This window comes from Xyrauchen texanus, chromosome 31 (assembly GCF_025860055.1).
Source record: "Xyrauchen texanus isolate HMW12.3.18 chromosome 31, RBS_HiC_50CHRs, whole genome shotgun sequence".
In the NCBI taxonomy this organism is placed as follows: Eukaryota; Metazoa; Chordata; class Actinopteri; order Cypriniformes; family Catostomidae; genus Xyrauchen; species Xyrauchen texanus.
In genome coordinates, this window is record NC_068306.1 from 14637057 (window position 1) to 14925414 (window position 288358).

General features: G+C 39.6%; 4 protein-coding genes and 1 long non-coding RNA gene across 12 annotated transcripts in view; 3 read left to right on the forward strand and 2 right to left on the reverse strand.

The window, feature by feature from the left end:
• Positions 1–34502: 34502 nt before the first annotated feature.
• On the forward strand, positions 34503–196529 carry LOC127625501 (retinoic acid receptor RXR-alpha-A-like). Of its 3 annotated transcripts, none has more exons than XM_052100827.1 (11): positions 34503–34702; positions 83344–83454; positions 139131–139366; positions 164795–164945; positions 165994–166173; positions 169267–169451; positions 179953–180082; positions 181090–181222; positions 183509–183600; positions 188397–188502; positions 196136–196529. In XM_052100827.1, the coding sequence occupies exons 1-11, from the start codon at positions 34675–34677 to the stop codon at positions 196281–196283; spliced, it is 1500 nt and encodes a 499-aa protein (XP_051956787.1). In that variant the 5' UTR covers positions 34503–34674; the 3' UTR covers positions 196284–196529. The 3 variants fall into 3 exon arrangements, with proteins under 3 accessions (XP_051956787.1, XP_051956785.1, XP_051956786.1); XM_052100825.1 differs by lacking the exon at positions 34503–34702 and adding an exon at positions 36615–36713; XM_052100826.1 differs by lacking the exon at positions 34503–34702 and adding an exon at positions 36615–36713 and having other exon boundaries at positions 169282–169451.
• A 5645-nt stretch (positions 196530–202174) lies between these two features.
• On the reverse strand, positions 202175–218666 carry wdr5 (WD repeat domain 5). The gene is made up of 14 exons (XM_052100828.1): positions 218503–218666; positions 217524–217700; positions 217260–217368; positions 217106–217179; positions 216929–217018; positions 214757–214846; positions 214345–214428; positions 214148–214203; positions 214002–214048; positions 213743–213818; positions 213582–213615; positions 213399–213473; positions 206663–206750; positions 202175–202331 (listed from the first exon to the last, which is right to left on the reverse strand). The coding sequence occupies exons 2-14, from the start codon at positions 217602–217604 to the stop codon at positions 202231–202233; spliced, it is 1005 nt and encodes a 334-aa protein (XP_051956788.1). The 5' UTR covers positions 217605–217700; positions 218503–218666; the 3' UTR covers positions 202175–202230.
• Positions 218667–236364: 17698 nt separating this feature from the next.
• Positions 236365–248316, forward strand: brd3a (bromodomain containing 3a). 5 transcript variants are annotated; one of them, XM_052100819.1, is made up of 12 exons: positions 236365–236472; positions 237619–237971; positions 238155–238292; positions 240769–240904; positions 241216–241403; positions 241519–241890; positions 242010–242138; positions 242612–242818; positions 243306–243374; positions 245211–245425; positions 246160–246440; positions 247060–248316. In XM_052100819.1, the coding sequence occupies exons 2-12, from the start codon at positions 237771–237773 to the stop codon at positions 247164–247166; spliced, it is 2043 nt and encodes a 680-aa protein (XP_051956779.1). In that variant the 5' UTR covers positions 236365–236472; positions 237619–237770; the 3' UTR covers positions 247167–248316. The 5 variants fall into 5 exon arrangements, with proteins under 5 accessions (XP_051956779.1, XP_051956781.1, XP_051956780.1 ...); XM_052100821.1 differs by having other exon boundaries at positions 242612–242803; XM_052100820.1 differs by having other exon boundaries at positions 241522–241890.
• A 1912-nt stretch (positions 248317–250228) lies between these two features.
• The window catches only part of vav2 (vav 2 guanine nucleotide exchange factor), a 278862-nt gene continuing 240732 nt past the window's right edge, over positions 250229–288358 (forward strand). For both annotated transcript variants that reach the window (XM_052100817.1, XM_052100818.1), the window contains exon 1: positions 250229–251383. In XM_052100817.1, coding sequence (XP_051956777.1) covers positions 251180–251383 — 204 coding nt within the window. In that variant the 5' untranslated portion in view covers positions 250229–251179. The remainder of the gene's footprint in view (positions 251384–288358) is intronic.
• LOC127625503 (uncharacterized) lies at positions 263399–264908 on the reverse strand. The gene is made up of 6 exons (XR_007968294.1): positions 264849–264908; positions 264592–264682; positions 264252–264367; positions 264045–264120; positions 263718–263969; positions 263399–263441 (listed from the first exon to the last, which is right to left on the reverse strand). It is a non-coding gene; the product is annotated as an uncharacterized LOC127625503 (long non-coding RNA).

Here is a 288358-nt window from a genome sequence, read left to right on the forward strand (position 1 = left end):
CGTAGACCTCCCTCTTGCAAATAACTCATATTTGGAATTAAATTTCGTGATTATGGCCGGTGCTGTCATTTTGATTTTGAATTTGGCGGGGATTAGGCATGTACGCTAGCTGTGGTGTAATGACGTTAGCTACGCAAATGTCCAGGAATATCTCGATTTTAATTGGTCCATGTCTGATATGTAACGGAGATGATTACGGGCATAACATATTTACGTCAAAAGGCACAGCAGATTTGTGCTTTTTGCCGTACATGTTAAAGAATACAGGATCGAGCGCGCATGCTAACATGGGGTTTCCGCTTGTCGCCTGCAATGAATGGACCGTAAAAGCACTGCTTATTCTACCATTTGTTTTTAGTTAATTATGCGTAACTGCTACATTTGTCATCATAACGTCTAAACAATTGGAATAACACACATATTGCATATATAAATTACAAGAATAAAAAAATACAAATACAAGTTTATTATTTAATAAACATTTTATTTTTGAATTTTGGCAGGGTAGGCAGTGCCTAGTTTGCCTACCCAGACCGCACGTCAGTGTATGTAATGATTTTGCACTATTATAGGTCACTAATCGAATAAGCTAATTTGTGACATAGAATATGGTTACTCCTTTGGACAAAAGGCCAGATTTCCTTTCTTCCATTGACACGTACAAGATGCTCTTTGGAACATTCTATAATCATGCTGGATAACATGGATCATCAGGTTTTGCACTAACTTAAGGAGCCAACATGCCAACTCGAGAGATTGCTTTCAAAGCAAAAGGGGCGACAGACCAAATAACAATAATTGTTAATACCACAATTCAGCTTTCACTGCATTTATGCTGTTTTAAACTGCATTAAATTAAAAAAAAAAACATTTTTACAATGGACTCCACTCTATATGAATAAACAAGTGATTGAGATTGCAGGATATAAGCCTTACGTAAGCCCACCTCCCAACACAATACAATATGCCAGCGCAGCTCTTTTCTCAATTTTAGAGCATTGAAAGGGCATGTAACAGGAACGTATAGAAGCACACACATATATACAATCTCACCCATACACATATAATATGCATTTGCCAGCTCTTCACATACTGCATACCTCCGGTTAAGCAGGGATGATGGGGGGTGGGGATTGGTGTGTGTGGGAGAGCGAGGCTTCCTCCCAGAGCCTGTAGCTGAGAAAGAAGAGGAGCGTTACGCTTGCTTTCATTGCCAAGGGCTCAACAAGGTTGTATCTCAGTCCTGTGGGACTGCGCTAGGGTGATTTTTTATAAAGTGAATCACAGTGAGATTGGAGGGAATAAAGTAGGGGGAGAGAAGGAATGGGGCATTTGAGAGGGGGAGATTTCTCTTCCTTTGGATCTACGAAACATTCAAAGGAGCATGGTAACGACAGGATAGTGCAATAACAACTACTTTACAACAGTAACACATCCCTTCCCCTGCCTATGGCTCCTGACCCTGTTCTCATGTTGTCATCACAGCCATGTCAGGATACAAACCAAAAGAAAGAGAAATAGAGAGATTGAGCAAGAGGGGGTCTTTGGCAAGTCGTATGTGTAAAGCTTACGGGTGACGAGTGATCCTGGAAAAAAAATTTACCTGTAGGAAAATAGAAATGGCAACGGTTATCCATTGGAATGAAGGAAGTTCTCTGTTCTCTCCGGTTCTACTGATGGAAGTGCAAAATTACATACAGTATGTTCAAAATTGACTAGTTGACAGGGCCATAACCAGCAAAGACATTTAGAGGGACATACATCTAGGCAATCTAATAATACAGTGCAACAGTCGGGTTCTGGAGGTAAAAATCCCATTTACTTTTTACAAAGGTGAATTGATCTTTAACGTTCATATAGTATAACCCTTTAAATACTGACCTACCGTGAGCTCCGAGGTTGTTTATCAATGTTGTTTGCATTGGTTGTTATTTCATTGCCTTATTTCATTGCCTTGGAATTATTTCAGCTTCATTGATTGATCTTCCTACACCCTCAAACTACTTGTGTACAGTAGTGGTGTTAACCACCATGCAAACTACGCAATTGCATGGGCCCCGGACATCAGGAGGCCCCATCGGAAAGCTGAGCAAAATGCTTCAGGGATAACAGGTCACGCTTTATTCTGTGTTCACGCACAGATGCACTGTTTTCAGCAGTCTTTGAGCGGTTCACGTGCATTAAAAAGGTAAAGCGCTGCTGGTGCACCGATTCAACACAGTATCGCAGAATTGTAGGATGTGACAGCATTTTACCAGATTTGCAACAGTCAAATAGAGTTTGACACTGCAGTGCACTATCATTGTTCTGTCAAACCAAAAGCTCCAAGTGAAGGTGATGTAAATATGGCAAAAAATATATTACTATCACTTTAATATATTATGTGAACATGACAACAATTTTGCAATTTAACACGTTTGGATGCAGTTTTCCAGTGAAATGCTCAGCTTGGGGTGCCAAAAGCAAGTAAAATGGTGTCATATTCAGTCGAGGTTTTAAGGTGAATTTTAGATGGATGTTTTTAAAACATACCTCCCTATCTTAAAACCTTTGCCTGAACATAACCAATAGTGCTTTACAATATAAATGAGACATTTAAAAAAGTCATCCTTACTTAATCAACATCTTAACTACCCATTAGTGTTTTCAAATATAAGTGAGACGTTAAAAAATACATCCTTACCAAAACAACGATTAAAACTTAAACATAAGCCTTGCAGAACCAAAGAAACTAAATGAAAAAGGACGGTTTCTGAAGCAACCACATCTTTTCATGCTGCTTCTATGACTCTGTCGTGTTACATTTCAGCTTGAGTTCATGGCTGGAATTGAATTGAAGTCCTCCGATTCTAAGTCCAACTCCATATCACATGAGCTACCATGCAAGTTATTCATGATGGAATAAGTGTGTATATATTTATATATATATATATATATATATATATATATATATATATATATATATATATATTAGGGCTGTCAATCGATTAATTTTAATCAAATTTTAATCGAATTCATTACATGGTGTCCCGATTAATTAATCGCGCTTAATCGCATCTACAAATATTTGCTGAGAAAGCCCCTCATATAACAATAATTCAATATATAATGATGAAATAGTTATACATAGTTATCTTTAAATATTTAACAATTATATATATATATAAAATAAAAAATATTCAGATAATTAAAACGCATTACATTCTTGTGGCAGAAGAGTTAATCATTGATAAGACAATACAAAATTGGCTTTAGAATACAATGTATTGTTTACTACCATATTACTGAACATAAGTTAATCATTTGCACACAGTTCACAGCAATCCATTTCACAAGTGAATTTGTCAATCAGCTGGAGATTTATTACGAGGGCTTGTTTAAGGACCCATCAATGTACACCTGCGTCAGACAGATGCTTGTGTAGCGTCTTGGTTGCGTCGCATCATAAACATAAAATGTTTAGGTCACTGTGTCAAGTTAAATATAGTTTAGTACTTAGAAAACATCTTGAGATCCCTTAGTTCAAATTTGCGCTCCATCAAGTGTTTTGAACGCAAGAAATTAATGCATGTTTGTGTTGTTCTGCTGCTGAAGTTTGTTTTCTTCACTGTATAAATAAACATTTCCACATAGCTGAAGTTTCACTTACTGCCCTCTGGAGTAAACAGTTGGTACTACAAGCTTGCATTTCTCAGGAATCTTCCTTATACGGGGGCATTACGATTAATTGCGTACATTTTTTATAAAATTAATGGCACTGAATTAACGCGTTAAATCGACAGCCCTAATATATATATATATATATATATGTATAGGTGGGTCAGTAATACAGTAATAAAATATATTGTTTTTTAAAAGATGTGTTTGATTGTGTCGATATCATAAAATAGCAGGGTCTGAGTAACAGAGAGAAACATAAGTATTTATAAAGTAATTATCAGCCATTAAAGTCATGATTTGAGTGAAGGTGAATACAGCACAGTTGTTGTAGTGCCTTGTGGCAGGGCGGAGGGCGGGGCCTGGTCGTGATCCTACACAATCGGTTCCTTATCAGGCTAATTAAGCCTCCGAGAGGGATAAAGGCCGATGACAGACGGTGGTGCGACGAGAGAGAGATAGTTTACGGACATGTCCATCATGTGTGTGTTTTGTCTGTTTAAGTTTTATATTAAAAATATTATTTATATTATCAAGCCGGTTCTCGCCTCCTCCTTTCCATTGACTCCTACACTGGTGCCTAAATCCAGGAAGGAGGAGGGATGCGCCGTAGTAGAGTTCTCTCCACTACCGTCCACCCCAAAGGAGCAGCCGCGGCCATCTGCCGGGGGATGAGGAGCCCAGCCGCCTGGAAGGGGACGATGGCCGCCGACCGCAAGGGGAGAAGGGGCTCCTAACCGACCGCCTGGAGTGGTCAGGGCCGCTGAAAGGGATGGAGGAGTCACCTACCAGCCGCTGAAATGCGGCGGGGTCTGAAACTGCCAACCGCGAGCGGGGAGGGGCTCGCTGCCGACCGCCTGGAGCGGGAGAACCACTGCCAGGGGCAGGGGAGACCCCTTCTGTTCCCCAAGAGGTCTGCCTCCGATCCGCCTAGAGAGGCGCGGCTGTCGTCTGTTGGAGTGTGGAGGAGTGGCCGAGGATGAATCTATGGCGTATCGGAGAACCGGCGAGCAGGTTTTTTTTCATCTCTCTCTCCTCTCACTCTCTCACTGCCGCTACACTGTTACAGGATATACCCCCCCCCCCATTTTAATTATTTCTGTTTCCCTCCCCTTGTCCCCTCCCTCGTCCAGGTAGATGGGGATGACCTGCCGGCAGACTAGGCTTAAAGCACGCCATTCCCCAGGTAAAGGGGGGTGTACGTCAGTCCGGGGGCTCCCCAGCCTTAGAGAACGAGGGAGGAATGTGGCAGGGCCGAGGGCGGGGCCTGGTCGTGATCATACACACCCGGTCCCTTATCAGGCTAATTAAGCATCCAAGAGGGATAAAGGCCGATGACAGACGGTGGTGCGACGAGAGACAGATAGTTTACGGACATGTCCGCCATGTGTGTGTTTTTTCTGTTTAAGTTTTATATAAAAAATATTATTTATATTATCAAGCCGGTTCTCGCCTCCTCCTTTCCATTGACTCCTTACATGCCTCTATTGTCCATTTAACCTGGAAACTGCTGGGAATTGTATCTGGAGACATGTATAACAAGTTTTGCAAAAATGTTATAGAGTCACGTTTTCTACTGAATGGTAGAAATAATTAAAAGATTATGAATAAAAAGCACTTTTATTTAATTTCCCCAAATTGTATGCCGAAAGGGGCCCCCACCCCTGCTTTGCAAATACCTGAATATTTAGCAATAAAATTTAAATATATTGTTTATATACTTTATACTTTAAATCATTGGTTTATATTTTTGTATAGTTTTTAATTCAATTATGTCATGCACAACACTTCATGGGATTGTAGTTCATGCCCTCATGTTAAGTATACAGTCTTGTACCTTTGACTTTTTGTCAGATTATTAAATACTTTTTTGTTTAAAATAAAAGTTTATATTGTTATGATTCACTGTGGAGCTAGTTGGAATGGAACAGAGTGCAGGGGTTTCGAGACTCATTATTAAAAATGTTACTATTTCCAGCTTGAGCATCGCTTGTGCAAGAGGTGTCACAATGCAGCAGAATGCCTAAAGTCATCTGTCTGAATGACTTTGATGAACTTATTGACCTGACTAATCAACTGGTTGTTGGACCATTGTAACCCATCCCTAGTTGTTCAGTAAAGAGAAGCATTAAAGGAAGGGAAGGATATGTGGACAGCTGTCTCCCATGTTGTGCTTTTAATCATATTTGACAAGCTCTCCAATTTGCAGTTGTCTTTAATCCTTCAGTGATAAAGGAAATAGGTTTTCCCAAATTGCAGGTCCTCTTTGGACTGGCAGATGTGCCCTGGGTGCATTCGGGGAGTGCCAGGACTGCTCTGCTAGGCTTGTATGAAGCATCAGCCCCACAATTTCTGAAATCGGAGGGTGACTTTGAGCGAGAGATTTACAACCCCTATCCTTAGGCACACCGGTGATGACAGGGTGCCATCGCAAACCATCGTTCATCACAGATAAAAATTGATGTGGGCATTACAGCGTAGACAGAGAGTAAACCATTAATCTTGGCGGTAATTATGTACAGCACCACTGACAAACCCAGTGGCTGTCACTCTGCCTGCTGAGCAAGGTTGGAGGGGCCTGAGTCTGGTGAATTATGGCTGCCCAACACCTCCTCTTCCACAACAAGTTGTGCTTGTGTAATTCACAGTGGAGGATGGTAAATGGACATGGCCATTAAGGAGCACTCTGCAGTACTAAAACTGATGACATTGACTCGTTCCCTTTCTCAGGCTGCGGCATGAATGGAAGAGGGAAACTGTGAATGATCTATTGAATCTAATATTGCCAGGACTGAATATAAACTGATGTAATTCAAAGCACACACTTAAATGCAAAGTTAGAAAATCAACAGAGCAACACTTACAGTAACTGGTTATAGCTCCACAAATGTTTTTTACTTAGTTCTTCCCTGTCACTGGCTGTGGAGATGTGATCTAATCCTTGACAGATTTCTATATTCAGAAACAGGCAGAAATAGGACATTCTACACATAAAGCTCGACAGCCGACAGCCCCAGAAATAATCTCAGTGAGTAAATGACAACAGAATTTTCATCATTGTGTGAACTATTCCTATAGCTGATGCCTACATAACATAATAAATAGACATATATATAACATTGAAAATGGCCATTATATCTTGGCCTGGATATGCTTTGCCACGCCTTATTTGTGTCTTTATAGTGTACATTTTCTCACACTTTAAGGAATAGTTTGACCAAAAATGAAAACTCTCTCTTCATTTGCTCATCCTCATGCCATCCCAGATGTTTATGACTTTCTTTCTTTTGCAGAACACAAATGAAGGCGTTTTCTCTGTAGGTCCCTCCAATGCAAGTGAATGGTGACCAAAACTTTGAAGCACATAAAGGTAGCATTAAAGTTATCTATAGGACCCCAGTGATTCTGAAGCGTTTCAATTGGTTTATGGTGAGAACAGACCAACAGACCAGTAAAAGAGTTATATTTTGGTCTGTTCTCACCCAAAGCTGATTAGATTGCTTCAGTAGACATGCATTAAACCACTGGAGTCATAATGATCCATTTATGTTATCCACGGATGTTGTCCTAAGCCTTTTTTATGAGTCTGGCAGATGCATTTCTCCTATAGAGATGAGCCCACTGTATATACAAAACTAATTTAAATGAACCAGACATTTTGTGGACTTTGTAACACTAGGATGTAATATTATTTGTGTATGCGTGATTTTGCACTGTGGCAACTCATCGCTATGGACATACTGTATAAATTACAACAACAACAAAAATTCTCCTCTTCTCCAAAAATCACATGGAATTATTTATCATCCATGCCTGATCATTTGTGCTGCATAAAACAGAGACAAAAACAATAGACTAGTGAAAATAAATAAATAAGTGACAGTGAGAATGTCTCTAAACGGAACAGCTCTATATAGGTTGCCCTTCAAAGAGCCCCTCATTCAATTGAGTCCTAAACAAAGCAGACATTGCATAGAAATTGTTCTGTTCTGCTTTCTGCCCAGCTGTGGTAAATGTGATTATTTTTGTTCTAAAAAAAAGCCCCATTTCATACATTATCATCCTTTGTTGGTTAAGCCTGTATGATGTTTCCATTCTGACCTATTTATTTACGTATTTGCTTCGAACAAAGACTCATGATACAAATAAAATGCTTTGATATAGACAACATTCTGTATTACACAAAAGAAGTGTTAGAAGTTTATTCTTTGTTCTCTTGATGACAATAGTTTAGAATGCCAAAGTTTAAACTGTGTTAATGATCGAGAGGATCTCAACAGATTGACAGAGGACCTGCAGATAAACTGTCATTTTTGCACTCCTGTGTGTGTGTGCGTGTGCGTGCGTTTGTTTGTTTGTTTGTTTTAGGCTAGAGTAATGCTGATTAAAGTAACATTTTTGGATTCCCATCACTTAGGAGTCTAATCATCATTTTAGGGAGCACATAATACTTTAACTCTTTGATTTTGATCATAATGTGTCCAGTCCCTATAATTACATCTCTGTACATTTGCTGCAATTCATATGATGAAAGGTGTGAAATATTTCTCTCTTTCTCTTTTTCTCACTCTCTCTTTCTCTATTGTAAATAAATGCCCATATCCACAGATCATCTGTTGCCTTTTTATTCTATATACATTTTCTTTGTATGAATGGAGAGCAGCCCTGCTGCCTCTTTGAGACACATAGTGTGAGAATTTCTTTGGTGTCAATGCTCAGTAGTTATTGAAATCCCTGTAAGCTTGTCTTAAAGATTAATTGAAGGGTAGATCGATCCTGATCATGGTGTCTTTGAGAGAACAAAATCCCCCTCAGAGAGGCCGCCGGTCTTGTTAATGTTTTAACAGGGGAGTTTTGCCCATTCACCATGTGTCTTTTTGTTCATACATCCACCAGATGAGTAATGGAAATCTCCAGTGGGCATGGAGGGGGCTGAGAGAGAGAGAGAGAGAGAGAGAGAGAGAGAGAGAGACCCACACTAACAGCCTTCCCCTTTTTCATTAGCAAGTTTTTATGTTAAAGGGATAGTTCACTGAAAAATTACGATTTTGTCATAATTTACCCACCCTTATGTTGTTTCAAACCCGCAGGTCTTTCTCTCTTCTGTCAGAAAACAAGAAGAAGATGGCTGGATTAATGGTAGCCTCAGGCACCATTTACTTTCATTACATTTTCCATACTGAGGCTTACATTCTGCCAAAACTCCTACTTTGTGTTCCATAGAAGGCCGAAAGTCATACTGGCTTGAAACAACATAAGGCAGAGTGCATGAGGACAGGATTTTAGTTTTTACATGAACTTCCCCATTCATGCCTGAGTGATTTTGAGTTACACAACAAAGGCAAGACTGATTGTATCACCTGCAGCCTTGACAGAGGAAGCTCACTCTTCCAAAATCACATTACAGAGTCGGAGAAGCAGCGCTGAGCGAGTCAGAGGTCTTATTAGATTGGCTGCCCTGCTCTGTGCAGTCCAGCCTGAGGGCCTCTCATCAGTTCTTGACAGTTAGGTCAGTCCTATTAGTCTTTAGGCACATGACAAGGCTCCTTGTAAAGGATAGCTGACCCCCTGCAGTGGGCAAAGTGTCTCCCCCAATAGAGGGATGACCCCAGAGTGCCGGGAGGGCAAAAAGAGCACAGTTTGGGGAATAGGGGGTGTACTGGGGTTTTGCTGCCCCCAGATGATGATCATGGGGGTTCTGTGGGCTGACCTGCCCCTGACCCACTTTGTAAAGAAGTTAGCCTGCCAATGACTCATCCACAGGTCTGATAAAGTGGCAGAACCCCAGAAAAACTGATACAGAGAGAGTGAAAAAAGCACAAGGGCCCCTTCAAAGGAAAATCAGATCAACAATTCACAATATGTTATGTAGAGAGGGGTTGAGGGTGCCGCAAAAGACAGACAATGATGAAGAAGAATCAATGGCAGCTTTTTGAAGTTTTTTGCCTTTTGAATTTCAGCTGTGTGCAGGGTTATGTAAAAGACATCCGCTGTCCGTGAGTGCAGGTATGTGCCGAAACCCAGGAAGGCTGATGGATGAGTTCTCTTTGAAGTTGTGTCTCTTCCTCTTTCTCAGGTGCTTAAGAGTCACACCATTTCAACCTTCTTTTAAAAAAAACTTGTTGGTTTTCCTATCACGTGTTATTTGTGCAGCCAAAATATTAACTCATCATGCAAATTTGGCAGCATTTTGGTATTTGTTAAACATTTAGGTGCAGATTCACAAATTTAATTGTGTCAGGTAAAAGCAAATTTTTTGCATGTGCTCTCTGCACTGGTTTAGCACCCAATTCACTAATGAAATTATGTAGATAAGGAAATGTTGCAAACACGCCCACAAAATCGCTGCTGAACGCAATTTGCACGTGCAGTTCTGATCTGAGCGCTTTATAGCGTAGGGTACTGCAGACCACCATATTTGACACACCCTGCTGGGACTGTAATATTGCTCTTCTCCATTATTTGATGAATATTTAATTAATTACTTCTGTCACTCACTCGACGTTGTGTCGATGAAGTGACACTAGGGGTCCCATATACGAAACGCCACAATGTCTAAAATATGTCAGATGCACTATGAGGTAATCCTGGGGGGGGTTACCAAATATGAGAGCAGGCCGTGAAAAAGGGTGTGTCGGACGATTCGGCCTGGTGTCGGCCGATTCCGCCAGGTGGCGGCGCTCAGCGGACACAGCGGACGTGATCACCATATCCACCTGGGGAATCATGGCATAACCCTCGGCCGCTCCACCTTCGAGGGTAGTGAGGGCGGATGAGCCAAAGAATAGAGTCCAGGCAGCAAAAGTTGCCTTCCATGACCACGTCATCCCAGAGATGGACGGAGGCCAGCTAGCGTGCTGCGGGTGGGCAGCCCATGTGGAATTACCCCACGGGATGGTACCCTGTGAAGCCCATAAAACATCTCCAGCGTCAGCCACATCGGCGCCATACCCGTAGGTAGGAGGGCCGGGAAGGGGGAAGGCTGAAGAGGCACTCCCTCGGAAGAAGGAGAGCCGCGCTCGTAAAGTGGCCATGGTCATGTTCTCGCAGTGCGAAGCGCCCAGGGGTGTAGTCTGCAGCAGAGTGCAGAGTGGAGAGAGAGACCGCTGGAAAGCGACGTAGATCCAACAGCAACACTCTGAGAGGGAAGGTGAACGAGTGAGCAGATGACTTCAGCTTGCTGTAGTGCGACCGTTCTGCTCTGAAGAAGAAATCTGAATGAACTTGTCTGCTGGCCTACCTTTTATGCCCATATGTCAGGGGGAGTGGCATGCAAATTCAACTCGCCAATTCTCATTGGCCTTTTCTCAAAGATCTGAAGGTGTTTCGGGCTCTCAAGATCGACCCCTAGTGTCAATTCATCGACACAACTTCGAGTGAGTGACAGAAGGGGAACTCATGTTTTAAATGTATTCTACATAAATAATATTATTTTAGAAATGTCTAACTGAAGTATTGTACTTAAAAGTAATACACTGAAATACATGTATTACTGTAACTATAATCTGATTACAAGAATTTTAAATGTAAAGTGTTGCATTACTTTTTTGGTAAAAAATTAGATTACATTAATTAATTTTGTGATCAGATTATACCCAACCCTAGATTAGAAATACATTTTTGTTTTACCTGGCAACTTGTGTTTTGTCTCTTGTTAAATATTTTGTGTTTTGCTGCATTTTTGCAGATTATTTGTTTTGTTGTCTGCTGAATATTGCTCTGACGGTGATATGTGTTTCGTCAAACATTTTGTGTATTGTCAATGATTTGTATTTTGCTGTTTGTTAAACAGTGTGTTTCAAAGCAATTTACATTATTGGCATTTGATAAACATTGTGTTTTGCCGGAAAAATTTGTGTTTTGCGGTCTGTTCAATGTTTCGTGTTTTGCCGTTACTTCATATTTTGTCATCTGTTAAACGTTTTCTGTTATGCCAGCTCTACCATTTTTTTTTTCTCTCTCTTCTTTGGTATAATCCAGAGAAAGAGTGGTTCTCAGATTTGTAGTTGCTTTCCTCTATGTTTTTGTTTATACGTATGCATGTTTCAACATTCTCACTTCTTGAGAAGATCCCCCAGTCTCCAGAAGGCAACTAGAGTCCAGTGAGATGCAAATGTTGAGCAGATGCAGCCCTGTATAGCGGCAGGTATAGTCTGCAGTAAGATTGTGTCACTTTTACCCTTCCCACTCATCCCTCTTTATCATCAAACCATCAGCCAAACTCTTGTTAAAAACCTGCTTTAACATGTATGTGACAGCCTGCATCTTTTGGCATGGCTCCTCTGATTAGCACTGACAATGAGGTAACATCCATGTTGGCAAGCGAAATATAAACAAACAGTAAGTCAACTCCTGTCTATGCAGAAATAAGAACACAATGTCGAACCACTCGCCTCAGTGCTCAAACACAATCTTGATCTTTTGGCTGTTTGAACAACAGCCAAACTGGTTTGAGATTAGCACGGAGGGAACTTAACACCACCTTTGCATTTTCAATCTTTTTTTTTTGTTTGCTGGTAAGCCAGAGCTGAATCACGTATCACAACAGAGAGAATCAGTCATAATAAGCCATATTGTTGTCAATCGCTTTAGAAGCTCAGCTCCTCTCAGTTAAGCAAGCGTGTTGGGACATAAGATCCATGTTAAATGTGATTTGAATGAGGAGCTTTATTTTGTCTTTCTCCTGCTTGTCATTTATTTTTTGGTGAGTTTGTTTATCTTTCTATTTTTCTGGGTCACAGTCCCACCAGGCTTGGACTGTGTAATTAAGCTGTATTTACAGGTGCTGCCACCAGTTCTGTTTTGATTTAAAGTCTGTTTGTGTGGCATAATGACCACAGGCACCGCTAAATGCAGTTTCTGGGTGAAAGAAACACTGGGTACCGTTAGGGGAAAGATGAAGTCAGGCCAGTTTCCTACCTTGCCTGCTGCAAATCTGGGAAGTAGTATGACATCATTGTTTTTTTATTTCGAGCAAAGCAAATTTGAAAGACAAGCTTCACAAGCCCTGCTGAATGTTACCTGATCAAATTCTCTGACAGAACGACAGCATAACTGCTGTCAAAAACGTAAATGTGTTTGCTCAAAAAATGTATATTTGAAGAGATTCAGACTTTATTTTCTTTGCTTGTTTTAAGATCCAAACCACTGGGTTAAAGAGCTAAAAAGCTGCTGTCAGGGTGTGCCTTGAGGGAGGATATTTTGTGAAGTTTAATTTATCATGTGTTTAAATGGTATGCATATTTAAGGTGATATACTTCTCTCACAATGAGCATTTTCAATTATGAGCCACATATTTTCTTTTCGATCTGATACTAATATCAAAGTGAGTCACAAATACCAATACCAACATCAGAACCTGGAATGAACAGTTGTGTGTGTGTGTGCGATGTCTGAGGATAAAATGTATAATTTTAACCATTTAAAGGGATAGTTCACCCCAAAAAATAAAACCCACCCTCATGTTTTTTCAAACTCTTTAGCTATTTTAATGTGAGGATCAGTTTTAAAAATACTGATTTTGTTTAAGTCGATCCACCCATTGCTAAATAATAATAAAATAATTTGTATTAACTTTGGATAAAACACTTGAAATGCGCCCGGTAAAATCGCGGGTTATATGCACGTGCTGTCTGTGCTGTTCAAGCACCCAATTCACTAAAGCAATTATGCAGATTAGGCAACAGTAAAAATCCACAAAATCACTGCTGAACGCAACTTGGATGTGTAAATCTTGTAGCCCGATTCTGAATGCTGCACTGTAGAACAGAGGATGTAGCAGACCTGAACAGCATTACTGTGATCCAAATACCCCAATCATCTCCTTAACATGCCAAAACATGACTACATCTTGCATCTGGACATATGCCAAGTTATAATGCTCTTCTCCATCATTTGATTATTATTTAATAAATAACAGCTGATTTAATTGATAGAAAATGCATTCAAACATCTATTTTAAATTAAATTAATTTTACCACTGTAGAGCGGAGGAGGGCGGGGCCGGGCTGGAACGACGCACTCCCGGTCCCAATCAGCCTTATGGGGCACATGAAGGATAAAGGCGGCCGGTGACAACAGTTAGAGAGAGAGAGAATTACAGGCCACTGCCCTGTATGTGTTTATGTTTGTGTGTTTTTGTTTAAGTTTATCATTAAACTTTATGTATATTGTCAAGCCGGTCTCCTCCTTGCCTCTTTACATTGGTGCTGAAACCCGGGAAGGAGGATTGATGCCCGTCGCAGAGTCCTCGACACTGCCGTCCATCCAGGGGAGCGCCGCTGCCATCTGCCGGGGGACGGAGTAGCCCGACCGCTGGGACGCGGGGAACGGTCGCAGTCTGAGTGGGGACTGGTCTCCCCGACTGCATGGCGCGATGGAGCCACTGCCAGGGGCGGAGGAGTGCCCTGCCATCCCCCAGAAATTTAGAGGGGTTGAGATAAGGCCGAAAGTGACTCCCCGATCGCCTGGAGTGGTAGGGCTGCTGCCAGGGGTGGAGGAGTGTCCCCACAGGTCGCCGGAAACTCGGAGGGGTGTTCTGTCTCCTGGGGGTCGGAGGTCTGACTCCGGTCCATCCTGGGAGGAGCGACTGCCGTCCACCTGAGAGGGTGGAGTAGTGATCGATGACCACGTGACGGCGCATTAGAGAACCGGTGAGTGAGTTTATTTTTCTCTCTCTCTCTCTCTCTGCTGGTTGTGCGGCTGCTTTTTATGCCGCTCTCCCCATGCTCACAAGAATTGAAACAGGTGTTAGGTATAATTTAGCTCAGGTATAAGCGCCCTTATTGCTTTCTTTCCGGATGGGCACTTAACCACGCCCCTGCTGCCACAACCACCTACTTTCATTTGGTGGTAATAGTGCTAAGTACTATTGTGCTATTGCTTTACCTAGATTGCGGGTGGTTAGTGAATAAGACTAAAATACCAATTGCAGAAGTCCTGAAACTGTTTAGTCTATTTGTCCCTTGGGATTTATAAATTTGTATGAGGTTCGATTCTCTCAAAACAACATCAGCATCGAATTATTGATATTTCTAGATCCATCATCCCTAATTTTCAATGTCATTTACCAAATGCTTTACCAACTTATGCAATGGTTATTTACTCCTTTTGCTTGGATCTGTTTCACATCTGGTCTCTTGGCACATTCATCACAGAGATGTTGAAATTACCTCTGAAAACCCACTCAGGCTGCATACATTCTTAAATGGCCCAAATGAGACCAGGAATTTCTTGGGAAAAAAGTATGTACTCTTAAAATGAGAGGTGGCAGGCTGGGTTTTCTGAAGAGCTGTGCTCAAATTCATGGCAGGACTTGGGTGTGATTGACAGGCCCCTTTTCATTTGATCTCAGATTTCACAGATGTATTCGGGCGTTTCAATGACAACACATCTTTATTCTGAGTCTAACAGGCAACCACCCCCCTTCCCATCTAAATATGCTCCTCAAGCGGCAAATTGGCATTCTGGGACAGTTATTTCTCTCAGCCAGAAGTCTTCTGTGCACGGAAAAGCCTTTGAAAACTTTTCCCTCTGCCATTGTAAAAAAGAGACGTTCGTTTCAGATGAAATGCTCGCTTTCAGGGCCAATGCCTTATGGAGTTACTGTATAAAGTCACCCGTTCTAATATGGCAAATAGAAATCTGCAGAGATGTTCTTTTAATAATATTGCAAAGAAATTCAAGACAGGTGTTTTGACGTCATTGCCTCCAATTATAATTTAGTCATTAATTTTGAAACGTATGAAAACAATTAAGAGTATTTAATTCTAGGCAGTTGTTATTTGTTACTTTGTTTAAAAAAAAAGTAATTTTTGCACCATTAACATCACAATCAGAATTGCTAAAATAATGACTGTTTCCATACAGGCTTCCCAAACTTGGCCCCTGACTTCCATTGGTTGGACAAGCATGTTGTCCCACCCCAAACTCACACTATTGGTTAAGCTACTGTTGCAACAGAGCCACAGCATTTACACTTTTTTGGTAAAGTCATAATTGTCTCAGCACATTAAGCTTGGATACAAGACAATTACATCACCTTTAAAAAGCAATCCCCTGCCGAAATAATGTGCTTAATATTGTGTCCTCTACATGTAGGTGCATGGATGTTCTGTCTGTTCCTACATTCGTAAAGACTACTGTCATTTGTGGTACTGAGGAAACAGAATATAGAAAATGATCTGCCGGCTTTCTGCAATTGGCAGAACATTTAGGAGGGGCTTTAAAAACTCTTCTCTTGATTTATCCTCTCATATATTCTGCATTAAGTTTTTCCAGTAGGGGAATTGGGATTGGCTTGCGGATAGAGAGGAAGAGGGTTAATGGTGCTTGCAACAGTTCAGGCTTCCCTTTGAAGTGGGGGACAGTGAAGGAAGTGTCCAGATTTATGGCTGCAAGCTTTGGCCATGGTAGCTGCTGGCGGTTGACCAGCAGAAGTAGATAGTGCGAGACTCAACAAGAGAGAACAGACAGTGAAGAGTTCTAAATCATAACAGGAAAGTGGCTTAAGACATACACACAGCCAGTCTCACACACTTACATCTAGCTATCTAAATTAAGACATACCATAGACACCTATTGTTTTTAAATAAAGCTAATTATAATTACTACAGACTAACCCTTCACTGGTTAGTCTGTAGGACTGTACTGTAACTGCACTGTAGATTTTACATTGCAAAAATAACCTTGCAAAAAAAGTTGTCAATAAAGTACTGTAAAATTGTTGTTAATTGCTGTAAAACAAATTAAAATGTAATACTGGAAAGCAATTTACAGCTAATTGTTGTATGTGAAATACAGCAGTTTTTTTTTTGTTGTTGTTGTTGTTGTTGTTTTTTGTTACAGTAACATTGAATTAAACTTGTAATCTACTTTACAGTAATGTTTTGTAATTATAATGAATTACAGTAGTTACCTGGCAATAAAATCCTGTAAATACCAAAAAGGCCAAGATGTTGCTGTAAAATAGTTTTACAGTAAAAATGCTGGAAAACATTATCTATCACAAAAGCAACTATAATATATTGGGGTTTTTTTTTTCTTTTCTTTTTGTAATTAACTTTTCTGAATAAACTGTAATTTCTTTACAAATCAATAAAACCAAAATCAAAGCTGCTGCAAGTAAAACAATTCTTAAAACTGACTGCATATTTGGTCATTAAGTCAAATGCAAGACACAGTGATATTGATTCAACTTAATACAACATCATATCCAAATCACATGGCTAGGTATAACAGGCTACATGTGGATGTGTCTCTTAATTTACTCATGTTGGAGTCAGAGATTTACTTATGTCTATCAAGGCAATAGTGTCTTTTGATAGAAGTGTCCTGGTTTAAACACATTTGAAACTACTGTACTTGCTTAAACATTCAGTCCATTAAACTTCTGAGCAGAGTACACACATGAGGGTTGACTGTGTTGTTCATCATCTCTGAGACCTTCTTAGTGCAAGTGGGTGCACAAAAATCAATCACAAAAACACAAGCAGAAGCTTTAGGATGCAGTGTGCAGAATTAAATGAAACTAGTTCAATAAAAAAATAACAGTAACACTTTATGATAAGTTTGCATTTGTTAATGCATTAGTTAACACAAAATATCAATAAACACCCCCTTTTACAATCTTGGTTAATGTTAATATACACTACTAACCAGGGGTTAAATTAGGATTTCGGAGGTAGGGGAACACTAAAATCAGGTTTGTTCTCAAGTCGCCTATGATATTTAGATCTGATGTCGCTTTGGAATTGATGGATTCCTGATTCAAAACCCTTTCAGGTATTCAACTTTTTAACAAAACTAAGCAAATCGCTACTGCATATAAGTAGATTTAAGAAAGGGGTGAGCAGTTGATTCCATATTACCCGATTTCTATGAATAAATGATCGGACCACGGCGCGGTACAGAAGCGTAACGCGCCTCTATGAGGGGGTGCGCGTTCTGGTGCCACTCTCGAATATGCTGCCTCTACCATTGTCCGCAACTGACTAGAGCGAGGCATAATGACGTGTCTTCTGAAGAAATCTTATCATTTTTGGGTGAGAAACAGACCAAAATGTAACTCCTTTTTACTTTATATCTTGACATCTGCGGTCTCAAATGCGCAATAATGATTTGAAGCTCGATTACACTTCTTCACACTTGACTCATGAGCAGAGCACTGTACGCACTTCAGAAGACATGGATTATACCACTAGAGTTGTATGGAGTTCCTTTATGTCATTTTTGTCCCCACTGACATGCATTATACAGATATATTCACATCATATCTCCATCAAAATTATTTAGTTTTCTGTAGAAGAAAGAAGGTCCAAAGAGTTTGAGATGACTTCAGTAAATAACAAGAGAACTATCATTTTTGAACAACTAATGTTTTAAGAATATTGTTTTTATTATAGGCCTTCGTATTAATGAACATTAACCAAGTAAAATAAACATTGTAAAGAGGCGTTGTTTTTAGTTCGTTTTAATATTTCATGTCCCTTTATTTAGCAAATAGTCTTGTAATAAAGTGCGATAACCTACTTGTATCTAAGTAATCTGATGTAAATAACTCATGTTCCTTTTGTGGGAACAATAGTGAAAGTCTTGATCATATGTTTTTCTTTTGTGATCTTGTATCTGCTATTTGGCATGATCTGAGTCTCCATTGTTTTTCCAAGTTAAAGTTCAAATATGATTTTTGTGTCAAAGGCATTATATTTTATTTTGAAAATTAAAACAGATCTCTGGAAAACACTGTCATTTTTTTTTATTCCGGTTGCACAATTGTATATACATATACTGAAATTTCTCAGTTCATCATGTTGCTATTAAGCTGTTATTGGGCAAGGGCACTTGTTTAGATGACTGGGTTTGTTTTGAATAATATGAGGCAATAGAAAGTCACTTGGTAAGCCTTGAGCAAGACCACAAGTGCTCTGTGTTTCCTGGTCTGGCCTTACACAAGAGTAATTACATACCCATCTTCAGTGTTGTATGTCAAGTTTATATCATTATAATCAGTAGCATCACTTTTTGATGGCTCTTTTAGAAATTGTAGCATCTCCTCAAACTTGCATTTGTACAATAAAAAGCTTTTAGAGACTCAGTCATTAAAATAAGGATCTGGGTACACAAATCAAGCAGCAAGTCAAGCATGCTGTAAACCAAGATTTATTTGCAATAAAGCACTTCTAGAAAATTTGGTAGGAATCCTTTAATCACATCATCACTCTCTGGCTCTGTCGCCCAGGGAAGCCCATTTATAGTTGAGCCCCATAGTGATTAAATGATGTGACCATTGTGTACTCAAGAGCGCTTCTCTCTGTGGTTTGTATTTATCCACCTGAAGTCCAGCAGAGCTGTGGTTTCCCCCAACAGAGACCAAAATAAATCATTCAGGCCAAACACATGAATTTCTTGCATCCCCTGTAAAGAGTCTTATAGAATCACAGTCTTAACAATTAAATGTAACCAAGAAACGCAGAATCTGTAAAAAAAATAAAAATAAAAAATAGATTTAAAAAGAAAATGGTGTAATCTTTGACTCACCTTTTTGTCATTTAAAAAATATATATATCATAAAAGATATTTTAAAGAATGCCGAGATGCCTAATTTCAATACAATGGCAGTTGATAGTACAGTTACTCAAGTAAAGTTAAAAAATGACCCAAAAGTATCTGAAAAGTAGTGAGACTCATGCATCACATTTCAAGTCCTTTGAAGACATTCAATAAGTTTTGGTGAGTAACATGCCGAAATGTAAATTATTTAACAATTAAACTCTTGACTTCCACTATAATTCTTCTTTCCGTGTGCATAAGTGCATGAGAGAATCTGGTTCTCAAAGCAAAATCCTCACATGCAAAATGCTCTTCTTTTCAAAGATTACCTCAATTTTACATAAATTGACACATGTTTTGCTTGCTAGTGTCTAAATTTCACACTTTTTGCAAACTAGTCTTGTTTGTCACATTCGAGTGTTTCCTTCTTTCTGAGTGAAAATTGCATCCATTCAGGTTGGTGAGTATCAGAGAATGAGGAGAAAATAATTCCCATTTCTTTGCCTTGGCAATCAACTGAGATGTCAGATATTTATCACGTTGCCAATTTGAATGTAGCCAATATCTGTGTAATGGGATTTAAAGCTTGATGTATGCCGGAGTTCTGGTGGATTCCTGCAGAGAAGCCCTCACTTATTCAAGCAGAACAATTGTGATGTAATGCCTCAAAATTGATAACTGCCCTAAGAGCAGTAGATTCAAATTGCCTATGAAAATATTGAGCTGTAGGGCCGTCATTCCATCTCGTCTCCTCTCAGTTTATCTGCTTTCCATCCTCCTGTCATCTCCGCAGCACGACTGCGAGGTAAATCCACCATCTCAAATGGATTCCGGTTTGAGTGAAAGCCTCTATTGGAGCGAAGCTCTCAAAAGCTGTCCTCACATTCAGTGGCATTAGAGCAATCTGGATATTTCGTCACGGCATTCATTCCTTCAGTATCCAAGTCCTTATGCAAAAGCTTCTCATCTGCTCTTTGATTCTCTGAAATGCATTTGAAGTTGCATGTTGATGTCAGTTATTTTGAGGTGCTTTAATTTGTGATCCACTGGGGTCAGACTTCAACAAAAACCTATGAAATGAACGATTATACAGTATGTTAGAGTGTGCCACACTTTTGTGACCCACTTTTGATTACTTTCTAATCAGTGATTGGCGAATGGAAATGCATTTAGACACACATCACACATCTTAAAAACAAATATCTGTAGTTTTTCTGCAGTACTATAGTATCAGCATTGCATTTTGTAGTAAAATCATAGTAACCACAAAATTAAACATGGTTACTATATAAACACCATGTTTCTGCATTACATGCATGGTGGCTCCATGATGGCCTCTGACAAAAAACGTGGTTACTTCAATATTACTATAGTAAAACCATGGTTAATTTTACATGGATCAATCCTTTCTCTCAACTCCCAGACCTTCACTGTGACTAAATAAATGGGAGGAAATCAACCTTTTTAATACTTTTTAATTTTATAGATAAGTAGCTTTAAAGAAATTATAAGAGTGGAGACAGGAAACAGTATGGGAAAAAAGTTAGTCAAAAGTCAGAATCGAACCCATGTCGTCCGCGTGAGAAAAGCACAGCCACACCAATGTTACACCCTAAGGCTCTCAGTGACACTGGTGGGACAGTTTGTATTCAGTTTCTATGTTTCCACCAGACTATTGGAGTGCAAATTGCCACGTTGTGTGTCAGGTGCTATTTACACCTAGTGCTAATGGTCTCTCCATTTTTCAGGTTTTAAATAATTTAACAATAGATGTTGTGTTCAAAATGAAATTCCAAAGTTTTTGCTCACTTTGTGTTTGTCAAACTTTTCGGACCATGTTCATCCTTCACCTGTGGTTACTTGTGTAAACTTGGGAATTTACTTCATACCTCCACAAAAAATCACCTTGAGTTTGTTTAAAGTCATTCCAAAAACTGCTCAAAATAGCTAATTCAGTTCTGAGAAAAGCTCTTGAGTCATTTGTAGATGCTACTTGGTTTGAATTTTGTCCTCTAAAACAATGACATTCATACATCTTTTAGTGTGACTAAAGTGTCCAAAAGTCTCCATATTATTTTTAGGGCCACTGTATGTTGAGTCCCTTGTTCCTTATGATCTGGCATCAGTAATTCTGAAGAGGAAGTCAACCTCTGACTTTACAGTGTCTTCAGAAAGCACCCTGACCCCTGTATGTGAGGAATTTGACCTATAGTGTTCTTCTGCTGACCACAGAACATCCCTCAGGCTTTCAATAAGAAGTCCAGTTATTCACCCTTTTCTTTTACAATTTTACCATCTAATTCATTGGGCCTCTAGGAACTTTTACCACATTAAATGGTTGTGGATTTGTTTCTCAGAAAACAACAGGCTCCACATAAGGTGTGTGTGTGTGTGTGAGCAACCTTGGATGGAAATTCTCAATATTCAGAATCCGTGGAAATCAATTTGGTTGCAGAAAGAATAGGGGTTAAGAAAAAGGATTCACCGTTGTAATCCAACATCTATGGGCCTAATCTGGTTCTCAATGCAGTTTGGGAAAGATTTATATTTCCTTATGAATCCCGTACTGTGAGTAATCAGGTCCCCATAGTAACGACAGAATGCCATCAGTACAAACAGCCATTATGGATGAGCTTGTTGTAAACGCTAAGGGCACAAAGGGGACCGAAAGGAGCATGTTCCATTTATCACCAGGTTTGAGACCTGAAAGAGAAACTGTCACTGTTACCTCGGCGGAGGTCGTCACGGTGATGTCCCCCCAAGGAGTGGACACATTATTCAAACATGAAGAATCCAATAGAGATGCCCCTCTATAAACACTTGCACATGAAGACAGTGAAAGAGAGAATTGATCTTGAAGTGAGAAGCCCTGAGAGACCGAAAACACCCTTGCGAGATTTATTTGTGTGGAGATCAGAGGTCAAGCAGCCATTAATCAAGGCCAAAGAAAGGGATTAAATAGCCAGGTCCTGCGGGCAGATGAGAGAGCGGCTGATTGAGGCGTTTAAAAGAGTGCGTTGTGTCTGTCTTGGATTACAGAGTGCGGGCCGCAGGCTAAACATCCATCTGAGCCACGGCAGAGTGTTTACACTCTATAATCAGAAGGCCAATGGACCTCTACAGTGGTCAGTCATACATCACAAATCCCTCATGTATCACACAGGGAAAGTCAGTGGAACTGCAGTTTAGGAAATCGTTTAAAAGTTTAACCCTCATGGGGGTGGACAGGGCAATTTGTTAATTGATGTAGTCTTGTACGTTCTGTATCAGCAAAATCTGCTCCACTTTGCTTTATTAAATTACAGTGACCCCCAAAAGAATGCAGACCCTTAAGCCACACTTAAAAATATTTTGAATTAGATGACAGAATATCAAACCACGTAGCATCTGCAAATAGAGAAATGGTAGACTTTTTCTTAGAAGTATTTAAAAAAAAAATGTGCAATCACTTTTATCAACTGGTCCTAATTTTATTGGCTGGATGACATCAGTTCTCCTCAAGTTCACTTGTGTGTCTTAACAGAGTAACCACAGGTGTAGTTCATCACATTAACTACAGTATGGACATGTAAAACTAGAAAGTGTCCAAATAATTTTTTTTCTTAATTTTGAACAGCATATCTGTTTTAAATGAATTAAAAACAAACTTGAAAAGTTTAGCTTGAAAAGTGTAGGAATACTTATGATCTTGCTTTAAAATAATTGCCTCTTAGTTCAATTATTTATTTTCAAATGCAACGACATTCATACATTTTTTAAGTGTGGCTTAAGTGTACAAAAACTGTCCGTGTCTTCACTTTAGCTGTGCAATGCAGAAAAGGTTTCAATTTGGTTTGGTTCAGATATGTGACCACACATAGGGTGTTCCAAAAAAATTGCTTGCTATGTTCTTACATATTTTTTTTTTTTTTTTTTTTTTGAGTATCATACCCCTATACACCAACCCCTGCTGGGCCTTCATAAGACACAGTACAACTGAAGAAGGGGGCAGTACTTCAGATAATAAACATAATTTAAGCTGATAGTTCTGCATGAGAATATCCTAAACATTCATATGTAGACCACATACACATGCACGTATACATTTGTATGTTTGTGCCATGCCTCATGGCTCATTTCATCACCCGACATCATTGATTTATGGGTTCAGCTGGTGCCCAGAAGCGGGCATGCCCCTGTGCCCTTCACTTACATCAACACGCACACTAACACAGACATGCATCATTTGAACTTAGAGTGACCATAACTATACACATTGCTCTTTCCTAATATAGATTGTCCCTGTGCTGTGCAACTCATAAACACTCAAGGGGGTTTTCACACTTGGTCAGTTCATGCGTTTTTATCAGTTCATGAAAAGAACAAGTGTAAAAGCCCTCCAAGATGCATTCCATATGGTTAATAATCCCATTATTCAAACCATCTCATGAGAACGTATACAAGATGCACCTCAGCCAAGTGTATGTGCATCTGATTGTTCATGCCACATACTTTACATTTCAGCATACAGTACAGAAATCTGTGAGAACAAAGATGGCAAAGAAAATGCAGCACATGATAGCCTTTCCTTTTTGCAAGTTTAGTCACATACTGATTTTTGTTTGTTTGTTTTTTATTCTCCCCAATTTGGAATGCCCAGTTCCCAATGCACTCTAAGTCCTCGTGGTGGCGTGGTGACTCACCACAATCCTGGTGACGGAGGACGAATCTCAGTTGCCTCAGCGTCTGAGACAGTCAATCTGTTTTTTTCACGTGGCTTGTTGCGCGTTACCACGGAGACATAGCACATGTGGAGGCTTCAAGCTATTCTCCACGGCATCCACGCACAACTCACCACTGGAATTACTCAGCACACCCTGGACTAGAACTCATGACTCCAGGGGTGGTAAAGTCACATACTGTTTTAAGTTTTCATGAGCCCCATCAAATGCAGCAAAATTTTGCTGTTCGGCATTAGAATCATCACATATTTGCGTATGTTGCAGGAATAGTAGATTTGATTTGTAACCATTGTTACGGAGATACATTTCTATCGGGAAGACACGCAGGCTTGAGTGAAGTTTGAGATGCCATTTATTTGATAGATGTAAAATGGGAGGTGATGTCTCTCTCTTTGGCGTAGGCCCCGTCCGGCAGTCCGAGGGAGTTGTACCCGGAACCGTCATGTCCTGCCGGAGATAGGAGGCAGGGGCGAGGAGCCTACCCAACCTGCGGGACAGGGCTCAACTGGTGGTGGTGGGGTGGTGGAGGTTGCAGTGTTAGCACACCGAAACAGCAATGTGATAGATTGTGAGCGGACTTATAAAGCAATGGCTTACATGCGATTGGCTAGGAATTACCCAGCTAATGATGTGATGATGTACACCTGCTGGTCTTCCCGCTAGAACTGCGCTCCGCTTCCATTTATGTGGCCAAGGCCAGAAGCATACTTTACACAAGTACAGTACCAGTATGCAGATAAGATCACTTGGCCAACGCAAGCGTCTCCATTCACATATTTACGCAGAGCATGTTTCTGCCTTGAAGGTATAGTTCACCTAAAAATTTTAATTATCTTATTATTTTCTCACCTTCATGCCATCACAGATATGTATGACTTTCTTTATTCGGCAAAACACAAATGAATATCTCAGCTCTGTAGGCCCACACTATGCAGGTGAATGGTGACCCAAAAATGTGAAGCTCCACAAAGCACATAATGGCAGCATAAAGGTAACCCATACATCTCCAGTGGTTTAATTTATGTCTTCTGAAGCAGTCTAACTGATTTTAGGTAAATCTTGGAGTCTCAAGACACTATCATGATTTTAATCTTGATTACACTTGTAATGCCAGATTACATGTGTTTGACAGAGCACTAGATGGTTCTAAGAGGTTTGATAAAGCTTGAAATCATGATTGCCAAGTAAACTGCTCATGTCAAGGTTTACAGTGAAAAAGAAGTTCTCTTAGTGGTTTTGGTCTGTTCTCATCCAAAACCAATTGGATTGTTTCAGAAGACATGGATTAAACCACTGAAGTCATATGGATTACCTTGATGCTGCCTTTATTTGTTTTTTGGAGCGTCAAAGTTTTGTTAACCATTCATGCATTGTATGGACCAACAGAGCTGAGATGTTCTCCTAAAAATCTTCGTTTGTGTTCTGCAGAAGAAAGAAAATCATCGACACCTGGAATGGCCTGAGGGTGAGTTAATGATGAGAGAATTTTCATTTTTGGGTGAACTATTCTGTTAAGTGTAAATAGGATTTGCAGACTCAATAGTATAGCAATCCAGTTGAGCAAGACACGTGAAGTGGCTAAAGTCAAAAGTAGTGAAATCTAAGGTGAAATTCCACAGCGAACGTGAAAGTGTTCTCTGAAGAAAACTGCAAATACTGGTTGGACTACCTGGTGATTAGGCTGTTAGTTTGCGTGACACCTGGAGGCAATCAGAAGTGTGTGATGGGAAAAAAATACCCTCCACCCCCTCCTCATCACAGTGTCCCTTACATCTACGCACACACACACATGTGCACCCCCATACACACTCACTGGAGCCCAGTCAGGCCTGCTTGAGGTTTATTGCATATCGTAGACAAACGGCTTTGATCTCTAATGCGCAGCGCGCTGCATTAATTATGAATCATTCCCCCAGTCGAACTGCAGTGAAACACCTTCAAACGCTCAATGAGCGATGCAGTGTTTTCATAGGCCCCGAGGATGGCTCCAGGACTGCATGTACATATACATTTATCTGCACGAACAGAATAAAAAAGTTTTGAAAGAAAAAAAAGAAAAGAAAAAACTTCTTCCTTTCCTCTGAAGTATTTTGTTTCTTGACTGCTGCCAACATTTACTCTTAGCCCATAGTTACTCACGCTGCTAGAATTCTGCTACACCTCACTTTAGCCTTTTCCATGTGAGCACTATTCACCACTTAGAGAACAGATCCCCAGCAAGCTAAGACAGCCATGTGAAGTTACAATAAAGCTGCACAATGGCATCCAATAGACCCGGGTGTAATGTTGGAGAAATGACCTAGTTCTCTCTGGGCTAATATGGATTCTGTAATGCTGCATGCTGCTGTAAAAAACTGGCTCCAAGGCCTGTTCCAAAGTAGCCAAGTGTAAGTCACTTTCTGGTGCTTGGCAGATATTGCATTGGATACTATAAATGGCAGATAATGGATCAAAATACAGTTAGGTTGTCTAAATGCATGGAAATAGAGTATTTGTAACAGCATTGTTTTATTATAGGTCCTACATTTTTTAACAAAAGCATTCCAACAATGCTTGTGATATCAACAACATACTTATGGGATCCATGACCTGTTTACATACAATCAGTTCCCTATCAAAAGCTACACTTTGATGCTGTGCTGATTTCAAATCAAATCAAATCAAATCAAATCACTTTATTGTCACACAACCATATACACCAATGCAACAGTAGGTGAAAGTCTTATGTGCAGTTCCGAGCAACATACAGTGAGCACATGACAGTGATGAGACATACCAATTTACAATAAACAACATATTTACACAACACAATTTACATATCAAATGTACACATAATTACACAACACAATAATAATATACAATGTACAGTAAACAATACACACAATATAGAATGCACATACAATAAAAATAAAAAATAAAAAGTATATATAAAAAAATGTATATATATATATGATGTAGTGGAGAATATAATTATGTCAGTCCATTGTGAGATAATAAGATTAATAAAGTGCAGTGCTGGTGTATATTGATCATGAGAGATCAAGTGTTCAAAAGTCTGATTGCTTGGGGGAAGAAGCTGTCAAGTAGTCGGCTGGTGTGTGTCCTGATGCTGCTATACCACCTGCCTGATGGTAGCAGTGAGAGCAGCCCATGACTAGGGTTGCTGGAGTCTCTGATGATCCTCCAAGCTTTTTTCACACACTGCCTGTTATATATGTCCTGGAGGGAGTGAAGCTTACCTCCGATGATGTTTCTGGGAGTTTGCACCACCCTTTGCCGGTCTTTGCGTTTGTGGGCGGTGCTATTGCCGTACCAGGCGGTGATACATGTGGTGTAGAACCGCATGAGGATGTGGTGGTTCATTCTAAACTTCCTCAGCCGTCTCAGGAAGAAGAGGAGCTGGTGAGCCTTCTTCACAACGGCCTCAGTGTGGATGGACCATGTGAGTTCCTCAGTGATGTGGACACGAGGAACTTGAAGCTGCTGACTCTCTCCACTGGTGCTCCATTAATGGTGATGGGGCTGTGTTCTCCGTCTTTCCTCCTGAAGTCCACTACATGCTCCTTGGTCTTACTGACATTCAATTTAGCACTTTGGGAATGTCTTTAGGAGTGACCAGCTGTGAATATGTGTGCAACACGTCAATGAAATTGACTAGAATTTATAGCCTCCGCTGTTGACATCATCAGGATGCACCGGTACAGGGGCTATATATAGATGCGCCACAGGTGCATCGTCAGGTCTTCTGTCTTCAGACCATTCTGTCTGTGTTGTGCTTCTCAACCCTCTCAAAAACATTCTAACTTTCCTCTGTTAGGAGTTAGAATTTGTTAGGCAGTGCGCTGAAACCTTTCTCTTTCAAAAATGAATAAATTACTGATAAACAAAGCGGTGTGTGTTCCCGTGTTTATGCTCTATGGCTGAAACAGACACACACCAGTTTTGTTTTGTGTGTTTGGAGGAAGCAGGCTGCTCTTGCATTGAGGCAGGGCGGGTGCGAGCATTGCGATCTGCTTTCAGTCAAAATACTTCGCACTCCTCTACCTCTGAGTGTTGGCAGTACGGTCGACGAAGAGGTATTTTCAGAGCTTTGTCGAGCCAAGGATCTGTCTCTCCGGGCGACCAAACAGACGGCTCACTCCATTGGCCGGTCTATGACTGCTTTGGTCAGCACAGAGAGGCACTTATGGCTGAACCTTTCGGGCATCAGAGACAAGACCAAAATCTTCCTTCTTGATGCCCCGATTTCACCTTCTGTCTTGTTCAGTGACTCTATGAACATGGTCATCACCAGGTTCCAGGAGCCAAAGAGCCCCGCCTTGGTCCTTCTAGAAGGGAGACTCAAAAACAGAGCATGGTGAATCGCGCTCCCCCTCGTAGAGACTGGGGACTGGCTCGTCACCCTCAGCAGCCCCCAAAGCAAGACCACAGGACCATTATCTCCAGGAAGACAAAGTCCTGATGGTCTTGCGCCCAGCCTTGTGGGGTAGCCCCCCTTGGGACCGGTCATGTGAGACATTCACCTGCACCTTCCTGATACCCCCACGAAACCTCTCCATTACTGACGCCTCTGCTGTTTTGGAAGTTAGCTGTTTCCAGCGAAATGTTGGGTATTCCGTTGCTTCCTGCCTTGTCCAGGACACGGAACACTCGACATCCCTCAACAGGAAGTGTCAAAATTGATACCCATCTCAGAAAACCTGACAGCGTGGTAGCTACTGCCAGGGGTTTCTATGTGGGTCCTGAGAACAGTAGAAAAAGGCAACAGAATTCAATTCGTTCACCGTCCTCTGCGTTTCAGCAGCGTGGTTCTCAATAACCTGAGAGCATGTCTATTGTGGAAAGAACTGCAAAATCTCTTGGTCAAAGGGGCCATAGAACATGTTCCCCTTCCAGAGAGAGAGTCAGGTTACTACAGCAGATACTTCCTGGTTCCCAAGAAGGATGGGGGGTTGCATCCAATTTTAGACCTTTGAGGCTTCAATCGCTCAGTCAAGGTGTTCAAGTTCAAGATGCTAACCGTCAAGATGGTCGTGTCTCAAATCCAACATCACGGTTGGTCATGATCGATCTCATGGATGCATACTTTCATATAGAAATTCTGCCACAACACAGGAAGGTCCTGAGGTTCGCTTTCGGGAGCTTTCCAATATCGGGTTCTTCCATTCGGCCTAGCCTTAACACCTTGCACATTCAAGAAGTGCATGGATGCAGCACTGGCTCTGCATTCTGAATTATATAGACAACTGGCTGATACTAGCACAGTCATAAGAACTGGCATTATAGCACAGGGAAATTGTCTTAGCTCATCTGTTTTCTCTGGGTTTGAGGCTCAACATCAAGAAAAGCGTCCTCTCTCCCACTCAGAAATCTGGGGAGCGTATGGAATTCGATCATGATGCGGGCACAGTGGTCTCCCGCTCGAATCGAGTCCATTCAGAACACCCTGAGAAGGGGTCTGTCTCAGACGCAGGGGACAATATTTCTTCCCCGGCCCGAGTTGTGGAACCTTCATGTTTGGCCCCTGAAGGGTACCAACTGAGGGACACTGGGCTTTCAGCTGAAGTTATCAAGACCATTCTAAGTGCTAGGTCTCCCTCTACTAGAAGAAGTTACGCCAATAAATGGGGTGTCTTTGAAAGATGGTGCAGTGCACATAATGCAGATCCAGTTAACTGCCAGATTACTTCAGTTCTGGACTTTCTGCAAGAAAGATTATCAGCAGGCACATGCCCCGCCACTCTCAGGGTTTATGTGGCCATTCTATCGGCTTGCCACACCTTGATTGACGGGATGCCATTGGGGAAACATCCTCTGCTCGCTCGCTTCGTTCGTGGAGCCATGCGATTAAAACCTCCTGCTAGGACCAGGATCCCTTATTGGGATTTAGCAATAGTTCTTGAGGGTCTGGTTGAGACCCCCTTTGAACCTCTAGAGTTAGCGTCTGATAAAGTTCTGTCAAGATGGTTTTTCTTATCACAATTAATTCTCTAAAAAGAATTGGGGATTTGCAGGTTCTGGCTGTCTTGCCATCCTGCTTAGATTTTGCCCCAGGAATGGCTAAAGCAATATTGCACCCTCATCCTGACTACCTGCCTAAGGTTCCTTTCTCGGCCGTACATCCGGTCACTCTTGAAGCCTTCTGTTCCTCGCCGTTTACAACGTCGGATCGGGAAAGACTTCATGGACTGCATCCAGTCCGTGCCCTTCAGGCTTACGTCCACCGCACTAGCCGGTGGCGTAAGTCAGGGAAACTATTCATTTGTCATGGGGCGGCCACCAAGCAGACATTTTTGCATTGGGTGAGGGATGCTATTGCCCTGGCCTACGAGGCACGCGGTCAAGCTTCGCCAGTTGGGATCAGGGCTCACTCTACCAGAGGGGTCGCCTCCTCTAAAGCCTTGGCTAGAGGTGTCCCTCTGCAGCATGTTTTTAATGCGGCAGGCTGGTCCTCTCCGCACACATTCATAAGATTTTATAGTTTGGATGTTCATGCCACTCTGGGCTCTTATGTCCTTGAGTCAACACCACAAGCTCATGTCTGAGACCTCTCGCGCTCTTGTGAGCACAACTACACAACCGTAAGGAGTCCAGACATCCACAGTATGGCAGAGTGGGTATTCTCGTTCCCAAAGCGCTAAATCAGCACAGCATCAAAGTGTAGCTTTTGATAGGGAATGTCTCGGGTTACTTAACTGTAACCTCTGTTCCCTGAAAAAGCAGAACGAGATGCTGCGCTTCATTGTCGCACTGAGGATGCCCCAGGACTGCTCTTCAGACAAAATACCTGAAGATGCACCTGTGGCGCATCTATTATTTGCCCCTGTACTGGCGCATCCTGGTGATGTCACCGGAGGAGGCTATAAATTCTAGTCAATTTCATTGACATGTTGCACACATATTCAAAGCTGGTTACTCCTAAAGACGTTCCCATAGCGCTAAATCAGCACAGCCTCTCGTTCCGCTTTTTCAGGGAACAGGGGTTACAGTTAAGTAACCAGAGATGTTTGCTTTAATTTGGCATACTGAACTTTTAATACATCTCCCAGTGTGGACAAACAGTGTAATAAGATAGTCCTAGATGACAGATTAAACAAGCAAGAATTATAAACTGACCACAGGAGCTGAAGAATTGTCACTTGCATTCCTGCAAAAAAATATATTGCAGCATTACTTTATATGAAGTGTATGGTGTGGAATAAAATAGCATCAATTAAAAATGCAGGATAATTGTCTAGGCCATGTCGCAGTGGGTGGTTTGTGTGTTCATCAGTGGTTGTGCTCACAGGGATGTGGGTTCAGTCCGTTCACATATGCCAAAAACCCAAACACACACACATTTTCCAGTCACTCCACACTTTCCTATTAAAAGGTAAAAAAAAAAAATCTATGAAGAAAAACAAAAAGTAGGGCTTGACAATGTGGTTATGAAATGTAGTTTTATGGTTTTAGGTGTTTCACAAACCTCATATACTGTATGAATTATCAAGTTTACAGTTCCAGCTTTACAAATCTTTATCAGGACACCCTGATGAAGGCCTGTTTGGGCAGATACACATTGGTGCTTTTTTTAGATGTAGCTCTTTTAATAATGGCTTTTAATATTAAAATTCCACATGAGTGCCAGAATTTGGATTCATGTTTTCATTATAGGGAAACAACCAATACTGTGTTTTGTGCGCAAAACAGAATATTTCCTTAAAAGCTGAAATTGTTCACGTTTTATTTTAAGTAACTGCACATATACAAAGGAATAAGAGACATCTAAAAAAATATATATATAATAAAAGAAAAAGAATAAATAAATAAAATGTTATATTTGTTTTTAACATTCAAAAGTCTTAAGTATTAATAAATCTTCAAAAGGCTTACTAATTTTGCAGATTTTCTCAAAATGTATTTTATACCTGTTCAAACTATTTTCATTCTCTCTAGCATGTAATATTACTTAAGATACACTTTAAATGCTGACAGATTTAAACCTTTGCAATAAATCGTTCTAAAGATATATACTTCCCCAGCCAAAATAATACTTTATATTAGGTGTCTTTAACTACGCCACTATGTACTCACATTTAAATACATACAATACAATGTATTTATTGTGTAACTACAAGTTGTTCTGCAAAATTCACACAAGATTTATATTTGCTGCAACTGAGGTTGAGTTATGAATATGTTTAGGAGCAGGGTTTAGAGTTAGGTACGGTTAATAAAATTGGTTGGTTTTAAAAGCCTTAACCAAAAGGGGATGGCAGTTGTAGTCTAGCTCACCAGAGATGTCCGATTAAAGACAAGAAGAATGTAGCGTAATGTTCTTTGACCCTTTTATTACCACCACCATCTTATCAACAGAATGTATCAATCAGAAATAAGGGCATATAATAATAATTATTGTGGCTCAGGTGGTAGAGCAGGTCGGCCACTAATCGCAGGGTTGGTGGTTCGATTCTCGTCCCACACAACTCCACATGCTGAAGTGTCTTTGGGCAAGACGCTGAACCCCAAGTTGCTCCCAATGGCAGGCTAGCACCTAGCATGGCAGCTCTGCTGTCATTGATGTGTGATTGTGTGTGTGAAGGGGTGAATGAGACACAGTGTAAAGCGTTTTGAACACCTCTAATACATACATACAGTATACAACATAGTGAGCAACAAATACCAATACCCAAACAATCAGCATGTGAATATAAACATGCATGATATGTATAAACTAGTTTTCCTTCTTTAAATGAATACAAACCCAAAACAACCCTAAGATAAACATAAAGTGTGTAAATTCCAGTTACTTGTTATATACTGTACGCACAACACCAAAGAGAGATGAAGGAACAACTAACAATAATCCGTTTGGATTTAACTGGCTCCACGCGGACACACTGCAGATGCTAATCAACACCACCTGCCGGAATTAGGCAGAGCTGAGTGTTTTTATGCAGTGGTGCAAATTAATGAATTATTGGCCTTTTTTATATTAACAATGTAACTACAGATATACTGTCATGATATGCAGATATTTTAAGTGTACTGTAAGTACAATTCAACAAAACACGTTCTGTACATAAGAAGTACATTGTATCAAATGCTTTAGTACATAGTAGTTAAAGACACCGTAATATATAGTGGGTCCAAGTTTTTGGTGTATGATCCCCCAAATTATTGTATATGATCAATTGTAGCCAGCCAGTTCATTATTTTGGACCAAAGGAAACAAAATAGGCAATAACTATATACATGTATAATATATTCATCCTCTTCTGCAGTAAAACTGCAGGAGGAATCTAATTCAATATTCCACTTACATAACATCCATTTTGTAGGTAATATTTCTTAAAGTAATTTAAGTTGGAAAGCCCACATTATCACACTTAAAGGGTTAGTTCACCCAAAAATGGAAATCCCCTGATGATTTACTTACCTTTAAGCCATCCCAGATGTGTATGACTTTCCTTCTTCAGCAGAACCAAAGTGAAGATTTTTATAAGCAGATTTCAGCTCAGTTTGTCCATACAACGCATGTAAATGGTTGCCATCAGTCTGCTGGCTGTTTGATTTATGCAGCATAAAATTAATCCACATGACTCTAGTAGATCATTTAATGTCTTCTGAAGCAAATCGTTAGGTTTGTTTAAAAAATAAATCAATAATTAAAACATTGCTTCTTGCCAGCAGCCGACGACGCATCAGTGGCGTAAGTGCAATTTTGTATACAACAGAGGAATTAACTTAATGTTCAAGAGAGTTAGTTAATTTCAAACATCAATACAGTGCTGGGAGGAAGCAACGACTTAAAGTTAAAAACGTCTTAATTTTTATTTTGTTTCTTACACCAACCTATTGGTTTGCTAAAGAAGACATTAATTGATCGACTGGAGTTGTGTGGATTACTTTTATGCTGACTAAATATGCCATTTGGACTGACTGACAAACAGCCAGCAGACTGATGGCACCAATTAATATGCACTTTATTGACAAACTGAGCTGATCTGATTATTAAAATCTTCACTTCAGTTCTGCTGAATCGTTTAAAGGTAAGTAAATCATGACAGAATTTTCATTTTTGGGTGAACTAACCCTGTAATGATCTTTCATATCGATGTTTAATTCCAAAATAATATTTAATCTATCTATCTATCTATCTATCTATCTATCTATCTATCTATCTATCTATCTATCTATCTATCTATCTATCTATCTATCTATCTATCTATCTATCTATCTATCTATCTATCTATCTATCTATCTAAAATGCCCCTTTTGATATATAGCATATTTTTGCAATTCCACTTCTAATTACTTTGTTACTTGAAATAACTAGTTGGTAATTAATTTGTGGCACCATGTACTCACTTTGAAGGCCCTTTGTTTTTATCACATGTGCATGCAATGCTCATTATTCAATGAAACTTCTCTTTCTCTTATCTCCTAGAGTGGTTGTTGTGGGCAGAGCAGCACAGGAGGGGTTAACCCCTCTTGCGTCGCTGCTGTATGTGCAAGTGTGCGCGTCAGTGGGAGTCCCCTTCACTGGGTCCCTTTGCAGCAGTGTGGACTGGATAGTTGTAGACCGAGCTGAGGAGACGCGTGAACAAACAGAAGTAGAGCCATAAAGTGTACACTTGACACTATCGCAAAGCTTTTCGAGACTTGTCACTTTTGCCACGTGGTTTCATCTTGTACTGCCATCAGAGAGAGACGCCGACAAATTATAACGCGCGCGTGTCTGCTGGCATGAGCTAACCTACCAGACATGGAAACCAAACCTTTCTTGTCATTGGGTAAGTTTACCTCACGACTGAAAGATGTTTATTGTGTGTGTGTGTGTGTGTGTGTGTGATTTTTTTTTATTTTTATACTGGAGTTTGTTAGGATGTAAACTAGTTAAATGATGATACCTTCTATTCCAGCATGAGTAAAAACATTTTTTTTTTTTATAAAAACTAAAGAAACATTAAAGCTGAGTTTATACCGCTCATCGCCGATTTTATGCAGACACTAGTCCAAGCTTTGCATGCAGGACTCCATTGTAGCGAATGGAAATGAATGCACGCATAATCAATAGTGTACAGTAGGCAAGTGCATGGTGTGGAATATGGCATTATTACTTAAAAAAAAAAAAATGTATTCGGACTCAAAGTAAACACAAAAGTTGGGCACTATAGTTAGTGTCGGTGCTGAAGCGCCCAGCAGTGACACGCGCGCAGAGAATGACATCTCATTCACTCTCGCGCCTGTTCTATAGCTGCTTTATCCCAACACACAATATCAAGATACAAATTGTCAGGACTGCTTTCATTGGGATGTTCCAGTGCCTTTGCATATTTGATCGAAGATGCGCGATCGCGTGGATCCATGCGCATCTGTCAACTGCATCACTTTAAAATACGCGCAGAGAGAGGGGAGTGTGGAGGATTTTTGTATTGTTGTTTGTAAACGCAAAGCAAACATCGCGCATCAGAGGACAGTTTAGCGAAGATACGCGACTGTTTCATTTCAAAGGCATCGGACGTCCGTAATCATATCATATCATAAAATAAAAAAAACGTCGAATACTTATTTTTTTTGCATCTAGCATATATATATATATATATATATATATATATATATATATATATATATATATATATATAGTTTATACCGCTCAAAAAAAAAAAAAAAAAAAATATATATATATATATATATATATATATATATATATATATATATATATATATATATATATTTTTTTTTTTTTTTTTTGTTACAAAACCCGAAATTGTTCCTTGCACCTTGGTCTCAAATAATGCCCCGTTTGGTAATGAGACAGCAGGATAGTTTTGTTGAACTTGGACAAACTTTAGCGTTTTCTGTGAAGAATGGAGTAGTTTACGTAGGAAAGCGACGAATTTATGTTTGTAGAGCACGTTGGTTTCATTTCCATGTTATTTTAGGTGATTATTTGTGAGAATGAATGTGAATAAATTTTTGTCCGAGGAACGAACGCTGTGGTGTTACAAAAATTGACATATATTAATGGACGGCTGAGACGAAATGTAGGTGTGGTTTCCATCTGATGTTGTTTTGTGTGACGCCCGAGAGTCAATCATTTTAATAAAACATATCTCTTTATAATTGATTAAAACAATATATGTCTACTGGGATCATTTTACAAAAATATGTATATATATATATATATATATATACATATTTTTGTAAAATGATCCCAGTAGACATAAGCCAGTGCCTGCCTCCTGAATTCCAACGGTTATCATCCAGTAATTATGGAATCATTGTGCAATTTGCTGCAGCAGAGATAATATGATATCAGTGTATGCCAAAAATAGACAAGACTTTTACACAACGTGATATATATCAACATAATTAACAACCTGGCTACAAAGATATTGAGTCTGTATATCTCCCATTCTTGCTTCACATTATTAGTTTGGTGAAGATACAGGCCTGCATTATCCAATAAATAATGCACAGTACTCTCTTATGCATATGTGCTTACTCGCCATGCATGGTTATAAGTTCACCAGTCACACATGGCTTAATTCACACTCACACGCAGAGAGGCGCCCATACTGTAAGTTAGGTTGACTAACCAGCATGCTCTGTGCTTTCACTGTGTAGCTGCAGGACTGCTTTTGTGTCTGCAGCTCTTTCATGCGGGAGTCGTGTTACACCTTGACATACATTATCACCCCACCGCTTCACTGAGATGAGAGACAGCAGAAATGTCAGGCTTCCCGAAACCCCCGATTAAATGTGAATATTCCCAGCACAGTACCAGAAAACCACAGACAGGTACGCCACAAGACTCTTTGTAAAGGTGTCTCTGTGCATTTGTGTGGGGAAATCCAGGCATAAATGATGGAATTGAATAATTAGGATGATGTTCTATAGGTGTATGTTTTGTTAGTAACGGAAATTGTTTTTTGTGTGTTTTTTTTAAGAATTGGTTCTTATTAGTGCTGTGCACGTTGCTTCATATAATCTGTGCATTTAGTTGAAATTTGAAGAAAAGTCTGTCATTGCAAGACAATGTCCCTAAAAAGCTTTGGTAATTTTGCTATTTAAGTTCACTTTTTGTTCATCATATACCTGTAAATATTTCATCACAACGTACATTTTTATGAAACAGTTTTATTATTCATATATTGAAAGCCAGTGCCATTATCATATATCTTTAATTAACTCACATAAAATAATTCAACAAATTGCAGAATTGTGGGCTTACTTCTTTATAGGAGTGTGTCGGCAATTTTTTGTGGAAAATCTATCTATCCATCCATCCATCCATCCAGCCATCCATCCATCCATCCATCCATCCATCCATCCAAGTGCAGTGTATATATGTATATATATAAACAGTAAACTAAATCAATATTTGATGTGACCTCCCTTTGCATTTAAAACAGCACTAATTGTCCTTGGTACACTTGTGCAGTTTTTAAAGGTTGTTGGCAGATAGGTTGTTCCAAGCATCATGTAATCCCAGACTAACTCTATAATGTTGAGATCCTGGCTCTGTGGGGGTCATGCATTATATTCGATTTGCCTAATTAATTTTTGGAAATCTAAAATTGATATTTCCTATCAACAAACTAAAGTTTGTTGTTTGAAACATTTAATATGCATAAGACTTTTGCACAGTACTTTATACAGTATTTTATTATTTCAAATTTTCTTGATTTTAATAAGGCACCTGAAAAGCTTATCATGGAAGTCATAAAAAAATCGTTAACTCAAGATTTCAAACACAAGACATGTGGCTGCTTGCAAGCCGAGTGCTCGAGTGCTATTTCCTGCTGTCAGCTGTATGTGTTGAAAGTTGTGCAGCTGTTACACTGAACATCAGCCTCCTGCCCCGGCCTGCTAAATTCAGACACATAATCATTTAAACAAGAATGATGACTTAGATTTACAAATGCCTTTGTGGAGGTAATTGAGAAGGGTTTCAAATTACAACACTTGATAGTTTTATGATGTTTTGGCTGTTTGCGTGGTGCGCTGATCAGGTTTGGTTTATGAACTTTTTTCCAGCCCCAGTCACAGGTGCTAAATACCTAATATTTGTCTTTTTTTGCCCACAAAGATTTAATGAACCCTTATAGGGAAATCACAAAGGGAAATGCTGGGGAATAAAAGCGTGTATCACATTATAAAAATAAAAGTATGGAAGTATACAATAAGCTGTGCTTTGAGAAATAGCTCCCTGTTTAGTTTTAGATCATTAAATGTGCACCCCCTGAGCTACAGATTCTTGGTAGTGTTTTATTTAAAGGAATAGTTCATCCAAATATACAAATTCTGTTTTGGAACACAAAAGGAGACATTTGGAATAATGTTGACAGTGCCGTGAATGGTGTTTCACGAATGAAGGAAAGTCATAAGGGTTTGTAAAAACATGACGGTGAGTAAATTATGACAGAATTTTCATTTTTGGGTGAACTATCCCTTTAAGCACAATTTGTTCTGTACAAGTAAGTTAAAATCAATGTTTTTGGGGCCAGAGGTCAGGAGAGGCGGGTGCTTTTGAGCGAAAGGAGGTGGGTTTTTCTTCCGCCCCCATCGGTGAAGTTCATGGTCTTTGATGAGAAAGTGACATTCATAGTTGTGGGGGTGGGGGGGGGGGGTGCATTCCTATGGTGGTCGTAATTCAGGAACAAAGGTGGTGGTTTAAAAGAGCTTGGATTGGGGGCTGGGTGGGCTGTTTACCTCTAAAAACCAATACAAGTTGTTTTTTTTGTTTTTTTGTTTTATGGCAGGGCAGTTTTAGGTTTCTCACCGGTTGCTTTTTGCCCCCTTTTGTGAGCAGGCTGCAGCTGTCATTTTTATGGGAGAAGCTTTATAGAGAAAGTTAATGGCTTAAAGGGATAGCGCTTCTGTTCTGTATCTTTTTCTTGCTCCCAAAATTCCAGTATATATATATTTGATTTTCCACCAAATCAAAGGCAATTAAATGACAAAACTTTCTTATGTTGGAACACAAAAGGAGATGTCAGGCAGAATATTAGCCTCAGTCACCATTCACTTTCATTGAATGAAAATAATATTTAAAAAAAAAACACACTTTTCAAAAAAATATAAATCCATGAGCCTTTAAAACGGTTTCATAGCTGAGCTCTATTGTCATGACACTCAAGATTTAATTTAGCATGATATTAAGTTTCACAACTGGGTGACTGCTTTGTGCAAAAATAGAGATGTACTAAAGATGTTTATGACAGCCATATGTCAAACTCTCATTAATGATTTGTGAGTTTTCAGCCCATGACAGTTGCAAGTGTTTTATCTATAAGGGGAGCTGTAAACTTTGAACCTCAGACCTTGACCTTTGCTCCCCATATGTTTTATCAGCTGGAGAATTTGCCTTGGATTTCTAGAATTGAGTTTTAACAATGTTACGACAGATGAGAATCTCTGAAAATTCGTTAGGCTCATACTGTGGACCATTATTTAGTCTCTTCCATTATCATTGTCTGATAGGATTGATGTTCTTTTTATGTGTGCTTCGTTAATTGATTATGTAAAGGTAACAAAGCTTTTTTTTTTTTTCTTCTTCTTTTTTGAATCAGCTCGGGGTAATAAAAGGTCAGTTAGCCTTCCCTATTGGTTATAAATTTAACGTATGTAAAGGAAAGTTCACCCAAAAAAAAAAAATCATAATTTAGGCTACTAAGCATCATGCCATTCCAAACCCATATGACTTTCCTTCTTCTGTGGAACGCTAGAGATATCTTGCATTCTGTTGGCGCTGCTTTTCTGTCAAGCTTCAAAATGGACAAAAAAGCACAATAACTGTATTATTAAAGCAGGCCATATTACTGGTTAGCTATAATCTAAGTCTTCTGAAGCCATACAATAGCTTTGTCTGAGGATAATAATGCTATTTAACACAATATTTATTGTTAATCTTCCCCTCTTCTGCAGCTTTCAAATTTCATTCTCATGTCATTCAAACATGTCGTATAAAGACGTGTCAATAAGGCTGAACATCATTGGTGTCATGTGACCAATCGTGATGCAGCAAGTTTGAATCATTCCCTTGTAAATGTTTGAATTTTTATTTGATTTATAAAACAGCTTTTTTCAGCAGTTAGTTGTTATTTCCTGGGGCTCTCTGATTCAAAATAATTAGCATGAAAACATGTCAACATGTTTCCCTGCAGAGTTAGAGTCAAGTCAGATCATATTGGGAAATCAATCATGTATAGGTTGTGTGGTGTATTTGATGCGGGGTGGTAGAAGAGCAGGTATGGCTACTACAGTAGCTGCGTGTCAACTGGATGACTTTTCTGTCAGACATCTGCTTTGGGCTAAATATCATGTTGTCTGGCACCTTACTAGGTGATAGTGGTATGCTGTACTTAATATGTGCTGTGGCTGTACAGACAATCTTTCTTATTTAATCATGGCAAACTCATGTGAGGTTTCACATACATACATCTAGTAAGGTTGTACAGGGATCAGCACAGGGGTCAATGTTGCTTGCAGTATCCCTGTTGTGTGGTGGAGTGAGTAAGAGAGAGACACAGTGGGTGTGGCATCAGGCCTCGGAGAGGCCTTTATTTAAAATAATAAACAACATAAAATATCCAAAAATAGCACATAAAGTGTCTATGGAGGAAAAGTGTCTAAAAGAAAGGAAGAATCTGGCATCCTCTCGGTGCAGCTGAGCTCTTTGTAAGTTGGGGGAGTGTCAGAAGGGGTTGGTCCTGGTTTTAGGGGTGGGGTCCGACAACGCACAAGCTCCCCTACAGGGTCTGGGGCATGAGGGACGGCGCTTGAGGGGAATGGCGACCTGGCTTCCTGGCCTGATGGTTGCAATGTGTGCTCTAGTCCCCTGTGTCGAATCTAATTCACGCCGGGGTTTGGGGTGCGGTTCCGGCGTCGCATCTTATTAGGCCGGAACCCTCCCGCTACATTTCTGGATGCCAGTATACATGCACATAGGGGAGGAGGATTTACTCAGATCAGGTGCGCCTCATCATTCGCTACCAAACGAGGTTTATTAAATTGCGCATCTCCTCTCTCCAGCCCACTCCCGTTGTGAGCCTGGCTGAAGGACGGCCCTCAGAAGAGGCGGGGCAACGAAAACATGAGTGAGGGATGGGTCGTTCTGCCACAGTTGTTATTCAGTACTTTACACCAGGTCCACACTAATCCGTTTTCATTTGAAAACTCATAGTTTAGGCTAATAGAGAGCATTTTTAAAAGTCTCTGTTTTAGTGATAGACAATGCCATTCTAGTGTGGCCGATAGGTGTAAACGTAGCAAAATTAATGCTTTTTCAAATGTAAATGGATATTATCAAGTGAAAATTAAATTTTATAGCTTATTGAAGTCATTTTTTATGTTTCTCTTTCTGAGGGCTGAGTTACACTTGGTTAGGGCTATTTTTAAGCACAGTAATGACTTTATAGCAGTGTCGGGCTGTGCATTAAAAGTCTAGGCCTTCAGTGTGATTCATGCCATTAAGAAAACACAGTTTTACAATGAATAAGACACCCTATGCGTTTGGACATCATACATTATGTCGCAGCTAACTAATAATACCAATTTAAATTTTAAAAACACATCCACGCATGAAAGCCAGAACTTGAAATGACACTTCATGCTCAAGCAAGCCTACAAGTTGTAATTCTGACTCAAAGATGCAACCATTGCACTTTTCCTAGCAGGCAGTTGTAAAATCTATCTTTCCGAGTTGAACGCAGCACTTCTTTTCAAAACTTGATGTTACACTGAATGCTCAAGCAGCGTAATTTACACTTAGAAAACTCCTGATGTTGTTATAACCATACAAAAAGCACTTACCAGTTTACTTGAAGTGAAAATCAGCCCTCCTTTCATGATTAATAAATTAAGCAATCACATGGTCATGCAGAACATCTCAGGTTTGAAAATCCATAAGGATATTTCTCAATGGTGATAGCGGCAGTAATGACAGTTGACATATCTTAAAGATCACACCCACCAAGAACAAATAAATCAATCAATCTGATTGGCTGATGAATCTGACAATCTGACTTTAGTTGCCCATTCATTTGCACTGTTGAGGGATTCTGTGGAAATGGGGGTGGAACTCAGACTCATGCGCTGCTTTGGGCATGTCATTTGTGAAACAGTTGTCATGCTTCGCTTGTAAGCATCAAGGAATAAATACTGACTGGATAAACTATTTGTTTTTCTCTATTTGTTTGTAGATTAAGTAAGAGTGGAAAGCTATTAAAAATACAAAGGCAAAAAGGTGAAGAATATTTATTTATTTGGCATTAATTCACCACTGTTTTATAGGTTTCCTTGTGTGAGCCGACTGTGTGTGTGTCGGATGTGCTAGACTGTGTGTGTGTCGGAGTGTGTGTGAGGGCTCTGTCCACTAATGCTGCAGCTTACACTAGAGGTCTTAAACCAACCCTGCAGATTTGGAACCATGATTGCAATTATGATAATCCATATCCGTTACAGCAACCAAAATACTATGACAGAGATAAGATGAACAGATTTGTGGGGAAGTAGATGGGGACTCTCGAAAAATGTTCCTTTTCACATTAGTTTATTTGCGTGACCATATAACTGACAAGGTGATTATCGTAAACGAAAATGAAAACTAAATGTAAAAAAATCTTTTCGTTAACTGAAATAAAAATAAACATAATTGTAAAAACTGAAAATACATTTAAATACATTTTCCGGCTCTGAAAAAACTCAAATAAAAGTTTAGTTTTCTTTTTTGTTGCGTCCCAGTGTCCCATCATTTCTCAATTTTTTTTTATAATGACCTGGTTTCAGCTGTAAGGCTCACTGATTTAAAAATAATATAAGAAATATCCTCAACGTCCTTCTTGGTATCGTGTCTGGTATTGATTGCTGGAAAGGGAATGATGATTTGATGATACTTTCATTCTAGTTTTGCAGCAATCCGCTCAGAATCTTTCTGGTTACCAAGACAACAACTCACGCCCTTGGCACTCTCTGCTGCTATCTGTCATCATCCAATGCAAATTAGAAATGCCCAAATGAAAATGCATATTCAACAAGCTGAAAGAATCTATTTCTATGCACAACACGTGAAACTGGAATTAGAATGTTTTGCAGTCACTGTAAATGTACACTTTCCCATGGCCACAATGTTAAATAAGAGATTGCAGGTAATATTCATACAGCTGTATATTTTTTTAAATAGTACAAGCACTTAAATGTGGAAATGTGGAATTGTATTTTAACTTTTAAGTTCTAATGTTGCAAATTTTGTGTAAAAATGTGTAGCTGGCAAGAAATTTCATATTTTTTACATTTCTGCATATACATGGTGAAATAATGTATTTTTCACACAGCCATGATACGACGCCCCTGGAGTAGATAGGTTCAAGGGCCTTGCTCAAGAGCCAACAGTGGTGTCTTGGTGGTGTTGGAGCTCGAACCCCTGACCTTCTGGTCAGTAACCCAGAGCCTTAACCGCTGAGCCACCAAAATTATCAGTTTCTCTACATGTATCGTGAACTTTCTAAATCTGGGCTTCAAATGTACTTCAAGACATATTGAAGATTTTACTCACCATCCCTGCTAGAGCTGAGTACAGTAACTGAGTAAAAAAAACAACAATAAACATTTATATGTAAGTTGGAGCAATTTTTTCACTTACAGTCAACATGGAACCAAAATGTACCTTTTTTACATAATACACAGTCTTGGTCTTATTGCGCGTGATTCATCAACGCACGCTATTCCAAAGACAAAAAATGCTTGTAATCTTTCATGAAAATGTAATAACCTCCTCCGACTCTGTCCGCCTAGGGTATGCTGGATATGGATAACATTAACCAATTGTAAAATAAATAACTAAAAACTAGAAATTAAGCATTGTTTTAGCAAAGTTGAATTCAGGTGTGATCAATTTTTACATTGATCTTTTCCATACAGTGGAGTATGTCTACACGTGATATGAGGTGGTGGTTGGAGGAGGGTAGTCCCATAACTGTTTACATAAATCATTTGTTTGCAAGGCATTAATAGAGAGAGTGTCTCTTTCATAGAACTGACCAGCGGCTCTCTGGTGAGAAAGGACACTTTCCTGCCATCTGACCCCCACCTCCCTCTCACTCTAGCAGCAGAAGAGCGTGCCTCCTATTACCCATTTGTTGCGAGCACTGCTGCTCTTTGTCAATTGGCTGTTGAGCTGAGACTCTCTCCAGCTGAGAGGCCTTTTAACCTTGGAGGTGTGCAAGCCAGTAACTTCCTATCACTTTAGAGAGTGTGTGTGTGTGTGTGTGTGTGCAATGTAGGACTTCTGTTTTCAACTGCAGTGATTCCCAACCATTTTTGATTTAACTGTTCCAGGGAATACCTCCAGGAATTTTTGCTTTGTTAAACAACTTCTTCTTTTTCTTTTTGAAAAACCAATATCCAATCAAATTTGAGTTAATCAACATATTTTTGTTTGGTGTTGATTAAGGGGTATTTGAGCCTTACTGATGGGGCTGTGGGGTACCAGAAACCAAAAAGATTTGGAAACACTGTTCAACTGGATAGGTAACCTAATTTAGCTCTCACTACATTGTGGGAGGTTATTGTGGTTTGGCAGTTGTCCCTATTAAGTTGTTTGCATTGAAAATGTATTCCAATTTCAGCTTCCACTCAGTGGCGTATATTTGGCAGCCCTCTGGGCCAAAATGGGCTGAGAAATGAGTTTACGGTGGTTTGAGAGCACCTCTGGCAAACTCTTCTATTGGGAGTAAGGCAATACAGTTTTCAGGCAGACAGGAAGACAGACGGATAGATAGGCAGACAGGCAGGCGCTGGCAGTTTCTTTCACGTCAATTTGTTGCATACCAGAAGGCTTACATTCTTGCGCCTGCAGAAACTGCATCCTGCAAGTTCAAGTGTCACATTTAGGTTTCTTTTGTTTCACACTGGAATGAGTAACATGAGACAGCTACAGATTATAAAAGCCAGATCAGAGCTGAAGTGCAGGCTGGAGGGTGTGTAACAGTTAGGTTTTGTAGGTGAGTGTGTATAAGAGTGAGTCTGTAACATTCTGGCAGAGTTTGAATGAGAGATTTTAAAGACCCCATGAAATTGCTTGACGAATGCAGTATTCTGTGCTGTATTTCGAGTGAAACAGAAAGTTTGGGTGGGACATATTGATGAGCTTGTTCCTTTTTTTAAAAACCCACATCACAGTGATGAATCAAGATTTGCTACTTCATAATCAGTTGCAGGTGGTAATGGGGGAGGGACATTCTTATTCTAGAGAGCTTTTGATTGGACAAAAATATGTGTAGGGTAAGATGAGTCATCAATATTTTGTTCTGTTTACCGTAAGAAAAAGACCAACAATATTAAATGTATATATCAATGTGGCAGGGCAGAGGGCGGGGCCGGGTCGTGATCCTACACACCCGGTCCTGTATTAGGCTAATTATGCCTCCGTGAGGGATAAAGGTCGACTGCAGGGGATCGTGCGGGAGAGAGAGATCATTTACGGACATGTCCGTCATGTGTGTGTGTTTGTGTCTTTTAAGTTTATCATTAAACTATTATTTATATTGAAAATCCGGTTCTCGCCTCCTCCTTTCCATTGATCCCTTTACAATAAACCTTTAGAAGTACACTAGCATAGATGACTGATAGAGATGGACAGAAAGCCAGAAATATCTAATTTTTATTTCATGTGGTCTTTAAGTGTTGCGACGTACACAGAAAAACTAGGCTCGGATCGCTGTTGCATGCTGTCTAGGAGACTTATAGTCAGGGATTATGCCCAGGTCGTAGCCTGTGGGGTGTTATCAGCGCTAGCACACAGAAGCGTCATGGGGAACTGCCAGATTATGAACAATCGCAAACATCTTACTGTTTATCTCTCTGAGGAAAGCAACAGCAGAGTTCACCAGAGAGAGGAACTTGTTTAGATTTGTGTCCCAAAACTTACAAAAGATTTTTTCACCCTCCTTTTCCCTTTTTTCTCTTCATTTGTGTAGCATATATGCACAAAAATTGGTCGTTTGAGCTTGAAGGTTTTTAGTTATCTGATCCTCTCATAAAAATGTATTTTTAGGTGGACTGAAGGTGGTGTTGGAATGGAGATTGTGTGTGTGGGGGGGGGGGGGGCACTTAAAGGTGGCACATCTGGAGTACTTTAGCAAATATTTTTCACAACATCTGGAGAAATTGCATGGAATTTATGGGTCCCCTCCTTTGATTTAGCTATTTTCCCCCTCTGCTCTTTTTTTCTGCCTCTTCAAAGTGCCAGGAACGTCTCTGGCACGCAAATTAGGGGGCTTCTATTACACTGCGGGCAGAGTCATTCCAGACTTTATTGTGGTCTAAATTGGGCTTCTGTGCCTGGTTTCCCTTTGTGCAGGTGGGCTAATTAAGTGACACAGAGGTGAGAGACGGCCAGTGAGCACCAGTGAAACTCAACACCTCATAAACATCCACTGAGACGGCCATCTGTAACAGTATCAACCACAACGACAGGCGTTGATCCTCTTTGGAACACAGCTTTTTGGCCTTTTTGCCATTTTTTGGGTGAAACTCACAAAACCTGTCAACATGATGTTTGCCTTATTTCACCTCCAGATCAAAGCAAAAACTAAGCTATTGTATTGTGCCTAATGAAAATGAAGCCTATTTTAGGAAATGTAAGATTTTGACATTTTCATGACAATTCAGCATATTTTCCTTCAAAATTGTCATTACTTTAGGTTTTAGTTTTTTTTTTTATTCGAATTGTTCTCAGTTATTATACTCAATAGATTTGAATTACTACAGTACAGTCATGTATTACTATTTTGATTTTTTAAATACTTTACGATTTTAAAAATAAATATTTTCCACATTACAGGATTTATTTATTAAATTTTTGGGGGTGAAGTGTGGCCCTGACATATTCCTAAAAGGTTTTGTGGGAGCAGTGCTGCAAGCTGGATGCAAACTTACATGGTCCACATGAGCACCACAGATCAATGTGTTGAGCACATACACTAACCACAAGGCCATGGCTCTGAAATCCCCCCAAAAAAGCACTTTTACTTCACAGAATTTGAAGATGTAAAAGCCTTGGAACAGTGATAACCTGTCCTTCAAGAGAGTTATGCCGTACGCTAATCACTGTCTCAAAGAAACATGTGGCATTACATTTAAATCCCGCAATTAGCAAAGTTTCTTTTGAAAGCCTAATGTAAACCTGAGAATAAATTAAATCCCAAACATAAACTCAGAGCCTTAATTGTCAGGTTTTTTTTCATGTTGAAAGCTGCTTTGATGTGTGATGTTAACCTTACCCGATTTGAAGCTCTCTTGGGTCAGAGAATTAAAATTCTGTTTTATGAGACTTCAGTGAATCAAGCTTGTGTTCAGCTTTTCATGAGGCAGCGAGTCTCGCTTTAGAATTTACGTTTCATCAGAGACTCCTGTCCCAGACTGACAGATGTCAGATTATTTCATCTTTTTAGACAGAGAAAGACAAGTACATGTCATTGTATTCCCTTGCGTGGTGCATGACTTTGCTACAACTAAGCTTTTTTACTTTCAGTCAAAAGTGGTTATTTATTAAAAAGGAATTCTAATTTGACTAACCATGCTCAAAGCAGGTTTAAAGTCCAGATAAATACACATTGTGTACTAATGCAAGCATTCTATATAATTTAATATTGTTACTATTGTTTAGCAAGTATATCCCTTAACCATGGTATAACTCTGTAGCACATGCCCTCTCGTGACATATCTTTATTTTATGGAATGGCATGTTTGATCACCATCTTAACAATAACTTGATATACTGTATGCTAGTGATGAAATATGGCTTATTAAAGATTATGATTTATAGTTCACCTTCTGTCACTCACTCGACATTGTGTCGAATGTAGTGACACAAGGGGTCTTTCTTGAGAGCCTTGCGTACCTCTGGATTTGAGAAAAGGCCAATGAGAAATTGGCAGACAGAATTAGCATGTTCCACCCACAGACATACGGGTATAAAGGGAAGCGAACGTGCATCTGTCAGTCAGATTTTTTCTTCGGAGCCGAGCGGTTGTGCAGCAGCAAGCTGAGTCTCACTACTGCTCCACTCACCTCTAACCAGAGCATTGCTGTTGGATCTACGGCATGTTTTCAGCAGCTTTCTCCCTCTCTGCATGCTGTGCAGTCCACGCCCCTGGGTGCTTCGACAGCATTTCTGTAAAAGAGTGTATACCCCTAAAAGAGAAGTATTTTCCTAAAAGAGTTTATTTTCACTCTCAAAAAGAGCAATATACAGCAGGCATTGAACGTCCTTTTCAGGACGCTTCTTTTTAAAGTTGCCCTTCCGCCTCTGTGTAGTTCCTGAATGCGGTCAATATCTCTCCAAATCTGACGGTCATAGACGCTGCCTTGTATGCCTAGGCAACGATCACACAGAGGCAGCGTTTATGGATGGTCCATGTAATCACTGCGAGAATATGACCATGGCAACGTTGTGGTCACGTCTTACATTTCTTAAAGTGAATGCCACTTCAGCCACCCCTGCGTTGCTCCTTCTTCCCACGGGACTGAGGACGACCTGGCTGGCGACGAAGGCGATTTGGGGATGGCAGTGGGCTCGGTTTCGCCGGGTACGTCCCCACGAACCACCCGCCCCCGGCATGCTTGTTTGCTTCCGTGCGGGCTCTGAGTTGGATGATGATGTCGCTGCTGCATCGGAGAGCATTCAGGTGTCTGACGCAGAAGACTCGACTGGGCTGCCACCTTCAGGTCAAAAAACCTGGTGGAGATGATCGACGTTGACAAAGTCCACTTCCTCAATGCCCCCGTCTCCCAGTTTGGTCTCTTCGGTGACACCGTTGACGACTTCGACCAGCAGTTTTTGGTGGTAAATAGGCAGATGGAGGCTATCTCTCACATCATGCTGTGACGCCGCCCCAGCGCAGCCCGCGCCCTGTCTGCCCGCCGACAACAGGCAGATCCACCTCAACCCAGGCCCAGGTCTCAGCCCCAGCGTCGAGCACCTCGCAGGCGGCGTACGCCCCCCATCTCTGCCCCCCAGGACCCGGAAGGCTCCTAAGTGCTCCTGAGATGGAAGACCCAGGCAGTCAGATGTTCGCTCCGGAGCTGGTACCAATACCACTTATCCTTATTTGCCTTATTTTTTTTGGCGCACCCCCTTCGGCGGCGGTACCCGCATTGTCAATAAAATAGCAATTTTCTCACTTCCTGGGTCATCTAAAAAAAAAAACACACAGTCCCGGTCCTCGGACACAAGTCAAGTCCATTTTATTTGTATAGCGCCTTTCACAACACACATCGTTTCAAAGCAGCTTTACAGAATATCAGCATTAACAGATGATAAGACTGTAATGTCTATAATTTTGGTGAATCATCATTGTGTAATTTAGATAAAATACGATTTTTAATAGTGTTTAAGAATAATTAAATGATAATTGTATTAATAACCCCAGTGAGCAAGCTGTAGGCGACTGTGGCAAGGAACACAAAACTCCATAAGATGTAGATTATGGAGAAAAATAACCTTGGGAGAAACCAGACTCACTGTGGGGGCCAGTTCCCCTCTCGCTAACATTATGAATGTAATGTAAATATTAATTATGTATATGTAAAATCATGGTTTAAAATTATTAAACTAAGTAAGGGTTAAGGGTCAGTGTTTAAACATCGATTGTGTTTGAAATGTAAGATTAATGACCACAGTCTTTGAAGTCCATCTTGATTAATTGCAGAAGTTCACATAGATGCAATTGTCCTTGTTAATTGGCTGATGAAGGCTTTTGTTGGCAATAGTTAGTCTATGCATTCCATTTCAAGATCGTAGTCCATCAATAGACCGAGGTGATGCAGGTGGAGCTGGCATCATTTCATCCTCTGAAGTCCATCACAATAGATTGAAGTGATGTTTGGCTGACACCGGCTGCATTTAGTCATCATCATTCTGCGACATGTAGCAGTGGAGTCCAACATGAAGCAGGAAGGGTGCTGGATCCAGCCGGTTCTGGTGACCTCAGGATAGGAGTCCCGAGGTTGAGACAGGGAAACAAATAAAAAGATGTAAGCATAGATGCCATTTAATTTATCGCAGAGTTAGCGATCATGATCAATGTTTCTGGTTCCGGCAGACCCAAATAAAGCAGCCTAATTGTGGGTTGGAGGATAAATTAGGTGTATGCCTGGCTAAATAGATGAGTCTTTAGTCTAGACTTAAACTGAGAGAGTGTGTCTGCATCTCGAACAGTGTTTGGGAGACTATTCCATAGTTTAGGTGCCAAATATGAAAAGGATCTTCCTCCTTTAGTGGACACAGATACTTCGCCTCCGGCAGATACGTCTTCACAGTACCTCCTCCTCAGTCTCTAACCCACCCCCTGCAGGGTGCGCGGAGCAAAGTGCTTTGAGACTTTTCTTAGCATCACAAGTCTCGGGATGCGCTTTTGCCTCCCGACGCATTATTATTACCTGCCATTTCCTCAGCCATTATGATTTTTCACTCTCACTTTTTTTAGTGCCTGCTTACGACAGAATTCTTATTTATAAAAGTTGATTTCAGTTTCAGCACTCTCTTGCACTGTCTGTCTCTCTCTCTACCTCTCTCTATCAGTCTCCTCTGTGAGAGAGAGAAAAAATGCAGGCTGTTGGTTAATCGTGTCCCCCTCTGTCTGTGCGCAGAGCTATTTTCTCTGTGTTGCTGTGCAGATGGCCTACATCTTTCTGCCTGACTGCATCAGGAACAGCAGGGAGAGTCTGATGCACATCATCATCATTTATGTGTGTGTGTGTGTGTGTGTTGCCTCTCTACATTATTTAATTCCCAGTCCTAGCTGCACACACCCCACCACGTCCCACAGCACAGCACAAATCAGGATTTTTCTATCATTGTTCTTAGAACACAACGGGCACGCCATGTGTCAACAAACGCTGCCCTGAGCTGAACCAAGCACACACTTCCATATCCGCAGAAGCAGTTTTGGCCCAAGTGGATTATTCTTGAAGTGTGGTTTCAGATTTATAGATTAAGAAGAGGGGGGATGGAAAACACAACTGAAGGTGTTATTTTCATAAATGTGTGCTTTGGATTTTTCTTTTAAATAAAATCTTGTGGCAGACTATTGGGACACCTTGTACCTCTAGAACCAAATAAAATTTGCTACTTTATTTCAGTCTTAATGCGCCTTTTCTTCCTAAGCCAAAATGACATACTGTCTCTTTTTTTAGTATCTGTTACAAGAGTTCTTCTGTTTTTGGTCTTCTTTAAGGCTATTTTTATTTATATAATTGGGATATTTAATTTTTATACAAAATTTACAATCATATTTAATCAAACTACACATTGATCACTCTAAGACTTTATAGATATTATAGTTTTTTGTTTAGTTTTTTTGGTTAATGCATGATTTCCTGTAAAGCTGCTTTGAAACGATGTATGTTGTAAAAAGTGCTATACAAATAAAAATGACTTGATTTGGCTCTCCATCCATGCATTAAGACTTACTGAGCTTTTCTAATCTGCTCGCACCAGACTAAAACTACAACCGTGTTGGTTTAAACAATGTCTTTAAAGGGGAGTCACAAGACACAATGACATAATGACATGTGGTTTAATGACATAAACCGGTGAGATTCAATACACTCTGTTTCATAACTGTTCTAGGAGGTCAAAGAATTTGAAATCCTTGGGCTCTGGAGACATTAAAATACAATTACGTGCTCAAGCTGACACCCCTCAGCAGAAGGCCACAAGCCCAGGAGTCGATTTGATCATAGAAATTAGGTAATTTCGGCGAGAAGTGTTGCTGATTTGGAAGATCTTGCTTTAATACATTGATCAATCACTGCCATGGAGGTGCAATTCACTGAGGTGGTTACAAGAGTGGGGGATGTCGAGAAATGGATTGATTATCTGGAGTCATCGGAGAGGGAATTATCTTCTAATCTTCTGGCGACGAAGGTGGATTTGGAGCATGTCTGGGAGAAGTTGGAAGGTATGGAAATCTGTAGCCGGCAGAATAATGTCTGTATTGTTGGAATCCCTGAGAGAGCAGAGGTCAAGATATGGTGAAATTCCTGGACAAGCTGTTTCCGAGTCTGCTCGACATAGCAGGCCATAAGCTGGAAATCGAGCGAGCTCATTGGGTTCTGGCTCAGCGATCCGCTGAGGGAGACGGGCCCCAATCAATTCTGGCCAAATTTCTGAGATCATCCGATAATTGGCTTGTGTTACGCGAGGAGTAAAGGAAGGCGTTCTTTGAAGAACCACAGCATTTTCTTGTTCCCATACTTCGCGAATTTGACAAGAGAGAAACGTGATTGATTCAAGGAATGCAAGAAACTCTTACATAAACAGAAGGTCGCTTTTGCATTGATGTTCCTGGCCAAATTGTGAATAGATGGCCGCAAAACATTTACATGTCCACAGCAAGCGATGTCCTTCATAAAGTCAATGGACTGAGTAAGTAATTTTGTGGTACTCACATTGCAGCCGAATGGACTGGACACTGTACATCCACTTGACTGTCCGAGAAAACTGAGCGCCTTTTTGTTTCTTTTTATGCTGGTTCTGCCTTAGTGGCTGGAGTTAGTTTTGCGAAGTAACACTCCTTCGGGACAGTTGTGTGAATGAATCTGCACGTTCTTTGTGCTTATGCCTCCTATTGGCTGGAGTTTGTTTTGTGGAGTATTTCTCACAAGTCATTGGAGTGATTAGGCCATTCGTAGCAGCCGAATAGGCCATCCAAGGAAAATTATTTTATTTTTTGTGCCGGTTCTCCCTAGCGGCTAGATTTTGTTTTGTGGAGGAACACACCTTTGCGACAGTTATGTGGATGAATCTACATGTTCTTTGTGTTTATTTCGACTATTGACTGGAGTTTGTTTTATACATTATCTTTTGTTGTGTAATTCTGTCTCACAAAAGTTGTATAGAGACACCGGACTTGAACAATCCGTTGGCTTGTTTGAGTTTAGGCAAGGCAAGGCAAGGCAAGTTTATTTACAGGTGAAACTCGAAAAATTAGAATATCGTGCAAAAGTTCATTAATTTCAGTAATTCAACTTAAAAGGTGAAACTAATATATTATATAGACTCATTACAAGCAAAGTAAGATATTTCAAGCCTTTATTTGATATAATTTTGATGATTATGGCTTACAGCTTATGAAAACCCCAAATTCAGAATCTCAGAAAATTAGAATATTGTGAAAAGGTTCAGTATTGTAGGCTCAAAGTGTCACACTCTAATCAGCTAAACACCTGCAAAGGGTTCCTGAGCCTTTAAATGGTCTCTCAGTCTGGTTCAGTTGAATTCACAATCATGGGGAAGACTGCTGACCTGACAGTTGTGCAGAAAACCATCATTGACACCCTCCACAAGGAGGGAAAGCCTCAAAAGGTAATTGCAAAAGAAGTTGGATGTTCTCAAAGTGCTGTATCAAAGCACATTAATAGAAAGTTAAGTGGAAAGGAAAAGTGTGGAAGAAAAAGGTGCACAAGCAGCAGGGATTACCGTAGCCTGGAGAGGATTGTCAGGAAAAGGCCATTCAAATGTGTGGGGGAGCTTCACAAGGAGTGGACTGAGGCTGGAGCTACTGCATCAAGAGCCACCACACACAGACGGGTCCTGGACATGGGCTTCAAATGTCAAACGTCTTACCTGGGCTAAAGAAAAAAAGAACTGGTCTGTTGCTCAGTGGGCCAAAGTCCTCTTTTCTGATGAGAGCAAATTTTGCATCTCATTTGGAAACCAAGGTCCCAGAGTCTGGAGGAAGAATGGAGAGGCACACAATCCAAGATGCTTGAAGTCCAGTGTGAAGTTTCCACAGTCTGTGTTGGTTTGGGGAGCCATGTCATCGGCTGGTGTTGGTCCACTGTGCTTTATTAAGTCCAGAGTCAACGCAGCCGTCTACCGGGACATTTTAGAGCACTTCATGCTTCCTTCAGCAGACAAGCTTTATGGAGATGCTGACTTCATTTTCCAGCAGGACTTGGCACCTGCCCACACTGCCAAAAGTACCAAAACCTGGTTAAATGACCATGGTATTACTGTGCTTGATTGGCCAGCAAACTCGCCTGACCTGAACCCCATAGAGAATCTATGGGGCATTGCCAAGAGAAAGATGAGAGGCATGAGACCAAACAATGCAGAAGAGCTGAAGGCCGCTATTGAAGCATCTTGGTCTTCCATAACACCTCAGCAGTGCCACATGCTGATAGCATCCATGCCACGCTGCATTGAGGCAGTAATTAATGCAAAAGGGGCCCAAACCAAGTACTGAGTACATATGCATGATTATACTTTTCAGAGGGCCGACATTTCTGTATTTAAAATCCTTTTTTTTTATTGATTTCATGTAATATTCTAATTTTCTGAGATTCTGAATTTGGGGTTTTCATAAGCTGTAAGTCATAATCATCAAAATTATATCAAATAAAGGCTTGAAATATCTTACTTTGCTTGTAATGAGTCTATATAATATATTAGTTTCACCTTTTAAGTTGAATTACTGAAATTAATGAACTTTTGCACGATATTCTAATTTTTCGAGTTTCACCTGTATATAGCACATTTCATACACAATGGTAATTCAAAGTGCTTTACATAGAAGAGATTAAATCCACTAGAGGGATGGACACCAGTTGGCGCTGTTGTGCGCAGGGTTAATGCACACCTTTTTATTTTTTCTGTTTGTTTTGTTCTGGGGGACGTTCGGGGTTTGATTGTTGCACTAATGTTGGAATGTGGTCTTTATAATTTAGTTTTTGACACACAATCTATTTTTTCTAATACTGTATGTCAAAATGTCAAATGTTAATATGAGTGGATTGTCTCTCGCCACGTGGAATGTGAATGGGTTGGGGCACCCCATAAAAAGAAGGAAGGTTATTTCTCTTCTTAAGCTTAAAAATATAATATAGTGTTTCTTCAAGAAATGCATCTTTCCCTGCAGGAAGCTGAAAAATTTGGGAAGATATGGGGTGGACATGTTTTCTTTAGTGCTGGCTCTAGTAAGAGCAGGGGAGTCATTACACTGATAAGTAAACATCTATAATTCAAATATATCAAACAGATTAAAGATAAATTAGGAAGAGTCATTATTCTTTTAGCAGAAATTCAGGGGCAAAGTCTTATTTTGACTATTACTTACGCACCTAATGTTGATGATCAGGGCTTTTTTATAGATCTTGAAGGGATGCTGCAAGCCGCTGGCACCCCTCATGGTATAATATTGGGAGGAGACTTTAATATTTATTACCAAAGCACGAAAACTTGTGGAGTTGGAAGGGAATATTAAAAGTGAAGAGGCAGATCTCAAGTGCCGAATGTTGTCTAATGGCCTCGAAGGTGGACACAACGTCTCATTCTCTCCATCAGGGAACAGAGGTTATGTCGAATGTAGTGACACAAGGGGTACCATTTAAAAACAATTGACACGATTGAAATTCAAATATAATACTATATTGTTGCAGAAGGTGGAGTTTTGGTCATACAGTCATACTTCGAGTCAGTGGACAAGGCAGGAAAACTTCTGGCTAGAAATATAAAGCAGAGAGTGTCTTTTTCTACCCTTAGTGAACTCTACTGGTGGTGAAATATTTACCTCAGCCATTGATTTTAATAATGCTTTTAAATAATTATATCTTGATCTCTATAGTTCCACATCTTTTTCTACTGATGAGGATATTAGAAATTGTGTGGAACCATTAGAACTTCCTAAACTGATGGCTGAGCTGAGCTGATATAACCTTGGAGCAGCTTGGCGAGGTAATCTGGGGCCAGATGGCTTTGCCGCTGAATTTTTTAGATCTTATGCTACAGAATTGGCTCCACTTTTGCTAGAAGTTTATATGGAATCAAAAAAGAATGGAAAGCTTCCACCAACCATGACACAAGCCCAAATCAGTTTGATTCTTAAAAAGGACAAATTTCCAAGCGAGTGCAAGAATTACCATCCCATTTCCGTGATCCAGCTAGACGTTAAAATATTGTAAAAAATTTGGGCTAACCCAAAGTTAAGTTATGTCATCTCTTTATATATATATATATATATATATATATATAGATCAGGTGGGGTTTATTTGGGGCTGTAGCTCTTCTGATAACATTAGTAGTAGTAACACTCTAACAGTGTAAGAAAAGTAAAAAAAATTGGCAAATATAACAACTTACTGAGATCAGCTGCAGAGGACACCGGCGATTCACTGTTTATCATGAGCGTTACTGGCTAATTCAATGCCCCAGTTTGTTAGCAGGCTGGTCGGTGTCCAAAACATTGTTGCGTCGTCCACTGTCGCTTTTGCTTATGTCCTTCTTATGGTCCCTGTACTCCCTTAAGTGTTTTTCAATTTGTTTATGATTTGGTCAATTGTCCGATTGAAGGTGGCATGCATCATTTCATGCTGTATCTTCATTCTCGTTGAGTATATTTTTCCTTTGTGATCTCTTTAGTTTATCTTGGATCTTCATAAATACCATATCGCAAGTAGAGCACTCGTTTCATCATGTTACCTTAGTGCTTTTGATGTCTGATAATTCTGTAGTGTTTTTATTGTTGTTATAGAGCAAAAAAGTACGGCTTGATGCAGATGATAGCTACTGTTGTTGTTTGGGAAATCTTTACCATGGTGATGAAACATTATCCCACCCTCCGTACCCTGACGTAAACGGTTCCTGTGTAGAGACCAGCAAGCTTTTGGGGCTGGTGCGGAACCAGGTTTTCAGCTCGGTTTTCAGCGGTGGACATGCACGGAACAGTTTGAGAATTCGCACCAGCCCAGGAACCCGCACCCGAACCATGTCGGTGGAAAAGGGCTATGAGAGTTCTGACAGCATGCTGTGCTTTAGCTGTTTCTCTGAAAAGTTGCCTATTTAAATTCATCCCCTTTAAAACACCTACTGTAATAAGTTATTACACTCATACATAATCACAGTGAAAGGAATGTCTTTAGTCATTGCATCACAGTTTTTTGAGCATCCCACCACATTTTTAATATGTCATGTCAAGTAAAATAGTACTTTTAAAAATACCTCTTGAGACTCCTGCATTGTTCCATTTATTTACGTTTCGTCTAGCTATTTTTAAACACAAAAACGTTCCTTATGTGAACGCTTAAAAACATACCTAGTTTAAGCAATTAAAACTTGTTGCATTTATGACATTAAAAGCACTTTCCCTATGGGATACATATGATTGACAGGACTGACAGAAAACATTAACCCAGTCTTACATTGGTCCACACCGTGAGCATTTGACAATTATTGGTGTTAAACTTCAGATGTTCACATTTGATATAGATCCATAAGTTTCTGGTTTGGTTTTCTGAATACATTACCAGCCACGTTTATAACTCTGATTGGATAATTTGGAGCTCTGTAGGCAGAGTTTCTTGGAACTAACCAAGCTTATGATTGGATGAATTAGTGATGTGCATTTGATTGGCAGTCTAACACATTTTGTTCTGCCGGTTGTCGGCTGAGACCTGTGAAATTTTCCTCTCGTAAGACGTCACCTCGCATTAACTACACTTCTTAGACACAGCTGCAGTGTTTTCTGATTGTCTAGAACACATTTAGTCACTTAGTTTACCTCTGCATGTTTTATGCTTAGAACGTCAATCGGTCACACTTAACATTAGTGCTTTTTATTGCAGTGTGGTTGCAAAATTATGTGGGTAGGGTAGTTGTCAAATTGACAAATAACATGGACATGATTTGTGTCAACAACAAGATTTTAGTTTACAATTTAGCCGGCTGAGCAGTCAACAAATTTTAATGACATTATTCAACTTAAATCAAATTAAACACACAAACACACACACAGCTGCCACGTGTATGTCTCTCTCTCTCTCTAACTGGCACCTTTGGCTCGTCTTTATCCCCCTCCCGGCTGATTAGAACCCCTCCCATCTCCTCGTCACACCATGTTTTCCGGCAAAGTCATGGTTAGTCTACCACTGTCATGGTTACTTCAATATTACGATGGTAAAAACAAGATTTCTGCCAAAAAGAAATATACAGTCTATAATATTACTATAGTAAAACCATGGTTTCCACCAAAAAAAAAAGGTTACTACAATCACGGTTACTATAGTATTACTGTAGTAAAACCATGGTTTTCGCCAAAGGAACATGGTTACTACATGGTTACTTGTTTAGTTTTCCCCTCTGAATACATTTAGCATGGTTTAACTATAGTAATATTGTACTTGTAGGCTGTAGTAACCAAAGTTTTTGGAGGAAATCATGAATTTAATACAGTATAATGCATCTTCTAACATACACCTTCTGGTGCTACTTGGACACGTCATCAGTGATGAACCCTGGGTCAAAAGGTGTTTCGGGTCTTTAATCAACAGACACCCTTGCCCGGGCGACCCAGCCGGGGGTGATCAGTCCCCGGCCTGTGTCCAAGTGGCGTGCTACTCCACGGTTCCCCCTCCTGATCCACAGCCATCGTGAGGCTTTTTCGGCAGCCTCTGAGATGTTCTTTATGGCTCGCCTGCACAGTTGTCCTTTAACTCCAAGGAGTTTGAGTGTTCGGGGTAACGACTGTCCTGCAAAGCCCCGGCAACCGACCTCCACTGGCTCATTGCGTGTTTTCCAGCCGCCGCTCCTGCACTCCTCCACCAGATCTGCATATTTGGCTCTCTTGCGCTCATTTGCCTCCTCCAATCTGTCTTCCCAGGGGACAGTAAGCTCCACTATGACCACCTGCCTGGTCGACTCCGATGTAATCACCACGTCTGGGCGGAGTGAAGTGGCCGTGATGTGATTCGGGAACTTGAGCTGCCTTCCAAGGTCCAATTGAAGGTGCCAGTCTCTTGCATTGGCAAGGAGCCCGCCTGGGGAGCGTGGCTGCTGATGTGCCTTCTCTCCAGCTCTGACAAAGGATTTGGTTTGCTTGGAGGGCTGCTGACTCTTACTGCTCTGAATTGCTGTGGTGATAATATCCGCAAGAGCCCTGAGGACCTGGTCGTGTCGCCAGCGATACCGCCCATCCCCCAAAGCCTTTGGACAGCAGCTGAGGATGTGCTCCAGTGTGCCACTCCTTTGGCACAGTTGGCATGTTGGTACGTCTACCAGGCCCCAGTGGTGTAGGTTGGATGGGCTAGGTAGAAGATCGTACACCGAACGGATCTGGAACTTGATGCGCTGTGGTTCAGAGCTCCACAGCTCTGCCCAGGTGATCTTCCGCTGTTCGGTGTTCTCCCACCTAGTCCAGGCGCCTTGCTGTTTCATACCGACCATCTTGGTCATGCGGTCCTCCTCCACCTCTGCCCGCACCTCGTCCAGCACCAACTGACGCTTCTCCCTCCCTCTTGATTTGTCATAGCGTGGCTTAGGGAAACTGCCCAGGCCTGCACGTCCCACTGCCACGTTGCCAACCAAGACACCATGCCTCAGCCGAGCCTCCGCTCTGTCCACCGCTTCCTGTGCCTTCCACTTCCTTCCTGTCTTAACACAGATTCCAGCTGAGGAGACTTTGGCATCGGAGGAATCTCGGTACATGATGACCTCCCGGGCACGTGTGACCTTGAATTCCTCGGACAAGCTGCTGATGGGAAGTTGCAACTTGGTGGAATGGCCATAGAGGGCGATGTTACTCAGGGACCGTGGGAGTCCTAACCACCTCCTGAGGAACTGACTGATGGTTCTCTCCAGTGCTTCTACCGTTGTCATGGGTACCTCGTATATGAGAAGGGGCCAGAGAAGCCTTGGTAGGATTCCGTGTTGGTACATCCAGGTTTTGTACTTTCCTGGAAGCCCCGACTTGTCGACTGCCGTGAGCCAGTTCGTCATGTCGCTTCTGGTTTGTTGGAGCGTGGTTGTGTCCTTCAGGGCGCTGTCAAAGATCTTCCCCAAGCTCTTGACTGGTCTTTCTGTTACTGAAGGAATTTGTGTCCCCTCCAAGTTAAAGCGGAACCTATCGGCCACTTTGCCTTTCTTTAAAACCAGGGACCTGACTTGGCTGGCTTAAAACTCATCCTTGCCCATAGGATGAGGTGTTGGAGCCCCTGAAGAAGCCATCTACACCTGGGAACTGAAGCTGCTGTCACAGTGAGGTCATCCATGAAGGCTCTTATGGGTGGCTGCCGAGTACCAGATCTAGACATGGGGCCTCTACATTCCACCTCTGCTGATTTGACGATCATGTTCATGGCTAGAGCGAAGAGTGGTACGGAGATTGTACAGCCGGTGATAATACCCTTCTCTAGCCGTTGCCAGGCAGATGTTACCGTTCCTGATGAAACTCTCAATCTGAAACTGTTGTAGTAGTCCAGAATAAGGTTGCGGATCGTCTCTGGCACATGATGTCTTGTCAGTGCTTCTTTGACCAGCTTGTGGGGAATAGACCCGTAGGCATTGGTAAGATCCAGCCAGAGTACGGCAAGGTCTCCTCTGTTCTCCTTTGCCTCCCGGATCAACTGGCTCACCACTCCTGTGTGCTCTAAGCATCCAGGTACTCCTGGGACTCCTCCCTTTTGCACTGAGGTGTCTATATACCCGTTCTTCAAGAGGAACTCCATTAGCCGTTGTGACACGATCTTGAAGAAGATTTTGCCTTCGACACAGAGCAGCGAGATTATGTGAAACTGCTCGATGGTACTTGCATTCTCTTCTTTGGGTATCCAGATCCCCTCTGCTGATCTCCATTGGGAAGCCACCTTCCCTCTCTGCCAGAACACCTTCAGAATTTTCCAGAGTCGTAAAAGGAGCCTTGGGCACTGTTTATAGACCTTATAAGGTATTCCGCTGGGACCAGGAGTGGAGTTTGATCTTGCTGCCATTACCGCATCCTTCACTTCTTTCAAGGTGGGCCCGGAGATGTTGAAATGGGCCGCTGGTTCTGGAGGTTCGATGAGCTTCTCGCAGGGGCCGAGGTCTTGCTCCCTAGCAGAGTCACTGAATGTGATACTGAGGTGGTGGTTCATTTCCTCTGCCGAGCACGTGAGGTTGCCGGTTTTCTTCTGTCCCAGGAGTCTCTTAGTGAAGCCAAAGGGATTTGAGATGAATGCCTTACGCTTGCAGGCTTGCTCCTTCCCCTTTTTTCTGTGTCACTCAGCCCGCCTGAGTGTGGTGAGCCTCTTCCTTACAATCTCTCTGAGCTCTGCCAGGGCCGTTTTCTCCTCCTCCTTTGCTGCCTTGTACTGACGTTTCAGGGATCGTAGATCTTGTCTGAGCTGGCTGATCTTTACCTCTCGCCAGTTTGGTTGTGATGGAGTAGATGTACCACACTTTTCTGTAACGCCAAACCGCTCTGCGCCTATACCCATTGTGAGGGTGCACATGGTACAGAGTTTCTGTTCAACATTCCCCTTGCATGTCGACTACAAGATCTTATCGAGGTCCTCATCGAACTGGTGCCACTCCTTCTTGTTAGCGGCAGGCCACTTCACCCAGCGCTGTTCTGGCTTTTTGCTTTGAGAATAGGCTAGTGCAGCTTGGAGGTTCCGGGCACTGTGGTGTGACTCCGGGCCTGGCTCCTCCTCCGTCTGACCAGGTTTTGCAACCGGTACGCCAGAAACTGAGGTACTGGCTACTGCCCCTGTGCGTTGCTGCATTCGTCCACCCTTAAGGCAGGCCATCTATATAGTAACCATTGTTTTACAACAGACTGACCATGGTTAATATTGTGGTTACTATGGTTTTACTACCAATACCAAATTTTTCCCATGGTATTTGTAGTAAATCCATAGTAACTTCAAAATTATGATATTTATTAACAATGTTTTCATTTTCCTTTATTATTACTATGGTTTCACTACGAATATCATGGTTAATATTTGGCTACTGAAGTAAAAGTTGGGTAAGTGGGGTGGGGGGGTGGGTGCAGGCTCAGAGTGTTGCAAGCCAGATTCAAACTTGTGTCGTCTGAATGAGCATCGTGGCTCAACATGTTAGAGCATGTGTGTACTAACCCATGCCTCCGGCCTTGCATTCTGTTTTTAATGTCCATTGATATATTCTCAACCAGGATCATTATACCTACCTATATTTACCTACCTGTATAGATAAAGCTTCTCCAAACTTCATATTATGCACATCTGGTGATTGAATTTGTACAGCCTTAAAAAATAAATAAAATCAAGCTACATTAAAAGACTGTTGCAAATGAAGCTGTATATATCTCTGCTTGCTCAGACAGCTCTCTTTCTCTTCAGTCTGAGAGGATGCCACTGTAAATGACCCTGTGTATTCAACTACTCCAATTTACTGTAAACACAACACACACATCATTGACTCTCTCACACCTCGCTGATCTGGACCCGTCCCCCTCCTTCAATCCCAGACTGATCTATTCACAAAACACAGATAAAGCTGCAGTGAACATTTGTTTTGTGAATGGCCACATGCTGTAGAAATGTAATCCTTCTCTCCCTATCTATTTTTTTACTCATTCCGTTCCTGTCTTTGCCTTTCATTCAGCCTCTGCAGAGATAGAAAGGTGTAGATATTTCCTAACTTCATATTATGTCAATCTGGTGGTTGTTTTTATCCTGGCCCAGGTTACACGGAGAGTCTTCTGAGAAAATGTATTTGCTGTCATTATCACATATGTTAAAACAGCATGTTCTCATTTGTTCTTTGCATGTTCAAATGCAATCACACACAGCTGCTGTAGTGCCAGCAACCTGCATAGTTTTGTAATCATGACCCTGTTTACATTGTCTGCTAATATTTGTGTTATTTGATGAATTGGAGATGGAAATCTAATAATAGAACTGCAGGCTTGCATCAGCTTTTTCACACAAACTCAGACATACTAACTATTAAATCACTAAACTAAACTTTTTTCCCTTTTTTTCAGCTTTGTTTCCTGCATTGTTGACATAAACTGTTTTGACCGTATTCACCATAAATGTGTTGACACTCAAGAATAGGGCTTGTATTCATGTTTGCCATGGATTTGTTCTCCCAGCAAGATTCATATGTAATAGCAGTTCATTTTACAGCCTGGAAAATTCATGGAAATTAATACAATCTTAAATGTAATCATATATGCATTTTCCAAGTTATAGTCTCTCAAAAATGTTTCATCTTCTAGATATTTCTTGTGTAAAGTTGCTTCAAAGCCAATGTAATGCATGATTTCTGAGCTAATCCTTCTTTTGAGTCTGTTCCTTTCACTAAAAAGGGTGAATTGCTTCAAACTTGGTTTGAATGATTCATTAGCAAATTGGTCTGAATATGAATTTAAAATCCAGTAATAACAAACGACTGAAAAAGTCATGGAAATTCCTTGAACAAAAAGTGTGAGAACCCTGTAATAATATGTTTATTTAATATATAATATGTAATAATATGTTCTTTTACATAGATACTCTTTGATATATGCTACTTTTATACTTTTTGAAAACCCTAGTTGATACCAAAACAAATTATATTGTATTTTACAGTCAGCATTTGTAAGGGAGATAGGCCTCCAGTTTACAAATCCTAATTAAATGTACACATATTGACTAACTCTCACTCACACACTCTGATTAGACATTCCAGGAAGTGATTCAGATTAACAGCATCAGTTATGAGCTCCATAGGGGGTCTTGCGTAATTCATCTGTCATTTCAAAGCACATGCTTGTGGGCTGGAGTGTATACTCAGCAAACTGTTTGCTTTGCTTCTTCTCTGAGTCATGATCTAGGCTCATGGTGCCCCATTTCACTTGCTGGATGAGTTTCACTCTCATTGTGAGAGCTAATACACAATTGACACAGTGCAAATGTTCTGATTTCTTTATGTTTGCATATGTGTGTGTGCCATGATATGGAGGATGTGGACACAGGTGCCAGTTGACATACAGAGATTTAAACATTGGATCCCTCTCATTTGGTTTCAGGTATTTTAGCTGCCTTTGACTAGTTTAGAATGGATATCTAGTCAGCCCAACAATATACCTTTCCTCATATCAAACTATTCATGTAATAGAAATGCTCTCTTACTAAAATGCATGGCATGCTGCCATTCCTGAAGAGTATATAGAAATCTTCATAGAAGATCAAGTGAAGGCATATTTAACGTTCCACGTATGGGCCAATTATCACTCTTATTCTTTTCATTGTTCATGAAAGGTAATATGCAAAAGACGTGTCCTCCATACAAATCTGAGTTTTATTATCCTAACCAGCTGTGATGTGACAAGCGAAAGAACTAGGTTGCAGCGGTATACCGGTTTCATGGTATACCACGGTTTGAAAATTGACGGTTATCATACCATGTACATTTGCTTATCTACGGTATTGAGAAAAAAATGCAACCGGACAAAGAATCTCACATGCGTGTGCGTGCGCATCTCCTTTCCTTCTCGACTGTCTGTCAGACTTGTCAACTTGCATCTCACACACACAAATATGCAGCCATGGTTCTCCCATTGAAGATATTTCGGCGGCCGCCCAAGTGATCGACTATTTAGGACTGCCGAGGCAGATTTAATGATAATCTCGCAAACAGCTAAAGACTTCTCATCTGCACTTTCGCGAGTGTAACGAGCTCGCGCTAATGATCTGCTCTTCTATTTGGTGCGCGCGTTCAACAACTGAGCTTCCCTCGTTATTGCGCAGCGCTGACATCAAAACTGATGTGACCAATTTCATTTCTAGCGAGACTTTTCTAGTTTAAAGTGTTACGGAGTTTGTCAATTCGAACCTCTCAACAGTAGCAGCCCTGACTGAGGAGGAAAAGAGCAACACTGTGCTATGCGCCAAAAAAAAAAAAAACTATATTACACACCATCACCTTTACAAATTTGTTTCAGGATTTTACATGAGTAAAAGTAACTGTTATATTTTGACAAAATGTTATAGTTTCATTTGAAATAATCTAAAGGTAGAATCTATTAGACCTCATTTTATATCAACAGTGGCAGCTGTAGTTAAAGTTTCAAGATGTGTTTCAGCTAATATTTATTTTTCATAAATACTGTAATTTATTATTATTACTATTATTTAAGACTAGCACACTGACCTAACCATGGTAATGAGGAGCCTTTCCTTCTGTGTAATATGTGTATAAATATGTAATATTAGGTAACAAATGGGATAATAATGGGCCCATATATGTAAATATGAAGATATAATTTCCTGTCAAAGCATCTGTTTACTTTTTTCTTTTCTTTTCTTTTTTTTAAACATGCAGAAAGCTGGCCTGCTGGGATCTAATAGATAGCAGTTTGGTTAATGTTCTGTCTAAAGCTGCAGCTTGCAGGCAAGCTAAGACCATTTAGACATGTAACAGGATGTACTTGTGGAGCACAGGTCATCTCCTAAAACCTTAGATCACTCCTTCTAGCTCCTTGAAGCACTCAATGTTTTTCATCATCCATTCCTTCCAAACATGTATCTAAATATCTCCAGTTGAAAAGTCTCAAGAGATAATACTTCTCTCATTCCTTGAGATCAGACTCTAATCATGTGTTAAGTAACAGTACAGATGTGAGTTTGGCTGCAGGATTTTAAATGCTTCCTTGTCTCATTTCTCATCAAAGAACCCTCTCTCTTCACTGAGTCCAATCACACAAATTTGATTATGCTGTTTGCCCAAGGAACCTTTTAAATGCTGGTCAGAGAGTGAGGCCATTGTTTCCCCCTTATGCCCTGCAGCAAGCCTGGCCTAACGTACATAAGCCATCTTTTAAAATGTTTCCCTTAACCTCGTTACCAATGCCTCCTCTTTACTTCCTGGCCCCTTCCTCTCTCATTCTGTCTCTACTTTTCACTTTCTCTCTGTCAATTACTTAAAAGTTAGGACATGTGTTAGATAGCAAAAAATGACGCATTCTACAATTTACCAACCACCAATTCAAGTAATATTTTGAGTTACATTCAAGATCAGCTCCATCCACATACGCATCTGTGCCATGTTTTGAATGTCCACAAAAAACAAAATATCTGACTCTTCAACCAGAAATGCATTACGCAGTTACAGTGGAAGTCTATGGGGCTACTACAATGGGACTTCCATTGTAACTGCATAATGCATTTATTCACTGGAAGTTAATTTCTGTACACATTATTTTTCTTTTTTGTTTCTTTTTACAAACTTAACTACTAGTCAAAATCTTTTTTATGTGGTGGACCTTAATCAGAGTAGTGCCATATTAGATTTCTGATGGGAATAAAAATGAGGCTGTGAGAATAGCAGTCTCTTCAATGGCTTTCATTGTATACAAATTCTAGTTCACAAGTAATTTTCAGAACTTGTGCTTTCTGGAGTTTTTTTGTCTCAGAATGTTTTTAAAGATGTTTCCGCTGAAAGATTAACACCAATTTAAGCAACTAAACCCATTAAACAGACTGTACTTCTACTGTATCCCTCACAGCATCATTTTCATTCCCTTCAAAAATGAAATATTGTACTACTCTGACAAAGGTCCATGCCACAGATGCTGTGGATAGAGATGAATTGTATTGAACCTGTAATATCCTTTAACACCCATCAGGTTCAGGTTTTAAATTGTCTCTCTATTGAATAGGCTACAGACCAAACAAACATATAATGGCTTTATTTCTGCTTCCCCTGTTTGAAACCTCATCTCAACAACATTCAGAATAACAGCATCAGGGCTTAAAGTATTTCCAGCTTGAGGGCAGGTCCGGCCTCCGGCACAGGCAAAATTTAGCCAAAATTTATCAGGCTGCAAATTACAGTCGGAGGCACTTTCGGCACGGACGCGCTTGGAAAAAACGAGCGCGTTGCTTCCATTATGAGCGCGCATACCGCGCGGCTACATTTGAAATAACGAACTTGAGCGCGCAAAAGACGCGATATGTGAACAGCCCTAATCTGACTTCAATAAAACACCGGTCCCCTTCAACCTACCACCTTGATTCAAGAGTCAGCACGCACAGCTGTCACAGCCAATGGGAGCATGATATTAGGTTGTCTTAGCCAATTGCTAGAGAGGAGGGCGGGTCTTGTGCAGGAATTGAACCAGTTCGCAGTTAGCTTGTACACACGCTATGGAGAATGGAGTTTATCAAACCAGGAGAAAATACATCTGCTTTGGAGAAGAAAGTAAAAAACAAGTGGCGCTGGGCATGGCTTGAAGAAAGAGGACAAAACGGGAAGGCTTTAGGCACTTGGTGCAGTAAACTTCCGGAGCCTGGAGCTTGTTTTTGCATAGTTTGCCACAAAAAGCTTCACTATGGCACTAGCGGTAAAAAAACACTTGTCCGTCATGATGGAGATAAGACGCACTGAGCTATCGAGCCTACAGCATACGACCATGTTACCTGGAGCAGAAACTATGGCAACTTAGAAGACTTCATTTATAGCCCAGAAACGCCAAAAAAAAAAACAGAAGAAAAATTAGATTTAGAATGATAAATAGCCTTTTGAGTTGCACTAAGATTGTAATACAGTACATTATTACGCTACAGTAGTTTTCTAACATCTATGCATTTATTGGTTTGATGCACTTTTGTGTTTTTTATGTTCTCTAACTAATACAAATGTCTATTTAAGTTGGCAAAGTTTTCTGTTTTGGTAAAAGCACCTAAGAATGTTTGCACATTTCAGAGTGAGCAATGTTGAGTGCACTTTATGCTGTTTGCACATTACAAAGAAACCAATGGTGAATGCACTTTATGTCATTAACATGTTTCAAAGCTAGCAATTCAATAAATATTGGCACAAACATTCATGTTATGTTATTTTCTTGAAACCGTAAGCCTAGTACTGCAAAAGTTTCAATTGTTTTGGCACAATAGTTGTTAATGCGTTGAAAAAATGACTGTGCTGTTGCTCATAGAATTGGTTAATAGAAAAAAACGGGCTTGGTAAAAGTCCTGGTTGAGCCACAGAAAGTTCAGGCTCAGGATTTTTTTTCACTTTAAGCCCTGCAGCATTCTTTTTTTTTATTTTTGTTTTATTTTATTTATTTATTTATTTATTATTACAGGGACAGTGCATATTTTAACAGATCCAGAATTTTAACAGATCGTTTGTAAAGTGACTGCAGAGGTTTCAGAGACGTAACACCAGCTTGTGACCAGATGGGTAAACAGTAAGTGATATGTGATAAGATCATAGAGTGCATGTACATTTTTGCTGCCTGTGTGGACATTTGATGGCGAATGTGTCTAAAATTCATGAGGTTAAATTTGATGCGATTACAGACCCTTTTTACATGCGATGTAAACGACAATTTTGAATCAATCAAAACCCCCAGATATTTGTATTCTGACACGATCTGCAGCCTTTCCCCAGAAACGAAAATATCTGGCTCAACATTAAAGTTTTTGTGGGACTTTGTGAAAAACATTGCTACTGATTTTGATGTATTCAGCTGCAGGCAGGATTGTTTCAACCAAGCTGTAATGTTGTCCATCGATTTAGTGAGCTTCTCAGCCACCTGAGAGATATTCTTACCATGAACATAGACTACAGTGTCATCAGCATACATCTGTATAGAGACATCATTACAGATGGACGGAAGGTCATTTATATAAAGTGAGAACAATAGAGGCCCTAAAATAGATCCTTGAGGAAGACCGGTGGACAGACTAAGAGCGGCTGATTTAAAAGACTGGACTCTAACATGTTGGAGACGGTCAGTGAGGTAAGATTCAATCCATTTAAGCACATCCGAGGAAAAGTTATAACTGCATAGTTTAGCCAGCAAAACTGAATAATTAACAGTGTCAAAAGCCTTGCGGAGATCCAGGAACACCGCACCAACAACCCCACCTCGGTCCAACAAAGCTCTGATGTTTTCAGTAAAGAAGCAAGTCGCAGTCTCTGTTGAATAATTGGCTCTGAATCCAAACTGCATAGGGTGGAGGGCAAAGGGTGTGGAATTTAGATGGTTAGTAATTTGTTTTGCTATTAGTTTCTCTGCAATCTTAGACACTGCAGGCATTATACTGATGGGTCTGTAGTTTGACATAGAATGAGGATCTCCACTTTTGAAAATTGGGGCAACAACAGCTGATTTCCACATGCTTGGGAAAATATTTTGTGAAATAGACATGTTGATTATTTTGGTGATGGGGGATATGATAGATAAACTTAGCACCTTGAGCATTACCGTATCCATATCAAAAATATCTTTACATTTTGATGGTCTAAGTGATTTAATGGTCTGTGATACCTCTGATTCTGTGGTCTGTGATACCTCTGATTCTGTGATGTTAATTAAACTAAAAACTGATTGATTTGTGTCTATTGACGGAGTGTATATGTTCTCAAGTTTAAAACAGTTTGCTATGTTAGCCACAGAATCCATGAAATAGTGATTAAATTCTTCTGCTATAACCGGAAGATTGTTTGTCAGTTTTTCATTTATTTGAATTTCTAGAGTGTTTTGTTCTTTGGGGCGATCACCCATCATTTTTCTTAGCTGATTCCATATTGTTTTAGTATTTCCATTGGATTTTTCAATTATAGTGAGAAAGAAATCTGCCTTTGCTTTTCTTAATGATCTTACAACTTTATTTCTCAACATAGCGAAACGTCCTCTATCATGACTTGATTTAGTTTTATTTGCTAGTTTTAGGGCTTGGTCACGTTCTTTCATGATTTTTATGATGTCTGGATTTATCCAGGGTACAGTGTTTTTGTGTTGTTTGTACTTGATTTTTTGTGAGAATTCTTTAATAGTTCTCTCAAGTGTTTTTAGGAATATTTGGCTGTCTTTTTCGCAATCAATTAAAGATAAAAGGTCATCCCATTGAATTTGGTTAGCTGCAGCTACAACGTTTTGATAATTATTTTTAGGAATTGTAATATTTTCTTTTTTTTTTTCTCTAGTGCAAGGGTGAAAACGTGTTTTGGCAAGCTTTCTTGTAACAAGAATTAGATTGTGGTCTGATAAACCTGTCAACATATTAAACGATTTTATAATTCTTTCAGGTCTATTGGTAAATATGAGATCGATTTTTGTCTTGGTAGAGTTAGTTATTCTTGTTGGCCCACGTACAATTTGTGTTAGATCATACCTATCAGTGATTTGTTTAAGCTTTTTTCTACAGGATTTGTCCTCCCAATTGATGTTAAAATCCCCCATAATGATAAGTTCTTTATCAAGGTTGCTTTCTTTTAGGAGCTGCTCAAAGTTTTCATAAAAACTGTTGTCTGCAGAGGGAGGCCTATACATTACCACAAGGACGAATGACATTTGTGGTGAAAGGGTGATATTGAGACCTAAACATTCTAATAAATTATTTGACCATTTGATTTTGTGACACTGTAATGTGCTTTTTATGAAAACCAGCACTTCTCCCCCTTTTGATCCCTCCCTATTTTTCCTGTAGATGCTATAACCAGGAATATTCAGAGCTGCCGACGGAGCATTTTGATTAAGCCAGGTTTCAGATAAGCATAAAAAGTCCAGGTTTGAATCCGATAAAAGATGCTGTATTTGCTCACTTTTAGACAGTAAGCTTCTAACGTTTAGATGTCCACCTAGAAGACCCTTTGGTTTAGTCCTAGGGTCCCACACTGTTCGCGAGTGATTGACAGTCTGAAACACCTTCCACTTCCTGTTCTTCGCAATCCCAGGATTTAGACGTTTCCTGTTTACATTCTGCGTTACTATAGGGATGCACAAAGCGCCCTTTTTTGAAGTGGTCGCAGAACTTTGGGGTCTAGACCGCCCAGCATGTACCTCAAGCCCTGAGGAAAAACAGGATCCACCCGATGTCCCCGCGAAGTCATCACTTTGCAGGCTCGACCTCCGTGATCCCCCGAGGACACGCCGAACTCCACCCACGCCGACACCGGCATGAGAAACCCGCTCGCGCCGATCCACTGTCTCCGTCTCAGCCCCAGCACGTCTCCCCAGCGTCCCAACACCAAGGGAAGACGACGGACACGGAAGGTTAGAATATACAGGATTACAATGTAGCGCACCATACAAAGGGCATACCTGTAAGACTGTAGTAGTGTGCTCCTCCAGTGCAACGCAGTGCGGTCCTGGGCATGGATGTATGTCTCCAGATAATATCAAACAGATTGAGATGATCAGTGCATTTGTCCATTGTAGGCGTGAAGTTGTCCTTATTTTTTTTCGGCTTTGTTTATAGAGATGAGTATAAATGAAAGTCATAGCCACAATGTATTTTCCATAACCAACACTTGGCTTGACGTTATTGTTTGTTTGTTTGTAAAGTAGATCCAAACTGCTGAAGAACCTTTTCCCATAGAGGATAAGTTGTTGCTTGTTATCAGCAAGTTTGTGTTCAACATTAGATGGTATGAGACCCACAATCAGAGTGTATAGCAGGAGAGCTATTACCACACCTATCCCACCAGCAGCCATCGGGCACAGCAATAGTTTTTATCGTTGTCCTGTGGTCTTGATGTTATCAATGCCACACTGAGGTCTCTGCTCAGTCCATGCCATGTTGAGAATGAACATTCAATGCGAGAGAGACATTGTAACGTGTGTGGTCAAAACAGTTAGTGGCACAACCCTTTCACACCTACACAGAACCACACACAAACAAATACTTTGTCATTTTGAGAGTAAGAAGGAAAACATATAATTTTACCCAACCAAAGATATCCGCCTATGTTAAAGGGATAGTTCTGTCATCATTTACTTACTCTCTTGTCTTTCCAACCATGTATGACTTTCAAATCTCATTCATACATGTCCATTCAGACATGGGGTGTTGTGTTTGTTGTGTTTGAAGGTATCATATTGCTTCAGAAGACTTGGAATTTAGCACACAAGTTGTATCAACTACTTTTATAGTGCTTTTATGATGCTTTTTTTGTTTGCTTGATAGCCCTTAGTCACTGTTTGCTTTAATTTTATGTAAAAGAGCAGCTCTGAGTGTCTTTTAAACATCACTGTTATTGTTTCACGAATGAAAGAAAGTAATGTAACCCTGGAATTACATTAGGATGAGTAATTGATAAATACATTTTCCATTTTGAGTCAACTGTATCTTAAATGCTTTTTTGAAGGTACCTGCCGTCATATTTGTAGTTACAGTATTTGGAGGACCGAAAGTTTGAAACAGTTGCTAACATAGTTCCTGGTGAAAACCACGGCTGTTTTTTTTTTGTTTTTTTGTACTATGCATAATGTGGGTTGGCTTTTGAAATGATATGCATTGGCAGCCTGAGTCAGTGAAGGCTGGCACAGGAAGCTATTTTGGTGGTTATGATTTGAGAGGTCGTTAGGGTGGCGCAGGTTGGATGTGGTATTTAGTTTTGAGAGGCAAGCATCTGATGAAATCAGCTTGGTGGGGTCTGAGATTGGCCTTTGACTTGACACATAAAACCACTGTGCTCAGCGTGGGGGCAACCAGGCAGTCCTGGTGTCAGTCCATGTGATCTGTTCCTTTTTTTGATTGGTCAGGCCAGAACACCTGTGGTCTCAGCAGTGGCCCTTGTTAAGGGTGGAATTTCAGAGCAAGGTAAAGTTACGGCCCCTGTGGTGAGATACACAGAGTGAAAAGGGCAGAATGCATTAAAACATTGCCTAAACTTTTCTGCTTTCAAGGAAGGGTGTGGGTTTTGGTCATTTTGTCTACTTGATTACTCAACAGATAAATCAACATATTGCTCAAGACTAGGGTAGACTGACATCTTTGGCCGTTTCATCGTGTCTCATTGTTTTCTTCAGCTTCCTCCGCCATAAGCTTCGTGTTTCAGAATAGTTCAAAATAGTTATTTTAAAAAGTGTCTCAACAGGCCTCTATCGTACTCCATCTAGCTGCTAGAAAGGATCCAAAACATATCCTGTGTGAACACCCCCAGTTTTGAGCATTGCCCTGGATGGAAAGTCAACATTTACTGACGTCCGATGAAATGTGCCATTGGACTGAAATTATGCAAAATATTAGCATTTTTAATTTTGTCATCATATAGCCAAAATTATGCCTTAACCAATCTCAAAATAACATGAAATTTGGTGTGAAATGTTTTGAAGTTTTATTTATTGAGCTTGTTTATGCGCAGTTTCAAGACAGTTATACTTAAAGGGATAGTTCACCCAAAAATGAAAATTCTCTCATCATTTATTCACCCTCATGTCATCCCAGATGTGTAGATTTTTGGAAGAATATCTCAGCTCTGTAGTTCCATACAATGCAAGTGGACGGTGATCAGACCATTGTAGCTCAAAAAAATCACATAAAGGAAACATTAAAGTAATTGAATCCAGTGGTTAAATACATATCTTCAGAAGCAATATAAGTGTGGGTGAGAAAAAGATAGAAATGATTTTTTTTACTCTAAATCTCCACTTAAACTTTCACTTTTCAATCTGAAAGTCACATGTGGTGCCTGTTTAGATTCACTTTCACATCTGAAAGTTAAAGTGGAGATTTAGAGTAAAAAACTACTTAAATATTGTTCTGTTTCTCACACACACCTATTATATAGCTTCTGAAGATATGATTTAAACTTCTTAGTGTCTTATAGTTTGCCTTTATGTTTCCTTTATGTGATTTTTGGAGCTACAAAGTTCTGATCACCATTCACTTGCATTGTATGGACAGAGCTGAGATATTTTTCTAAAAATCTTTGTTTGTGTTCTGCTTACGAAAGGAAGTCATACACATCTGGGATGGCATGAGGCTGAGTAAATGATCAGATAATTTACATTTTTTGGGTGAACTATAACAATGTGTAAGGTCATGTAAATCTTTTTCCTCTTTTGATGTCAAAAAGCAGAGAATATCCAGATAATTTTTTTTTCTTGTCAGATTTTTGAAATAAGCTGATTTTGATAGTTATAAACACATTGGTTTCCATGTAAATGCACTCAGTATGATGTTTTAATCATCTATTATTGCTGTTATTTCTGCGTAATTGTCCATTCCTTCTTTAAAGTTGACTTTGGTTTTATGTTCACTTTTATTTCGACCTCTGGACAGTGTCCTCCTTTCCAATCCTCTTGGAAAGCTCTGTTTCGCTGACAAAATGTGAAGTCAAAACACGTTACGCTCCGCAACGTTATATTGGCTATTTCCAAGGAGAGAGTGAGTCGTAGATGGAAAAGAACAAAGGGTTGATGGAAAGGTGCAGGGAGATAATTTCCTGTAGAAACAGACAGTTTGCTGATTGGGCACATACAGAACAGCAATAAAAGGTTTGACATTTCCTTCATGCTGATCGGCTTTAAGGAGATGGCTTCCTCAATGAAAGAGCAATTGTGCCTGTGCGTCATTGATTCGCAGAGACAGAAGACTGGGTAGCATAGGGGTTTAACCAGGAGACCCAACAAAGTCAGGCTGTCAGCCCTGATGGGCTTTGATTAAAGCGCAGTAGAGGTTGCATCCGTTTAATGTAGAATAACTGTCATTACCGTAATTGAATCTAATGAGAGGCTTCTCAGCCTGATTATTTCTGGAAGTGGAAAGCAAACATCTGAGGTTAGTTTCGGACACCACAGCTAAATATGCTCATTGGCAGTGAGAGACTTGGAGAACATACAGCCTATTTAATAAAAGCATGTTTGCCGCATGTATCAACAGCGAGAGTGCGTTTGAAAAGGTAATTGGTTCATCAGTTCAAAATTAGCTTAAAAATTCTAAGGACCATGTCCTTCGCTTTAGATTGAAAATACCCTCCTCCAAATATTTCCACATTCAGAGATGAGGCAATCTCCTCAACATCTCTAGCTGCTAATAAAGCAGACAAAAAGAAATAGGTTATTCAAGGCCGTATGGAATGCACTATGCCCATGCATCTCTGAGCACTGAAGGCTATGTCTTGGGCACAGGAAAAAGGATTCTGCAAAATGTATTTCACAAAAACAAAAGAGTGAATAATCTGATCGCCATGGACGTAGTGTTGCAGATACTCACAATAAATCTAAACCTATATTTAACTCAATTGATGAACAGTTTAAAGGAGCTCTGAACCACTGAAATTTGCTCAAATGTTTAAGTTGTCAACTGAAACCTAGTGTATGTGCTGTGAGGTAGTAGGAAGACTTAAATGGGCCAGTTTCTCATTCTCCTCCTTGAAGGTTCTTATGATACATGTAAACTTCCACTATCCTGATAAGATTAAAAAAACTGATTAAACCAGCCTAAGATGGTTTTATGGTTTTTGCTGGTCTCCCAGACTGCTCAGACAGGTCTGTTTGCTGGTTTTAGAGGGGTTTGGGGCATATTTCATCTGGTCGGCTAGGAAACCAGCTGGCCAATCAGCTAAACCAGTTGAGCACCAGCTTGTCCAGGCTGTTGGATGACAGAGGAAGATTCATTTATATTTATAAGGAAAGCACCACTTGGTTGGTAAGGAGTTAGGTTTAATGGTAGGGTTTGGGTTGGGTTATAGTTTTGTAGACCAATCAGGTGGCTCTTTCCTGCTCAATATTATTGATTCATCCAATCAGGGATGTCTTTCTTCAATATTAAAGTGACTCTTTCCCTTCATTCCGTAAATTCACAGCCAGGCTGGGACAACAGCTAGACCAGCAAAGCAGCTTAGGCTGGTTTAAGCTGTTTTTTATTTAGCAGGATATGCTATACTTTGATGCTGAACAGCATTTCCACAGTAACCAGATTGAAGCAGGTTCTAAGCAGAGCCATCTCAGTAATACCCCAATTGGAATTATAAAGTTTCAAGGAGAACAGCAGTTCCCATTTCATACAGGGGTCTGTGACCTTCTCTAGTCACTGTGGTCTAACCAAATGGGAATTTTCAAGCAGTACTTTAAAAAGCATTTTATGATATTTTATGATTTGGGCTTTTTTATGATGGGCTGTTTGGATTTATTTATCAGTAGAGACAGGATGGGAAATTATTTGGTATAAAAGGGGAGTGGTATTGGGAAATGATGCAGACCAGATTGAAACTAGCCTCTCCCTCATGAGCGCCATTGCTCAATCTGTTTTAAGAATTTGAGCTAGCAGTTAGTTCATAGTTTTGATACGCTAAATGCCTTTAATCTGGAATACTTTAAATTTTGTATATTTTGACATTCTTCAGGCAAAGATTTTTGTTGACATTAAACTGTATAATTGACCACTGTCCCAGAAAACCGATTTCTTACATGGCTGTGCAAGTTCTTTGAGCCTCTTATTACTCTGCGCACTCTTTCTTCTCACATAATAAAATTATTTAAACTCATCCTCTTCATATCAAGGTCTTTATCTCCCTGTCAAGGTTTTATTTTATTATAATGACCAGCTGTCTGTACATTACCCCTTACTCAAATAACATATTCATGAAATACAAGGACCATATTTACCGGCTCAGTATTCTATACGACTGTGCTCAGAATACGTAGCAATGTCGCAACTAGCCAGTCCATCGCATCGCATTTACTCTGCGCAGAATGTCAGGGAAGATAACTCTGATCGGTTGCTTATTCTGGACACGGAGACTTGTTCCCAAAAGCCTCATTGCAAAAGAGAGAATTAACTTGACTTGAATCAGGCGTTTGCTCCAAGCCAAGACATAAAGATGCAGTCCAGAGGAGCTGTTAAAGGACAGATTACTTAATCAGTGTATTCATCAAGCCTGTTTCAGTTACAATCAAACGCTCACACAGTATGTTGTTTAAACACAAATATCTGATTAACCTAATAAATGAAGGGTCTACTCACAGAATAGCTTGTCTGTCAGTGGCTTCTCTTTTAGAAATTAAACTGAGAGCCATAATATTGTGGGAAATATGAGTTTAATTGAATAGAATATGTGGCCAAATGGTGCATGGCTACTCTCTTAATTTCGCACACTGTATAAACATCTAATAACTTATGGATGCTTTGTCAGATTTAGTTAACTTCAGCTGAACATCAGTGTTTAGACTTGATACATTTGAATGTATATGGAAATATATATATTTTTATTTTGGGGGGAGGTTGTATTGATACACAGTTGAGAGAGAACAGTAAATCTTGGGGGGTGAGAGAGGGAAACCGGATTGGACTTAAACCTGGGTTTCCCACATTAGCACCACAGCTCATAGTCTGACAACCACAAGGCCACAGCTCCAACATATCTGGAACATTTTAAAGAGCATTTGTTTTCATTCTATTTGTTTTTTGGAAGTGTGGCTAAGAACTTCTTTTTTTCCTCTCCTTTTACTTTTTTGTGGTGGTCCTGTCTTTTCACATTACCCATGTTTTAGGAAAAAGCCGAGCTTGACATTAATTTTCAGTGACATTGCTCAGAGCAAGCGGGCATGTGTCATTGTCCGCCCTTCACTGGTTACACAATACAGAATCTGCTGTGCCGAGATGAAGGTGATTCAGACCGTCGGGTTTTAGGCAAGAGCTAATGGGCCAGGCTGGGGAGCGAGGGAAACACCACAGGGAAACTTGTCCCTAATTACCCCACAGAAATACCTTATAATGCATAATAAATTTGGTTTCACTTGCTTTAGTTGTCTGATGTTTTACACTCTGGATGAAATATATTCTATTGAAGTGGTGGTTCTAAATTGGTTGAACCAATATTCAAATGATAAGCCATGTTTGAAGTCGATGAATGATCGGCGAACGTTTGCCTGCAGAGTTTGCATGTCACCTTCTTGGGGTCATCCTTTACCCTCTTGAAATTATCCCACATTTTGGATTTCCTGTCTGACATAATTAATTACCACATGGACCAGCCGTGTAATCAATCATGTCTGTCCGTCACTGACTGCCACTTCCTTTGGTGTTTTTTCTTTCTGCGACCAACCGACCAATCAAAAATTGGTCGACCAAGACTCTTCTCATCGACTAAAGTTTGGTTGACTATTAGGGGGCAGCCCTGCAAAGAATATGCTAAATTATTCAAATGAAATAATTTGAATAAGAAAACTTACAACTAAAAAGCAGATGTGATTTGCCAACCTGGAACACATGGAGCAAACACTGAGCCATATGTTGTATTTTTATTGGTCAGTGATGGGGAAATTTGCAGCAAAATATAAAAAAATTGTATTGGATGCACCACCTTTGATGTCAACAACAAAATATATTGAGAGAGAGTTGTTTTCTTCTCTCTTTTAAAATCTGATAAGCTTATTTCTTTGCATTTAATTATTTGCATCTAGCATTGTTTTTTTGTTCCCACCAGATTAAAGCCACTCTACTTGAAAGCAGAAGTCTGAGACTCGTTTTTCATATCTTACCGTTTATTTCACTGCAGCTACTGTACCAGACCCCTGCATTAATGCATTAGCTTCCACTCTAATCTGTACAAATTCTCCCATAAGCAATGATTAATCACCTGATTTATAATCAGACTTATGCTCATACTTTTTAAACTTTTCCAATAATCTTGTGATTTTCACATGATGCTGATTGTTCATTGATGCATATTTCAGCTGTTCTGTTTTTGTTAAACCTGCTTATTGGTGGCATTCAGATGGAAGAGCTTTGAAGGAATAGTACACCAAAAATGTCACCATTCACTCACCCTCATGTTGTTCCAAACCTGTATGACATTTTTATTCTTGCTTGAAGCACAAAAGACGTAAGAATGCTAGCCTCGGTCACCATTCACTTTCATTGCATCATTTCTCTATACAATGAAAGTGAATAATGACTGAGAATAACATTTTGTCTAACATGAGGTTGTGGAAATGATGACAGAAATTACATTTATGGTTGAATTGTCCCTTCAATATGAATTAATTCTCACTATTTTAAACAAACAAAAAAGTTTGTTTATTCCTCAAACTTTTGTTTCATTTTTTTTTTTAAGACAAGCTCAAATCACCTGTCTGCCAAGGTCTCGTCTTAAAGGGCCTTCAACCATCTCTGACATTTTCAACGTTTCTATAATTTTAATCAAACTGCTGTCCGTTTCCTGTGCCCCTCTCCCCCCTCCATCCCCTAACTAACCCCTCCTCCTATTGACCAAAGCATCAGCATCCCAGCTGGCTTATCATGGGGAACTAATTCAATATCCCTGTGCCTGTTTTAAATGTCATTGGCTGAGCTCATCTGGAATGACATGTTTTTCATGGTGGAAGTAAAGGTGCTTTATTGAGCAGGGATCAGAGCGAGGGGATGCGACTGCCCTTCGCTCTTCATGTTGGCTCCGATCCGAAAGGTCTACAAGCTTTTTAAGATCATTCGGTGCACATTCCATGCAAGCTTGCTCATCCTATCCCTCATTGGATTTGAGTCATCATCACGCATCCTTAGCTGACTGGTAAAAGTAGACTACGGCAAAAGTTTGATCCTTAAATGTCAGTTTATGTGCTTGAGTAAAGAGTCTGCCTTGACCAGTTTTAATATTGTTCAACTTTATTACAAATATTATATTGTATTATCAAGACTTGTTTTGAATGATGATGTAATTGATTTAGTATGTCGAAATACTTTTTTTTTTATTCTTAAGGGATAGTTCAACCAGTTTCTTAAACAAGAGTCACATGTCTTAAATTTTGATTGACAGATAACCCCTCGTGTACGGCATTCTGTAATCTCTAGCCACATGGGTGATTGTATCACATAACCAATTGTGCCAAAGAAAAGGTCCCAGTGTATGTAATGACCCAAAACCCCTGAAATACACAGCATGGCGTCTTACCCCAACCCCTGCAGGCAAACCTGACTCATCCTCCTCCGATCTCACCCCTGCTCCTTTCTTAGCGCTCCCCGGGCGCTTTTACTCCCTTCCATCCCGGCTGGGCCGGCAGCCTCTGGCGTTGTGGGTCACATAACTGGGCAAAGCTGGAAATGTGAGGGGTCGGCCAGGGCTTACCATGGCAGAGAGAGTGGGGCAGCACACAAGGCAGGGCGGGTCAAAGGGCGTTGGTACTTTAAAAGATCAATTTTGAGTGTAAAGATCAACTAAGCATCTGCTTTGACAGGCCTGCCTACTCATTGCCTGTAGCCTGATATTGAAGTGAGTAATCAGCAGTAATTCTGTACAAGTGCATCTTTTACAGAACCCAAGATAATAATCAGCATCTATAGGGCAGTTTAGTGCTAACATGCTGATAATATTTGTGATTATATTACAATGATGTTGTATTAGATTTACTGGTATGAAAGTGGTTTATTAAAGGAAGTTTAGGTATGTGGTTTTATCAAAAATAATGAAGACGAGATGAAAATCTTTTTTAAAAGAAGAAAAATCTAGAAATAATATGGTTGATTTAGATAATCATATAATGTTGAGAATCACACTGCTTGGGTTTTACAAAGGTGAACTGCTTTGCTAGCAGGTTATTTAGTTCACTCAAACACATAATTAATACAATATTTACATCTTGAAACTTGTACGTGAACTTGAACTTGTAAATGATGTGCTTATCAGAATGTGTCATTCATTTTGGGTATATGCAGTTGTCATAACAATACACTTTATGTAATGGAATCTTATACAGTTTAAAGGGGGGTTCACGCTTCTGATTTTAATAAGTAACACTACACAAATAACCGTCTACTCCCTTTCCAGCAACAATACAATCACACAGCTGTTAAATATGTATCCTGTGAATTGAGCCAAGAGGTCAGTGTGTGACATTTCGATCTTCTGTTGGTCACTATTCCTCACATCATCCAGTTTCGCAGTTCAGAGTACGCCAAGCTTGAACTTCGCAGCGGTTTACAAAATTAATTCGCTTGATCTTGTGTTTCCAGTCTTCCACATTCCAATGGATTTGAAAGGATCGGGAAGTGTAGTGTGACTGACTCTTAAAAGAATAGTTCATCCAAAAATAAAACTTCTCTCATCATTTACTCACTCTCATGCCATTCTAGATGTGTATGACTTTCTTTCCTCTGCAGAACACAAATGAAGATTTTTAGAAAAATATTTCAGCACTGTAGGTCCATATAATGCAAGTTAATTGTGACCAGGCCTTTTCATGCTCTGAAGCGATCCAGTTGGTTTTGTTTAAGTACAGACCAAAATATAACTCTGTTTTCCCTTTACATCTTTCCAATGAAGTACGTCATTTCACAGGTGTTTCTCCATTCACCACTACTGCGTCTTTACTCTGATGTTCACAAATATGCCAACTGTAATGAAAGTGTGCCATTGTGCAAGAAACGTCATGACGCAATTACTGCGTCAGTACTGAAAAGGTTTACACCACCCCATACAGTCCAAATGAAATTTAAATCGGATGTGGCCAATTTTTCGGAATGAGCTTCAAGCCGGTCACAAATGGATTACCTGTGTCCATGTAACTATTGATTTAACCACTGGAGTTTGATGGATTATGTTTATGCTGACTTCATCTGCTTTTTTGGGGCTTCGAAGGCCTGCCACCATTTACTTGCATTGAATGGACCTACAGGGCTGAGACGTACTTCTAAAAATCTTCATTTGTGTTCTGCGGAAGAAAGTCTGAGACACATCTAAGATGGCATGAGGGTGATATAAAATGATAAAATAATTTTCATTTTTGGGTGAACAAACCCCTCAACCCTGTAAAGCCTGGCACATGAAAGAATTGTCTGAAAATTCTTTGTTTTCCATTAATCTGTTTTAGTACCACTTTTGCACACACACCAAGAAAAAAATCTAAAATTATGTATCATGTTTGAAACATTAGGCTTTAAAGGTCATTATCCTTCTGAGGCCCAGCAATTCATTTTCTGTTTAGGGCATTTGTTATTTCAGTTTTTCTTAGCCCATACATGCTACAGTGATAAATCTTGGGGTATTATCAGAAGACTTACTGGGCTTTTCAGACATACCGAATGTTTGAGATTTTGGCCTTCCTCTCCTTGGTCTATAAATATGGATTGAAATATATCACAGTTCAATTTAGCACATCAAATACAATATGAATTAAAAAAATTCAAGAAACAATTTTTATCATATGTATTCTATGCACCAAACACAATAGTGAAATTTACATTTACATTTATTCATTTGGCAGACGCTTTTATCCAAAGCGACATATTTAAGGAAATTGTAAATATTTTTTCACTGGGTCTCAGGAACTAATGGTAAGATGACATCATAATAGCTTGTAATATAAAATAATGAGATATTTATAATGACAGAGTAGGCTGCATATATGAAAATATGCAGAAATATTATTTCACACTTTAAATATATCTTATAAAAAGTATATGTCAGAATTTTCAAAGCTCTGTGATTTAAAAAATACATTTATACTGATCATGAATGGAATATAATGGAAATTGGGAGATATACCTTAAAAGCCTACTGTACCATATTTGATACATGTAAATTCAACATGCTTTTCCAATAAAATAATATGCAAAATTTTAACCAAGCATAACTTGCTTATAGTCAGCAAATACTCGTTTTAAAATATCAGTAACAATATAATCATTCCTTTACTTTATTAAAATTAGCTGTCATTTATCCCAACATAAGAGTAATGTTTGCGGAAGTCTGTCACCATATTAAATGGATCAATATTAACATTGAAACCACTTTTTTCACACATAACCTCTAGATGGTGCCAAAAATATGTGAAACTTACATTCCATTTGTTTTTTGGCTTTTCAGCTTATACAGAGAGTGAGACAGGATCTGTCAAATGTTGTGTATCATATTTGAAAGATATGGAATCATAGCATGAAAAACTCTAATCTGTTTTCGTTTGAAAACCCTGTTGTCAGTTTCCTAATGTCATGTAATAGAAAACACAGTTCTAGTGTAGATGAGAGGCATAAGCATAGAAAAATGTATGCTTTTTCAAACAAAAACCCATATTAAACCGGTTGTTAGTGACCACCGTGCACGAGTTACTGCCGTGCACTCTCTGGTGATGTCACGGTCCTGTCACCTTGTCTGAAAGGGTTTTTGTCTGACGAGGGCCGTGGCATCATCATTCTCCGTTTGTTTTGTTCCAAGTGTGTTGACGTTTTTCTTCTTCATGTGTTTCAGGTTCTGTTGGCACGTGTAATCAGCGTTTCCATGGAAACCCTGATTGATTCCTTGGGAACGTTGATCATGCCAACTTTCAACTGACGAGTGGCACCTGTTCCTTGTGTGTTCATTACTATTTTAATTCCCTCGTGTGTCATGTCCTTTGCTAGATTGTTAATTGTGGAATATTTTATGTTGCTCAGTGTTGACTGAGTGTTTGAGCATTGTTGTTTGATGTTGAGTACCAGCCTCACTCTCTCTGCCTAGTTGGTCCTGTCTCGTGTATCTTTTGGTTGCCCGCGTGTCGGGTGTGTGGCTGCCTCCCAGTTTTGCTGTGTGTCAGCTGGTCTTCCACGGAGGATACTTCATCTCTGCCCGCCGGTCAGGAGTAAGATTGCCCTACCCTGCCGAAGATTCCATGAATCTGAACGTATTATTTTGTCAATAAATCATTTCAACTGTTCCTCTGCCATTGGGTCTGTTTGTCTCGCTATCGCTCGTTACAGTTTTAAGACTAAAATGCAACGAAAGGGTTTTCAATGCGTAGTGTGGACGTTTGCACATTAACTCCAACAAAGATTTTTAATAGACTAAAATAAAATGTGAAGTAAAATGGACTACAAGTAATGAATATGACATGACAACATATGAAGTACATTTTTGATCGAGAGACAAAAACTATGACTAATTCAAAAAAACTGTGTAAAAATGGACACTGTTGATGTGTTCTTTTTGTAGGGTTCCTGAAGCCCCAGTGCTCGATACCGCCGCCCCCTCAGAGAGGACGAGCAGATGCGTGTACATGTTTCACCGGCATGTGCCCTCTCCATCAGCGCAGACTTTCTACAGGTAACACAAACACATGCACACCAACACCAGATGCATGAATCCATTCTCACAACTGCAGAATCGCTCATGTTCACCACACACAGTCCTTAAGCGTTCAACAATAACTCATCATGTGGCAGTTTTGTAAGCCAACCATAAAATAATTCTGTCTTTCTGTGTGTCGACTCTTCGCATGAAACTGCATGGCTCTTGCTTTGAAGAACACTCAAGTTACATCATAAATCAATACATTTAAAGGGATAGTACACCCAAAATTTTAAATTCTGTCATCATTTACTCACACTCATTTTGATCCAAACCTGTATTACTTTCTTTCCTTCATGGAAAATGAGATGTTTTGCAGAATGTTAGCTTCAGTCACAATTCACTTTCATTTAATCTATTTTACATTTCATTAAAATAAAAAATAAAAATTGGAACACAGATCTTTTGTTCCATGGAAAAGAAATTGTACAGGTTTAAATTAACATGAGGGCAAGTAAATAAATAATGACATAATTTACCTTTTTGGGTGAACTATTCTTTAAATCATATTTAGAACCCAGAATTCATCCTAAACAGATTTCCAACACACTTGCTCGTAAAACACCAAATACATTATGACTGGTCATGTATGTAAAGTGTGCAGGAAACAAGACACATCTTGCATCACATACACAAACCTCTAATCAGTATTTGTGTCTGTACCCCATCATATGTTACAGTGCTGTTGTGTATGATTTACAGTTTTGTTATGGAGGTTTAAGGGGCTGATGGACATGTTAGCACCGGCTACACAATAAGCTGGTCTTCCACTTTCATCACCTCTGAGTGATCCTCATGGGGCAGCACTGATGGTAGCAGAACTGCACATTCCAGGTGTGATCCTGTGGTATGTGGGGAATGGTTCACAACAGAGGCGGACTGGCCATTTCGGGGTGGGCCGGCCGTGAAACGGAGCGGCGATATGCTGAAGGGGGGTGTGAAACGGTGGCGCAGTATGGTGAAGGGGCCCCCGATATGCAGAAGGGGACAGCGAAACACACTGCCACAACACCGCTGGTCTTTACTGGTCTAGTGACCTGGTTAAACCAGCTAAGCACCAGGTTGACCAGGCTGGGAGACCAGCTAGACCACCTGAAGCCTTTGTTGATTTAAGCCATTTTCTCTTTTTTTTTTCAGCAAGCATGACATGTGTTCTAATATATTTTAGATGCGTGAAATCGAACATGCTCTCTCTTTGATTTTACTTTTAATGTGGGATTAATTTTGACGGAATCACATCTTGGACTGTTTATTTATTTTTACTAAAAACAACCATCAAGTTACAGTTTTATCCATCATTTCCCTGTTAAATTGATTGAATACATATTGTACTCACTTGGCTATTAAAGACAGACAGCACGTATTGCTTAAAACATAGGACTGCATTTATAGATTGTGCATAAAGTGATGTTTGACTTTGTTAGTTTAATTTATGCCATTCACACCCAGCTTGTTCTGAAATTTCTGTTTCTAAATGAAATAATATATATGTAAGTTTCTGTACTGGCTTCATTACTGGCTTAATGGTCTTGAAAAACTACACAAATGAGTTTGCCTATAAAAATGATTTCTGTCTACATATTGTCTTTTCCACAGCCCATAATAGAGCTTGTGGAGAAACACTGCATGGTGCTAAGCAGGCTGTTCTGGGTGAAATGGTTACTGTGGAAACCATGCGGTCTGGTGTGAGGTGGCATTGGATGCTAGCCTAACTGGAGTCGCTCATTTACAGAAGTAGCAATAACCGTGTTTCTAATTAGGGAACATGTTGCCGTAAATCTACTTGGCCATGTTCGAAACGAGAGGTTGTGTTCTCATCTGTACTTGTTGCTTGTACTGTGGTCGCCAAAATCACACATTAGAGTGAGGAAGCTCTTAAGTTCCTGTAGCTCAAATGGGAATGCATGATGCTAGAAATGGCAAGGTAATGGGTTTTGATTCTCATGGAATGAAACATATTGAGAAAATGTATACCTTTAATGCAATATATGGGGACGTTCACACCAGACTTTTTGTTCTGATCAAAACCAGCAGGACGAAATGCATCTGAATGGAATAGAATGTCTTGACATGCTTATAATGCTTATAAAAGTTCTGTTGGTGAACAGGGTGCTGCAAGCAAACATTACCCAGGGAGATCTGATTCCTTTAACGACACCACATTCACTGGTGTGGTAACACTTTGTATTCCAGTGGTTTTACATTGTTGTTTTTTTTTACAAAACCCAATGCTACTGGAATGAGACCATAAGAAACACAGCGTTGTTTTTCAGTTTCAAAGGCAATCCGTTTTTTATTAATATCATTTTTTAAGAAAGGCAAATAAAAAAGAACTTTTTTGGAGAGGCGGCAAAGGAAGTGTGCCAGAGGGAGCACTAAAAACGGCTGTACTGAGGCCTCACAATGCCGTCCTTGTGCTGTGATTTGGTCTCTCCTTGCTACAGCAAGCAGAGGAATGGAAAAGATTATCCACAGGAATGTCTGGGGTGCCCTCAAACCGAGCGGTCCATGTGACTGGCCAATGGGAGAGCTCAAACAAGTGGCGGGATAATTTTTTCCTGATGAACTCAACCGCCTGCTCCATAATAGAGTCTGATTGCCAGCACTGAACTCACATATGGTCCATGTTTGGAAAGACCCAATGACAGGACCAATTCAGTAGTAGAGGGAGAAACTATCGCTGGCTCTGCTTTTGCTTTTTTTATTAGTGTTGGGTAAGGACAAGTGTTTGAGAAATTAAGAGCTTTAGCAGTTAGGCATGGGTCATGATTGTTATCTAATCAACACTAGTCAGTAATGTAGTCGATTAGATTAGTCATTTAGTGAGCAAAAGTTGCTCACTGATTATTTCTTTCTATATGTACAGTAATTTCTCAGTAATTAGTCGACTAGTTGTTCAGGCAACCCAATGATTAGTCAATTTTACAAGTATGTCATTTTGCACTTCCCTAGTAAGGATTTGCAAATGTTAGTAGTGGCCACCGCAGTCAATAGTGTTGTCAAAAGTTCTGGTACTTTGGTACCAAGTCAGTACTAAAATAAAAAAGATGTAATGATACCAGTGTTTCTGCATTACGGTAGTACTGAGCACCAAATCTATCCGGTACGTCTCGCAGTATGACTGACACGTGACAGCTGTAATATGCTCATTTTGGGCACATGTTCTGTGACCTCTTTTACACTGAAATGGAAATTTAGCTCAATTAAATCGTGACATATCTTTGTGTTAAATGCCGCTAGAGGCTGCAATCTTAGTGCTGCATACTTTAAATGTACAAAGCCTGTAAAGTAAAATGTAATATTTTCACTTGTTAAAAGTTTTAATAATTAATTGATTAGACACCATTTTGATGATGAAATGATGATGATGTTCATTAGCACATTATCATATTAGCATATTTTTGCTGTGGTATCAAAATTGTTATCGAGTACCATAAAATTTGACTAGTATCAGTACCGACTACTGAAATGTTGGTACTGTGAAAACACTAGCAGTCAAACTGACTCATTCTCCACTTCCACACACTTTAGTCATCTCTGCAACCTTTACCCATCAGGTATGTGGTTTTTCTTTAATTAATTGTGTTTTATTGACATCACTTTGCTTAAACATGCTGCAGTTACGCCCAAAGCAAGGCTGCTGGCCGCACTTGATTATATTGCTTGGGTCGCCATTATCTCACAGCTTCATAAATTCTCCCAATTAATTTGGAAGATATTTATTGTGCCGAGTTCTTGGAAGAAACATTTGCGGCCCCATTACGGCAAGTGGTGGCAAAATTAACCCCATAAATTACAAGGGGGACATGGCCGACTCATTTTACTTGCGGTGGGTGTGTTTTATCTCTGGTGGAACCTCGCCATCAACCGACACCAAGAAAAAAATATGCCATGTGGTTGGGCTTCAGAGGCAGAAGTATGTTTGTAGACCTTGTGGTCAAATGGGAAAGGGAACTGGATCCTTGTGTCTCCCAGAGCGGGGTCTCAGAAAGGTGAAGGGGGTCAAGGAAAGGAGCTCATTAGCTTTGACATGTTCCACACTCCTTTTTTTTAATAGGCTCTGGTTGCCGTCCGCACACACCCTCGTCACTTCATGTTGGCTGTGCTGGCCAGAGGGGCCTGGAAAGTCTAACTTTTTGATTATAGAGTCAGGCCATCTACTCACTCTAAAATTCAACTCTACCCAGCGCACTGGCTATTTTAATACTCATATTTATTTAAACTGTGCTTCAAAGGTAACCCATTGGAAAAAATATAATTTCAGCTGCAATTTTTTATGTCTTTATGTCATACATACTCATGGTAGTTTATATTCCCACAGTAGGTTAAGGCCTGCAGTCTGTCATTATTTGGTTCATGGCTGCCAAAAAGGTCTGGGCTAATTGGATTTCGAAGTTCATTTTCATCAGCTATTTGATAAAGTCCTGGCAGTGATCCTAAAATCTCTAACCACCCCTCGGTTCCGCACCAATGAGCACATACCGAATGTCAGGACTGTAATAAGGAGAAATTGAAAAAAAGCACTGGGGCCATGGTCTAAACAGTGATCTCATAAGGGGGAAACTTTACTTAATTCCCTCAGTAGTCCCCATATAAACAGTGCAGGCAAAGTGGAAGAATTATGGCTGATTGTGATGGATTTTTCCTTGTGCCACCGTCAAGCACATATTGTGCAAATCTACCAGCTAATTGAAAGCAATTCACATTCATATCCTATGTGCAACAATGGCCCTGTCTCCTGAATTTCAAATGATAGACTCATATGTGAAATCAGCTTTTAAACATCATGCCACAATGTGCAAAGCTCTTGGATCAGAGATGTTTCACACTGTAATCTAGTAGCAGAGGGAGCAGTGTGTCTGTCAAAAGAAAATGTAAGACAGGCAGCTGAACAGGCATCTCAAGAGCTATTAGCATTGATCTGGCGTGGAGTGTTTTTAAATATTTCACTGCCCTCGGTTGAGTTAGAGAGATATGATCGCTGTGATCAGAGAGATCCAGTGGCCCCCAAAAGCAGTACTTGAGCCATACTTTATATGTATCTAAAAATGTAAATCTTCTATGTTAAAATGTTTTTTTCTATACCAGTTAATTGTACAGTTTAAGCACAAGATAACAATAAGTAAGTCAGTCATAGGTGATTTTTTTTGATAGACCAATGGAAGATAGGGAGTTTTTGGGAAATCTATTTGTAAACAGTAATTATATTCACCCCTTGCTATATTGAAAGCACTACAACTACACATTATATTAAGGTTTTGCTTGAGAATTGCATTGTTTTTTGAAAATATTGAGTAATTTCAAATCAGACGATTTCAACACGCTCCAAAACATTTGGAACAGTTGAGTGTTTACCACTGTGAAACATCACCAATTTTCTAATAACACTTATTAAGCATTTTGGCACTGAAGACACAAGTTTGTTAAGGTTAAAAAGTGGAATTTTCCTCAATCATCCATTATGCAGGTCTTCAGCTGCACAATTGTACGGGGTCTTCGTTGCTGTATTGTGTGCTTCATAATGCACCACACATGCTCAATTGGAGACAGGTCAGGACTGCAGGCAGGCTAGTCTAGCACCCTACTCTCTGCTCACACAGCCATGCACTTGAAATCCAGACAGTGGTTTGAAGTTATCCTGCTGGAAAATGCATGGATGTCCCTGGAAAAGACTGTGCTGGATGACTATATGTGGCAACATTTTTACATATCTGTCTGCTTTAATGGTGCCCTCACAGATGTGCAATTACTCATGTCATGAGCACTGACACGCCCCTGGCCCATAAAGACACTGGCTTTTGGACCTGATGCTAATAACAGCTTGGATGGCCCTTTTCCTCTTTGGCCCGGAGAACACGACGGCAGTGTTTTTCAAAAACTATTTAAATGTGGACTCATCTGACTAAAGAACACTGTTCTACTCTCCATCCAAGATGAGACCGAGCACAGAGAAGTAATCAGCGCTGTTGATGTAGGGCTTCTGCTTTGCATAATAAAGTCTTAACTTGCATCTGTCGATGCAGTGGCAAATGGTGTTGACTAACAGATGTTTACTAAAGTAATCCCCAGCCTATGTTCATGATATCCATTTCAGATGAATGATGTTTTTAAGACAGTGATATCTGAGGGATCAGAGATCTCTCGCATTCAGGAGTGGTTGCCTGTCTTGCCCTTTACGCACCAACATTTGACCATATTCTTTGGATCTTTTAAATATATTGTGCACTCTAGAGGGTGAAATGCCCAAAATCCTTCCAATCTGTCTTTGGGGAACATTGTTCTCAAAGTGCTGAATTATTTGCTGAAGCATCTGTTGGCAAATTGAAAAGTCTCGAATGATCCTTTCTCTTGAAGGACTAGGCTGTTTTTGGAGGCTCCTTATATACGATGACACGATGGCCTAACCTGGTTAGCATCTCCTGTTTAACATCTCCTATTTCAACTTGTCAAATTGTTATTAGTCTTAAATTGCCCCTGTCTCAACTTTTTTGGTGTGTGTTGCAATCATCTGATTTGAAATTACTGTACATTTTCAAAAAACAATGAAATTCTCAAGGAAAAAACATCATATAATGTGTAGTTGTAGTGCTTTCAATATAGCAAAGAGTGAATATAATTTACAAATCACTGCTTTTTGTTTTTATTAGCATTTTTATTCTGTCCCAACCTTTTTCAAATTGAGGTTGTATGTTTGCTGACCCAAATTACACTATTTATTATTATTAATATTATTCATCTTTAAGATTTGATACTTTTGAATATTAAGAATGTACAAGTTCAGTAAGTTAATATAATTTTAGTTTGTCAGAATTTGTATTGCAAATATGGGAGCATGTGTGTGTGTGTGTGTGTGTGTGTGTGTGTGTGTGTGTGTGTGTGTGTGTGTGTGTACTATATCTATGCGACACAGTGGTGTGCCAGCCAATTAAAGCCAGAGAAACAGACAGAGCTTGAGAGGAACAATAGTGACAAAAGAGACAGAGGAAAAAGTGCCAAAATTGAATGAGGAACTAAAAGAGACCAAGAAAAGAAGAATGGTGTGTGACAGAAAGAATGAGAAACAGAGGAAGTGAGACAGACACAGAGATGAGTAGAGCTCATGTTGGCACATTGTGACAGCAACTGCTCATTGCATCTGGATCAGGGAAAAATTCAGAGCGACTAAGCCTTTGATAAATCTTTGAGCTCTTAATCTCTCTGTGCCACCATCATAGTGAAATCCTATCTCATTGTCACAGCTGACCGAGGGGGGTTGCGAAAGTGGTGGGTGGGCATCATGTCTCACTCTACATACCATTGTCCTTTGGGAAACACAACTTTTCCCTGGCTCTTTAATTCGTCATTAATCATTTAAAATGATGTGTGTGATGTTTTTCTTGTTCAAATACACTCTCTTATTCCAGTTTAATTGTTGGTTGACGTCCTAAAGCGTGTAAACACGGTGGCTCTGTGGCGTTTTTAGGATGCTCTGTTTGTTTGAGCGGCCCAACATGTGAACTTCTGAGTTTGGCGTGGGACAACTTGTTTATCTGACCAATAACAAACAAGATATTATTTAGAAACCTGTTTGGAAAGGTTATTTCATTATGCAATTCTGTTTGATTCTACTAGCTCGCTTGACAAGCACAGCTTTTTTTCATGTATTGACGATCCCATAGTCTAATCCATCGGGAGCTGAGGCGACGTCTCGTTCAAAACGCTGGATTTAGAAGAACAGCGGAGAGCTGCGAGTTGGACGGCTCTGTGACGGATCACTGTAAGTGATCTATATACAGTATATACATATGGAAGGATTTTCAGGACTAGTTTCAAAACAAATTGCAAATTGAATTTACAGTTGCATTTTCTATTTGTGGACACATAAAATATGTGAAATAATCCAAATATAATTGCAAATTGCACATTACCATTTACATTTACATTTTCATTTACACAAAAGTGTGCCAAATTTCAGTTGGAAAAGCAAAGTCTATTTGCAATTGCATTTCCTATGTCTTACGAGTTATGACCCTGTCATACGTTAATTATCCCATTTGCTGTTTCACTTCCTCTGCGTCCTGTATGGAGCCTGCCAAAATTCAAATGGAATTACAATTTCCTTTGTGCTTGAATTTCTGATGCCTTACAGAGACTGTTAAATCAGTTTTGGGGTGGGAGTTCATTCTGTGGGGCATGTTTGTAATGGGAAATGACGTGAGTTACAATTGTCTGCATTTTAGAGCACCTGCCGCCTTGTTGTCGATGGCCAAGAAGGAGATGTTCCTCTAAGGACGGGAAATGAAGCTGCGTGGAGATTCTCTGAAAACAATAAACGCTAGTGATGTTATATAAGACAGTATGCAGTGCAATTTCCAATGAAGCCCAATATCGAAGCATCGATTGGATTAAATGATGAGCTGTTTCCTTACAAAAGTGGTATATTCAGCATCATTAAGCATCTTCTCCATATACATCTATTCAAAAAGAACATCCTTGTCTCTCCTCACCAGTGTACCACCCATAGAATGTCTATTGGACCGCTGTGTTATGCTGTTCTATGCTAACCTTGTAGACTCTCCTTTTAAAAGAGTTCTGACCTCACTTTTTGTACAGTCACAGGAGCACTTTAAATTTAAGTCTAATTGAAAATGGATTTCATATTGCATTATCATATATCCTGTCTTACAAATATAAAATGTATAAAAAACACAAAATAATTAGAACACACTATTTAATTGCCTCAAACAACTCTGTTAGTAGTATTTATGCATTCTTATACCATGGTCTGGGTGAATACTCGATTCTGATTGGCTGCAGGGTGTCCGTTAAAAAGTGATAGAGGACACCTAGTAAAGTAGTTCTGGTGAAACTGCCTGTTTACCATTCGAAATTAATAAATAAATGCGCTGCCTACAACAGCTGTGAGTAACCATAGCAACAGGCAGTCAAAGTATCCGTTAACAATTTGCTCTATCAAAACAAACATCTAACGTTAGTTAGATATTACAGAGCCTACTAATACAACAATGAGCGACTTCGTTATTTCTTTTAACATTTATGGAGAATATGACAACTTTGACGACTGGGATGCTGCTGAAGAAAGAAAAAATTTAAATAAAACGGAGAAACGACACAAAGAGATAACACAGGGAGAATTGAATCAAATAGAAGACGAAAAAGATGAGATCAACACGAAAAAAAATACGAAATCGGCAGTAAATACACTCAGAGACTTTATTGTTCAAAAAGAAATGGACTCCAGCTTTGAAAATTACACCGCTGCTGCTCTGAATGAGACCCTGCGGGAGTTTTACGCAGCTGTCCAGACAACCAAGGCAGGAGGAGAGTACAAATTTATAAATGGAAACGTTGAAATTAATTGTAAATAAAAAAGCTAGCATGTAGGCAAATGACCCTCTCTTTGATCTGATTAATTTATTGCCCTCTATAAGCGCAAATCGCTGGAGCGCAGAACTAATTGTTTTTTTTGTTTGATTGTTGTTTGATTAATTGTTTTATGTGTAATAAAAAAATAACTATGCCTACCTTTGTGTTTCATGAAAAAAAAAAATCATTTTTGAACCTGAAGGGTTCTACAAGCTGAGCGGATTATAAATATCTCCGGTTGCTAAATAAACCGTCAGGCAAGTTATTATTTGTAAAAACTAGATTTAGCCTAATTAAAATATAAACTAATGTTTTAAAAATGTTTTATTTGGCAAGTAACCATAGTATAAGCGGGTTAATGCCCTCCGAGGTGTCCATTGTCAGGTTTTAATGGCCTTCGGCGGAGGCAACCTCCGCTGCGCGTCGGCCGGTTCACACCTCGCCGTCGTCCATTAAAACCTGACAATGGACACCTCGTCGGGCATTAACCCTTACTTATTCTTATTATTAAATTGAATCATATTCACTCTTACTGAAATGTATTGGCACACTTTAATATGTGAATCATATTATCAGAAGTTTAAAATGAACCGAAAGGGAAAAGTGCAAAGGGAATTGCGATTCCATGAGAATTTTAGCAGGCTCCATACGGGACACGAGGATGTGAAATATCAAACGGGGTTATTAATATTGCTTTTTCAATATGACAGCATCATAACTCGTACGACACAAATATAGTACATTCTGAAACAGTATACATGGTTTGCGCATGTCTGCTAAAAGTTAATTTTGTCAACTCATAGGAGTACACTAGCATGTAGCTGAAATTAGAAGTCGACCGATGTTGGATTTTGCTGATACCAGTAACTAAGGTGTTGGAAGAAAGCTGATAACCAATTAATCAACCAATATTTTGAATATGTAAAACAAAATCTTAGTCTATTTAGGGGTCAAGCCCTGAAAGGACAAAGTTCCCTATTGTAATCTTTAGTGTTCTTCTTATTATTATTCTGCCATGGGAGTCTATGGCAGCCCATAGAACCGTTCGCAGGAAAGTTATGAAATAACAGCTAGAGGACAGTCTGAACTGATACCACAGATTTGGAGTCTGTAAATCAAACCATTTAGCACCACCAACAGGTCAAAGTTTCACTCATGTTTATGCTAATAACTTTTTAACTGTAAGTCCTAGAGACAACATTTTTCCCCCTGATTCCTGAGTCGAGTGCATACATTGTTTTCAATTTGTACCTGACTAGATTTTCCACCATTTTGAAATTTAAGGAAACAAATTTGTGCGCTTTGTCCGAATAGTTTTAAAGCAAATTAGTTTTAAAGTGATCGTGAGAACTTTTTTGTAGCTCTATCACTTTTTTTTATGTTTAAAAGTGTCCCTGAGAAATGGCTTCATGAAGTTGATGGCAAGCATGCCAAAATGGACTTCATGCTGTATCTCCGCAACACGGATTGTGACAAAACTTGGTGTGTGTCATCGCCATCATGCCTTGAGGCCACCTACAGCGTTTCTCCACACTGCCCCCTACTGGTCAGGAGATAGCAAAATGTTTTATTTTGTCTTTTAACTTTTGTTCCGAGTCAAACAATACCCAATTTCTCCATGTCGGCCATTTTCATTACAGAACTTTGTAAGTGTCATCAGGACCATGTCCTGAAGGTGCCTGAGAAGTTTGGTTCCGGCGCCACCTAGTGGTGGAATAATTTTTTTTTTTACTTTGTGAGCTTATAACTTTTAGTGGCGTTGGTCTATTTTCACGGGACTGGTCTTGTTAATTTCGGAAGGACTTGCTGAGCGCAAGGATACCATATTCGCTATGACAAATTTATGCCTGTTGCCACTTTGGAAATAGTTCAGAAACTACTTTAGTAAATTGCTTCAAAGCCGTTCATCTGAACGAAAATAAGAAGCGTCGTTTGTAAATTTCTTAAGATTGAAGAGAACATGGTAAAATTTTGCTCTTAAATGCCAAAAACAGGCAGATTAATTTTAAAAGTAGTCTCTGCTTTTACAAAAATGTATATATCTCTTAAGTTAAATGAGATATTTTCACCAAACTTGACACACTTATATAAGGGTTCAACCTGAGAACACACAGAAAAAGTTGTGGGGTTTGCCCATTTGTTGGCGCTATAACAGGAAAAAATATGAAAGTAGCTCTAAATATTGAAACATTGGTCTGATTAATTTCAAAATTAGCATGCAGTGACTTTGTCGGAGTTGCCATCATTGATCATGAGAACAGTTGCATATATTGAGAAACACAAATTTGACATTGTAAAAACTGACTTTTCCAAATTTTTCCCAAAAATCCTAAAAAGTGCTTGAGAATACACAAAACATTGTATAGTGTGCAATGTTGCACTTAACACCCTCAGCACAACCTTGAGTAAACACTCTTTGTCATTGTACTAATAGCCAAAAGAGTAAGCAATTTTGTTCTGCGGATGATAGAGATTTTAATGTTCAACTAGTAGCAAATAGATCAGTAGTGTATCTTGAGAAACATGGCCATAGATGTTTGTTTTTTTTCTTTAACTCCTACAGCAATCATCAGAATTCTAACTTTAAATGTGTCACGATGCTTCTTTCACTGCACATGCTGCCGATAATTGGCTTGACCCCAGTATTGCAGCTATATTCTTTCTTTGTTGCTGATTTTACAAAAGCCAATAGTTCCAAAATCAAACTATGACACTGTTTAATTTGTAAAACCGATAATAGACATGGATAAAAGCCAAAAAACTCCAAATTAGTCTGAATGGGGTACAATTCAAGCCTAAAAAATGGGATTGAGGCTTTAAGTCTAAGATTCTATTTAAATATAATTGAGCAAACTACAATGCTTAATCAGCACAGCTATTTCAAGTTTTCCCTTAATTGAAATGTGAGTCATTCAAAAACGTTTACACCTTTTTTTTCTTCTTTTTTTTTTGATAGATAGCATTCCCATCTGTTTTATTTCTTGTTCTCTGTTAGACTGAACAGAACTGGCTGAAATTGAAATAGTTGGATGACATTCTTTAAAAAATTACCATTTAAGTTATTTTTAAACCTTGTTTTCTTTCCCTCCAAGTTTAGATGTTTAAAGTGGTTAACTGCTGGACAAGGACCGAGATGACACAGTCTTTCCAACAAGAGTCAAATATTACAAACAAGCAGACTATACTGTTTGTTTATACCAAGCATTGTTTTAGGATCACACTTCGGGTGACATATAAAAATAATTGAGAAGTTGATATATTGCGATGTCAGGACCCTTTTTGTTGTGTTTTGCTTGCACTACAAGATGTGGAGAAGTTTCTGCTGTGGATTTGGAGACTAGCATTAGCGTAGGAAGACATTCAGTGGGGCCCTTTCAAAGGAATAGGCCAGTCTGAGTGATTTATTTACTGATTCTGGTTTTCTTCCAGGCAATTGCGTGCAGCTCTCTGTACACATAAATTACAGTAGTTATGCCCAGAGGTTCTCACTTCTCTGTGACTGAAAAACAGAGACTTTCAAAAAAGTGTGTGTGTGTGAGTGTGTGTGTGTGTGTGTGTGTGTGTGTGTGTGTGTGTGTGTGTGTGTGTGTGTGTGTGTGTGTGTGTGTGTGTGTGTGTGTGTGTGTGTGTGTGTGCGCGTGTTTTTGTGATTTACAAGGACAATTTTGTAAGTTACAAATTAGTAATTACAAGGGTATTATGCTATAAATGTGATTTATGAGGACATTTCTAGTGTCCCCATAATTCAAATCGCTTAAAAATCATACTAAACAATATTTTATTGAAAATGTAAAAATGCAGAAGGTTTTCTGTGAGGGTTAGGTTTAGGGGTTGTGTTAGGTTTAGAGGATAGAATCTATAGTTTGTACAGTATAAAAGTCATTATGTCTATGGAAAGTCCTCATAATGATAGGTAGACCAACATGTGTGTGTGTGTGTGTGTGTGTGTGTGTGTGTGTGTGTGTGTGTGTGTGTGTGTGTGTGTGTGTGTGTGTGTGTGTTTATCACTTTGTGGGGACCAAATGTCCCCATAAGGATAGTAAAACCCGAAATTTTTGACCTTGTGGGGACATTTTGTCGGTCCCCATGAGGAAAACAGCTTATAAATCATACTAAATTATGTTTTTTGAAAAGGTAAAAATGCAGAAAGATTTCTGTGAGGGTTATGTTTAGGGGATAGAATATAAAGTTTGTACAGTATAAAAACCATTATGTCTATGGAAAGTCCCCATAAAACATGGAAACCAAACATGTGTGTGTGTGTGTGTGTGTGTGTGTGTGTGTGTGTGTGTGTGTGTGTGTGTGTGTGTGTGTGTGTGTGTGTGTGTGTGAGTGTGTGTGTGTGAGCGTGTATTTATCACTTTGTGGGGACCAAATGTCCCCATAAGGATAGTAAAACCCGAAATATTTGACCTTGTGGGGACATTTTGTCGGTCCCCATGAGGAAAACAGCTTATAAATCATACTAAATTATGTTTTTGAAAATGTAAAAATGCAGAATGTTTTCTGTGAGGGTTAGGTTTAGGGGTAGGGTTAGGTTTAGGGGATAGAATATAAAGTTTGTACAGTATAAAAAACATTATGTCTATGGAAAGTCCCCATAAAACATGGAAACACAACGTGTGTGTGTGTGTGTGTGTGTGTGTGTGTGTGTGTGTGTGTGTGTGTGTGTGTGTGTGTGTGTGTGTGTGTGTGTGTGTGTGTGTGTGTGTGTGTGTGTGTGTGTTTGGAAGACGAGTTCCTAGTGTTGTTTGAATAGACGCCTGTTCTGAAGTCATCTGATTTCAATAAGCATGAAGCCCATACTAACAGGGACAAACATAAAGTACTGAGCTGAACTTCTTTAGCACTGATCTTTCATGCCTCTAGAGGAATGGGAGGAAATGTCAAAGGTCTTTGAGAAACATATGCAGAAATAGTTTGTATTGGGCAAATCGTAAAAAAATGTATGTGCATAATATGCAGATTACTGACAAAAGCACTTTTAGACTTCACAGTATTACTGTGGTCCCAAAAAGTATTTGGACAACTTTGGACACTGAAGTCAGACTTAAATATTTCTAAATGGGATTGCTTTAGACATCAAAATGTCAAACCAACTGGCAATCCTAGCTATTTTTGCAATTACTTTAAAGCAACTGGTGCTAATATACATACATTTTTAAGTGTTGCTTCAGTGTCCATATACTTTATTGGGGCCACACTATATGCAATCTCTTTTGCGAATATCGACCCAAACCTCTCATGGCATATGATGCATTCCTGCCACTCATCAACACAATATAGCGCACATATCATGTTTCACATATCAGACTCTTGTCTGAACATCTCGTCTGTTTGTTAACTGGACCATACCTGAGGCTTAGCAATTGTCGTAAAGCTCAGGTGTCCTTTGGAAAGATGGAGCGCATGGTCAGTTAGCTCCATCCATAACGCAGGGAATGTGAAGGGCAAAAGGAAGCCAGGTTCCCTTAGGGGAGCTGCTAAGAGCTTGGAAGGGCAGGGGGTTCATAAGGGAGGTTGAGGTCTGGGGGAGGTTGGATGCCGTGGGTGGGGTTCTGTCTGTATTTTGATGCTAAAATGATTAGACACACTTGACATTATAGCCCGTTCTACAGTGGAGGGGGCGGAGGCAGCTGGAGTGATTTGATAATTTCTGGTGGCATGCTGATCTATCTCGTGTAAGGGAAGGTCAGCATTAAAACACCTGCCACCCTGGCCGAAACGAACCAACTTAGGAGAACAGCAGTCCTGTTACAGATCTCGAAACAAGACTTGGTACTGATACAGATTTACCAACTTGATTCCGATATACAAGCCTCTGATTCATATGGGCATATTGCAGTTAAAATGTTCATTTGTTAAATATGTCCATATGTATGAATTCTATCTCAGCAAATGCTGTAATTAATTAGGTACGTTGTAAAAATATTTATGTTACGAATTTTGTTTTATCACTATTTCTTCATCATTTTGGTCACATTTGAGCTTTTTAAAAATTTACAAACCCATGTATTAGGCATATGATGCAATATATATACAGTGCTGCTTGAAAGTTTGTGAACCCTTTACAATTTTCTATATTTCTGCATAAATATGACCTAAAACAGTTTTTACACAAGTCCTAAAAGTAGATAAAGAAAACCCAATTAAACAAATGAGACAAAACTGTTATTCTTGATCATTTATTTATTGAATATTACATATCTATGAGTGGCAAAAGTATGTGAACCTCTAGACTTAGCAGTTAATTTGAAGGATATGTAGCGTTAGGTGTTTTCAAACAATGGGATGACAATTAGGTGTAAGTGGGCACCCTGTTTTATTTAAAGAACAGGAATCTCTCAAAGTCTGATCTTCACAACACATATTTGTGGAAGTGTATCATGGCAAGAACAAAGGATATTTCTGTGGACCTTAGAAAAAGAGTTGTTGGTGCTCATAAGGCTGGAAAATGTTACAAAACCATCACTAAAGAGTTTGGACTTCACCAATGCACAGTCAGACAGATTTTGTACAAATGGAGGAAATTCAAGACCACTGTTACACACCCCAGGAGTGGTCGACCAACAAAGATCACTCCAAGAGCAAGGTGCATAATAGTCATCGAGGTCACAGAGGAACCCAGGGTAACTTGTAAGCAACTAAAAGTCTCTCTCACATTGGCTAATTTTAATGTTTATGAGTCCACTATCAGGAAAACACTGCATTCCAGCGTTCCATTTGTGAAACGTGGTGGTAGTAGAATGGTTTGGGCCTGTTTTGCTTCACCTGGGCAAGGACAGTTTGTCATCATTGATGGAACATTGAATTCTGAATTATACCAGTGAATTCTAAAGGAAAATGTCAGGGCATCTGACCGTGAACTGAATCTCAAGAGAAAGTTGGTCATGCAGTAAGACAACGACCCTAAGCACACAAGTCTTTCCACCAATGAATGGTTAAAGAAGAATAAAGTTAACGTTTGGGAATGGCCAAGTCAAATAATCCAATTCATGCAATAGAAATGTTGTGAAAGTACCTGAAACAAGCAGTTCATGTGAAGAAACCCACCAACATCCCATAGTTGAAGCTGTTCTCTATTGGAGGAATGGGCTAAAATTCCTCCAAGCCGATGTGCAGGACTTGATCAACAGTTACAAAGAATGTTTAGTTGCAGTTATTGCTACACAAGGGGGTCTCAAAGTCAAGGTTCACAAACTTTTGCCACTCACAAATATGTAACATTGGATCATTTTTCTCAATAAATGACCAAGTATAACATTTGTGTCTCATTTGTTTAACTGGGTTCTCTTTATCTACTTTTAGGACTTGTGTGAAAATCTGATGATGTTTTAGGTCATATTTATGCAGAAATATAGAAAATTCTAAAGGGTTCACAAACTTTCAAGCTTACTGTGTGTATATACACACACACACACACACACATATACAGTATATCTATGTCTTTTTTCATTATATTTAATGTTACAGATGCTTTTCTAACACATTTGTATTTATATTTTTCCACATTGTTTTTTTAACACAGTATATCAAGTAAAAATTATTTTACTTTAAAAAAGGCATCTTCAGATCCCTACATTCTTTAAATCGATAAGTCGACTAGTCTTTCAATAAACCTATCAACTAGCCGATTATGAGAACATGTAGTTTTACATATCCATTGTAGGAAGGTCTCTGAAGTGGATTGAGTTTTTGTGCTGACCTTCCAATTTCACACATTCCTACAGTTTAGCAGCAGGGCCAGCCAAGTGTGCTAATTTGAAGAATGGCATGCTGGGATACTCTCGGACTGAGATGAAGGTGTTACTTGTTGCCTATGTGCCTCTCTAAAGTGAGTTTTCACTGGAAGTGAGGGATTGGTACTAATACAGCTAATGGAAATATCTTGTTTGGGTGTACCGCTGTGCAGGCAAACGCAGCTGTGCCCCGGGTACAAAAGATACTTTTTTGAAGGAAGACTGTATTAGATAAAGTTTTGTTTCTTTATTTGTTTGTTTCCCTGCCCACCACCATTTTCTTTAAAGCAATTAAAATAACGAAGTGGTAAAACATTTTTTTGATATAACTACCTTTCCATTTACCATCACGGAACTATCTGTCTATGACAACAGGTGGAAAATTACTAATATAAGTGAAGATATAAAAACAATTATAAATGTAAACATGATTATAATGATGATAATAATCACTGAAATATAAATTATGGTTTGAGGTGAACATGTCTTTGTATTATTTTATGATTTAATCACAGATGTATAGGCTATATATAAAGTGACCCTGCACAGTGAGAGCTGCACTCACAACAAACTGCTCTGTGGAAATAAAGTGAAATGAACTCAAAGCAACTCCTGAGCTGAGGTGGTCTGTGGTCATTTGCAGCATTTGCAAAAAAGTTTCAGAAGACTGAAACAAAGAAAAAGTGAGAGCCCTTTAAATACGCGCATTCCATGAGACTGCACGCCTCCGAACAAACAGCACTTCAGACATGTACACAGATGGCTTTTCTGTCATCTGTTCTTAAAAATATAATAAAGTGTGTTTCTTCAAGTGTGTGTCTGTGTGTCTAACAGCATTTCTTGTGTCATTCTGAATCTGAGAAGTCTTACAGTTACCATGCACCTTATATTCGCTACCTGCAATTAAACGTCTTCTGTCAGTGTGCGTACTTTGCTGCCTGTGTAAATTGATACATTGGTAAAGAACATCTGCGTTATTTAGGTTCATTTAGCATGGGTAGAAAAATCATTAGGCAAATATTCTTTATTTAAAGCTATTCTATTCATTAGGCTATTGTGATGATATTGGAAGTTCCATGAATAATGTTTCCCCATTTTACCCAGCATAAAATTTCACAACCCTAATATACATTTGTATATACTCACTGGTCAAAAGTTTTGAAACACTTGACCGAAATGTTTCTCATGATCTTAAAATCGTTTGATCTGAAGGCGTTTGCTTAAATGTTTGAAATTAGTTTTGTATGACAATTGTGCCATCATATTAATTTATTTCATTATAAAACTAAAGTTCAATTTAAAAAATAATGTTTTTGAAATTGATGACTTGAACCAAATAATAAAGAAAAGTAGCCAATAAGTGCCCAACATAGATGGGAACTCCTTCAATACTGTTTAGAAATAATCCCAGGGTGAAACTGCAAGAAGTTGGTTGAAAAAATGTCAAGAGTACATTTCTGCAAATTCTAGGCAAAGGGTGACTACTTGGAAGATGCTAAAATATAACATAGTTTTGATTTATTTTGGATTTTGTTTAGTCACAACATAATTCCCATAGTTTCATTTACGTTATTCCATAGTTTTGATGACTTTAGTATTATTCTAAAATGTGAAAAAAAAAAATTGTAATAAATAATGATTCAAAACTTTTGACCGGTAGTGTATGTCCAAATAATCTCTCTCTCTCTCTCTCTCTCTCTCTCTCTCTCTCTCTCACTATATATATACATATATATATATATATATATATATATATATATATATATAGGCTGCACCCGACCAAATATTTTTGTAGTCGACAAGTTGTCATTAGTTTAAGCCATTAGTCAGAAAATTACTGTCTGAAAATGTTGTTAATTTATAGAGCGAAATGCAAATTAGGGTTGATGATCTCGGGTATTGACGATGTGCTCTCCAATAGCTGATGCCTTTTCGATGTCAAGACGATATTTGGCTCGTTTTCCCGTGAATGTATTAAATGAGCTTTATTATTATTATTAGGCTATATCACATTAATATGACTAATAATTTGCCCGTAGACTCACAGACATGCACTTGAAGAAACACACTTTATTATATTTTTAAGAACAGATGCTTCTGATGCTGTAGCCCATCCACCTCAATGTTCAATATGTTGTATGTTCAGAAATGCTTTTCTGTTTAGAACCTTTGTAACGTGTTATTTGGTTTACTGTCACCTTCCTGTCAGCTTGGATCAGTCTGGCCATTCTCCTGTGGACTCTGTAATTAACAAACTGTTTTTGCCCACAAAATTGCAACTTGATGGATGTTTTTTGTTTATCGCACCATTCTCTTTTCACTCTATAGACTGTTTTGTGTGAAAATCCCAGGAGATCAGCAGTTACAGAAATACGCAAACCAGCCCGTCTGGCACTAACAATCATGCCACGGTCAAAATCACTGAGATCACATTTTTTCCCCATTCTGATGGTTGATGTGAAAATTAACTGAAGCTCCTGTCCCATATCTGCTTGATTTTGTACATTGCACTGCTGCCACATGATTGGCTGATTAAATCTGCCACTGCCGCCCAGGGCGGCATGTCTGCAATCAATTCAAACATTTTTGCTGGTAAGTGATGTATTCATATGGCCCAGATAGATTCATAGATTGCGTAAGTGTTACCCGTGTAATATAGTAGTTTATCCTCAAATCCGGCTTGCAAATTTATTTTCACTTTTTGCATTATTAAACAAAAGCCTATTATATTCCACAAGGCTTATTACACACCTAACAAAACTAGATTGCGCTTTCAGTTGACGGACGCTTTGTTTCTATTTTTCATGTGCTGTACAGTTACTCCAGTCACTTATTTTGCTCATCTAACAAGAATAAAATGATGAAGAACACCACCTGGCTAGTGACTCCCAGGTCATTTGAGTTTGAGACCCCTTGCATACAGTGCAAAACATTACTGATTTGGTTATCATTTTCAACCCATTTTATCTGATGCTTCCAACTATCAAAATTCATTCTTGCAATTTCAACAAAATCTCATCTAGGTTACCTAACCTTTAAATCAGCAGAATTCGCAACAACAATATTCAGTGCATCACAGAAAACCAAATAATGCATCAAAATACATGATCAACAAATGTAAGATTTATTGACAACACAGCACAAGCCTGATAACTGACTTCCGAACCCCCAGTTCATAAGGCAAATCTTATTGTTAAGCCCTTGTTTCATGTTTAAGTTACAGTTACTAGTAACGGCAGTCATATTTTTTCTAGAGATCCTTTAAATGTCATAAATGTTTTTCTTTTGGAAATTCTGCCCATTTCTATTCACGCCATCCATCCATTCTGTGGATTGGGCTGCACTCTGGGCTGTTCCAGAGGAATTCTTGCAGAAAGCTGACCTTTTACCACACGCAAACATACACACACACACACACACACACACACACACTGTTTAGTCCACACTGCTGTGTGTATGGGAGGGAGAGAGTGGAGCATGTGTGATAGAGTGAAACAAACGCCACAGGGGCATCATGTCCACAAGTCCATTACAGTCTGTGACATTGAGCTAACTGACTGATGTGGCCATGTAATAAAGACTACATAAAACTAAAAAGGAAATCTGGGGCCATCTGGGACAACAGATAGAGATTGTGCAGTGAAATCCAAAACTGGCACGAGGGGAAGGTTAAACTTACTCTAGATCATCAAAGACTTTTACAACATCATTTAAAACCTGTGTGTGTGTGTGTGTGTGTGTGTGTGTGTGTGTGTGTGTGTGTGTGTGTGTGTGTGTGTGTGTGTGTGTGTGTGTGTGTGTGTGTGTGTGTGTATGTGTGAGTGTGTATTTATCACTTTGTGGGTACCAAATGTACCCATAAGGATAGTAAAACCCGAAATTTTTGACCTTGTGGGGACATTTTGTCGGTCCCCATGAGAAAAACAGCTTATAAATCATACTAAATTATGTTTTTTGAAAAGGTAAAAATGCAGAATGTTTTCTGTGAGGGTTAGGTTTAGGGGTAGGGTTAGGTTTAGGGGATAGAATATAAAGTTTGTACAGTATAAAAACCATTACGTCTATGGAAAGTCCCCATAAAACATGGAAACACAACATGTGTGTGTGTGTGTGTGTGTGGTAGATTATTTAATTTAGTACATTGATCACACATTAATCTTAACAGATCACACTTAAATTTTTAGAACTATGTTGGTACTGTATGCTGGGTGAATTGGGGTAGTCTTGGACATTTTCTTTTCATTGTCATTTTGCATTTTCATTCTTTTCATTTAATTTAATTTAATTTTGGTGTTTACTGTGATTCTCACTCCTACACTTCAGACCAACAAATGAGACCTCAATCACGTGACAACCCACTTTAGCTATAATATGGTCATGTTAACATTCTGTAAACTTATTTGTTGATTACTTTACAGTATTGCAAGTTGATTAGATGTTACCAAGCGACTTAAATGAAACCTGTTATGAACATGTCTGGGTCATACTTTGCACCAAAACAAAAATAGAAATAAAAATAGGATTATGTGTAATGTGAAAAAAAAATCACATTCTTATTTATTTCTATAAGGTTAATAAAAAAAACTATTATAATTATAATAAAACATTTTATTGTAATAAAAAGGTATTTTATAGGGGTGAAATATATTTGTGTTAATTTTATATGTGTGTATATATATATATATATATATATATATATATATATATATATATATGTAATGATGAGGGAAGACAGACAAGAGTGCGGATCCAAACGCGGGCTTTATTGGGATAAAGGACAAAATAAACAAACACTAGAACAAAGCAAAGTCCACGATGGGAAAACAGGCAGGAGCGCGAGAACAGCAAGGGAACCTTGGACGGACAACAGGGTAACCATGAACGAGTAGACAGACTGACAGGGAACACGGACAGAGGGCGTTTAAGCAGACATCGGAACTGATACACGGAAACATTATACTAACATTAACGAACGACAACCACAGAACAAACAGACAGGGCTTAAATACACAGACAGAGAGCAAAGGAACCAATGAGAAAACAAAACCAATGACAGATTAACGAAGACAGGTGATAATAATGAACAGTGAGCGGGAAAGCCGACAGAGAGACAGCGGAGCTAAACAAGGGACAGAAGTGAACCTATGGAGTGCAGAAAGTGACAGAAGAGGAAAACAGAGAACACGGGGATCGTTACAATATATATATATATAAATTTGAACAAAAGTTTAACAAAGTTCTTTACCAAAAAAAAAACCAATGTTTGTAAGATGCATAAAATAATAATGATAATTATTTTATAATTTATTATGAAATATTTTAAATAAATTGTGACTATGTATGCATAACAGTATTATTTATTGTACTGGATTTAATTTATGCTGATTTACTAAAAAATAAATCATTGCACCCAGACAGAATGATTTCCATTACTTTACTACAGTAATGAGAGAAAAAAAATGCATCTACAGTATGTTATGAATATTTGGTGGGAAAATGTGTTTAATTGTCGTAAAAATAATGTCCACAATACCAAATGGTTTCAGCCAGGGTGGCAGGTGTTTTAATGCTGACATTCTCTTGCCAGCAGCCATTTCACCCTATAACTTAAGACTGGTTGCCTACTGAAGCTAATGCCGAGTTTACACTACACGATTTTAAGCCCAATTTTCATTCACCGACAGTTTTGTAGAGATCAACGACAAAACCCCGAAATCGTGTGCAAATTGGAGCTCGCTCCCGTGAGCGACACTCGCAATATATGAACTATCAAAGACGCGATTTGAGAGAATTTATGTCGGCGAGATATCTAGAATGTTAAATATCTGGACTTGTCTGCGTAATTTGGAGTCCAGGCAGAGTTGTGGGGGATTCGTCAATAGTGAAATGTCTTATAATATGTTCACCCCTGTCGCCGATTCCTCTTGTAATTTGAAAACGCTACGACTTCAGTGACAAGATAGACAGTTTTGTAATATGAACGGTACCATGATCCGACATCTTTGAAAGTCATGTAGTGTGTAGGAGCCATAAGCAGGGCTGAGCCTGGTCAGTACCTGGATGGGACCTGGGAAAACTAAGGTTGCTCCTGAAAGAGGTATTAGGGAGTCCAGTAGGGGGTGCTAACCCTGCAAACTGTGTAGGTCCTAATGCCCCAGTATAGTGATGGGGACACTATATACTGCAAAAGGCATTGTCCTTTGGATGAGATGTTAAACCGAGGTCCTGATTCTCTGTGGTCATTAAAAATGCCAGATTGCCCCATTGGCTCTTATCAATCATGGCTTCCTAATAATCCCCATCCATTAATTGGCTCTATCACTCCACTCTCTCTTTTCCACCAATAGCTGGTGAGTGTACTGGTGCAGTATGGCTGCTGTTGCATCATCCAGCTGGATGCTGCACACTGGTGGTGGTTGAGGAGAGTCCCCTGTTCATTGTGTTCATATTGTCAGAAAAGCGCTATAAACATGTAATGTTTGGGGTCATGGAAGCCTGCTTAATCATGAAGTTATCTTGCCTACAGGGTGTGTTTCTGGGTAACCGATGTGCATAACTCGTGCAAAGAGAGTGCTTTTCATGTGGGCAGATGGCTCTTCCAACTAAGCTAAACTGTAGATCTCTTATTCACTCCTTTAAGTTTCTTCATATATATAATCTTCAGGGAAAAGTGGGCAGTCCCTGGAATGGGTTTACCCTGTGTACGTGGCTGTTTTAATGGTTATAAATCTTGCCCGACTGTCTCAGAACATTGTGTCCCTATCTGCCAATACTTGTCAAGCCAAGATGTTCGAAAGTAGAGGAAACAATTGGAATTTTAAGCATAGATTAGCGCAAAGATATCTCTACAGTGCTCTCACTTTTTGTGGATTACTCTCTTTCAACAACATGTATATATTTGTATGTATACACATTTACTGTATGTGGCCAGCCTTGATTATCTCCACCTTTAATCTTCATCCAAGAGTGGACAACTGTCACTCCAGCTGTGCTGATGATATTTCTGCAATTGTACTGTGCATTCTGCTGAATCTGATTACAGAACAACCTTCTGGGATTACGTCTCTGCTGGATTTATTTTGTAATAACATTTAAATCAGCCTAAACATTTGGTGGTCTTAGCTGGTCTAAGTTGTTCTAGCTGGTCTCCCATCCTGGAGATATACGGTACACAATATATTGTAAAATGTGAAGTAGGGCTGGGCGATAAAACGATATCGATATATATCACAATAAAGAAAATTCACGATAAGCTTTTGAGGAATTTTCGATATTTACTGCGTGTCAGTAAAACACAAGCAGTTCGGCTTTCTCAGGCTGTGTTTCCACTGGGGCGGAAGAAATCCGCTCAAAGGCGCTCACAGCTAGGAGAGATCTTGCTCCGCACCGCTGCCAATCCTACTTAGGGTCAGACTGGATGAACTTGCTAATGCTAGCTGCCTTGCTAACAATTAGGTTACGTCGGACACCGGATGGATTCCATCCGCAACGCAAGACTTCATGACAACGGTTGCGCCCGCTCATCGTCTCTAGTGAAGAGCGCGACAGAACAACAGTGATGTGGACAACAGCTCTGATCTTTCTGCGCTGTAATCTTGAATATTGTTCTCTAGCACCAAACATGCATCATTTCTGCCCTGTCCCACTCCGCACGCATTGCCTCTTTTCCCTGCATGTGTGTAGACATGAAGTGCCGTATGAGTTAACGTTGTTTCAAAGCACCTTTTAGACCATAACGTTTTTCCCTTCTAAATGTATCTTTATTAATCAGCATGTTACAAGCCTTTAATAATAAACAAATCGATTTCTGTTCTAATTTTGTGAAAAGTAATTAGATTAGAATAAAAATTTTGACAAAATTACTAGTTGGTAGACTAGTTTCTCACTTTAATGAAAATACACAAATATTTTTTACATTTTTTTTAAAACGTATTCTAAATTTTCTCTCAGGACACCCCTGAACCCACATTCAGCATCATTCCACAGTCACAAGGGCTTCTATGCCCCATACTTGGGTATCTGAATCTAAAGAAATATAAAAGATATTTCATTTTAATGTAAAAATATTCCAACAAATACTGGACTGCTGTCACTATGCTTCTGAACAAACAGATGATCTTTTAACATTCATTTTCAATTGATAAACTGTAAAAGACGGTAAAATTGGTAAAAGATCCCGCAGACCCCACTGCTTTGGCCGTCTCTGGACCTAGAATTTATTTGTTCTTCTTTTCTTCTGTCAACTTTGAAATAAAAAAAGAAAGTGCAACGTGTAAATGTATATCGTGATAAATATCGATATCGAACAATATGAAAAAGATTTTGGCATATCGCCCAGCCCTAATGTGAAGCCTTCACAACTCTCATTAAACATGAATATGCCACTTGAAAAAAAAGCACAAATACAAATACATTTAAACTAACTATCATACAGGAAAAACTAATAAAAACCTAACTATATTCAGAGGACCAATTGGAGATACATAAGAAATTAAACTAAATGCAAAATTCCAAACTATAATAACCCTAATATGGGCCACTTCGACTTTTGTCCTCAACAGGGAGCAGAGCCGCTCTCGCTCATGTGTATTCAATCACAATTCTCCGCCAACGCAGATTATCCGTGTTCTGCCAGCTCCCTCTTTTCATGAATACTGTGATCTGAAATGGCAAATATGGCAGCTGTTTGTAACCCAAGCTGATAATGTGTGCACACCGCTGTTTATTGAACACCTCTCTAGCCATCTGGACTAATGTTCTGTGATTCACAGCGGAGATGTGTGTGGAAGATCAGTATGATAACACAATAGCAACGAGAAGCTCCTCTCTCTTTTATGAAGCTAATTCACCTGAGACTCTCGCTCAATCGCAGCTCAATTATTCAAAACCCAGGTGCTCATATGATACTGTAAGGGATGCCAACCATCCAGGCTGAGGACCTTTCCAATTCAGAGCATATCGAAAACAGACTCACTTCTGGATTTAGTCAAATCTGCTTGGAGACGCTTGGCTAGTGATCTGTCACTATAAAAAGCACAATTAGTGTGAGGTTCATGCTACAGGTAAATCTTGACCAATAATGTCAGGGCTGGTTTCGCCTATCAATTTAAAGCGGCAAATAACTGATTTATGGTGCATTTTTTGCAATTGTGAGAGTCAATAACACATTTGTTACCCGTATTTGTCCTTAAATCCTGTCAGTGTTGCTTATCTACTGCGGCCAGTTTTGAAACCTCAAAATTGGAATCATTTTTCATCTTAAAAAGGTGATAAAATGAAGCAGGATTCACAAAAGAATGACGACTGAGGACATACAGTACAGAGCGTCCTTTTGCTTGTTCTGCTTGCAATCAATCAACGTCTTCTTAGTTCCTTCTTTCATTGATTCAAATGAAGATTACGTCTCTAAAATTACAAACCATCTTTTCTCAGGTCTTCTTTTTTCCAGTCAAATCCTCTTTGTCTTTCACCTCAAATAAAAAGCTGTTTATACTTTTTGTGGAAAAAAAAAAACACAATCTAAAAATATATCCTTACAAGAGAGTTTTACGTGTTTTTTCTTGTTTTATGCTTAAACTGCACTACATTTATTTATATATAAAAATAAGAAAACAATTTACTAATGGGGTGTATTCAATGAAAGAAGTCTTCATATGTAATGCAATTTTGCTTCTCAAATAAATGCATTTTGCAGTTTTCCAATTTCTACGTCTGTCACGTCCCTGTGCATTAGAGCAAAATAAACCCAGTGTAAGCCGTGACTTATCACCAAATGAACAAGTAACCAGATTACATGCTTTCAGCTAATTGTGGGTCAGAGTTGCAAAAGACGTGTCACCTCTTGATTGAATTGATTGATAAGGCTAAACTCGTAAAATGATGGATTGGCAACATTCTTGCAGAACATAGCAGTTTTTCCACAATGAAGGTTTGTGGTGAAGGGAACTATCTTAAGATCGTTAGTAAAAGTTAACATGTAAGAGTCTCTGATTTTAGTATGGGGAGTTGCTAACACTTCAGGATTTCGAAGATTTCACTTCTCTGCTCTCTGTTCTATTTTTTAATTCAAACTAGCAATGCACACTTGCGCACTCAAAACAACAACAGTTGCAGTTTGCATCAGTTTGAAAACGATGTGGTGGCAAATGCGTTTCTCATCCTCCCCTCCGTTAGTAGCAGACAGAAGGGAATTTTGAGCACGTGCTCAGCCTCAGTGTGCCGGAACAGGTCTACACATTGCTAATTTGTGTTAGACCAGCTGCCATCTTTGAGCACAGTGGAACGCACAGTCATCTTTTCCATCGGCTTGCTCTGGACATTAAAAGTCTCTATTAAACTTCATGAGGCTTTACGAGATGAGAGTTTAGCTGCTTTCAAGATCTGTATATGAAAGAGTGTTGTCATAAAACCGTTAATTGTGTGTGTGTGTGTGTGTGTGTGTGTGTGTGTGTGTGTGTGTGTGTGTGTGTGTGTGTGTGTGTGTGTGTGTGTTCGTTCCTGTGACTTCACTTTGGAGTGTGTATCCCACTCCACTTCTCTGCAGGAAGAGAGCCTTGAGAATTCCTGTTTGTGCCAAGAGTGAAAGGAAGAGCCTGAGATGTTAAAGGAGACATAAACACATGCACAACTACATTATGCATGTCGATACACAAACACACTCAAACACGAGCAGATGTATAGTTTGTGTGCTCATGTGTGTAAACAATTGAATGGAAATGCTTTCAGTTTCCCAGATTATCATTTCAATCATGTGTCCTGTTTACAGTCAAACTCCTATAAATGCATATGAATACATACACTGATCAGCCACAACATACCACCTGCCTAATATAGCATATACTGAGATGCAGATGCTATTCTGAGATGCAGGTTTGCACTGTTTTGGTGGCACGAGGGGTCCTACACAATATTAGGTAGGTGGCTTTAATGTTGTGGCTGATGTTTCAAAATACATATGAATATAGAAAGCCATTAAACATATACTTTTCATTTTGTACCACAGCGGAGCTCTACAGACTGTTACTTATCAGGACTCTGTGCTCTTTGTTGTAATTGACATGTAGTCCATCAGGTTTTTTCTGCCGAACAGATGTCACAGTTGGGCTCTTGCTCACTGCCTGAGCTCATTGCTTGGAGGGAGAGATTAAAAGATCTTTAAATTCCCCAGTCGCAAGTAGAGGTTGGAAAAATTCTTATATCATGTTTATGGTTTATATCAATATAATATTAGGTTGTGTTTTATTTAATTATGTTATTTAATACATACATTATAATATTTTAATTAGAGGTAGATTAATTGGTGCCGATAGTTGCATTGTGGATTGTGATCTGCAAAACATCTTTGCCGATCAACGATCACATGGGAATTTGCTAACTCTTTCTAAATGTAAATCTTTCATCGTTCACAATATTCATCCATATTCATATACTTACTTTAATGCATATTTTGTCGTTTTAATTAGGTTATTAAGGGTTCTAAATTGAATCGAGGGCATGCAAATAAGAAAAATGCAACTAAATGGAAACGTGCCCCCGCAGCACATACATTGTGTCTTCGACTTCATATCTTGTAAATAATAATGAAACTTATTCCTCATTAAGGTGAAATATATATACTGTATATACAAAACTCATCATCTGGTGAATATATAGGCTATAGGCATTGTAACTGAGCCAAGTGTCTGTCATTTCAAAATAAGAGCCCTTTATTTACAGTCCCATATTTTGCACCAAATCTTCATTTTTGTCTGGTTATTATTGAGATTTTAAACAAATAACAGCAAGACTAAGAGCATTTTTTTAACATTCCATGAATTGATTTGAAAAACTTTTATCTGATTAATCTGTTATAAGCCTTTTCCACAACCTTAGTTATTGTTATCTGCATATCAGGCGACCTCTAATCAAATAATAATAAAACAAAAAAATGTATATCATATATGTTTATCATATAAAGGGTTTTCCTTTCTACAGTCAGACTCTGCAGTATACCCTCATAACTGCCTAGTTGTACACAATTGTGTCACAATGGAGAAAGAAGAAAGCCTCTCAATCCTCCTCACAGGCATACAGGAAAGACAGAAGCTTTATAAACCCACAGATAAGATGTCTGAGGGAAGGTTCTGTGAGTCGCTCTTGACCACTTAGTCAGTAGAGATGCTCCAGGCTTTTTGATCTCCTCCTTTTGTTGATAGAATGAGTGCATATAGGTTCGAAAGACATTAACCTTTGGCTCACGGGTAATTCCCATTTATCTTGCTTCATTGTGCAGCTGATTGGCTGAGCACACAGTTGTAATGGGAATGCATGAGAGCAGGCAGTGACTCACGGTCTCTAAGCAAGCGGAGAAACACCGGCTGATTCCTTCTGTTGTTGAGCTGTTTAATTTCATTGCCCTTAGCAGATGTGTTATTTATTAAAATGGGGGCAGTTGTGGGAGACAGAATCAGTGTTGTGTGGATGGTGATTGACGATTAGGACAGACATTTGTGAGGATTGTTCTGTAGTGTTCTTTTTTGTGTTGCTAGATGGTTGCGAAGTGGTTGCTAGGGTGTTCTGGGTGGTTGCGATGTTGTAGTTGGTTTGCTAGGCCCAAATCAAAGTGTAGGATATTTCACAAACGGTTACACGCTGAAGTTAAATACGTTAAGGGGTTGAGGGGTTGTTCAAATAAAATTCCAATACACCATCTTCCATTGTTAGAACAAACAGTTAGTCCCGCCCCATTGGTTAACATTGGTTAAGCCAGGAGTTGCTTTGAGCAGTGTCTCTGCTTATTAAGCTGCAATAGGAGAAAGTATTTCAACATTGGAAATATTATACACTTCATCTTTAAATACAGGTTTCCCAATCATTTTTTAATGCTTTTTCGTTTAGTGACAGGTAATTCAATTCTGCAAGGAGGCATTTCACTACAGTATGTAGATAGTAATACTATCAATTAAAAATGATTTGTGACGCACAAGTCGCCATGACAGGAAAGCACTGTGGATCAACAAATTATTTTCACTTAGACAAGTAGCCCTTCAAGTTATATAGGAGGCATTACTGATTTAACATTCTGCTTTTGATCCACAAATCCACACATTAGTGCACATGTATGTGGGTAAGAGCCTGTCTGTCAAACTTCTTTAATTTAATACTGCAAATCGATGTATATTGATGTTAATAAATACAAAGAAAAAAATCACCTTGGATATTATTCCTATATATATATATATATATATATATATATATATATATATATATATATATATAGATGCATAAATCATAAAAATATGCAAAAATATTTTGAGGGCATATATAACATTTTATATACATTTAAATTATTAATATTATATATTTATTAATATTTTCATTAATTCATTTAAGATACATTTTTATATCATTTTAATCATGTAGTATATATAACATTTTACTTAAACTCACTTCTAAAATATTTAATTGGCTTGATATTGCTCTTTGTGAATGTAACCATTAAAAAATATATATTTTTTTAAATCCTTATCCCATAATTTTTCTGCAACTAGATAAGTGGTAGAATAATAAGAATTATCTTGGTCAAAAGGTGTGGGAATCCTAGAGATCAGAATTTAGGGAACCCACCCTCTTTAAATACGCTGTTGCTAATGATGATGTTTCCCACTCTGAGGTCTCGCTGCTTGGATCTGTCAGGAACGGAGGTCTCACCTCACTAAATTACTCAACGTTTAGCCCCTTCAACCCTCCCGAGACACCAGATCAGGGTCACTAAGAGGACATAACCCTTAACCTCTGTCACTCTGTTAGCTCTTGACAGTGTGAAGCCATACACTCCTCTCTGATTGCGCCCTAATGAGAAACTACCCTTCTGACCAAACATCTTAAACCAGATTGTGCTAGTTTGCTGGTCTTAACTGGTCTCCTATCCTGGTCACGTTTGTCGGTTTGCTTATTTTAGAGGGGTTTTGGGCACATTTCAGCTAGGAGACTAGCTAGAACAACTGGGGGGGACCAGCTTAAGCCATCTTATTCAGTTTTTTTTTTCCTTTATGGCAGCAGGGTATGACCCTGATCTCTCAGATATTCTTTGTTCTTTCTTTTTCCTATATGAGGTGCAAGGAATGGGAAAAGAAGGTGGAAAAGAGGTGAAGGGGGGGGGTTTGTGAAGACTCTGATATTCAACAGAGGATTGTGGGAACTTACTGATAAAGGCTGGAGTTAATCCCTTGTAAAGCTGGAGTGTGTGAGAATGCAGCATACACTTGGACCTTTTGTGATCATTAGGAACGTGTTGTGTGTGAGTGTGTGTGTCTGAGAGGAAGACAGTCCCGTTTAATGCCTATTCCTTTAATTTGAGCTGTTTTTCCAAATAGTTTAACTGTTTAAATAAGTTAACTAAGTTTTTTCTTCTTACCCTTATAAATCATTGCCATTTAGTCAAATTTAGCATTCGTTTGCTTTTGAACTGTGTGTGGTCTGTGGTATCCCGAGCGTTGTTGTCAATAAACACACCCGATGAAGGCCTGCGTATGTGTGTGTTTTCTGCCGAGGCTTTACTGGAATTTGGAGCAGAAGCTGATCTTGTTTTGCTGCTTTATGAGTCTGAGTGGATGTCTGTAATTGAGGTTATGGGTGATTAAACTCATCATGCCCCACACAAACCTCTGGCCAGCCATCACTCAGTGTCAGCCACCATCCTCTGCGCTCACCCGCCACCCCCTCCTATATTTGAGGCTCCGCTGGACAGTCTGCAAAGTCAGAACGGTTTGAAATGGAAACTTTGTTTAGTGAGTAGATGACCTTATGGGTGTGTGTTTGTGTATATATTTGCCATTTGTGTGTGCGCTGGGAGGGAATGCCGCAATTGCCTTCTCTGTGCATTTGTATGTAGAGGTTTCTGTATTTTTAAGAATATCAAGCCTTTAATCATTGTGCGTTTACAAGTGTGCATGTTGTATATAGAAAGGTTGAACGTGTAAAGGTGTGTTCATGTATAAATATTTCAGCGACTTTTAGCACTTTGGATTTTTAGAAAGTAAAGTCTCAATACATTTTCACACATTTTCAAAAAAGGAGTCTTTATTTTTTTGGAAGTCATGAAAATTTCTGTATCATTTTCACTACATCTTAAATGATTTATTGTGTTTATTCTAATATAATTCCTTTGTGGAAATTACCATAATTTAAGTGACATTTTTAAAATCTTTGGATGGTAAAATTTTCCTTGCTAGTTTTAATGTGACCTTTAAAACAAAAAAGAAAACATTTTAAAATGTATTTGTTTTAATAAAGATCCTGTAATAAAACTCCTGGGACATAAAAGTTCCCAATGATGAAGAAACATTCATACTGTATGTGTGTGTGTGTGTATATGTATATATATATATATATATATATATATATATATATATATATATATATATATATATATATATATATATATTTATATAGTATATGTGTGTATGTAATGTGTGTGTGTGTGTGTGTGTGCATAAGTGAGCATGTAAGCATGTACAAGTGTGAGTGCACAAAATATGATCTGTCTGTTTGTGCATGCTCGCTTGTGTGAGAGCATTTGCATGTGCTTGCATGTGATTGTATTTTTGGTATTCTGATGGCCTGAGGCATGATGATGTTTGTTGGCCTAATTGGCATGTTACTGCAGATGCTGTGGCTAGGAAGAGAGACACTGGAAGCCTGTGTGCCCTATCACGACAGGCAGTGAGTGACTGCATGGGTAAAGCAGTCATCCTCTCTGTGGCCTGTCAGCCCTCACTGATCTCTGTGGACTCCAGAAACTCTCCAGGATCTGCAAGTCCTGGGATTTATACACATGTATATGCATGCATGTCTGTGGTGGAGGCGGGGGGTCCCTGTTTGCAGAAAAGAGTTTAATGACTGATGTGTTAGTTAGAGCGTAGCAGTCTTTATTAGCGTGGTGTGGGCGAGAGGGTTGAGTTCATTGAGTGCAGTAGCATGAATACAGTCACGTCAGGTCAGCTGTGCTATATAATCTGTGTCTATAGTGTTTGTATATGTTTGTGTGTGCGTGACTAAAATTCCTTTCACAAAGTAAACATTGAATCCTACGAATCAGTGACAACTAATCGGGCATGATGGTTCAAGTCGGAGTAGCTATCGTTATATAGTCGCACAGCCATCTGTTTTGATTCGTAGCCGGTGCTGTTAAGATGTTTAACCATGTGAGTACTTTAAGTGAAATATTTAACACAGCACCAGTGGATTTCCCATCTTTTCTTTTCATGGTATTTTTGGCTCTTGAATGTGGGAGTCAATGTTCTGCATTTCACATCACAGAAGCGTGTAATTTTCTATATTACAATGTCAAGTCCTTCACTTCAGTTACAAGAGACGGCATGTAATGCGGGGTTCATACTTTTATTCTGCTTCATTTGTCTGATTCTTTCTTTTAATCTGCTGTCTTACTGTATGTAAATCAAAGTGCTAAAAAGGTCTCACGACTTGTGGAAAAACCCAGGTGAAATCCCTATAATGTCCTTTTCAGCTTCATTTTGTTTTTGTTGGCTATTTGCCAGTGAAAATGGAGGGAAGAGGAACATAGTCAGCAGACCTTGTGTTTGCCATGTGCAGCTGATGGCCTGTAGGTTTGTTTTGCAGAGGTTGATGTGCTTGTTTAGCTTGGTGTTAAGGTGGTCTGGTGTTGGGAGTGTGAATGTGAATGTGAATGTGGGGCCGGGGCTGGGGCCTTAATCATTCTGTTTGTTTGTTTGTTTTCCAGTAAAAATATCGAAACATCCTTAAAACAAGACAGCTTTGTGTTGGAAGCAGAACTGTGTAAGACTTGTTTTCTGAAAATACATATTGAATTAAGTGGATTAAGAACCTTACTAAAATTGGTTAGATAAATTGGGGGGGGGGGGATCTGCATATGTTATAAAATAAAAATGACCTTAATTCAATATACTCTGAAGACATGAAAACATATTTTATTGGAAAATCAGACAAAAAAATACTAGATTAATAAACTTATTTTTTTGCCTTTTCAAAGGTGCCCAACACCCACAAATTCACCCATAATTGACGTTTCTCGTCCTTCTGTGGTTCAAAAGCCGACCGCAGCCAATTAAATCTCTGGATTTATGAGTATATTCCTACAAGCCAATGAAAAACACCTGCCTGTTCAAACGTCTCACCGGGTGCCAATAACAACACCTCATATGTTGGATTTACATGAGTTAGCCAGTGCTAACATTGTATGGTTGGGTACACAGTGGGCCCCAGAGGACGCATTAAATATGAATTCTATCATGAGGACGAGAACGTTTCAGAAAAGCCACCTCGTTTAACAGCAGCACGTTATATCATGAGACGCTAATGTTCCTGTTTGGAAAACAGCTGTCAATAACACTGAGAATTCATTGTTCTACAGAGAGAAATGAAAATGTGACTCATGAAATGTAAAAAATTTTACAGTCGAAAAAAAATTAAGGGAGTCTGGATTTACAACCTACGTGTGCTTGTTTGTGTGGATTTAATTAGCTATACTTCAGGGACAAATTTGTCCCCAGAAGTGAGCTAAATCTGACAAAACAATTTTGGTCTTATTTTCCAATAAAAGTATCTAAATGTCCTTAAAACAAGTTACATTTGTATGGAAAGCTGTTAAGATATTAAGATGACTTTTCATATTTTTCTCAACTTAATTTTGAGAAACTATACATTTATCAAATACAATTATATAAAAAAATATATATATATAATAAGTATATTTTTTTTTTTTATAAAACAAATTGTGTATATATTAAATGTATTTTTTATTAATAATATCTTAGGATATAAATATTAAGGATATCATATTGATCTTGTTTCAAGGATGTTTAAATATGGAAAATATAGATTCTGGAAAGCAAGACAAAATTTAGAAAATATTTGTTTTAGTATTTATTTATTTATTTATTTTGCTCTGAACTTCATGTTGGGGTTGTCCTCAAAAGTAAAACTTTACAAATAAAGTAAATCATTTGTATTTTTAATTCTAAAAATGCAAGCAGCTCTCATTAAGGTGTAGGTTTAGGGTTTGGGTTAGCCAGTAGCAAGTAGAAGTCTATGGTATGTCTTTATATCTTCATATAGATAGACAGATTACATATGTGTTGATGTGTGCGTGAGAGAACAAAGTGACAAAATGAAATCCCCCTTTAAAATAAAAAACTCTCTTTAGTCCTGTCATGGGCCGGTGAGACAGCCAAGAGTCATCTGAAATGGGCTTCTGTATGCATCTCTCTCTCTCTCTCTCTCTCTCTCTCTCTCTCATTTTGCCTCTCCTTTAGGAATAAGGAGGACATCTGATGTCCCTCTTGGGCAGATGACGAGTCTAATTCACTCAGACAAGTTGAGCTTTTAGGCACATGTAATTCTTTTGCCACGGTGTGGCCAGGCGATCCTCTTTCCTGCCTCCACTTGATCAAAAGTACATTCTCTTTCATACAGTCTATGTACCAAAAGCCTACGTTTATGGTCTCACGGTCTCGTCTGTGCACTCAAAGGCTTTTCTGACTTTTACAGAAGGGCTGGCTGAACTGACAGCGTTTTCTTTTAAAGTCGCTCTGAGTTTGATGATGCATAAGAGGGACGAATCATTTGAAGTGGTTTTATTCGGTCCGTCCATCTGGAGGTGTGATAACAGCGGTTTGTTTGCGTCAACAGCGGAGCTGTGATAGGTGTCAAGAGACAAAGATAATTGGACATGAAGCATTTTACAGTGAAAAACGCAAAGGAGCCAGAGTCACTATTCACCTCACATCGCTCGTAATAAAAGACTCTCGCTGAACCCAGTTTATCCCGGGCCCCTGGGGACTCTCTCTGATGAGAACGGGGAAGAGAAAGAGAGAGAGAATGTGGGATAGAGAAGTCAAAACTCTCAGTGTTTTATGATTCTTTTTCATTTTATTTCAAGGAGAAGAGATTCCAAACAGTTATGATGGTGCTAATTTTAGTGAGAAGTTACTTTGTAAAAATGTCATTCACAGATTAAAATATTTTCTAGATTTAAAAATAAATGAATAATTAGCCATTAATTGGCCAATTTGAGATTATCAGCATCGGTCAATTACTATGTCATCATTAAAGGGTTAGTTGACACAAAATGAAAATGTAACCTTCTGTCTGCTGTGGAACACAAAAGGAGAACTTATGAAGAATTTTTATGCTTCACTTTTTCCCATACAATTATAGTAAATATATCTGAAAGAGTCAGTCCTTCACATTCTACCTAACATCCCCTTACTGGAATACCACAGGATACCACAGACCACAGAAAGTCATACGCATAGAAGTGAATAAATGACAACAGAATTTTTATTTTGGGTGAACTGTCCCTTTAAATTGTATTATGTATTGCCATTAAATCTGCCATCTGTCTTGATATCATCATCAGGCATTGAAAAACCCATATCGGTTCACAGTTACTGAATTTTCTGTAGGAGGATCTTCCTTTCAGCAATTGTTTCAGGCATTTTTATGAGGTGGACTGAATTTGTTTGTGTGTTTGTTTGGCTTAGAGTAGATGTGTTTTTTGGGGGAATCTCATTATTCATAAAGCACACACTTCCCTCACTGATGTGGGTCATTTGTCTTGGAAGTGCAGCCCGCTGGGTTCCATGTTGTTGTTTGTTCTTTGTGAGCAGAAGGGAGGATGGTGGGAGAGGATCACAACCGTGCATTCCCCATGAGACATAAAGCAGCGCCTCCATGTACACACACAAACACACATGTTGCCTCCTCCGGTGCAGAGCACGCGTTCCCCTTGGCCTGCAAGGCCTCTTCCTGCAGCACGTAGACACACAGTTTCCCAGAGCAAGACCCCCCTCCCCGCACTTACCCCAGAGGTCCGCACAAATGTTCTGTACTTTTCTGCGGAGGAGGGGGGACGACTGGAGTAGCCGAATCCAAGTCCTCCGCAATTCTTTTTGCAGCTCGCCAAAAAACCAGATCACTCCCCATTTGTGTTTTATTAGTAGGACCCTGGGCCGAGCAGAAAAGAGGACAAAATAAAAATAATCATAAAATGGAGAGAGAGAAAGATTTGAAAGGCTTGTTATTTGGTCAAGAAATTCAGGCCTTTCCAGAAAGCTCTTGTATTTTTTCAAAGCTGAAATTTGAAACGGTCCATTTTGTCTTCCTCCAATGCAAAAACCAAAGAACGGATCTGGTGTACTAAATCACACATAAACATATATGGCTTTGTGTAAGAAAGAAATTGCACATTTTATTGAGCATGGTATTATCTTCCCAAAGCAGCCATATAAGGATATATGAGGAAGGACAGAGAAACATCTGCTTTGGGACATCGCCAAGGACATGCATACACAAACCCACCACTCACATGCTTTGTTCCAAAATCTAATAGCTGCATATGTAGGCAGCATTTTAATTCATCAAAGGTTCACAAAAAGATAGCCAACTTAATTATGCTGCCTCCTAAGACACCTTGTTTAGCCACACTCTAAGGCAGCATTAAATGCATTCTTTGTAGACATGACAATCCCAGAATCTATTGCGATAACAAAAGTGTGAGAAATGTTAAAAATAAATATAAATAGGCTTTAATTGAGTACTGAAATATATTGATAAAAAAGTTATAAAAACAGTATGCCTTCCCAATATTTGTGTCACACCCAGTCCAGAAAGGCGCCTTGTTTTGTGCCTTACAGGCTGCTTGTTAGCTTAGCAACATGCTAACGTCAAAAGTCTATTGGAATAGAGACTATTTAGCTGAGATGGGCCACTTCTATTTAAATGAATGGGAGAAATTGGGACACCCAACCAAGAGGCTCTAGCGCCCAACGGTCAACAGATTTAGAAAGGAAGTCTCGCCTTACAGAGTCAGTCACCTCTTAGATACAGACATTGCCTGTCAATCATCTCAAGAACGCGCATGTGCATTAGCTATATAAATATATATATTTTTTTTAGCATTATCTGAGGTAAAGAAGCACAATTTATGCAACCAATGTGCTCACATTTTACTGCTGATTTGAAATATGTTCTTTGATCGTGATCTTGACCAACGGCTTTTGAGATTTCTGTGTTCCCCCATTCAAGTAGGCAGGAGCTACACTGGCATGACTTCAAAAAGTCTCCCAGGAGCATTCCAAAGATGGCCGCCAGTGGACTGACTTGCTAGAAAGACTTTGATTGGAATCAATTGTGAGTCGAGTCTTCCATGCTGAGCACTATTTGAGTGCGGCACAGAGTTGCTATCTATGTAGAGCAGGGTTGCACTGTATACCAGTGCGTAGAATCGCGATACTAAAGCTTCAAAATACTGCCAGTGCCACCGTTTTTTTTAAATGCTTGTACCATTAATACAATAGTACTGTAAGTTATGTTGTATGCGCGGTAGTAAATATTATTTTCGCTAAAACCTTCATTTGAATCAGAACTAAAATGTGGTCTTTTCGAGTGGCATCCCTTTCAAGCAGTGCCCTTTATAATTTAAACTTACATGGTATTGTTTATTTTTCAATTAGTGTTTTTACCATGCTTCAAAAACACACGTCTGAATCCCAGCTTGTTAATTTGGCAGTCATGTCTCCTAAAGGATAATATGGATTTAAGTAAAACTTCAGAGAGTTTGAAGCTTTTTACACAACACAATTCACATTGCGAGATTTTGAACTATTTTGGGTTTTGGCTAATGAGACCGGGAAAACCCATATGCCGTGATTGTCTACAGAGATTTTAAATCAAAAAGGGAAATACCAGCAACCTTATTAATTACATTCGCACACTTCCCACTGCCTCTGCAAAATACACACGGGTTAGTGCCACTTAATTTAACCGTTTTTCAACCAATTTGGAATACCCAATTCCCACTACTTATTGGGTCCTCGTGGTGGCGCGGTTACTCAGGGGGCTTTCACACTTGGTTCGATTGCCTGTTCCGAACCCGAGTTTGATTGCTCCCCCCTCCCCCCTGCCCCCGATGGACTGTGTTCACATTATATATTTGTATCCGAACCGCGGTACGCTTGCGTCATCAAGCTGCAGCTGGTGCGTAATCGTGTTGCTTGATAACCGCGAAATGAAAAGGCGTCAAAATTCAATGAATAGACTTGCTCGGTTCACATTTGTTATTCTTTTTTTTAACCTTTGGTTTTGTTTTCAACATCAAGATACAGAAACACACTTGCGTCTGTCTGCCGCAAAAATACTGAAATCGTTCAAAAGACAGCGGGCTGTCCGCCGAAGACAATTTTTGCGAAGGCAAGCAGAAATCATCTCTCTGCTTGCAGTGCGTATGCGTCAATCCCGCTTTTCATCAAGGTAAGTGTATACACACACGCACGAAAGTAAACCCTTTCCGCTCATTTTGAAAGTGACGCGTGTGAGACTGACGACCACATTATACGTCATCAATAGTGGTTCACTTCCGCGGTTTGGTTCGATTGTGTTCATATCAGCAGCGAACTGTACTGGAGTTCACATGATCCGTACCCCAGACCACCTTTTTAAGCGGACTCGAGTACGGTTCGCGGGTGCGCACCCGAGTTCGGAAGACAGCGTTCACATCATCCAAACGAACCGAACTCTGACGTCATTCGAACCGGGGTGCGCACCAAAAGTGCTAGTGTGAAAGCCCCATCACTTCAATCCAAGTGGCAGAGGACAAGTCTCTGTTGTCTCCACCACACACAACTTACCATACACCCCATTGAGAGCGAGAACCACTAATCGTGACCATGAGAAGGTTACCCCATGTGACTGTACCCTCCCTAGCAACCAGGCCTATTTGGTTGCTTAGGAGACCTGGCTGGAGTCACTCAGCACACCCTGGATTCGAACTTGCGACTCCAGGGGTGGTAGTCAGCGTCAGTACTCGCTGAGCTACCCAGGCCCCCCTCTAAATGCTTTATCGTAACATTTACAGATGTACATTTTCTCTGAAAAATCAAACGTTGCACAATTTTTTCCAATTGATTTAGTTACATCCCTGAGGCGTGCGATCAAAGGCGTGTGTGTGTGTAATCTGCATTTGCGATGCTGTTTACCAGAAGAGAGGGGCTGAAGCGGTTTTAATAAAGAAACAGCTGCCCAAAACAGTCTATTCAACAATAAAATATATATTTTTTTATGTTACCAACATTAAAATAATCACAGAAATAATGAAATAAAATGTAAAAGCCATTGTCGTTTGAACGGACTGTTTTGCAGATAAGAATGTATTACTGTAGGTAACCAATTAGTCCATTTAAGCCTTCTCTAAGTGAATCCATCAGCTATTTTCACCACGCAACAAGTGGAATGGCTAGTTTCTAAGAACAACTATGACAAATGGTGTTAAGAATTAATACACTTTCGTGTGGTATTGATACTTTAGCTGGTATAGTATCGTAAGATATGTTTATGGTATCGTGACAACCCTAATGTAGATACGTTTAAACAATACGTTTTCATTTTTAAAATCCATTAATTTTCCTACTCCTGGCATTCACACTAGAGTGATGTGGAGTGTTTCAAAAACGCTCTCCATTACTTCATATATTGGAAAACAATAATGTTAGAAAACTGGAAAAAAAAATTTAAACAATAACAGGTTTAACAATATGTTTTGGTTTGAAAATTACGTTTTCATCTCTACTACACACTGGAGTGCCATTTTCCTCCACCGAAAACAGAGACAAATAAATTTGTTTAAGTTCGATGAATTTGTTTAAGTTACAGTATGTTTACTCTTCTCCTTCACACTAGAACCCTTTTTTGCTCCAACAAAGATGGAACATTTAAAAAATGCTCTCCATTACCGCATTCTGTGAAAAACTAACTGAAAACAGGGTTTTTAAAACAAAGAATTATTAGTGTGGATGTGTCTTCAGTCACTTAAGATGTTCAATATCTGTTAGAATGCTGCCTTAGGCCACGTCCACGCTAATTCATTTTCTGTTGGTAACCCATTGATTTTTGCTGCGTTTGCCCCTCTCATCCACTTTAGAGGATTGTTTTCCTCCAATAAAAATGATGACTTTTAAAACTTCCAAGATTTTTTCTTGTACTGCAAAATTTGGAAATCAATGATGTTAGGAAACCAAGCTTTCAACCGAAAATATAAAAGTAGAACACAGTAGACAGCGTGGCTGCTCTCTTGGTTTTGGAACAAACCATAACTCACACCCAAGTGTTTTTGCTCACACAATCATGCCACTCTGTCACCAAAATAGGCCTTGTTGCCAACTATAACACTCTTGCACCTCACTCCCACTGCGGGCGATACTCTAGAAGATTTACATGAATTAGCGAGACCCGTTCTCGATACACAGCAGAACAGAGAGTGAACACTATGCCTGTGTCTAGAAATAGCCTCTCGCCCACAGCCATACACACATACACACACCAGAGCACAGAGGAAGTGACAAATTCCACAGTGAACTGCCATCAGCGCAGTGGCCTCATGCATGTAACAGCCATTAAATTTAACCAAGGCCAACTGATTGGCCAAGACCCCCTCAAATCCAGACAGTTTTTAGAACCACTGAGTTACTACATATTACGCTTTATTGTTCCTTCCCCGTAGTCTGGTTTTGTTTCCCCTTTTTTAATTGCTGTGAGTTTATGTATGCGCGCTTGCACTCAAAGAAGCTGTTGTTGTTGCAATGAGGGCTTCTGGGATGTGTAAAATCCAAGCGCCAGACCACCAAACTCCTCTCAAACCCCATAAAGACGAACCCAATGCTCCCAGCTAAGGAAACGGTGGAAAACCAACCCTCCCGTCCCTGGCCGCAGGCCATCCCAGTTAGTTTTTATGGGCTTCTCATACTTTTAGTACAGTAGTATAGTTCTTTTGAAGACTAAAGAAGACAAACAAGAAGTGTGTAATGTAGGTGTTTACTGTGTTTAGAGTAGGGCTCGATTGACTACTTATTTTTATGACTAGTTGTCAAGTAAAGTAGTTGACTATTTGGCATGTCAATGTTTACTTTGCGTAAATGATGCGCTGTGCAGCATCACCAGTGTGACGGACAGCTGTAGAGTATGTCACAGATAATGCTCATGAGAAATGAAAACTTGCATTTCTTCAGATTCATGCTGCCTGTATTGTCATGAATGGAGTAAATTACCTCAAAATCTCTCGATTATTGTTTCTGTCTACCTCTGGATTTTACTTGTTTCAGGAGCTATAGCAAGAATTTTAGCATTTAACATGCGGCTCACATTTAATGTAATTTAAGACGCAAAGCACTCTAGTTTCACTTTCTAGTGTTTAGCTGTTACATGTTACAATGACAAAACCAAATAAACTAGTACATAGTTTGTGGACAAAATAATTTTAACTCCTGTTGTCACCATATTGAACAATGGTGCATATCGGCACTGGACCAAAGTATCATGTAGTGGTATAACCCATTGACTAGTCTGTGTGTGTGGTTTTGCCTGATAAAACTATCCTCTGCATGACTGCTTTGATTCAGTCTCCTCAATTTGCACAATCTAGTGACAAACCAGAGCAAGAGGAAGCGCTGCTTAAAACCTACACTTCCTGTTTGTCTGTGGAGAACAGACTGATCTAACCAAGAGAGTGGCAAAGCCAAAGCAGCATGGAACTCTAATACATTTCTAATGTATTCCTTTTTTAATAAAACCCACCCGTCACCTCAGTGCCCTGCTGGGGCAAAAGCTAATTTTTTCAAAAGCTTGTTTGCTGGTCTTTAAGCCTGCCCAAGCAGGTATTCATCTGATTCTGTGACTGACCAGCTTACAAATACCCCAAACCCTTCTAAACAAGCAAGCATGCCTACCTGACCATGCTGAGAGACCAGCTAAGACGAGTAAACCATCCTAGGTTAAAGAGTTTTAACATTAAAGGGATAGTTCACCCTAAAAAGAAAATTCATAATTTACTAAACTTCATGTTGTACTGAACCAGCATGGCTTTCTTGCCTCAGTCACCAATCACTTTCATTTAATCTTTTTCTATACAATGAGAGTGAATGGTGACTGAAGCTGATATTTGCGTAATATGTGTGTGTGTGTGTGTGTGTAAAAATGCATAAAGTTTTTTGTGAGGGTTAGATTTAGTGGTTATAGAATCTATAGATTGTATAGTATATAAATCATTATGTCTATGGAGAGTCCTCATAAGGATAGCCACACCATAAGGATAGTGTGTGTGTGTGTGTGTGTGTGTGTGTGTGTGTGTGTGTGTGTGTGTGTGTGTGTGTGTGTGTGTGTGTGTTGTGTGTGTGTGTGTGTGTTTTACAAAGAAGAAAAAAAATAAAAATGGGTTTGGAACAACATGAGATTGAGTAAATTATAACATGAATGTCATTTTTGAGTAAAATATCCCTTTAAAGGGTAGTTTACCCAGAAATGAATATTCTCTCATCATTTACTCGCCTTCATGACATCCCAGATGTGTATGACATTCTTTCTTCTGCAGAACACAAACAAAGATTTTTTGAAAAATACCTCTGTAGGTCCTCACAGTACAAGTGAATGGTTATCAGACCTTTGTAGCTCCATAAAAAACATAAAGGAAACATTAAAGTAATCTATATTTCCAGAAGTGATATAACAGGTGTAGGTGAGAAACAGAGCAATATTAAATACATTTTTTACTTTAAATCTCCACTGTAATTTTCACTTTCAGATGAAAAGTGAAACTAAAAAGGGAACACATGTGACTTTCTGGACAAGTGAAAGTGATAGTGGAGATTTAGAGTAAAAACAGACTAACAAATTGTTGTGTTTTGTTATTGATTCTGAAGATATGGATTTAACCACTGGAGTCTCATGGATCACGTCTATGTATCTTATATGTGATTTTTGGAGTTAAAAAGGTCTGATCATCATTCACTTGCATTGTATGGATCTACAGAGCTGAGATATTCTTCAAAGAATCTTTGTTCGTGTTCTGCCGAAGAACAAAAATCATACATATCTGAAATGGCATGAAGGTGAGTAAATGATGAGAGAATTAAAATTTTTGGGTGAGCTATCCCTTTAAATCTTGTTCTGCCATTATTACTAAATTGTTAAATTGAATCCAAGAAAAGTGCTAATCCCTATAGTTTTCTGTTGTCTCCATTGGCCTGCACTGTCGTTCCACACTGGGACCTGTGTTGCACTTTATTTTGTGCCACACGAGTGCTTGAGGTAGATTTCATCTATCCCGCTGCTGTCAGAGAACAGTGGGTTCGGAGAGACTCGCTCTGGCTCTCCGGGGAGGGATGCCACGGGCGGCAGCATGTAATTACCCTCCCTGTCATGTCCCGCTCCCCCTCTAATCATGTCCTCGAAAGTCAGAGAGCTCTCCGGAGGAGATTTCATCCTCGCTGCGCTGGCCACCACCACCTCATCTGATGTTAAATAAGCCAGAGCCCTCCTGCCAGACTCATTTGATTACTTTTGGCATTATGCAAAGATTTGAAATGTCGTAGCTGCGGCACAAAGGTACAAACGGAAGCAGATATTTGGGGGACAGCCGGAGTGTTAATGATGGAGCTTTTTTGAGAAAGACGTAGTCATATGTTGAGAAAGATCAGGGATCTGTTTGTGTGAACTTCGTTTTAAGTGGTGCTTACTAAGGCTAAGCATCACTGTTATTATTGCTCATACTTGGGGTTAGAGATTTGGATAAGCCCATAAGAAATAAAGGGATAGATCACCAATGATCCATTCCGAACCTGACTTTCTTTCTAATGCAGAACACAAAAGGGGATTTTTTTCAATGCATTAAAGTTTATAAAAAGACCCAAATGTATCACAAAATTAGTCTATTCGTAAATAATAAAAATAATACAAATATATATATATATATATATATTTACTACTATATTCAAAGGCTCAAAAAACACTATTTTAATAATTTATTTGAGAGGCAATTCTTGCCTAGCTTTAGGGAGTGAGATGTTATCTGTAACTTTTCAAGATTACATAAACAGTAACAAGTCATCCGGCGATAGAGTGTCTCTGAGTACATATTTTTTATACAACGTGGTCGCATTGTTTGCAAATGAGTTATTCTCTCATTTTCCACCCTCCCAAAATGATTACTTCTAAACAAAGCAACAACTGATCTACATCAAAGTTTTTTGGATGTTTTTGTTTTCGAACTCCCTTTTGCACAGTTGGCTTCTGCCCAAAATAGCTAATTAAATCAAACAAGATATACCAAAAAGTAAAAATAACATTGTTGAGAATTGAGCTTTGTGTTTGTAAAGGCGAGGCCATAAGCTACATGTTCAGTTGTTTAGACAAAGTGTGTGCGCAGGGGTTGCACGTTTGTGTGTGTGGGTGGGCTGGCTCAGAGGGAGGCTCGTATCACCTCGGAGTTAAAGAGAGCAATTAGGCCGTATCAGAGCAGCATGATGTTTGCATCGGGGCAAAAGGAGCGATAGCATCAGTAATCTCCACTTATCTACCCCCATACTCGGCCAACTGTGTCTTCTCTACTTTCTCTCCTGTCCTCTAGGTAAACCACATCTCTGGATGTACCGAACAGAGCGATTTAGCTAAAAAATCATGATTGTGTGCAGGGAGATAGAGCCTGACAGCAGAGTTGAGCTCTTAATGATGGCAGTTATGGAAGCAGATTTGCAAAAATAATATGTTAGATTCACAAACTTCACCCATCAAACAATGAGCTGCAATTTACCACCTATGTGGAGATCCTGGGTGGCCAATCTAGGCTTTTTCATGCAGTACAGTCATTTTCTTTTCTTTTTTCTTTCTTTTTTCTTTTTTCCACTGTTGTTGTGTTTATGCTAGTCGATTTGAGGCCCGATCAGGGCCCAGTAAGACTCCACATTTGGGCCAGAAACAGAGGAATTTATATTCAAACACTTGCGGGTACACTGTAGACTTGCATCTTGTTATATGATACCTGATGAAACAATTCCCTGTGAATTGCCTCTTCCTAATCCCATTTATACTTTTTTTAAATTAATCAATTCATTACTCAAATTCATAAGCGTCATCACTCAAAAATGTTCACTGCAGTGTTTACCTTGCATTTTACATGCTTTCAGAATGTTTTAGTCATACAGTTTTTTTATTAAAATGAAACCATTTTATTATAAATAATATTACAATTATTACATTATAAATACTATTAAAATAATTAAATAAATTATAAATAATGATTATAATATATTATAATTTGTTGCATTTTTTACATTTGCGCAAATTCAATATTTTTGTATTTATTTTTTTATTTTGCCTGATTATTGTTGCATACAAATACAAACTATAATGAAAAACTGTGGGGGAAAATTAATGATTATTTTGCATTAAACATGTTGAATCTCTTTAGCTATAATGGCTGTTTGGTGGAAACAATGTTATCTCTGATTTAAAAAGATCACCCTTTTGAACCATTTCATTTTAATACAAATATATATATATATATATATATATATATATATATATATATATATTAGCCTACCTCCAAAGTTGTGGCAAAATGGCTTAAGGTCAACAAAGTCAAGGGATTGGAGTGGCCATCACAAAGCCCTGACCTCAATCCAATAGAAGATTTGTGGGCAGAATGGAAAAAACTTGTGCAAGCAAGGAGGCCTACAAACCTGACTTAGTTACACCAGTTCTGTCAACTGGGCCACACTTCCAGCAACTTATTGTGAGAAGCTTGTGGAAGGCTACATAAAACATTTAACCCAAGTTAAACAATTTAAAGGCAATGCTACCAAATACTAACAACGTGTATTTAAACTTCTGACCCACTTGGAATGTGATGAAAGAAATAAAAGCTGAAATAAATCATTCTCTACAATTATTCTGAAATTTCACATTCTTAAAATAAAGTAGTGATCCTAACTGATCACTACGATTTCAGCATGCTGTGAATAAGGGCAGGGTGCGTACCAGCATGAAACCACCGAAATACTGCCTGTGGTCAGTACTATTATGATTAAGTGTCAGGATATATATATATATATATATATATATATATATATATATATATATATACAACAGCTAATTCTGAAATCTGATTGGACGAGAGACATTCCATCAGCACTCCAATGCTTCACTGTGTGTGTATCACTCTGCTTGTGTTCGTGCAATTCTAAACTAAAGTTTTATAGCAGTGCATATGTGTTAAGAGCTTCTGTTTGTCTTTTTTTTACTTTAGAGTTTGTTAGTTTTTTGGAGTGTAATATGAGCCAGTTAGGTGAACAGCTCTTCGTGATCGCTTGTATTTCTACTACTAAAGCTAAGAAATAGCTTTAAACAGCTTTAAATGAACAACTTCAGCATTACGGTCATCACAGCTGAGAGACACAATAGACTGATCAATTACACAATGGGTGCTGTTTAAAATAGCAGAGGACACCGCAGTTTCTATAGTGATTGACTGCTATATATAGTTAATCACTGCTGTGATTACCTACTGCACTCGGTCTGCGGCCTTGTGCCTGCGGCCGAATCACAGCAGTGCTGATGTAGAGCCATATCACACTCTTGCTCATGTGACATTGCTATATATATATATATTAGGTATGGATATGTAGCTATTTAACCTCCAGAGATCTGTTGTTTGAGTTTGTCTCCTCTTGGGTGGGCAGATATTTTAAAAGTGTAGCATCTGACTGTCCACAGTGCCCAACCCAGCATGCCTCTCTGTGGACCACAGGCAGGATTTCGGTGGTTTCATACTGGTACGCACCCTGTCCTTTCACAGCATGCTGACAGGTGAGTGTATCTCCAAGGTGGGGTGTGAAGGAGTGGTGGGCATGTGCTGGAATAGGGGCCTCCTTCACCAGGGCCACTTTGTGTTCTTCTTGGCTCGGCTCTGTGCCCTGGCCACCAGCACTCCCAGAGACAGAGTAAACACATCAGCCAACTCTATTTACATCCATTGCTTACACAGCCTGTTTATATAAACATACAGAAAAAAATGGCTGATTAATGCCTACACAAGCCTTGTCTCTTTGCCTTGCACACACACACAGAAAATTTCCACACACCAAACAATGTCTTTTCTGTAACCACAACAATAAACAACAGTTGCAGTTTAAGCACAAATGAGACAAGTAACACTAATGGTGACTGTCAAAGAGGCGTTATACAGTAAATATTCTGCTTGTTAGCTCGTGAATCCATTGGAGAGGCCAAGCCGAATGTTTGCTTGTCACTCCAGTGCTGTTTTTCACCAGCAAAGTCAAACTGTCCAGAATAGCATCTCTATTTTCTCAGGATGCCAGCTCTTATTTTTATTCCCCACATTAATTCAAGCGTCTGCTTGAAGGTTTTTCGGGAAGTTGCTCTGTTCCCCGCTCCTACATCCTTACCTACGAATAGACTTGAGCCATTTCAGAGAGATGCAAATGATTTGCGTTTCATCCTCCCATCAGAGCGCCCACAATCTGTGGGCTTCAAAAAACAAAAAATGCACAGCCACTACCAATCTTTATGAATAATATATTGTGCATCGCTTCCACACACACACAAAAAACAGCATTTATTCAAAGCAGCTAAAAAGTATTCAGTGTATTAGTAGCAAGTCTTTGCATGGGTATGACAAGAAGTGACAACTCTAGATAACTCTACTGATAGATCGATCAATCGTCTGCAGTATTCTCCTGCGAACCTTTCTGTCTTGTGAGCTCCGGACCTCAGTATTTTTTGTTAAAACATTAGCTAGGAGGCACCTGTGAAGATGTACAGAGCTGAAGTTTCTCTCTCATGATTCTTATCCTTCTCTCTAGCATCAGAGGATAAATTATATAGTTGAACAACTGTTGTAAGACTCTTAGCTCTTTGGCGCTTGGCTCCTGTTTTCCATTCATAATGCAGATGTTTCTGTTGTGGAGGCTTTCTGCTCCCTGGCAATTACAGGACATCTCATGACTAGTATCTGTACCTCTAGACCAGTGGTTCTCAACCTTTTTTGAACAAACGCCCCCCTGACCTCTTCATGATCCTCTTAACGCACCCCCCCCAACCCCCCCCAAAAAAAAAACAAAAAAAACAAAAAAAAATACTTCAGAAATACTATTACAGCCAAACAATTGCAACACTGATATCTGAAGCCTGTGTTTTTGGTAAAAAAAAAAACTGAAACAGAAGTTTCTTATTGTATTTAAACTACATGTAAAAGCCTCAAGTTGAGTAATATTGTGTTTGGAAAAAATGCAAAAACACATGGATTGTTTGAAAGGTATTGCAAATGTATTTAGAAATTCAAACAAATTCAGGCTCACACACAAATTTTTTAAGATGAACCAATCACGTGAACAATAACGTAACTAACCTAAATGGCCAATGAAAAAGCAGCGGTCGTTCGCGCACTCAATTAGGCAATATATACTAGGCTTCAAATTTGAATAGCCTACAAACGGTCATTTGATTTCAAATGACGAACAAAGACGACAACAGCTCAACTGAACTGAACCGAAGAAAAAACGACGTCAAAAACAGACACTTTTTTTTAATTAATTACAGTCATTAGTGTGAGCCCTGAGTACTAATTATGCGCCTAATTATGTATTCCGCGTTATGTACAGAAAAAGCCGGTGAAAGCACGCCTCTATTTTGCGCTGAAAATTCTCCGCCTCTTAAAAGCATGGGTAACTTAGGAAGCGGCTCTCCTGGCATATCCTCCTGGTGAAGTGGCAGCAGTAATCCGAGCAAGACGAAGACATAGGCTAAGGAGAAGAGCTGAAAAGTTTTTTGCGCAGGCCGCCTGTTGAGTACCTCTGAGTAACGACCCCTGCTGCCTCGTTCACACCGCCCCCCAACAATGTCCAAACGCCCCCTAGGGGGCGGTACCGCCCCTGTTGAGAAACGCTGCTCTAGACCTATAGAGTAAACACCATATTTAATTTGAAGTAATCAAAACTGAGGCTATAAGAGACAGTAAGTAAATACTGTGGGGGTGGAAGAAAAAATCCATTAAAAAAAATCTGAATCGATTCTAAGTTCAATTTAAAATGCGGCAGAGCAGTGGCACTTATGTACTTACCAGAGACAGAACGAGATGCTAGAAACAAATAGTCACACACTAAAGCCAAGGACACACTACAGAACTGATCTCAGACTGGATGTATCAACCAAACGACTATTCCCAACTGAAACTACAATCCCAAAATAGCATATAGCAATGGAAGAGTTTATACATGATAACGTGTCAACAAACAACGTGAAAAATGTGGGTGACGTTCTCTCCTCTTGCGCTCTCTATTTCTTTGGCTGCTGCCAATTTCCGGTCTCTCGTTCGTTGGAACAGTGCCACTATTTGTGTCACTTTACTATCACCTGTGGTGTGAAAAGGAGAAGCTGACAACTGCACTCTGACGGAAGTAAATATATCATGAAGCAATCCTAGACCAGCAACCGATAGTTGTGGTTATCGTGGTTAGTTCTAAATTAATCATTTAATGCCGAGTGTTTGTATTGATAAAACAAATTGGAAGACAAGATGCAATGTGGTGCATCCAGAATCGTTTTGTAATTGAATCGTTACCCTTTGAATCTTAATCAAATCGAGTCGTGAGGCCAGTGAAGATTCACACCTCTAGAAGTACAAGAGTTTAACAAACTTCCTGTGAACAAAAAAACTCTGGGTTGTATAATTTAGACATAGAATGACACATTGAATGCTAAACTTCTATCTGTCACAGCCTTGATTCCACTTATGTCAAATTCATAGTTTTCTTACCTGTGTAGACATATTTCTTTTAAAACAGGTTGGGGCAGCACATTATGAAGGACTCTGTCCATTTATTTATTTCAATAGCCAATTGGATTCTTCCAGTTCTTTTACAGCATATTCTCTTTGCACTATCTATTTTCAAAGGCTACAGTGTGTTGATCAAGGTGAGCTCTTCCTGTGAACAACAAGAACATAGTGTGGATATCTCCCACCCGTATAGACTTTTCCCACCTGTATGTTTTCCAGACAGATTACCATTAGTAGTAGAAATCATTTATAGACTCAATTTATCTTGCTCGCTGGCTCACAGGAATGCTTGCTGGCTTTGTTCTTCGGCAGTGATGTAACCAGCCCAGAGCTGGTTACTATGAATTGACACTTTGTTTAGGAACTGAAGTATGCAGTGACCAAAAATTGCACACTCACATATTTTTTAAGATCATCAGAAATATTTTTCCCCCATAGAATCAGATCAACAATCTTTGTTTCAGGTATGTCTCATAGCAACATCAACATGATAGCATCCTCTTCTCAATTTAGCTTACCTTAGCTTACCCAACATCCCCACACCCCCCTTGCGACTATCTTGCTCTCTCTCTCTGTCCTGTTTTCCACCAGCTGTGCCCCTCTCTGGGGTGGATTAAATAAGAGGCCCTTTTATCCTTCTGTAATCCTGATCTGGCAACTCTTGCATTGAAAGAGAGGAACACACCACTAACTGGCAGCACAGTATACCTAAAACTCACACACACACAAAGCTAAGCAATGTTCAACACTAAAACGGTATATTAAACATCAAATATTTTCTGATCGCTTGGCATAGCATTTCACTTTTTATCAGAAAAAGAAAATGTAGACTTGAAAGCAGGGTTCCCACTGTCATGGAAAAAAAAATCAGATTTCCAGTTCTGGGAAAGTCATGGAAATCTCTTAAGGTAATATTCATTGGTCAAAATCAGTGTTGGAAATTAACTTTTTCATTAAGTGCCAATATTTTCCCCCTGAATTTGATTTTCAGGGAAAATGTTTGCCTCTACAAGAGCATATTTGAATTTTTTTAATTGTCTCATCCTCTTTATGCGAAATACTTTCATTTAATTTATTCATCGATATTGGGCTAGGCGTTATATCGACGATATAAAATAGCAATCGATAGAGATTTTGCTATATTGTGTATATCGTGATATGTAAATAACAATGCGTCCAGAGTGGGCTTATCAATCAGTGGGCAGGGCTTTTAGTGGGCAGTAAATTTAAGAATATTTGACGGGTTTTTATGGCATTAAAACGTTTTCAAGCAAGTTCCCAAGCAAATTCAATGACTTTATCTCGTGTTTGGTGCTTCGTAGTAGGGATGTGTGAGACTAGTCAACTAAACGGTTCTCTGCTAGCCGACACTGGAATTACTAGTCCATTAATATTTCATCCCATTAAACTGATCATGATTTTTACACATTTGCGTTTGGCTTTATATTTGTACAGAGGTTGCACTTGAATTGCTGTCATATTAATGTTACATATTTTAAGTAGAATTAATATTACAAATATTATTTTAAAAAGAAGACCTATGGAGCGGATACAAAGTTTCATTTCACCTCAAGCTGTACGTGAAAGTATTTAATTCACTGACTTGATTATTTATAAATAGGCATTACATTATGTTTGTTTAATATATTCATCAATGTTTTTTTATTTTATATATTTCTTGGCCCCGAGATAAAGCCCTCATTAGACTGAATAATTATCGTTACACTTCCATGTGGTGGGAAATCGACTGTTCCTGTTTACATGACAATGACACTAATGAAATTATTAATCAGCAGTGTTTTCGGCAATCAGCGGGTGTGAATGTGTATATGTATGCGCCAACAGAAGTGGCCCTCCTTATTGCGGCTAATTTGAGAGTGTTTGTAGGAAGTGCTCTGGAGGAGGGCAGGATGTCAGGGAAGTGTTTGGTGTGGCGGATCTGGCAGGCGGCAACCGCTAGCATACCCCGCTGACAAGCACCCCACCCCCACCCCATTCTCTCGCACTTATACACTCCATACGCCCTTCTCGAGTGTCTTTTGGCTTGGAATCCATCACAAGAGTCTGTGAAGTGACATCAGGCAAGTGGAGACAGAAAGCTCCTGGAAAACACATACTGGACATGCTGTTTTTTTCTAAACTGTCATCTAATTGAGTAATACATCATGAGCAGCCCTCTTATGAAACAAATCTGTTGTAAGTTTTGGAGTCTTGGCAGTTGCGTTACAATATTAGATCATTAAATACATGAAACATTGAGTGATTGTGAGTTCCAAAATCTACCAACAGCCATGTTAATTACTAATAAACCATTTCAGTTTGTTTAAATAAATGTTGTGCATATATTGTGTATATAGTGTATATATATCTAACATTTAATTGTGTTGTGTTTATTAAATAGGCCACTTGCTCTCTAGATGCATGATCAATAGCATGAAAAAACATTGAAAATCATTGAAAAACTGGTACTTTCAGGTACCAATAAGAGTGTAGAACTCACCCTAAATTTGTGCAGGAAATACAAAAAAGTCAGCAGATTTCAGAACAGAACAAGGACTATGCAAATGATCTGTCCACATAGTGAAAGTGCCTTCAGGACATTTGGTATATGTCTTTTATATGCCGCCCTAGTCTCAATGAGAAATAAGATATATCGTATCCACATACAGGGAAGAATCACGAATAGAAAGCCTGAGGCTGGGGGAAGAGAGCGAAAGAGATTGGGGAGGAAGGGAAAAGAGGTATGTTCAAAAGTGTGAGCTAGATGAAATTGAGCCAAGTACAAGGAGAGAGAGGCAAGGTTAAAGAGAGGGAAAGTAAGCAGTCACGGACACTGGAAATACGGCCTTGTCACCCAGGCAAGACTGACAGATGTACCACCATCATCTCCTGATGACAGCTGACAACATGACAGACCGGTTCAAGGCGAATGAGAGCGGAGAATGGTGCGAGGGAGGAGGATGGAACGAACGAGAGTGGAAGCAGAAAATGAGCCTGCTGCCTAGTTAGAGGGTTTAGGGCCGTTGGCTTTGTATCTCTCGCAATCTCTCCTTCTCAGAGTCAGAGTAAGCAAGGCTTTATTGGCATGATTGTTAATGTTTACAATATTGCTAAAGCGTATGCAGTAAAAAATACTACAGAAAATAAATAAGACATTGTCAATAAAGAAATATAGGAAATGAAGGGGAAGTAAAAGAAAGCTGCAAAGTAAATATAAAATAAAATAATGCAATTTAGATTATAATAAAAATGAAGATAAAATAAAAATATATAAAAGAACATAATGTTGAGCTACCCACTATATCTACAACACAGAAATAAAATAAGGTGTAAGTAAATAAAGAAATATAGGAAATAAAGGGGAAAGTTAAAGGTATAATGTAAAAAAAAAAAAAAAAAAGGTTTTCCTTTCCCAGAATAATTTAGATTTGTATCTGTCAGTGTGGAACTGTATTCATCTCTGATGCTTTTATATTTTTATTTGCATTTTAGGAGAATATGCATTTATTTTTACCTCACCTGTTGTTCACAGAATCTTTAAGTCATAATTATCTGATCTTATCCTTTCAGTTTTCAATGAATTTGTTTATTTATTTTGTATTTTGTGTGTGTGTGTGTGTGTGTGTGTGTGTGTGTGTGTGTGTGCGTGTATTTATCACTTTGTGGGGACCAAATGTCCCCATAAGGATAGTAAAACCCGAAATTTTTGAGCTTGTGGGGACATTTTGTCGGTCCCCATGAGGAAAACAGCTTATAAATCATGTGTGTGTGTGTGTGTGTGTGTGTGTGTGTGTGTGTGTGTGTGTGTGTGTTTGTCCATTTCCATAGCTAGACTGTGGTCACCTTCTGCCTTTCTCTTTTTTAATACATTCCCAAAGCCCATAAAGATGCAAAACTGACAAAGAAGTGCAGCTTACCCACATGACTGTCTGTCTGTCTTTTCTATCTCAGAATAATGTTCAGGCAAGGTTCAGCTAGCTGGTGAAAAGGTCGCAACAGGACTCTCTCTCTCTCTCTCCGTTTCATATCATGGGTGTAATACTTGGATAAAGGAAATTGCTCTGACATTTGTTATCTATTTGGCTTGATCTGACAAATAGCTGCAAACTAAAATTACAATTCTCAAATATGTAGTGCCTGAGGAAGATCACAATTTACATTGTGTGTTTGTACAGTGTTAATTTCACATGCCTTGCAAAATCTCACCGATCTGCATTTCAGCGGTTGCTGTGAGACACACATTTTTCTGTGTAGACTTAAGCTCTGTTCCAAAACCAAAAGATCTGCCTTGCCACTGATGCTGTACATGCTGTACATTTGCAACTCAAAAAGAAAAACAAAACAAAAAACCTAGAAACTCAAAAATAAATATTACATTTACATTTAGCAGACGCTTTTATCCAAAGTGACTTACAGAGCCCTTATTACAGGGACAATCCCCCTGGAGCAACCTGGAGTTAAGTGCCTTGCTCAAGGACACAAGGGTTCAAACCAGTGTCCTTCTGATTACCAGATTACCAGTTATGTGCTTAGACCACTACACCACCACCACTCCACAAATATTACGTACAGGAGTTTTACATTAGCATATTGCTTAGCTAATAGATTAACATTTTTAAGCAATACTTTTCAGTATTTAATGAGAAATACTTTAGGTATATTTATTTGCATATCTCTCATCCATCTTGATGGCCATCTTAGAATACTTACCTTAGGATGCGGTATAATGTTGCCTATATACGTTTGCAACAGCTTTTATGCCCATGATGCTTTTTAATGTTCTCTATGTAGGCTTCTTTGATCCTTTGACTTACTCGCTTGTTACTGTTTCATGTAAGTTCTTACTAGAATGCACTTCTGTAACCACATTCTCTCTCTTTATCCCACAGATTCATGTGGACAGGTGACATCCTCACCCCTCAGCTCACCTACATCCCATCGGGGTATGCATCCATCCCTACTGAGCCCAACTTTAGGCCACTCGGGTTCTCTGCACTCCCCCATCAGCACTCTGAGCTCGCCCATGAATGGCCTGGGCTCACCCTTCTCCGTCATCAGCTCGCCCATGGGGCCACATTCCATGGCATCACCGGGGATGGGCTACGGCCCCAGTGTCAGCCCACAGGTAGGGCCACACTCTGACACCCTCATTTAATGGACAACGTTATTTAAAAATGTTCTTGCATTTCATTGATTCAAAAGTCTGCTCTGATCTGAACTCTTTCAGTTTAACTCATCCTCTCTCTCTTTCCAATACTCTCATTCAATCCATATCTTTTGTTCCATAATTAGCCTTCAACATTTCTTTGTAATAATAATAATAATAATAAAACATTTAAAAAAAACGGACTCACAATTAGGACTTCAAAGCTGGCCGTGTCCTAGTTTTCTTTGAAAGCAAGATCCAAAAGAGTAAAATGGTGGCCAAAAAATTCACAACTGTGTTGGTATGAAAGAAAAAAGATTGATATATAAAATATATTGATCACTGTACTGCGACTTTATGCAAGGCTTTTTTATTCCTTTCAATGTGTCCTTTCAAGCACTTTTTCTAAAGAACTGTATTGGTCCATTTGTTATTATTTGGTTTAATTTGAGGTTTTTTGTACCAATCTATGCCTCTACCTCTCCACTTATCTCTCCTTTCTCTGGGTGGTTGATGACAGCAGTCATGAGGTTGGAGGCCGGTCTGATGGAAGGTGATTTGAGTCAGACGGTATTTGTCGGTATTTGAGAGAATGTGTCCCAAGACAGGCGCTCGACCACGCCCTCACCTCCACAAATAGGTTTTTGTTTTGTCTGGTTTAGAGCATCTATGTTTAGTCTGGCTGTTTTTGTTGTGTACAGTTTCACATCATAACTGTATGCACCTCTTTAAAAGGCCACACATGGAGCTAAAAACCTTTACAGTGCACTTTTGTTTTTGATTGTAGATTTGGTGCATTGTTTAGTTAATTTTCAGTGTCTTCAGAAATTCTCTGATTGTCTTTGTTTGGGAAGGTTTATTCCAGAGTGAAATGTCCCACAGCAATGACTGCAGTGAGTGATGTTAGTGCGGATATCCTTATAATGACTGTCCATAGACATAATGATTTTTAACCCTTCCCCTAAACCTAACTCTCACAAAAAAAATCATTTTTACATTTTCAAAAAACGTAATATGTTTTTTAATACGATTTGAGTGATGGAGATGCTAGAAATGTCCTTATAAACCACATTTATAGCATAATACCCTTGTAATTACCAGTTTGTTACCTAAAAAAATGTCCTCGTAATCAACCGCACCCACACTCACGCACACACACACACAGGCACAACCACTGTCGCCCACATGTAGACCTCATTCCCACAAGCCCCATCGTATCACAGACCCTGCTGTCTCTCAGTAGCTTGGACACATTAGGCCCAATATGTGAACGTGGATCAGTTTACACTTCCAGCGACAATCACAGAGGAATTTTAAAAGAAAAGGCTGTGATTTGGCAGCAATTAACAGCTAAGCTTGCATGTTTTCCTTAGTTGGCATGAGGAAAACGGTGCATACATATCATTTAATTTATCATTTAATACAAGTAATTTCCAAACCTATTCCATTTCACTCCAGGGACTGGGTCTTAGTTAGAGTCCATTGTGTGGCTCTTAACGGTTAAAATATGCTCCATCATTTCCAAATGACAGAAGATTGATTCAAGTCAACTTAAGTATTTAATCAGCTGGCCCTACACACTCTGACACTAATGTTTAAACATATGCCACAGCTTGATTTGTGATGGCAATAGACACTCTTATTATAAAATAAGGGATGGTACCAATACGGTATCGGTATCGGCTCCGATACTGACGTTTTTAGACGAATCATGTATCGGTTTGACGAGCCCGATCCAAAGCCTATACTAGGTGTTAGTCATGTTCATTACTGTTAAGCTCCAAAAATTACATAAAAGAACCATAATAACACTATTAAAGTAATTCAAACGACACATGGATTTTATTCAAAGCCACTTGAAGACTTGCGATAGCTCAGTAAATCATAAAAGGCAGTGTTTAATGAGAAAATACACTGTATAAAATGCACACGCAGTGCCGGTGCTTAGTGAATGGCACTGCTCTGTTGATACACACACACATGGTTTCCAAAAAATAACTGTGAATGAAAAGTGAACTGATACAACAACTAAATTGAAAAAAAAATTGAACTGAATCTTTAAAATCCAGATACAATTTTTTTTTTAATTATATAATATACAGTACATCCACTGTATAAAATACAGTACAGCCACTCAATAAAGGAAGTATGCTGTGCAATATGGTACTTATGATGCACTTTAATGAGACTAGAATGAGGTTGCTGTGTAAACAGTCTTAAGGTTATTGATTGATACTGGTAATGGGGTAATTCTTGGAACGAAGAGGAGGATAGCAAGTTTGGCTGTACTTTTGTTTTAAGACAAAAAGTGCCAACAAGAGGAAAAAAAATACTTCTTTGAGAACTTTCAAAACATTGTACTTCAATGATCCATCATTTTGTGTTTTGTTTTGTTTTTTAAAAATATAACTCAACCAACAAGAAATGTTTTGGTGCAAAAAAATAAATAAATAATAATAATAATAATAATAATAAAAACAAAATGCTCACAAATATTTTATACTTTATAAAATACAAATATTTTATGTTTAGTTACATCAGGCTTGCAAACAGGTTTTGAAGATATAGTTCACCCAAATATTTACATTTTGTCATCATTCACAAAATTGTTTGTTGTTCCAAACCAGGGACTGACAGGCTCAGTCACCATTCACTTTCATTGTGAAAAAAGAACATTAATGGTGACTGAGACTAACATCTGGATGTGTGTTCCATGAAAGAAAAAGCCAAACAGCTTTGGAACAACATGAGAGTGAGTATACGATGACAGAATTTGTGGTTGATCTACCGCTTTTAGCATCCATCCATACAGTCTATAAATCTAAATGTGTTTTGGTGTGTAGATGCGGCCCTTGGGTTTTGATAGTCATCTAGTGAGGCAGACCTGTCACTCCACCTTAACGGTCTTTCTGTGATTCATTAAATTGCAGTGAGTACTTGATCCTGTGACCCCTGTGGTGTCTCCTGTGAATCTGTGCCGGGGGTCGTGACCCTGTGCCTCATCACTCAAAGTGAGCTGGACAGACATCTACTGACTTATTGAACATCTTTCGCCAGTATACTGTTTGTAACATTGTTACAAATAATAATTAAATTATAAGCAAAATATTATTATTTCAACCCCTACACTCCACATGCCTAATGGTCTAATAGAAGTATAATTCTTAAAGCCTGATTTGGGGAGATTGCCTTTTTGCGCATATTTATATAATATTGCACATAACTAATTTGCAAGCTGTATGCATGGTTGAGAAAAAGTCTGTGTTTAAGGCTTAAGGCTGAGACCAGCAAACCAGTTTAGGTTGCTTTAAGCTGGGGTTTTTTCCCTCTTCAGCACAGAGCCAACAACTTCAGGCAAGTATTTCAAAGGGGGCCTTGACAGAGATGCATTCAGAAGGTCTCTAATGAGAAAAATATGTCTTTTTTGTCAAACGTAAAAACGCGACTGATCACGTTTCAAGCCCATTTTATTCACCAGCACTTCCAGACGTTGATTCATAACCTTTTCACTTCCAGTGAGAAAATCTCAAAAACTTTCCTCACTGGTCAAGTAGAAAGAAGTCAATAAAACACAACTACATTTCTTAAATTCTTTGAAGACAATTTGAGTAGTACTTTTCCATACAAATGTTGCTGGCACAATATTGTGGGTGGTTACAGGGCATTGATCTACGATTGCTAAGATGTTCTGATTTTTGTTTTAGTATGTTGCTATGCAGTTTCTAAGGAGGTCCATGTAATTTCCAGGATATTACTATGTAGCTGCTAGCTTGTTTCTGATGCTTACTGGCCAGACTCAAAAGCCCACCCTTTAGCCTCTATTAAATAATGATTCTTAGAGAGATTCTTGATTCTCAGGTCCCTTTTTCCATACAAGTTTATGAGATTTATTTTGTCTGTTATCATTTCTCATGCTAAAATGACCTCTTCTCAACATTCCACACAATTTGTTGTATTAGTTATGCTTTATAGCACAGATTGTACACAAAATGTTTGATAGTTAGCTTAGATAGTTAGCTCCTATTAAAGAAATGTTTTCAGAAACTTAAGCAAAGTTTGAATTCAAAGATATATATTTATCCAATATGAAACACAAACATCACATTAGCAACAGAAACATTTTCTTGGCAACTGCCGTTAATATTCTTTGTGTGCCAAAGTGCACACTTGCTAAGAGAGACAAATGGAAAGTGTGAAAAGGCAGCTCCCTTGAAGATATCACCCAAACCTGAGAGCATGGTAACTTGTCCTTTATAATTTCCAGTAACCTATTCAGCAAAGCAGAACTGAACTGCTCTAAAGGGTAACACATTCCCTGCTTTCAAAGTCTCCGATTGGACAAGAGACCAATTTTAGTAACAGTTGTTTCAAATGTTCTCAAAGGGGTTCGGCTTGCCGGGGATTTTCTAAAGAGCCAGAAAAAGGGATTTTTATGTTGGTACACAAAAGAGATTTTTGCTGTGGAGAGATACACAGAGCACATTTACTTTTACTTTAACAAAGCTCTCTCTCTCTTAGTCTCACTCTCCTCTGATGCTGTTAGGAACCCATGTGATAGGAGCTGCAGATTTTGCCTGCAAATTGCTTCTTTGCAACTTTGATGCTTGTACACAATAGCCCTCGTGCACAAAGCTGATGATATATTTTTCAGCTTTCATGGTTTATTTATCAAGTAAAACCTTGAAATTAGCGAAAGCGTTGTCTGGCAAGCTCAAGGACAGTTCTCTTACGAGAGGTTCTCTTGTATTGCGTAAGCTAGCTTACGCTACGGGAAAGATTCATCTTTTCTGAGATATTGAAGCCAAAAAATTATCCTTAATTTTGTATCATTTGTCAACGCAGTGCAGCAACTGCAGACCTTGAGCGGGCTAGCTAGTGAGCTCATTGGTTGCTCTGCGGCAACTGCTGCAGCCTATAGACGAACTTGGGCGAACTCGCGTCCAATGAGAGGCGTCCGCGTGCTTACTGCATCAAAGCCTGCCAAAATGGGCGTGGCTAGAGTGCATATAAGCATAGTTCGTAGGCTGGAACCCTGATTTTCATCTCTTCAGCGAAGCTCTTCGCATCTCTGAACTGGAAGCCGCGTCGCCGTTCGAGGGGCATCTAGCAAGCTTGGACAGCTCGAAGAAGCCGACCGTCTCCGCCACCTTCAGCCATCCTGCGAGCTACGCCATCCGGCGACGTATCCTTTTTAGAGCAAGCTAGTTCTTAACGAACTTCACAAAAGAGTAACGAGCGTCTTTTTAAGATGCCTTGCACCACTTGCGCTTCATGCCGCGCCCCTCTCAGCGCCGGAGACCGCCACATCATCTGCGCTCTCTGCCTGGGACTGGGGCATGCAGAGCTCGCCCTCGCTGAAGGCGGATGCGACCTCTGCGAGGAGCTTCGATGTCGACCCTGCGGGCTCGACTCGAGCGCTCAGAACCGAAGCCGCCGCGCCGCCTTCCGTTCTGCCGCGCAGGAAAAAGCGCCGCTCCCAAAGGCTGCCAGAACTGGTGATAGAAGCGACTGCCTCGCCGGAGCCTCTCCCTCGAGCATCGCTCTCACCCTCCCGCCCCGGGACGCGCAGTTGCCGCCCAGCGGCCGCACTGCTGCCATCTCGGAGGACGAGGCGGAGGATAAGGGCTGTTCCATCATGGCTCGGACAGCGAGGAGTGGTCAGGCTCCCACGCCTCCTCCTCGGCCCAGGAATCCAGCAGGACCCGCGCTGGAGTCGAAGGGGAACTAACACGCCTCCTCACACAGGCCGTCGACCGCCTCGGGCTCGAGTGGTCACCGCCCCCTGAGCAGGCTCCCAACAGACTCGACGGCTGCTTTCTTCAGAGCCGTCGGCGCGCAACACCCGCGGCACGGGCCGCTCCCTTCCTGCCGGAACTCCACACTCAAGGGCTACTCCTCCATCCCCCCGGTCGAGGATTCGGTAGCAGCACACCTTTGCCCGCCCTCCACGAGATGGCGGTCTAAGCCAGTGCTCCCGTCTAAGGCCTGCAGAGCAGAGCATAGACTTCCGCCTATGTTGGCCGCACCTATTCCGCCGCCGGCCAAGCCGCATCTGCTCTGCACTCCATGGCCGTCTTACAGATCCTCCAATTGGACCTTCTTCGGGAGTGGGATGAGAAAGGCAGGCACCCAGAGGCTGTTACAGATCTAAGAAGCGCGACGGACCTCGCCCTTCACGCCACCAAAGCTGCAGCCCAAGCTCTAGGGAAGTGCATGGCCTCGCTGACTGTGACCGAGAGACATCTGTGGCTAACGCTAGCCGACATGGGAGAAGCAGAGCGCTCCACGTTCCTCAACGCACCGCTCTCTCCAACCGGTCTCTTCGGCTCCGCGGTGAGTGGCATTGTTGACCACTTTTCAGAAGTCCAGAAAGCCACCCAAGCCATGAACCTCTTCCTGCCGCGTCGCGCTAGCTCCTCTGCAGGCCGCCCACGTGACCAGCCTCCTGCACGAGCCTCTTCACAGCGCCCAGCTCAACAAAGTCAGACTTCTCAGCGTCGACAGGGCGGACGCCCTCGATCACGCTCAGACAGCCGCCGCAGACCGCCGCCCCCCGCGGGCCTCGGTCTAAGGTTGCGCTGAAACCTGAGCAACCGAAGTCCTCCTAGCCTTGTTGAAAAATGACGGCTCAGTCCCACCGCGGCCGGACCACCGTCAAAGCTTCGCCCCCTGTCAGTCCCCCTCTCTCAGGCTACTACAGTGGTGGATTCAGCAGCCAACAAGCCGGTGATACTGCCCGCTTGCCTGCACTCAAACGCCGTTTTCACGGCGACCCAAAGAAATCTTGTAAAGAGCAAACATGCCTTATGTGTAGAAAATGTGCCCACAATCCAGTGTTCACCCCTACACACAAGCATTACACTTCCCATGTTCCTATCAGAGCCCACTCACATAAAGCGGACACAGCCCGCTCGAGTGTTAGAGTCAATAAACGCGCCCACGAATCCGTGCGCGCGCCCCTTCTCTGGCCGCTCTGTCACATGACCAGCCTTATGTGTAGAAAATGTGCCCACAATCCAGTGTTCACCTCTACACACAAGCATTACACTTCCCGTGTCCCGATCAGAGCCCACTTACATAGAGCGGACACAACCCGCTCGAGCGTTAGAGTCAATAAACGCGCTCACGAATACGTGGCGCGCGCCCATTCTCTGCCCGCTCTGTCACACGGCCAGCAAACACTTCTCTGTATGTAAGTCCCGTGCCCGTGACTATGCTCGCGCATCACTTAACAGATGTGACTCTTTCCCCATTCACCTCAATCTGGAAGTCACTCACAGAACAGCCTGTCCCTGCTGTCTGCGAGCAGTCATGCATAAGCACAGTAAGCGCTCACACATTCTGTTCAGCGCGCTGTGTGCGTCAATCAGGGCGATTTGGCCATTCACCCTCTAGCGTTACGCTTCAAAGCGTGGGAAGCTATACCAGGGATATCCAAATGGGTGTTAAGCACAATAAAACAGGGCTGTTTGCTACAGTTCGATCGCCGCCCTCCCCGCTTCAGAGCGTGGCTCGAAAGTATTGTGAACACGGAAGCAGCCTGCATGCTTCGTTCAGAAATAGCAAACCTTCTGTGCAAAAGGGCCATAGGGAAAGTGCCGCCTTCGCTGAGCGAGTCGGGGTTTTACAGCCATTATTTTATTGTTCCCAAGAAAGACGGCGGCCTCAGACCAATATTAGATCTCAGGGGTTTGAACAAGGTGCTTGCAAAAAGACCGTTCAAAATGCTTACAATCAGGAAACTCCTCGCGCATACGCGCCAGGGGGACTGGCTTATCTCTCTTGATCTGAAAGATGCCTACTTTCAGATTCAGATAAATCCCTGTCACAGGCCATTCTTGAGATTCGCCTTCGACGGCCAGGTTTATCAATACACCGTCCTTCCGTTCGACCTGTCTTTAGCACCCCGTACTTTCACGAAGTGCATGGATGCGGCGCTCGCACCCCTGCGGAGTCAGGGCTTGCGAATTCTGAACTATTTGGACGACTGGCTGATTATGGCACAGTCACATACGGAGCTTCTGTCTCACAGAACAGTTCTCCTCAGCCATCTGAACAGTTTGGGTCTTGCAGTCAATTGGACCAAGAGCTCACTACAGCCCAGTCAGGCAATTTCCCTCCTTGGAATAGAACTAGACTCCGTGGCAATGACGGCTCGCTTATCTACACAGCACGCGCCGTGTTCAGCGACTAGCCGCGTCCTTTCAGATGAACAGCCTCATGCCTCTGAAAAAATTTCAGAGAGTGCTAGGTTACATGGCCTCAGCCACAGCAGTACTTCAGCTGGGTTTACTGTGCATGCGCCCGCTTCAGCATTGGCTAAACACCCGCGTGTCTCGCCGGGCTTGGGCCACAGGCCGCCAGCCGATCAAGGTGACTCAGACCTGTATTTCAGCTCTGCAGCCCTGGACAGTGGCTGAATGGTATCAGCGGGGAGTGACGATGGGAGCTGTATCTCACCGAAAAGTCATCTCGACAGACGCGTCCAACACGGGTTGGGGCGCAGTCTGCGAGGGCTCTCCGGTTTTTGGCCTATGGTCAGTTCAGGAAAAGCTCCTTCACATAAATTGTCTGGAAATGATAGCGGTCGAGTACGCGCTTGTGCGCTTTCTCCCAGTCATTCAGGGTCACCACGTCCTGGTCCGTTCGGACAACAGATCTGCGGTATCCTACCTAAACCGTCAGGGCGGTGTCAGATCCAGGAACCTCTTCCATCTGACGAAACGCATACTGAGTTGGTCCCAGTGCCACCTGCGCTCGCTGAGGGCGACGCACGTGCCAGGCCACCTGAACGACGGCCCAGACAGACTGTCCATCCTCCAGGGGAATGGTCCCTGCACGCTCGAACAGTCCAGAAGTTATGGCGCATATTCGGCAGAGCAGAGATAGACCTCTTGCGTCAGAAGAGAACTCTCACTGCCCAATATTTTTCTCGAAAAGCGAGGACGCGCTGGCCCAGGACTGGCCCAACCGCCCGCTTTACGCCTTCCCTCCCGTCTCGCTATTGCCACAGGTAATGCAGAGGATCAGGGAAACGCGTCACTCGGTGCTCCTCATAGCCCGCGTTGGGAGAATCAGACATGGTTCCCGAGCTTACGCAGCTGTCACTGACAGCGCCGTGGCCCATCCCAGTGTGAGCAGATCTCCTCTCTCAAGCTCGCGGCACGATCTGGCATCCCCACCCAGACGCTGGGCTGCACGCGTGGGTGATCAACGACTACTCGTCGCTCTGCCAGAAGGGGTAATAAACACCATCATACACGCTAGAGCCCCTTCCACGAGAAGACTCTATGCGTCAAAATGGTCTGTGTTTTCAAAATAGTGCACCGACAGAGACCTGGACCCACGGACATGTGGGGTGTCGTTGCTGCTCTTGTTTTTACAAGAGCTGCTGGATAAGGGCAGATCCCCATCCACGCTCAAAGTGTATGTGGCGGCCGTCGCGGCGTTCGCTGAACCCTGCACGGCCAGTCACTGGGAAAAACGAGCTGGTCATCCGCTTCCTCAAGGGAGCTAGAAGGATGAACCCCGCGCCCCCATCGGTTCCTATCTGGGATCTTTCTATAGTTCTCGAAACTATGAAAGCCCCCCCTTTCGAATCGCTTCAATCCGTGGATTTGAAATACCTTTCACTCAAAACCGTTTTTCTGACTGCCCTGTCATCAGTCAAACGTGTGGGAGACCTTCACGCTCTGTCTGTCAGCGCTGCGTGTCTTGAGTTTGGACCAAGTGACTCCAAGGTCATTTTAAAGCCTAGACACGGCTATGTTCCCAAGGTGATCGGTACTCGTTTCAGAGCACAGGTCATTTCCCTATCGGCGCTGCCAGCATCCGATAGCGAACGCGACGCCAATGTCCTTTGCCCAGTCAGAGCACTGAGATTGTATACTGCGCGCTCCGCCTCTTTCAGACGCTCTGAGCAGCTTTTCGTTTCGTTCGGAGGGCGCACCAAAGGTCTCGCCACCTCGAAACATACACTGTCTAGATGGATAGTGGACGCTATTGCTGCCGCATACGCGTCAAAAGACCTGCCATGCCCGTTGGGCATTAGGGCTCACTCCACTAGAGGCATGGCCTCATCGTGGGCATGGTCCAGCGGGATTTCCATTCACGACATATGTGTGGCAGCGGGCTGGGCTTCCCCCTCCACCTTTGTCAGATTTTACAATCTGGAAGTGCCCGCCCTGCAGGCAAAACTACTAGCGGTTTAATACGCTACAGCTCCCCTGGTGAGCTGCACTGATGGGACTCATTCCACACAGACCGGCACCGCCGCTCTGTCGTTCCCTTCCCACTATGTGCTTATGTATTACACACACACTGGCCCGCACTCTTGCCGGCCAAATATTATTTCCCACTCACAAGGGCTCCCCCGGGTCCCCCCACCCCCGGGGCTCATGCAGTGGATGCTTGGCACGCACGGCGTTGACAATGGGTTCCCGTAGTGTAAGCTAGCTTACGCAATATGAGAGAACCTCTCGTAAGAGAACGAATCGGTTACCTAATGTAACCTCGGTTCTCCCTAGATGAGGGAACGAGTATTGCGTAGCCGGCCGTGCTCGCGCCACGAGCGACTTTCGCTTCATTCAATGAAAACCAGGGTTCCAGCCTATGAACTACGCTTATATGCACTCTAGCCACGCCCATTTTGGCGGGCTTTGATGCAGTAGCGCTGGACGCCTCTCATTGGACGCGAGTTCGCTCAAGTTCGATCTATAGGCTGCAGCAGTTGCCGCAGAGCAACCAATGAGCTCGCTAGCTAGCCCGCTCAAGGTCTGCAGTTGCTGCACTGCGTTGACAAATGATACAAAATTAAGGATAATTTTTTGGCTTCAATATCTCAGAAAAGATGAATCTTTCCCGTAGCGTAAGCTAGTTTACGCAATACTCGTTCCCTCATCTAGAGAGAACCGAGGTTACGTTAGGTAACCGATTCGTTTGCCTCCGTTGTGTTCTTTTTGTTCTGAATGCAAAGTGTTAGTGGAGTGAAACTCTTTTTAAAATGCACACACTCTCAACTAAGGAAGTATCTCAATGTAACATCTTTTACAGATATTCAAGTTTTCGATAATGGTTTAACAATGCAAGCACATGGCAATTGTTGCAAACATAGCGCCCTAGTGATCTGAATAACCCCACTCTCGCAGAGATTAGTGAGAGCTGGATGCTGACAGCTGTTGCAGATCTAGGCAATTATCCTACCATACAACATTTCGTCTGAGGAAACAGCTCTACAGTTATAATCTGTCTTGGCCCAGTGCTGTCTACCAAAGCACAGACATCATGCACTGTTCAGCAGGATATAGGAGCCAGACAAAACCCAACAGCAGTTAAATTATCTGCCTTTCTTTCATTGGCTTGATCCAGGGCTGTATTGCAATGAGGTTGGAGGATGATGATTGGCTAGCCATCAGTGTCATCTTCATAGCTGAGGTGGGATTAGCAGAGACATGGCAATATAATTAAATCAATATCTGGGGTACGATACAATACTATTATGACTCTTTATGTTTAATTTATTGTATTCAAAACACTCGCACACACAAATGCACACAGATTGATGGATATGGTATGGAGATAAGATTGTGGATATAAGTAGCCATATCACCCTGGAGATTTTGCCTGGTTATCCATTGAAGCTAAGCAGGGTTGAGCCTGGTCAGTACCTGGATGGGAGACCTGTTGGGGAAAAGCTAAAGTTGCTGTTGGATGAAGTGTTAGTGAAGCCAGCAGGGGGTGCTTATCCTGCAGTCTGTGCAGGTTTGTTGTGTCAGGGACACTATACTGTAAGAATTATGATCTGTTAAACAGAAGTCCTTACTCTCTGTGATCATTTTAAAATCCCAGGACACTTCTCTTAAAGAGTAGGGGTGTAGCTCTTTGTGACCTAGCCAAATGCCACCCACTGGCCCTTATCAATAATGGCCTCCTAATAGGGCTGCACGATTTGGGGGAAATGTCATATTGTGATTATTGAGGCTAATATTGCGATATGCGATTGTCCGATATAATAAACAAATGGTATCATGAGTCAACTTGCTTGGTTATCAAGGAAAATTCACAAATAGATTACTGATAATGCTGAAATGTGTATTTCTCAACTCAAACATACAAACTAGCAACAACAACAACTAGAATTGCACAGTGTTTTCAAATTAAAACATTTAAAAAATATATATATAATATCTTTGTATTATGGCTAACTTGTTATTTTCGCAATATTACACCTAAATAAAATGGAACAATAAATAAGAACATACAAATTTTCATGAAAATAAGATTGTCCCAACAAACAGGGACATTTAAGCAGGATGAAACATGTACTTTTGATAAACTCTTTTGAAAAGGAAACTGGATATAAAAGTGTGGTTCACTCAAACCACTAAAACGGTTGTTATTGTTGTTGTTTTTTAAATGACCAACTGGTATTTCCAAATCCTCTTTCTACTTCTACAAGTTCTACTTATCGCTGGTACCTCTTGTCCAGTGTGTGGATCATTTTCTGAAATCTCACTTTTCTTCTTTTCTCTGTGCTGTTTCAGATGCTGATATACATTTTTCACGTGATGTAGCAACTTTAATTTTGCACAGTAACTCTCTCTGCTCAGTGTCTTAAAGCCAAAATATCGCCATATAACCAGTGATTTTCCTGGCTCAAAATGAGGCGTAGGAGGTACCATACTGATCAAAAAAGTGATGTTAAAAACACGTAAACGTTGGCTTTGCATTAATACATTCCTAATGACCTGGCAGCTGAATACTAGTGTTAATTTTATCAGCTGCTTTTTTTTATTTAATCTTAGTCTTAATCCTGTGTCAAATGTCCTTTTTAGTTTTAATCATACTAAGTCAACCTTATCCTATTTCTATTTATTGTTTTTAGTCATTTTGTTTGACATATCTGAGCATTTTTTATGTTGTTTTATTCACTGAACACTGTAAACATTTTAGCCATTAGAGTATTATTGATAACCATTTGTCAATCTTGTCTACTCAAAATTAATATATATATATATATATATATATATATATATATATATATATATATATATGTTATTGTAATTTTAGATCTCTCTAACCGGTCTCGACTCCCGCTCAGATTGTGTCTCTTCCGAGACTGGTTGAAGCAGCTATGACCGCACAGAGAATGACAGTTTTGGTGTTTGTGCTTATTTACATGTCATGCTCCATATTATTTGAAGCTTAATTAAGGATGAAATAAAGCTTTATCAGCCATGCTGTGATCTGTGTTTCTATCAGACACTCGAGCTGCAGCGCTCCTCCCGTCTCGCGTGTCATCATTATAGACTGTTCATCTTTTTATTAGCGGTGTAGAAAATGGGCAAACAGCTCTCAGAGAGAAAGGGCTGTCACGTCCACACATGCACTTATTTATTTAATAAAATTGCAGCATTTTGCCATCATATAATCGCACAGGCTGACATCGCAATTGTGATTGCGTTATGATTAATCGTGCAGCACTACCTCCTAATAATCCTTCTCCATGAATTGGCACCAATTGCTGATGTGTGGTGAGCATACTCACACTATGGCTGCCAATGCAACACCCAGGTGAATGCTGCTCACTGGTGGTGGTTGAGGAAACTCCCCTGTTCACTATGTAACGTGTATTGAGTGTAGAATCAGAGAAGCACTATAGAAGTGTAATATTCATTCATAGGTAGTTGGTATGGTTTGGTAGTGTGGTAGTTAGTTATTAGATTGATTGGTAGTTATTGAGTGGTGGTAAATTAGCTAGTTAGTTAGTTAGTGTGAAGAATTTAACTAAAGCATAGATTCCTGAGTTTTATGGGTTAAAACATTACAATACTTCAAAACTTTGATTTTCCCCTTAGGGTGTGTGGATCGTGATTAGGAGAAGATGATGTAGAATGTTTGCTTTGGACAGGAACAGCTTTCTTAAACAGATCTGTCATCCATCTTATCCACACCTGGTGTTAGGGACAGGTTTCTGGAGAATATGTGTATGCATTGTGCTTGTGTATGTGTATGTGTGTGTGTGTGTGTGTGTGTGTGTGTGTGTGTGTGTGTGTGTGTGTGTGTGTGTGTGTGTGTGTGTGTGTGTGTGTGTGGTTGTTTAAACGCAAACATAATCAATCCTTCAGGAAGCCTAGCTGTCAGAATTCCAAAAAGTTATTTAGGAGAGGTTGAGTAATGCAGGTTTGAGCATTGAATAGCTTCCTCTGTAGGAATGAGACCGACACTTGCCTTCTGGGCTGATAGAAAACAGGGTTAACTTACTGCCGCTGACAGCCGTGTCCACAGGGACTCTCCAAAAGTGTCTTCCACACCACTGCTGACAGCAACCTCCATGAGGTCACACTCAGGGTGAGTAATGGGTGTGAAAGATCGGAGGTTACATGTTGAGTGGGTTATCGGGCAGAGGGGGTCACCATCGTGCCCTGCAGTGGTTAGAGATAACGATAAGGTCATCATTATCAGCTGAGCTTTTTTCATGTACACACCCTGCCCAGTGTAGATGGGAGTTGGAGTTTGTTGTGATGATAGGATGACATGGCTACAGGGTGTGCAATTGATACAGCCTTGTGTCTTTCTTTTATACTGATTATTAGTACTATATTATAATTGCTATGATTATTATTATCAACACACTTATTGTAGGTATTTATTGAACATTACTGTGTTTTATGATAATATTGTTTCTGCCATTTTATAAAAGCAATAAGTGTGGCGAGGCTGCCGTAGGCAGGGATCAAATCCTGGTTTGTAGTACTCGAGCGTATGGTGTTTTACCACTGAGCTAACTCCCCTATTGTTGAATCCAAGAGCAGAACAGCAAAGAGTCTGGAAACTTGCATTTCTACCAAAAAATAAATTATCTTTTAATTGAAGAAAAAACAAAGTACAAATAAAACAGGAAAGCCGAGCTTCCATAAAACAGAGAAACAAAAAGCCGCAAAATCAAGGCCCCGCCCTCACTCTCGCTGAATCAATCGCAAGCACACACCCCTGCACTTTTGACGGTGTGAAATAATTAATTATAGAAATTTAGATATTAAATTTAAAGCTCCAATCTCCTCAGTCCTCCGGAGATCCCGAAAAAAAGTCAGTTGGTGCTTCAGTGACTACTTCGCTCAGAGAACCTGTCAATCATGATGTCACAGCACCGTTTTTATAGCATCAAATAACTAACTAAAAACAAACTTATTTTGAAAACAAACACTTGAAATTACATCAACGTGTTAGAAACTACAGTAAATGACAGAAACTATCTTTGGAAAAAAGATATGTGAAGTGTAATTTAATTGTTTAGTTGGTCTCACGTCCTGTTGAATAACATGGGGAGGCGGGGTTTATGACCTATACTAGGACCAGTCACTGGGGGGCGATCGAGACGTTTTGGCTTCACTTTTGAGGGCTTGTGCGGCACACTTGGGCAAAACACAGGTGAAGGGAATGAGGGTTGAAGCAGGTTAGCGGTGTTGGTGCCATCTGCAGGAATGGAGAGGAGCATTGCACGGGAGGACCAGGGCGAACGCCCTCTGCTGGTCTGGAGGAGAACAGCAACTCAAAGAGAAGATCCTTACAATAAGCCACTCGAGGTCCTGTGTAATAGTGATTTTACCATGGTAAAGAGGTTTTTGGCACTCTACTTTGCAGGTAATACCCCTTTCCTAGTAAAATCACTGTAATGCACAACCTTGAGTGGCTTATTGCTTCTATAAGACCATGTCTTTAATCAATATCTATTATTATACATTATCACACATTATTATTCTCCTGAGACCTGAGCGTCACTGCTATGTGCATTTTCATTTTCTTTTTTTTATTATTTGTAACTAATAGCACCTAATAAACAAGCTAAAAATAAAATAAAAATACAATAATTCTAGAGCAAGTAGTTTTCAAAAAAATATATATTTCCACATTAGTTGTAAAATGTTAAATAATACCAAACTATAGAAAGAGTTTTTGTCATCATCAATTTGTTTATTATTTTTCCAGGAGTGTTGGTTATTCGTGTTTTTGAGACTTTACAGACATTACAGCTGATTTTCTGTACAGTTAAAAACCGACCATGTTAAAACAAAATATATCTTTATATATTCTGAATCTATGTTCGGATTACCATTGTCCCATGTCTGCCAAACATGTCGAGTTGTCCAAAAATCATTTGCAGCCTGAAACTGAACTTTTGACTGGACGTTTTTGTGGTAAATGCACATTGCTGCAAATGAAAAGCTATAGGATGTCCCCTTGCTCCCTATTTATTGAATATTGGAATTACCTGTCTGCACTGCCTCTGAACAGTTTGAAATTAACCTTATTTTCATCCTAAAGCCTCTGTAAGCAAAATTTTTCAGCTTTTGGAAGAACCCATTGATTCTCAATATGAGTAAATATAGAAATGCATTTATGGGGCTTTTCCATTGCACGGTTAAACTCAACTCAACTCATCTCGACTTTTTGGGGGTTTTCCACTGTGGATAGTACCTGGAACTTTTTTTACTACCTCCTCGGTTGAGTTAAGCGCGCTGAGCCGATACTAAATGTGACGTCAAAATCCTGCAGATCACTGATTGGTCAGGGAGAATAGTCACTACCAGCGGCACTGGATTTCCGACACATGACATCAACCTGCTAATTTTAAAGTTAGCAACAGCGATAACAGTATAATTTGTTCATGCGACTTTGAAAAAAGAAATGGCTGTGCGCAAAACCACGCCATGGTCAATAATCAAGGTGCAGATGGTTCACTCATTAGTGATAAAAGAAACGAAAAAGTCTCTCTGGAAGTGTCTCAGCTGTTGGCCGCACACGGCTACCACCAGACCTACCAACAGTGTAGGGAAAAGTTAAAAAACATAGAAGTGACTACAGAACCATCAAGGAAAAGTGGAAGTGGTTCGACCAAATGGACGCTATCTAAACCGGCGAGTAATGGGAGGGAGAGTGCCCTGGACTCAGCCATGATGGGGGGGTGGTACATTTTGTTACGTTAACTCAATACTCTGCTTGAAAGCTTCACTTTATTTAGTTGACCAGCTACTGGAAGCTTGCTTCTAAAACAACCAGGCCAATTTAACTGTACCAGTTGTGTAAAATCACCACGCAACAACTGCTTTATGCAGCACAATGAGCTAGTAGCTAACAGCCAGCGGTTGTGTTATTGTTTTGGTCAGGTTGTCTCGTGTTTAAGATGATGTCACGGCAGTAGAGACGGCGCATCCATGACGATCAGCCTATAATCCCTCTCACGCTGATGAGGCAAGAAACTGCACTGGAAATGCAAGCTCAGAAAATTAAAGCGAGTAGAGTTGAGGCGAGTCAAACCGTAATGTGCAGTGGGAAAGTGCCATTACTAATGTTAATGTATAGAACTGTATTGTATAGTGATGACAAATAAACTTTAACTAAATGTATTTTAAAATGAAGCAAAATGACCCATAGATGTGTTAATGTTGAAAGTTAATCAGATTAACTCATGTCAACGTTTGAGGGAATAATGTCCCAAATCCACATATATGTACATCGTGTTTATCAGATCGTTGACGCACATAAAATGTCAAGCGATACTAGAGATGCCACTCTATACACCCAAACAGGTTTCAATTAAAAAACTTAGAGGTTTCTTACTAGAGGCACTTTTGTTGGCTCTGTGCCCATAGAAGCTTTTCACGGAAATCGATGCCATGCTGTTTAACCCTAAAATGCCTTTCTAGAGTGTTGTGAGCAGTATTCAGTCAGTTTAAATTCATTTCAATTATATACATTTACATTTATGCATTTGGCAGACGCTTTTATCCAAAGCGACTTGCAGTGCACACAACCTGGAGTTAAGTGCCTTGCTCAAGGACACAATGGTGGTGGCTGTGGGGTTCGAAGCAGCGACCTTCTAATTACCAGTTATGTGCTCTAGCCCACTACGCCACCACCACTCATGCACTGCGTATAGCAAAGCCAAAATACAACGTTCACACATGTGGACGTGGGCCACACAAGGTTAAATATGCATATAAATCAAACAAAGCTACTTGGGGGCAGCAAATGCTCAACATTTCTTTACATTTACCACTAGCCCACTCCAGATGAGTGTGTTCAAGTTCACCGCAGTGTGAAGTTGCTTTCTCTTGGTGAGAAGTGAACGTGTGTTAAAGGTTGGTTGTGCAGGATTTGGCTTACCCTTTGAAGTGTCCTTTTGAGGGAAGTCTTGGTAAGATCATCTTAGCTCCTCTATGGTTCCAGACTTATACTCTTAGGCTCTTTGTGTGTTTTTGTAGTTACTTGGAATTATGTGTAGGACTACGTTCTGTTAGGTATCTCACATCACATAAAATATATCCATTTTTGAGGAGCATATACTTCTCTTAGTGCTGCATTCAAAGTGTCAGAGGATAGCATACAGTATCGTCTGGATCTACTTGAACTGTGAGCACATTTTCAGCTCCTGACTGGACAGCGTATCATGTGCTTTTTCCAAGGCTAGGAGATTTACTTAGGTGGTTAGTATGGGCAAAACTTTCAGAGTTTTCTGAAATAAATGTTAGGACATGGAGTTAGAATTACACTGAAAGTACTCAGATCAGTTAATTATGCTGCTGTATTTTCCCCCCTTGAATTTTTCATTTGGATGATCTAACCTTCAAAAGAACTAGCTGATGTCAAAGATTGTAGAGGCTGACTAATCACAGGCCAGCTTTAAGTATTCAATCAACCCTAACCCTTGGCGCAAACTTGCTGCACATTCTCCATTGTTGCCAAAGGTTTGCCAGAGGTGCACCACTACCGGTGAATAGCTGCAAACTTCTGGCAAACAATTGTGGCGAATCACATGTGAAAATAACGAGCGGCAAATTTGCAGCAAGTTTACGGCTAGTTTCGAATCTGAATGTCCAATCCTAAAGCAGGTTCATAAAATCACCTCTTGATCCCTGCCAACAGTTATTTTGGCAGCATGCCTACAGAGTATGTATCTTGAATTTTGGGATAACCCCCACCCCCATCCCATAGAGCTTAAGTGTCACTGCATGGCTGGCTGAGCATGCCCTTTTTATGGGGCACACTTGTCTGACACCCTACCCCTCAAAGAGAGTGTTTGATCATGTATGGGTTGGATGATTATTCTATTTACAGAGTCCCTTTAATCCTTCTGTAACACAAACACCCCTACACACAAATACAGCATGGAGAGGGAATTTGGGCAGATTGAGTTGCATGTTGAAAATAGCTTTACTAAGATAGGGTCGTCTGATAGTGCAGCCTGAAAAAATCAAGAACTACAGAGTTCCAGTGAAAGAGCAAAACAGAAGGTATGAAATGGAGAGTTGTTTTAGTGTGTCTGATCAGCAAAACAGCTGCTTTTGTGTGTGAACTTAAACATTTATGTTTGCATATGTTGCATGAGAGAGAGACTGAGAGACTAGTTCACTAAACAGTTGTGTTATGTTTTTTTGCATGGTATTTCAGTGCAAAAACTTTGAATTTTTCACTAAGCACTTGCAATCTAGTTTAAACAGGCAATAAATGGGCTAGAGGTGCACCACTACCGGTGAAGAGTCATTGTCATTCTTCTCAGCACAAATACGCCTCCTTCCTATGTCAAAAAGGCCCTTTGTAGAATGCGCCATATTCACAGACATGAGTGTTATTTGCCTGACAAAATTAACATTGCAATAACGTGGAGTTCTGGGGTGTCATTTGCGTTAACCACTAAAATTGTAGCTGTGTTTACACCATTAACTGGTGTGCATATGTTTTTAGCAAATCAGATGCTAGAACAGCGTAGACAGCACATGCAAATAAGCGGCGCTATCAGCAGGTGCAATTCTTAGTGAATGAAGGTATGAAGATATCAGATGAGTATCAGATGTGTCATTTACTGTCGCCCCCTCCTCTTATTTTGCTCACTCACCATTAACACTTCTCCCCATTAGAGTTGGCCATGTCGTTTCAGCCCCTACAGCCTTGAATTCCTTCAGCGTTTTTCAAGGACGGTGACCATTTGTGACATCATAAATCAAACATAGTGGAAGTACAGGGGCTTTTGTCCACAGCTATAGCTTTTTGAAGGATCCAATTAATCATCATACTAAATTAAAGAAGAGCTGTTTTCAGAAGTGTTAATCATCTTCATGACAACATTAATATGCTTTGATGGAAACTGTGTTTGTTAGGTTTGCTGTATTTTGTGTATCAAGGCTTAGCAGTTCTTTAATAATATGTTGATCAGTATAATGACATGGGCTGTGTGTGTGTGTGTGTGTGTGTGTGTGTGTGTGTGTGTGTGTGTGTGTGTGTATGTGTGAGCGTGTATTTATCACTTTGTGGGTCCAAATGTCCCCATAAGGATAGTAAAACCTGAAATTTTTGACCTTGTGGGGACATTTTGTTGGTCCCCATGAGGAAAACAGCTTATAAATCATACTAAATTATGTTTTTTGAAAATGTAAAAATGCAGAAAGTTTTCTGTGAGGGTTAGGCAGCATTGTTTATCAGTTGGGTTGCTAGAAGACATCTCTGGTTACAGTCGAACACCTGCTTAGCTAACTGGTGTATTGCAGTTTTGTTTCATTACTCCTCATCTTCCGAGCAACTGGTTTTGGAGTGCCTTTATGGTCGAGTTCAATGGAACACAGCATTACAATAGAAGTTTATGGGTCAAGCTTGTACACTTGCATTTCGTTACACACACTTTTTTGTTTGTTTTTATATTTTTATTTTTGTTATCTGTATTTAACTTGGATTGTGAATTATTTTCAGTGGTATTAAGTTTTATTTAAAGAAGTAGTCCAAGTTCAATTCAACTCAAATTACCAAATTTGTAGCATAATGTTGATTACCATAAAATTACCTGGGTTACATTAATGCAATTTCAATGGAAATGAATGGGACTAAGCCATAAACGTTAAAATCCTTTTTGTTTCAAAAGTATAGCCACAAGACATAAACAATATGCCTTTTAACATGATTTAAGTGTGATAAAATCTTTTTTTTTTCAATTTATTTTCAATTGTACAGCTTTGTTGCCATGACGATGGTACACTGTTAACCCTAAAACCCCAAAACAGCCATAAAAAAATTATGATTCAAACAATTTTACAGCTCAAATAGTACACAAGTTTTAACAGAAGAATGAATGAAAGGGCTTTTCTAAAGTTATAAGCTGTACCTTTCTGCCTTTGAACACTCCAAAAATTGGCCCAATTCACATCCATTGTAAATGCCTCACTACAACATCGATTTTTGTTTCTTCTTTTTTTAAGAAAAGAAGGGACGAGTCAAAAAAAAAGAAAAATTCTTGTAATCAATTGCTGTCCATTTTGCTTAACTTGGAATGTTCCCATAATGTTCCAATAAGACAGGAAACATTACAACAACAGAAGACACAACAACTAAAATGAACACAACAAAATGTGATTAACAGAAATAAAACAAAAACAATAAAAAAATAAAGGACAATGAACAAGATTTAGAATCAGATGTATGAAGACCCTACACAGGATCGCACTAAATAATAGATACTTTGATATAGAGGAACAGAACACTTTAGTCTTTCAGTTTGTTTTTTTAAAGAACTTAAAATTAAAAAAATATATAATAATTAAAACAGGGACTACATTTTTCTATTTATATGTGTGAATATGATATTTATGCGACAAAAGTACTATGTGAACAAGGTCAGAAATTACAAGATTCAAATTGCTCATGATAAAATCGGAGGAACAAAATGGGATAAAAATAAATCAATGCACATCCACCAATAATTTATAAGAACAATCACATAAAAATCTAAATGGTTTTAGAAGTGATTCTAATAATAAAGGAAGAAAAGAAGCCTCAAGGATCCATTTCAAACTGAAGTCTTTTCTGCAAACAAATCACATACAGGAGGAATATGCCTTTAACTGTGTCTTGGTTTGGTGGGGTTGCAGTGGTCTGTCTGTTTCCTGTGTTCTCTTGCTACATGACTAGTCTAGCAAGTCTCCCAGTCTAACACACTAACTTCAACATATAGGCCTGGTGTGAAGTTAGAAGTGACGTACTCCTTTCAGTATAAATAAGGTCTTTATCAGGACCACCTGCCCCCAATCCCCAACCCCCTGCCCTGCTCTAGTTTGCCTGTCAGCTCTACAGCATGTGAACAAGGCTATGGTGGATCTCACTATGATGGCTCGTCTCACATGATTCTTTCTGGACTAAAGTTCTCTGAAATCTCATTATGTAAGATGGTTTAAATGGTGATCGATGGCTTTATCTGTAATAGTGGTATGACACCATATGAGCACCTTTTCGAAACAAGTCTTGCATAACATTTCTGCAGGCAATATCTGATGGTATTAAGTTCAACCCCATTGAAAAGACCAGCATATGTTTTGGACATTGGTGTGCTGGTGTCCCCACCAGGCTTCTTAACTAACTTTACCAGTAATGACTTCCTTGGTTAACCATCATCACCATACAGACCATGCTGATTGACCAGCATTATTTTATTTAGTTTTTGTTGGTGAAGAGCATAGCTATGCTGGTCCAGCATAAACAAGCCTGGACCTGCAAGGAAATTCATATGGAGTTGTGGCAGGGCGGAGGGCGGGGCCGGGTCGTGATCCTACACACCCGGTCCCGTATTAGGCTAATTAAGCCTCCGAGAGGGATACTGGTCGACTGCAGAGGATCGTGCGGGAGAGAGAGATAGTTTACGGACACGTCCGTCGTGTGTGTTTGTCCTTTGTTTAAGTTTTATATTAAACTATTATTTATATTGACAAGCCGGTTCTCGCCTCTCCCTTTCCATTGATCCCTTTACAGGAGTATAACCTCACATACTGTAAATCATATTAAGGGCTTCAGAGTAGTAATGTCCAGTTCGTGAACGAATCGTTCTTTTGAACCGGTTATTTTAGTGAACAAGTTGCACCAGTTCACCAAAATGAATTGAACCGTTTGAAACAGTTCAAGTCTCGTGTCAACACTGATCCACAAGTTACTCAATCTTAACCTGTCTGTTCCCGACACTCCGATTTGAAATGAGCTGATAACCAGAAGTAAAATTATCCTACAACTTGGGTTATCTTTTTTGCAATGAACCGCTCCAACTAGTTCACAAATCAGACTGAATGCTCCAGTCATAACAGTTCTCGAGCCAACAGTACACTGAACTGAGAATCGCCTCTTTTGGAGGTGTTCGGCATACTGAGAACCAATGAGCTGCGGACATTTAGCTTGCTTGTGATGTGATTTAGGGGAGAAATGTATGTTTCTGGTGTGTTTTTCTGAACAGCAGAAAGTATAACAAATAAAACATACTGGAAATGTTTATGACTTGATCGTATTATGTATTAAGATGATCCAGTCTACAGTTCTCGAGGCAACAGCACACTGATCCCAAGACAGCAGCTCTCGAGTCAACAGTACATTGATTCACTTGCAGCAGTTTTCGAGTCAACAGTACACTGATCCTTGGACAGCAGCTCTCAAGTCAACAGTTCATAGAGTCATTCACAGTGGTTTGCAGCAGTTTTCGAGGCAACGCACACTGATCCCAGGACAGCAGCTCTCGAGTCAACAGTTCATAGAGTCATTAACAGTGGTTTGCAGCAATTTTCGAGGCAACAACACACTGATCCCGGGACAGCAGCTCTCTAGTCAACAGTACATTGATCCGGTGACATGTGAAATGTACATTGAGTTGATCACAGCAGGTCGCAAGTCACGAGTACACTGAAGTAAGAACTGCCTTTTTCAGACATAATACTGAGTACTACTGATCAGTGAGCTGCTGATGAGCCTGCAGAAACCGAGGACTTGAATGAGGGGGCGAAACGTTTCAATCGAGAGATGTAAATTAATTTTACGGTCCCCCTTTATATTAAACGTCCTTAGCTGCTATGTACTTAAGCATGTGATAAAATGTACTTAATATGTATAAATGTGTTGTTTCATTGTAATTACATTTAAAGTACCCTCAATTAATTACATTTGTAATTACTTTGTTAACCTTTCCACTAACTCTAAGCCAACCCTTATCCTAAAACCTAACTCAAACCTCTAACCCTAAACTTTTTAACCTACCTGTACTTTAACATCAGTAGCAGCAGATGTGAATCTTGTGAGAATTACACAGTAAATACATAATATTGTATGTAATATTGTATCTGAAGTTGTTATGAGCGGGATCATGGTTTCTGTAAAAACCTGGGTTGATTAAGACAAGTTTAATCACTTTATTTGCTTTAGACAAGTTGAACATCCACGTTTGTATATTACTGTCAATATTGGGTGCTTTAGGTGGAAAACTTTTATGTAGGATGTATTGTAAGATCACTGAATGAAGCACAGACAATAAACATCCTTATTATTATAACTTAAATCAAATGTAATAATCAGCAACATGCGCTTATATATTGCTTTACTGAATGTGTTTGAGCTTGTATTCTATGACTCCAGGGTATTCGCATTATGTACAGTGACGTCATTACGCGATGATGTAAAAGTACTGGTGAATTGTTTTTTTGAACCGGTTCATTGAAATGAACAATCCGAAAGAACCGGTTTGGAAAGAACTTGGACTTCCCATCACTACTTCAGAGTTGTTGTATTAGAGTCATTGCATTATGCACATTGTTATAAACACATGATTGTGAGTTACAGACCAAAGCTGAAGGCCTTCTAATTAAAAACAATTTCTATCATTTCCATTCAATCATTAACAGTCCGTTTTTATTTTACTCTTCTCATTACCACCTAACCAAGCCTTATGCACAGTGTCTGTCCTTCTGTATCATTAATTACTCAAAACTCAAATGTGATAGATATAATTTAAGTATGTTATTAAATAGCAACGGTGTGTTTTTTGGCACAGAGTGAAATGTACAAGATTTGCCTACTATTGATTAATAAACACTTCTGATAGATCACTGTTCAACTCATTTAGCCATCATCTTCACAGGATTTCAAGTATATTGCTGTGGTTCTCGTTCAAAATATGCATGCACTTGGATAAGTTCCACCAGATAAATGTTTACTTGAGAGAGAGAGAGAAAGAAAGAAACAAAACCCTTTATTCCGCTACCCTGCTAAATGTTTTATATTCTGCCATCCCAGCATAGAACATTTGCACTGGTGGTGCTAGATATGAAGAAATGAGGCTGGGGACACATTCAGCATCCACTGCTTGTACTTACATTGAGAGAAAGGAGGAGAGGGCCCGTGAGAGAGTTGCATAGGGAGAGAATAAGACTTGTTGTAATCAAATCAAATAATATAACCTCATTCTCACATCACAAAATCAATGTAGGTTGAGCTTGGGTTTGTTCTGATGTAATGGACAGAAAAGTCAGGCCCATAGCTAGTCCCGCAGAGCTGATATGTGGACATGTGGACATGTATCTAAACAATGTGTGTTGTTTGTTTGTATATATTTTGCAGCTGAACTCGCCCATGAACTCTGTCAGTAGTTCAGAAGACATCAAGCCGCCACTGGGCATTAACGGTGTGATGAAGGTGCCAGCTCAGCCCTCATGCACCCCCCTCTCCCTTACCAAACACATCTGTGCCATCTGCGGTGACCGCTCCTCAGGTACCAGTACACTTTGATACACTATTCTGATAATATAGCTGGATCAACATTAAGCTTTTTTTTTTTCTTTAAGAACCAAAATCCATCTGAAAAACTGTTTTTCTTAGTGAAACTTATCCATCTATCCATGTTCAAAGAATGGGACCCTGGGCTTGTAACCAGAAGGTTGTAGGTTCAAACCCTGCAATGCAAGGGACAATCCAAGAACATGACCACCATCGTGTAGGTTTACTACTACAGTATTTTCCACATTTAAGTGCAACACCAAATTAATCGAAAGTATGTAATAAGGGGCCTGGGTAGCTCAGCGAGTAAAGACGCTGACAACCAGCCCTGGAGTTGCAAGTTCAAATCCAGGGTGTGCTGAGTGACTCCAGTCAGGTCTCCTATGCAACCAAATTGGCCCTGTTGCTTGGGAGGGTAGAGTCACATGGTGTAACCTCCTTGTTGTCACTATAATGTGGTTCTCGCTCTCGGTGGGGCACTTGGTGAGTTGTGCATGGATGCCGCGGAGAATAGCATGAAGCCTCCACACACGCTATGTCTCTGCGATAACGCGCTCAACAAGACACGTGATAAGATGCGTGGATTGATGGTCTCAGACGCTCAGACGCAAATGGCAGTTTTATAAATATATTCATGGGTAGAAACTATGTAACTAGAAAACGACCAAATTAATTTCAAGCATTCAAACATAAGTCTTTAGATCAAAAAGTTTTTTAGATCACGAAAAACATAATTCATTCAATTACTGTATGTCCTGTATTTTGAATGGTTGATTGACTGATGTTGATTACCACAATATTTTTGACTCATCCTTTCTGGCCATAGCAACAAAGTTTCAAAGTTTGATATAACTTTACACAGAAAAGTTTAGTTAGCAATTTTATCACACTAAAATCATGTTAACATGCATAGTGTTTAAATATAATGGCTTTACTATTGAAACAGTAAGTATTTTAACGTTTACGGAGTGGCCCAATTCAGTTCCATTGTAAATACATCCAGAATATTCCTTTATTTTTGTTTTTGCCCATACTCTCCCCAGGTAAACACTATGGTGTATACAGCTGTGAGGGATGCAAGGGTTTCTTTAAGAGGACTGTGCGTAAGGACCTGACCTACACCTGCCGAGACAACAAGGACTGTATTATAGACAAACGCCAGCGCAACCGCTGCCAGTACTGCCGCTATCAGAAGTGTTTGGCCATGGGCATGAAGAGAGAAGGTACAGCACATAAAGTTGAGGACAGTTTTCATTCTTCCTCTGAGACTGTTCGCCGCACTGTTCATCAACATATTATAGGCAATATGCATATAAATATTGTGAACTAGCTGTGTTAAAGGGATAGTTCACCCCAACATGAAAGTTCTGTCATCATTTACTCATGAAAGTAAATGGGTATGGAACAACATAATGGTTAGTAAAAAATGTTTTACAATTCAATACTCCGTACTAAAAGATAATACACTTGTTACATATGCTGTAGTTACAAGAGAAAGGGACATGTCTTAGTTGGATGAACGGATAGCTGTATTTACTTAATGACCTGGGTGAGATGCTTTCTGCACTCCATGTCCTCAGCATCTCACCTCTGTGTGACTCCCACAGAAACATTCATATTACTGCAGCCATTAGATAGTCAGAGACTGTGAGCCAGTTCTTAACTAGAGCTCGCATAGACATTCTGTCTGCTGATCAGCTCACAGTGAGACATCAGTCAACATGTTCAGTCTGTTCATGAATGATAGCTGTGCTCAAGATTCCAGGTAGTGTACGTGGAATTTATTGAGAGGCAAAAGAACAGGAAACTCATGGATGAACAGTATTATGTGGGTAGCTGACATTAAATAATTTTGGGAAGTTTACGGTATGACATGCTGTTCATTCTAACAAAAATAAATAGAGAGATAACAGAAGGAAAATTTTACTTTTATTCACCAAAGTGGCATTCAGCTGATCACAATGTATAGTCAGGACATTAATAGTCCAGATACTCAGGTGACATTTCACCCCACGATTCCTGTAGCACTTGCCACAAATGAGGCTGTCTTGTCGGGCACTTCTCACGCACCTTACTGTCTAGCTGATTCCACAAAAGCTCAATGGGGTTAAGATTCATAACACTCTTTTCCAATTATCTGTTGTCCAACAGTTTGCCAATTTCTTTGCCCATTCTAACCTTTTCTTTTTGTTTTTCTGTTTCAAAAGTGCCTTTTCCTTTGCAATTTTTCCCATAAGGCCTGCACCCCTGAGTCTCTTTACTGTTGTACATGAAACTGGTGTTGAGTGGGTAGAATTCAATGAAGCTGTCAGCTGAGGACATGTGAGGCATCTGTTTCTCAATCTAGAGATTATGATGACCTTATCCTCTTGTTTAGTTGTACATCTGGGCCTTCCTCATCTCTCTCTGTCCTGTTAGAGCCAGTTGTCCTTTGTCTTTGAAGACTGTAGTGTACACCTTTGTATGAAATCTTCAGTTTTTTGGCGGTTTCAAGCATTGTATAGCCTTCATTCCTCTAAACAATGATTGACTGATGAGTTTCTAGAGAAAGCTTTCTTTTTTTGACGTTTTTTTTTTACCTAATATTGACCTTAAGACATGCCAGTCTATTGCATACTGTGGCCTGTCTAGGTTGATCAAAAATGACCTATCAAATAGTGATGGTAATGATTTTTACATCAGTAATGTCCTGACTATACTTTGTGATCAGTTGAATGCCACTTTGGTGAATTAAAGTAACAATTTCCTTCTGAAACAGTAAAATCTGTACATTGTTCCAAACTTTTGGCTGCCAGTGTATATTTGCACATATTTTTGTTTTTATTGTCAGCAAAAAAATTATAAAATGCTGTTTGTGAGTGCAATGTCTGTAAAAAAAATTAATACTTATTAATTACTATTAATTACTTATCCAGTAATGATGAATGACTGATGGAGTGTGCACATCAGAATCTTAAACATTTCCATCAGTTTAAACATTTATAATTATGTTAAAAAAATGACAAAATTGAATTTGGTTCAGTAACTCTGCAAGTAATCCTGCAGTCAGACAAGCTGAGTCATATCAATTATACATTGTGGTTATAGATTGCAATGCAATCTCATTAGAGTCCCCATCTAACTGTGCAGATCTCTCTTCGTCCTATGACACAAGAGAGGGAAAAATACACTCCTAGCATACGGAGAGAACACTGCAATCCAAACGCACCAAACGTGACATCTTTTTGCTCTCTTTCTCATTGTCTATGACCTCAATGCGACCTTCCACCTTCCCTTATTTATATCATCACAGTCTGGATAGCTTCTCTCAAGGATATGATCATTACTTGCTTTTGCCTGCTTTGTATCCCATAAGCTCTCGCTGTTCCCCGAGGCATGGGAGAGTCAGGCCTCACTCGCCTAAAAAGAGCCAAGCGAATCTGCAGAAAAACAGGATTAAATGAATTTATGCTCCCCTCCTCTCCTGGGGAAATAAAGCTAACATGATTTCAGCCCCTCTCACCTCTCTCTGACTCCTGGAGAAGTATTTTACCCTTGGGCTGACCTCCAAACTCAGACAGCACTTTCCGTAAGACAGCATCCCACACCCTGTGTTTAAACCCCCCCACCAGCAACACAACCAGTGATTCACAGTTGAGGAAATAGCAGGGGTTTGAGGAAGATTGAAGTGTGGTTAATACTGCCTTGGCCACAGTCAGTCTACTCGACAATCTAACCATTTCCTGTTTCTCCGAGCCTATGAGATGTCTGATATGTTAAAGCCTGTTTGATAACCCCAGAGACAAGAAACTTTACAAAAAACACATTCTGTCATGCAACAAATTTGGAAATGCAATCAACTATGACATCTTAATTTAAAAAAGTTATTTGGCACAAGTTCAAATCAATTTAACCTATTTATTTCTTTATACACATTAGGCCTAATTCATGAAACATGAACAGAATTAATTTCTGTATATCAAACATAAACCACTTTTTGCATAATGTTTCACATCATTGCGCGTGATTCAGTGGTGTATGTCTTCTTGTTCTGCCTATGAAATGACTTTTACCAAGCCCTGTTATTTTTCAACTCATCCCATTTCAGAGGAATTCACAATGCATTACTTTTATTTGTTTTATTCGTTATACGTTAACCTTAGTGGTTTAAAAGCGGTTTGATATCCTTTATCATTTGGAAATCTGCCACATAATTATTATTGTTTCATGTTGATTATACGATTCAAGTTAAATAGTTCAGAAGAGGACCATTGCGATTTGAAAGTGTAAATATGCTGATCTCTTGGCTTGCTAACAGCTGTAGTGACCGTGACTAGTATTGTTACATACAGCCGTCCAGGAGGAGCGCCAGCGAGCTAAGGAACGCAATGAGAATGAGGTGGAATCGACCAGCAGTGCGAATGAGGACATGCCAGTGGAGAAGATCCTGGATGCAGAGCTCGCCGTGGAGCCCAAGACAGAGACGTACATCGAGACCAACCTGGCCATGCCCTCAAATTCAGTAAGTGACATCACTTCCTCTTTGTGCACTGGAAACTGTGGTCAGTAATTCAAATTCTGTTTCCACCACAAAACCTCTGTCCACTACAGTATGGATAAGAACATGCTTTTTGTGTTTAGACCCCATGAGATACATTTAAAAAGCAACTTAGTATGTTGGAGCCTTGGTGCAGCATTGGTTAGAACACATGCTCCATAAACATTGAGTCTTGGTGCTCATGCAGGAAATGTAGATTCAAATCCACCCTGCAGTGCATCCCAAACTGTTCCCCCTTCCTCTCCTCAAAACATTTTCTCCTCACTATATTACTGTCAATAATGAGTGGCATAAAGCCTTGCCAAATGTTTTTTGTAAGAATCACTTTGAACATTCAATATCAACCTCATCTTTAATACCTTTAGCCAATAGACCAATTGTGCCCTTTATGCTGCCTTGTTTTGGCTTTTTTCCATATATAAAGAATACAGATTTTAACAGTGTATGTCTCGCTTGTCAGACTCAGTGTTCTTAGATTACTTGTGTATGTAGCAGCGCTTGAAAAGGTTCATTATTGTTTACTTGACAGTTATTTTTCTTTTCTTGTCTTTGTTGTGAAGATATTCTTCACCTGTCTGCCCCCTCCAAATTACAGTTCAGTAAAATAGACATCTTGATTGTCACTATAGCTTTGTTTCTGTTTGACTTCTTTACCTTTTTATCTAACCTAACAGACGAAGCTCGCTTTTAAAGGAATATTCAGAGTTCAGTAGAGGTTAAGCTCAATTGACAGCATTTCTGCAAAAAGATCCATTTAAACAACTTAACAGCTCAAATAATACATGAGTTTTAAGAGAAAAATCTAAGTTCTTTTATAAAATTACAAGATTCACATTTTTGCCTTTAAATCCTGAAAATTTGCTACCATTCACTTTCATTTTGTGGTAATCAACATTATGCAACAAATGATTGAGCTTAACTTGTATTTAACCTGGAATAGTCCTTTAAGCAATGTATTCTGGCATCCTGCCACTTCTATTGAAGCTTAAGTAGAGAGAGGACAGAAAAAAGATGTGGAGAAGTGTAAGAGACAGGTTTAGGGAAAAGACGCAAACAAGACTCAAAGTTGCATTGCCCAGATACTGTAAGCACCATGGCTGCATGTGTCAGAGCTCATCCGGCAGCCGCTAGGCCACAGCTCCAACTTCTTAATTGTATTTTTAATGTGTTTTTTGTTTGTAATTCACTATGAAGAGCTTTACCTGTGTGCTTTGACTTTCCTCAAGTCACCATGACAAATCAGCACCACAAAAGTGATCATTTGCTTCACGTTCCAGAACTGTTTGAATAATGAAATACTCAGACATTCTTGGGAGCCTGCAGCTTGCCATCAGGCTTTGAGGAGAGTTTACACTCTCTCTCTCTCTCTCTCTCTCTCTCGCTCTCTCTAAAAAAAAAACATTTGTAGCAGTTGTAGTGAAGAAATGAAATTGGGGGAGACAGTGGATGTACGAGAAGAGTAGTAGAACAAGAGAAAGAGAGAGGGAGAGAGGCAGGACTGTTGAGTGCGTCTTTTGGGGTTTCTCTGTACTGAAGCAAAAATGTTCTGGAAGTGAAGGGAGCTGTTATGTGAGTAAATGGGGTTATTTCAGGAAGATGAAGATGTGTGGGAACAGATGAGCGACATTTGGGGAAAGGCAGTTAGATGAGGGAGAACATAAGGCTTGTCTTAAGGGAGTTGCTGTCAGGCCGTAAACTAGAAAGCACTCAGTCTCTGATACGCTATCTCTGTCGAGTTCATCGCACTATGTCTCCAGTAGGGTGCTTGTTTCATGTGACCCAGGTTGTACGCAGATTTGTTTGTCCTAAATCCTCAAATAAACCCTTGTTGAATATAAAATGCATACACTTTATGGCCAAAAGTATGTGGATACCCCCTAATGAATGTGTTTGGCTATTTCAGTGTAAAATCGATCATAGAGCCGTACAATCTTCTCTTTTGGTAAAGGGAGGTCCATAAGAAATGTTTTACAAAGTCTGTTGTGGAAGAATTTGACTGGCCTGCACAAAGTCCAGAACTGAACTCCATTGAACACATCTGGGATGAATTGGAATCGCAAATACAAGCCAGGACTCATCTCGCAACATTAGTGTCTGGCCTCACTGATGCTGGTGTGTCTTAATGGGACCAAATCCCCACAGCCATGTTCCAACATCAAGTGGAATAACTTCCCAGAAGAGTGGAAGCTGTTATTGCAGCAAAGGGAGGACTAACACCCTATTAAGGGAAATGTTCTGGGTTCGATACAAGTTAAGCTCAAACGATAGCATTTGTGGTCATAATGTTGATTTCCACAACAAAAACAAATTTGACTGGTCCCTCCTTTATATAAAAAAAGGAAAAATCATGGTAACAGTAAAGCAATTGCAATGGAAGTGAACGGGGTCAGTCCATAAAGGTTAAAATAAACAAGGGGCAAGCAGAAATAATTTTTTGTAGTAATAAACATTGTGCCACAAATGCTGTCAATTGTTCTTAACTTATATTGATCCAAAGTCTTTTTTAGCAAGTTCACTTGGCGGCCATTTTTGGAATGCTCCCAGGCAGCTATTTTTCTATGTTAACAATTGCAGATCCTGTCTACTTGAATATGGAAACACTGAAATCTCCAAAACAATTTGACAATATTACACATTTCAAATCAGCAGTAAAATCTGACTATCATAAACTGTGCTCATTTACCTCAGATTAAGCTAAAAAACAAGTTGTAGGCTAGAGAGAAAAGATGTGTTTTTAACTTAGATTTAAAAATATGTAGTGTTGTCGCAGTTCTGGTCGTTAAGGTGTTCCAAAGTTTAGATGCGGCTATGGCAAATGTTTGATCACCCCTAGATTTTAGCTTCGACTTAGGAACAGTTAATAAACTCTGGTTGGCTGATCTAAAGGCTCTTCCTGGACGGTGTTCACACAAAAGGTCAGTGAGATAGGTAGAGGCTCGGCCATTTAAGGATTGAAATACTAGCAAGAGCACTTTAAAATCAATTCGAGATCAGACAGGAAGCCAATGTAAAGACTCTATCACAAGAGTAATGTGCTCACATTTACAGACACCTGTTAAAAGACTCACTGCTGCATTTTGAACAATCTGTAATCTAGATATGGAAGAATAGTTTATTCCCAAATATAGGGAATTACAATAGTCCAGTCTAGATTTGATAAAACCTGTATCGCTGTTTCAAAGTGTTTGATTGACAGAAAGGACTTCACTTTAGCAAGTACTCTTACTTGGTAAATATCCTGTAAAAATGGAATGGAAACCACATTGAAATTACTAAAAATACCAATACAGTTTGAACACACAGCATGATCATAGGATGTTGGACTAATATTTTGTCTAATTGTCCTTATCTTATTAACAAATAATTGACAGAAGCTTTCACACATATCTGTTGACTCAGAAGGATAATTACAGTTAGGTGGATTAGCAGCAGCATTTATAGTGTTGAAAAGAGTTCTAGTTCTGTGACAATTTTGTAAGACCAGATAAGTACATAGACTTAGCCAATCTGACTGCTCTCTGATACTGAGATAGGGAGTCCTTTAGCATTTCATACGAGATCTGGAGCTTGTCTTTCTTCCATCTTCTTTCAGCCCTTCTACAAGCCTGTCTTAGTGCATGAGTTGTATAATTTAACCAAGGCATAGACTTAGATTTATGGAGTTTAGGCCTTTAGAAGCTGTAATCACCCAACTCAATGTCCAACACAGAGAAACCATGAGCCAACACGAGACCGAGTGTATGACTCTGTGTATGAATTGGGTCTTTCAACAGTTGGACTAAATCAAAGGAGTCAATAAGCCTAATGAAATCTTTCGCCAGAGTGTTGGATGGGCAACATACATGCACATTAAAATCCCCAAGAATTAAAAACCTATCAAACTTTGGCAAAATGCCACTTGGAAATTCAGTGGGAAGGTCTTTGTGAGGTTTGGGAGGTCAATATACCAGCGCAATCACAAAGGGATTGACAGAGCCCAGAACCAGGAGTTGTAACTCAAAACTGTTATACGCATCCGTGGTTAAAAGCCGACAAGAGAAGTTGTCTTTGAAAATAGAAGCCAGCCCTCCACCCCATTTCGCAGCTCATGGGGAATTATAAAATTTGCAATTAGCAGGTAGTAGTTCTGAAATAGGGCTCAAATCCCCAGTAGTAAGCCACGTTTCAGTGACAAATAGGAAGTCTAAGGCACATGAAGTGAAGAAGTCATTGAGAATAAAAGTTTTATTTACCATTGATCTCGCATTGATCAAAGTCATCCTTACCCGCACCGGGACATCAGTCGACTGTGAGGTCCGGCACAGTGGGTGGAGAAGGCACGCACACACACCGCCACGGCGGAGACGAGGCGAGCAGTGTTGGGGTCGCTGATCAAAGGTAGGCAGAACAATGGGTATATTCCAAGAGTGTGCAGGATCTGAGGAACACCAGGTGACGAAACGTTTATAATCCATATCACGAGTAGGAAAAACCAAACAAGGATGGACTTTGTCCATCCTTGCTCGTGGTGTTTGATAACACCAGGAGCTTAAGCTTACTGGCAGCACCTCCCCGTCTTCCCAGTCTTTTGCGGCGTCTTTTCCCAGGTAGAGAGCACGTAGGATGGCGCAGACATGCAGGTAGAGATGCCAGGAAGGGAGGAGGGGTGTACTGTTGGCCTCTCTGAACTTGTTTAGGCGTCTCATCTGCAAAAATCCGGAGATCCAACAATGTTTGACGGTCATATATTATAAGCGGCGAGACAACTTGGACTAAAAAGATCAAAAGACACATTAAAGTAGACAAACTAAGAGACACACCAGGGAGCAGACGGCAAGCCACACACACCGGCGCCATCTTTCACAAGTCCTGATTCATCAAGTAAGCCAAGTCAAATGAAATGCTCACCAAGCACATATGAATGTGCTGTTCAGATGTGAACAAATACTTTTTTGGTCATGTAGTGCAGAAATAGACAACACTTGTTCTTTGTTGTTGTAAATGTCACTGCGTTACTAAATGTAATTAGTTTTAACCTTTGCTGTATAGTTGACGATGACATCTTGTCTTCACATGCCAAAACTCTCAGTTTGTGCATTGATGGCTATTTGGATAGTCTTAACATTACAGTCTTAACTCATCCCACTGGCTGTGGATGACAATGGTGATGCAGTCTAGAGTTGGATGCACAGAGACACTTAAATGGAATGTGTTCCTCAATGGTGTTCCCATGGCCGGCTGTCAGAAGCGTCGACTCCCACCACCTACCCTTCATGTCTCCCTCCTCCTTTCCCTCCCACTGTCCCCGGAGCTCCCCTTCTCTTTTGGAAGCCACTGCTCTGTGCACTAATTAATCAGAGGACCTCGGCCCGGGAGTGCAGCTCATGAATGAGCTGCCACTGCTGCTTAATGGCTGGGGTTTGGCCAAGCTGAATAAAGTGTGTTTATCTCATGGTGACCTAGAACAGGAGTTAAACAGGCGTTAGTAACGTGCCTTTAAGGGTGGAGAACACAAATCGGTCATGTTTGCTAGTTTTTCATGTAATCCTCTTGGTTATCGTAATTTTTCTTTAGATTTCTGGCACTCTCCCACTTGATTTGTGTTTTTTCACTTTGTTGGCTTCTGCATATTTTTCATTATTTTTATATCAAGTCACTCTTATCATTCTCTCATTTGTGTAATCATTGAAGGCATTGGATAATGTAACGCACTTTATTCTGTGCTGCCTTATTGTTTCAAAACTGACTAGAGATGGGTCACAATGAGTGCATTATCATGCACAGTCTTACGCTAATGAGATTACAGATTATGCTTAAAAGCAACAACGTGTGTGGTCATGTAAACACCTTTAACAGGTTCCTTGATCAGGGTAAGGTCATAAATGGTTTTATGCTAAAAACTATTGGCACACATAGTTTTTTGCTCATTTCCCCAATTTCGTGTTGCACATTTATGCCATTCTTACCGGCTTATCCAATGTGCACATGTGTTGTTCGCATGGCTGTTTACATTTTGATGTAAAAACAGTGAATAATCAGATGATTTTAAATGTCATGTAAATACGACTTTGTTACGTAAAATTATTTTTTGAATAAGCTGATACTTGGAAGTTATCAGCATATTGGTGTACTTGTAAAGTTTAGATTTTTTTGTGTGGCATTGCTTTAATTAGTGTTTAATTAGCTTTAACTGTTATAGTTTGTATGGTAAAAGTGCATTTTTAAATTCATTGCCTTTAAAGCACTGGCGCTACAGCCAGACACATTCTGACAGACATCTTTGGTCCTTGCGCCATGTCTGGCTCTGTTTTTTGAGTGTCTTGCATCATGAACATTGCATTTTGTTCCATTATGTGCTCCAACCAGTTGTTTTTGAACACTAGAACACGTCCTGTGTGAACGCCCCCTAAGAAGCACATCTGATTGGGGTCAGGTGACCCAGAAATTAACAGCCTAATAATTCAGGGCTTCCTTAAGACCAAAAGGATGACTAGTCGTTTTGATAACCCACAGAACAGTTGATTTGAAAAGTATGTTGTTTTGTCCATGGCTGCCTCTGACCCACAGGACATGTTTGTAAACCAGGGATATTTCATGTAAGCCTGCAAACGTATCACCACTGCAGAATGCAGTCTGCTTTTTTCCCTCTGTTTGTCACGCAATGATAATAGAGTTTAAACAGACTATGAAAAATGTAAATGTCTCTCGTCTCTCCTCGCAGTGATAAAAAATTCATAGCGCAATATACAAGCGTGGCATTTCTGCGAGAGCCCAGAACCAGAAACTGATGTCCATAATGCAGACCGAATGCTTTCCATTCAGCAGGAACAAAAACAGATGTTGTTTTGTGATGGTCATGAAGAGAACATTATCAAAGCATCTCCTTGAATCTGAGGAAGCCGTCATCACTTTTTTTTTTGCCCAGGGTTAGTGCTCAAGCATGCTGCAAAATCTCACAAGCAAATCATATTGCTGCCTGTATTCTGCCTTCAGCACTCAAAAGAGGAGATAAATCCTACTTGTGCCAGCAAAAAAACACTATGTCCTCCATCAAGCACTATTTTTTTCCCTGCTTGTGCACATTTTATTCTAGATAGCAGAATTGATTAAATGATGTAGGTTTAGTTCGATAAATCTAGAGTGTGAAAAGGGCACGTCTGTATCTTTCTTTCTAATAATGAATCTTTTTTTTTTCATGTCAATGTGAACACTGCATGAAATAATTTTCTTAATGAGTAATTGATTAATTATTGCCTTGTTTTCCTGTAAAAACCTCTAAACATTCTTAAAACAAGATAAATGTACTTTAGAGGCTAAATTGTGTAATATAGTAAAAAATGTTTTTTTTTAAGCGAACAAACCTTATTATTTATTTTTTATTATTATTATATATTTTTTTACACCATTGGCAAGTAATTTTTTTTGCTTTTTTATTTATTAAATACATGCTTTAAAAAGAAAAAGAAAAAAGCTAACGGAGTAAGAAAAATAAGCTTAATTCAACATATATTCTCTAAAAAGAAAATGTTTTTTGCAGTAACGTCTTAGTATTTAGCTGTTGCAGCTGTCGTCCTTTTGGTCGTTTATTTCTCAATTTTCTGTTTTTTTAGTTGGTATTGGAGGAGAAACGAGGTCAGTGTAAGCACAGTTTAGATAGCTATGCATCATTCATGATTATTGCAGTGTTAAATGAGAACTCTGGGAGATGTATTCTTTTGAGGAGCATCAGTGGAGGTTCTCTTTGCCACATTGTTTTTATACTTTTTTTTGTTGCTTTGTGAATTAATTATCTGTTTGTTTATGTTTTTGTAAAGGAACATGGCAGAAACTGTTACACCAAGGAGGATCGTCTGTGTGTCCCCGATCAGACAAATAAATATTAATTAGCTGCGTCTTTTTTCTGCATATAAACAATTGTCAGCACAGATGACTTTTGCCTGGCTAACAGCTTGTTATCTCCAGAACACAGAGCACAAACAGCATATTAGGCAGATGGTCATAATGTTTTGGCTCATTTCGCAGCCGACCCACTGGCCTGCTCGGTTCTCCCGATGGCTTTCCGCCCCATGATCAGCCCCAAAGTGCATCGGCCCACCGGGAAAATGCCGGTATGCCAGATTGCCAGTCATGCCCTGGGCACTATCAAAACATTGCTTTGCTGGAGCATCCTGTCCAAACCAACACAACAACAATGCAACAACAATGCCAGCTCAACCAGTGGTGTCAGTTAGAGACATGGCTATCTGTTTGTCGACCAATCTCAGACACGGAAATGGGGCGGCTGTGGCTCAGGTGGTAGAGCGGGTTGTCCGTTAATCGCAGGGTTGGTGGTTCAATGCCCAGCCCACATGACTCCATATGCTGAACATGCATGACACTGAACCCAAAGTTTCTCCCTATGGAAGGCTAGCGCCTTTCATGGCAGCTCTGCCGCCATTGGTGTGTGAATGTGTGTGTGAATGGGTGAATGAGACGCAGTGTAAGGTTAAGATAAAAAGGTTAAAAAGGTGCTATATACTGTAAGTGCTGGCCATTCATGGAAGTGTTTAGGAAATCTGTTTGAAAATAATAATCATTTTTACAGTTCTTTTTGGTGGAGACAATGTTTTTCTAAGTTTCTGTTTCACAGTTTATAGAAGGTGGAGCTAACTCAGTGATTTTTTGTTTCATTGACTTTTAGCTCTGTGGCATCTACTGATTTATTGACCCTTTCAAAAGCTCTTGACTTATAATTGTGGTGTCATTGTTCAAGCCGATTAATACCCTCCCAATGCACCAAGTAAAGCCAACAAGCTGCCAAAAGGAAGCCAGGATTTTCTAGGAATGCACATCCCCCCAACAGATAATTTTGCTAAATACGAAAGTGATTTGTTCCTCTCTATTTGTCTTCTCAAGAAGCATTTGTCCTTTTGCTCACTACAGTGTCCTGTTGATGTTTTAGAATGCGTTACCATTTGAAGCCTCTTGACACATTGGTTGAAAAATGGCTCTCAATTTCTATTTGTTCTTGTCCTTTCAGAAAACTCTCTCCTGCTGTTTTCCACTCCTCTGCGCTCGTTCCCTGTCTCGCTCGCAGTCCATTGACTCACTCTTTCATCTTACGAAACAAAGCAGCGTTTCTATCCTTCCCTTGGCTTCATGCAACATAAGGCGAGAATCATCTAGGTCATTTTTCATGTCTCTCATTTGTTCTCCCTCTCTCTTTGATGGAGACAGCACGTTCTGCATAGAGACTTGCTAATAGACTCAAATCTGCAGGAGGTGTTAACGGAAATTTGATTTAGGCAAACTCCCCCGTGCACAGTCCACTGGCATCATGTATTGACAACAATGCCTGAATTTTAGTCATAACACTGGTGAGAGATTTTTGTAACGCAGTTTAAACTAATGTTTCCCAACCTTTTTTGTCTTATGTACCCTCACAACACCATCAGTGAGGGTAAAGCACCCCTTCATCAGCACCAGCAAATATATTTATGAACAAAATTCAGATGAGACATGTAGAAAAAGTATGTATGGCTCATGTGAGCAAGATTAAGGACTTATGTTATTGAGGAAACAAGTAAAGAAATTGATCTGGAGTCTAGAGTCTTAATATATGACTGTCGACGAGTTTCATTCTCACAAATGGATATTACATACACTGCTTTGTTTTTTTGTTTTGTTTAAGTTTGTTTCAGTTAAATTTTTTTTTTATTTATTTATTTATTTTTTTTAAAAGGGACAGACTACACTACCATGTATACACAATTAATTATAATATTCATATTATCATATCATATTTCCAAACGCATTCATTATTTGATTCTATTTACAGCACAAATTGTTTTATCTGAAGTAAGCTGAAGTACCCCTGGGGCACACATTCCCTTGTTTGGGAATCACTGCTTTATATCATTTTTTAGATGTTCAGCAGAATTCAGTGAATAAATTTTTTAAAATATCCCTGGAAATTGTTTTCCTGGGAGCTTCCTGCAGGAAACGCTTGCTTGGAGGGAGGCATTTTTAGCACCAGTTCTCTGCAGGTATTTCCTGCGCAGGCCAGGGCAAAAGCACTGTTTGTTTTGCCTTCCTGTTCACTCCTGCTCTGAACAGATTAGTCACCGGGCGTTGTGTGTGTGGGGCCGCTGCGATGTCAGGAGTTGAGAACAGTCTTTACTCCTTTAATAGAGTTACACTGTCAAAAACACTTTCATATGGACCCCCACTGTTAATCACTGTGAACTTTCACACACAAAGGAAAAACATTAAACAGACACGCAGTAAGAGACAAGAAGGAAGTGATATTGATGAGTTTATAAAGAGACCAAATATAATAGATGGTTTGAAGCTGTCAAAAATCTATTGATAACTTCTATTCATGGTAGCATGTTCAGTCAGCTTATTGAAATAACTGACTGTGTGAAAAAGATTTTTCAGTGATCGCTGTGACATTTGGATGGACTACTTGTCTGACACCATCTTGTGTTCTTGTTTCCTCCACCAGCCCAATGATCCAGTCACAAACATCTGTCAGGCTGCAGACAAACAGCTCTTCACTCTGGTGGAATGGGCCAAGAGGATCCCACATTTCTCAGAGCTGCCTCTGGATGACCAGGTCATTCTTCTTCGAGCAGGTAAGTTTGAGAGCACTGACGGACACACACACACACTTGAAATAGGCCCATACTTTGCTTATAACAGGCCTGGGTCATTTGTTTTACTTGCAAAGGCAAGCATCATTATTGCTCACATTGAAGGTTGGGATTGAACATACAATTAATCCTAAATATTTCATTGTGGCGTGCATCTTGTCCCACAATGTTTGTGCTGCAGAAATGAATGATACCTAAAATTATGTAGCTTGTTGAGGATAAGTGAGCTATTACTAATCTAAGTAATAAGACTTAGTGTTTTTCACCTGGCAGACAGTAAAACGGACCAAAAATCGTATAGACTAACATTAAAGAGGACCCCAATTTCATTGAGACTTGGGGATAGTTTGTTTTTAGGGTGGCCAGTAAGCAACTACCTAGCAACCACCTAGAACACCCTAGCAATTGCATAGTAATGCACTAAAAACACTTAGAACTCATTAGCAACTGCATAGCATCACCCTAGCAATCACTTTCTACATCTTAGAATAGTGGTAGCAAGTTTTACACAGCAATTTTGCTCAAAATTTCTGACTATGTAGGCCGTGAATTATGTTTTGAACCACAGTGAGTTTAGGGTCAGAAAAGTGAATAATTTTGTTCTCTAAAAGAAGTTGAAGGACGTTGATATGAGTGAGACACATAGATGTTCTGAAGACCATTTAACATTTCCCTTTTTACATCACTTTTAATTTATTTTATGACCTGTTGTATTAATGAGCATGCCGGTCTTCTGAGAACAAGCTGAAGAGCATGCAAGAGGGAATTCTCTTGATTTCTTTCTCAGAGCTCTCAGGTTTTCTATAAATAACCCGTTTAGTTCTGCTGTCTCACAGATGAAATCATCTCAGCCTTTCCCAAGCTCAACTCTGGGGAAATGGAGGGAGTTGCTAGGCAGACTATTTAAAGGAGCCCTGTCACTCAGGTCCTTGCTTAATGCACTCTCATTATGTATAATGTTTTATCATTATGTTATTTGTCTATCTCAGGGTGGAATGAGCTCCTCATTGCATCATTTTCACACCGTTCCATAGCAGTGAAGGATGGAATATTGTTGGCCACAGGATTACACGTGCACCGGAACAGCGCCCACAGTGCGGGAGTAGGAGCCATATTTGACAGGTTAGAATCATCCTTTATAGAGTTTAGTCAGGTCAGTTTTTTTAGACATACAGTATATTTAAAATTCTGTTGCCTAAATGTTCGACACCCAAATAGACAACAGTACATTGGAATTTATTTCTATACCTCACAGCCACATTTTTGTATGTCTCACACATTAAATTTGACATCTCCTCTGACAAAGGTCTATAACTTTAAATTTGTATTTAAAAAGAAATTCCCAAAATGCACACTTCTGCACTACTCAAGGCCATTTTGTAGTGTAAGTAGTGCGAGTAGTATGTTAACAGCAAAAAGAATGTACTTTAATACCCAGATGATGCACTTTTCATCTTTCAAAACGGAGTGGTTAATGTTGGACACTTCATGCACTCAGCGCACGTGACTTGCCGTACATAGCAAAAGTGGAGGAGTTACCTGGCTGCGCTGCTGGTCTGACAAAACAGTTGTAAATAATGAAGAATGTAGCAGCTAGCAAAACTTCAGTAGATGCAGCACTTTACAAATGTGAGTTGAATGCTTTACCATCACCCCAAGCTGTGTACGTTGTTTAAGATACAACTGTTGAACTGAGGTTGGCTAAAGCGCTAAAGCTAGCGGCAACACATCATGTGCTCTTGAAACGTCACTTCCGCCAGCTGTTAAACTCTGAACGCTTCACTGCAGTAAAAAATTATTTTACTCGGAAAAGAGTGCATAATATGTTTTGTAAGTGCATATTGTACAGCTATAATACTGCCATGGTTAATGTCCAAAAAAACATGGCAATAGAATGGTACTTGGTACTTTTTTAGTAAAAATTTAAATCTTCTTTTACATAAATGTATTTGTACTATGTTTTGCTTTGATATATTTTGGACTGAGCAAATCAAAACCCAGTTATGTTGGATAATTTTTACGAGTACACCTATTATTAATCGTTTTCTCTGAAGCTGGGACACTGTGGCACGCATTTAAACATGACAGCTCAAAGAAATTATCAAACTCGAAATTTTCAAGACAAAGGCAGAAGAGGAACCTTGACATTTCTGCCAGCGAAACAGAGAACAAAAGGGCAAGGACAATCAAGCTTTCCATCGATTTACATCGATGTTCATTAAATATGCAGCTGCGCTCGCAACAGAGGTCATGCAGAAATGGTCGAGCACTCAGACAGAAAATGTTAAAGGAAATCCATTTGTGTGTCATTTATGATGAAATCAAAGAATATGAAGGACACACCCAGTGTCGCCAAGGGCTTCATGCTTTATCTGTGCCAGCACAAAACTGATAAATGCCATGCACATGAAATAAAAGATGATGAACTACCAGCATTTTCCTCTTTTGAAGTCATATCTATATCAACCATTCACAATATATTTGCGATGATTGTGAATTTAAATTTTAATGCACTTTTTATTTGCCATTAAATTACCTAAAAAAAGCCCTGTGTTTTTAGTTTATAGGTTTTATATATATATATATATATCATCAAAAGGCTGAAAATACAGAGATAATTGTTTAAACTATATTGCCCAGCTCTAATAAGGTTCGAAGAGGGCCATGGTGGTTACAGAGCACTTCATCATGACAAAGGCGCATATCACTGCTAATGTGTACCAAGCAGACACAAGACAACAATTGACTTTAAAAAAAACTATATTAACAGTAATTGGAACATTAACCATCCCTTGCATCTCTGTCACTTGACTACTTTAAGTCTGCAATAGTTCTAGATCAAGTCTCCTCTCTGCTCTCACTGCCCAGAGGCTTCTATAGCAATTAGAATACGTCTGCTCCTCTACAAGAATGGATTATATCTCAGCATTAATGCAGCTAACATTAAGATGCGCTGTGCTGATAATGTTTCTTTATCAGGTTCCCCTCAAGTGACAGTCGTGGCACAAATGAAGTGGATTGTCGACTTAAACACTGGGCTGAAGTTCCCCACCCCCTCATCTTATTGTTCAAGAAGGCCAATTGAATTATAGTGTGTTAAGAGTAGGAATGAGGCTGCCTTGCTCCAGTATGCGTACCATCACCCGGTCACGTAAAGGCCAAGAGCATCACAGGAGACGTCACCCTCTAGATAGAGAGAATGATGCCAATCTGGACATTTATTGAAGAGATATTGATATTTGAGTGTCCCTGACAGTAATAGAGTTATATCTGCTGACATGGATCTCATTTCAGCTGGCTGTGTTAGTAATGTGCTTGATTTATAAGGAAGAGTATGGAATGTTTTGAGCAGTGGAACCCTGTTCCTCATTTGAACGTCATAACTAGTTTGTATTCTCTTGTGTTCAGGGTACTGACAGAGTTGGTGTCAAAGATGAGAGACATGCAGATGGATAAAACAGAGCTAGGCTGCCTTCGAGCCATCGTCCTGTTTAACCCAGGTACTACATTCCCAGTGTTCTCTCTTCATACATAATTTCAAATTTTGGACACGTTTAACTGAAATTGTGTGTCATGCTCTTAAAAAGCTTTTGATCTAAATGCTGTTTAGAGGTCGACCGATATTGTTTTTTTTAAGGCAGATGCCGATCTTTTGAAATCCGGGTCGGCCGATGGCCGATTAATGTTGCCGATTTATTTTGGCCGATATTTGTCCGATATGTGCTTGTTTTTAACCTCTTATTTGAACCTTTTATTTGAAAGATAAAATGTAACACAAATAATTACTTAAGATAGACAAAATTCTCAACAAATACATTTATTGAACACTTGACCTATCTGCACTTGTACACTTAAATTAAAAATGTATAATGTAAAAACATATTGTATAAATAATGTATAACAAATATATTAAATAAACAAAGCAGGTGTTACGAACTGCTCCGAGACACGAAGGTTGAGATCCAAATGCAGCTTTAATTAAGGGGCAATCCAGACACATAATCCAATATTCAGAGCATCCAAGAGAAGCACAGGCATAACTAGGGATGGGTATCGTTAAGGTTTTAATGGTATTACTATCTTACCGATACTCCTTATCGATCCGGTACTTTAATGGTATTCTTAACGGTTCTTTTGTTTTATATATATATATATATATATATATATATATATATATATATATATATATATATTAAACAAAGATAAAGGTTATATAGGCACAGTGATTTAATTTCAGGAAGGTCTACTAACATTACTGTTCAGGTGTGGTCTAAAAAGAAATCTAATAAAGTATTCAATTTTAAAATAACACTGCATAGTTTATCATAGATAGATTAATGCTTATTAATGCAGAAGTTATTCATTCAAGAGCTGTAAGTGATTTTCTCTTTGCCTTTTGTTGTTTGATTCGCAGTAATGGCTCAATCTTCAGCATGTTTATTAGACAGCTTCCCTTTTAAGACCAAGTTCAGATCTAATAGGCTCCGGATGCAGCATATTTTCTCCCAACTATTTCCATAACTACGTCCATTTAAGACATAAACTTTGTTTAAGTGAATCTCCAAGCCGGTCGTTTTGACATATTTTTGTGTATAGTTGATCGTTTAGACGCATGAAACCCAGAATAGCCTATACTTTGCTTGTCTCGTTGCGAGACTGTTTCGGAGTGAGCGCCGCCTTGGGAACGGTATCTCTTGCACTTTTTTTATTATTAAAAGCGTCCCGCAATTTAGCAACAGTAGCTAGACTGCATTTTACAACAATCACCGATCGTGCTGATTCTGACGTTAAGTTTGAGTTTTAGGGAGAAATGTCAGTGCACCGCTGTGAAGGGAAGGAAGGAATGTGGCTTGTGTATAAATATTCTTTTTATAATCTTTGGAAGGCAAAATCTAAAATAAAATCAGACTAATATCACAGATCTAAACCAGGTTATATTTGAATGTTTAGTTCTGTCCTCTGTCGTGACTCATTATGCAGGGCTCGTGTTGTGCTCGCTGTAGCACCGCATGAGAGATCTCTCTCTCTCTCTCTGACTGCGAATAGATAAATTGCATCACAGACAAATGGTTTCATATTATTATACATAGAAATGGCTGGCGAGATAAAATAACTTTCTCTTTATAGCAATAATAAATGTATTTTCTTAATTTCTCCAGTACCGTCAGCAGAAGCGATAACGTCCGAGCTTACCAAAGCCGGTCCTTCAATAGCCTATAGTGCGTTGGTATCTTTTTTATTACTTATTTCTCTGCATTGATTGACAACCCTCTCAAATATAAGACACACAAACAGAACAAATAAAAGTCTCAGATTCACTGTCTGTAATTGCAAAATTCTTGCTTACTTATTGTGATATGATAGCAACCCTTCTGCTGTGATAATACAACTTCAACTACGCTATCAATATCCAAAGTAGCCGAACGTCATGTCACCTATCGCGTTTGTCGCATTTTTTCTTGAAGTTGGCAGTAACATATCAAAAGTTTTTAATTAAATATAAAGAAGTTATACAAATTTAATCCTTACTGTTTTCTCCAAGGAACTTAGCTTTTTCCTTAGGCACTGGATGAGGTCTGCTCACTCTGCTGGAAAATGACTCTAGGGGCAGCGCGCGTCGAACACGTGTTCCACAACAACACTAGGCTTCCCACAGATGCGCCTGCCTAATAATCGGCTTGATATACTTGGATATTGGCGATGCCGATTATGTTAAAAAATGCAAAAAATCGGCCGTTTAATCGGTCGACCTCTAATGCTGATGCTTAAATACTTGTAATGAGTACTGTAGGCAAATATAAATTGTGCCTACTTAGAAATATTTTTATTGGATTTGCTGCAATCTAGGTAAATAGGATGTCTAATTTGAAGAAGCTACTTTATACTTATAGCTTATTTACATTTACAATTTGATGTAAATATTAAAAGAAAAAAATATATATAAAAAATGTATTAACTAAAGCTTATTAAGTGTTGTATTAATTTATGTATTTATTTCAATCCAAGTACCAAATGCAAAAGTCATGGTATGGTGTTTAGCACAGGGACTAAAAACTAAATGTTTTTCATTTCGGTTCGTTCTGTGCAAAAACTGTATTATTTCCTTCTAGTTCAGAAGTTCTGCAGCCTCCTTTCCAAAAGGTTACGGGTTAGAATAAAATAAAAGAATGGTTAAAAACTATTTTTATTTTTTAAATGACAGTACTCTGCGCTATGGGGTGGGTGAAATACCAATTGCAGTGTTGCCAAATCTCCCAAGAGAAAGAAGCAACCTGGTCTGGAAAAAAAAGCCCAAAATAAGCAATGGATTTGTTCCTGTGTGGTGGATTTATCTACATAGAAATCATAACAAGCAGTTAATTAACAGTTAAGTATAATTTTATTTATAGATCTGCTTCTGAGTCAAAACCCGTCAGCAGCAAATCTGTATCAATGCATCATATCTAATAATAATTAATTGAAGACTTGGAAACAACTGAGAAATTAACTTTTTACCTCTAATAATGTTTTCCATGTATCTGGATTAACCGTGCATGTATATGTAGTACTTATGTATAGTCAGGGTTGTGAGGGTTACTTTTGAAATGTATTCCACTACAGATTACAGAATACATGCTATAAAATGTAATTTTTAACGTATTCTGTTAGATTACTCAAATTCAGTAACATAGTCTAAATACTTTGGATTACTACTTCAGCACTGGTAGATTTTTTTGACTATAAAAATTACAAATACACATGATAAAAATACATTCTCTTAAAAATCGAAATATCTTACGCAGTGTTGTTTCTAAAACAAGATCAACATTGATCTTGTTTTAAGGATATTTAGATATGTTTACAGGAAAACAATACAAAAATTATTACCAAGAATAAGATTTTTGGCCTTACTAGAAAAATATAAATTATGCTCCAACATGAATTTTCTTGATTAAAAAATATGATCTTGCCTGTTAACATGTGCATGTAAAATGGCTAGAAATAGCATTTTAAGTTAGCATAAAGCTAACAATTTACACAAGGTTTATTTCTATTTCTTCTGCTCCAAACTTACTTCAAATGTATTTCTCTGTCTGCTCGTAGGAATGTAACACATCATAAGAAATTGTTTCACCGCTGTTTAAACGCACTTTGGATCACATCATTTATATGTAGAAATGTTTTCCATCTGAAAGGACTAAATATTAAATGAAACAAATGACAATAAAATGCAACGTAATCTCTTCAGTAATCAAAATACTTTTTGAATGTAACTGTATTCTAAATATCAATGATTTAAATTGTAACTGTAGTGGAATACAGTTACTTATATTTTGTATTTTAAATATGTAATCCTGTTACATGTATTCCATTACTCCTCAACATTGTGTATAGTTGTTAAAAAGGTTTTCATTCAGAGAATGCGACATCCACAATGGGCAATTAGGCAAAGTAATGTGTGATGCTGCAGTTTTCATCAGGATCAAAAGCATGTTTCATTTTTTATTGCAACATGAAAAATTCCGTTCCTTTTCGGTTTTCATTCCTTGATCTGTTTTTAGTCCCTTTAGCAAACATGTTCCTGACACTTTGAATTGTAATGCTCAAGTAACCCTGGTTTGAGTCCAGCCTGTGATATGTCCCAATTCCGTTCCCCCTCTTTATCCCCAATAATTTTCTTTCACTCTTTACTATCTTGGTTCTGTAAAACCAAAGCCCTACCCCAAAAAAGCCACTCTGTAAACTGAGTAAATGTCTCAAAGTGTATCCTCATGATACGTTATCTTCAAGCACATTTGTTGTCTGAAGGGTTTTCAATTTTGTTAACGTTGCCCTTTGTTCCTCAGTGTAAACTTAGACCCCAATCACTGGCACGAAAGCATCTCACGATCATTAGTGAGGCAGTGTCCCAGCCAGTGTGCCAGAGACAGCACACTGCTCATTCTCTGAAGACAGACCTCTCCTCTGTTACACTCACTTTATGAAAAGAAAAAAAAAGACTGCTCCCATTTTCCTAATTAGAGGCTCTCAGAAGACTCTTTCAGAGAATCAGATTGAGTTGATCGAGAATGAGTTGCAGACATTTACTTTGTGTTTTATCTAGGAAAAGCACAAACAAATTATCTTATGTGTACATCTACTCTACCTTGTTGGAGAGATATTCATAGCTGTGGTGTATATTGGTACACTGTTATTGTTCATAAGAATAAAACATTCTCACCCCAACCAGGAACTGGCTGCCACTTTCAGGCTAAGGGAGGATGGTACAGTTCCTTCTCCACAAGTTAACTTTATTATGCATCTTCTACAATTTCAGACTCCAAAGGCCTGTCGAACCCTGGTGAGGTTGAAGCACTAAGAGAGAAGGTCTATGCCTCATTGGAAGCGTATTGCAAACAAAAGTACCCTGAACAACCTGGAAGGTACAGAATAAATTTCCTTTTTCTATCTGCAACACTGCAGTAATACTCTCGAATCAGTTTCACCTCAAAAATAGCATATTTCAATGCAAATAAGCTGAGGACGTTAAGAGCATAATGGTAATAGGTTTATTTGGGACCACTAATGTACTCTTTGTATAAAAAGGCATTTGTACTTTCACAGGCTTTTAGACATTTTTTCATTTTTTTGTACTTTTTTTTTTTTTACAAAATGTATACTTAAGGTGTGCACAATACGCTTGGTGACCTATATGAGAGTGGAGTGTTGAGATCCTTTGAAAATGTGGTTCAACGAACTCGCATGGTGCCATGCGAGGGTTGGACGTGTGAACTGCGAACTCAGTGCACTTTTCTAGTTTTCAATACTTGTTATGTCATAAACCGGTGCGATTCTATACACGCTGATCCAAAATATGTCAAAGAAGTCAAAATCCACAGGCTCTGGAGACATTAAAAGACACTTACATGCTCAATCTGATACACCAGACAGGGCCGCAGATCAGGGACTCGGTTTGGACGGTGCGGTGGTAGAGAGTCAGCGTCAACTGTCGAGCATGTCGGCAAAGCTGGCGAAGGTCGTTGCTGACTTGGAGGATCTTGCTGTAATACGTCAATCGATCACTGCCATGGAGACAAACTTCTCTGAGTTTGTTACAAGAGTGTTGGATGTTGAGATATTGGATCGATTATCTGGAGTCATCGGAGAGGGAATTAGCTGCTAACCCTCTAGCGACCAAAACATACTTGGAACACATTTGAGAAAAGTTGGAAGACTTAGAGAATCGTAGCCGGCGAAACAACGTCCAAATTGTTGGAATTCTTGAGAACGAAGAAGGCCAAGCTATGGTGAAATTTCTAGATGAGCTCTTCCCGAGTCTGCTCGACATAACAGGCCATAAGCTGGAAATTGAGGGAGCTCACAGAGTTCTGGCTCAGAGATCCGCTGAGGGAGACAGGCCCCGATCAATTCTGTCCAAATTTCTGAGATCATCCGATTAAGATCTTCTGTTACACAAGGCGAGGAGTAAAGGAAGGCTTTCTTGGAAGAACCACAACATTTTCTTGTTCCCAGACATTGCAAATTTCACAAGAGAGAAACGTGATCGATTCAAGGAATGCAAGAAACTCTTACATCAACGGAAGGTTGATTTTGCACTGATTAGACACGTCCAATTTGAGAATAGATACTAAGCTAAATATTTAAATGCCCACAGCAAGCAGTGTCCAAATTTATTGTGTGATACTGTCTATGCAGCCAAGTGGAGCTGATTTACTGAACATTCACTTGTTCGTCCAAGGAACTGAGCACCTTCTTTGTTTCTTTTTGTGCTGGTTCTGCCTAGCGGCTGGAGTATGTTTTATGAGTAACACTCCTTCGGGACAGTTTGTGGATGAATCTGCATGTTCTTTGTTCTTATACCTCCTATTGGTTGGAGTTTTTTCTGTGGAATATTTCTTGCAAAACATATGAGTGATTAGGGCATTTGAACTCATATAACAGCCGAGTGAGCCTGACCCATTGAACATTCACTTGACTGTCTGAGGAAACTGGGTGCCTTTTTGTTTCTTTTTGTGCTGGTTTTGTCTAACCGCTGGAGTTTGTTTTGTGGAGGAAAACACCTTCGGAACAGTTATGTGGATAAATGTAAACATCTTTGTGTTTATACCACCTATTGGCTAGAGTTTGTTTTATAGATTATTTTCTGTTGTGTAATTCTGTCTCACACAGTTTTTTATAGAAGCACCGGACTTGAGCAATCTGATGGCAAAGTAGTCGCAGGGGCGTACATGGACTGATTGAGTTTAGAGGGATGGATGCCGGTTGGGTTTTTCTTTTTTGTTTGTTTTGTTCGGGGTGAATTTCAAGGTTTTATTGTTGCACTAATGTTGGAAGGTGGTTTTTATAATTTTATTTTGACACAATCTATTTATTCTAATATGTAAAAATGACAAATGTTTGTATGAGTGGATTGTCTCTCTTCACGTGGAATGTGAATTGGTTGGGGCATCCCATAAAAAGTATAAAGGTTATTTATTTTCTTAAATGTAAGAAATAGGATATTGTGTTTCTTAAAGAAATGCATCTTTCCCCGCAGGAAGCTGAAAAATCTGGGAAGATATGGGGTGGACATGTTTTCTTTAGTGCTGTCTCAAGTAAGAGCAGGGGAGTCATTACATTGATAAGTAAACATCTACAATTCAAACGTCTCAAACAGATTAAGGATAAATTAGGAAGGGTCGTTATTGTTTTAGCAGAAACACAGGAGCAAAGGTTGATTTTGGCTAATTTTTACATACCTAATGTTGATGATCAGGGCTTTTTTGTAGATCTTGAAGGGATGTTGCAAGCCGAAGGCACCCCACATGATAGAATATTGGGAGGACACTTTAATCTTTTGATGGATTTAGTCGTTGATCATAGTGAAGCAAAAGTGTGTAAGCCCCCTAATGCAACACTGACACTTCACAGGATATTTTGATCCCATCTGGTAGGGACTATAGCATTTTTTCATCAGTCCATAAAATGTATTCTAGAATAAGTCCCTCATTCATCTGCATCTCTCTTGTTCAATTAGAAACATTTTAGTCTCAGATCACACACCCTGGTGAGTTTAGAGGTGTTGCCACAATCAGAGAACAAGGAATCATATAGTTGGCACTTTAATGTTAAAGGCTGAAATCAATGTTTATATGGAGACCAACTGGTCCTCATTATCGTCTGTGGGTGTGTCTTGGGAGGTACTTAAAGCGGTGCTAAGGGGTCGGATCATAGAGTACTGTATGCTTCATTTATCAAAAAATCCAAAGCACGAGAACTCGTGGAGTTGGAAGTTAATATTAAAAGTGCATAGACACAGCCGAAGCTACGAATGTCATCTGATGACCTCAGAGAATTGACCTGATTGAAATACAGATATAATACTATTTTGTCATTGAAGGTGGAGTTTTGGCTATTCAGGGCAAGACAGTCATACTCAAGAGTTGGGTGACAAAGCAGTGAAGATTTTGGCTAGTTATATAAATCAGGGGTTGGTATATAAAGGGAGTCTTTTTCTACAATTCCCTCAGTGATATCTGCTGGTGTTGAAATATTTACCTCAGCCATTGACATAAATCATTATTTGAAAGGATTCTATCTTGATCTTTATAGTTCCACATCTTCATCTACTGGTGAAGATATTGCAAACTTTGTGGAACCATTAGAACTCCCTAAACTCCCTAAGAATTATCTTGATTCTGAAATAACCTTGAGGAGCTTGGTGAGTTAATTAAGGCTTTGTCTACAGGCAAGTCTCTGGGGCCAGTTGGTTTTGCTGCTGATTTAGGGGGTGGGGGTGCCTTGGTAGCTCAGTGAGTAAATACGCTGACTTCCACCCCTAGAGTTCACAAATTCAAATCCCAGGGCATGCTGAGTGACTCCAACCAGGTCTCCTAAGCAATCAAATTGTACTGATTGCTAGGGAGGGTAGAGTCACATGGAGTAACCTCCTTGTGGTCACTATAATGTGGTTCGTTCTAGGTGGGACGCGTGTTGAGTTGTGCGTGGATGCCTCGGTAGATGGCGTGAAGCCTCCACAGGCCTGTGTCTCCACGGAAACGCGCTCAACAAGCCATGTGAAAAGATGCACGGGTTGACGGCCTCAGACACGGAGGTAACTGAGATTCGTCCTTTGCCACCCTGAGGACTCTCTATGCCACCATGAGGACTTAGAGTGCATTGGGAATTGGGCATTCCAAATTGGGGAGAAAAAGTTCATACAGAATCATTAAAGAATGGGAAGCTTCCGACCAACCATGACACAAGCCCGGATCAGTCTTATTATTAAAAATGACAAAGATCCAAACGAGTGTAAGAGTTACCATCCAATTTCCTTGATCTAGCTAGATGTAAAAATATTGTAAAAATCCTGGCTAACCGATTAAGTAAAGTTATGATCTCTTATACATACAGATCAGGTGGTGTTTATTCTTTATTAGGCATTTCATCATTATTATGTGGTCAGTGGTGAATGATCAGACTCCGGTTGTGGCCACTTGACACCAAAACACTGTTTGATATTGTAGAATGGGATAATCTTTTTAAGATTTTGGAAATATACGGGTTCGGGAATACTTTTATTGGATGGATTAAGTTACTTTATAGACACCCGGTAGCAGCAGTACAAACAAATGGATTAATTTCATATTATTTTACTCTGGTATCTTTCCCCATTATTGTTGTGTCTTGCCCTGGAACCATTAGCAGCCACGATAAGAAAGGAGGATGATTTTCCAGGGATGATGGCGGGAGGTGTGGTACATAAGCTTCTGCTTTACGCAGATGATATTTTATTGTTAGTCTCTGACCCTTCTAGATCTATGCCTTGCCTCAAGTTCTCGGGATACAGAGTTAATTGGTCTAAATAATAAGCTTTGGCTCTGACAGCATACTGCCCGATAACAGCTTTTCAGCCAGGTGCCGTTCAGTTGCCCAAACAGGGCATTAAGTATTTGGGTATTTTATTCCCAGCAAATTTGTGTGATTTAGTTCATTTTGACCCTTTAATAAAAAGGTTTTTGAGCGATGTGGGCAGATGGGCTTCATTACATTTATCTATTGTTAATGTTATTAAAATTAATTGTATTCCAAAATTCAGCTACCTGCTGCAGTCACTCCATATAGATGTCCCCCTCTCTTATTTCAAGCAATTTGATAGCATAGTGAAGTCCTTCATTTGGAATGGGAAATGTCCCAGATTACATTTCAGTAAACTGCATAGGCTGATTGACTAAGGTGGGCTAGGCCTACCCAAGATTTTGTTTTATTATTATGTGTTGGGTCTCAGACATTTAGCTCATTGGTTGCTTCCACCTGAGAGAGCCCCTCCCTGGTTTTGTATTGAACAGGAAGTTCTTGCCCCTGTTTCACCATTGCAAAGCCTTTCATTTAAACTAACCAGAAAAGTTAAATTACACTGTTATTTCGTATTTACACTCGTTATGGACACAAAAGTGTCCAGAGTGTTTAAGTCTGACATTTATTTAAATGTTGTCTCAAGTTTATGGCTGAACCCCAAATTATGTATTAATAAGTCCCCTTTCTGCTGGTCAGTGTGGATTGTGAGGGGGGTTACTTCACTTGGTGACCTATATGAGAGCGGAGTGTTGGGATCCTTTGAAAATCTGGTTCAATCTGGTTCATTTTGGGATCCCCAGATCTCAGTTCTTTAGATATTTACAGCTGTGCCACCTGCTTTGTACTATTTTTGGGAGTGGCATACACCCACATAAAGTGGCAGATACTCTGGAAGTGGTGATTACTGCTTTTGGAAAAGGCAATGAGGCATCAGTCTATTACTCCCTGCTTATTCAGTGTCTGGGCAACGGAGCTTCAACTTCTCTCAAGAGATTATGGGTGAAAGATTTATACTTGATATTGGAGGAGGGAGTGTTGGCTAGGATTAAAAAAAAACATCAAGTCTACATCTAAAGATGCAAGGGTGCGCCTTATGCAGTTTAAGATTTTACATTGACACTCTCTAGATTGTATTAAACACACACACGCCTACTGGCAATGCCAATCAGAAGATGGACACAACACTAAATAAATTAATTTGATAAGGGTTCAGAGTTTTATGTGTGACGTATTGGGCACTCAAATTTCATTTCAGGCAGTCATTGATGTAGGGGATAAATGCATGAAGAATTGGGTCCTGGCCGGTGATATGATAGCCAGACAGGTCACCTTAGGGCAGGGGTGCCCACACTTTTTTGCGTGATGATCTACTTTTAAATGACCAACTCAATAAGATCTACCAACTAAAAAAAACTGTTTCATTTAAAAAATAAATAAATGCTTGTTGGGACTACTGCATGCATCCCTACATGGAATTCATCTTCTAATTAATAAAAAAAAAAGCAATAATGTTCAATGTTGATATCATCCAGTTTTAACACTAAACCAAAAACACCTACAGCACAATAGATTACAATAGACAGGGCATTTACCTTATTCTGATGACTTGTACTGAATGGAATCAGACAGTTTTGCATAATCCGGGCATTAGCTGCTGGTAGCTAGTCTCAAACACTGCTAGCTTTGCAATTTCACGCTCTGTTCTCAGAAGCCCTTGGAGGGCGCAAACCTAGTTGTCATGGCAACTGAATAAACAAAAATCTCGCCTGGTCAAAATTTACTCATCAAGTTCAAGTCAGACAGAAAACTAAAAGAAGGAAAGACATTATATTTATTTTTATAAAAATTTTAACGAAAGCACATTTAAATTTTGTGCGATCTACCAGCATTGCCATCGACGTATTGGGCACCCCTGCCTTAGGGTATGGAAGTCGGCTGGAGTGCCCTCTTTTCATTAGTGGTACGTGGAGATGGGCTGGGTAGCGGCATTTGAAGAGTTGTCACATAGAAGGCTAGGCAACATAGATTTGTTCATCAAGAAATGAGGCAGCTATTTAGCCTTTTTAGAAGGCTCTCAGGGAGGGGCAGTGGATGGAGACTTGTTGTTTTAAATATGTGTGTTTCAACCTTTGTTTTGTTTGTTTTTTAATGTTTACTTTTTATTTGTTTTTATGTTTTTTTTTGTTTTATGTTTATATTTTCTGCTGTTTATTGTTTGTTTGTGTGTTATTGTCAATTAGAATTTGACCACTGGGTTGCCTGTGTGTGTCATTGGGGGTTTAATGTTTGGGGGAAGGGATGTCAATTTATATAAATTGATTCCAAATTTTCTGTTATGTTTTTTTTTTATTATTTGTTATATGGAATCAATAATTATTTTTAATAATAATAAAAAGGTGCTCTACACAATTCTCTAAATATTAATAATATAATAGTCTTAAATAAACAAATATAATATAAATGAGTAGGGACAATTTATATTTGTTAAAACATTTGTGTGTACACAATGTTTGTTGATTCAGCATTTCTTTTTATAGTTTTTTTTATTTGTATAAATAAAACGGTTTTCTAGCAAATATACAGTGTGATTTACTAGTGAAAATGCTTCTTCATGCCACAATTTGAGTAAAAGGTATTGTGTAGTCAGTGTTTGATTCTCCTGTTAAGAACAATGTCAATTTACTTTTAAATTGTAACAATAAAATATAGCATAAGTTTAGCATGTTCTATAAGTTGACCCCCTACCTAGGGCAAGGAGATGGTACATGCCATACAGGCCTATGTATTTTATTAAAACTTGGGGGGGCATCACCAGATTTTAGGGTTCCCCAATTTAACCCCTACATACTAACATATTAATAATATAATATAATGTAATATAATATGAATAACATAACATTATATTATGCTATTCATATGCTATAAAAACAATTATGTATTTGTATTATATTATATATTATTGGTCCAGCTGTTTCTGTTTTATTCTTTTATTATGCATGGCACTACTCCATATTTTAAAAAGACATTTTCAGAATGATTCCATAGTATATATATCTCAGGGTGTTTTAGCCCTGACTTCAAAGGTTGTCAGACTGTCTGAGTTGTATCAAGTACAAAATATAAAGACGTTAAGAGTCAACTGTGTCTAGTTTTTGGTCTAATTTGTGCATGTGAATAATGTGTGTTTTGTGTGTGTGTTTTGTGTGTGTGTGTGTGTAGGTTTGCTAAGCTCTTGCTACGACTCCCTGCCCTGCGCTCCATTGGACTGAAGTGTCTAGAGCACCTGTTCTTCTTCAAACTCATAGGGGACACGCCCATCGACACCTTCCTCATGGAGATGCTGGAGGCGCCCCACCAAATGACATAACGCCCTCTTGTCGCCGGGGTAACAAGGGGCTGCCACCCTTCTCACCCCCAAACAGAAACTAATCACATGACACCATTTGCCACAGCGGAGAACCTTCAAAAGTGACTTTGAGTGCCTCCGCTCGACTCAGTGTTTCAAATAAACAGTCATGGCATCGATGGGTCTGTTTTATACCTTGTATAAAGATATAAATATACAGTATATATAACACATACAAAGAAAAAAAAAAAGAAAATGGACTTCAAGCTCTCAGAGAACAATGAACACCAGTGTATCAAACTGTCCTTCAATGGGTAAATGTACAAAAGAAGATGAAAATCCTAATAGATTAGATTTGATTGAGGTGCAGTTTTTCATTGTGCAGTAATTGCAGGAATGTCTCAAGGGTCAGCATGGGAATCGCTGGATTGGATATATTGAGATATAATGGATCTTATGGGAGGCATCCGGGACTCTAATTAGCCTCATGTGGATGATATGTGGGCGGGCTTTAGTGTTAGATAGGGCCAGCCTCTACAAAGTGGGCTGGCTTGTCTAAACACATGAAGACTTATGGGAGATGATAATAATGGTAATGTGGTGAGGCTGGTAGCCTAATGGCTTATGATCCTGGATCCTAACAAACATTGTGTTTTCCTTGGTGGGATCTACCCAGGATTGTGAGTTTTTGAGATTACAATCCTGCTACAATCGTTCCTGAAAGAATGTTCTGTGTAATTATCATTATGTAATGTCAAGTTGCTCTGGACGAAAGTATCAGGACATTTGCAAGTCACCAAGTGAGCAAATGGATCATAAACTCATGCAGTACTCGGAGCCCGAGCAGCATCAAAGTTGGGTCGGAGACGCAATAAGGATTTTATCTTCAGGATCACACTAGCAGAGACCTCTGAGTGTCTGATGAAGAGAAGGGAACAAGCTGGATTATGATAATTCACACTTCATTATGCACTCTAAATACACATAAGAGTCTCATAATTAAATCTTCGTGTCACAGATTTCACTCACTGTTGAACAAGAAAAAGGAAGGACTCTTATGGTGCACGCCTAGCCACCTAAAAGTTGCCCACACACCCCACTATGTGTCTTGTCTGTATACCAGTTCACCTCAAGCTGTTTCCTAAACTAGCTCAACACTTGTACAGTTTATTACAACCAGCTCAGTATTGGTATCCTGTATTTTTTAAATTATTTTTCAAAATGTGTGCAGTTACCTCTCTTTCGGTCACTTTTACTATGGTATATTGAGTCCTTTGTGAACCCCATCCACTCCTGTGTTAACTGTTCACATGAGCCGTCCCATGCAGTCAAGACTTTTGTGCATCATTACGATGTTCTCAATTTCTAAGCACTTAATGTCACATTTCAGGCCCTGATGTTGTATTCTTTTAAGATAACAGAGGTTTTGGGGATTTTTGTTGGCTCAGATGGTGAGATTGTGGTCTTTTGCATGGAGGAAAAAAGAAGACCAGCAACAATTCATAATCTCCATACCTCTAAACAAACTTTTTTTTTTTTTTTAATGAATGAATGAATGAAAAAAAGAACTTCCTCACTATTTTGTAAGATGTCTTCTGTTTGGGGTCTACAATTTACCTTTTTCAGCATTTTCTTTCATTCTGTAAGCTGCTGCTAAACTATGCATCTTGCATTTTCCCCAAAGACTGTCCATTGTGAGTTTGATTTCTTTTACAAACTGGCCAGCAGAAGCTGCCGATGAAATCATTGGTGTGACCACATAATGTGCAAGCATACAGAGACTACATGTCCATGTTATACTTTCAAGACCAGCATTGGGGCCTCGAGTCTTTGCATAGAGATTACGAGGAGTCTGCGCAGTACAAGTCGGGAATACTAAGGCAATGGGAGAGCTGAGACTACCCCCTAGTGGTGGAGATGCAGCACTGCAACATTACTTGAATTTTGTACAACTATTTAAACGGAGAAAATGGCACTTTTACGCGATATGATCAATGTTTGTTTTTGTTTGAGTGCAGTCTCGCAAACGGTTTTCAGCAATAGCATGATTTAGATAATTCGAGCAGGTTTATAATGAGCCTAACCCAATTTCGATACTTTTCATTAAGGATGTTTCTCTACGCTATGGATTTAATTAATACCTTCAATTTTAATTATTACCTCATTACCCTTATTTATTTTACGTGGCAAATACATTTTATTGGCTTCATGGGGCTTTTAATGGACACGTGTATCGGTTCACAGGTATCTTGAATACTGTATGCAGGTTTATAAGATAAGCGAACAATTAAGACAATTCTCCTGTAGGGAAAAAAAGAGAGTATTCTGAAACAATGCAGAAACGATCACCTAGACAGATTTAAAGAGATAGTTCACCCAAAAATGAAAATTACCTCATCATTTACTCACTCAAATGCCAAACCAGCTTGACTTACTTTCTTCTGCTGAACACAAACGAAGAACTTTGGAATGAGCTCTGTTGGTCCATCCAATGTGAATGGTGACCAGAACTTTGAAGCTCCAAAAAGCACACAAAGGCAGCGCAAAGGTAATCCATACAACTCCAGTGGTTAAATGATGAGAGAATGTTCATGTTTGGGTGAACTATCCCTTTAATACATACACAAATGCTTTTTAAGATAAAGCTATATTTTGTCTATATGTAAATGTGTACGTATATGTCTAAATATGAAAATATATATAGCCTAAATCAATTCTTTAAATTTTTCCAGGTAATGTTAGCTGAGAGGGAGCCTACTCTTTTGCTTAAATGGGCAAAATCCTGGCCTAATTGCACTGTGTAACACTCTCAGATACTAGAAACAGTTTTTAAATTTTACTGAAGCTTTTGTGTTCAGCCTTGATTTACAAGAAATGAAAGTTTTAGATCAATACCAGCAATTCCAAGTTCTAAGAAAAGATTGCACACCAGCTCCTATACAGATAGAGAAAAGAAAAAGAAAAAGCCTGGTGGAAAAGAAACTTGTAGCTTAGCCACTTTTCCCCCCTCTAATTTCTAGTGAGGATAAACTCTGACCCTGACACAATCATTGCTTTAGTCATTACTGAGACCTTTAAAGATGTTGAGAAAATTATAGGACATCTAGAGAAAGCAAATCTATTTTTGTACAAATGTAATTTTATCCCTTGCTTATGTATTCCCCCCTTGCCTCTTCGTTCTGTGGCCTGTTGTGTACATTTGTGTATATGTTGATTTGATAAGAAATTCAAATCAAAGCATTTGAGTGGAGTGTGTAAGGGGTGACTGACATCAGCTCTGACACCTTTACCACTTTCACCTGTACTTTGCCTTTTGTTTCTTTTATTTGGGTTGATGGGGTTGTCCGCTCATCATATTTTGTCTTAAAGTCTTCTGTTCTTTGTAGGTTGTTCTTTGATGTTTTGTCTTAATGCAAATTTCAAAAAAATATATTAAAATTCAAAAAGATGAATTTAACTTTTCTTTAAATTTCACTGAAATGTTTTTGCATAATATATCACATAATTTAGTGCTGTTAGAAATATTGTTTCTAAAACTATTCCTATTGTTATTTATTAGTCAAGAGATGTGCAGGAATTCAAATTGGAAGGGGGGCATGCATGCTCACACATGAAACACCATAACAACCACACATTGTCCACTCTAAATTACAATCCAATTAATTGCAATTACCTCTTTTTCTCCTACGATGACAAACTGTACTGCTACATAATGGACTTACATTTATAATACACTTCCAAATATTTTTAAATTGTAGTTTAACTTCAAACATTTATTTGTTAAATGAAACACTAGGTTAGTAAGGTTTAAGTCAATTCATTAATGGGTACCTAACACTTCTTTTTAAAATATTTCTTCAAGTTCTTGGCTCTTACTGCTAGGACATAAATACAGGGGTGCCCAAAATATATTTGGATATTTAGGTAGATAAAATGGATGACTTTCTTTGCATGCTATAACAAAATATCTAAGTATTTTGATACGTGTAATCTAAATTTTTTAAAGACATAGCACAAGCACACTATAAGAAATATATATCACAAAATAGGTGTAAAATGTTTATATAATACTTCATTCAAACATTTCTGGTTGTGGAATGTGCCCATAGACACGCTGAGATGAGGTCATTGAAGTCAAGTTACACAGTAGTCCAAGTTAATTCCGAGAAAAGGTCTAGCATTATTTGTTTGCAGATGTCACTTTGTTTGATATTTTATTACCTAAAGCAATGAAATTCATACACTTTTAATTGTGACTTGTTTCCAAAAACTCTGTATATGAGCTACTGTATACTGCAACATTACATCTTTTTTTATTTGCAGAATAAGCAGATAAATCTGCAGCATTAGAAACACTATTTATAAGCTATCTTCCTGAATTTTCACAGAATATGCTATTGCACAGTACTAGTAATGCATTACCTACTTCAGATAAATATGCAGTAAATGAAGTTTGAAGCATTTGTATGGTATGGTTTTAATGATGAAAAAAAGTCCAAAGTGACTAAATGCAATACAGATAGAAATCCTTGTACGGCCCTTGTTATCACTGCAGTGATACGAACACTAACTGTACTATCAGCTACTTGAGGCACAGTTAATAAGACCACAGAACAGAGGTAAACATATCAAAGAACAGAGATGCTGCAAGTATTTACAAATTGTAAGGTACAGAACACATCTCAAGGCTCTGACAACCAAACTCTGCATTTGGTCAAAATATACTGTATATTGTCATGGCATATTTAGTTTAAAGCAGTCCTCTTCATATTGGCAAACCTTGCATATGTTGAGTAATCAAAACCAAATAACAAGAGCTGGAGACAAAGTGTTAAGTTCATTGCGCTGCAAGTAAAAAGGTAAGACTTGTTTCATTGTTGAATTGACTGTGACTCAAAAAGCATATTTATTTTAAGCTTTGACCAAACCGCAACCCCGTCCATGATGTTTAATACAGTTTCATTTCTCATAAGCACCGAAACTGACTTGTGCTTTAGGTAGAAATATTTACTTAAAACAGAGCTGCAGGAATATAGTGAAGTTTCTCTAATCTACTTTTGGCATACTCTTAACTTCATTAAGCCTCTTTGACCAAGGAAAAAAAATATGTTTTATTGTTAGCACTGTCTAGACGACACTGAACCACTGAAAACCAAAAACAATGTCTGACAACTAGCTTTGCAACTATAATACAATGATCATTTGAATTACTGCTTGCATTGCATGTTTTGTACTGTAGAGAAATATGTGAACTAGTGGAGCGGCACCATTCAAAACATCCATTAGCCAGAAAATGCATTTCATATGTGAAGGTTTGAATTGACATTGCCAAGTAACAAGTTGGTATTTGAGACACCCAAACCAGGCAAACCTTCATTTGGGCAAATGAAGGACTGGAGCTGTAATTCCCTGATGTAAATACATCTTCACTTGAGGATGCCACAAAAACAGAGAGAAAATTGTAATACTCAGGACATTTCTGTTAAAACGGCCACTTAAGATGTTCCCAAGGCTTTTTGCTGACTTCAAGGAGGGAGCAATCACCATTGGACACAAAAGTGTCATTCTACAACTTACACAGCAACAAACCAAACAAAAACAGACAGGAAAGCTCTCTTTGTTCTACTAGAATAGTGGAGAAACAAAGCTGCCTGGATTTACAGGTTAAGCCAACTGTTTATACGTTTGTTGGATGTGAGCAGTGGAAATGCTGGCTTAAACTGAAGATGAATGAGAGCTTGCAGTAAGGCAGAGAAAGAGTGATCATTTTAGTGCACGTGAGCTGAGAAAAGCGGTGCTGGGTTAGGAGTGGGCATTTTAGGTTTGAGTGCTCCACCAGCCCTCTTGCCAAGCCTTCATATCAGTATGATTGGCCCAGCACGATCTTTCAAAATGAAAACAAAAGTCCCCCCAAAAAAACAGTACAAAATAAAATACAAATTATAATAAAGTAAAATAAGCTTGAGGCTTAGCAGTCACTCTTCCAAAGTTTGATCGTTTTGTCATTTTCTAGTGCTGCTGATGCGATGATGTTTTCTGTGGGGTGGCAGGCGGTCGAGATCACCACATCTAGATGGAAAGAGATAAGAAATAGAAGAATATTAAAAAAAAAAAACATTCGATACGTGTGAGGGATTTCACTGATCAGTATAATTTGTCTGTAAACACATGAATGGTATAATAATAATAATAATAATATTATATACAATAATTTCATATATATATACACTTGTATTAAAAGATGGTTTGCCTTGTTACAGATATGATGCATTGAACACTGCTGCAGGTTATATAAAACACTCTACCTTACAGAATGTTAATTTTTAAGGCCAGAGTATACTTCGGTTGTCCATATTGATGATCGCTCTGCACACAGTGAGTGATACATTTTTCGTCCTCATTTGTGCGCATCATCGGCCATTAACTGTACTAATAGAGCATCACAAAGCAGCTGTAGTGGGCATGTGTCAAATGCGTTTGTATTTGCTTGCAGCCAGAAGAGTAACATGGTCGACCGGACGCAATCTGATCCGGAATGCAGAAAAATTAAGTATACTCGGGCCTTTAGAGGCAAGAGAACTGATTCCTTGTCAAATTAGAATGAAATCTTTGTTTTACGAGTGGTACATTTTATAGGAGATCAGATTTCCTAAAGATATGGCCAGTTTTGCAGTCCACCAATAACGTTAAAGCCACGGTTTTCAAACAGGGAGGCGCCAGAGCTTGTCAGGGGAGGTGCGGAGATTGCTGATAAACTCACCAAGTAAAATCAACAGATACATAAACCCAAGAAAATGTATTGTTACGATAAATGAAAATTAATAGCTTAATGGAACGTAGTCCAGCTTAATAGACCGTAGCTTTATGTCATTATAATACAATTAAATGCCGTGAACAAATGCATATCAAGCGAGAGCGCATCCATGATGTACCTGTTGCGCAAACTGAAATCACTCCGCTCGCACACAGATTTCCTTTGCTCTTGCACAAACTGAAAGCGCGCTCTCAAATATATGCTGCTCTAATGAAATCTCCCTGCTCTTGCTCAGAGTGCGTGTGCATGCTCAAAACGTGTCCAGTGCACTCGCTAATCTATTATAAAGCTATATAGCTCTGTCTCTGTTCATCGGAAACGACGCGTCCATTACGAGTTAACATGATATCAGGTCGATGTGTTTTCATGTGTTTGTAACAAGTGCGGTTTCACATAGAGACGGACGCTGGCTAATGTGATGCAAGTTTAAATCACAAATATAGGAAAAAAAAATAGTTAAGTTATTCCACTGTCATAAGGGTAAACATGTATTTTTTATAAAAATAATGCAGAATACGGTTATTTATATATATTTTATTAATAGAAATATTTATAATATTTATGTATTGCCAAATTAGTCCATCAGACTGAATTTAAGGTTACACAACATCATTGGTGAATTGCTCCTATGACTAAAATATGATGAATTTTGATAATATAACGCTACAGGAAAATACCTGATAAAACTGGGGGGATATTTTCAACATTTAGCATAGATTATCTTATTTAATATTAACTAGGCTATTAGGTTGCAACAGTAAGACATTTTCACAGTATGATAACAGTCTCAGAAAATATCACGGTATACGGTATTACACAATTACTATTATTAGTGAAAACAGAAGGGTTATTTTATTAATTAATTTATTTTTGAGCAAACACTTTATTATAATTGAAACTTGAAACCATTTATTTTATTTAAGTATGTGCTACACTTTTAAGAATGATACGGCATCCCCTCTTGGTACATATGTGTAAAAAAAAAAGTCTCCCTTTTGAAAATAAATAAATAGAAAAAATAAGAAAGCTAACAGAATTATAATAAACAGAATTATAAACATGAAAAAAAATAGCATGTAACTATAACATGTTATATAACTAAAGCATGTTAGTTTACATGTTATCATATCATGTTAAATGAACTACTAAATGAAAAATAACATCAGCTGTGTGAGCTTTTAAAGTAATGTCCTATGATTATTAACGGTTAACATATACTGCTCCTGTCTGTAACTTTAACTCAGTGCTTATCAACAGGTTTTGCTTCAGGACAGATTTTACATTGGAAATCAAGTTTGACCTGCCATAGATTAAACATAACCTGTATTTAATGTATTCCGGGTTGCATTTCCTTTTATGTTTCATAGTTTTGTTCATAGATTTCTAGTACAAGGACATGCATCAAGTGTCATTATTTTTGTTGATGATGTCAATAACAAAATCTACAGGAAGTTGTCTCTCCCCCTTTTAAAAATTGAAGAGCATATTTACTTATATGAGCCCATTATTATCCCGTTTGTACCTAATATTACATATTTATACACATATTACACAGAAGGAAAGGCTCATCATTACCATGGTTAGGTCAGTGTGCTAGTCTTAAATAATAGTAATAATAATAAATTACAGTATTTATGAAAAATAAATATTAGCTGAAACACATCTTGAAACTTTAACTACAGCTGCCACTGTTGATATAAAATGAGGTCTAATAGATTCTACATTAAGATTATTTCATATGAAACTGAAACATTTTGTCAAAATATAAGTTACTTTTACTCATGTAAAATCCTGAAACAAATTTTTAAAAGGTGATGAGTAATTATTAATATTTTTAACTATTTTGTTTAAAGGGCCATATCGGGCTGCAAGTAGTGCATAGGGGTATTGTATTGCTTTTGAGATACAATGTTCTGCATTGATTTGGTTTTTGTACCTTTTAAGCCCAGAAATAGTTTTTTTTCACTAGAAATAGTGTACTCAATTTTCTGAAGTGTATCTGTGACTAGTGAGACTATTCTGCAATTGCCTAAAGTATTATATTGCTCTACAAAGTTAGATACTTTTCTATCAGGCATTAAATAACTGAATAAAGGCGGAGATTATAAATTTATTTTACCATCTCTACTTCCCTGTGAATTTATTATTCATTTTAACAATCTCTCTACATCAGGGGTCTGTTTTAATAAATACAAAAAAAATAATTTATAGAACTGTTAATGTCTGTCGCAAAGCGGGCAAGTTTTTCTCTAAAACTTTACCCGTTTACATGCTAAAAGAGTCATGATGCGGGTCTCCTCGATGGATTGACTTTCAGCACAAAACTGAATAACATAGGCTCCATGAATATGATAAATGATTACTGCAAGAGTTAGATACATACAGGTGCGAATGGACTGCAACGTTTCTAAATTGCACAAATAAAAAATACACATACATATTCGTCTCTGGCTTGCTTTTGCTCACATGTCAATGATGCCAAGATCTACTTTTATATTTAATTTAATCACTGAGAAGGTTTACCTGCAAAATCAGTAGCACCAAATATCACAAGCAGCATCAAGAATGTACACAGAGTAGCCGTATAACAATTTTCCTTGAGCAAAATATTGCACTACAGTTCACCAAGTTTGTTCAATGGGGAAAATGAGACGTGCATGGTGCCAGATTGCACAAAATAAACATAACATTAGGCGGAATATTTCCAATTTGCGCAAGTATAAATCTCAAACTGGGGGTGTTTCGTCTCTTATCTGGCAACCTTGAGCATGTTAAACACTTGTGGAGACACGTTAGGTCCCAATGCAAGTTATCTGAAATATCCAATGAAAAATAAAAACGCTTTTACGATAAATGAGCCTGATCCATGTCTGCTTTAGCTGTTTGCGAGATTATCATTACATCTACGTCGGCAGTCCTAAATAGTCTATACCTTGGGCAGCCGCCAAAATATCTTCAATGTGAGAACCATGGCATTGCTCTTTCCCTGCTGTCCGCGACCCAGTCCGAATAGACCAGTTGAGAAAACACACACACACTCATGTCAGACCCCCTCGCTTCGCTTCTCTCAGACATTTGCTCCGCTGCGCGCGCATCGCAAGTTGACGAGTCTGACAGGCAGACAAGGAATAAAGGAGATGCGCACTCGCATATGAGATTCTCCGGCTGGTTGCATTTTTTTCTCAATACCGTAGATAAGCAAATGTACATGGTATGATAACCATCAATTTTCAAACTGTGGTATACCGCTAAACTGGTATACCGCTCCAACCCTACTTGGCTATTATATAGGACAATATGCAACATTATTGTACATAAATCTGAAAACGAAAAAAAAAAAAGGTTGGTACATTTTGTCAGAGGGGAGCTTACTGTTTAAGAATTTGCAAAGCTGCATTAAATTGACTTCACACGGTGTGAACTGGGCTAAAAAGTTATTGTCCAAACCAGCCGTGATGAGTAGCATGAGCAACATTTTGTCAGTCACGTTGTTTCTATTTCTGGCCCACCCACTGCAAAATCTCATTGGTCCAAACAACACTTCTCAAATACGTATGGTAAATAACTGCTTTTAAAAATACTCCACCTGTATGCCCCTGTAGTTTCTGTACGATCTCCTTGGTCTGAAGGTTCCAGATATAGACCATGTTGTCCTCTGAGCCAGAGACAATCCACTGAGAACAGAAAAAAATATATATTTTAAATCCTTCAATGCATTATCAGTTGTACCTACTTTATAATCACAATATAATAATCAAAAATTAAATAATTTATAGTTATAGTCAGAAGTTTACATATACCTTAGCCAAATGCATTTAAACTTAGCTTTTCACAATTCCTGTCTCAAGTCAGTTAGGATCACTACTTTATTTTAAGAATGTGATATATAATGGGTTGCGTGGCCCATGCAGGTGTAGGATGTGTGAAAGGTGAGCTCTGTGCACTTTGCTAGTTTTTAATTATTTTTGTTTCTTAAACCAGTGAGATTCGATACACCTTGCTACATAACTGTTCTATGAAGTCAACATGTCAAAGAATTCAAAATGATCAGGCTCTGGAGATATTAAAAGACACTTACGTATTCAAGCTGATATTCAGGGGCAACGGTTGATTTTATCTAATATTTATGCCCCCAACTCTGATGATCAGGGCTTTTTTTAATAGTTATTGAAAGAATGTTGCAAGCCGTTGGCACCCCTCCTGATATAATATTGGGAGGAGACTTACTAATCTTTTGATGATTCAGTCCTTAATCATAGTGAAGCAAAAGTGTGTAAGCCCCCTAGAGCAACATTGAGCCTTCACAGGAGAGTTTAGAGATGTTGCCACATATGGAGAAAAATAAATCATATAGTTGGCACTTTAATGTATCCCTATTGCAATATCCTGAATTTCAACAAATGTTAAAGGCTGAAATCAATGTTTATATGGAGACCAACTGGTCCTCAGTATCCTCTGTGGGTGTGGCTTGGGAGGCACTTAAGGCAGTTCTTAGGTGTTGGATCATACAGTATGCCTCATTCATCAAAAAATCCAAAGCACGATAACTCGTGGAGTTGGAAGGGAATATTAAAAGTGCAGAGGCAGGACTGAAGCACCGAATGTCGTCTGATGGCCTCTGGGAATTGACCCTATTGAAATACAGATATAATACTATTTTGTTGCGGAAGGTGGAGTTTTGGTTATTCAGGGCAAGACAGTAAAATGTGTCGGGGGACAAAGCAGGGAAGCTTTAAACTCAGTAAACTCTGCTGGTGATTAAATATTTACCTCAGCCATTGATATTAATAATGCTTTTAAAGAATTCTATCATGATATTTATAGTTCCACGACTTTGTCTACTGATGAAGATATTAGAAACTTTGTAGAGTCATTAGAACTCCCTAAACTGATGACTGAGCAAAAGAATTATCTTGATTCTGAGATTATCTTGGAGGAGATTGTCGGGTTAATTAAGACCTTGCCTACAGGCAAGTCTCCCGGGCCAGATGGCTTTGCCGCTGCGTTTTTTTAGATCTTATGCTACAGAACTGGCTCCACTTTTGTTAGAAGTTTATATGGATTCATTAAAGAATAGAAGGCTTCCTCTAACCATGACACAAGCCTGGATCAGTCCGATTCTTAAAAAAAGACAAAGATCCAAGCGAGTGTATGAGTTATCGTCCAATTTCACTGATCCAGCTAGACATTAAAATACTGTCATAAATTTTGGCTAACCTATTGAGTTATGACATCCCTTATACTTATAGATCAGTTGGGGTTTATTCAGGGCCACAGCTCTTCTGAAAACATTTGGCGTTTCATCAATATTATGTGGTCAGTGGCGAATGAACAGAATCTGGTCGCGGCCATCTCACTTGACGCCGAATAGGCGTTTGATATGGTAGAATGGGATCATCTTTTTAAGATTTTGGAAATATACGGGCTCGGGAATATTTTGATTTGGATGGATTAAGTTACTTTATAGACACCTGGTAGCGGAGGTACAAACAAATGGATTCATTTCAGATTATTTTACTCTGGAGAGGGGCACCCGGTAGGGTTGCCCTCTTTCCCCATTATTGTTCCGTCTTGCCCTGCAAATATTAGTAGCCACGATAATAAGGGAAGATGATTTTCCAGGGGTGGTGGCGGGAGGTATGGTGCATAAGCTTTTGCTTTTAGCAGATATTTTGCTTTTAGCAGATATTGACCCCTTTAGATCTATGACTTGCCTTCATAGAATTATCTAAATCTTAAGCTTTGGCTATCACAGTGTACTGCCCAGTGACTGCTTTCCAGCCTGGTGCTTTCCAGTGGCCCAAACAGGGCATTTGGGCATTTTATGCCAAGCAAATTTGTGTGATTTGGAGTTAATTTTGACCCCTTAATAAAAACGTTTGAGAGATGTGGGCAGGTGGGGTTCATTACATTTATCTATGATTGGGAAGTTTAATGTTATTAAAAATAATTGTATTCCAAAATTCAACTACCTGCTACAATCTCTCCCTGTTGATGTCCCCCTTTCTTATTTTAAGCAATTTGATTGCATAGTAAAGTACATTTGGAATGGTAAGGGTCCTAGATTGCATTTTAATAAGTTACATAGGCCGATTCACATAGGTGGACTAGGCTTACCCAAGATTTTGTTTTATTATTATGCATTCGGTCCCAGACATTTAGCTCATTGGTCACTTCCACCTGAAAGACCCACTCCCTGGTTTTGTATTGGACAGGATGTTCTTGCCTCTATTTTGCCATTGCAAAGCCTTTCTATTAAACTAATCGGAGAAGTTACACCCAGTTATCTCGCATTTGCACTTGGTATGGACAAAAGGGTCCAAAGTGTTTAAGTCGGACATTTATTTAAATGTTGCCTCAAGCATATGGCTGAACCCTAAATTATATATTATTAAGTCCCCTTTCTGCTGGTCAGAGTGGATTGTGAGGGGGTTACAAAACACAGTGAACTGTATGAGAGTGGAGTGTTGAGATCTTTTGAGAATATGGTTTAACCTTTGGGATTCCCAGATCTCAGTTTTATTAGGTATTTACAGCAGAGCGACCTGCTCTGTATTGTTTTTGGGAGTAGCACACAACCCACTAAAACAGCAGACACACTCTGAGAGAGGTGATTACTGCTTCTGGATCATGAGGCATTAGTGAATTACTCCCTGCTAATTCAGAGTCTGGGGGACAGAGCTTCCAAGAGATTATGGGAGAAAGATTTAAATTTGTTATTGGAGGAGGGCGCCTGGGCTAGGATTATAAAAAATGTCAAGTCTGCATCTAGAGATGCAAGGGTGCGCCTTAAGCAATTCAAGATTTTACAGAGATTCTACCCGCAATTGCGATGCAAATCAGATGTTGGAGACACAACCCATGTCTTTTAGAGGTGTGTTAATATCCAAGAATTCGGGTTAAAGGTTCAGAGTTGTTTGTGTGGCATTTTGGTGCAGTGATGGGGAGGGTGACAGCTTTTGAGGAGGTGGCAAATAGAAGGCAGGGGTTTGTGGACTGTTTTGTCAGGAAATGGGGTAATTATTTGGGGTTTTTGGGGGACTCTCATGGAGGGGATGGGAAGAGATAAGTTTAGTTTAATTATGTATGTTAATTATACATTTAATTTTTCTTTTTTGTGTGTGTATTATATGTGATCACAAGGGTGTTTGTTGGGGGTTATGGTGGGGTTGTTGATTGGGGAGGGATATTAGCGGGGTGTGGCAGGGCGGAGGGCAGGGCCGGTCGTGATACTACACACCGGTCCCGTATTAGGCTGATTATGCCTCCGTGAGGTTTAAAGGCTGACTGCAGAGGGCCGTGCGGGAGAGAGAGATCATTAACGGACATGTCCATCATGTGTGTGTTTGTGTTGTCTTTTAAGTTTAAGCTTATCAAGCCGCTTCTGCCGCCTCCTTTCCATTGAATACGTTACACTGGTGCCGAAACCCGGGAAGGGAGGCGGCGAGAACCGGCTTTTCAATATAAATAATAGTTTTAATGATCAACTTAAAAGAACACACAAACACACACATGACGGGCATGTCCGTTAATGATCTCTCTCTCCCGCACGGCCCTCTGCAGTAAGCCTTTAAACCTCACGGAGGCATAATTAGCCTAATACGGGACCGGTGTGTAGTATCACAACCCGGCCCCGGCCCCGCCCTGCCACATGGGGTTTAAATGTTAAATGCAGATTGGATGTGTATGTGTGGTGTTTTTCCTCTGTTGTGTACTTTTGAATCAATAAAAAAATACATTATTACAAAAAGAATGTGAAATACCAAAATTAATAGTAGAGAGAATTATATATTTCAGCTTTTATTTCATTCATCACATTCCCAGTGGGTCAGAAGATTACATACACGTTGTTAGTATTTGGTAGCATTGACTTTAAATTGTTTAACTTCGGTCAAACATTTTGGGTAGCCTTCCACAAGCTTCTCACAATAAGTTGCTTGTGCTTTTGGCCCATTCCTCCAGACAGAACTGGTGTAACTGGAGTCAGGTTTGTAGGCCTCCTTGCTCGCACATGCTTTTTCAGTTCTGCCCACAAATTTTCAATTGGATTGAGGTCAGGGCATTGTGATGGCCAATCCAATACCTTGACTTTGTTGTCCTTATGTAATTTTGTCACAACGTTGGAGGTATGCTTGGGGTCGTTGTACATTTGGAAGACCCATTTGCAACCAAGCTTTAACTTCCTGGCTGATGTCTTGAGATGTTGCTTCAATAAATCCACATAATTTTCCTTCCACATGATGCCATCTATTTTGTGAAGTGCACTGGTCCCTCCTGCAGCAAAGCACCCCCACAACATGATGCTGCAATCCCCATGCTTCACGGTTGGGATGGCGTTCTTTGGCTGCAAGCCTCACCCTTTTTCCTCCAAACATAACAATGGCCAAACAGTAAAATTTTTGTTTCATCACACCAGAGGACATTTTTCCAAAACAATCTTTGTCTCCATGTGCACTTGCAAACTGTTGTCTGGCTTTTTTATGGCGGTTTGGGAGCAGTGGCTTCTTCCTTGCTGAGAAGCCTTTCAGGTTATATCGATATAGGGCTTGTTTTACAGTGAATATAGATACTTTTCTACCCGTACTCAGCATCTTCACAAGGTCCTTTGCTGTTGTTCTGGGATTGATTTGCACTTTTCGCACCAAATTACTTTAAACTCTAGGAGACAGAATGTGTCCCTTCCTGAGGATTATGATGGCTGCATGGTCCCATGGTGTTTATACTTGCGTACTATTGATGAACAGATGAACGTGGTACCTTCAGGCATTTGGAAATTGCTCCCAAGAATGAACCAGGCTTGTGGAGGTCCACAATTTTTTCTGAGGTCTTGGCTGAATTATTTTGATTTTCCCATGATGTCAAGCAAAGAGGCACTGAGTTTGAAGGTAGGCCATAAAATACATTCACAGGTACACCTCCAATTGATCCAATTAGCCTATCAGAAGCTAATTGCCTAAAGGCTTGATATAATTTTCTGGAATTTTTCAAAGCTGCTTAAAAGCACAGTTGACATGGTGTATGTAAACTTCTGACCCAATAGAATTATGATATGTCAATGACAAGTCAAACAATCTGTCTGTAAACAATTGCTGGAAAAATTACTCATGTCATGTACAAAGTAGATATACTAAATTACTTGCCAAAACTATAGTTTGCTAATATGAAATATGTGGTATGGTTAAAAATTGTTTTATTCCACAGGTCTGTTGAATGCTTGATTCTGATTGGTTCAAGGATGTTCTAAGGTATGCCATTATTTTTCAAGTAAACGCACAGCTATAAAGTAGTTTCAGGTTCCATTTCACTTTTCCAAATTATTTAAGTTATTTCAAAGAGACCAACAGGCTACAACATCAAAATAACCAATTAAAGTCATTGGTTAAAGAAAATCAGTGAAGGATTTCAAAACAATGTCTACAATATCCTACATTTATTTCAATTTCAGTTAAAAGAGCCCTCATGCTCCTTTGTGTTCCCCGAACTTACACACAAACGCACTACCTTTGTTCTCCAATGCCGAAAAGCAGCGCATCCTCCGTTACTAGTTCTAAGGTGACAATTTCGCATTAGCAATGAAGGCTTGAGCTGTATCAAAGCTAGATACACTTGCTCAATACAACATTTTCTATATTATCTGAACATCTTTGTGAAAAACCCTTGCGCTCCCTCCTCTCACACACACTGAACACACATTATATGCATACCGCACACTTAAGGCCCAAACATACTCTTGAGAGTAAAACAGATCCGTAATGTCAGCTCCCTCCAGCATCTCAGTGAAGATTAAAAAATTAAGGTTCACAACGGGAATATGGCGACACGCATCTTAGCGGTTTGGAAGCGGTTACTTCTGACCAAAGCTGCAACAAAACAGGTAATCCCAGAATTTATATCTAATTTTCTCACTTTCAATCACTCAAATACTAACTGACACACACACACACACACACGCACGCGACGAACGAGCAATAATTTGTTACTCCAGTAAAAACCTCACAATCTTCGAATTAACAAAGAAGGCTCGGACTGTATTAAAGCAGGACACTGTATCTGTAGTTAGAGAAAGTAGTTTCACTCATAAGAGCATTTTTAGGGATGAAAACCAGAAATTGTCTTGAGATAAAACCATGAATGATGTCTTAAGGTGTGGTAACCGTGGTATAAGATCCATCATCAATTATTCCTTACTTACTGACTAAGTGATCTTAAGTGTATGTAAGTTTCTGACTTCAACTGTAACATCATTTTGTACTACAGGGAATGATCATGTCTGCACTGAGTGTATTGTGCATAACAATAAGTATAGTTTGAAGTATACATACCTTTCCACCAGTGACAGAGAAATTTGCAAATATGCAGTATTTCTCGTTTTTATGACCAGTGTATGTTTTCAAGCACTAAACAGGTAAGAAGCATGTCATTATATGCAACTTAAGCATTATTTTCACTTATTTAAAAACACACACACACACACACACACACAAAAAAAGGAAATGAAAAGGTACCTTTCCTTTGCTGTAGTCCCAAAGTTTCAAAGTGCTAAAATAGAAAGAATATACACATTTCTTTTCAAAAGGTCATTGATAACTACACATAATTGTTCCAAGACCATTTTTCTTTTAAAGCAGCATAAAAGCCTCAGAACAACAGGAGGTCTATGACTCACTTATCCAGTGTGGCAGCCAAAATGTATTTGCCATTGGGAGAGAACTTCACAAAGGACACAGGTGGGTTGTCATCATCTGGAGAATATGTGCAGTTTTATTTATATATATTATACACATTTATATTGTTTGTATTGTGGCTTTTCCTGCAGCACATTTATGTATATCTTACTAGTCTCTTGTTAGCTGGCTGTTACGGATTGCTGCTTCATCCATAGTTTGAATTTAACTTTAGCGGTTTTGTGTAGATGACTGACTTACCGATGAGTGTTTTAAGGCACTGGCCTGATGCTGTGTCCCAGATACGACTGTTCGAAAAGTAAAGTATATACTAGTTAGTTATTCATCTCTGACATCTTTATACATCCTTCAAACAACTAGCTCATGCCATGGCTTAGTTAACTTACCAAAGTCCATCATAACTGCTGGACACAATCAATGAGCCATCTCTATTGAAATGAACCTAGAAACAAAAATACATTTCAAAAATTAAAAATGGTCACAGAAAGTGATAAAATATAGTAAATCATACACAATACAGTTATGAATGTGGTTTTCTGATTGGAAAAACAAGGGTCAAAGGTCTAGTCAGAAAGACTCTTACTGCAGAGACAGGGTCAGAGTGAGCCGGCAGGGTCTTCAGGCACTTCCCCGTTTTAACATCCCAAATTCTCACGCTCTCGTCAAACTGCAGAGGAGATAATCGATCACATTCACTCATGTCTGAATTAACATCATTGTTCTTAGGCAAAATGGGACAATTGTTTAATTAATTATTCAGCAACATAAGTGCATAACTATTTTACAAATTCACATTATTTGGGAATAACTATTTGTGGCAAAAATAAGCCACAACATCCTAGTGACTAATTATTAGAAGGACAACAGAATAAAAACCAGCCATTAGTTACAAAAGTGTTCACAAATGGCAGATCAATCATATTAACAACAGTAAACAGTCCGGCTAAAGCAATAACACAGCTTGTCTGGTGACCAAACAAACCCAATGGACTTACAGATCCAGAAACGATTAGGTTGGACTGAGGGTTGAAGTTGCAGCAAAAGACATAGTTGCTGTGGCCCTTCAACGTTTTCAAACATTTGCCCTGGTAATGGAAAACAAGAGAAAGGGAAAAAAGCTTATGAAACCTATGTGACTAAATTGTATGTAATTAGCCACTGGCTGGTGAACATTCAGATTTCATTCAGCAGTGATAGTGTATTATATTGGCAATAAACTTCAGCATCCTTTCATTGCATGTTGAAAGTCAAAGTTTGATTAGACTCTGTATAATGTGTCCAAAGACGAGATCCACGCAATTCATTTGTTATTGAATTATGCCTTTTTTTGAAATTCTTTGTTCTCTACAGTTGATAAAAAATAAAAAAAAGTTCTCAAATCACGAATAGCAAGGATGAGGTAAAACCATTCAAGTCCCTCTCGTTTATATGTGCTCATACAGAACAGATGGTTTCCTTAGAGACAGTACACTTTTTTAGCTTGTGTTCTGCAATTCAATGTAAATACTTGTAAAGAGTATAAATTATGCATTAAACAATAAACATGTGACAAAATATAATATATGCAATACAATATCTTATAAATTGACAGAAAACATTTATTTGTAAATGTAAAAAAAATCTAAAATGTGACTAATTATGAAATACAAAATAAGTTATAAAATATATTAATATTTTTTATAATGGACCAAGTTAGAAGGTCCACTGTATAATTAAGAGCATAAGCTGGGAGACAATTTCTTTCATATGTAAGCAAAATAGACATTATAACAGAAGTACACCCATATGAAATGATAATGAATCAAAATCAGAATCAAAAGCTTGTCAATAGGAATTGAATTGGGAAATGTGTATATTCACAATGTATCATCTCTCTAGGGCTGCAACTAACGATTATTCGACCAATTATTGCAATGATTAATCATTAGCTCTTAACCGACTATTCAGCTTGTAGACTTAAAAGGTTGTATTAAATGTGCTTACTAACAATAAAAAGGACAAAATCATCTTTTAAAAATACCTCTAAATGACAATCATTGAATTAAAGGGGAAAAACTACTTGGATTTTTATTGATTAAATAATTAAAAGTCTCACTGCAAAAAATCCTATTATTATCAATTGTTTTTGTATTGTTTTCCATTTAACATTGTCTAAAAATCCAATATACATTTACTTGAGAAGCAACATATAAGATATTTAGGCTTGCTTGAAGAGAATGCATCTTAAATATAAGTGTATTTTGATAAGTGTATTTTTTCACTTGTTCATACTTCTGCCAGTGCAGTAAAGACAAAATATACTTATATTCAAGATCTATTCTCTAAAAGCATGTCTAAATATCTTATATGTTGCTTCTCAGGTAAATGTATCTTGTTTTAAGGATTTTTAGACAATGTGATTTCGATCCATCTTTAACTCACAAAAAACAAACTCTTTCTTCTTTATAGAGCTGCGTATCACCGATTTTCTTCACCATAAGATACACACTGTGACACTCATATTATAATTCACTATGTCGCAGGCAATATAAACAAAATCTTGCTGCAGCAAGTGTGCGCCAGTGATGAGCATCTCCGCCCGCGCGAGACAGTGTATCAGCAGGGAGAAGTTTGAAACTCTCTCACACTGTTTTTCACGTGTCTCATAAGCGGCTCTGACCGTATAGACAAAAGCCAGTTTTGGAATTTGTGCTTATTTACAGTATACAGCCCACTTCCTTATTATTTGAACATTAACAAAGGATGCATTAAATACAGTATATAACGCCACAGTGTTTCCTTTTTAGATGCTCTGACAGGTAAGTTTTGCTCAAGCAGAACACAAGGTACGGCTCCATTTTTTTCCCTGCTTCTGTATTTACTTATTTTTCATTTTTGTATTATAATACTCTGCGATCTACATCACCTTAATCTGTTTGGAAAGTTTGGAGTGCGTCTGGACTGTGAGCTGTTCTTCCTCTCCTCAATCAAGTGCGAGCTGAAATGCTGCTCTCCCGCGTCATCATTAGTGTTTCAAAAGATCTCATGTTGTGTTAAATTAAATCAGATGACTATTCGACAATTTTCTTTATTGTCGATAATGTCGATCATTTCAGCCCTAAGCATCTCCAAAGTTGTTTTGCATTTATATATTCAGAAATGTGGTTTGCCATGTGCTGCTGACTTACAGAGCTCACATCCCAGATCTTTAGTGTCTTGTCATCAGAAGCTGAGACTAGGAGGTTAGAGTCCGAGGACCAGGCCACATCCGAAATGCCCTGAAGGTTAGAGACAAATCAAGTCAAACTGAGTCGCTACATAAAATATCAGCAGCATTGCTCTGAGATCGTGGATCCTTTACGCACGAGTTTGTGTCCAGATATCGTCTTCTCAAACTTCCCATCATATGCTCCCCAGATTTTGATCAGTTTATCAGCAGCTGGATGAGGGTAAAAATAACACTTTATTTAATAACATAAAGTTTACCTTCACAGAATTGATGTTTGTACAAGTACTTACATGAGCTGGCAAGCCACTCCCCACTTGGACTGAACTTGACTGAAGAGACTGCTTTTGTATGGCCAGCCAATGTGAATTTCAAAGTGTAGTTTGGCTTTGCGGGTGCTGACTACATGAGTGTTAGAAAAAAAGAACTTCAATAAAAGGCAAAGGTGAAGGAGAACTGACATTATCACAAATCAAGTTAGTCAAGTGGACAAAGCAGTATAATGGAACAATGGCTAAAGGCTAGAGGCCTCTGTAAACTTGGTATGTGTTCTTTACCTTACTCTGGCTGGCAGAGGCAGCGGATGCCGGTTGTGTTTTAGGAGCCTCTGTATCTGGTTTCTTCTCCTCAGTTGCCATGGTGACCAAGTTGGAGAGAATAGGTTTATGGAAGCAGGTTCCACGTCAGCTTGACTTCCAAAGGGAAAAGTACTAGAGAGTTTATATGACACAATCCTATAAATAAAAAGAGACACACATATTGTATTGTTTAAAGCCATATCAAAGGCGATTTTACAAGAACAAGGAGAAAAGGAAGAAAATTCCATTCTAAGTACATACTTATACTTTTAAATAAGCCAGGTATTAAGTTGTTGGTTGTTACAACACCTTTCCATAATCAATATAGCCTAATATCTATGTAATAACATTAAATTACCTAAATCAATTATAAGATAAATAATTAAGAGACAAGCGCTAACATGTAAATACACTTTGCACATGCTGTAAATAAGACAACCAAACCCAATCTTTTGTTATTAGCATGCGATTGAGGAAGATGAAAACAAAATATACACTAAAATAATCATGATAATATCATAAAACAGCTTGTCTCATCTCCACAACATGAATCAGAAGACAGGTGGCAATGAGATATTGACTAAACAAACATCTTCACACACACAAATCTTCTAGAGGGTAGCTAAAACCAAGTTGTCATTAAAAGAGCGCTTGTCGGTGTCAAAGGGTACATCAGTGAAAACACCAATGCACCACATTGAGTGTTAGCATGTTAGCTTTTGGCTATGTGAAAGACGCAGGGCCTCCGAAAAAAGATGGATCATGTGCAAAGCTACCGGTATGCACACTTTTCATGCAGGTTAAACGTCTTTACTTCTTATATCAGAGTATTTCCGCGTTTTATTCTGCGACCCGTTCCATACCCCGTAAAGGAAATGAATTACGGACTGATGGATCTCTTTTCTCTGCACATGCCTCATACGTTCAGACAACAAAAGCAGCGACAAAAATCACTCACCGGCGGCTCCTGAGAGGGGAATAAGAACTGCTTTCGGCTACTAGAAAGAGCCCACGGTTACGTAGGAAAGGGGATTTGTCAATTAACAATGCGACAGTCCGTTTTGATCGTACAGTGTGTTAGCAATCGTGCTGAAGGCGATGGTGGATGAGCCAGTTCACTGTAGGCGGTAATGTGGCAGTAGATGCGCATGCGCACAGCACAACAGTGGCCCGAGAGGGACAATTGTTTCAAACGCCTACAAGTAAAACCGTAATATTTGTAAAAGGCACCATGTATCAGCAGCATTGAGAGAAGTCTGTCTGTGTCCTGCAAAACTACTACAAGACACGCCCACAACCCAGCACGCGTACTCTAAATAACCAGCGAAGTCCTGAAGTCTTGGAACAGTTAGATGCCACATTCAACACTGTTGTGTTTATTTGGAGTCATGCAGCAAGTGCTGGACAGATGATCTAGCATAGCGGGCATTTTCCCGGTGGGCCGACGCACTTTGTGGCCGATCAAGGCCAGACTGGCCATCGGGAGAACCGATAAATTAATAATACAGCGATTGCATAGAATTGTAAAAGATATTGTAGCAATAGAACCGCTGGATGTTTCAAAGGGGGCGTTACGTATAGTGGGTGTGCTGTGAAGTGGGTGTTCCTTGTAGTCTTGCAGGATGCATACAGATGCTCACCAGCATCAGTAATAGTTATTTGCTTGATTTGATGCTCTCTTAAATATGTGCTATTTATACGTGATATTTGTTCTCATTTATGCAAATTTCAATACATTATTTTTGATAATAATACATTTCGTATATGAAAATACACTCCTTACATACGTCCAACATACATATTTCCAGTTAGGATTACACTCCAGATTACATTTAGGATTACACTCCAAGGTACACTTAATACATAAATATGGAAGAAGAATAAATAAATAAAAAATTAGTAGAGAGATGATACAATTAAGCAAACTTTTAGAATGTCAATGTTTTATACAAAGGCATTTCAATAAGTTCAGTAACTATAGGATTCTTTTTTCATAAACTTCAATGATCTGAAAACAATTTCTCTTTGACCGAGTAGGGTACAGGCAGAACCTTTTGAGTGGCTGAGCCAAGAGAAATTATCGATGGTATGAGATCTGTGAACTTTTATTTTTTTTTTTTACGTTTTAATATTTATCTATCTATTTCCAGCCAAGGGCATTTATAAGACATTTAGCTACTAACGATTGCCTATCATTTTAAGAATATTTAAAGATAAATTAACAGTTTTCGTGCTTGTGTACACTCAGAAATGTGTTAAACAGGGGCGATTCTAGGGTCAGAGCTTTAGGGGTGCTGAGCACCCAATGAGCCCCACTGCCACCACCCACCCTCTTTCACACAAAAAAAAATGTCTATTGAAAAATAACTTTATCATTTTAACATTGGTTCAACTAACTCCACAATCCAGATTTTTTTTCTTCTTTTTTTTTTTTTTAGACCTTTTCAGAGCACCAGCTTAATTGTGAGAGTTCACACAGACAGCCCCCTGTAACAAACACAAAGCCTTCTTCACTCAGCTGGTTTTCCAGACCGTTAACTCCATATGCCTCCTTTTGTATCAACAGTCATCAGATTGGTTAGATTAGATTCAACTTTATTGTCATTGAACTAAGTAACAGGTACTTGGACAACAAAATGTAATTCATTTTCTGTAAATTATTTACAAAAAATGGTTCTTGAAAGGCTCTTTTTTGTGTGCCAAACTGAGTATGAGGGTATTGAGACAGCTTTAACTGTTTAGGACCAGTGTCCTTATCCCCTAAGTCTAAACAGCTCTCTTCTGTCTCTGCTGCTTTGGCTTGGTGGTCTCTATGTTGCACTCCCTCTGTCTCTTCATTTCTTTCACTAGTCAGTTCCCTCTCATCCCTTATGGACTCTCCCTGTTGTTTTCCTCCTCCTTTATTATGAAAAAATGTGGTGTAAAATAATGTTACAAAAAGTAAATGTAATATAGGCAGGGATGCAAACACATGTATGGTCAAAAAAGAGAGAGGTAATCGACGCCCTCGCCCCGCGGAAAATATCCAGATACTTACATTGCCACCAACCCCTGCCATCCCCGGCCCACCCCTATAGGCACATAGAGTATTATGAAATACTGAAAATGAAATACACCGACACAAATTTGGAATTTCAATTTCATTTTTTAATTCTGAACAATAACCTCTTATTTAACTATCTAGCACTTATTCTTCTTGCTTTACACCTCCTTCCTCTTCTTCCTGGCCACCTCCTGCAACGTATCCAGGGCCTTCCGTCTGGCTGCATTCATTTTCTTTTCAACATGTTTGAGATGTGTCTGCCTCTCTTTGGCCAGAGCAGTGGTCTTGGCCTTCTCGGCACTTTCACATGTAGCACTGCAGCCATACTCCGCTTGCCTCTTCTGCTTTGCCTCCATCCTCTTCTCTCTGTCGGTCTTGTCCCTTCTCCCTGCAGCCCTAATGTTCCGGCAGAGAGTTTTATCAATTGGCCCCATGTTGAAGTCATCTCTTTTGAACATGCCAATGCCAGTCTTGCCCCTAGACCTCAGGGCATATTTCACAGTCTGCACTGCATCAAAGGTGGAGATCTTCTTGTTAGATCTTTTAGCGTCAATCACATCTCCCATGAGACTAAAGGAGGACTCTCTACCAGTGGCCCATGGAAGATGGAGAGGGCACCTCTGATAACCAGGCTGAGAGCTGGATACTTCCCCAAACTCATGACATGGGGCCACCACTTCACAATGTCATCTCCATCTTCATGGCCAGGTTAGGGTCCACATTGAACCATTTTTTTCAATTTTCTTAAAAAAGTCAGACAGTATGAATGTGTGTTTGACTGCATGGACCTTGATTGTAGTTTCAAGTTTCAGCCAAGACCAATTCCAACTGCTTTTACAGCCTCGATCCATCTGTTGCACAAGAAGTGCCTCACTTTCCTCAATTTCCCTCATTCTGCCAGTGAATAGAGTTGAATATTTTTGTAAAACTGTATCATAACGGAGTGCAGATAGTTCACTCTGCCCCTTTCCAAAATGTCTTGTTTATATGCTGCAATATTTCTCGTTCATTCTGGGGTTGCCATAAAATGTAGAATGTTTGGGTCCATCAGTGCCCTGCGCTACTTAAAAATCATCGTCAGCAGTCTATTTGCGTCAATTTACATTTTAAAAGGGACCTCCTTAAAAATAGCAAAACTATTTTTTAGTAGGATCGCGTAAAAAAAACGTTACTATGAGAAAATCAAGGACACGGATATGGAGAAAAAAGTTATGAGAAGTAATGCTTGACGCAATGCTGCTAGCTAACCAATAGTAAGCAAAGTCAAGGGCAATATGTATAGTTATACTACAGGGCTGTTGAATGCTTGATTCTGATTGGTTGAGAACGTTCTAAGGTGTGCAATTATTTTCAGGGAAACGCACGACTATAGTTTCAAGTAGGTTTGACCGCATTAAGGTGCGTACACACTGCCAGCGACATCGCGCGCAACAGCGACTCAATACCATTCATTTTCAATGCGAGCACAGCGACTTCCGGCGACACGAGCTGTCGCGACCGTTGGCGCTAGATGTGGGCGTGTCCAGCGACGCGACAAAGTTGAGAAAAGTTCAACTTTGGAGCGACTAACGGAAGCGACAGCCAATAGGAGAGACGACGGGAGAGCTCACATGTCCCTTCTCTCTCTCTCTCTCTATCAAGACGGATGAAAGGCTAATTCTTGCTGTTAGAAATTTCCCAGTGCTCTATGATATGTCTTTTCCCACGTACAAGGACATTTTTAAAAATACTGCGTGGAAAGGTGTATCTGAGATCGCGGGGATTTTATGGACCCAGAAAGACCGGAATTTGCATTGCAGCTGCGTAGACACTGCCAGCGACTTTATCGCTGCAGGTCGCCAGTGGCTGGCGGTGAAGTCGCTAGTGGGTGTTCCCACTACTGGTTGCCTAGTAACATTTATAAATGACATTCACGGATGCCATTCCATTGCTGTTAACAGCGAATCTCTTTTCTTGCCACTAAAAACAAACATTTTGGAGGGAAAAGACTAAATATAAATGGAATCAGTACATAAAATGCTTTATATCAAAGATGAATGAGAAACAAGGCGTGCTGTTTGCCATAGCGGCTGTTTATCTGCGGCGAAAATGCAAGTGCCGGTCTGTCTGGGTCCATAAAATCCCTGCGATCTCAGATACACCTTTCCATGCAGTATTTTTCTTAAAAATGTCCTTGAACGTGGGAAGAGACATATCATAGAGCACTGGAACATTTCTAACAGCAAGAATTAGCCTTTCATCCATCTATCCGTTACTGCAGGAGCTGAGAGAGAGAGAAGGATCACGTGAGCTCTCCCGTCGTCTCTCCTATTGGCTGTCGCTTCCGTTAGTCGCTCCAAAGTTGAACTTTTCTCAACTTTGTCGCGTCGCTGGACACGCCCACATCTAGCGCCAACGGTCGCGACAGCTCGTGTCGCCGGAAGTCGCTGTGCTCGCATTGAAAACGAATGGTATTGAGTTGCTGTCGCGCGCGATGTCGCTGGCAGTGTGTACGCACCTTTAAGCTACGTACACACTGCCAGCGACTTTATCGCTGCAGGTCGCCAGTGGCTGGCGGTGAAGTCGCTAGTGGGTGTTCCCACTACTGGTTGCCTAGTAACGTTTATAAATGACATTCACGGATGTCATTCCATTGCTGTTGACAGCGAATCTCTTTTCTTGCCACTAAAAACAAAAATTTTGTAGGGAAAAGACTAAATATAAATGGAATCAGTACATAAAATGCTTTATATCAAAGATGAATGAGAAACAAGGCGTGCTGTTTGCCATAGCGGCTGTTTATCTGCGGCGAAAATGCAAATGTCGGTCTGTATGGGTCCATAAAATCTCGCGATCTCAGATACACCTTTCCACGCAGTATTTTTCTTTAAAATGTCCTTGTACGTGGGAAGAGACATATCATAGAGCACTGGAACATTTCTAACAGCAAGAATTAGCCTTTCATCCATCTTTCCGTTACTGCAGGAGCTGAGAGTAAGAGAGAAGGATCACGTGAGCTCTCCCGTCGTCTCTCCTATTGGCTGTCGCTTCCGTTAGTCGCTCCAAAGTTGAACTTTTCTCAACTTTGTCGCGTCGCTGGACACGCCCACATCTAGCGCCAACGGTCGCGACAGCTCGTATCGCCGGAAGTCGCTGTGCTCGCATTGAAAATGAATGGTATTGAGTCGCTGTCGCGCGCGATGTCGCTGGCAGTGTGTACGTACCTTTACAGTTCCATATCACTGCGCGTTGTTAACCGTAATAACGGAAAATAGGATACAATTTATAACAAGAAAAAACATGCAGCCCCATGCCCTTGATCTGCAATTTTCTATGTCTAACTTCACAATCAATGGACACATGTAGTTTAATTTTAATAAATAAAGCATATAGTCCTATCTATGATAAATAGAAAATTAAACTGAATATATAATAAAATTAATAGTCCTGCTGCACGGGTTTTCGTAATTATTCCAGATAATATAACAAATAAATAATTATTGATAGGCCTACTTGTTAAAAGGGCTTTGTGCGTTTCATTTATTAGGTTATCTACTGTCAATAATAGAAAACAAGAATGAACGAATTAATTAAAACGAATTGAATTAATACATAAATAATAATATTGACACGCATGCTTTTCTGTCTCATTATTGCAACATCTCTCTCTCTCTCTCTAATAACTGCATTAATAACTGCATAAATGCCGGGCACACACTTAATCTAAGGCCAGTTATGAATGTAGTTTTATACTTATGACTGATCATGCCCAAACGCGTGTTCAGCGCGTTCAGTCGGTGTTTAAGACCTGCTACAGTCGATGGAAACAGTCAGTCTTTAAATGTTTCAGCAAGTCGTAAGTGTGTCCCCATCATTAGTCTGCTATCAGTGGCTCAAACCTCCGTTCCTAACTCTAAAAAAAACGTGACCGCATTACCAGGGTGTGCATTATTTTTTATAATAATTCAACGGCCTGTCGTCAATTATTCCTTACACATTAACCATAGTAAATCCATGGGCATGCATGCAGCATTTATCTAGCATTAGCCCTAATCTAGCATTAACAACAACATTGGAAAATCGGTAACGTAGGGTTTAATATTACTGTACAAGATAGGCGATAGTAACGTTAGCCAAGTCAGGAATTTAATATTAAAATGCATAACGTGCAAACGAACATGATTATAGGCGAACAACTTTTTCTATGTAGCTACAGCCATCCATAATTTGATCTGCTAACAAGCACTAACGTTAGGTCTTTTACAGGTGAACTTGATGTAACGTTAGCTAAAACGTAATGATATATTTGTAGGTTACACACACACACAACATATTACCTACCCAATTGAAATAGGCATTGTTGAAATGTTTAATAAATTACATGACTAGTAGATTATATAACATTATAAATCAAAAATATCCTTACCTCCAGTGATCTCACCAGTTGCCAGTAAGACGGGAATTCGCGGCGCCGAAATCTGGTCCTCAAGGAGAAATTTGTTGAAGTGGCAGTTACGCAGAAGAAACACTAGTGGCTCACGCTTGCGCGCATTATATGTTTTGGCGCGCAGTGTTTTGATTTGCTTATTTCCTATTTACTTGTTTGGTGGATGCAATCCAGAATTACTGTTGGTTAAATTATAATCAGACATACCCCCTGACGTGAAAAAACAGGCGCCGAAAAGCGCGCTGTTTGCATCCCTGTATAGGCTACTTAATGCCAATAAGTTAGTATAGGAGTATGAGTAGTTACTGTTTTGCTTGCACCTATTCACTATATGTCAATTTATTGTTGTCGTTTCCTCACCTGGTTCTTCCTGCATGCTCTCCCTTTCCCTTTCTCCTTCTCCATCTCCCTCTCTTTCCCTTGGCACTGACAATCATACACAAATATATTGTAGGCAGGAGAGTTGAGGTCAGTTTGTCATGTCACAAAAATGTTATGGAGACCATTTACAGATTCTAAGGATATGATCAAAAGGCACACAGAGGCGTGCCATTTTAAATGTCTTTATTATTATTGGGCTTAGAAACTTTTTTAAATCACAAATTCCTTTCACAAGAGAAGCTATATTCTCCATTGTGGGTTTGAAATAAATAAAAAAAATAAAAGCAGGGGACCATTGCCTAGATAAGTAATTTGATACAACAACAGATAGCTGGTTTGCATTATCTGTTACTTTAACTTAACACTTTTCAGAAGAACAAAAAACTGAAGAACTGTCGTATGTCCATTGCTCACTGGCAGGCCACACACACACACACACACACACACACACACACACACGAGAGAGAGAGAGAGAGAGAGAGAGAGAGAGAGTAATGCTAGGAGTTCAGGAGTTAAGCCTGGTTCAGGTTAAATCCTCTGTGTGTGAGGAATGAATAAATACAGCAAAAGAAAAACATTAAACTTTCTTTTATTGTCTAGTTTGATAGTCAGCCACAACTGAAAAATAACAGATATAAATCTAGGAATGATTAACAATTCATTTAAAAAGCCACAGTGAGTGTTTTCACACATAATGGTGGTATACAGTGATATGTTTGTTTTCACTCTGGTCCAAACGCCAGGGCTTCGTGTTTCCATGACGACTGACCAGAAAAGACGCACGTGATGTCATGTTTACATGATTCCCGATTGTTAAAATGAGTATCAAATTAACGATAAACTTTACCAACAAAGACACACGTACGCACTACACAGGTACGCAGTTTATTTGTCGCGCTGCTGTTTTTGTTTCAAGCTCTAGCAGTTAATAAACAGAACTGCATGCGTCTTGCGGAAGAACATTGTAACCGGCGCTATTTCTCTCCGTTTATGACTATGGACGAGTCACCCTGGTCCTACTGCGGTCAAGCCAGCCGCCACTTCGAAATGAGCGGTCAAACTAGCCGCACCTATATTTCGCGGTGCGCGTATACACTGGTTATTGCGGTATGACCGTCAGAACTAAAACAAGTTAATTCCTGCTAAGGCAATTTCACATGCATTCATTTATTCTGTCTGTCTGTCTGTCAGAAAGAAAGAAAGACAGAACGAAAGAAAGAAAGATTTCAGCACACCTCACAACCTGTCACTGCATGATATATTGAAGTCCAAAATAAGAACCCCCCCCAAAAACTACTATATTACCTTTTTTGTCCATACATTCAGAAAATCATAAAAATAAAAGTCCTAGCTTCCAAAGACCAATTTCACCTCAGATGGGGAGGACACCTTCTCAAGGTGTGAACTACAATGTTTCAGGACATTCTGATATTGAATTCCAAAATAAGAGCCCCCCCAAAACTTACATATTAGATGTTTTGTGTACACATTCAGAAAATCATAAAAATAAAAGTCCTAACTTCCACAGACCAATTTTACCTCAGGTGGGGAGGACACCTTCTCAAGGTGTGAACTACAATGTTTCAGGACATTCTGATGTTATCTTCCAAAATAAGAGCCCCCCCCAAAACTCATATATTACCTTTTTTGTCCATACATTCAGAAAATCATAAAAATAAAAGTCCTTGTTTCCACAGACCAATTTCACCTCAGATGGGGAGGACACCCTCAGGACATTCTGATGTTGTCTTCCAAAATAAGAGCCCCCCAAATCTCATATATTACCTTTTTGTCCATACATTCAGAAAATCATAAAAATAAAAGTCCTAGTTTCCACAGACCAATTTCACCTCAGATGGGGAGGACACCTTCTCAAGGTGTGAACTACAATGTTTCAGGACATTCTGATGTTGAATTCCAAAATAAGAGCCCCACCCACCCCCAAAACTCATATATTACCTTTTTTGTCCATACATTCAGAAAATCATAAAAATAAAAGTCCTAGTTTCCACAGACCAATTTTACCTCAGATGTGGAGGACACCTTCTCAAGGTGTGAACTACAATGTTTCAGGACATTCTGATGTTGAATTCCAAAATAAGAGCCCCCCAAACTCGAATATTAGATGTTTTGTTTACACATTCAGAAAATCATAAAAATAAATGTCCTAGTTTCCACAGACCAATTTCACCTCATATGGAGAGGACACCTTCTCAAGGTGTGAACTACAATGTTTCAGGACATTCTGATGTTGTCTTCCAAAATAAGAGCCCCCCAAACTCGAATATTAGATGTTCCCATACTGTCGCTCTCTCCACGTTGTGTCAGAGAAGCAACACTAGGGATCTCTCTTGAGCGCCGATATCCACCTCTGATCTATGAAAAAAGGCCAATGAGAGTTGGCAGCCAGTATTTGCATGTCCTGCCTCCGGACATACGGGTATTTAAGCGGCGCGAATACGGGAGTTCATTCAGGATTTTTCTGAGGAGCCGGAAATGGTCCGGCCACAACAGTGGCTCGGCTCAGCGACGTGGCGGGGGAGACACAACGTCTCGTTCCCTCCATCAGGGAACGGAGGTTACATACGTAACCTAGACGTTCCACTTCTGTCGCTCTCTCCACGTTGTGTCAGAGAAGCGACACTAGGGGTCCACTTATAAAGTGCCATGCGCTGAGCCGTGTACGTGAACTGCTAATACAGGAGCGAGCAGGAATTCTTACATGCAGGACGACCAACTGTATCAGGCTGCAAGTACCCTTCCCCAATGCCCCATTTAAGCCATCAGACTCCAGCCTGGCTGGGCCTCTTTTCTCTCTATGTTTCTCGCATAGAGCAACTACGGCCGGGGCCCTTACACGCATTGAGGGAAGGGGGTTTTAGCCCTTCTTTCAGGGCAGAGAAGACCCTGCGGAGGCCACACCTACCCAGCAGGGGAGGCAAAAATTGGCAAATACATCAGATGGCCTAACTTAGGACCTATGTGGAAAAGTTGGTGTGGTGGTAGACCCAACCTCGTAGGGGGGGGGGGGTAGCGAACAGCACGGCGACCGAGGCAGCTGTAACTGCCTAAGGGAGACACGGGGGTCCGCTCGTGAGGGGACAGTACCGTGGCAGTACACACAGGGGGAGTCCGAATAGGAGGCCTTACCTGTGGAGCACCTCTACATTTACATTTACATTTACATTTATTCATTTGGCAGACGCTTTTATCCAAAGCGACTTACAAAAGAGGAAGAACATCAGCGAATCATCTTAGGGAGACAGTGGTACAAAATGTGCCATATTACAAAGTTTCACTATCATCATAATAGTATACAAAACACATTTAAGTGCAACAAGAAATGTAAATAATAATTATTATTTTTTTTATTTTTATTTTTTTGTGACTGGTTAAGTGCTTTTGGAAAAGATGTGTTTTTAGCCGTTTTTTGAAGATAGAGAGTGAGTTAGCTTCCCGGATTGAGTTGGGAAGGTCATTCCACCAGTACAGGGTAGCTTGAGTTACTGGGAGAAATGCGTACTTGCCCAGCCCCGCGGGCCAGCTGTGCACCAGAGCATCTGCCCCGAGGGGAGCCTCTGTCAGGGCATACCAGAGCGGGCAGTGGGAGGTTTCCTGGGAGGCAAACAGGTCTACCTGGGCCTTGCCGAACCTGTCCCAAATCAGCTGAACTGACGGGGTGGAGCCTCCACTCTCCGCCGGGCAAGCTCTGTCTTGACAGCGCGTCCGCTACCGCATTGAGGTTGCCGGGGATGTGAATGGCGCGCAGTGACTTGAGTCACTGCTGGCTCCAAAGGAGGAGACGACGGGCGAGCTGTGACATGTGGAGGGAGCGTACTCCGCCTTGGCGGTTTATGTAGGCTACCACCGTGGTGTTGTCTGTCCTGACTAGGACGTGATTGCCCCGAATTAACGGGAGAAACCTCTTCAGGGCAAGAAAAACAGCCAGCAGCTCTAGGCAGTTGATGTGCCAACGCAGCGGGCCTCGGTTCCACCGGCCTGCAGCTGCGTGCCCGTTGCACACGGTGCCCCAACCCAGTTTGGAGGCGTCGGTTGTAACCAGAACGCGTCAGGACACCTGCTGCAAGGGAACTCCTGCCCGTAGAAAGCAGAGATCTGTTCAGGGTTTGAAGGCTTGGCGGCAGGCAGTGGTAACTTTCACGTTGTGCGTGCCGCAGCGCCATGCTCGTCTCGGGACTCGAGTCTGGAGCCAGTGCTTAAGTGGTCTCATATGCATCAACCCCAGCGGCACGGCCGCCGTGGAGGATGCCATATGCCCCAGGAGCTGTTGGAAATGTTTTAGAGGGACCACGGCGCCTGGCTTGAAGGAAGCGAGGCATTTCAGCACTGACTGAGCACGCTCGTTGGAGAGACGTGCTGTCATTGAGACTGAGTCTAACTCCAAACCGAGAAAAGAGATGCTCTGGACCGGGGTGAGCTTGCTCTTCTCCCAGTTGACCTGAAACCCCAAACTGCTGAGGTGCTTGAGCACCTGGTCTCTGTGCTGCGCATAGTAACACTCGCGAAGGGGCCAGAATGAGCCAGTCGTCGAGGTAATTGAGTATGCGTATGCCAGCTCCTCGGAGCGGGGAAGAGCCGCCTCTGCGACTTTCGTGAAGACGCGAGGGGACAGAGACAGGCCGAAGGGGAGGACTTTGTACTGATATGCCTGGCCGTCGAACGTGAACCGCAGGAAGGGACGATGTCGAGGGAGAATCGAGACGTGGAAGTACGCGTCCTTCGGGTCTACCGCTGCGAACCAATCTAGATGCCGGACGCCAGATAGAATTTGTTTCTGGGTGAGCATTGTGAACGGGAGTTTGGACAAGGTCCGATTGAAAACTCGCAGGTCCAAGATCGGTCGTAAGCCGCCGCCTTTCTTGGGTACAACAAAGTAAGAGCTGTAGAAACCCTTCTTCGTTTCGGTTGGAGGGACGGCTCTATCGCGTCCTTGATTAAAAGGGCGATTTCTTCATGCAGGGACTGAGCATGTTTGTCGTGCACTGCGGAAAAATGAACGCCCACGAAGGGGGGCGGAGACCTGGCAAACTGAATTGCGTAACCGAGATGAATGGTCCGGTGCAGCCAGCGCGACGGGTTGGGCAGTGAAAGCCACGCCTCTAAGCTCCGTGCCAGGGGCACCAAGGGGACGAGTATTTTGTACATACCCGGCGGGGCTTCGCAGTGGTGCGGAACAGGTAACACAGCGTCGGGAAGCAACGTAGTGTCCCGAGGCTCTGGTGCTGAGAATAAACTCAAAGCACTTACCTTGCTCCGCGCACCCGGCAGGGGGCGGGTTCGTGACTGAGGAGGAGGTCTGATGCTGGCGTCCTCAGGACTCGTCTGAACCGGCTAGCCAGGGAACAGTCGTGGGGCTGAGGGCGGGGGCACCGCGTCCAGGGAGCCGGGACTTTTGAGGCCTGAAAGTAGAGTGCCGTGAGAACGGCATTTGCGGGCCACATGACCCAGAGACAAAGGAAATAGCTCTTTTATTGAGAATTTGGGTACCGCAGCCCCTGTTGAGGGGTGCGGCAAATGAAAAAACACAAGATTCTCTTCCCGGCCCTCCACTGGGGGACGGAGCGGTCTTACCACCTCCGGACGGAGCGGTCTTACCACCTCTGGAGCTAACTTCTTGAACTCTGGGTACGTTGTCTCAGGAGCGCCTGGGAGCCTTCTGGGTCCTCGAGGGGGTCCGTGAGACAGGGGGCGTCGAGCTGGGCCCGGGTTGAGGTGGAGCAGAAGGTCTTCTGGCCGTGGGAGGACGCCCTCGGTGAGCATACGGTGCATGGGCCGTGGCGGCAGGCTTGCGGCGAGGCATGATGTGGGAAATGGCCTCCGTCTGCTTCTTCACCATGGAGAACGGTGTCGCCGAAGAGGCCAAACTGGGAGACAGGGGCGTTGAGAAAGCGAGTGTTGTCAGCTTCACGCATCTCGACCAAGTTCAGCCATTCCTGGCGTTCCTGGACCACCAGCGTTGCCATCGCCTGCCCGAGCGCCTGTGCTGTGACCTTCGTCGCTCTCAGGGCGAGGTCGGTCGCTGAGCGCAGTTCCTGCAGCGTGTCGGGATCAGGGCCACCCCCGTGCATGTTTTGCAGTGCCTTGGCTTGGTGGACCTGCAGGAGAGCCATGGAATGCAGGGCGGAAGCGGCGCGTCCGGTGGCGCTGTAGGCCTTTGCGGTCAGCGAGGATGTTGCTCTACAGGTCCGGGAAGGGAGTACAGGGCGGCCCCGCCAGGTAGTAGGGCTTCTGGGGCATAGATGGAGCGCAACAGCCCTATCCACCTGGGGAATCGCCGTGACCGGGGGGGGTGCAAGGCTGTGAGCGGCGCCCAGCACCCAGGAACCAGTCGTCCAGCCGTGATGGCTGTGGGGAGGATGGAGGGTTCCAATCCAAGCCCACGCTGTTGGCTGCCCGGGAAAGCATATCGGACATCTGTGCGTTGGCCTCTTCCTGGGCATGCAGGCCCAGGCGGCAGCCCAGAGGAGTCCTCAGCATCAGATACCACGCCCTCCGATTCCACGGCGAACTCCTCTGCTTCCATTGCAAGAGGGTAGGCAGACTGGCTGTGAGGCGAGTCGCCGCCGAGGGGGCGTACCCGGCGGAGCTGCACACGCTACCATACCCGAATCGCCTCCATCGCCAGCCGCATCTTCCTTAATCCCGTAGGAAGAAGGAGCGACACGGGGGGCGGCTGGAGTGGCTTGCTTACGGTTGTAAGCAAGCCGCGACCACAACGTTGTCATGGTCATGTTCTCGCAGTGAGAACATGAACCATCCACAAACGCAGCCTCGGTGTGATCGCTACCCAGACACATGAGACAACGCCTGTGGCCGTCGGAAGCGGAGAGTACTCTACCGCATCCAGGAACAACACAGGGGCGGAAAGGCATCTTTATAAAGACACGTCCTTAAAAGGACTTCAACGCTGCTGTGTTTTGCTCTTTTAGAGGAAATTAGTCTTTTAAATAAAATCACTCTTTTATGAAAGAAAAGGACTCGTGAGACTTCTTTATAATCTGCACTGTCGAAGCGCTCAGGGGCAGGAAATGCACAGCTGTGCAAACAAGAGAAAGCCGCTGTTGTGCGCCGTAGAATCCAACAGCATGCAGTAGAGGAATGACAGGAATTCGGTGTGTAACACGCAGCAATTGCAGACACGACCATCGGCTCCGAAGAAATTTTCTGAATGAACTCCCGTATTTGCGCCGCTTAAATTCCCGTATGTCCGGGGGCGGGACATGCAAATACTGGCTGCCAACTCTCATTGGCCTTTTTTCATAGATCAGAGGTGGATATCGGTGCTCAAGAGAGATCCCTAGTGTTGCTTCTCTGACACAACGTGGAGAGCGACAGAAGGGGCACATCTAATATTCGAGTTTGGGGGGCTCTTATTTTGGAAGACAACATCAGAATGTCCTGAAACATTTTAGTTGACACCTTGAGAAGGTGTCCTCTCCATATGAGGTGAAATTGGTCTGTGGAAACTAGGACTTTTATTTTTATGATTTTCTGAATGTGTAAACAAAACATCTAATATTCGAGATTGGGGGGGCTCTTATTTTGGAATTCAACATCAGAATGTCCTGAGACATTGTAGTTCACACCTTGAGAAGGTGTCCTCCCCACCTGAGGTAAAATTGGTCTGTGAAAGCTAGGACTTTTATTTTTATGTTTTTCTGAATGTGTACACAAAACATGTAATATGTAAGTTTGGGGGGCTCTTATTTTGGAATTAAACATCAGAATGTCCTGAAATAATGTAGTTCACACCTTGAGAAGGTGTCCTCCCCACCTGAGGTGAAATTGGTCTGTGGAAACTAGGACTTTTATTTTTATGATTTTCTGAATGTGTAAACAAAACATCTAATATTCGAGTTTGGGGGCTCTTATTTTGGAATTCAACATCAGAATGTCCTGAAACATTGTAGTTCACACCTTGAGAAGGTGTCCTCCCCATCTGAGGTGAAATTGGTCTGTGGAAGCTAGGACTTTTATTTTTATGATTTTCTGAATGTATGGACAAAAAAGGTAATATATGAGTTTTGGGGGGCTCTTATTTTGGAATTCAACATCAGAATGTCCTGAAACATTGTAGTTCACACCTTGAGAAGGTGTCCTCCCCATCTGAGGTGAAATTGGTCTGTGGAAGTTAGGACTTTTATTTTTATGATTTTCTGAATGTGTACACAAAACATCTAATATGTAAGTTTTGGGGGGCTCTTATTTTGGAATTCAACATCAGAATGTCCTGAAACATTGTAGTTCACACCTTGAGAAGGTGTCCTCCCCATCTGAGGTGAAATGGGTCTGTGGAAGCTAGGACTTTTATTTTTATGATTTTCTGAATGTATGGACAAAAAAGGTAATATATGAGTTTTTGGGGGGGGTTCTTATTTTGGACTTCAATATATCATGCAGTGACAGGTTGTGAGGTGTGCTGAAATCTTTCTTTCTTTCGTTCTGTCTTTCTTTCTTTCTGACAGACAGACAGACAGAATAAATGAATGCATGTGAAATTGCCTTAGCAGGAATTAACTTGTTTTAGTTCTGACGGTCATACCGCAATAACCAGTGTATACGCGCACCGCGAAATATAGGTGCGGCTAGTTTGACCGCTCATTTCGAAGTGGCGGCTGGCTTGACCGCAGTCTGGTCCTGTGCTATTCCACAGCGGCGGCGACCCGCTGGACTAAAATAGTCTGAAAATAAACACTTATTATAGGTGTACCATGGTGATTTAGGATACTGACTCCAGTACTCACCAATATGGTTTCGGAATCGGAACAACTCTAGGTAAAAGGAAAGAAGTGTGAGACACAGCTTTGGAGCCACTTAGTTGATTCACAACACTACAGAACGGGTTCTCACTCTGCGTCTGTTTCGCGCTGGATGACGGTCGTGCTGAGCGGTGCAGGTACAGAGGAGAAGTAGAAGAAGAGAAGAGGATGACACCATTTGCTAAGCGGGGGTGTTTTCATTTTCACCCTTAACACATACATTTTAAACCACAAACTACGGAGTATGTTTTGGACATTATTTAACCTTGTCAAAGACGAACAGAAATTTTAGAATAACAAAATTTCTTACTCCAAGTTTTAGGGGTGCTTCAGCACCCCTAAAAAGGGGCTAGACTCGCCCTTGGTGTTAAATAATTTGCCACTGTGTCACAACTCTCATTAAAGGGTAACTAAACACCTGCTCAGAGTCTGACTCCACCCACTAGAAATATTTGAAAACGCAGGAAAAGTGGGCAGACCCCGGTGGGGATAGAGGGAACGAACTGAGTGCGGGGCTGAGTGGTGGGGGTGGCACCTGAGACTCGTAGTGACGGATTAATTGACAGCTGCTGTCAGACTCTATGTTATTATTATTCATCGCACGGTCGCAAGACGACATGTACATGAATCTGGCGTGGTGAGCTGGAACCTGCTTACGTCAGCTGTCACCGCTTACGTCACGAAGTACCGCAACAGCCAATAGGAAAATTCAACTGCAGTAGCCACCGTTCAACCTGAAGAGGGCAGCACTCACACGTTTTTACACCATATATTGTAGAATTAAAACACTTTATACACAAATGTCAAAAAAATTACTTGAATCAATGACCAGTACTAATAAAGCCCCATGCTTACAGATCATTAACTAAAAAAAGTTGGTTTAGGGTTTAGTTACCCTTTAAAGTGGGGGAGAGGCTGCTGTGATCGCGAGGTAAGAGAGAAAAAGTGTAAAGAAATCAGGTTCCGAGGTAGTAAAAAAATTCTGAGCACTTGTGAATGTTTAAAAAATTCATAGCAATACATTCATTACACATATGATATTTAGAATAACATCATTTTATTCAAGTCGTACGTGGAATAAGAGGCTGGAGCATAGAAAACGTATTAAGAGTTTTGAGAGCATATTTTATCATCCAAAATAATTTATTTCAGAATATCGTATTTATGCCGTCAAGAGCTGCTTTTGATGCAATAAATAGAAGCTATACCGAATACAATAATCAATTCATACATATTATATGAGTAATTAACATTATTTTATTTAAAAATAAGCGGATGGAGTTTAGAGATTTAAGAGTATTTTAACATCCAAAAATTATTTAATTCAGCATCTTATGTCAACTCAATCTGATTTTAATGAACAAGTTTGACATTATTTAATATCTATAAGCTAAATCATACAATTCCTACTTCAGCAATCAATTAACAAATATGACAGCTATTAGCCTACTAATATTTTATTAGACGGGAAAATAAAGTTTTTACAAATTCTGAAGGATTTACAAATAGCTTTGCTACAATAAGAGCGATCTAGTTTTTTTTTAGCTGCTGTTGTTTTGATATCTCTGATGCGGACATTATCCAGCACAACAGCCTCTGACCTTAGTGGTTTGTGGATCCAGGCCAGCATGCTTTTGGTGGCACCGGCCCACCAGTGGCTAGGTTTGACCATTTTTAAATCAGCTGCGTCTAGATAAAATTAACATCATGTATAAAGGTTTTGGCTGGATGGTACATATATGTGAATGACAATATATTAGCCTATTTATCATTATGCTCTACGATTAATATAGCCAAAATATATGTCACCATATGTTATCATCTGACATATGATCTTTAACAAATTCTTGCACTTTATGGTGCAAATACATTTATAATAATTGTGTCAATTATATTTCTATATTGCTATACATTTTTCAAAAGGAGTTTAAATCAAAAAAAGAGAAGAGTCTCAATTCGTGTACTTAAAGCTCAAGAGCGCAGAGGAGACGCTTGAAAACACGGGCAAGATAGAAGTACATTTTAAATGACATTAAATAAAGAAAATAAAAAAATAACATAAATAATAGTAGAAAATAATACAATTATTAATAAAATCATTAATAAAATCAGACCTTAAGGCAACTGTTAAACGGGGGTTTGGGAAACTGCAAAGGGGCGCGTACATCGAATGAGGGCGCCAATGCGCATGCGCACAGCACTCCTTGTACCTCATCTCTGTGCTGCTGCTGCCAGTGCCCAGTTTTCAAACAAGTGCCGAGCAGCTGGGATTACCATACGCTTTCCTGGAGCCTCTGAGTGAGTAATATACTGCATCTTTATTCAGACAGTGCGCTTTAGAGTAGAAATCCGCATAACGTGTCGACATTTGTTTTATAAATCTGCGTTCAGGTCAGTGCGTCTCGTGAGAAACCGCTAGCGAGAGGCTAGTTATTTGCAACAAAGCAACAATACTAAAAACCGTCGCTGAAATAACACGCTCAGTTCCCTCTTTAACGTTATAGTACGCACAAATTAACATAAACATCCTTCGCTTGGGTGTTTCAAGTGAGTTAAAGGCAGATTTAGGAGCTCGGGAAGGTTGTTGAGACGACCAGTATTGAGGCTAATTCTGTTAGCCAGCTGCAGCTGCGCGCCATCTTTACGTGAGTGGCTGTGCTAATGCTAATCTGCTGCTTATTTATTTTTAGCGGGCTCACTGTATTTCCATTCATTAAAACTTTAATTATCTTGTAACAGAAGTTTGTTTATTTGTTTTATATGCTTGTTGCATATGTCTGCTTAAGTCTGTGGTCATAGACTGGATGAATAAGAAACCTTTGTTGGAAGTAGCTTTTTGATTAATTGCTTTTCTAGTCGTGGCGTGTGTGGAGCAGTTAACTTACAAAACACCTCTGTCATCAAGTGCGAGTTTAATTTGTTTACACAAAACTGTATTTCATTTGAAAGGGACTGTTTCATTTAACTGACTGTGTTGTGACCTGGTCCATTGAGACATCATTACGCGGTGTTCACGCGGTAACGCTACTGCTATATATTAATAGTATTAATAAGTCTATTATATTAGAAAATAGTTGATTTTTGTGTACCTGTGGGAGTTTAAAGATTTGTGATGTACCGATTTTACTGTGACCGTACTTTTTGAAATGGTAGTGGAAGTCTTTCTGCATGTGTGGTTTGATGTAATGGTAAGAACAAAAACATTTGTGTATTTTTTCATTTTTCTTACGTTTTGAGTCATAAATGTGATTGGGTTATCTGCATAGCCACGGTTGGGTGTTTATTATACTGGGGATTGTGATTTAAAAAAAAATTTATGCAATTGCAGTGTTGTGTGAGAGACCTGTCTTCAATCTGAAACATAGTGCTATTTATATATATGTATATGTATGGAAAAGGTTGTTATGACTCATGTTGTTACCTCTTGGTCTCTCTTTGTTTTAGAGGTCAAGGTTCGGGTCCTGCAATGGGATTTGGTTCCTCTCAGATGACTGAAGAGCTAACCGAAAAGCAAACATTGAAAACTGCAAAAAAGTCTGTCTGTGTGGAATAATAAAGAACCCTTCCCCAAAAACTGTCCTCCACTCCAGGCCAAAATGTCAACGGTCACTTCAGCAACCCCAGACCCTCCTGCAATTGCCAACCCCCCTCCTCCTGAGGTGACCAACTCTACCAAACCTGGCCGCAAGACTAACCAGCTGCAGTACATGCAAAATGTAGTTGTCAAGACACTGTGGAAGCACCAGTTTGCATGGCCTTTCTACCAACCTGTTGATGCTATCAAGCTTGGTCTTCCGGTGAGTTGTGATGGTAGTTGGCTTACAGTCATTTGTAGTAGACATAAGAATTAATGTGTGTAGTTTTCGTAGTCAGGATGAGAGTCCTTCAATGCATCAATCCTTATTGGTTTAATGTTAAGAGCAGTATGTTAGGGTTTTGTTTTGTAGTGTACAGTTCCTATTTTTCCTTTTGTCAACCAGGACTATCACAAGATAATAAAGAACCCAATGGACATGGGAACCATCAAGAAAAGACTGGAGAATGTGTACTACTGGAGTGCCAGCGAGTGTATGCAAGATTTCAACACCATGTTCACAAACTGTTATATTTACAACAAGGTAAGTGGGTCAAGAGCAGGAACCTACATATATTTTGGCTCAGAGACAACCTACCCATTTTTATTTCCAGCTTCCTGACTAATTGACATTTTAGTGTCCTAATAGGAACTACCCTATCTAACCTGATAGAGCTTGGGGTTTGGGGTACTTGGGGTACTTACTATTGTAATTTCGTACATTTCATGCGGCTTTCAAGGCGTCCGTTTAAGCCCTTAAATCTTAATTTGCTAAAGAAATTTGCTAAAGAAAGTTAATTTCAGGTGCAGTTTACAATAGTTTTAATATGCTTCTCCCTCTGTAATATCCATAGAAACAAATCAATCGGCTCGTCCTGTCTCCCGTTTTCGTATAGTCTTTTCCTGAACATGGGAACCTGTCAGGTCCAAACATGTTTGGCATTATGCGAATGGGAAAATGAAGTGAGCCCGGAGCATTTTCTGTTCACTGCACATTATCAGTGAACCATACTCAGACCACCTCCTGAGATCCCACTAATCATGCGCAGACACCTGAAATGGGCCAAGTGTGAAAACACCCCTAGTCTTTCCAATCTGGTCTTAAAGACTGTGTTTGTACACTGAATTTATACCACAAGCATTCAGGAAAAAATATGCTGCTTTGGTAAATGTAATCAGTGTTCAAACTAGAGGTGTTGTTGTATGAAATCTTCACGGTACAAAAAGCTTAACAAAAACACCTCTGTATCACACTATTAATGTGCCTTGCTAAAATTATTAGAAAAATACAGCATTGAGTCGTCTGACTGGATGATGGCCCAGGATGTGATGTTGGGGCATTTTTCCGAACGGATGATTAAATGCATTTGAAATCTTAATCGTTCATTAATGCCATCCCTAACTGATTTTTATATCTTATAATACATGGGCCTATATTAAAATGGAAAAAAATTTCCCCAGGTATTTCCTGTTAACTGCATCTTGTGAATGAAGGAAAATCAATGGCAAGTGAAATGGATAAAATTATGCATACTCTTTTTTTAATGCTGTTTTGAAATATAATAATGGTAAGTCAGGAAAAAAATCCACTTCATCTTGTTCTCCCCTTTATGATAACATTAAAACCACTAATCGTCTGTTTTACGCCTACATCTCTATGCTCTTTGCACATTTTCACACAATATACAGATTTACATTCGGGATAAAAAATATAATTCCTCGAATTTTCAGGATACGTGTGTCTGACTGACTTGTGTCTGGCTGACAAGTTTCTAAAAACTTTCAACTGCTTTGTGTAGTAGACCTACCACTTCACTGGTGTTTGTGTTTCATTTCGTTGTTGCGCTCGTGGGTGATCTTGTTTGAGCTATGGTGGTTATTAAAGCCCACCATACAAAAAGTGCAAAAGACATGTCCTGTCCCAGGACATTCACATTTTTTGACAAAGTTTACAAACTGGGTGGCCATCAACATTGATGATTCCTTGTGCCTTGTTTAAATGACCATTATTCCCACACAGTGGAGTGACATCAGGTTCAGGCACATTTCAGTGCTCTCTGTCTTGCAGTTCACCCGTGTGGCTTTTCAAATTAAGTGACAGTTCGGTTAAACAGGAGACGAACGTTGCAATTTGGAGATGATGCTGTGGAATTTTATATGATGCTGTGTAAATGGTAGCCAATTCTTTTTAAATTCCTTTACTTGGAATTTAGAAAAAAAAAAAAATCAAAGGATAACCTTGAATGCAATACCGTGAGTTATTAATGTCAATGGTTTGATAACCATCTCTTTTTAAAAGCGTTGTATACTGTGACACCGTTAAATCCCTCGTTCATGCCCTATAGGCCTGTTGTGATTTATTAAATAATTATTTAACTTTAGAAATGTATTTAATTATTTTATATAACCACGAATATTCCAATCACATTTTACTGTCCAAATAATTGAACGAATGGTGCGTTTGAGTGTCTTATTCAATTGAATGCCGACCATCTCACTGAGGTGCACCATGGACAACACTCAGTGCAGCTCCTGAAGAGCATGTGAAGATTAACCGCTTGAAGCTTTGTGATGCAACTGGAGACTGAGCCTTAAAATAAAGTGTGAAATTAAAGAATGTTGGACTGTAATATTTTACTATTGTGTACTTTGATATAATATAATAATAGCTATTCAGGTTGGCTGGGTTCCAACAACAGCTATGTAAATGCAAAATGGGCCTACATTGAAGTTCACCAAAAAGACAGACTGGTATTTTGAAATATTTTTATATATAAAATATTGTTTTTAATGTCAAATTTTTAAAGCCTTAAAGAAAATCATGTACAAGTTAAATTTTGGTAAATGACATAAGGTTATGAAGCACATGTACACCTATAACAAAAGTATGATATGATGGTTAATCTATGATAAGACAGAAACAGACAATTAATCATCATAATCACAATGATTTGTTTTGACAATTAATTGTCAGCCAAATTTTGTAATTTTGAAAGCCCTAATACCCTGTGTTTTCTCAGCCCACAGATGACATTGTCTTAATGGCACAAGCATTAGAGAAGGTCTTCCTTCAGAAAGTTGCCCTAATGCCTCAGGAGGAGGTTGAGCTCCTTCCTCCTCCTCCAAAGGGCAAAGGCCGTAAACCAGCAGGACCAGGTAAGGGCACTGACAATTAATGCTGGAAAAACAATACATTATGCGGCTGCAAGCAATGATTATTTTGGTGATTAGCTAAACTAACAGATATTTTCAGAGATTATTTAGTATTTTTGACTTCAAAAAGGTGTCTAGATTATACCGCCTGGAGAAAAGAAAAAAAAAAACTTGTGACTAGATATTACAATAATGTTTTCGCAATTGTTGCGGGGACTGTCTTGTCTTATCCATATACTGAGTTTAAATTTTAGACCTGCATGAATCTTGTCACTACATGTAAAACATTGTCACATATTTGTATAACCCTGCAGGTCAGCAGGATGGGTCTGTCTCCTCTGGCTCACCCACCTCCATTGTCCCTGGTGCCTCCTCACCGGCTTCACAGACGGCGGCTATATCACCACCTCCGGTGCACGACGTCTCTCCCAGTGTACCATCTATACAGAACACAGCCGCATCCATGATATCCGCCATGCCCCCTTCACAACCTGTTGTCAAAGTAAGTCACAAGGCCTTTCAGAGCAAAGCAGAAAACTTACCCATGCCTTATGCATTGATGGGGCCTCAACTCTGGGGTCTGTGTCCCTTTGTGTGTGGTTTGTTCTGTTTCCTAGAAGAAAGGGGTGAAGAGGAAAGCAGACACAACCACCCCCACTACCTCTGCCATAACAGCAAGCAGGAGCCAGTCGCCCACCCCTCTATCAGAAGGCAAACAGGCCAAAGTGGCATCCAGGCGGGAGAGCACGGGTCGCCCCATCAAACCACCTAAAAAGGATTTTGAGGATGGTGAACTAGGCCTGCATGGAGGCAAAAGGAGCAGACTTTCAGAGCAGCTCAAATACTGCGACATCATTCTAAAAGAAATGCTTTCGAAAAAACATGCAGCGTATGCATGGCCCTTTTACAAGCCTGTTGACGCAGAGGCTCTCGAGCTGCATGACTACCATGAAATAATCAAACACCCTATGGACTTAAGTACAGTCAAAGTATGTTGTTGACGTCACAGAGCATTTGTTGTTATTTGAATGCCGTTGTTGTTTTTTTACTACATACGATTATTTAAACATGATCTTTGGCCATCAATGTCTTCTCTACTTTGTTGCAGAAAAAAATGGACGGTCGAGATTACCAGGATGCACAGAGTTTTGCTACAGATGTCAGATTAATGTTCTCAAATTGTTACAAGTACAACCCACCTGACCATGAGGTGGTTGCTATGGCCAGAAAGCTGCAGGTGAGTTGTACATTTGACCCTTTCTTCTTTGACACGCATGAAGCTTATCATGCTATGTATAATCCTGGGAAACCTTGTGCCAGTAAAAAAAAACAAATATATTGTGATTTCCAGGCATAGAAATTAATACAGTCTTGAAGTCTTGAAAACTTGCGTAGTGAATTATTTTTTTATATATGCTCTGCTCTAAAATATTTTATAGGCCAGCTATTGCTCCTTGAGTGTTTATGTAGAGAAACAGTTGCTTGCAAACTAGCATGTTTAGTCTATACGTTGATGGTATTTTCATGATTGGCACCAGACTTGCAAATTGAAATCCACCCAGCAATCTTTGTAAAATTATTTCTAAGAAAGTCCTAATCATGCATGACTGGAATGGTCATGGTAATTCATTGGTCAAAAAAGATGGGAACATTATATTCATTTTTGGCAGTGCAATTGTTCAGTGACATTGCTGCTTTCTCCGTTCTCAGGATGTGTTTGAAATGCGTTTTGCGAAGATGCCAGATGAACTAGTTGAAGTGGGAGGGGCAGGCGGTGTAGGCGGGGCCGGTGTGGTCAGTAAGAGCACTGTCAGCAGTGAGAGCAGTGGCGGCGACTCCACCTCTGACAGCTCCGACTCTGAAGAAGAGAGGGCCACCCGGCTCGCCGAGCTGCAGGAACAGGTGGGTGCGGAACAGGTGGGTTTCAAAACAAGGACAAAGTACCCCTTTCCTCCCAAGACTACGAGACCATCTCTCTGGCCTCTCGATATGTATCAACCTTCTGACCCTTCTCATGCACACACACACACACACACCAGTCTTAATCAGTGCTTGTACACTGAAGAAGCAGCAGGGGCTTCCTGCCATCTGGAGGTATCAATATAGTCACTCCCACCTGAAGTATCCCCATCTCCTTTCACAATAAGCACTTCTGCTTTCAGCTTAGATTTTTTGCACTCATTTGTAGAGCTGCATTTTAGCCCTCAACCGCAATGTTAGTCTTCTGAAGCTACCTGCTGATTGTATTGCTTTGCAAAAACATCAGAAAGTCTACATTTAGATACAGTAGCACAAATGGTAGCATTGATCATGATATAGTTTGTTGTTTGATTTTGATTTTGTCTTGAGCTTTACATCACCATCATTTTTTCCCTCTTATGTTCCCCTGCCATTCTTTTACCAGTGTATCTCTTTGGAGCACCCCATTGGTAGCAGACAGGGGATAAAAAACGGGTGCACCAAGAATAATCAGGTGATTTTTGATTCTCATTTCCCCATCTCTGCATAAGAACATTGTATTTTAGCTGTAGAGCTGTTTTTTTTTAATTTGTATTAGATAATCCTTTCCATGTTTTGGATAGTTAGCTCAGCGGTAGAGGGTTAAAAGCAGCAGAAATATATTGACTTTATTGGGAGCCCAGCTTTGTTTGTTTAGGATGGAAATGCTAAATGTTTGGGAGATGCGTGTGGGCTTGTGTGTGCGTGTTCCTTGCTTGCTTTGCAATAAGACAAACTATTTCTAGTTCCAGAAAATGATTAGTCTTAACTTCCCTTTATCCTCGTATTGCTTGAAAAGATGTCATGTAAAGTTCTATTATAATTTGTGCTGCATTTTAAAAGAATGCTTACTTGGGATGATTTCCGATTTTGGTGATGTTCTTCTTCCCTTATCATGCTGTTTAGTAAAATATGGGTGTAATGGTTCAACTTTCCCACAGTTTGTTTTGTTATGATTCGCTATTTGGGGGGGGTGCGGTGCACACTGATTCAGAGGCAGATACCTATAACGAGGATTTAAAAGCAGTTATCGGCTGATGCCAATAAACCGTGGTTTACTGCACTTTAAACCATATGCTGCAGAAAAATGCACCTTGCTGTAAAATTACAATTCCCTTTAGTAATGCCAATTTTTAATTCCAAGTTTTTTTGGTGTGTGTGTGTGTGTGTGTGTGTGTGTGTGTGTGTGTGTGTGTGTGTGTGTGTGTGTGTGTGTGTGTGTGTGTGTGTGTGTGTGTGTGTGTGTGTGTGTGTGTGTGTGTGTGTGTATTGCTCTGAATAGATTCTGAATTTGGGGTTTTCATAAGCTGTAAGCCATAATCATCAAAATTATATCAAATAAAGGCTTGAAATATCTTACTTTGCTTGTAATGAGTCTATATAATATATTAGTTTCACCTTTTATGTTGAATTACTGAAATTAATGAACTTTTGCACGATATTCTAATTTTTCGAGTTTCACCTGTATGTGTGTATATATATATATATATATATATATATATATATATATATATATATATAGGAAATGGATATGAACTTATCTGATCATTTTCACACACTAGTAAACTCAAAGCATTGTTAGACATTAGATGAACTGTGGCACAAACATGCAAACAACCTTTGGTGGTTAACTTTAATATACTTTTTTTTTTTTTTTCCCTCCCTGAACCGTTTCACCCCTAACGGTAAAGGGCATAATTGTTTCTGAATCCATCTGTCCTGTTTTTGATATTCTCTCTGAAACTACCTCCATTCATATTCTTACTCCATCATACACTATTCCTGTCATCTTGGAATCACATATATATATAAATCATTCATGTCAGACATGAATGATTTTTATTTATCCAGTGTAAAAACATTTGATGAGACTTCTTTTCCCCCAAGCACTTGTAATGCAACATACTGCATATTACAACTCTAAAAAGAATATATATATATATGTATAATTTTGTCAAGAATTGTTTTTGGACATCTATTGATAGCAAAACACTGGATAAACAAAAGACAAAATACCTCTAATATTTTGTATTACATATGTCAAGAACCCAGTGCATTTTTCTTGCTATAGCTAGCATGTAAACATGAAACATTCTTGGCTGTCAAGAGGTGGATGGGATTACAATCTAATATTATTAGAGGCAAGAAAATAGTATTATTTATTTGGTCCATGATGGATCAATACATGATTTGCGTCTGGACAACCCCCATGAATGAAGTTTTTAATTCTATTTGATGTTATGTACTACAAGTGATGCTTTGCCTGACTTGGAGCAGATTACTAACACCCCCGTCTTGGCTCCTTCCCCAGCTGAAAGCTGTCCACGAACAGCTTGCCGCTCTCTCTCAGGCCCCTGTTAGTAAACCAAAGAAAAAGAAAGAGAAGGAAAAGGACAAGAAAAAGAAAGAAAACAAGCACAACAAAACCAAGCCGGAGGAGAAAGCCAAATCAGGGCAGCCGGTGAAACCAGCCCAGCAGAAAAAGGGTCCAGCCAGAAAAGCCAACAGCACTGTCTCTGGAAACAGGTTTGCTGATTAACCTCTGTTTTTCTTTGTAATATGTTTTACAATTTCTTGAACCCAAAGTATACTTCGTTTTTGACGTGACCGCTCAACGTCTGTGTACAGGCGAACGCAAGCCTGTCAAATATACTCCGTTTGATGGTGCGCGCATACACCGTCTGCATGCGCCTACGACTGAACGAGACACCGGACTATTTCTCTTCAGGAGTTTAGATAAAGGTGCCTTTATTGTCCTTCAGACTCGAGTTATACAATTACAGGTATCTCCAGACCTCCTCACACACACACCTTCTTGACTTGCACATCCACTGTTGACGTCTTTACCTTCGTCTCCTTTTGTTTACTGCCGATTATGTCATCTAGCACATTTTCATGACAACCGCTCAAATGTGAGTTACCACCTTTTGGACACATTCATTAGTGCAAATAATTCCAGGCGTATGCACATTCTGTGTGTTCAAATATGGGTGGTTAGAAAAATTGGGCTGTACACAATCAATGCTCGAGCACTCTGCTGATGACGAGAATTGATCAATCATCCTTACTCGAACGTTGACTGAAGTATACTTTGGGCTTCTGGGCCTGGTGAATACTTTACATTTAATTTCTATACCAATTTGTCTTGTATTTGCCATTATACCCATATATATATGGATGGATTAAAACTAAAAATTATCTGTAAAAGGCTTCAGATAAAACAATCAGTTGTAACCCCTCTATGAATGTAACCTTAACAGGCAACCAAAGAAGGGTGGCAGAGGCTATGAGTCAGACAAGGAGGAGATGTCCCTCCCCATGACGTATGACGAGAAACGGCAACTGAGCCTCGACATTAACCGATTGCCTGGAGAGAAGCTAGGCAGAGTGGTCCACATCATTCAGTCCAGAGAGCCTTCACTGCGGGACTCCAACCCTGATGAAATCGAAATAGATTTTGAGACACTTAAACCTTCCACTTTGCGCGAGCTGGAGCGATATGTCAAGTCTTGTTTACAGAAGAAACAGAGGAAACCTCCACGTGAGTGCACAGTCTAAAAATGTTTTCCTAAACATGGCTGACACATAGCTAAATGCTAGACCATACTGCAGTTGCTTTATACACTGAATCTATGGATTAACTAAATTGGAAACCATCAACAAGGGCTGGGACCCGTTTATGTCAAAGTACCTTTGCAAAGCAAGTCTGTTCACTCGCGAACCATTTTGGTAACATCCCCAGGCAGCTATTTAGGCAATAGTACACCAGGACAGCTACTTGAATGGGGAAAGATGGACATTTCCAAAACTGTTTGACAAGTGAAATAATATTTCAAATCACCAAAGAAAAACTGACAATGGTATCACGCATTTTTTGTTTACCTCAGATCACATTAAAATTTATTTTTCAGGCTGGTCCAGTTAATGTGCATGTATGATCTAGCGTAAACAACAAACTTTGAAAAAGCCAATTGGCTCAAGGTGTCAGGTGTTTAAAAAATATATATTTTAAACGGAAGCGTTTGTTCTGTCTGAGGGACTCATTATAAGGTCTTTATATTCAGGCTCGAACAAGTTAGATCTTATATTATTGTAGTATTACATGGTATTGAAATGGGTTTCATGCAGTAACCGTTCTCTCTTTTTGTGTGTGATCTCAGAGAAGGGAGGGTCTGGGCCATCTCGGCTCAGCGGCAGCAGCAGTTCCTCAGACTCGGGCAGCAGCAGTTCCAGCGGCTCCACTTCAGACAGCAGTGACTCCGACTGAACAATTTTAATTACTTTTTACTTCTTTTTTTTTTAAAAACATTGTATGCAGTCATGGTTGTTTCCCCAATGAGACTTTTTTTTAAGAAAAAAAGAAAGATAAGAGACAATAAAAATGCATCATGTCAAGCCTTTTTTTTTTTTTTTTGTCATGAAGAAAATTGCTGAAAAAGCAAAATAATAATTTGCTTGTAATTTTCACTGACTCAGAAAGGGATGACCAAATCAACCAAACTAAAACTGTGAGGAGAGAATTGCTTGAAGCACACTTTAAAGTTTGAACTCTTTACCCCAGTGTCCTGGTAATGTGTATTTTACCATCACAAAAATAAACCATGCTATCTCACTAGAGAAGAGAGCGGGAAACTGCGAGTTCCTCATTCCTGATTTGACTTCTGCACCCATATGTGGTATATTTATTATTTTTAATTTTTTTTACTGTGGCCTTTTATTTTCACTTTGGGCACTGTGCCATTTAAGTTTGCTTCTTTTGTGACATTGCTCTCTTATAAACTGAAATGTGTCATACCAATCCCAACAGTGTCACAACACTTGAATAGTCAGGGGAACAAATGGCTTCAATTAGGAATTGCAAGCTCTCCAAAGTTAATCTGTTCATTTGGTCGTTGTTCTGTCTGATATGCAAGCATATCTTCCAACATCTTGGTCAAAAATGAATGTACAGAATTCCCAAATTTTTCAACTATGACTGACATTTGTGCAGGAAGTAACCTTAGCTAAAATTGAAGGTGTTGGTTATGGGAATTGTCACCTGGTAGTGGAAAGATTGCTATTTACAGCCATTAATCTTGTGATGCACATAATGGATTTGCCACCTCTTACTGTTTTCTGTTGATGTTTTGAAAATGATAGTTGAATCACAGTCTTCCTCTTATATTGATGCTAAATTGAATTATGAAATGTAATCAAGCCTTACATTCATAAGTTATAGTATGCAGTTCTGATCGGTCAGTTTTGATTGAGGTTTTTTTTCCTTTATCAAGTCTTTCAGCCGTTCCTCATGTGGATTGCTATACTCGTATCTCTTCGAATAACTATGCTGTTGATTATTTGCAGAAGTGTTTGTAATATATTGTAATGTCCTCACTGACTTTTTTTTATATATATATATATATATATATATATATATATATATATATATATATATAAAATAAGTGTTTTAAAGGGAACTGTTATTAGTTTCATTTTCTTGATACAATTTGGTTTATGGACAGGTGTTTTGAAAACCTTTGGCTAGTTTCAGGGTCATTTAATTTTGTAATCATCCTGGAGACAAAGACAAACTTCATGAGGGACATGTATCTTTCTAATTAAACCCTAATAGATGTAGTCAAATCATAATTGTTTTAAGGTTTTAATCATGGTATTCATGATTTTGTTGTGCCTGTCTGTTTTGGGTGCACACAACAGCAAAACTTTGCTTTTGTGTCTGCTACCAATATTGATCAAGCCCTATCAGGTTTCCATAAGTGATTTATTTTAGAGACAGACTGAAAATAAAATACATATATTTAGATAATATTATATATAAACTTCTTTTCTAGTTCATCTTAGCCCCTGATAAAAAAAAAAAAAAAACACAACTTTTTTTATATATATATATTTAAAAAGTTTACTTTTTGTCTTTGACCTACATGCATGATTTATTGTATTTTTCTTATACCTTTTTTTTTTTTTTTTAGCTGTTTATAGTAATTCTGTAAATGTCTGTCAAGGAAACAACAAAAGAATTACATTGTGAGTAGATAGGCTTGTTTATTGCGATTTGGGTCGGAGGCAGTGGTAGAGGATAACATTTTAATTAATTGCCTACCTGGAATGTCTTGGGCACCAGGTACTTTTTCATAAAATAAATTACAAAATTCCTTTACTTTGTGTTTTTCTTCTATTTCTTCTTAATAGTATCCGTCAGCTTGCCCATTGCAATTGTATGTTAATATCAAATATTTAAAGCTGATCATTTTTGATATTTGTCCCTGTACACTTCCAGTCTCTGACCACTAGATGGTGGTGGTGTCCCATGTGGTAGAATTGCTTGCATCTGGTGTGGTTGCCAGTAAGTCTGTTCAAAATATTGTGTATATATATTTTGCCATGTTCCATATTACACTGACACCAGTTAAAGTTTTATATTCACTGTTCTATTCAAAGTGTAATTGCAGTGTGAGAGGTTTATGCTGATCTAATGGTTGTTAAAACATGCCAAATGCAGCACATTCATTTCAGTTGTATGTTGATTTTAAAGCTCATAAATGTGGATAATAGGGAATAACAGGTGTGACATTGATCTCGTGTATTCAGTTACAAACAGGTCTATGGTCAGATTCTGAGGGGAGGAAAATGTGACCTTGTTGATGCAATGTCTAAAATCATGGTACCCATTAACACGTTACTGCAGTGGCCAAGACGGATAAATTCTTTGTACCTTGTGACAGCTACTCACATTTGAGTCATAGAGCCATCGTCCTTGCTGAATGTTACTTAACCAGTTTTCATTTCGGTCCCAGGGCAAAGCAGTCACATATACAAGATTACATGCGGGTAGACGCAGAATACAAGTCATATTTTTTGTTAATACTTTCACAGACGTGAATTGAGGCCCCCACAAAAAGTCAGTGAGATTTTCCTCCGTTCAGTCTATTTTTGTATGGATCAAAAGGTCAAAGGAATATGGCATTTTGTTACATTTTTCATAGGCAATTTGTCACTTGGCAGTCAAGTATTAAGATAAAAAAGACTAATAAAAAGTAACTAATAATCTAAAAAAGAAAGCAGATGCTTAGTAAATGGAAGAATGAATGACAACTCATTTTACATATAAGATTCTCTTATAACATGTTTAAGGTCCAATGTACACGTCAAAAATAAATAAGAACAAATATTGTATTCTTAAAACATCGCATGTCTCGAATATTTCCTCAATAATTATAAGAAAAGGCTTCAGGCTCGCAACTTGGCAGACCGAACCCTCCTCTCACACGTGGACGAGCGCGCCCTTTCTCTTGCTGCTGCTGCTGCGCGCGCGCTCACGCCTGCCGAAAGCCCGCTGCCCGTCCTCACTCACGCGAGCGGAGAAATCAAAACACTCTAACCGTCGACTCTGAGAAAGAACCGAGAAACCATCGCGGCTCAACGGACGAATGTACAGTGCCGAGCCCTCACAGTGTTTCTCTTTCTGCTGGAGTATAAGGAGCGGATTCTTACAACAGTTTTCGTCAGAGTTTCTTCGGGGAAAGTGACTGTTTTACGGAGCATTGCTACGTTGTACGATAGAAGTTTGTAAAACAAGTTCGGGCGAAGGATTGGATGCTCTTTGTGGAACGTTATTTTAATCTGGTGCGCCAGCGGTTGAGAGGAGATATCTCAACAAGAGGATAACAAAACATGGATTTACCTTTTACTTAAACCATATAAATTCGAGAAATCGTTTGACATTCTGTGCAGTAGCTACTTTGCAGACATTTTCGGCGTTTTTTTTGTAAAGGAACATATATATAGATATATATATATATAGACCTGAGAGGCACATTTTGCTGTATGACAGGACACGTTTGCACAGAGCGCTGGGAGATGAAGAAGAGGAAATTTAACTGATTCTCTGAAGGGAAACACATCTAAATCTTATTTTAGGAGCTTGCTCTAGTCCTTTAATTTAGATTTATAATTAGATTAATTTGTCACACAGACTCATAGGAATTATACTATCCCTGCTGCTTAAAACATAAAACTTAGAAGTCGGTTGTTCAGCGCTATTAAGTTCATCTGACGCCAGCTGGATTTACGATATAAAATAAATAGTTTTTAGGTGTATATGTCAAGGAAATTATTACCTCAGAATCGACCTTTGCAAGTGTAGTGCACTTTTGACTGCAAAGAGGAACTGTTATTTAACTCCACTGCCAATTAGCATCCTCACTTATTGTCACTTCTGTAATTTGCGAGCGGCAGGCTGCCTGATTTCCCGTTTCATTATTCGGCTTCATCTCTGTCGAAATGGAGGAGTGGAGGCAGTGCGGTCGATGGCTAATAGACTGCAAGGTGTTGCCCCAGAACCACCGGGTCGTTTGGCCCTCAGCGGTGGTGTTCGACTTGGCCCAGGCGCTCAGAGATGGGGTGCTCCTGTGTCAGATGCTGCACAATCTGTCCCCTGGATCCGTGGACCTTAAGCAGATCAATTTCAGGCCTCAGATGTCACAGGTAACTTAATGTGTACTTCATACAGTAACCTTCAGCACGTGCATATGCCTATTGTAATGCTTGTCACATTTGCCATTAAAATCACTATATGATTGATGACAGTATGATCAGCTGCTGTTTGGATGGGTGTAAATGCTACAATAACAGTGTCAGTATTTATGCTGGATGCATTTGAGAGAGAAGTTTGTCAATGTTGTCCCCATAGATACTGGTCAATCTGATTCTTACCAATAGGGATCACTGTAGAGCGTTATTGGCTAATCTGAACAATCAATTAAAAACCAAATAAAATGCCACATTCGATAATTCAAATGTGTGTAATCTGAACACATAAAAGTCTTTTGAAATGCTTTATAGTTTCATCATTGCATACCCTACTTCCAAAACGGCTCCAACCCGCTTCTCAGTATAGCATTCTGAGATCATACAATTGTGGTGAGAAGAATATGATCTCAGAATGCTATTCTGAGATCCAGGTTGGAGCTGTTCGGGCAGCACGAGGGGGACCTACACAATATTAGGCAGGTGGTTTTAATGTTATGGCTGATTGGTGTTTAATGATCATTTAAAAGATGTACATTTAGTAGGTGTTGGGTCTAAAGATGGCTGTTCTGTGAGTGTGGTCCAAAGGTCTTATGTAAACATAAACCAGGAAAAGAAGCAAGCTCTTCCTGGGTTTCAGGAATGTGGTTTCAGCCGTTTTTATTTTTGAAGGAATGCGTGACAAAGGCAGGTATTACCAGTAAATGTGACGTGGCTAAGAAGCATGATGTAGCCTATTGTACAAAAGAATGAGCAGTCAAGCTTGACCGTCTTGAACGATCTTGAGCATACATCAGTGCATTCCACTGTGTCTCCCACCTCTTCAACATGTCATATTAGTGCTTATCTGGTTTTCATGCAAGTAGGAAATGACATAGTTTTGTGTAGATTGAGAGGTCTTGATGCCTGAATTCTCACAATACATTCATGTCTGCCCCCTCCAAATCTAGACCATGTTGGTTAAGTCTAAATTTAGCATAATGGCCTTACAGGTTTGTAATTGCTGAAACCCTTTTAATGTTTTACAAATCTTTTCTTAGAAATCTTTCTTCTAACTTTCAAATTGAAATCCATCTTATTTTATACTGTCATTCCATTTACCATGATATAATTTGTAGATGAAGTTCTCATCTCACTGTATGGCTCAGTTTCACCCAGTACCTGTATGATTTTGTTAGCTGCTAGCACTGAGGCAGTCATCAGGACCTTTGATCCAACCACAACAGTAGCTTTCCCAGCATGGAGGGATTTTGTGTGGTATTATGTTTTGACAAATTGGGTGTAAGAGAGATCTGGCAGCACAATGGGGGTTGTGATTTATACACTGGAAAGGTCACTGTATGCTTTGATTACACAGTGTTCATTAATTTACTACCTCCATTAAGTCAGGGCAAAGTGATTACATAGGCTCTTTGTGTTGAATGTCCATCTACACCAAAGATTCTGCTGTGCATGCCTTACCTTTTCCTCACAAACGATTTAAAGGAATAGTTCACCTTAAAAAATTTAAATGTTGACATTTTGTCATTATTTAATCCTAATGTCACACTCAAATTACTTTCTTTTTTTAAATGGAACACAAAGGTAACATTTTAAAAAGTATTAACATGGTTTTATTGTCCATATAATGAAAGTTAAATGTGACTCTGGACTCTCACGAAAATAAAACAAAAAAACTCATAAATCTACAGTAAAAAATAACTGATATGGCTCTATATTCCAAGTGCCCTGAAGCCATATTGTCACTTTGTGTGATGAACAGAACTAAAATGTAAATGTTAGTATAATAAAATAATTTACATTTTTGGGTGAACTATTTCTTTTAAAAATAACATTCTGGGTTTATTACAATTTAAGCTCAATCGATAGCATTGATAGGCCATCATAGGCTATGTCCAGACTAGGGTTGCAGCGGTATACCGGTTTCACGGTATACCACAGTTTGAAAATTGATGGTTATCATACCATGTACATTTGCTTATCTACGGTATTGAGAAAAAAATGCAACCGGCCGGAGAATCTCATATGCGTGTGCGCATCTCCTTTATTCCTTGTCTGCCTGTCAGACTCGTCAACTTGTGACACACATGCACGAGCAGTGGAGAAAATGTCTGAGAGAAGCGAGGCGAGGGGTCTGACATTAGTGTGTGTTAAAGCAGTGTTTCTCAACTGGTCTATTCGGACAGCAGGGAAAGAGCAATGCCATGGTTCTCCCATTGAAGATATTTCGGAGGCTGCCCAAGGTATAGACTATTTAGGACTGCCGACGTAGATGTAATGATAATCTCGCAAACAGCTAAAGCAGACATGGATCAGGCTCATTTATCGTAAAAGCGTTTTTATTTTTCATTGGATATTTCAGATAACTTGCATTGGGACCTAACGTGTCTCCACAAGTGTTTAACATGCTCAAGGTTGCCAGATAAGAGATGAAACACCCCCAGTTTGAGATTTATACTTGCGCAAATTGGAAATATTCCGCCCAATGTTATGCTTATTTTGTGCAATCTGGCACCATGCACGTCTCATTTTCCCCATTGAACAAACTTGGTGAACTGTAGTGCAATATTTTGCTCAAGGAAAATTGTTATAGGGCTACTCTGTGTACATTCTTGATGCTGCTTGTGATATTTGGTGCTACTGATTTTGCAGGTAAACCTTCTCAGTGATTAAATTAAATATAAAAGTAGATCTTGGCATCATTGACATGTGAGCAAAAGCAAGCCAGAGACGAATATGTATGTGTATTTTTTATTTGTGCAATTTAGAAACGTTGAAATACCTTCGCGCCTGTATGCTAATCTAACTAGCTAGTATTTATTTTTCATAAATACATTAATTTATTATTATTATTATTACTATTAGGCCTATTTAAGACTAGCACACTGACCTAACCATGGTAATGAGGAGCCTTTCCTTCTGTGTAATATGTGTATAAATATGTAATATTAGGTACAAATGGGATAATAATGGGCTCATATAAGTAAATATGCTCTTCAATTTTTAAAACCTGTTGATAAGCACTGAGTTAAAGTTACAGACAGGAGCAGTATATGTTAACCGTTAATAATCATAGGACATTACTTTAAAAGCTCACACAGCTGATGTTATTTTTCATTTAGTAGTTCATTTAACATGATATGATAACATGTAAACTAACATGCTTTAGTTATATAACATGTTATAGTTACATGCTATTTTTTTCATGTTTATAATTCTGTTTATTATAATTCTGTTAGCTTTCTTATTTTTTCTATTTATTTATTTTCAAAAGGGAGACTTTTTTTTTTTTTACACATATGTACCAAGAGGGGATGCCGCATCATTCTTAAAAGTGTAACACATACTTAAAAATAAATGGTTTCAAGTTTCAATTATAATAAAGTGTTTGCTCAAAAATAAATTAATTAATAAAATAACCCTTCTGTTTTCACTAATAATAGTAATTGTGTAATACCGTATACCGTGATACCGAGGTACATCATCTCGCTCTCCAAATAAGCACCCTCTCCAGTCGCGGTGCTGAAATCCTCCATTGCACAAGAAAAAGTCAGTGACGGAGACTTTTTTTTAGTAATTATTGTGATGTTCCGTGCTGCAGTCACAGCCGGCTTCGCTGTGTAGTGAGAGGTGCTGTGTTTTCCGCAAAGTACTGAGTGCTGGGAACATGTAGTCCTTGGGACCTTTGATGAGGACAGGTGGCATGCTAATTTTAGAATGCGCAAGGATATATTGCCGTTATGAATACTTCCGGCATTTCCTTCACCGATTTGTGACATCATCGTTGTGTGTCGCGTTAAGAGTGACGCAAAAGACCATTTGAAATCCGATTTGAGCAGTCAGAGCTCTGGACTGAGACGCATCTGAAAAAAGTCAGATTCCAATCGCATTTTAAACCACCTCCCGATGTGGTTTGAATCAGATTCTGAAAAATCTGATTTCATGCGGTTTTTTTGCTGTCCAAACCATCAAAAACTCATCTGGATACAATCTGGATATGCAAAAAATCAGATTTTTAGTGCCAGTCTTAACAAGAATTAGTAACGTCATCTAGCAACAACATTTATATTCTGACGTTATTTGCACATGTTTTAATAGCAACAACAACAACAACAAATCAACAACACCAATGGAGGACACCAGAATCGAGCTACACTTTTGTTTGTTTAGGGCCGTTTTATACCAACTTTGGCTGCATCAGAAAACGTAGGCAGCTGCCTTATCAGTTAATGGTTTTTAACAACCGTGTTTTTGGATGAATGTAACTCTCTGAACAGTTTTATTTCATATTAAATTTTATACCTTATTTCATCCTACCATCATCCATCCTTATACAGCCTCACATTTTCCAGTTTTCGGACATAGTCTGTGTCTTCAAGTTACAGTTTAAACCAGGTGCATGAGCCTCATGTGCGATGCTCTGTGCAACCTGAGAGATGAGACGAGTCGGTGAAAAGCGCTCTTTAAACACGCTTCATACACTGAACTCAGAGGACAACATGCTGAAAATGCACTATAAGCCTATTTATCAACACGATCTCATACAGGCTTTTATGACTCAACATAAATTACTATACTGATATCCTCACACATTGGCTTAATAAAGACATATTGATGCAAGTTAACCACAAGGCACGTATTCCCTCATATTAACTATATTTAATGACAGTTTATTGTATAATAAAGTTAAATGAACCACTCTCGATAAACTTTTGATTATTTATATTCGTCAATCCAGAAAACAGTCGATGTAGTAATCCAGAATTACATTTATTTTCTGTAATCACATGGTACAGATGCAATAAACTCAAAGCATGTCTCCCGATGAAGTCACAAACACAGTGGTGATTCTCTTTGGGTACTTTGTTTGTTATATGTTATTTCTGTTAAGGGAATTGTAATTTAGCGCAATCCTCTCAGTAGCAGGCTAGCAGTTTTTTTACTATGGCGGTTGTAGAGCTCCTGTCCTTTCTCAATGCAGGTTTTTGTCCAATCACAGGCTGCAGCACCTCCACATTTCTTGTTTGCCACAAAAGTATCTACCCCAGAGTAGGAGCTAAAAATGTCCAATAAAAAGGCTTCGAGGAGCTATTGTTCCTTAGGTGCGAAAGTGATTAAAAGCACTAGTCCGTAGTGAACTAGGAAAAAGCGGTAATGATTCTGAATGTGTCGGAAAAACCAGCAAGAGACTGTCTGAACATTTTGTTTATTTATAGAGAGAAATGCACATCCGGGTTGAGCAAACAGATGATAATCTCTGGATCAATGATGGTCAGTGTTATCACCAATAGCTGATGTCTTTGACCATGTTATGATGATATTTGGCTTGTTTTCTCATTAATCTATTAAATTATTATTATCAAATTAATATTACATTTAAGACACATAAGACATGCATTTGAAGAAACTCTCTTTATTATATTATTAAGTACAGATGACAGAAAAGGCGTCTATCCGCATGTATGACGTGCTTATACAGAGGCGTGCAGTCTCATGGAACACGCGCATCTAAGGATCTCACACTTTGTTTCTACCTTCCGATTTATTTATTTTTTTATGAGTGCTGCAAATGACCTCACGCCCATTTCACACATACTCCGTTTGCAGTGCGTATGCGGTGCGTATTTTTTTCCGTACCCATGTTAACAGGTTAGAGCTTTTACACTGCACGCGGATGCAGTCCGTCGATCCGTTCCAGTTGCGGTGCGTATACAGCAGTGCAGCGATGGTTTACGGGCCGAGTCTATTTTTGCTGTGCTGCACCGCACTGAATTAAAGTGGCAGCGCATTGTTCACATTAAAATACACATATATTGTCAATAAACTGTAATCATTTCATCATATACGCATAAGTTCAGTTAATGTGTTCTACAGTTACTAAATTACAGGGTCAAGAAAAACAAAAAAGTATGATTATAGTCCCAAAAGTTGCAAAATGCCATCCTATATGATTTTTTACCCTAAAAAAAGACAGTGAACGCAAATGCGCCTCATTCTTCTCCTTCTTAGCAACAGATATAGCGCGATAGCTTTTCTTCAACTCGAACTACATGTAAAACAAAGAATCACAATGATTAAAATGAATTTTCATATTGTTTCAATGCCTTAAACAATCTCAAATTTAACGTTTGGGTTTAAAATCAAAATTCCTTACACATTTTTGATTTTGTGGCACACAGAAACTGCGGATCAGTAGCGCACTGCAAACGCAACATATGTGAAAGCACTATAGCGCATGTTGCTCCTGTACCGTATACGCACCGCATACGTACCGCATACGCACTGCACACGGAGTATGTGTGAAACGGGCGTCAGACATCGCAGTTCAGGAGGTGCTTTGAGTTCAGTTCACTTTATTTCCACAGAGCAGTTTATTGTGAATGCAACTCTGCAGCATTTAATATAATATAAACTATATAAAATAATGCAAAATGTATAAAATAATACAAAAACACGTTCACCTTAAACCATGATTTATATTTCAGTGATTATTATAATCATTCTAATTATTATTTTTACATTTATAATTGTATTTATGTCTTCATTTGTGTAAGTATTTTTCCGCCTGCATGTTTAGATTCTTGCCTGATGGTAAATGGAAAGGTGGTTACTTATGATTATTTTATCACTTTATTATTTATTTATTTGCTTTTTCATTTTGTTTGGAGTGCAATTTGAATTAAAAAAAATATTTGATTTAAGATTTTCAATGCAAAATCAATAAAGCAAGAATATTCACTAATCCCTCAGCCCGAGGTTTCTGATGTAATTGGATATATATATATCTTGAAGGAGGGAATAAAAATCATTTATTCACACACATGATATATTTTCCTGGATAACGAAATACCTGACGGGCAGAGAATGCAGGGATGAAGCTTCTTTGCCAGAGAGATGTTCAAAACTGTTGTAAAGCCATCTTTCAAAAAGTTGAACAACACATTTTAAATGCTCTTATTTTTTTCCAGTTTCATTTGAACTTTTAGTTAAAATAAATAAAAAATAAAGTTCAAAGTTTGAAATCAAGTTGTCTTGCTTTATTGTGTAAGCTTAACCCTAAACATGTTTACCGAAAATTATCCCATAGTACCACCTAGCGTCCAACCTGCGGTGTTCGTTTTTTTCCAGCTGAGTTTTTTTTTTCTAACCAAAGTATCAAAAAATGTATCGTTTAGGAACTGGCATCGAAGTCAAGATATCGGTATCGATATTGTAATATTTTTTACGATACCCAGCCCTACCCTAGAGTTGATTACAGGGGTGGAAATTCCCACAATACAATATTATCACAATTCATTAGTCACGATACGATATTATTGCGATTTAGTTAAAATAGTTCGCGATTCATACTCCAATGATTCTGCATTAGATTCTGAGTTCAGTTTAAATCACGGCATGATTCCAGATGTGGAAACAAAGACGCGAGTTACGTGTATACACTTTTTAAAGATTTTTTATAAGATTCTAGAAAGAAACGGAAAAAGTAGATACTCTTAAACTATAGAACCATTTATTTAATCTTGTGGATGTTCCAGGTTTTGTTCACAGGTCATACTGAATGTAAAAGGCCAGTTTATGTACTGTGACTCATTCTGATTTTTAAAACCGCTTTTAAATAAAAAGCTGAAGGGGAAAAAATAGAGTAAAAATACATTTAAGAAAGAAAAAAAAAAGATATTTAAGGACAAGATGCATCGAGATAATTGAATATTTGAATCGAATCATGAGCCAAGTGAAGATTCACACCTCTAGATTTAGTATAGTATTGTGATAACATATGGTATATTGCAATTTTTCAACTGTAAAAGGAAAACTTTGTCCACATCTGTTTTATCTAATTAGATACATTGCTTAGTCTGTTTATATCACTTAATATTTATTGCTGCAAAATGTGATTGTCAAGCATACAGACTGACCAACACCATCATAAAAACCTGTCACAAATGTTGCATGCACCTGACAAACTGAACTGTTTTTATTACAGTCTAGTCCAACTTAAAGCCCATGGTGCAGGTTAAACACCACTGTCGATTAATGGGTAGATAAAGCAGTCAAGATATGTACCGTAATTTCCGGACTATTGAGCGCACCTGAATATAAGCCGCACCCACTGATTTTTAAATATAATATTATTTTGAACATAAATAAGCCGCACCTGTCTATAAGCTGCAGGTGCCTACCGGTACATTGAAACAAATGAACTTTACTCAGGCTTTAACGAAACACGGTGTGGCAGCGGGGGCGTGGTCAAGCGCCTGTCCGGAGAGAAAAGCGGTAAGGGCGCTTACACCTGAGCTAAATTATGTCTAACACCGGTGTCTAATTTCTGTAAGCATGGGGAGAGCGGCATAAAAGGCAGCAGCCACAGAGCTGAGAAAGTGACACACGTCAGTCTAGTGTTGGCGCATAGAAGAATTCAGAAACTTTATAAAATTGATTGTAAACATTGCTGTGGTCATTAAAGCCTTACCTGGAATATCAAGTGCCCTGCTGAAAACTGTCACACTGGTGCCCATGTGACAGTTTTCCCAAGAAGGACACGTGAAGCAGGGCACTTGAAATTAGACACCGGTGTTAGACATAATTTAGCGCAGGTGTAAGCGCCCTTACAGCTTTTCTCTCCCGGACAGGCGCTTGACCACGCCCCCGCCGCGACACACGGCTTCTAATAAAACATTTGCAGTAAACAGTAGCCTACCAATAAAGTCATTGGTCACTATCTTCCTCGTCCTGTGCACTGAAGTCATCTCCTTCGGTGTCGGAGTTGAATAGCCTCAGCTTAGTTGTCTTTTTGCACTGAGTCAATTCATCACGCTGCTGTTTCCAACGTCTTATCATCGACTCATTAAGACCAAGCTCCCGTTCAGCAGCTCTATTTACTTTTCCAACAGCCAGATCAATCGCCTTCAACTTGAAAGCAGCATCATATGCGTTTCTCCATGTCTTTGCCATGGTGAGGGTGACAAAATGACTACCGTAATCAGAATGATGGGAAGTTTGAGCGCGCTCGATTTAATCTAAACAGTAAACAAAAAAAATTGTTTTGACCTTAACCCGTTCGGCAATTTCATTGGTCTAATGAAAGCTTCACGCTGCCAAAAAACTGAGCACGTCACAATGTTTTTTTTTTATTTTTTATAAAATTTGAAAGCGGGTAAAATCCATATATTAGCCGCATCATTGTATAAGCCGCGAGGTTCAAAGCGTGGGAAAAAAGTTGCGGCTTATAGTCCGGAAATTACGGTATATAAAGTTAGAAATGTCTCCAAAATGGTGTTAAAGTCCAGTTTTTGTAGTTTTTGGTTAGACACGGTTATTTTTTACGCGATTCGGCGATGACGTCACATGAGGTAGACGCGGTGGAATGTAGCCTCAGCCGTTCTCAGCTACTTGAACTAATTCTAGCAGACTAGCACTGACTACTATGGCGTCTAACTGGGATGAGGAAGAGGTGGCAAGACCCACAGTTAACATTTATGATGGCCCACAGCCATACAATTTCGAACCGTTTAGACGTGAGAGGGCGAATGAGGAAATACCGAGAGCAGATGGCCGTCAAAGACAAATAAATGCATGGTCAGAGGAGAATGAATGGAGAGTTGGTGTAGTGTCCTGGTGAGTTGCTATCATTTAGAAATGCAGCAATGACCGCTGGAGCTAGTAGTCTATGAACAGCAGTGCATACAATAACTTTTATGCTTTATTTCTAAGCTTTTACCTCTTTCTCCGGTGAAAATTTTGTTTCGCCGTAGCCGATGCCGAGTAGGCGTCGTCAGTGTGATTATTGTTGATAGTGCCAACTAGTTTTCCTCGTGATTGATTGTCATTGACACCGTCAGGCTTACAGGGAGAGGGAGGGAGTGAGTGAGTAGTAAGCGTCTGTGTCGCTGTGTTTGGCAGGTGTCTGTGTGGGCGGTGTCGTCCCATGGAAACTGTGGTGGAGAGCTTGTGTTGTAGGGAGGTGAGCGCGTTTTGGTCGCTGGTCGAGGATCTCACCCCGCGGCCAGCAGATGTAACGTGCCTAACGCAGCATCCTGGATTTGAGGCATGCTGCCTGAATCCGTTTGTGCTACAAATAGCATATTCACACTTGAGATAGGATCATGGTCCCCTTCAAGCCAGCACGCACGAGTATGTTCATGGTTTATGTTTGCTTTACCAATGTTTTTACACTGAGTCCTTTGAACAACAGCAATAGGTGACAGGAGATGTGTTGCATGCACAAACATGCATAAGAGACAGGCTTCAAATGACGTTTCCAACCTACTTACAGAGTTTAAAACTTAAGAATCTTTCCTACTTATTCCTAGGCAATACCGGTACACTGCGTACAGGCAGGCTATACGCTGGGCTTATGGAGTTTTAGGGAGGAGTATAAGGAAGCCTCTACCCTCTTGTGTGGTTTCAACCATCAGACAAAACTTCCAAAGTGGTGACCAAACCTATCAGGGCTTTCAATGGCCTCGTTTGGATGAGAATGAATAAAAATAATTGTTTATTCTGTTGTGATCGCCTAATTGCCCTTAAAATGTTATAAAGTACACAGAACACATGAATTTTAATAAGAAAAAACAGTTTATTGGCATTGCTTGTAAGGGTTACTAAACATTTACTGAACAAGGACAAGGATTACTGAACAAAGACACAGGTTGCAAGTAAACAAATCTATATAAAAAAAGCCCACTGATGAAGGGCTAGACCTGAAACCTTTGCACATTGTTTCTTTTGCCTGCAAAAGTGTGGTCTTACCTGAGGGTCAACTGATGGTTCTCGCACTCACTCACACTCACTTACTCACACACACAGTCACACACAGTCACACACAGTCACACACAGTCACACACAGTCACTCACACACACTCACACTCTTTCATGAATGCATATGCAGTGATACATGCAAAAGCATATCAAGCTGACACACAGTGAACCCAGACAACACCGCACACAGAGGTTGACAAGGCACAGGTAAAATGATTGGTAAATTATTTTGAATTACATAAAAAAAATTTCATGCAAATAACAGACAGAGGAGCAGACATGCAGCATGCAGGACCCCTTGAATGGGGTACAGCGACAATTAATGCCACTTACAAAGACGAAAAAAAGTAATGATTTAGTGCAAAGTAAAACCAAAGCAACAACACACGAAACATGCAGAATACAGGAAACCACCACCAAATGAGATGACAGGGACAGAAGGAAAGTAGATAAATAACAACTAAAATAAATACTTACAACTAAATCATTGGACTTGTCTGTGGAAAAAAATAATAATAATAATGTGAATTTAGGTTCTCTTGTAGCGTGACTGCCGGGCTAGGAAGAGGCTGATGGCCTCCTCCTTAGGAACCTGTTCGAAGGATTTAGAGATGGGGGCGGGTGCATCGGAGGACAAATTAGCGCTAACCTCTCGAAGAGCTGCAAGTGAATGGGTGTAGCTTTCCTGAAGGGCCTTCATCAATGATGTTGCATAACCTGCAGATATAATAATAATAATACTGAATAAAGATCATTGCCACTGATCACAGATGTCTCGTGAGCCATCTCAAAATATGATAGAACTGCATGACACTGCTTACCGTATGAGGCTGCCTCTTTGATGGGACGCACCACATGGGCACCTTTTCTGAAGCGCGGATACTGCACGCAGTATTTCTCCGTCCCATCACTTTTCCGTGCTGTCTCGCGGTTGGCATTTTGATTGTAATGCAGCGCCGCTAAGAGAAGCCTACAAAATAACACATTTGAGATTTTTTTTTTTACTACAATAGACATGATAATAGGTACTATTATTACTATAAAAGGCATAATAATTGGCTGTATTATTCCTTGGATAGCACTGACCTGCTATACATCCCAACGTATGAAAACCCTGTGTGCTTGGGTGCGAAGTGCAAGATGAGGGAGTGGTAAGCCTCAAGGGAAAATGTCTGATGCTGTGGAGACAGCTGTCGAACATCTTTCAGTAATGCAGTTCTCGTGATTATGTTCTCCAACTTTACTGCTGCCAATGAGCCTGCAAAGACCAAAACAGGGAGGCAGACAGACACACAGATGGAAAACGTATAAATAGACAAGATAGATTCAGACAAAAATTATTTTTTTAATGGAAACACATGAAATGGTCCTGCATATTAATTATAGCAAACATAAACAGTAAACAGAATGTTATGAGATTGCCAGGGAATGAAAAAATAATTTAATCATCATAGGTCACATGTCAAAGCACTCAGACAGCAAATACAACAAAACTGTAGAGCGTACATAATACCACATGCTGTGTGTACTGTACCTGGGTCCAGCCACTCTTTGTTGCGCTGATCCCCGTCTAGAGGGCCATGGGCACAACTGGAGAAAGCAGGGGTGTCATGGTCATGGATGTCCTGGATGTGGTTGACTAAACTTTTCCATTTAGCCTCCATGACTGCTGGGTTGCCGTCTGGGGTTGAGGCTGCAGTCCAATAGAGGTGATTCACTATAGCAGGCCTCCACAGCTGTAGTTGGTCACACTCTTTTGAAGCTGCATCCAATGCCTTCCCCAGACCTGTTTTAGAACAAATGGTATTAATTGATATGCACTAACAAAAACTGCTTCAAGGTTCCAACAATGGATACATACTTTTGGCAATGTGCCACACATCAAAATAACGCTGTGTCCCTTCAGGGCTCAGCTCCTCTCTCACCCATTTGGCAACCTAAGGAGAAATAAACAAACTTTTGTGGATGATTGACCTGTGTGGCCCTCCGTGTATCAGCAAACCACAAACATCCAGCTTCAGTGCAATTCAGATGTTTACATTCTATACTGCATTTTTATTGTAAATACCTGGCGATGACGGTCCGTGATCAGCGTTGCTAAATGCAGGTCCTTTCCCTCAGCAGGCCAACACTGCGCTTGAGCCCTTCAAGCTCACACCATGAGCTGTTGGGGACCTCTGAGCTCTGCAACATGACATAACAGTGTAAGTGTAAAATGCTGGTGTTGTTGAAGGAGGCGTGAATGAACCGACGCGTTGCTGGTCCAAGCATTACGATACACTGTACTCTAGTTAGGCAATACACAAAGCTCTAAGCATCGTTGTACTAGTGGAAAGATGTTATATTAATATACAATCAGTTTATTAAATTGCAGATTTCATTTCTTTGTCTAGTAACATCAGGTTTACCTGAACAAGCTGAACATCCACCACCTTGTTCACTCTGTCCTCGATCAGAGAGTAGGATCCATACTTCGCGCAGTGCCCAGGAGAATCTGACCTGGAATTAATTACAAATTTGAATTAGGTTTCAAGTTTTTAATAACCAAGGTCTGTAAAGACAATCCACCATGTCATCTGCAAATGCCAACTAAAGCCACCCTACCTGATAACAAATAAAAAAATCAAAATGTGCAACTGGTCTATGAGCTCTCACACTGGTTTACCTGCAGTCACCAGCAAGAACTAGCCCGCCATCCATTGCCCGTAGGTCACTAAAATTCTTCAGCTTGATCGTTTTGCCAGGCCTGAACGATTACAGGGATGGTGTAGCGGCGCTGATGGCGAAAGTAACTGCTCGCACTGATGCACTGCAGGCCAAACAGAGTCAACATTCTTAATGTCTGGGTGGCCAAACATCCAGTGAAATGAATGGCCCCGCTTAACAGGAGGTTGCAGGTCGGCATGTTCCTGTGGAGCATTGGCTGGTTTTGCCAGAAACGGTGGTAGCCACATGATGCACAGACCTAGATATTATGTTTCTTTTTTGTAGTACCCTACAACATCAAATACAATGGATAACTGTTTAAATGTTTATTACCAACTAGAAAATTGCCAAAAAAAAAAAAAAAAAAAACCTGCACCATGGGCTTTAACTGAATGCAAACGTGTTTGGACTACTGTACTATTACAACTTATTCAAAAAAGTTATGCAGCCCCTTCAGTTCTGTGGTATTTGAAAGTAAATTAATGTTAAATTGAAATGAAATAAAATAAAACATGTTGTCTTACATTAAAATAAAAATGTTCAATTGAAATAAATGAAAACAAATCATGTACTCTTAAATAAAAATAAATAAAACATGCTACTGTTTGCTGCTGGCCTTGGGACTAAAACAAATTCAAAGACATTTGGACAGTGAAGGAATGTCAGCATTCTTGTTTAGAAAGAGGAGCTGATCAACATGCTCTGAGGTATGTTCTTCTCTACTGCACTGGCATATCTCTTCTTAAGATCTTGACTGATGCTTTGTTTGATGATTCTGACCAGTGCTGTGTCACCAGTGTTGTCCTGTGTGTCATGCAACAGCTGTGTTAGCAGCGGTGCTACGAGTGACAGAGTAGGATTCTTTTCCTCAGACATCACAGTGGTCATCACTTGGTGGACTTCAAGGCACTGACTTCAGTTTCTTCGGCGTTCCCAACATCTGTCTAATTCAGGGTGAAGATATTTGTGCTACTCCTCACTTCGGGAGACAACAGTGCTGCACAAATGGCAGGTTGTTGTTCAAGGAACCACTGGATCATTTCGTTAGCACTGTTCCATCTTGTGCTGACCTCAGTCTTGAGTTTGTGGGTCGGGAGCTATACCATTTTCAGTCTTTTCTCCAAAGCTTGGTTTGCCACAGTGCTTCTGTTGAAAAAGCCAGTTATGCACCACACACTCCCCATGAGCCTGGCTACTGCTGGCAGATTTAACGGCCGCTGTGACGCCAGATTGAGTGTGTGAGTGAAATACTTCACATGCAGGTATCCCGCTAACTGAATGGCAACGGTCACGTTAGAAGCATTGCCGGTGACAACCATCAGGTTTTTGTCGGCAATCCCCCATTCTTGTACTGCATTTTGCAGAAGGTCTGAATGGTTCACCTTGGTGTGACTTTTGTGTACTGCTCTAGTTTGGAGAACGTGAGACAGCAGTTGCCAGTTTCTGTGAGATAATTATAGTTATAGCCACATAAAAATTCACTGCCCGTGATGTCCACGCGATGCAGGTTAATGCAACCCTTTCTGAGGTCCTCAAACTTTCCTCAACTTTAAGCCTCACTTCTCTGTAGAGCTTTGGTACAGCCGTGTCAGTGAAAACATTTTGCAACGGGTCTCATACCTGGGTTCCAGTGTCTTGAGCATGTAACAAAAGCCCTCATTTTCCACAATGTTGTGTGGACACAGGTTGTTGCAAATAAAGTAGTTGATGGATTGTGTTATTTTTTTAGCTCGCTCTGAATTGGGAGGTAGCTTTGTCAAGCTAAATGTGTCCAGTGATTGTTAGTTTTTCAGTGGAGCTGATTTAACCTTAGCTTTGCCATCCTCAGCTAATGCTATCTCTGGATGGTGGTGTGTGAGGTGAGTCCTCATGTTTGTAGTATTCCCAGAGTATTCTATTTTCATACGACACTCCTTGCAAATCCCATGTGTCACATCCATCTCCTTCATCCCTTCCTTGTTAAAAAATTAGTCCATATGTTTGATTTAAACGTGTATGGTGCTTTTCTGATTTCTTACTCCAAAGCCTCAATCTTTGTTTTCCCAACTTCCTCCTGCCTCTCTGACAATCACCTCTGCTGTCCTCACCAGAAAAAACTCAACTGCACCTTAGTGGACTGAAAAAGCATTTGATTTTATTATCCAAGTACCAAAAAGTTACATTCATATTTGCAATTTCTAGAGTAAAAAATTGATACTTGGCATCTGTGTATCAATACAATATTGCAATGTGAAATATATCGATACCATGCTGTATCAATTTATTCCCCCCACCCCTAGTTGATTACCACAAAAATGTATTTTGATGTGTCCCTCCTTTTTTTTTTTTTTTTTTTACAGTGAGGCACTTTCAATTAAAAATAATAGGGCCAATTCCATCCATCTTCTACAGCTGCTTGTCCTATGCAGGGTTGCGCGGGTAGGGCCAATTCATAAATGTTAATGTTACTCTCTGTAAAACAGTTAAAGGATGGGCAAGGAGGAGGCGAGAACTGGCTTGTCAACATAAATAATAATAATTTAATAACTTAAAACACAACATAAACAAACACACAAGCAGACATGCCCGTAATTCTCTCTCCCTCGATCCATCGTCACCGGCCGCCTTTATCCCTCGCGCGCCTCATCAGGCCGATTGGGGACCGGGCGCGTGATATTCCGACCGGCCCGCCCCCTCCGCTCCACACTCCTCCCGGCGTTTTCTCAGGCCGGGATGCCACCGGCATGACGTACACCCCCCCCCATCCCTGGGGCGGGGTGTATCTTTTTCAAATGTATAGCCACAACACGTAAACAATATGCATGTTAACATGGTGTCGGTGTGGTAAAATCACATACTAACATAACTTTCTGTGTAAAGCTATACACAATTTTACAACTTCGTTGCCATGACAATGTGACATTGTAAACACAAAAAACCTTAAATGATGATAAAAACATAAATTTATACAACTTTAAATCTTAAATAATACACAAGTTTGAACAGAATAATTAATGTTCTTTAAAGGGGTCATATAATGCCATTTTTGTACAAGTTAATATGAATCTTTAGGGTCTAAATGAAAACTTTGTAATATACTTTTATTAAAAATTCTCATTAGTATTTTAAGAAAACACTAATTTTACCTGCTCAAAAACAGCTCTGTTTTCAGCACGCGTTTCAGTTCATATGACTTTAAATGATAATGAGGTTTGGTCACCCCGCCCCTCCCTCCGTTCTGGGGGAATTGTAGTCTTGAATCATATGCATTTGCAAGATGTAAACAGTATTTTGCCAGTATTGTGTTACCATTCATCTTCATGCAGTTATAACTGTTTTTTTGACATTACTTCTTAATCAGTAACATACAAGTAAACCAGGTGTAACTTAGTGTTACCATGTTAACTGTAACACCTGCGTACACAGTTTTTAATAACACAATAACCATAATGCGTTGTTGATTATAAACGTGGGATTATGAATTATATTGAGAATGTCGTAACGTTATGGAAAACATGCCGTAATGTACCCTGAGTGTAAACATTAGCCACATTCATTGTGAAGCGTGCAAGTGATTTGCAAAGATTATTATAAAGGTTAATAAAACGTTACACTTACTTCTTCTGGAGGTGCAGAGGGAATATAAATAGTTGGTACCAAATCTTTTTTCAGCAGCTTCTTAGCAAAACCAGCTTTATACTGACCCTCGTTTATAAAGCAGTCTGGTGAAAGATTATTCGCGCAAACATGAACGCATTGACGTTGCTCGTGGGGAATATTCCCATCGTAAACAAAACTCAGCCACTGCGTCTTCAGCGGTTCAGATTTAGGAACATCAAAATGACTGCTGTGTTCGTTATTACACCGAAGAACAGAACACCCACAATCGCTTGGGCGACATTCTGCTCCAGTGTATCAACAATGATGATGGACTATGATTGACAGCTCGCTCACGAGCGAGGGAGGGTCTGTGTTGAAATACTGCTGTCAATCAACAATCCTGGGAGGGGCGTCCGACCGTGTGACGTCACACGGTCGAACGGCTCGATTTGAGGCAGGGGAAAATATATAAGGAGATTAAAACAAAAACACTGGATGGATTTTTATCATAATAGGATGGTTGTGGACAGGCACAGCCAACACACATTTCAGTACAATCAACTTGAAAAAGTGCATGTACCATTATATGACCCCTTTAATAAAATTATAATCTTTATTTTTGACTATTTGAAATAATTTTTTGTGATAATAATCAACATTATGCAACAAATACAATCAATTCAGCTAAACATGTACTGAACCCAAAATATTACTTTAACTTAGATTTTAGCACAACAGACTTATTTGTTAATTGTTGTGCTTTCAAGCTTGTTTATTGACTGTAAACCCTTTCAAACCTATTAGCATACTTGTAGAATCTGAGAAGCACCATCTCGGGCATTAGTAAATAGAAAGGTATTTGCTAAAAGTATTTAAGTGAACGAGTACCTATGACTAGTAGTACATACAAAGAATGTTACAACAACAAGAAAAGCCACATAAGTCATGCTGGAGCGATGCCTGACTGCCAGTAGTATTGGTTTCAGCCATACAGAGAGATGCTTTTCTTCTCTGTCATATAATAAACACTTATATCACATTCCCATGAATGTTTTACAAGTTTAAGTAATACCTAGGATTTTTTTACTCTTTCAATGGACTGAGCATTCTTCAAAGTACCGTACTTATGTATTTTGAGAAGATGAATGAATGCTAGATTGTTCCTGGTGTCTGACCTGTTTTCAAAAGCATTGAAGCAAAGTATTTCTGTAGTAGCACACTGTCTACTGAGATTGTGTATTTCACCCTGCAATAGTTGGGTCAAATTATGTTGTTAAACTAAATAGTATAAGATATTTGTCCTGCTCCTTCATTTGACTCACTTTGTTTCAGAAACACGTTTTTAGATTTATGCATTAATTTATAGAAAATCTGTATCTTATGATGCATTATTATGTACCTGCTCCAAACCATTTTCGGGATATAGTATTTGAAATGTTAGCTGATATAATCCAGTTCAGTTGCTTCCATTTTTAGTTTATTGCATAAAACTCAAAATGTGTTTTTGGGTCAATGTAACTTAAAATGATGGAGCATGTCACATGTATATTTTTAACAAATATGGTTAAATTAGTTGTCTGTTTAATAAAGAAAGTGTGTATGAATGAATGAATGAACAAGTTGCACAGGCATAGAATAGTTGTATTTTGAAGTGGACTTATAGGAGGATGGGGTAGGTAATTTCCTCTGGCTCTGTCTGACAGATGTCACTCAGATGTCAAGTTTATAGTCTTCATTGTTTTAACTTTTTTTCCCACTTTTATTTACCTCAGGTGGTTTGGTAGCAGCTATTAGCCTTATTCACATGAATGGGAAACGACGTCACCGCAGGGTAAAGCTACTTCCACTACGGCTTTGTGACTATTATTTTAATATACTTTTGCCTCGAATAACACTTTTGTTTTCCAACGAGTATAATTTACACAGAAATTATTTATTTTCTTTTCCCAACTGATTACTCAGGCTGCATTCTCTTTTGAGTTTATATGCTCAAATGCAGCGCTGGTGTGGTTTTTTCAGTAGCTCCCATCTCATTAGCATAAATTATCATCCTTGCATGTCCATATCATGAGAAATTAATTGTAAAATGCTTTATATTTGTGGTCAACTGATATATCGCAGAGGCTGATAAATCGGCCGATATTAAGACTTTTTTTAATTACCGGCATCGGCCGATTAATATGCCCGTTGGGCCGATTTGTTTCTTGAGGGCGCCAAGAATCGGCTGCATGCATGTGAAGCAACTGAGACTGAGTTTTTTGTTACATGCTATCATGTTACTACAATAATAGACCTGTGTGCAACACAGTGTCATTTAAACAGTCTGCATATCAGAGCCGCAGCAGACGTATTTGAGCTCATAATGTTAAAGTGCTCGCCTGTTTCAATCTCCCTCTCTCTCCTCAACAGTTCCCTGGCTGTAACTTTTTAACTGTCGTGTCTAATGATAGAAAGACAAATATCAATAAAACAAATATCCTATACCATCTGCAAATATGTGCATATCTCATATAAACATATGTAATAACCCAACCTCACACAACTTCAGTAGATTCAGCATCCTCTTGAGTGCTTTTAAATCTTTCTCTAAAGCACGTCTCTCCTCAACAGTTCCGTCACTTTTCTAATGATAAAAGGCAAGTATAAATACACTCCAAAAAATATTTGCACTGGAAGTACCTTACCTCTCTTGTCACATTCTTAAAACATGATTTATTTACTTGTCAAGCAAAATGGTATAGGTCTTGTTTTAAGAGAAATCTACAAAATTGGTGAACTTTAGACTTAAAACAAGAAACAAATAATCTGTTAGTGGGTGAAGAAAAATAATATTGTTTTCCCTTTGAATTAAATTAGATTTTTCTTACACAATTGGCAAACAGTTTTTTCTGGTTTCAAATTTGGTTCGATTTCTCTCAAAACAAGACTTAAAATCTTATGCCAGTTTAAGAATGTTTAGATATTTTTTTCTGGAAAACAAGACAAAAATACTTATCTTGAAAATCTTTTTAGCAAAAAAGGTAGCAAAAAGCTATCAAAAAGGTAGACTTGCCTTGCTATGTGGGTGAAGTTGTTCATAGGGCTAGAATTAATGAGTTTTAGCATTTTTATTAGTAGGAGGGTTCATCTGTGGGTCCTCCATCATCAGAAATGGAGGGTACAGGGGTGTTCTTTGACATACTGTATGTTCAGTGCTGCTCCAGCTGAAAACAACAAAAAGTAAAGTCAAGTCAAGTGGTTTTTATTGTCGTTTCAACCATGTACAGTTAGTGCAGTGCACAGCGAAACAAGACAACGTTCCTCCAGGACCATGGTGCTACATAGAAACAACATAGGACAAACACAGGACCACATGAGACTACACAACTAAATAAAATACCTATACCTATATAAAGTGCACGTGCAAAAAGTACGAGACAGTACAAGAAATTTCTGACAATGAACAGGACAATAGGCACAGTAAGAGACAGTGCAGCGCCGACCAGTACACAGTAGTGCAAAAAGATGACAGTTTCTAAAAACATAAACATAACATACTATGAGATAGTGTTCTATGCACATAGCAGTTATTGATGTAGCAGAAAGTTATAAAGTGACCGTAATTAAAGTGCAACTCAGGACACGGTGTGTGTGTGTGTGTCAAACCAGTCTCTGAGTATTGAGGAGTCCGATGGCTTGGGGGAAGAAGCTGTTACACAGTCTGGCTGTGAGGGCCCGAATGCTTCGGTACCTCTTGCCAGACGGCAGGAGGGTAAAGAGTTTGTGTGTGGGGTCGTCCACAATGCTGGTTGCTTTGCGGATACAGTGTTTTTTGTAAATATCTTTGATGGAGGGAAGAGAGACCCTGATGATCTTCTCAGCCGTCCTCAATATCCTCTGCAGGGCTTTGCGGTCCGAAACGGTGCAAGTCCCAAACCAGGCAGTGATGCAGCTGCTCAGGACGCTCTCAATAGTCCCTCTATAGAATGTAGCGAGTATGGGGGGGTGGGAGATGTGCTTTTCTCAGCCTTCGAAGAAAGTAGAGATGCTGCTGGGCTTTCTTGGTGATAGAGCTGGTGTTGAGGGACCAGGTGAGGTTCTCCGCCAGGTGAACACCAAGGAATTTGGTGCTCTTAACGATCTCGACAGAGGAGGCGGAGAATGTTCAAGTTGTGCTCTCCTAAAGTCAACAACCATCTCTTTTGTTTTGTACACATTCAGGGACAGGTTTTTGGCTCTACACCAGTCCGTTAGCCGCTGCACCTCCTCTCTGTATGCTGACCTGTTGTTCTTGCTGATGAGACCCACCACGGTCGTGTCATCGGCGAACTTGATGATGTGGTTCGAGCTGTGCATTGCTGCACAGTCGTGAGTCAGCAGAGTGAACAGCAGTGGACTGAGCACACAGCCCTGGGTGGCCCCCGTGCTCAGTGTGGTGGTGGTGGTGGAGATACTGTTCCCGATCCGGCCTGACTGAGGTCTCCCAGTCAGGAAGTACAGGATCCAGTTGCTGAGGGAGGTGTCCAGGCCCAGCAGGTTCAGCTTTCCAATCAGGTGCTGAGGAATTATCGTGTTGAATGCTGAGCTGAAGTCTAATCAAGTGAGTCCTTTTTGTCTAGGTGGGTGAGGGCCAGATGGAGGGTTGTGGCGATGGCGTCGTCCGTTGAACGGTTTGGACGGTACGCAAACTGCAGTGGGTCTAGTGAGGGGGGAATCTGGGTCTTAATGTGCCTCATGATGAGCCTCTCGAAGCACTTCATGATGATTGGTGTGTGTGCGACGGGACGGTAGTCGTTGAGGCAGGACATTGAAGACTTCTTTGGCATGGGGATGATGGTGGTGGCCTTGAAGCACGTTGGAAGGACGGCGCTGCTAAGAGAGATGTTGAAGATGTTGGTAAGAACATCTGCTAGCTGTTCTGCACATCCTCTAAACACTCTGCCAGGAATGTTGTCTGGTCCAGCAGCCTTCCGTGGGTTGACTCTACGTAGAGTTTTCCTCACATCTGCCGTGGTAAGACAGAACACCTGACCGTAGGGAGGAGGGGTGGTCTTCCTCTCCACCACGTCATTCTGCACTTCAAACCGAGCGTAGAAATCGTTCAGCGCATCTGGAAGGAAGGCATCTTTGTCACAGGCAATTGATGTTGTCCTGTAGTTGGTGATGGCCTGGTTGCCCTGCCACATGTCACTGCTGTCCTGGAAGTGACGGTGGATTCTCTGGGCGTGCGCGCGCTTTGCCTCTCTGATGGCCCGGGACAGTTTGGCCCTAGCTGTTCTTAGGGCTGCCTTATCGCCTGCTCTGAAGGCGGAGTCTCGGGTCCTCAGCAGCGTGCACTCCGCAGTCATCCATGGCTTCTGGTTGGAGCGTGTGGTGACGGTCTTGGAGAAAGTGACATCATCAATGCACTCGCTGATGTAGCTGGTCACTGATGCTGTTTATTCCTCTATGTTGGTAGAATCGCCATATGTTGCAGCCTCCCTGAACATGTGCCAGTCAGTACACTCAAAACAGTCCTGAAGAGCAGAGATGGCTCCTGCTGGCCAGGTTTTCACCTGCTTCTGAAGCAGTTTTGTGCGTCTGACGAGCGGTCTGTATGCTGGAATTAACATAACAGAGATGTGGTCCGAGTAGCCGAGGTGGGGGCGGGGCTCCGCCCGGTACGCGCCTGGGATGTTTGTGTAAACAAGATCAAGCGCATTCGCCCCTCTCGTTGCAAAGTCCACATACTGATGGAATTTAGGAAGCACTGTCTTGAGATTCGCATGGTTGAAATCTCCAGCAACAATAAACAGTCCATCGAGGTGAGCGTTCTGCAGTTCGCTCAAAGCCCCATACAGTTCACGGAGCGCTTCCTTAGCGTTAGCACTGGAAGGAATGTAAACTCAGGTTATGCAAACAATGGTGAATTCCCGTGGTTAATAAAAACAGTCACAAGCTCCAACAGCGATGAACAGTAACTAGAGACTAGCATAGAGTTCTTGCACCATTCCGTGTTGATGTAAACACACAAGCCACCAGCGCAAGTCTTACCGCAGAGAGCTGTATTTCTGTCGGCACGAAACGAGGCGAGCCCATCTAGCTGAATGGCGGCGTCTGGAAGTCTGTCGCTGAGCCACGTCTCCGTGAAAACAAAGACGCAGCAGTCTCTAAACTCACGCTGCGTAGCCTGCTGGAGTCGGATATAGTCCAGTTTATTGTCCAGGGAGCAAACATTTGAGAGCAGGATAGACGGGAGTGCTGGCCGGCTAGGGTTTGTTTTTAGCCTAGCATGGACCCCCGCCCTCTTGCCGCGCTTCCGCTTCCTCGCACACTGCTTACGACGTCATCTCCCCCGGCCACCGGCATCAGGCGACGCCGAGGACTGGAGGCCTAAGTCTGGCTTTTTTAACAAAAATAGCACCATTTTGGATCCGGAGTGGCCATCTTGGATCATGGTGGCGCGGTAGCACATACTAACTCAAAGCATAGAGTTGTGAATTTCTTAAATATATTTATTTTATCATAAGCTAAAATTACATGTTAAACTGTTGTATTTATAATACACGTCTATTATGAAATGACATTACTTGTTGCCTAGTAAATCAGAAATAAATAATATCAGGCCTTTCACCGCTGGACAATTATGATCTGTTTTTTATTTTTTTATTTGTGGGAACAGACACTCACTCATGCTTAAGAGTAATTTTAATTTCGTTGAGCCAACCAGGTTTTGCATAAATCACAATATTGGCTATTTATTTTGTTTTGATCACATCGACTGTAGTGTGAGACAGACAGGGAAAAGCATGTTGTCAGTTTAAGTTAGTAGATCAGGGGTTTTAAAAATCATATTTCATTCTGCAAGACAATATTAAAGTAAATAGGAAAGAATACAGTCTCTACTTAAATATAGCAGGGCATTTGCTCTTCACATTGGTCTTCAAAAGTTGTGATCACTCTTTCTCCCTTCAGCTACAATCTCATACAAGTTACATTTGTTTTCAGGCACTGACCACACTTCCTGGCCTCTGGCATTATGCTGGATCCTGGCTCTTTTTTTAAATTATGGATCTGAATAATGTTATTTAAACAAGCTGAAAGCAAAACAAAGACAAAACACACTTCACAAAACACTGAATTTTATCATTCTGTAAAAGTAAAATTAAAAGTATTTATTATCAGCAAATGCAATCATTAATCGACTGCGTGTGCAAGTTACACACACACACACACAAACACACCGAGCTCCTCTTAACGGTATTAAGTAATGACACTGAACTCTACTTAAATTGTTTCCTCTGAAAATGGCTCCTTCTCAATTCCCTCAGGCATTATTCGTCTTCTGCGCATGTGTATGATAAATGACTACGCAAGTGTGACAAACTGGAAATTGATCTAAAAAGTCTGAAAATAATAATAAAAAATAAAATAAATGCTCTTTATAAAATTGTATTGATATAATACCTTTTACTATTGGAAATCACCCAATTTTGTTTTTTTTCTTTATAGCCTTAATGTTTTTATTTACTTATTTATTTTTAATCCCTGGAAGCGAGGAACGCAGTTGTGTGAAAAAGGCCTGTTGCCTTTGAAACAATTCATGCACCAGTAGAGAATTTGTGTTTGTGTGTGTGCACTTAATTGCAATACCTGTGTTTAGTTTAAATCACCTCCAGCTCAGCCCTGGGCATTTGTCCTGGGACTTCAGTCTTTACAGCGAGGTCTGCCCTCCTCTCTGCAGGGCTTTAGGGAGTTTGCAATGTCTGTTGTTTCCTCTTAGAAAATGCAGCCTGTCTGTCAGCACGTACACGCAGTGCAGAGAGAAAAAGAGAGCTAAGAGTCATTGCTCTCGATTTACACTTTTATGTATTTGATTGCACTCTTCATTTGCCTTTAACAACCAATTCATTTTACTCATTTTTAGAGAATGCTTTTGGATACATTTGTTCTCATAATGACTGTAGATATTTTTTCTCTCGCAGGGATAATGGGTTTCATCTTTGAGATCTCGTTCTGATTTATTACCCATAACCATCCCCCACTCTCTCTTTCTAGCTCTCTCTCTCCCTTCAGCTACAATCTCATACAAGTTACATTTGTTTTCAGACACTGACCACACTTCCTGGCCTCTGGCATTAGTTGGAATTCTCTTTATGCTGGATCCTGGCTCTTTTTTTTTTATATTGTGGATCTGAGTAATGTTATTTAAACAAGCTGAAAGCAACACAAAGACAAAACACACTAGTAAGCAGACACCATCACCACATTAAATTGACATCCATTCTTAATACACAATGTTGGTCTTGATGAATAAACTGTGTGAGAGAATTAATGACAGGGTGAGTGAGTTCAGCCTGTCAAGATTAATTTGGAGGCATTCAGTTGCTCTGAGTGCTACATCTATAAGTGGTAATCTGTTTAAATTGTGTTTTATACAAGTTTTCTCTGATCACTCCTGATGCAAGCCTTTCAGAATAGGGGTGGGTAAAAATAATGGTTTTCGATTGATGTCGAGATTTACCCTTAAAATACCAAGATCGATGCCAGTAAATAACAGGGATCACACAGGAAGTCAGCATGCTATTTACAAAATTTCCGGTAACCTAGGACAATATGTAGACTCACTGACATGCAACATTTCCCAATGCATCAGTTCCACTGTGTTTACCTTCCCATGTGGGTCAACCGGCAGCACGTTGCATCAGCGGCATGAAAGACCCGGGTTCTTATCCATATTGAAACCAGGAAGTAATCGCATTTGCTTAATCGGTGACGGGCATGATTCAGAGGTTTCAGTTTTCCCCATAACATTTAATTTGTACTCCACTAATGGTCAAGTTTGTGTTAGGGGGTGGGGGGTCCATAAAATATGCATTCCTTGTCACTATATTACATCCTGTGCTGCTGAACTCTCTTCACAACTAGGTTTTGGTGACTTCACATGTGCCTATACGCCCTACAACACTTATTGCTTTGACCAGTGGGGGCAGTGTTTTCAATTTTGGATAGCATATCGATTTTTGCTAAAGAGAAGTTTACCTACTCTTTCTGATTTCACTGTGGGATCAGGCTGGTTTGGAGGGCTGCTTTACTCTTCCACTGGGTTAATTTAATCTATACACATGGCCTTACCCTGAACTTTGACCTCTGGCAGCTGGGCACAGGTTATTTAATCAATAGAGCTTGTTAAGCAAACTTCCTGGACTGCACAGCTGTGATCAGCTGTGTCAGAGAAAGTGAATGAGATTTTAGAAGGGAGGAAATATGAGACTACTCAATTAAATTACGCCATACTCCAAACAGCTTTATTTGCGGACAAAAAAAGAGAGGTTAAACATATAAAGTACTGGTCTGTGGTTGCCTGGGCTTGATCTTTCATGTCTAAAGTTTGTCTGTGTGCTTTTATGATCCGTTGAGGCTGTTGGAATGTCCCATGAGTGGAATCGTTTATTCATTAGTTCCTGTTCATTCATTAGGGAGACCCTTCATTAAGCAACTCTCTTTGCATTCGCAGGGAAAAATATTGGGTTCATAGATTAAGCAAGACCTCACACCATGACTGGACATGTTTGGTAGGCCAGACTAGTGTGAGAACTGAACTTTAACACTATACCCATATATTTCAGCTTGAGAGATTGATATCATGTTGCACAAGCTCACAAGAGGGAATGTTATTGCCATTAACAAAAGATGTTGTCGGCCAGATTGCTTTTTTTAGTGGGTGGATCATGTTGAGAAACACAAAACATGAAAGATTTCATAGGAATTAATATATCCAGCTGTTTATTCCTCACCCAAGAAGAAATTCAGGAGTGCAGCATGAGATCAACAGCATGTCAACTTGCAGAATATTTATTTATTTTAGTTTTTGTTTGTTTGTGAGGACAGATCATGCTACTACTAGGGGTGTGCGATATTGACAAAAAAAATGATATCTCAAAATTTTCTGGGATTTTGTCGATAACAATAAGATATTTTGCATCCTTCAAAAATGTGTTTGTAAAAGTCTTAAATTGTACTAGCTTGCTCTTGTTAATAAGATATGCAAAATGATTCAGCTCAAGTTTGCGGAGTGTGTTTTTGTGCTGGTACCTTGGCTGGTTAAGGCCTGTAGTGGACAGCTGCCTCCCGAAGCTTTTCATATTCTGTGCGGTGGTTAGTTTGCAGATGGTGAAACCAGTTAGTTGTCGAACTGTCTTTTAATGGCAACAGATTTCAGACATAGTTTGCAGATTGCCATCTGTTGAGCAACATCCATTTTTTTCAAATCCAAACCACCACCATGCGATTGATGATGACCCACTTTTAGCAATTAAATCTAACGATGTAGATTGTGAGGCTGGTGGTGTCTGTATTTTGTATCCTGGCACTGTTTGTTTACTCATTTTAACTTCAGTCATGCATTTTTAGGCAGCTACGCTAGCTTAACTTGTGGTGCAGTGACCATGTACACCTATACTAGCACACTGCATTCTAATTGGCTAGATCGCGCAGTGAAAGCGTGGACGCTCAAGGTGTGTTTTTATTGGTTTTTGCAAAGTGAGTGACATATTCCATAATGTCAGCTCGCACATCGTTAAAACATCAATTAAGATATTATCGTATTGCACACCCCTAACTACTACCATAATAAATTCCAAAGCAATAGGGTTATAAGGGTTTATTGTGGTACGATACATTGCGGTACAAAAGTATGACAATGCGCATAGTGGAGATTGGACTTTTTTGGAGGGGATTATTATTTTAGTGTCTGTTCTATCCAATACACGTGACTCTCTATGGTGCGTGACATGGGCATACAAATGGAAATCACTGTATACAAGGAGCTCTAAAAACTAGTGCACACTAGCAGCCACAGTTGTTTTATTTGGCTGAAACTGTTCTGAAACTGTGAAAATATTCTGAAACTGAAAGAGTGATTTGCTCTGACTGCATGAGAGAAAATTAAAGTTTACAGAGGTTTAATGATAGTGCCATATAAATCTACTATAGCTATTGTAGAATTGAAAATTAACAAATAAATTAATTCCTGTATTACAACTCTTATTCCTTTGTGAAAACTGACCACCTCTTGCATTCCAAGACATACAAAGGGTGCTGATAGTGATCTATCATCCTGTTGGCTGAGATGTTTTGTATTTGGATTCTGCAAATGGTCACATTTAGAATACAGTGGGGGTTAAATGTGGTCTGCTGATTGGTCAGTTTAAATGTAGCAGGTCTAGTTTTGGTCACATGGTCAAAGAAAGGATAAAAGATGAGTTTAACTTATGCTCTTGGTGCTTTTACTCTTTTCTCTGGGCTCTGCTCTTGGGTGACAGAGTTTCAGGCCTTAAGGCCAGACTCTAGCTCTCAATGGCATCTCTCTCTCTACCCTTTCTCTCTCTTTCTATCCTACATTCTCTCTCACTCAGGTAGTATGCATACTGGTTTCATATTCATATTTCATACATCCAATTTGTAACTATTATGTCTAAATTGTAACCATCTGATGGAACCTTTTAAGACATTACTGTTATTAAACATTTTCAACTTAATCTGTCTTGATTCTAGCACTTAGTAAACTATATACATTTAAGTGCTCCGTATTGCTCAACAATAAGGTCATAGTTTGGTTCTAAACAATGCTCTGCCACATTATTATGTAGCTATTTTAACTCCGCTTATTTCCGTCATTGGTATCAGTAGCAGATGGTGGTATAGACAAGAAATTTACAGTTTTATTCCATCTTGCTGTTAACACTTCTTCTGTCACCAATGAACCAGTGAACCACTGTAGTCGAAAAAACCCACCTTACACTACACAGTATAAGGTTGAATATTATAATAATGCTATGGAGAAATATAATCCTAATGTCAAATGTTATGTCTGATATGATTTCATTAGTAAAGTATTGCTATATTACTGGATAATCATGCACTAACTTGAAATATGTATTTTTGAAAAGTATAGTATATTTATGTAATGAGAGACGATATTATTTTAATTAAGCTTATGTTAATAAATAAGACCCCATCTGTGAGTAATTTGTTCTGGAATAATAGCACAAATGGGAAAAGGGAATGATACCTGAATTTTGTCAGAGCGAACCTCACACAGCAACCAAAGGACTGCAAGGCCATTATGGCAGAACCAACAGATGGCTTCCTCTCCATTTTACAGGCAACATCTTTATGCACCATCCTCTCATTCCTTCATCTTTCCTCCCATCTTTTCTCATTGTCTCATCTTTTTGAAGTCTGAAGCTCCTAAGCGCTCTTCACTTCTGCCTCAGGATGTTTGACATATAAACTGTAGCTGTTGATACTCAAAATGCTCTTTTTCACATTCCACACTTCGCTGTTTGCAGGCGGTGCATTTTCTTTCATGCCACCGATTGTAGCTTCTGACTGGGGTAGAAACAATAAGCAAAATGATGTTGTAGAGAGAAGCAGCAAACAGTTCTACCCTTCTTTTCCATCTCCAAATTTTCTTCCTCCCAGTGTTTCCTCATGCCAACCCTTCACTGGGTTTGACGATGAGCTTTTTTTTCTCCCCTTTTCTCCCCAATTTGGTATGCCCAATTCTCAGTGTGCACTAAGTCCTCATGGTGGCGTAGGATGAATCTCAGTTGCCTCCATGCCTGAGACATAAATCTGCGTATCTTGTCACATGGCTTGTTGAGCGCATTACCACAGAGACGTAGCATGTGTGGAGGCTTCATGCTATTCTCCGCAGCATCCACGCACAACTCGCCACATGCCCCACAGAGAGCGAGTACCACATATTATAGCGACCACGAGGAGGTTACACTATGTGTCTCTACCCTCCATATCAACCGGGCCAATTTGGATGTTTAGGACACCTGGCTGTAATCACTATGCACACCCTGGATTCTTGCAACTCCAGGGGTGGTAGTCATGTCTTTACTCACTGAGCTACCAGACGATAAGCTACTTAATATTGTCTGCTATCTCTACAAATGACATGGGAGATACTCCAGGGACCTGATGCCTTTGAAATGCATGGTTTGTAACTATCAGAAAGCAAGATAAAGAGACCCTAGAGGAGAGGAACAGTTTAAGGGATTTATTAACAATAAATAGTAAATTCTACTGGGCTGGCTAAGAGTGAAGAACACTGCAGTGGCTGCAGTAAGCACGAGATATGTGTTCGCAATTGCGTGTGTGCCGTGCCCGCACCGTGAGCAGATCCGTGATAAATCCTCTGTGAAGAGTGTGTTCATAGGCGAGTGTATGCGTCGTGGTTGTCAGGAGCAGATCCGTGAGCAATCCTCCATGAAGAGTGTGTTTGTATTCAAGTATATGCGTCGTGGTAGTCAGGAGCAGATCCGTAAAGAATCCTCCTTTTGAAGAATTTTGGGTGCAGAGAACAAGCTCACAGCAGACTGGAAGGTAACCGCACTGCTGACACGTGGGCAGAGACTAGACTCAGTTGAAGATTTGTGAGCACAGAGAATAAGCATACAGCAAACTGGAAGGTTGCCACACTCCCGACACACGGGCAGAGACGGGCAACCAAACAGATAAACCAGACAGGACCAACTAGGCAGAGAGAGTGAGGTAAGTTACTTCACACCAAATAACAATCTAGCAAAGATACTGACACAACGTAGGGATTAAGTAGGCAGTGAATAAGCAGAGAACCAGGTGCTGCTAGCACACTAATTAATGGCATGATAATTAGTGGTTTCCCATGGAAACACTGATCATGCATGCCGTCAGCGCCTGAGACACATGTGGGAGAGAAATAACAAAACAAACAGAACAAACTGACTAATTCACCAGAACGTTTGGGGCACACAGATTTTTCCCTGATGTAATCCGAGCTTAAAATAGTCCTCTTATCCTCAATCGATATTTCAAAACTGATTGCAAGCCATTTTTGCAGTTGTTTTTTTTCTCCATTATGTAGCGTGACACAAAAACAAAACGACTCCACAATCAACCATGTCAACAATATAGGTTGACATGGTCATAAGAAGTGGGGTTTCTAATCAAAACAGAGTTATCTCAAATTCTGTATTCCTTATGCTTTGCATTCAGCATCATAGAAGTCTCATAGAATCACGTTTCTATACATTTTTGCAAAATGAATTTTACATGACTTGTTTTATATATTGCAGCACTTTCCTGGTGAAATAAACAATAGAGGTGCTACAATATTAATTACTTTTATTCACACACATCACAAGTAAAATGGAAGATTTCGTAAACCCTTTTTGATCTGTTCCTCACAAAAAAACATTATCAAGCAATACATTTTAACATCAACATTACATAACTAACTACATTTACAAGCCTATTCCAGTGTAGTCAAGTTGTGTGGTAGCTCAACTGATAGAAGAGACAGTTGATTGCTTCAACAATTGTGTTTTTCATCTCCCATTTTCTTTTCATGACATTATCCGTTAGACTTGGGTTTAGTGTAGGGAGGTAGGTTTTGTTAAAGATTTTGGCATTAACCTTAAAAAAACCTCATCTGTTTTGAGAACCTTTAACTCACTTTTAGTGCCACTAAGTGGACATTTCACCTCAGAACTGCCACAATATGTGTAATGATCTACCGCATATCATTTTGCAAAAACTTTTTCACAGTCACATAGTTTTCATGAAATTAGGCTGTTTGCATTTGGGAGTAAAAAAATGCTGCAACTCAAGCTACAGAAATTGTTAGTATTTTTGTCAACAAGAACATGACAGGGCCCGATCATCAGAAAATGACTACAACAGTGACAGGAGTGTTGAGTTGTATTTACTGTTTTAAATAATAATTTACAGTTCCCCATTTGTCTCTATGTGCAGGTTGTTTATACATATGCCAAAATACAAGTAGCCTACATAATTTACACAGATTAATGCATGATTGACTAAGGATTCTGTTTGCTTACAGAATTCGATTCTTTCAGGTATTCAGAATACAGTTTCTGTTTTGATTAACTGCTCTCATCAAGCATTTGTCTTACATAGTTCCTCAATTTCTTTTTTGCCTAATGAACTTCTTCATTACCACTCTAACCAATCATGTCATGTGTGATCATAACTATAGATGGATGCCATGGCAAACAAAGCTTGAATGGAATCTTTCTGGATCATGAAAAAAATCTAATGTTTCGTGTCACCAGTTTGATTAAAAATATGGAAATCCAGTGTGATTTTCATCTCTCCTGTCAGTCTGGTGTAGGTGCAGGGGTTGCTGCTGGCAAAGGAAAAGAGCTGTTAGATAATGGAAATATTTATTTCAGAGAAGACAGCCAGGCTGTTTGCATCTTAAAGTACAAATTATGAAAAATGAACTATTTTAAGAATCATCATGCACACTAGAGTCTATATTTTCTCTCCCAGAAAAGGCTACACAGACTGGTGTGAGAGAACCACCTGTCTTCACAGTGCATGATGGGTTACCTGATCATGTACTTCACTCATACACAGCGTCCATTATGAAAGGCACTGTGTTCATTTTACTCACAAATTTGATTACTTGAAGACAAACAAAGCAACACCTTACTAAACCGACCCACTAACAGCATGTTTAGTCACAGTTGTTCAGTACTGATGTCTATCATTTTACAGTGTTTTGGGATGAATGAATAATGAATGAAACAATGAATACATGATAGAAGGAATGAATGACTGAGGTTGGAATTTTTCCAAACATGCTTTTTTTGTTAAGGTGGCTATGTGTCCAATCATGATATATAGCACTGGCAAAAGCAATTTCCGGGGTGCTGGAAGAAGATATTGTAACAGCAGGTATGATTATGGAGAGGCTGTTTCCATTGAGGAGAAAGTTGAGAAATGTGGCAGCAATAAGGCAGGGTTGTAATGAAACTGATCGAGTGTGAAGAGATTAGAGCCAAAACAATTGAGAATCCTGCAGGAAGCGACTTGAAAAACAACAATAAATATAAATGAGCTGGTGAAGGTCTGATGTGAGGGGAAGCTTTTAGTGGCTCTCTGCAGTGAAAAAGCTTTCAGAATAAAACTGGCTGACCCTTCCTATATGATCATTTACTTCCTCAAGAAGGGGATTTTCCAGAAGCACACTAGGATTTCATTGGTTGACTAAATGCAAAAAGCACAAATCAATAGTCCAGCTAGTCTCTGCAGACTTTCTCAGGCCTCTCGTCTTCCGAATTTTCACAGCACACAGTGAGACGAGTTGGCTTGTGTAACCTTGCCTCCGTCCCTTCATCTAGACAACAAGAAACATCTGGAAGAAAAACAGAGAGTTCAAAACACACCCATCCCCACCCCTGAAGAGCTAAAGGAGCTTGAAGATGAAGAATGCTCTAAAGAACTGGACACTATTGTGTCTGCAGGGTTTTCTATCCCTCCTTTTCTGGTCAAGTCTATCATAATAACATTTTGTAGCCAGGGGGAATTTATTCTTCTAGCTCTAGCTTAGGCCATTTTGCTGCTTTCCCTTTCTCAGTTTTGTCAGATTTCCAGGCAATAGTCTCAAGCAGTGATTACTGTGAGGAATATATGAAAAGGACTCCTAAAGCATTCAGCTATTTTTACAGAGGATTTCCATTATTCAAGCTTACTAGATCAGCTCACTGTCTCAACACGCAGCATATCTCTGCTTTCATCTCTGTAACCCATCGTAATCTTGTTTTAAATGTTTGCTCCGTTTGCTGTGTAATTTAAACAATCCCACATTTATAGAAGATATTGAATGAACTCATGACATGAAGAATGAACTGAAAAGTATCTGGCTGTGCTCCTAATGGCAAATAGTAGGGCTTTTTTGCATATTATGCATTGTGTCCTTTAGCAAGGCATTTAACTCCAGGTTGCTCTGGGGGGATTGTCCCAGTAATAATTGCACTGTAAAGTCGCTTTGGATAAAAACATCTGCCAAATGCATAAATGTAAATGTAAATTGAAGTGCCACTCTGTATCAGAGTTTTTCTTGTTTAAACTTTGTTTTATGCTATAAGAGGTTATAAGTATTTAGTCTATTTATTTGTTTAATATACGTTAATTACCCTGTTAAAATGCTGGGCTTACCATCCATATATCCCAATGAAACACATCTGATTGGTATCACATGGACAAAATGCAGCCTAATAATACATATGTTCCTTAACACCAACTAGTCGACCAATATCTTTTTGCAAATTCTGTATCATAGAGTGAAACAAATGTCATTTCGACAAAACTGCTCTTCAATAAACATTTATTTCTAAGGAAAAAGGGGTTAACATAATGTAACACATCAAATCACAATAATCATAAAAATCTTAATACTCATCGGATCGGCATCTAAATATCATTGTGATATCGAGGTCTGTGGCAATTCCCACCACTACTAATCATTTCAAACAGTAGTATGCTACATTGTCGTCCGGTTACCTCATTATGCATATGCATAATTGCTTATGCAATTTAAATCAGTGAGTGGTATCCAGTTATCATTTCAATAACAAAATAAAATAACAAATAAAATTTTCTGTTTTTATTATTTTAATAAAAATGTTGTGTATGGTTTCTTGACTTTGGTTATCCAATCAAATAATGAGTCAAGAAATAAAAACAGAAAAAAGGGCTGATATTATTTCCGGTTTATTCTTCACTTGGGAATGCAAGTGCAATAAGTTCATTACATTGTGCAGTACATTTGGCAAATATAGTGTGTAGAACATGCATACAGACAATTTGCATACAGAACACAGCATGCATACTACAGAAATAGTAAGTGAAGTATGGTTGCGCAGTATGCTATTCCAAACATAGCCCCTATTAGTATATATTCTTTAGAGTCTTTAAAGGAATATTCTGGGTTCAATACAAGCTAAGCTCAATTGACAGCATTTGGGGCATATTGTTGATTGCCATAAAAATTTATTTTGACTTGTCCCTCCTTTTTCTTTTTTCAAAAAAGCAATTATATGGGTTGCAGCGAGGCACTTGCAATGGAAGTGAATGGGGCCAATCCGTAAACACTAAATGCTCTCTGTTTCAAAGTATAGCCACAAGATGTAGGTCTAAACAATATGCATGTTAACAGGATTTTAGTGTGACGCAATCGCTAACCGCTCACCTTTTCTGTGTGATGTTATATCCAATTTTAAAACTTTGTTGCCATGACGAAATATGATCTTTCATGTTATTCAAATTTATAGCTCAAATAATACACAAGTTTTAACAAAAGGATTAATATAAGTGGTTTTATAAAATTATAAGTTTCACATTTCTGCCATTTTAAACCCTCTAAAAATATGCCCCTTTCACTTCAATTGTAAGTGCTTCACTGTAACCTAAATTTTTGCTTTTATTTAAAGAAGAGAATAGACAAAAGTTGAAATTATTATTTTATATGGTAATCAACATTATGCCAAAAGTGCTGTCATTTGAGCTGAACTTATATTTAACCTGGAATATTCCTTTAAACAATCTTTCATGCTTTGAGTTTCATTATGATTTTGTGGCATATTTCTATTACAAGTTTTACAGTACACGTTTATGCAGGTGCAACAACTTAAAATAGTTTGAGAGTGAGAGGAACACTTCTGCTTTTAGTGTATCAGTCTAGTGTGTCCATCCTCAGTCACGTTTTGCTTTCTTGGACCTTCTTGCTGTGGAAGTTTGACTGCAGAATCTTTGGGTTCAACATTAATTATTCAGAAACTGCAGCAGAGGTAAGGCACCGACCGGCCTTACTTTATGACAAAATTACAAAGATTTTGTTTTGGACTGAAAACACCATGTTGGAGGGTGGAGATTTAGAGTTGGTGTATTTCTCCTAGTAATAACAAAATCGTTTTATTTCCTGCCTTTTATTAGCACCGAACAGCACCCAGTAGATTTTATTCCTGGTTTGTTTCTTCAGTGCTATGTAACATACTTGGCAATACACACCAATCTTTTGAAGATTTTCTGTGATTTTCCCCATAAAGATTTTCTGTGTCGAGGAAGATCTGTTTTCATTTCTTAGGATTAGGATGTCTTTGTGGTGTTTCTCAGTCTCTTCTTCTGTTTCACAAAGTCCTATATTTACATGCATAATATTCAGCTTGCATTGTAGAAAGGAAGAGTTTAACTGTATTTTTTTTTCTCCAAGGATAGACCAAAGTGGGGTCCGACCACTGACTGCAGACAGATTTTTACTGAATTACAGTTAAAGATAAAGCTAGAGATAAAGTGGCTAGATGCTTGTGTCATTACCTTTTAATACAATGGAGTTGTTCATTCAGGCTCTGAGTGGAAAGAAATTTGACTAGTTCAGTGGAATGCAAATTTTGGAAATGTTAAATGAATGCATTAAATGCTGCATGTTTAGCTTTTACTTGTAACAACACTATTCCTACATTGTCCTTCTGTACTCGCTGGCTTTTGGTAATAAAGTTGGCTATTTAATGTAAAATAAATATTTTAAGATGGAACATCTGAGTTTAGAGTTTGTCCTTTCATTTGCCCCATGGCTGCTGAGCTGTTCAGCCTCATAATTTATTTTTTTTAAATTAAAACAAATTATTTTTTAGAACAAACTGACACATCACATCCTTAGAATTATATTGTTGACCAAGGCTATTTTTTATTAAATTATTTTTTTATATTTTTTTTAAATTATTTTTTTTTAGGAACTAAATTGATTTTTAAATCTTAAAGGATAGTTCACTCAGAAATAAAAATTATGTCATCATTTACTCACTCTAAAGTTGTTCCAAACCTTTATGATGTTCATTCTTCAGTGGAACACAAAAGGAGATGGGTAGAATGGCAGCCTTACTTTCATCACATCTTCTTTTTCCATACAATGAAAGAGAATGTTATTTAGCCCTAACATTCTTTTGTGTTCCACAAAGGAAAGTCATAAAGGTTTGGAACAACATGAAGGTGATTATTTGATGACTAGGGATGTCTATTTTCAGATTTTTTTCATAATCGATCATTGTGGAAACGAACAATCAATTACCTGAT

Coding starts and splice junctions, on each gene's coding strand:
- LOC127625501 (XM_052100825.1), top strand. CDS start 36,644: ATGTCAGGCTTCCCGAAACCCCCGATTAAATGTGAATATTCCCAGCAC. Junction 181,223..183,508: donor GTAGGAGCCATATTTGACAG/GTTAGAATCATC, acceptor TCTTGTGTTCAG/GGTACTGACAGAGTTGGTGT. Junction 188,503..196,135: donor TACCCTGAACAACCTGGAAG/GTACAGAATAAA, acceptor GTGTGTGTGTAG/GTTTGCTAAGCTCTTGCTAC.
- wdr5 (XM_052100828.1), bottom strand. CDS start 217,604: ATGGCAACTGAGGAGAAGAAACCAGATACAGAGGCTCCTAAAACACAA. Junction 214,847..216,928: donor AGATCTGGGATGTGAGCTCT/GTAAGTCAGCAG, acceptor TTCCATTACCAG/GGCAAATGTTTGAAAACGTT. Junction 213,819..214,001: donor GTGCCTTAAAACACTCATCG/GTAAGTCAGTCA, acceptor CATATTCTCCAG/ATGATGACAACCCACCTGTG.
- brd3a (XM_052100819.1), top strand. CDS start 237,771: ATGTCAACGGTCACTTCAGCAACCCCAGACCCTCCTGCAATTGCCAAC. Junction 238,293..240,768: donor ACTGTTATATTTACAACAAG/GTAAGTGGGTCA, acceptor GTGTTTTCTCAG/CCCACAGATGACATTGTCTT. Junction 246,441..247,059: donor GAAACAGAGGAAACCTCCAC/GTGAGTGCACAG, acceptor GTGTGATCTCAG/AGAAGGGAGGGTCTGGGCCA.